The sequence below is a fragment of the Callithrix jacchus genome, chromosome 8, assembly GCF_049354715.1.
Source record: "Callithrix jacchus isolate 240 chromosome 8, calJac240_pri, whole genome shotgun sequence".
Lineage (NCBI taxonomy): Eukaryota > Metazoa > Chordata > Mammalia > Primates > Cebidae > Callithrix > Callithrix jacchus.
The window spans coordinates 16,325,871-16,614,228 of record NC_133509.1 but is presented as its reverse complement, the minus strand read 5'-3'; the positions used below and the strand labels follow the sequence as shown (position 1 = coordinate 16,614,228).

Below are 288,358 nucleotides of genomic sequence, written 5' to 3'. Positions count from 1 at the left end.
GGCCTTCTTCCTGTCTCACGCTATGCACTGCCCTTCCATCCCGTCATCTACATCACAGACGTTCAAACGCTGCCTGATGCCGATGGTGCCCAAGTCAGTTCTCCAGAAGAGATCTCTTTGCCGGACTTGACACCAAATGCTTGTCGAACGTCCTTTCCTGAGTGGCCCCAGGTACCACACCTTAGCAACGCCACAGCTGGACTCACACCTGCATCCTGCACCGCATCTCCCCTCCTCTGCATATCCTGGTGAGCAGCAAGTAGCCCTGAGCCATTGGCCACCTGAGGAGGAGCCCTGGAGTCAGCCTCACCTCCCCTCCTCCTCGCCTCCCCTCCCCCATCCCTCTCCTCCTCCTCCCCTCCCCACCTCCTCGCCTCCCCCTCCTCCTCACCTCCCCTCCCCCTCCTCCTCCCCTTCCCCTCCCCCTCCTCTCCTTCCCCTCCTCCTCCCCTCCCCCTCTTCCCCTTCCCCTCCTCCTCCCCTTCCCTTCCTCCCCTTCCCCTCCTCCCACCCCCCCCCCGCTTGTCCTCATGGCCGTCGAGTAGAGTGGTTTCCACCTGCCCGAGCTTCCTCAGAACTTCTCCTCTACTTCTGTTGCCCCCACTTCTTCTCTTCCTGAACTAGTGCAACAGTCTCCTCTCGGGTCTCCACATCATCTGCAGGATAAAGACTCCGAGGACCTCCATGACCAAAGTCCCACTTCTCCCCAGCCTTGTCTCCAGTCTCATACACTTACTCCAGTGGCCCCAAACATTCCTGATCCCAGAAGGGACTCTGTCCTCTCATCTGCCAGCCTGCATGTGGGTGTTTCCCTCAGACGGATGTGCCCTTCCCAGAAAGTCCTCTCCCAACCCTCCATCCCCTTCTAGAGACCCCTTACTGCTTTTCTTCGGATTCAGCTCAAATATCACCTCCTCTGAGAAGCCGGCCCCACGCGCCTCCCACAGTGTTCCCATGAGAGCCAGTGCAGCCATCATCAGGGCACTTGCCACCCGGAATTAGCAGGCCTCGGGTATACCTCATACCACTAAGCCCAGAGCCCTGCAAGAACCACGTTCTGCATTCACACCCCTCTGTGTGTCTATACCCTGGTGATCTTATGGCTAAGGGTGAGCCTCAGTGAATGACTGAGAGAAGGGGTAGTACAGGAGCTGGGCTTGGTGGAATCAAAAGACATCTCCACCAGGGATGGGGGGTGACAGCATCAGCAAGTCATGAGGAAGGCCGTCATGACCATAAGTCGTCCGTCAAGCCCCAGAAGTTTACAGCCAGCTAAAGAGAGACGAGTCTCTCAAGACAGATAACAAGCCAGGGCAGCTTGCAATGAGCTCCACAGTGCCCTGACAACCTCCAGAGCTCAGAGGAACAGAGACACTGGAGAGAGCTGGGCAAGCTTAGGAAGTGGCCTCCTCCCATGCTGTAACCCAACCTTCCAGAGACTGAGCAGAATGGAGGTAGACGGATTGAAGGAGATGCTTTGCTTATCCAACCAAACCCCACCGAGAAGGTGTATTCGGAGCCCCTGGGGTTCTTGCTGGGAAGAGCTTGGCGCAGCCTTTTAGCCAGGGAGCCTGAGTGCCAGGAGTGGTGAGGGACAAGGGTAATAAAGCCAACAGAAAGAAGCATCCCCACCAGCCAACAGCCAGGTGCCAGGCAGGCCTTCCCCTCCCAACCCCAAGGTGGCTGCCTGCAGTGTCTATGTGTTTGTCTTTCTGGAAGACAGGTGCCACCAGGACTCCAGAGTCAGGCCTGACCTCCTGCCCCCGCAGGAAAGGGCCAGAGCCAGGAGCACCTAGACAAGGTGGGAGGGAGGCGGAGATGCAGGTGCACTACCAACCTCTTCTGCTTGACTTTGGGCCAACTAGAGTTAGGAGTAACTGACTTAACCTGACCTTGGTCTTATATGATCTAGAGAAATGTAAATACTGAGACACAGGCCAACAGGAAAGCAGCAGGTGCAGGGGATCCAGCCAGTCCTGGCAAAGTGTCATGGTCCAGCTAGGGACGCCCAGTGGCCTGAGCTTGCCCCACCTGTCCCCTTTGCCTTACAGGCAGCCGCCTCCTCCTCCTTCCCACCCTACCCCAGGGTCAGGCTGTCTCTCTGTTCCTGACCATGAAACCTGAGTCTTAGGTTACAAACTCTGGAAGGGGCTCAGAGCTCAGCTGTCTCAAAACCCACTTTGGCAGAGAAGGAAACTGAGGCCCAAGGAAGGAAAAGGCCCTAGTGCAGATCACATGGCTTCCAGACTCTTAGCATGGAGTTCTCTGTACTGAGGAAGCTCTCACATCCTGAAAACATCTGCTGTTAGTCCTGCCCTTTCCAACGTCCATCCCTTCCCTTTCCCCAAAAAAACGAGGGCTGCATGTAACAGAGATGAAAGTACGGTGCTAAACGGGAAAAAGTATAACGGTGGGAGCTGAGGCAGGAAGAGGAGAGGCTGCAGGGGACGGCCTGGAAACACTGGGGTGTGTGCTGAGTCAGACTACCTGTGCCTGTTCTGCTGTGTCCTGGCTCCTGGTTCTCCTCCCCACCCCTGGGTCTGAGAGATGACCGCTGAGGGTCGGGCCAGCCCAGGAGAGAAAGGGCCAGAGAAAGTTGTGGTGGGGGCCTCAACCCTGGTCCCAAGATGTTGTCTGAAGCCCACTGAGGGGTGAGTCTGCATCTTCCAAATGCTTGCCCACAACCACAATGATGCAAAAAAGGGGCGGGCCCTGAGATCTCTCCCTGCTAAGGTCCAAATGCCACCCTCCTACAATACCAGCGATACTGACGGTACCAACCTCTGTGATGGCACCAGGATGGGGAAGGCAGGGACAGGCCTCTGGTGCCCTCTGCTGTTCAGCACTCCTGTGCCACAGCCTGAGGGTTGGCACTGGGGCTGGCAGGGGGGGCCCAGGGAATGTCTCCAGCTGCTGGGGTTGCCCCAGCGTGTAGCAGCCCTCCATCTGCCCCAGCAGGATCTGGGGGACGTGTGATGCTGAAACCCTGGCCGAGGCAATGCATCCCCCGGAGCACCCAAGGCTTGGTGGAGTAGCAAACAATCCCCAGCGTGAAATGGCTCAAGACAAGGCAGGTTTATTTAGTCCGACAAGCCCCGTGTCCATTCTCTAAGATCCAGGTTGAGGCTGCAGCCACCACCATGTGGAACAATGCTGGCTACAGCGACTGAGGGCAAGAGACTGAGGGCCCCACATAGACAGTGAAGCCTTCCACTCACTGCTTACTGGTGGGATCTATCACAGCAAGAGGCAGAAAGTGCTATCCCACCAGGTGCCCAGAAGCCAGGGCCTAGGGACACTCAGAGAGCACGTTCCTGACTCCTGATAGCTTCCGGCTCCTTCTCCCTCCTGCAAGCAAAGGACCTCATCCTTCCCAGGAAATACAGACCCAGATCCCCGCCCCCCCCCACTGGGGGTGGGGGAGCATCACCCTCAGGGGCAGGGTCTCAGGGTGGTATGTTGGCATCCCATAGCCAGTGAAGGATGGTAATCCTGCTTCACACACAGATGTGGTACCTCTTGATCCACAGACCCGCAACCTAAGAATCCCAGTTTTCTGCTTCCTGCTAAAACTCAGTCCTCAATGGTACAGCCAGGGCTAGAGAGTGGCAAAAACACACACCCAGCAGAGAGGCAGAAAAACAGGAGCCATATCTCAGGGGACACTGCTCCACGGCAGCCCCATCATCTCATCCCTGGGCAGACTTTAGGAGTCCCTGCCCTGGAGTGCTGGTCGCTCCCCTGGGTATCTCTTCTCCTTGTTGGTTCTCTCTGTGCCCTGCTCCCTTCCCCGTCTCTCTGGCTGCCCAGGTCTCTCCCGACTTTGCAGCCTGTGCTGTGTGTGGCTCTGTAATGCCCACCTCACTCTTGAGTCTCCCAGACTTCTGAGTGGCCCCAACCAAGGGACTCAGTTCGAATTCCAGACACACAGAGACTCCCATTTCATTGCGTAGTTGATGATTTAGGGCCAGGCACACAAATCACAGTTACGTCCAATTTCTGAATGGGCCGTCTGAACAGGGGACGGTGGAGAGACCCTATGCTGCCTGCGCGTGCTGGTGGTGTGGAGGAGAGCATGGGCACAGCGTTGAAGGATCGTTTTCTCTGTTTCTCCACAGAGTGTGGAATTGCCCTTGAACGTACTCTGAAGAAGACACATGTTTTGGGATGAGGTAGTGAGGTTTGACCTTCCCCAACCTCAGACTGCTCATTGCTTTCTTTGTTTTCTTTTTTTTTTTTCTTTTTTTCTTTTTGAGATGGAGTCTCGCTCTGATGCCCAGACTGGGGCTGGAGTGCAGTGACATGATCTCAGCTTACTGCAACATCTGCCTTCCAGGTTCAAGCGATTCTCCTGCCTCAGCCTGCCGAGTAGCTGGGATTACATGCACCCACCCCGACACCCGGGTAATTTTTGGATTTTTAGTAGAGACAACATTTCACCATGTGACCAGGCTAGTCTCGAACTCCTGTCCTCAGGCAATCCACCCACCCCAGCCTCCCAAATTGCTGGGATTTCAGATGTGAGCCACCATGCCCAGCCTGCTTTCTTTACTACTCTAAGTCTCCGTTTCTTCATCCATACAGTGGGAACATTTTCTCTGTCCCCATCCTTCTCCCTCGCTCCTTCTTCTGGGCCCTCCTGCCCTTGATGGAACAGGTCCTGGGTCCGGGCTGCCTGAGCTGGGTCACAGTCTGGGCTGACCTGTGGCCTGCCTCTCCAGAAGCATTTGCGTTTGTATAGAGAACTGTTGGAGACTGAGGAGCCCAGGGCATCCACCCATAAGAGTGAAATCTAAGGCAGAGAGATGCCAAAAGGGAGAATATTTTGGTAGAAGGGAGGGTGGCACTCGAGCTCTACCTGGATAAGAATTCTAATCTCTGTTGCCGACTGTTCGATTCCTCCTTCGTGGAAGAAGTGAGTCAGGCCTATCTTGAATAACAACTCTTGTTACTAAATCGTTGGGTCATTCCAAAGGAAACTCTCCTGTAAGGGACGTGTGTGGGGCAGCGCTGTGTAGGTACACACATCCGGCCTCTCTGCCCCATGGGCTCTACCTTCTCCCCAGAGGTGACTCGGGCACAGAGGTGACTCAGGCATCTGATGATACCAAAACGGGTGCAGTCCACATTTCAACCTCGGGGATGAACGTGCTGCCTTGTCTTTTTGTTCCTTGAAAACCTCTGCTTTTCCTTCTCCCATCCACCTCTTTAGCTTCTAATCCAGGGTGGTCTGAAGACCCATGTCGTGTATTTATTTTATCACGTTTCCAAAGCTGCAGGGAGCTGCACCATCCACACGCCTTTGTACTCAGAAACCCCTTAGTGGGTTTTGGTAACCAGGGCTGGCATATCCTCATGCGACAGTGCTGTGTCCTTAGCCCACCGCCCACCTGGCCTCCCCCTTCCTCACTACCCCTGCCCCTAGTACCCTCCTGCAGGGTTCCTTCAGGGTCTCATCCTGGTTCAGTCTCTGGGCGCTAGCACAGGGCCCCTCATTCCGTACCCACCCTCACTGCCCAACCCAAACCCTGCCTCCTGCCCTCTGTGATTTAGAGTTGACTGCTTAAACTCTCTGGGCTATGACCTCACTGTAGCAAGAAAGGATTAGAAAAAGCAGAATTTCCCAACTCTGGGTCCTTCCTTTCCCCCACCTCCTTCAGAACACCTCAAGAAAGAATGACAGTGGAGGTTGGAAGAATGCTTTATGGTCTGCAGAACGTGACCACATTCCTGATTTCCTGTGAGGTCAGTGATAGCCCCTGGGGGCGGGGGGTAGTTATTCTTCCTATTTCTGTTTTACAGAGGCAGAGGCAGAAACTGGGACTCAGATGGGTTCAGTAACTTAACTAAGGTCACAGCTAGTTTAAAATACACAAGGCTAGTTTAACACACGGCTAATTTAAAAATTAAAAAATTTTAAAAAAGAATGGCCAGGTGTGGTGGCTCACACCTATAATCCAAGCAGTTTGGGAGGCCAAGTGGGCAGATCACCTGAGGTCAGGAAATCAAGACCAGCCTGGTCAATATGGTGAAACCCTGTATCTACTAAAAATACAAAAATTAGCTGGGCGTTGTGGTGTACACCTGTAATCTCAGCTATTTGGGAGACTGAGGCAGGAGAATTGCTTGAACCTGGGAGGTAGAGGTTGCAGTGAGCCAAGATTCCCACCACTGCACTCCAGCCTGGGTGACAGAGCGAGACTCCATCTCAAAAAAAAAAAGGATTGGGATTAAAATTCAGGTATCCAGAACACACGCCCTTCCTACCTTAGCAGATGATGCCTCTCCCGCCCACTCTGGCTCATGGCCGCAATCCTTAATTCCCCACAGCAAGAAGAGACCTACAATACAACTCTTTCCCACATCCCTGGGATGGGAGCCAGATGGTCACAGAGCATCACTACAAAATAGGTTGTCTTGGACCAGGGAACTGTCAGAGGGAAGAATTAGGATTTTACAGCTTGTCAACATGTGCAGCTCTCACCAGCCTGGGTGTCTTTGGAGGAGCAGAGCTGGTTCTAGTTGTCAAGGCCAGCCTAGGTGGTGCCCTGTCCCCTCACAGTGACAAAGCAGGGCTTCCCTGGGGCCAAAGCCTGAGGCGACTCCTCCTGGCACAGCTTTCCCAGTTTGCCACGGGGGTAGCCCAGGATCTGTGTCCTTAGAAGCTAGTTTCACCCTCCTCTGCACCTTGGTTTCTCTCTCTCTATCCAGTAGTAGTGCCGAAAAAGTGGAGCCTTGGAAGGGCAGGGGCCAAGGGAGAGTTTCCCCTCTGCTTACTGAGGTTCACTGAAAATGAGCTTACAATAGGCTCATAGGAGTCGGGGAGGACCAGAGGGCACAAGCTGGTGTTTCTCATGAGACTTTGGGGCCTTAAGAGAGGTGATATTGGGATTAAAAAGGTAAGAGCAAGCGTGGACTCTGGTGCTTCCTAAGAAAAGGACTCTAGAGGAGAAACTAACTCCCAGGCACATTCTAGGGAACTGAATTTTCTGGATTTCTAGAAGCCCCCTTGATATCAGCTCTTGTGGCTACAAACGCTTCTACCATTCCAGAGATTCTCTGAGACCACACCTGGAAATAACTTTGCCAGTCTGCAGGGACAACCTGCCTGGGGGCCAGGGCCAGATGAGTGTGACTGCAGGGGGCAATGTGAGATGGACCTGGAGCCCATATGGCTCAGGAGGGGCATTTGCAGATCAGTCCCCAAGAGCTGTTTGGTTTAGGTCCTTTGATTCTCTCTCAAAAGGGTCAAGTTTGGTAAAAAAAAAAAAAAAAAAAAAACTGTAATTCATTGAACATGGTCACAGGAAGGCACATTAGAATAAAACACACATGAACAGCTGCTATTACTCCTGTGGGTACGTATTGCTGGTCACCAGGATCCAGTACCTCTGTCACTTTAATAGAAAGCCCTCAGAGACTTGGTTTCCCAATTTGTAAAATGTAAGAGTTGCATTTCATTGTTGGGAAGGCCCTTTTAGGCTAATACTTGCTTGGAGTAATACAACAAACAACAGATCCTTCAGGATTTAGGGGCTGCATCCACGGAAGTGCAGAAATAAACAATTCTAAAAAGCCTGAAGGGAAAAGAGACTCTCCAGGTTTCGTGTGGGCACGTGGTGGGGCCTGGCTGAACCTCCTTCATCCCTGTTTCCCTTGCTCTCGACTTCCGCCTGGGAGTCTGTAACATGTAACCCTCTGTCACCACTACTCACAAACATATTGGCCACCATATTCCCCTAGGCCCCTTTCTATAATTGTTGACTTCTAAATCCTCTTTCTATAATTGTTGACTGATTGTTCCCCAGGAACATGCAAGCTTTCTGAAGGAAGAGAACACCTGCAGCTGTATTAGGCAGAGTTCTGCAGAGAAACAGAACCAAGAAGCAATATGAGATTAGATATAAATCTACAGATGTACATATATATATTTATGTGTGTATGTAGATAGACATATACAGAGAGAAAGAGACAGAGAGATTTATTTTAAGGAATTGTGGGGCTGGCAATCTGCAATCCATAGGGCAGGCTGCCAGGCTGAAAATTTAATTGAGGGTTAATGCCGCAGACTGAAGTCCTGAGTTCAAATTCCACAGGGCAGCAGGCTGGAGACTCAGGCGGGGTTTCTACGTTGTAGTCTCAAGGAGAATTCCCTCCTCAATCTTTGCTCTTAATGCCTTCTATTGATTGGACAGGGCCCCCCACCCATAGTATGGAGGGTAAGCTGTTTACTGATTTAAGCGTTAATCTCATCTAAAAGAATATACCTTTACCACAACGTCCAGGCTGGTGTTGGACCAAACAATGAGTCAGCATATTCCACGAGCGCTGACGTGCAAAATGAACCATCACGTCACATCTCGTGTCTTTGTGCGCCACGTGGCACCTAGGGGTACAGCTGTCTGGCCGTAGAAGTGGTCAGTCCTGAGTGGATAAATAGCAGAAAGTAAGTCCTAGGATGTGTCTGGATTTTTCTTTTCTCACCTTCTAGTTTTAATTAACCCAGCTCTTCTGAGCCCAAAGACAGCCTCACTCAGCACCGTATTGTGTTCATACCTCGGCTGTGTCCAAGGGGTTTTGCCAACAGAGTGAGGCCTTGGAGGAGTAGGGGCCAAGGGAGAGTTTCCCCGCTGCCCTCTGAAGTTCACTGAAAATGACCTTACAATAGACAGATGAATACCAGGAAAAGGCGTACAAATGTATTTAATGCACAGGGGACTTGGAAGAGGATGATGACCCACTCCCAATGAGGTCCAGATGCTCATATACCCTTCCTTCCTCATCAGGGAAGAGGAGATGGGAAGAAGGTGGCTGCTTGGAGGGCTAGCAGATGATTTTTAAGGGGAATAAATGGGCCCAATGCTCAGACAATGGGTTAGTAGATACTTATCTTTGGGAATTGAATGGGACCTAAAAACAGACAACTGGGGTCAATGTTCCGAAGTATGGGTTGTAGGTGTGATGTTTAGTTGACAGTCTCTTCCCCTGTGAGTTTTAATCCTCCGGTCAATGAAATTTTAGGGGATAAGCAGATGGAAGGCGACTGTGTTCCTCTTTGGCTCTTTGGCTTCTAGGTAGGGAACGCCAGAGAAGAGGCTGGTCCTGTGTTTTGGGAGAGACAAGAGACTGAGAAATAGGAGGGTGGGAGGGTGGGGGAGGTCAAGAGACCTTGAGGCTACTTCCTTAGTCCAGCAGGTCAAAGCACCGTATTGGGGGGTATCATTCTTTGAGCCCCAAGGGAGGTGACAGGCCTGGGCTTCAGTCCCAGCTCCCCCATTCCTTAGCAAGGGACCCTGGACAAGGAGCCAAATCCCTCAGAGCGTGAGTTCTGCCTGTGCAGTGAGGGCGTTTGGTGCCCACATGGCAGGTTTGGTGAGGCTGAGTGGGACAAGGCGTGTGACCTGTCCAGCACAGTGTCTGCCGGGAAGGAGGCACCCCATCATTTTCACAATGATGATTTTATTGCTCTTTCACACACAATTAAAACTCACTAATTCAGACCTATCAGAGAGGGCAGTCAATGGCTGGAAAGTCCACATTAAAAAATAATTTAAAAATAATGTCGTTTTATTACTTTAAAATATATTACCCAGTCCAGGCTAATAAAGTGCTGCATAGCGAGCCCTTGGGGGACTCACAGTAATGAACAAATAAGGACAATTTGAGGTTAGTCCATCCATTATCAGCATGGAACAGGGTGACTTGGAAAGTATTTGCAAAGGGCTCCAAACAAGGTATTATCTGCCGTTGACTAAGTGTTTCCCCTGCAATCATCAGGGTGCATTTTCTTCTCTCACCAGTTTCTCTCTACCTGGAAAGTGCTCCAGGCAAGTTCAGTACAGGACTGGCCAGATTCTAACAGATTCTGACTCTGTGGTTACTGAGCATCACATATTTCATGGAGTTAGGTCAAGGCCCTTATTGTCTGTTCTTGCCTTTCAGAGAAGCCTGTTCCAGGGTGCTCATCTCGGCCTGCACCTCCCAGAGCTGGAACTGTTTCCAATCAAACAGCAAAGAGGCTGTATTCAGGAGCTTAGGCTCTGAACTCAGACAGAGCTGGGTTCAAATCCCTGCTCTGGCTCTGGCAAGCTGTGTGACCTTGGGCAAGCCACTTGCCTTCTCTGAGGCACAATCAGGTCGAGATAAGATGACTTCCCTCACAGGGTTGCTATAGAATTAAATTAAGTATACAGCTAAAGTGCCTGAGAGACATGAAACAGTGGGGAATGGCAGTGAAAGACCGAGCCCTCCTGCAGCGCACGATCACATCTAGAGGTGAGTCAGAAAGCCATGTGCACGGACCTGGTGAGGCTCTGAGGTGGAAGGAATGCCGAAATTATAATTCTTGGTGCTGGGCCAGACCTTGGGTGATGATGAAATCTGCCTACAGATAGGCTATGATTTCAAGGCAGGAGCCTAGGAGTTACTGTTATTATTATCATCAGCAACAAAAATGATGATTTATATTTTACAAGAGTTATCCAGCTTCTCTCAAAAGCTCTACTGAGACACTTTGTATTTGAGGAAGGTTGTACAAGGACCGCGGTATCTGTTCCTTCGGGCATGCCAAATGTGGATTGGGTTCACTTGTCAGAGAACCGCATCCCCAGAATGAGCTCAGCCCCTGCACAAAGGCCTTTTCTGAGCGATGGTCTGAGTGAAGCCCTTGATTCTACTCTGCATCAGGGCGATGAAGCACCAGCGAGGGGAAGTTCCTGGGAGACCCTGGGAACGTGCCACCAGCGCCCGTTTATTAAGCACTTAACTCTGGATGGGGGCTGGCGATTGCCTTACTTTATCCTCATTACAGTCAGCCCATAATGTCAGACTGCTGGCCCTCCCAACCTGCTTCCTCAGAGGAGGGAGCTGTGTCCCAGAAGGCAAGGGGGACTTGCTCAAAGTCACAGAGCTGGTATAAATAAGCACAGCATGGTAGTTTGATTTTTTTTTTTTTTTTTTTGAGACAGGGTCTTGCTCTGTCACCAGGCTGGAGTACAGTGGTGCAATCTCGGCTCACTGCAGCCTCCACCTCCCAGATTCAAGTGATTCTCCTGCCTCAGGATCCCAAGTAGCTGGGACTTCAGGTGTGCACCACCATGCCTGGCTGAATTTGGTATTTTTAATAGAGTCAGGGTCCCTACATTGGCCAGGCTGGTACTGAACTCCTGGCCTCAAGTCAGCCACCTGCCTCAGCCTCCCAAAGTGCTGGGATTACAAAGTGCTGCCAGTCTTTAGAAGATGTTCTCTCCTTGCAAATTTCAGTGTCCACAAAGCCTCCAGCCCTTCTTGAAGACTCCTGGGAAGAAGTTCTCTCCCCCTTCTTCACACACCCCTAACAACTCACTGCCTCTCTCTTAGAGCCCCCCTTCCCACCCTTCCTTGAACTCTGGGATGCTCATGTGTGCCGTAGCTCCCCCAGAAAGACAGTCTCTGAGTCTTCCCTAAAGAAGGCACTTAATATATATTTGTTGACTGAATTAATAAGAATTTCCCACAGGGCCTTGGAAGAAACTTGATACCTGTTTGCCTCTGCTGGATGACCCAATCTGATCACAGCTACCTAAAAGTGGAAGGAGGGAGGCGGAGCAGGGTAGCTCACACCTGTAATCCCAGCACTTTGTGAGACGAAGCACGTGGATCACTTGAGCTCAGGAGTTCGAGACCAGCCTGGGCAACATGGCGAAATCCAGTCTCTACAAAAAAATTTAAAATTCAGCCAGGCATGGTGGCCCACACCTGTGGTCCTAGCTACTCATGAGTCTGAGGTGGGAGGATTGCTTGAGCCTAAGAGGTAGAGGTTGCAATGAGCTGAGATTACGTCACTGCACTCCAGCTTGGTCAACAGAGCAAGACCCTATCTCAAAAAAAAATAGGCCAGATGTGGTGGCTCATGCCTATGATCCCAGCACTTTGGGAGGCCAGGGTAGGGGGAATCACTTGAGGTCAGGAGTTCAAGAGCAGTCTGGCCAATATGGTGAAACCCTATCTCTAATTTAAAACAAAAACAAACACAAAAAAAAGAGGGAAGGAAAGACTGTTTTGAGCTGAAGCAACCCCAAGGACTGTGTCATACCCCAAGAGAGGCTAGGACTCGGCTGTGAAACAGGACGCTGCACAGCTGAACACAGTTGACTTGAACCAGCCTAAGTGGGTTTCTGCTTTGTGCAACAAGAGGCCTGAATAGGAGCCCCAGTTCAGAAAGAAGATCCCATGGGAACCGACTTTCCCATGCTTTTGCTGGTGACCAAGACCCTACCACTCTGCCCATGTATCCAGAGGGGGCAGAACCAGAGGTATAACTACTGTACTTAACCAGAGGTATAACCACCGCACTTAACCAGAGGTATAACCACCGCACTTAACCAGAGGTATGACCACCGCACTTAACCAGAGGTATGACCACCGCACTTAACCAGAGGTATGACCACCGCACTTAACCAGAGGTATGACCACCGCACTTAACCAGAGGTATGACCACCGCACTTAACCAGAGGTATGACCACCGCACTTAACCAGAGGTATGACCACCGCACTTAACCAGAGGTATGACCACCGCACTTAACCAGAGGTATGACCACCGCACTTAACCAGAGGTATGACCACCGCACTTAACCAGAGGTATGACCACCGCACTTAACCAGAGGTATGACCACCGCACTTAACCAGAGGTATGACCACCGCACTTAACCAGAGGTATGACCACCGCACTTAACCAGAGGTATGACCACCGCACTTAACCAGAGGTATGACCACCGCACTTAACCAGAGGTATGACCACCGCACTTAACCAGAGGTATAACTACCCCGGGCAGATCTCTTTCTTAACTCGCTCTCTTCCATGCAACAAAACTGTTTTCTGTAAAAAGCACGAAATGAATGACAATCGTGTAGGTGCGTTGGCTATGGCCGTGGCGTTTCTTCAGAATTTTCACTAGTGACACCTGATTTTGGAGGCATTACATATTTTTAAATACATCCAGATGTTGTTTCTGTTGCTTCCTCTTCAGTTCTTTCTGCTGTTTGTTGTTGAGCTTCACTAAATTCATGTCGTTTCATGTTGGTATAGGTACTTCAAGTTTCCTGAGAAATCCAGAAGAATCTCGAACAAGCTGCTGGTTTTACAATACTGCAAGTTACTCCATGTTCTTATAGGACTACAAGGCACAATTATTTATTTAATGGTGTTTAAATAGACCTATCAGTTTGAACTTTGATCCTTTGGTGACATTCTAATATAATAATTTATGTAAATAATTATTCAGTGACCAATGAGAGGATTTTAATAAACGCAAAATGTTAGCAAATGGCACAACATTGATAAATCCATGGTCTGGATTTTATTCTGTCATTTTAAAAGAATTTAAAAGTAAGTTTTCATCTTAAAAACATTGAAATTCTGTAAAAAATTTCAAGCATGAACTAAAATATACACATATGACACCTCACAGTTCACCCTCTGTTTCATTGCCTCAGCCTCCCGAGTAGCTGGGATTACCGGCACATGCCACCATGCCCAGCTAATTTTTTGTATTTTTAGTAGAGATGGGGTTTCACCATGTTGACCAGGATGGTCTTGATCTCTTGACCTCGTGATCCACCCGCCTCAGCCTCCCAAAGTGCTGGGATTACAGGCGTGAGCCACCGCACCTGGTGAATCTACTTTTTAAATGTAAGAATATTTAATACCAGATACCAGACACAAATTATACCTGAAAAGGATGTGATTTTAGGTTTTGTGTCCCACATAAAGGGTCCAATTCTGTACCCTGACAGTTATTCTAGAAATGAATGCCTATAAGGCAGTCTATTTTGGGAGCCAACTCTGCAATTAGGAGTTCCCCCAAAGGAACTTCCAACTGCAATAAAGTATTTATTAAAGGATAAGTATTAAAATTGTCCTAAGACCAGGAACAGTAGCTTACACGTGTAATTCCAGCATGTCGGGAGGCAGAGGGACAAGAATTGCTTGAGCCCAGGAGTTTGAGACTAGCCTGGGCAGCGTGGAGAAACCCTGTCTCCACAAAAAAAATATACAAAAATTAGCCAGGTATGGTAGCACGCACCTGCAGTCCCAGTTACTTGGTAGACTAAGGTGAGACGATTGCTTAAGCCTGGGGGGGGAGGCCGCAGTGAGCCATGATGGCGCCACAGCACCCCAGCTTGGGTGACAGAGTAAGACTGTCTCAAAACTACAAAAACAGGCAGGGTGCGGTGGCTCAAGTCTGTAATCCCAGCACTTTGGGAGGCCAAGGCGGGTAGACCACGAGGTCAAGAGATCGAGACCATCCTGGTCAACATGGTGAAACGCCGTCTCTACTAAAAATACAAAAAATTAGCTGGGCATGGTGGCGCGTGCCTGTAATCCCAGCTACTCGGGACGCTGAGGCAGGAGAATTGCCTGAACCCAGGAGGTTGCGGTGAGCCAAGATCGCGCCATTGCACTCCAGCCTGGGTAACAAGAGCAAAACTCTGTCTCAAAAAAATTAAAAAAAAAAAAAAAAAAAAACTGTCTTAACGTAAAGCTTATGTACTAATCATCATCATTATCAACAATATCATCAGCATTATGAAATTTCACAGCACCTTAGCAAGTGTTTACACATTCGGCTGAGGAGAGATTTTTCTGGGGGAGGATTATACCATTGTCACCATCTTGAAATTCTTCATCATTTTGGAACACAGGACCATAGATTTTCACTTCTGCACCCAGCTCTGCTCCGAGCCCGGGGCCATAGCGGTTCTTGGAGAGAGAGAGCGGATGGAAGAGCGGAAGGTGTCTGCACACTGTCACATGCTCTGCAATCGTAGAGGGCGATTACTCCTGTCCCTGCCTTCCTGCCCAGCTTCCTACCAGCCAGAACCCTGGCAAAACAGGGAGACCCCTGGCAGTCTCTTAGCTCTCATCCTTACTAATTCCTATTCCCTCCACTCCCCTTATGCCAAATACAACTAGAGGTCACCTCACAACCAGGCGCCCCTCCCAAAGACAGCAGCTTCCTTTACACACCCTGCAACAACCAAACCTCACCCCATCCCGAAAGGGTCTTTGGCCAGAGGTCTGGTTGAGCGCATTGAGGGTACTCACTCTAAGCCACCCCCATTGCCTGAGCTGTTTTTCTTTTTTTCAATGAAGCTTGTTCTTTTCTGGGTCTCTCCGAGGTGCAGTGTGGTAGGGCAGTGTTTTCTGTAGCCTCTGCCTTGGGCCAGGCACCAAGCTGGCGCTCTCAAACCCCTCAGTTCTCCTCACCCACACACGTGCCCAGTGAGGCAGGCCTTTTTATTCCATCTTGCGGGTGAAGACACAATCGTGCAGGGATGATAAAGCACCACCCAAGATCTCACGGGAGGAAGGAACAGAGATGGAAATAAAAGGCAAGCCCGTGTGAGTCCAACAAATATGTCACATCTGTGCCACCTCTGGGGTCTGCTCCAGCCTCTCAACAACCACTGTCACCCCTCAACGGGCAGGTGACAGTGGCAAGACGGCCTGGCCCAGCACCAGGCTTCCCCATTGCAGCCCCATTGCTATGCAGAGGACACAAGGTCCAGACCTTCACTCCTCCTGGCAGACCCTGAATGGCTGGAGTCTTCTGACTTCACTGATATGTCCAGCTGCCTGGGCTGTGGTCCGGACAGTCGCCACAGCAACCACAGGTAGGTCTCTGCAGCTGCAGCTGAATGAGCCAGCAAATATTTATCAAGCACTGTGCTAGGAATGGTGGGAGATGGAGTGGCTTTACTCAATGGCCCATTTTTAGAACACCGTTAGTAATAAATACCCTAAAAGCAAACAAGAGGGGAGAACATAGTTTCAAATCCTATGTCTTTATTCCTTTCCCATCCTGAAAGCCATGAGGTAGACAAAACAATATTGCTTTACAAGCACTCACTTTGGAGCCAGAGGTTTGTGGGCTTGAATTCTGGCACTGCTGCCACTAAGCTATGTGACATTGTGCAAGCCACCCTCCTCTCAGAGCCTTAGTTTCCCCTTTACAATACGAGAATGCTTACCCCTGCCCACCTCAGAGGGTTCTTTAAAAATGAAATGAGCTAATGTATAACAAAGAGCTTTGTTGACTGTGCAAATGTTAGGTTGTTCTTTCAATAAACATTTATTAAGCATTTACTCTGAGCCAAACCCTGAGTTAGGCATTAGCGCTTCTGAAATGTAAATGACCTGGGTGCACAGGGATTCACCCTTTTAATTTTTTTATTTTTTTTTTTGGTGAAATTCACACAACATAAAATTAACCGTTTTAAAGAGAACGATTCTGTGGCATTTAGTCCGTTCGTGACACCGCACAACCAACACCTCACACGTGGTCTAGAACGTTTTTTCCCTCATACGGAAAGAAAAGCCCATACCCCACTGAACGTCAGCCTCTTTTGAAGGTATCTTTTCTCTCGCTCTGCCGTGTCCTTCTCGGGAGTTGAGTGCACTGGCTTGATAATATCCTAATGTCCCTCTCATCACGTATGACTCCAAGCCGATTCCCACATCCAACCTCAAGCTTCACAAGTTGAAACCCAGGTTTCTCTGCCAGTGCCAGGGGAAACAGAGCCCCTAGCCTGCCATTTTTAATTACACCAGGGCTGGATGAGCAGGTAATCGCTGTGCATTTCAGTAAATTACCTCTCATAAAGGGGCCATCATGTTTGCTCATGTGCCCTTCTTTCCTGGAACCAGCTCCCTGTCTGCCAACACCGTATCTTCCCAGCAGCCTGCGCGCCTGATGATCGTCCTTTTTGTCAAGTAGGACAGTCGGGTGCAGGGGGAGGGGGCAGCGTTTGGGCAAATATTGGCCTTGGCCACACTTGCTGTTCGTATCAGGAACCCAATTGGTGTTATTGATTGACAGATTCGGGGACCAACTGTTTAGAAAGCTGAGCCCCCTTGGATTGGGCTAGGTGTTTCGGCAAACAGCCCTAATGCTGGGCAAACAGGGCTGTTGGAAGAAGTGCCCAGTGTGTTAGCAGAGCAAACCAAGAACTGAGCAAACAGCTTAAAAGAATGTGGCCACCTCCACGTAACCTCAACCGAGGTATTGATCCCAGCGGAGGAAGGAGAGGGGCCGAGTGGGGAACAGAGAGATACAAACCCCGGCAGAATGTAAATGTTATCTTTAAGCTGCGGCTCTCAGGGCCCCTAATGGGCATCTGTTTGGAATTTGTCTTCTTGCAAATCTTTAAATCCAGGTCAGGGCCAGGCACAGAATTTAATAACAACTTTTCAGAGAGATCAGGGCTTGGGACTGATTTTATTCCCCATAAGCCCAACTGGGACTCTTCTGTTCTTAAAGGCAGCTGCCTTGTGTAGAAACGTGCTGGGTGCAAGTCCCAAGCTAGGAAGAGATAAATCTTCTGACCGCTGGTCATAAGGCTACAGGAGAGAAGAAGGAAATCCAGAAATAAAGGTGCTTTCTCTGACCTCTGAGCTGTCCGTGCATGAGAGCCGGTGGAGGGGAAAGAATCCTGGAATCAGAGCCAAGAAATCTGGGTCCTGCTGTAGCTGCTGGCTCTGACTGGCTGCCCCTTCTGTTTTTACCTGTCTGACCCTCAACCTCTGCATCTATGAACTGAGGGATGCAGACTCTGCTGGGCGTATTCAGGGTCAGGGAAGACAAGCCCATTCCAAAGTGGAAGCACTCTCTGCAGACAGAAAACACCGCCCCAATGTAAGGAGTTGGGATATTTGCTAAGAGGCCCTGGGGGATGCCCCCCCGAGCCTGAGACCTTCTGACATCCCCAAGTTGCAATGGAATGGACCATGGCTGTGATTATCTATTTTTCTAGGTAGGTGACTGTTGAAATGTGGGTGTCCTTTCCCAAAAGCTAGATGGACAAAGGGAATACATGTTGTTTGCAAATTCCTCGAAAAGTCAAAACACCATGATGGTGACAGAATCTTGCTCTATCACCTAGGCTGGAGTGCAGTGGCACAATGATAACTCACTGCAGCTTCAAACTCCTGGGTTCAAGCCATCTTCCTCCCTCAGTCTCTAGCAGCTGGGACTGCAGGTGCACGCTACCTCACTGGACTTTTTTTTTTTTTTTTTTTCTCTGTAGAGATAGGGTCTCACCATGTTGTCCAGGCTGATCTCAAATTCCTGGCCTCAAGTGATCCACTCACCTCAGCCTTCCATAAATGCTGGGATTACAGGTGTGAGCCACCATGCCCAGTTGCTTGCCTTTAAATATTTTTGTAAAATAATAGGGTAAAAAAAACTTGCTTTCTGTGTCCCAAATGAGGCAAGAGGACTGCGATTGGATGTCACCCCTGGTGCACAGTTTCTTGCCAAAAAAAACAAAACCATAACACTCCTATCTTCAACTAGAGGCCATAGCAGTGTGGGTAATCCCAGGATATTACCTGGCACTGCGTTTTACAACAGAGGGAACTTAAAATCTTTCGGCCATCTCTGCCTCTTGGTATCTGGTCTCATGATGATAAGAAGAATCAGAGAAGGCTGCGACTCAGAGAAGGAGGCATCTATTTTGATGGATCTTTCAATAGGGGCTTAACAGGGAACAGTCGCAGCTTAAAGATTACATTTATGGAAGGAAGGATATAGGCAAAGTGGTCAAGAGCTGGGCCTTCAGAGTTCAGTGCCTGGGGTAGAATCCCACCTTTGCCACTGGCGGTGCTGTGAGGCCTTAGGCAAGTTACCTAACCTCTCTGAACTTCAACAACACTTCTCCCTGTGAAACGGAAACAATATCCCTGGAGGGACTGTGTTAATAAAGTTGGTCCCTCAGTGCAGAGCCTCGCCATGACAAGCCCTCAGTAAGTAACAGGGGCTTTTATGGTTATTTCTGTGATGTGGGCAGGACAGACCCTAGTGAGAACGAGCTGTCATTGCCAATATGTGACTGCAGAGGATGTCTGGCTCCCAGTGAGGAACCCACCAGCCCAGTAGAAAACCTACTACCATCAGAGCCTTGGGTCAGCCTGAGATTCGACCATGCAAGTGGAGGCAAGACTTGATTTCAGATGTGCGGCCTGTGAGAGCCGCTCAGATGGGCTTCCTCCTAAGAGGGACCTCTCCAGGGCCTCCTCCTCCTCCTGCCTCAACCAGCAGCCCTGCCCTCGGCTCCAAGAGAAGGCTCTAAGTTCTCCAGCATAGAGATGGGCCAGTCTACTACCTTCTGTTTATAGGTGGGGCAGTGGACGCACAGAGAAAGCAAAGGACTTGCCAGGGTCACAGAGGAGGTCAGCGGCGGCACAGGTTTTTTTTGTGACAATAAGAAAATGGACTGATAAGACTGGGTCTTTGAAGGCAAGTCCACAGACAGGTTATCAGGGAGAAGTTTAAGCTTCCCTTAAAAGTGGAGCGGATGGGCTGGGCGTGATGGCTAACGCCTATAATCCCAGCACTTTGGGAGGCTGAGGTGGGCGGATCACCTAAGGTTGGGAGTTCAAGATCAGCCTGACCAACATGGAGAAACCCCGTCTCTACTAAAAATACAAAATTAGCTGGACATGGTGGCATATGCCTGTAATCCCAGCTACTCGGGAGGCTGAGGCAGGAGAATCGCTTGAATTCAGGAGGCGGAGGTTGCGGTGAGCCAACATCATGCCATTGCACTCCAACCTGGGCAACAAGAGTGAAACTCTGTCTCAAAAAAAAAAAGAAGTGGAGTAAATGGGGGCCAAATTCACCTCCAGCAAATGGTTACAAATGAGGGCTTCTCTACAGCAATTACAAATGAATAAGTAAATTGTACCTTGTTGGCATGCTTCCTGTCACCCTCCTGATATACCCACCCTCACTGGAAACAGCTCTCTCCACTCAGAACCCTTTGCTTTGGGAACCAGGGTACACAAACACTGAGGTCATTTATGATGTGTTAAGTAGAGACAACTCTATTTCTCCAATCTGTATGGTCTAACAGCTGGTTGAGTAAGGAAAATAGGCCTGTAGGATGTGGTATTGATGATCCCCCCCATAAGGAGAAGTCTTAGCCAAGGTTGGGTGCATTCAGTGAGCGTGGAGCCATGAGCAACCTGCTTCTGGGCCTAGAGCACTCCCACCCCTGCCTCCATGTGGTCCCACAGAGCTCCCACAGAGGCCACAAGGCTCATTGACCCATTCAGACCCCATTTCCCCGCCTCCTGCTCTCCTCTTGGCTCCATGGGACAGCAGCATGTAGACTATGAACCAAGAAAAACTTAACTTGACTTAAAGACTATGAAAAGGGAAAAACTTGTTAAAACCATTGCTGTTTTCCTTTCTTTCTTTCTTTCTTTCTTTTTTTTTGAGATGGAGTCTCTCTCTGTCACCCAGGCGGGAGTGCAGTGTCGCGATCCCAGCTCACTGCAACCTCTGCCTCTCTAGTTCAAGCAATTCTCCTGCCTCAGCCTCCTGAGTAGCTGGAATTACAGGTGTGTGCCACAACGCCTGGCTAATTTTTGTATTTTTAGTAGAAACGGGGTTTCACTATGTTCGCCAAGCTGGTCTGCGACTCCTGACCTCATTATCCACCCACCTCAGCCTCCCGAAGTGCTGGGATTACAGGTGTGAGCCACCTCACCCAGCCAAACCACTACTGTTCTCAAGGTCAAGGCATCCTTCTTTGACCTGCCCTGAGGCAAGAAAATAGGTCACATGCACACCATACCCCTTTCTCCAATTGGCCTAGGATTACAGACTCACTTCCATTAGACAAAGACCTCTTTATAGAAGAGAAGATGCTGGGCCACTCTGCAGACCTGGAGGAGTTTGGGGTAAGAGTGGGTGCCCCAGACAATGGACCAACCGTCCCACAGGTATAAGGCTTAGGAGCTGGAAGCCCAGTGAGCATGCAGCTGGTTAGAGGGATCAGGGAGCCTCACCACTGGAGTGGATTAACACGCAGGTAGAGACAGCTCAGAGTGGGTCTCTAATCCCACCTAATCCACCCTCCTCTGGAGGATCCCAGAAATCCCTTACCAAGCGCTTTCTTTGCCTCACCTGCAGCGACCACCTCCTTCCCTTTCCCTTGGAAAGCCCAAGTTACCAGGCAGTGAAAGAACTGGCCCCTGACTCTGCAGCTGTAACCCTCCCCTGCCTCACGCTGCTCTGAATATGCAGGCCCTCGAAACAGGAAAAGCAGCACCCACTTCCTCACTCCATAGCTCCGCTCACAATTACCCACTGTTTACAGGAAGGACAATGAGACTGAGTCCCCTGAGAGAAGGGGGTTAATTATTACAAGTCAGGAAAACAGAGAGTTATAGTATGCCGACCCCTCTACCTGGATACACAGTAACCAGTGCTGTTTTTGAAAACACCCAGGTTAGAGCCAGGTTACACTTGACAAGCGTCAGCTAATTACGACAATAATATGAGCTACAAAACAGCTTCAGCATGGCTGATGAATCATTGAAAAGGCTGAGTGACTCTTAGAATGCCCAATTAATGATTCACCCTGTAAAAATGCATCTCCACACTGATGCCCAGATCTGGCTCATTATGTTAAAATCTCTTACGCCACTGGGTCATCCATACAGACTCCAAATATCTTCAGAACTTTGAACTTTGAAATAAGTAAACACTAATACGCACCAACCAGGACTGGCTTCATGGGCACGCAACCTATGCAGCTGGTTATTCAGGGCCTGAGCTTCAAAGGGCACCACCCCCCACTTGGTTTAATGCTCTTTTGAAATTCTGAATAATTCTGGAACGGGAAGCCCCGGCATCTCCATTTTGCATAGAGAACAAGCGTCTCCATTTTGCATAGAGAACAGAAAATGAAGTTTCCAGTCTTGGGCTAAACTCTTAAAGAAGAAAGCAACAGAAAGTGGGACACAGGAATCCATACATCCAGCCACTCTTGCCCTCATCTTAAGCAAAATGCCCCATTCTTTTAAAATTCTGAGCAAGAGAAAGGTGCAGAATTTTTTTCTGGAGGAAGTGTTTTGTTACATTAGAAATCCCTCATGAATAGGTCTGGCCCTCTCCTCTAAGCTAACTCCTCTCCTCCCTGACCACCCTCTGTAGAAAAACTCCTTTCTGACCTCAGGCTGAAGTTGGGGGATAATTTCAGCTCTGCCCTGAGATAGCAGAGAAGAGTCCTTGCTATTTCCTTCTTCATCAAATGAAAGAGGATTAAAGACACATGCACATGTATGTTCATAGCGGCACTGTTTACAATAGTAAAGACCTGGAACCAACCCAAAGCCCATTAACGATAGACTGGACAAGGAAAATGTGGCACATATACACCATGGAATACTATGCAGCCATAAAAAATGATGAGTTTGTGTCCTTTGTAGGGACATGGATGAAACCATCGTTCTCAGCAAACTGACACAAGAACAGAAAATCAAACAGCGCATGTTCTTACTCATAGGCCAGTGTTGAACAATGAGAACACATGGACACAGGGAGGGGAGCATCACACACTGGGGTCTGTTGCGGGGGTCAAGGGAGGGACAGCAGGGGGGTGGGGAGGTCGGGAGGGATAACATGGGGAGAAATGCCAGATGTAGGTGACGGGGGGGATGGAGGCAGCAAACCACCTTGCCATGTATGTACCTATGCAACAGTCCTGCATGATCTACACATGTACCCCAGAACCTAAAGTACCATTTAAAAAAAAGAAAGAAAGAGGATTGCGGGAGCAGGGGGAGGCAGAAGGGACTAAGTCAGCCTTTCCCAGCCCTGTCTGAGCTGTTAAAAAATATTCACCCAGAGAAGATCTCTATAGCAAAAAAAAAAAAAAAAGGCTTGAAAATTCTGGGTCAAATAAAGTTAACTTTCTGAACTGGACAACTTTCTCAGAACCTTTACAGAGTTAACAGGAATTGTGCGACTCTCCGAGCTCATTCTATTATAATTGATCTAACACCACATCCACGCCAGGGAGTATTTACTACAAGGCTGGGGAATCTTGGACTTCAGAACCTCTCACCTGCATTGGCCATTGCAGAGCTCCGGAAGTCCTCACACCGAGTATTCACCTGGTCACATGCTCGGCTAAAATTTGCAGAAGTTAAGATATTGCTGTATCCATTTTCTTTTCTTTCCTTTTTTTTTTTTTTTCTTTTGAGAAGGAGTCTCACTCTGTCACCCAGGCTAGAGTGCAGTGGTGTCACCTCAGCTCCCTGCAAACTCCACCTCCCAAGTTCAAGCACTATATCCATTTTCTTACAGAAAGGTCCTAAAATGGTGTGAGCTTTGTGTCCCACGAAATGCACATCCTCCTCTGCACCCGTTTTCACATCTGGAGGCACTACCCTTACATCATGCCAAGCGTCTTAACATGCGCCCACATCCCCCATTTAATCTAATTTATAAATAACTTTAGGAATTGAGTCGGAGCTGGCATAATGTCATTTGCTTAGTGGATTCCTAATTAAACATTCTTTCATATTGGTTTTGCTCATTTGCAAGGAATGTTAATTTTGGAGGCAACACTTTTTAAATTTCCATGTCACGATCATTTTCTTAGGCCGTGGGAAAACATGTGAGCCCTGAGGACGAGGTCCACAGTGTGGGATGGATAAAACAGGGCTGCACTCAGCCGGCCTTTACAGTTCGAGAAATGCCATATTCATAGTGCCATACTATGGCTATTTTCATGGTCATTTCCAATTCAGTGGAAATGTTGATTTAATATCTAATTCAGACTAAAGAGAGATTGGAGTGGTTGGGGGAATGGAGTTTGGGTTACGGAAATTGAGCTTTTATTATTTTCAAGAAACAGCAGGTTTCCTTGAACTGGGTTAACAAGGTGTTATCTAACAAGACCTTAGGGGGCTGATTTAATGGTTAGGACAAGATTGTTGTGTAATTAGCTTATCAACTCTGTATATGTAAATGAAGGCTTTTAAAGTCCTAGGAAAACCGGCTCTTGCTCTTAAGTAATTTAACTGTTTCCCCTGGATGCTCTTCATTCTCTCCAGCATGGACACTTCTTTCCTTAATTAAGCATTTATGGAAGTCCATCTTGTGTGCAGCGCTGTGCCTGGAGATTGAAATATGAGTAAGACCCAGTCCCTGCTCTCCAGCAGCCCATGGTCTAATCAGAGGTCAGCAAACCTTTCCTGTAAAGGACCGGATGGTAAATCCTTCACTTCTGCAGACCTTCTCCGTTGCCGTAATAACCCAGCTTGGCCCTTCAAGCACAAAAACACAACCACAGACAACATTCTTAACAAATGAGTGTGGCCATGTTCCAATAAAACTTTATTTACAAAAGCTACTTGGGCCATGGTTTGCAGACCCCTGGTCTAATGAGAGAGACAAAATTATAAAGAATTTCCTATGCAAAGATAGAAACTTAATTCTGTGCAATAATGGAAGCGCTAGCCAAGTGCTGTGGATTCAGAGAGAAGAAAGAAGTAATTGATTCCCAGAAGAGGCCAGAAGCTTCCTGGAAGAGAGAGCAAAGCATATGGAGCCACTGCCTCCTGGTTCAGGCCTTTATGGTACCCCAGTTGCTTTGTTCTTATCCATTTTTTCCTCCCCATTGAGGCCAAGGGCTTCGGCGACCTGGCATCATTTTGTATTACTCCTAGGGCCTAGCTAAGCTGTGCGCACATGTCCTGCCTGCAAAATCACAGCCTCTGAGTCAGCATTCAGTCAAATAAGGTTGATGCTGTTAGAGCAAAATTCAGATTGGGCTCTCACCCAGGCTTCAGATAAACACTTCTTGTTTGGAAAACCGTGGTGCCTTTGAGGGGAATTAGACAATGTAATCTCCTCCTGCACGCAACCCCTGCTCTAACTCCTTTATTGTTCTTCCAGACACTTTCTCTTTGCATTTTCAATATCCAAATGCCATTTAGTTTATTGAGGCTTGTTTGCTCAGGGCTGGGCAAATAACAGAACAAAGGGGGCTGTGAGCATCAACCCAGCCTTTGCTATCACGGGCTCTCAAGGTGAGCTTAGCAGCCTTCAGCACCAATCCCCTTAACAGGCAGTGGGCCAAGGTCACTGGAGATGTGAGATGCAGAGCTATAAAGACCGGGCAAGAGAAAAGGCACTTTCTAAAAGGACTCCTGATAGCCTATCTCCAGCTCCACCCGGAACTAGGAAAAAGGATGACACCCTGGCAGTAATAGCAGGCAGTGAATTACTCATCCAGTAAAATCGATGGAGCTGATAACAGCAAGATCCAGAGATTGTTGAGTCAGAGGACGCACCAGAAGATGGCTTAGGAGATTCAGGCTGTCCACTGCCTTCATCAGCCCATTTCCAAGACCTCTCCAAGTCAGTATCCAATCTATCTGGGATACAGTGCGCTCGCTGTGCCACCCAGACAGGGCCCACCCCTAAGCTCCTTCCCTAGAAACACTCCGCAGCCCCTAATGCCCACTTGTTCCTGGTGTTCACTAGCGGACACCCCCCAATATTTGCATGACTCTTGGGGAAGCTAGAGGAGGACAAATCAGAGAATGCTGGATCCAAAATACGATTCTTCTCATGATGTCAAATCCAGTTAGCACCTGCAAGCACCCTGCTCCTCTGCTTTAAACTCTCTCAGGCTGCTTTCTGACCCGAAGGACGAACCAGCCACTCTGCCTGCCTGCTGCTAACAGCTCCTAGGACTACAGCTTCCAGCCACTGCTTTTTGCGTGAAAGCTCTTAGCTCAAGCACAGGAGGCAGAGTCCACTACATAGGGAGGCTAGGCGCCCCGGTCACTGACCTATATGAATTGCCACCAATAAAGAGCTTTTCTCATAAAAGGAGGAAGAGGGCCGGGCGTAGTGGCTCATGCCTATAATCCCAGCACTTTGGGAGGCCGAGGCAGGTGGATCACGAGGTCAAGAGATCGAGACCATCCTGGTCAACATGGTGAAACCCTGTCTACTAAAAATACAAAAATTAGCTGGGCATGGTGGTACGTGCCTGTAGTCCCAGCTACTCGGGAGGCTGAGGCAGGAGAATTGCTTGAACCCAGAAGGCGGAGGCTGCGGTGAGCCGAGATCGCGCCATTGCACTCCAGCCTGGGTAACAAGAGCAAAACTCCATCTCAAAAAAAAAAAAAAAGGAGGAAGAGAAGGAAGAATAAGACGCAGGGTGAAGGCAGAATCAGTTCATTTCCAGCCCAGGGTACTCTTTTGAGTCAATGGCCCCAGAACTGTAAAGTTTGTATTTAAACAACCAAACAAAACCTTCCGGAGGTGTTGGGTGAAAAATCCCTCAGGTTTTTTCACCTTGGTTGGAAGGTCCAGGCAGTCAGATGACCTGGGGCATAGGTCCGGGGCTCTCCCATGTGAAGTCAGTTCCTCATCACTGGCTTCTCATCAAGGATTGTGTAAAAGCCAATGGCGGCATCAACTGCATCTGCTCAAACAGACCCTTCCAAACCCAGGACTAAAAAGCTAGAGAAGGAAGGAAGGAAGGGAGTTGGCTCTGCTCCTGGCTCAGCTTCCACTGGCTGAGCTTCTACTGCGTGCCAGGCATGCGTTATCTCCGTAACTCCTCTCACACTCCTAAGTGATGTGTGATGATCCTGTTTTACAGATAAGGACACTGACAACACTTTCCCTAGGCCCTCCTGCAAGAAAGCGGCCAGGCTGGAAGTCAGCACAGGCCTGGCCTCAAACCCACGCTCTTGCCACCAATATATTTCTGCAGAAGGAGAAGGAAGGTGTGTTTAATGTATGTGTAAAATGTGTGACAGGAAATGGATGAGCCTGTGGGGGCTAAATTGGCTCGCTGGGGTTTAGGGGAATGGCATTATGACTTGTTCCATGCAGCGCCTCCTTTCTGATCCCCACTTACCCATGCATACTCTTGGTTGGGCCAGGGGCTGCTAGCCTCAGCCCTTGGGATTCACTCCCACTTCACAAGAAACCAAAACCAAATATGGAGTCCTGCTTTGGCAAAGGTGAGTGACAGACAGAGCTGGGCACAGAGCCCTGCACGTCCTCTCTACCACCTGAGCCTTTTGATACATTCCTACCCCCCCCACACACATAGGTACCTTCTCGGATTAAGTCACTGTGCCTACTGGCCTCTCCAGTCTCCTCTCTCCTGGGGCATCTGAGACTCTGGGTCCTAGGCTGGAGGTTTCTCATAGACCCACAGACTCACAGCCAGGCCAGCCCACAGTTTTGCCTCAGCTAGGCTCGGAGTTGTGTGCTGTGGCTGGAGAAGACATCTGACTCTGCAAATGCTCCTCAGTCCTATTGTTTGACTACCATGCCTCTCCCCAAAGAATAGCAAGGGTGTCTCCAGCTCTCTTCCTGAGACAGAACAGAGGGGCAAGATGGTTTATGGTTAGGCACATGTAACCATGAACCTTTCTCCCTCAGGAAAGGTGGGGGGAATTGGGAGGGAGCTCATGTGTGGATAGAGATCAAAACTGGATGAGGTCAGGGGACCCCAAGGACCCAGTCTGTTCACATGGCTGCATGGCCATTCTCCTTCATGACCTCTCTGCGTGTTATCCCTGATCTCTCTCCACCAGTGCTTCCCCACTTGGTTTCTCCTGTTCTCAGGGCCTGAGAGCCACCTCCTGCTCCTTTATGATTTCTGTGGCCTCCCAGCTTCAGCCTGCAAAAGGCCAACTGCAGCCTTGCCTCTACCCATAGATATAATTTCAGAATCTGCCTCTGATTCTACCTACCTTATTCTCTCTAGGTTTCTTAATTCCATTTCCCAAGAGCCTGAATCTGCTTGGCCCATCTTCTCACACCAAGCCACATACTAAGTTACTGGTCACTCTGTAGATTGATGCTGATGGGTCAGATTCCCTGTTCTGCTGGGGTCAGTCGGGCCTGAGGCAGATACAGTCACAAGGCTGCAATGGCCCAATGGGTTTTTCTTGTCCATGGCACAGATACAGCCAATTTACTAAGATGGTGTTATTGCAATAGAGAAAAAATTTAATGAACACAGAGCTAGTTAAACAGGAGACGGGAGTTTTATTACTTAGTCTCCCTGAAAATTAGAAGGTAGGGTTTTTTTAAAGGATAATTTGGGGGGCAAAGAGCCAGGAAGTATGGAACAATGATTGGTTGGGTCGGGATAAAATCATAGGGGTTGAAGCAAGATCTTCTTGCTGCCTTCATTTCCTGAGTGGGATCACAGAACTAGTTGAGCCAGTTTACTGATCCGGGTGGTGCCAGCTGGTTCATCAAAATGCAGGGTGTAAAAAATATCTAGAACACCAATCTCAGGTTTTACAGTCCTGATGTTATCCATAGGCGCAAGTGGGGAGGTTAGGAATCTTGTGGCCTCTGGCTGTATGACTCCTGACGTGTAATTTCTAATCTTGCGGCTCATTTGTTAGTTTTGCAAAGGAGGTCTGGTTCCCAGGCAAGGAAGAGGTTTATTTCAGGAAGAGGCTGTTATCATCTTTGTTTCAAAGTTAAACTACAAACTAAATTTCTCTCTACTTCACTCAGCCTATGGCCAGGAATAAACGAGAGCAGCTTGGAGGTTAAAAACAAGGTGGTGTTGGTTAAGTCAGATTTCGTTCACTGTCATATTTTTTCTATGTCAGATTTTTCTCATTGTCATAATTTTTGCAAAGGTGGTTTCAAGGCTGACTGGGAGACAGGGACTGAGAGTTGGCCTTTCCCCTTGTGAGGGTCTAACAGACTCTCTGAGTTGCTGCTCACCTGATGGAAAACCATGGAGCCTTTGACAAGTCACTAAAGCTCCCTGAGCTGCAGTTTTCTCATCTGCAAATGAGGAAGTGTCTATGGCTCTCCAGCTTTGAATCCAGAGTTGTGAGATGCAAATAAGCACCCAGCGCAGCACCTGACTGAAGAGGAGTCCCTGCCTCCAACACAGGCAGGTAGGCTGCATTCTCCAGAGAAATCTCCCTGCTAGACTGCCCTCCTACTTCCTCTCCACCTTCCCAGAGGTTATCCGCCCACCCTTGATGCTCTGGCTCCGGGATACCTCTTACAAGAAGCCCACCCCAGTCACCCTTGCTGTCCACAACCCTGTCTCAAAACCCTCTGCTATTTTCAGGCAGGATCACACAATGTCAAGTTTAATAATACCCTGTCCGATCCCAGAGGCTCATCTCTCCACATGCGTTCATTATCTCTCCAGAGTGTGAGCTCCCTGGCTGGAAACCATGCCTGTGCTTTTAACCCCCTAAGTGCATCACACAAGGTTATACAAACAGCAAGTGCCCCAAAATACTTGCTGATACACATTCCAAGGATCTAAAAAAGGGCCTAAGCCCAGCTTCGTTCGCTTTTAAAAGCAGTCAGGACAACGATGACAACCACTACCCGTAAGGCATTGTATATTTGGCAAAGACGTGCCACATTTGTCATCTTGATTAATCAGCAACCCAAAGAGGTGGGTGGAATTCATCCCACAATGCAGGTATGAATACTGAGAACCATCGAGAGTCCATGATGTGCCTGAGAGCACAGCGAGTAAGTGGCAGGGTGGAGATTTGAACCCAAGTCTTGCGAACGCCAAGCCCATTATTTTTTATCTGTCACAGGGGGCTGTAAGCTTTAAAAGCCAAGACAGGGTTCAAGGGGTGGCCAGTAGTTTTGCTTTAGAGGAAACTGAAGCCATTGGGAAATAGGCAAATTGTTTACACCTAGATGTGGACACTGCAGAGAAGGTAGATTGCCACTGGCTTCAAAGAGGCAATGAAACTTGGACATGTGGAAAGAAAGAGAGACACTGGAGGATGCAGACTGCATCGTGGGTGCAAGCACATGGCTTGAGCTGGCTCAAGGGGAGGGCTGAGAAGGCAGAGCCCAAAGGGAGCAAGGTAGTGCCAAGCTATAAGGAAGCCTGGGACCCCAAGCTGGGGATAGTGACGATAGTGTTCTCAAGAGGAGAGGGACAGTGAGAGATGCTTGTGAGTGATCACTCTGTAAGACACAGTGAGGGGCTGGCTGGGTCTGGGGCAAGTAAGAATAAGCCAAGGACATTCCAAGTCCACAGCCAGAACCGTTGCTAAAATGTAGTTCTCATTAACCAAGATGGGGGTGGCAAAAATTGCCACTGATGTTGACTGGGAAGGAAACAGGCAGCATCACCCGATGTCAAATTTAATAAGATCCTGTCGCCATGCCCTGTCTCATTACTCCACACATGTTCATCATCTCCCCAGATCGGTGTTAGCTGGCTTTTGGAAATGATGTTTTCTCTTTTATCCTCCGCAGTTTCTTATGCAGGGCTGAGCACATAGAAGGAGCCCAGTAAATGGCAGGGGATATAAATCTCAAGAGCATAAAATGGTCCTAAACCCCAGGGTCAGTGGAGGAACGTTTCAGAGAGATTAGATATCAACTCAGTCTTTTCCTAAAAGCACTTCACAGTAGCAGCCAGCGGCATCCAACACCATCCAACAATGAAACTGTGCCCCTTGAGGTGGAGAGTACCCCATCACTCGAGGTATCCAAGCAGAAACTAGACAATCATCAGAGGCTCTGCAGAAGGAATCCCTGCATTGGGAGGGAAACTAGACAGAACAGCTCCTATGTCCCCCTCCATCTCTCAGACGCTATGGTTTGAAAATGCAGTGGATTTGGTCTCCAGCTTCATTGGCATGCCCCATTCAGAAATAGCCAGACCGACTTAAAAAAAGAAATCTCGGTGCCTCTTTCTATTTCTTTCAAACCCTTTAAATGTCAAGTTCCAGACCACTGCTTTGCCTTGCCGGGTGGCTGGATACCAAGCCCATGAGCGCTGGATTTAGAATAGCACGCCTGGCGTGGCCGGAGGAGGAGTCTGACTTCATGCATTCCTAATGCACGTCTATTTTTACAGCCATGAGACACGTTGCCTTCCCTCGCTGTTCACATCAATATCACACAGGGACGCTGACACAGGGCCATCTGTCCCCACAGACGTGTTCTTTTGGGAGGGGAGGCAGAGGGATCGGGAGGGGGATAGATATGCATTTTTGTTCTAAGTCTGAAAATTGATTTGGGATGTGATAGATTCCAGGCTTGAGCTGGCCAGAAACGCCTTTTGCCAAACCCTGATGGGGACAGTGTCTTATTTTTTCATCTCCTTCTGAAGCTTAGCACTGTCGGCCATCCACCCAAGCACTCATTCACTCACTCACTCACTCACTCACGCACTTGCCTGTGGCGTGCCAGTTCTGGGCCATGCTTCCTTTTGTCATGCATGACTTTTCCAGAGGCCATGCCCACAATGCAACAGGGCGTAGAGGTAGGAAGGGGCATGACCTGGAGGGGGAACAGATGAGGCAAGTCTTTTCTTAGCTACTGCAGTACCTCCAGGTCTGTGGCCATCTGCAAGTCCACCCAGGGGCTTTTCCCTTTGTGAGACAAGAGATGAGTCCAGACTTGAGAGCCAGAGAAGGAAGGGCTTCTTGTGTGCTGGAACAAAAGCAAAGTGGTCTCAAGAGAAATGAGGCTCTGGGTTAGTGTGGCTGTGGACCTCAGAACCTGGCCCAAGTCAGCCCTTCTGGGAGAGCCCCACACTCTGGGAAAGGAGTCCTCAGAATGCATCTACACAAAAGAGCCCCACTGGCAGCTCAGCCCTTAGGGGCTTGTCATGGATTTAGGTTTCCAAAGTCTTTGAGGCCCACTTCAAAGACTCCCTCCTCTGGTAATGCAACCACTTTTCCTTTGACACATGGCTCCCCCATTCCTGGAGGTCCTGAGGGACCTGTCAATCATGCCACCCCACCTTCCCTTGGTAATGGTCCAGTGCCAGCCCCAACCAATCAGAACACCCCCTGAAGGAAACTACAGTGATTAATTCAGGGAGGCATGGGTGATCCTGGTGTCACAGTAAAAGGTTGCTCCAGGAATTTTCTGTCACAGTTAACAGAGAAAATGACCTCAATTGTTATTGCTAAATTGAGAGAATAGGAATCTGAATCCACCAGTCACCGTCTTGCCTCCTCCGTGGAAAAGAACCATATGAAGGCTAAAGCCAACTGGAGACCACAAAAGCCAAGAAGACAGAGTCTGATGACTTCACTTGACCCCTGGTTCCACCATGCAGAAACCAGCCCCTGAATTAGCTGTTACTGAGAGCCAAAAAATCCTTCCCCCACCCCAGGTCTTTCGAACAAATTTGCCTTGAACAGTTTAACCACCAGTTGGCACTTAGAACTCCTTGGCCCATTAAGAGTGGGATCTCAGCATTACTTGTGTTCCCCCTCTGAGGATCTCCAAATCCTGCACTGGAATGTGTACTGGTGCAGGGGGCATCCACCAGGGTACCTGGTCCACCTATTCCAGACCTGATCAGAGATGTCACTCTCCAGGGCCAGCAGCTGCAGGTGGCAGGGCATGTTTGTGAGCACTCACCCTAGACTCCAGCTGTCTCTGACTTGGCAGGTCCCAGCGGTGCCGCCTGCAGCAGCTTCCAGACCGGTGAAGCATCTTTTGGCCTCAGGAAGCTGCCACTTTGCCCCTACTCTGGGAATAGACTGGACTGACCCTGTGTGAAGCTGAGAAATGCCTGGACATTTATGAGAAGGGGGTCTGAGAGAGAGATGAGGCTTTTAGGAAATCTGACCTGGTAGGGGCTTAAACCCTGCTCTTTTGGCCATTGCTAGAAGAGGCATTATTTATACTCGACCATGAAGCTGGTTGCCCCAGGTCTGCTAAACCCATAAGGAAGAGGTCCAATTTCCAGGGTAACAGGGGGACACAGGTGACACCCAGTGAAGCAGTCCCCACCCTAATATAGGCAAATCCAGGGGAGGAGGTTCGCTTGAAAGCCACCAGGACACACACAGATGAAGACAAGATGGTCTTGCTCTGGAGGCTCCCATGGCCCTAGTTAGAAAAGCTTTTCTGAAAAGAAAGCCATCATACAGTGTGATCTGAAGCTTATCTCTTAATTAAATTTCCTTTATTGTGGTAAAATATACACACTCTAAAATTTGCCATTTTAAGTGTACAATTCATTGGCAGTAAGTACAGTCACAATGTTGTACAACCATCACCACTTCTATTTCCAGAATGTTTCCATCATCCCATGCTGAAAGTCTGTACCTATGAAGTGGTCATCCCCAGTCCCTCCCAACCCGACAGCCCCTAGAAGCCGGGTTCCACTTTTTGTCTCTGTGCGGTTTTTTATTTGGGGCACTTCATGTAAGTGGAATCATTCAAGATTTCTCCTTCGATGCTCAGCTTTTGTCACTTCGCATAATGTTTCCAAGGTTCATCCCTGCTGCATCATGTCAAGATTTCATTTATTTTATTTTTTATTTTTGCAGTAGGCGTATATACTTATGGGGTACATGAGCTATTTTGACACAGGCACACATCAGATAATAATCACATTAGGGTAAATGGGGTACCCATCACCTCGAGCAATTCTCCTTTCGTTGTGTTATAAACAATCCAATTATACTATTTTTGTTATTTTTTTCCTATTTTTTCTTTTTTGTATTTTATCAGCATTTGAAAGGAATCATTTTATTATTTTTAAACGTACAATTAATTATAGTTAACTGTGGTCACCCTGGTGTGCTATCAAACGCTATTTATCTTATTCATTCCTTTTCGTGATTGAATAATATTACCTTGTATGGAGAGACCATATTTTGCTTGTCCGCCCATCCACCGACGGACACTCAGGCTGTTTCCACCTCTGGCTGTTGTAAATGATGCTGCTATGAACATTAACATATTTGTTGGAGGGGTCACAGGATGATTCTATTTTCAATGAGGAAGTGCTGAGGAACGAGTGAGGCACATGGGTGGAAGGAGGGGTGGAGGACACATGAGGACGGGACAGAGAACAGAAACTTAAGGTTCAGAGGGGCCAGTCAGAGTCCCCACCTGGTTCCTTACTGTGGCTTTGGATCTGTGACTTGACCTTCTGTGTCTGTCTGTTCATGAACAGAGTGAGGATAATCCCTCCATCTCCTAGGGGTGAGGTGAGGATGACACGTATGACAAGGTGGAGGAAGGTCGGCACGTTCACAGCTGGCATAGAACTTCTCCCAGGTGAAGCTCTGCCTTGGTTTGAGATGATTCCTTAGCGAATTCTTCTAATAGAAGCAGTCATGTCACATACAGTTGTGTGGGTTACTTTCTGGACTGGAGAAGGACACCAGTTCAAGAGGGAAAAACCAGGGGCTGAAAACCAGCCTCCTCTACGGTCACCCAGCCGTGTGACCTGGCGTAGGGCTGAGCCATCCCTCACGAACTCCCACACAGCACTGAATGTGGAGTTTCTCAGTTCAAATCTGACCCCTGCCTCCACAGTATGCTATGGCTCCCCATTGCCCTAGGAGAAAGTTCGAACTTTTCTGTGCGTCTTACAAGTCCTGCAGATCCAACCACTCCCCGCCTCTATAGCTCCCACTCAAGCCACCTACTTCTTAACCCACTTCTCCCGCTCTCCTGAATTTCTTTTTATTTTATTTTTATTTATTTATTTTTTGAGACAGACTCTCACTCTGTTGCCAGGTTGGAGTGCAGTGCCATGATCTTGGCTCACTGCAACCTCCACCTCCTGGGTTCAAGTGATTCTCCTGCCTTAGCCTCCCGAGTAGCTGTGACTACAGGTGCCTGCTACCACACCCAGCTAATTTTTTGCATTTTTAGTAGAGATGTGGTTTCACTGTGTTAGCCAGGATGGTCTCCAACTCCTGACCTCAAGTGATCTGCCTGCCTTGGCCTCCCAAAGTGATGGGATTACAGGCGTGAGCCACCGCGTCCTGCCTCCTGAATTTCTACCAAGTTAAATGCCTTGCTCAAGGTCACACTGCTGGCAAAAAACATAACCAGGTTAGAACCCAGATTCGGTAAACCCAAAATCCACACTGTTGGCTACAGGGTTAGAGTGCAGAGAACACTGGGGGTCAGGAGCCCCAGGGTTTCATACCAGCTCTGCACTCACTAGTGGGCTGACCTTGGGCAAGTCACTTCCCTAAGATTCTTGGTCCTGCCACATACTGGCTGTGTTATCACAAAGCACTATTCAATCCGAGGAGCATTAGGGGATGCTGCAAGGGGAGAATATTATTGCTATTATATGGGAGTTGTCTGTTCTTATCGCTTTGCCTTCAATGGGAACTCTGTTGTGCCTTGGGAATAAAACCCGTAAAGGAAGAACAACTTAAAATGGAAAAATCTCTGGCCAGAGCAGCTCAATTTCCACTGGCCTGGGACATTAAAGTAGCCAGGTACCTGGAGATTGCTGAGGCACTCTGAACAGACATCCAACTCCAGCACTTCATTTCCTTAACAAAGATTGGAGAGAGCAGAGAAATGACACTGCAGGAATCGATTTTACAGACAAAGATTGGAAAATAAGAGAAAATGACTTTCCGTCACTTCTATGTGTGAATTGAAGCTCTTCAATTGCCTGGCCAAACGTCACTGCACTTATATAAGCACATCAAGCCCCCAGGTCCAGAGGACGGGAAGCAGCTCACACCAGGGGGCCCCAGGCTCTTGCTGGCCCCAGCAAGGACTAGGGTGCTTTGCCTCACAATAGACAGCTCCCTGGGATTTGGGATCTGGGACAATCCTTTGGGAATTCTCTGGATATGCTAACTCCTGGCCCAAACAATCTTTTCCCAATAGCATTTAATGGAGTCTGACAGCCCTCTAGGCCTTTATGCAGAGGTAAACCCATCACCTCCTTCCCACCACCCAGATGGAGAAGGGGCCAAATAAATAAGCAACTTTACTACAGATTTGCATATTCTCCAAACTACACACACATCAATAATTGTACAGGCACACCCTACGACCCGGCAACTCCCCTCCCCAGTAATATTACTGCATACAAACACCTATTATGTCCATTTCCGTGGGTCGGGAATTTGAGAGCAGTTTTGCTGTCGGCTTCTGGCTCTCATGAGCTTGCAGGTAAGATGTCAGCTAGGGCTCAGTCACCTGAAGGTGTGACAGAGGCTGGAGGATCTACCTCCAGGGTGGCTCCCTCACACAGACAGCGAGTTGGTGCTGGGTATCAGCAGAAGGCCTGCATCTCACTGCATGTTCCTGCCCAAAGAGCTGCTTGAGTGTCCTCACAACATGGCAGCTGCTGTCCCCCCAGAGTGGGTGATCCAAGAGCCAGCAAGACTGCAATGGCATCTGTGACTGGGACTCGAAAGTCATACCCTGTCATTTCTGTAATATCCTACTGGTTACACAGGCCAGCCCTATTCAGCATGGGGGAGCATGAATTCCGGGAGGCAGGAAACACTGGGCTATCTTGGGGGCTGACAACTACACAGGCCTGTGTCCCACAGCAGTTCTCACCAGGATCCTAAGGTGTGTGCAAGGATGTTCCCCGCAGCATCGTTCAGAGTGGCAGTGGGCGGAAGCTTCCCGGACACAAAGGGTGAGGCAGAGATTACACACTATGGAGTACTGTGCGGCAGGTGAACGAAAATGATTAAAGGTACACATAGAGACATGAATGGATTTTTTTTTTTTTTTTGAGACAGAGTTTCGCTCTTGTTACCCAGGCTGGAGTGCAATGGCATGATCTCAGCTCACCGCAACCTCCGCCTCCTGGGTTCAGGCAATTCTCCTCCCTCAGCCTCCTGAGTAGCTGGGATTATAAGCATGCGCCACCATGCCTGGCCAATTTTTTGTATTTTTAGTAGAGACGGGGTTTCACCATGTTGACCGGGATGGTCTCGATCTCTTGACCTCGTGATCCACCCGCCTCGGCCTCCCAAAGTGCTGGGATTACAGGCTTGAGCCACTGTGCCCAGCCCCATGAATGGATTTTAAAAACACATTGCTGTGCAAAAAAGATAAAATACAGAATGAGCTCTATAGCGCCAGTCCATTGATATCAATTAAAGATGTGCACAGGTAAAACAACGAAACACATTTTGTAGGAACACTTACAAACAAAATACATGTTAGAACAGCCCATCTATGGGGGTGGAGCAGGAAGGGGAGAGGGCAGTGAAGAATGAAGGAATAAATAAGTAGACAAACATATAGGGCCTTATAGGGACCAGTAATTATGGGGTGTCAAGAACCGAGAAATAATTCTCCACACCTGAGACCCAGAAGAACCCTTGCACAAGGAAACAGACCACTTCCCCTACACCTGGATCACCCGGGGTGATGCCACCTACTGCACAGCTCTTCAGGATGGCTGATTTGTTGTTGATGATGATGATGATGTTCGTTCGGTTGGTTGTCTGGTTTTTTTTTGCATCCAAACCCCCATCTCCAACCCACTCTCCAAAATTCCAGACTCCATTCACACCTGGGTATTGCACAAACTCAATTCATGACCTTCCTTCTCAATCAGCTCTTCTGTAGGCTCTCTCAGGGAAGGGCTCCACCATCCATCCAGCCATCCCATCAGAAGCTGCATTATCATCCATCCTTCCGCCCTCTCACTCTGCCCAGATCTGATAAGACACCCTGCAGATGCCAGTTCAAACTCTCATCGTCCCCTTTCTAGATAGGGCCTTCCTGTCTGCAGGTGGGAGTACGAAAGGTACTTGTCTTCATGTCACTAAGACACTGAGGTGGGAGGAACAAACAAATAGGTCACACTCGTTCAAACAAAAACTAGCACACACGTCATCAGGCCCTGCTTTCCATCTCCGGGCTCAGCTCTACTGTCTGCCCCCTACCCACAGCTCACAGACAGGCTGTCCTCAGGAGGGCGTAAGCTGGAGGCAGAAACTCCTGGTCCTGCACCCTCTCAGCTTCACGTCCTTCGAGGAGAATTAAGACCTGATTCCCAAACACCATTGGTTCTGTTTAGGTCATGTGGCCATCCCTGAACCAACCACGATGGCCAGGAAATGCTCTGACAGGCCAGGCCTGAGTTCATGTCACACCTTTACCCTGCAGTAGAGTCACCTCTCAGATACACAAGGAATGGCAGTGGGGCAGGGTGGGGTCCCCTCTAAGGGAATCAGGACACAGTGACCAGATGAAGGGCCAGTGGCACCTGGGCAACTTCATGGGCAACAGCTACCACTATCTCACAGGCTGTCATAGATTACATGCTGGGCATATAAAATATTCTCAATAAAAGTTGCTATATCTACTATCACCTTTAAGATTAAGAAAGAAAAAGGAAAAAAAAGGCACTATTACCAGCACTTGCATCAACATCTGCATTATTAACTCGTAGGTACGTATTTGACCATATTGATATTTTTCAAACCTAGAGGCTGGGCACAGTGGCTCACGCCTGTAATCCCAGCACTTTGAGAGGTTGAGGGGGGTGGATCACCTGCGGTCAGGAGTTTGAGACCAGCCTGGTCAACATGGTAAAACCCGGTCTCTACTAAAAATACAAAAATTAGCTGGGTGTGGTGACAGGCACCTGTAATCCCAGCTATTTGGGAGGCTGAGGCAGGAGAGTCGCTTGAACCTAGGAGGCAGAGGCTGCAATGAGCCGAGATCATGCCATTGCACTCCAGCCTGAGTAACAGAGCAAGACTCTGTCTCTAAATAAATAAAAACTAGACATCCAAAAATTAGCAGCACAAGCAAATGGGAGCTCTTATAATCCGTAAGCGGTCTTAGCAATAGCAGATGATGGCCAGTCAGTGCCACTCATGATTCTATTCTGCTTCCACAAATGAAAAAGCTTTTACATGTCACAGTTTTCTAATGAGTCCATACATTATTTGTCAACAGAGAGCATCTCAGTTTTAAATTTAAAACACTCTATTAGAGTTCATCAAAATCTTTAGAAGAAAAGAAATATCCAAGTTAATCAGAATTCCTGCAGCTCTTCCAGTGGGTTCTACACACACAACTTGGGCCCAGGTTTTTACTGAGGGTCCTTGGCTCATTCTTTTCTACCTCACAGTGTTCTCACCTCCACTGAAATGTGAAGTCCCAGAGGGCTGAGAGCCTGTCCACACCTCCCTGAGTCCCCTCAAGCTGCCTGTAAGGGTCAAGTCTTCCGAGCTGGTTGTGCGGCTGTCTGGCTGTCTGGCTGGCCACTGTCTGGCCGTCCATCTGACTGACAGCACAGCCTGGATCCCAGTCGATGGCAGAGTTCCCATCCGTCTACACAGCCCACATCCTCCCAGTCCCGCTGCCAGCCAGGGCTTAGGTCCCATCCATTAGAGGCTCCATTTGTGCCATTAACGGGAGCCCCAGCAACAGCTGCCGGCAGCAGGTGCAAGGCCAAACAGAGCCCGGCTCTGGAGAGAAATCTTTTGCTTGTTGGAGCCAGCTGTAGGGACCGTGAAGAGAAGTGGGAGGGGGCAGTTCTTTCTGAAAGCCAGCACAGAACAGGGAAAGTTTGGTCCTGGCCATTTTCATCTTTGAGTCCGTCAGTCTGATGGGCCAGCTGGTGGTCCACCCGCTCACACTAGCGCCGAACACCCCTCCCCACAGGGACTGGATGGCCCACCTGCTTCTCACACTTCTAAGGAGCCCCTGCCCCATCTCCAAGTCCAAACTTGCCTCCTTCCCAGGGAGCAGAGGGAATAAATGAGGAGAAGAAAATGGACCACCATGTAGAGCCTCCATTCGTGGACTAAATGCATATTCTCAGGCCCTACTCCAGACGCCTGCATCAGAATCTGCAGTTTAACGGTGCAGGTGCCCACTGAAACTGAGAAGCCTGGGCTGGAGAGCAGGCCTTCAGTTCATCATGTAGCCATCCTTCCTGAGCCTTCGCCAGGCACCTGGCAGTGCTATAGGCACCAGAGTCCATCAGAGACAAAGGAGAGAAAATATTTCACTTCTCGTGGAGCTTACTGTATGGTAGAGAGCAGCAGACAATAAACAAGATAAATATGTCAAACAGATGGTGTGCTAGTGAGTGGTAACTGCTAAGGAGAAAAACTAAGCAGGACAGAGGAGGAGAGAACGCCAGGGTGAGCAAGGGGCAGCCGTAAATAGGAAGTCCCCCTGCGAGGCAGGAAAGGACCTGTAGGCAGTGAGGCTGAGGGGAGGCACAGAGCAGGGGACAGCAACGGTGTGCTCAGACTGAAGGGGATTCCTGGGATATGGGACTTTCAGTTTCAAAACCAAGACACCCCCGGGAAAATAGGGACAGCTGCTCATCCTACCATGAGGGTGAGGGTGGCAGATAAGGTCAGAAGAGGGGAACAGTGAGCATTCTGCAGGCCTCACCATTCACAGCATGCCCCACCCCCATAACACCTGGAGACTTGTTGGAAATGCAGACTCTCAGGCCCACCCCAGAGCTTCTGAATGGGAATCTGCATTTTGGCAAGTTCCCCAGGAGATCTGGCTATTCATTAGCTCCTTGTAGACCTCGGCGAGGACTTTGGCATTTACTTGGAGTGAGATGAAGGCCACCGCAGATGACACGCTCTCACGTTTAACAGGCTGCTGGGCTGGAAATAGACTTCGGGGAGGGAAGCACTGAGGAGGGGCCAGCAGTTCTCCAGGCCAGCAGTAACAGAAGCTGCTGGCCCAGGTCACCATAGAGCTGGGGTAAGGGGTCGGGCTCTAGACAGATTTTTGAAGGGAGACAACACTGAGAGCTTAAGTAAGCAAAATACTGTCTACAAAAGCTTTCTCCTAACCTTACCTCCCTCAGGTTAATTACGCGCATTAATCCCCTTCCTTCCTTTGGAGGACCTGATTGTAGAAGTCCCTCTACTAGAGGAATGAGATGGTGGTGGGGGGCGGGGGGGGGGGGGGAGCAGCACCGAGCCAGCCACTGTCAGACCATATGACGTGCTCTGTAATGAAGGGACCCCAGGGGGCTTTGAGAGGACCAGTCTGGGGCAGGAGTTAGAGCCCAGGGAAAGGTTCCCCTGAAAGACTTGTCCTCATATCCAAGCTAAGTCTCAAGGAGCCCTAAATCCAAGGAGCTCCTGTAAGTGCCAGAGGACGTGAGGGAGCGGGGAGGTCCCAAATGCAGGATCATAGGGGTCACTCTGGCCATGGGTATGGTCACCTGCTGAGACCCCCCCACAACCAAGGCTTCTCATTGCCGGTAGGAACAAGTCCAATCTCGTAGCCTAGAGTCCAGTTTCTCCTTCATTTAAGCCCAAACATATTTTTCGGTTTTATTTCCCAGCCCTCTTCTTTGTGACACCACCTGGGCCATGCTCACTGAGGCAAGTGGCCTCCTGCTCTGGACCCAGTTTTTAAACAGTCCCATTCTGGACCTCCCTCTAGCCATGCCCCTCACCTTGCAACACGCAACTGAAGGGCTGAACCCAAAGTCTACTGACCTCTTCACCCCCAGCATGCTCCAGTATCTGGGATTCACTGCTCAACTGGACCCAGCCCCGTTCCAGAGCCTGGCTGGCCCTGCTGAGGGTGAACAGAGGGCGCCTATGCACTTCCCGGCCAGCTGTTCATGGAACTGTGTTCAATGCTTGGATGTGTGGGCTGAGATGCCCACACAGTGTGGATGGAGTCAGGGGTGGGAAGACAAGGGATGCGCTACAGTCACTCCCTGCTCCATCTCATTCCAGTGCAAAATTCCAAGGATTCTGAAAATTCTAAATTGGAACCCATCTTCCAGGTCATTACGAAGGCACATGTGTACGGATAAGCAGATAAACCTATTCTATTTAACAGATTGTTAGTGTGAGTTATGATTTTTTAATATTGAGACATATGGCCTGTGGCCTCCATTTACACTCTTACCCTGGGTCCCACAAAGGTTCTGACCAGGCCTAAGGCACAACTTTGACCCTGTAGATCTTGGACTGCTCCTCCCCTGCCCTAGTTATTCTATCTGACCTGAAATATATTCAAGAGTCATATGGAGAGCATCTATCATTTTTGCCTCCATCAATCCTAACCCATTTCAGCTGGTGCCTGAGGCCTTCTTTTCTGGAAGAAACCTATCCCTTGTGGTTGGGTGGGGCTGAGCTCCTAGGGGCTAGTCCACTGCAACTATTAAATAAGACTATCTCTTTACAATAGGAAAGACAGGCCAGCACAGAGAGAAGAAGGCAGGACCAGGGGAGACAGCCCAAGGAATCCTTTGTGAGCCCCTGGATCCAGCCATGCCTGAACCGATTACCTTTGGACTTCACAATTACCTAAGCCAATAAATGCCACTTTTAAAATTAAGCTGGTTGCAACTGGATTTCTGGCAACTGAAGACCTTAATGCGAATTCTAATGCATAAAATCATAGGTGTCAGAGCCTGGAAAGGCCTTAGAAACCTTCTGACGACACTTCTACTGTTACATATGTGAGGAACCTGAGACTCAGAAAGGTGAAATGATTTGTCCCAAATCACGCTGAAAATGAGGGCGAGAGCTGAGACTGGGATGCTGATCCTCACTCCTAAGCTGTGGCCCCACGCTCCCTCTCCAAGTCACCTTACTGCACCCTCTCACACCAGAGCTGTGCCCCTCCCTCCCATGGGCAGCCGTGTGAGGTCCCTGCTGCACGCATCCCTGTTTCTTGTCCTGCGTTTGTATTAACGGTTCATCGGTTCCAGGAGATGGTGCTCCCCAATTCAAGCAGCAAATCCCTTGAGGGAAGAATGCCAGCCACTGTCCCTCATCCCAGAGCGCCCCCTGGGCCTGGCTCCACACCTGGCTAATCACAGGGGCTGAAAGGTACCTGCTAATTTCCCAGTCAAAGGCCTTGATGCCTGATTGGCTAAATCCAGCCTCCCTTCCATCAAGTGCGCCATCGCTGAGTTAAGGTTTCTCCTAGGCAAGCTTTTTTTATCCAGCAAGCTATTTCCCAGGCCATTAGGAGGAACTACAACCAGAGGCAGAAACGCTATGTTGCTTTTTTTCTCCATTTCCTTTTGTTTTCAATTTTCTGCTTGTGGAGTTGGGGTTTTTTTCCCCCTCCCTTCTTCTTTAACAGCCCAAGTAGCTAAATTGCACATCGCCAGCAACTCCTGTGAGTTTCTCCTCAAGTGTTACATTTCTGTAACAGATACTCCATAAGCAGCACTTATCTTCAGGAGGGGCTGGTAAGGCACGCTAAAATTACATTTCCATTTCTGTTCCTATGTTTTTAAGCTGTTATTTTAGCATTTCTGACTAGTTCACAGTTGACACCTACTGATGGAAAATTAAATGAAACTTGGCCAAGAACGAGCCTTCCCTCTCTTCCCCAGGCTGGAAACTATATCCTTTTTATAAGGACACACAGCTGTAGAGAGGCAGAAAGACTCCCAGATTTGGAAACACAAAATCTGCAGCACAATCCCAGCTCTGCCTCTAAGTAGCTTTTGGACTTGGGGCAAATCACCTAAAAACCTCTGACCTTATTTCTCTTTTCTATAACTAGAAATCATACCTGCACAATGGGGTTATTGTGAGGTTTTATATTATGTAAAAATATCTGACAATACACTGACCACATGAACACTACCCTGTGAAAATTCTTCGCACACAGTAGGCACTTTATTGTTAGTAGTTTCTAGACTGTTGTCCTTTTTTTCTTAGCCATTTGATTTGAAATCCTTTGACTTGGCTTATGTTCCAAATTGGTTAAGTGATTAAATACGGGAATTACAGGGTTCCTCTTCTTCCCAGTTAAAATTAGCAGATCATACCCCAAATATATGCTACACTAAGGCTATGAGGTCAGGCTCACTTAAAACCCTTCAGCCGCACCCGGCTGTTCTGGGGATCAAGTCTATGAACTGGCCCCGACCTTCCTACTCCTCTCCTGCTGTGTCCCCACCTGGAATCCTTAGTCATGCACTTCCAGCTGCTTGGTATGGTCCAAAGGTATGGCCTTTTGCCTGCCCATCAACCTGGTCCACTCGTCTTCAGACTATGAGACGGAGCTCTGCTGCATCCTGTCCTTGGGGTCCCACAGCACTGTGTGCCTCCTCCCTTAGGATCACTGTCAGTGGTCTTGTCCTCTCCCCGCTAGATCTGAGCACCAGGTGGCATGGACTGTGTCTTTTATCCTTAGTGCTAGAAAAATGCTTGGTGTACAGTAGGAGCTCAGAAAGTTTTTTCCGAAGAGTGTAAGAGGATTATTTAACACATGAAAATAAATAAGAGGAAGATTTGCTATGGAAAGATAGAAAGTCTCCAATTAATATATAAACTCAATGTAATTCCTACCCACATCCTAATGAGCTGTTATAAAACTTGAAAAACTAGTTCTCAACTTTGTCTGAAGAGTAAATTCATAAGGTTGAACAAGATAAGCTTGAAACCTGCTCTGCTAAATACAAAAGTATGTCATAAAGCTTCATCTAATAGAATTAAAGTAGAATAGGTAAATGGTTGATGGAATAAAGAGTTCAGATACCTACTCCTATGTACTTTTGGGAACTGGGGACATGATAAACATGGCATTTTGTATCAGCAGGGAAAGATGGGCTGCTTAAAAAAAGGAAAGTCAATAACCAGCCATCTATTCCGGAAAAAGCAAAAGTTAGGGCCCTTCTGGTATCAGCCAGGGTAGGCTACGCTGTGCTGTGGTAAAATATCCCCCCAGTCTCAGTGACTCACCACAGTGGAGGCTGATTTCTGGCTCAGGATACATGTTCATTGAGATTGATCACTGAAATCACACAGGAGCCGGGCACAGTGGCTCACGCCTGTAACCCCAGCACTTTGGGAGGCCAAGGAGGGTGGATCACAAGGTCAAGAGATCGAGACCATCCTGGTCAACATGGTGAAACCCTGCCACTACTAAAAATATAAAAAATTAGCTGGGCATGGTGGCGCGTGCCTATAGTCCCAGCTACTCAGGAGCCTGAGGCAGGAGAATTGCCTGAACCCAGGAGACGGAGGTTGCGGTGAGCCGAGATCGCACCATTGCACTCCAGCCTGGGTAACAAGATAACAACAGCGAAACTCCATCTCAAAAAAAAAAAAGAAATCACACAGGAGCCAGGCTGATGGGGTAGCCAACATCTCAGACGCTCCAGGGAAGGTCTAGACACAGACCAGGAAGCCCTGAATCCACAATCCAGTGCTTGTTCTTGACAAGCCCCATCACTTCTCCTCACAGCTCTGTCTAGAGCTAGTCTCCGAGCCCCAGCTAACCACAAGGAACACAAGAAGTGAATCCTACCACGTGCTACGAAGTGAAGAAAACCAGAAATATCTGGTGAAGAGGACACTAGCCACACACTGCTTTCACCATCTCATCCCCCTCCCCACACACAAAAAAAGTATTTTCAATGATTTTTTTTTAAAGCTGAAGAAAGTATGAGGAAAGATTGTTTTATATATATAATCTTGGAGAGGAATATGCCTTCTATTCAAGGCATTAAACCCAGAAGCCATAAGAGAAAAGAATTACAGATTTAATTGCATAAAAGTGTAAAAATTTTGCATGGCAAAATAATCTATAAATGAACATAAAGTGACAGAACAGAGAAAATAGTTGTACCGTCATATGTAACTGATGAAAAGTTAATATCCATAATATACAAAGAGTACTTGGAAATTGATAAGAAGATTCATCATACAGAAAAATGGGTACCTGGTAGATAGCCTTGGGTAGAGGATTTGGGGAAATAAATATCCTCAAAACTGTTGTCAGAAATGTAAACCAGTTTTTCCTTTTTCTGTTTTTAGAGTAATCAACATGTTAAATGCACATCAATTTAATGCACCAATTCTTCTAAGTTCTACAAATACTATGTGTAAATATATATATATATATATAATGCTATCATATAAAATGCTATTTGCTATAATATTTTCAATTATTATATATGTACCATGTTGGTCATTACAGAACTGATGGGACAAAATTTTTTTAAATACAGAAAAATATACATACTGCTTTAAAAAAAAAAGATCTCTCCATGCCATGAAATAATGTGTTATCATTAGAAAATATGAGGCAGTGTTGTAAGTATGGTCACAGAAAGACGTTCATGATGGCTGGGCATGGTGGCTCATGCCTGTTATCACAGCACTTTGGGAGGCCAAGGCAGGCAGGTTACTTGAGGTCAGGAGTTCAAGACCAGCCTGGCCAACATGGTGAAACCCCATCTCTACTATTAAAAAAAAACAAAAATTAGCCAGGCATGGTGGTGGGTGCCTGTAATCCCAACTACTCCGGAGACTAAGGCAGGAGAATTGCTTGAACCTGGGAGGCAGAGGCTGCAGTTAGCTGAGATCCCACCACTGCACTCCAGCCTGGGTGACAGAGCGAGACTCCATCTCAAAAAAAAAAAAAAAGAAAGAAAGAAAAGAAAAAAGAAAGATGTATATGATACATTGGTTGTGTAAGGTTTCTAATGAAGTTATAATCGAGTTATACTCTCATTTCTAACAGAGTTATAATGAATCCTAAGAACCAAGTACCAGAATACACCAGCCTTATTGGCAATGAGGGCTCAGTGGGGTGTCCAACCTCATTCCATGAACCCAGACCTCACAAATTAGAAATTAATTTCAGTTTTTAAAAAGTCGTATTATTACAATGCAAATTCTTCTGGAATATTTAAGCATGGAAGGAAAAGGGCTCTAGTGTCATTTAACCTTGGTATGAAATGATTAACTGGCCTAGGGCCACCCACCAAATGTGTTACAGAGCAGGGACTGAAAGTCATACCCGACAACAGAGCGAGCACTTTCCACTTCAAGCCTTTCCTCGGTTCTCCAGATTATATCCCTACGTTAAGGCAGATCACCAGGAAGTTGCATTTCAGGGATCAAGCCTTTGGTGTCCTTCCTCTAAACAGAATTGTTTCCCCCAATCTCTGACCTTAACACTATGGTTTGCCCTTCACCAATATAACCTCTGCTCTTTCTCTAAAAACTGGGACCAATGATGTGTGCCTGACGCTACTCATCATAACCCTTTGGGAAATCACATCTTAAGGACCTCTCCTGGGACCAGTCCCACTGCACAGGCACGCTCTTCCCTACAGTCAGGGAGAACACCATGAGCCTGCTCCCTGATCCGTGTTCCCCCACCCCCCAACCACCACCACCATCACCACCACCACCAATTGCCTCCTCTGTTAGGACACTCAGAATCATATTTTGCCTTCAACAACCAAAACCACCCTCAGCTGGGCACTGGATGCAATTTTCTACTCCCAACTACCTCTCTGAATTTTCGTCTTTCTGCTGCATTTCGAGGTTCCATCCCAATGTGGCTTTTGTCTCACTGTACTTCCATGTGGCCCAGGCAGCCTAGGCCGGACACTTCACACCACAAGACCAGGGAAAGTTAAGTTCTGTATGCTTCAGTTTTCCAGTCTGTACAATGGGAGAGGGAGTCACAGTATCTCCCTTATAGGTTTTCCCTGACCAGATAATGCGTATACCACACCTAACACAAAAAGCACTCCAGAGAGGCTACAATCACCAATTTATTCCAGAATGGGCAAATATAGGCAGTTTCATGTGTTCCGTGTAATACGTTTTTTGATAGAAGTGGATAATCTATAAATAAATATGACACACTTTCTCAACCCATCAGGCTCAGGTGACATCAGGCGGTTTCCTATTTGGAAAGAGACGTAACTCTGGAGTCCTGGGATGTCTTGCCATGGCCTAGGAAGCTATGAGGGGAGGCCAGGGGGCCGCTAAGAACCTGGGCACAGGAGAGACGAGTCTCGGGAGGGAGATGAGAAAGTGGCAAAGAAAAACTAGGCTCACATGTTGTCAAACACACCCCAAACCCTATACCTTCCTCTGTTCAAGGTGCTCCCCAAAGCCTGCCCAAATCCCATTCATTCTTCAAAGGCAGCTGCTCTGGCCGCAGTCAGCCCTCCCCCAACCCAACTGATGCGTACCTTCCCCACACCCCCACAGCATGCCTTTGGAAGGAGCCAGGGACTCAGGCCTAAGCAACAGCCTGCATCCTACCAGCAGGAGTGACAAACATGCCTGCCTCCCATAGATGGTGAGCTTGGGGCAGGCAGCTGCCTGGTCTTACTGTCTCTGTAGCCCCATAAGACTTAGCTTGGGCCCTGGACAGAGCAGACACTTAGAAAATGTTTGCTGAAAAGAAACTTCACTAAACTCATCATTTTCCCTGGGGGGCAGTCCTAGTGTTCCATCAGGAAAGGGGATATGAATCTCATAAAGCTTTCACACTTGGGAGGAAGAAGGGTAGCAGGAGATTAAAGAAACCCAGCAAGTCAGGGAACCGTTGTAGCTGAGGAATCTCTACCCAAAAGGGCTGAGGGGCTTTCTTGGTTGGGAAGGTGGAGCTGAGGACTTGTCTTCAAGCTGCACTGATGTAGCAAGCTCACTCCTTTAACTTAGATGGCATGTTATTTGGGGAGGCTTAGAGGTTAGCTGATAGAAAGGTAGTGGGTGGGGCTAGAGCTGCCAACCCTTCCCCCAGCCATCCAGGCTAACCAAGCTGGAATGCATCCTTTCCCTGCTAAATGTAAATGCAGTCCTTTCCCTGGCAGGGGCCCTTGCCTGATTTCAGATAACAAGCATCCGTCTGCCGTGGCAAACTGGACTTCATCTTGGTCCTATCATGTGGGGTGACCTCAGCAACCCATTTAACCCCCCTGGGCTTCCATTTCCCCAGCTATAAATCGAGCTCGACCTCTGTGCCACCATTCCCGGCATTTTGAGCAAAGCCCCAGAATCCTGCAGCCCACCCTTGGAGGCAGCTGCATAAAAGGGAGTGATTTAGAACTGGAGCCCTGGTCTATGGTATCAGGCAGCCCGGACTGGGCTCTGTTCCCGTGAGCCGTGCAGGCGGCAGCTGGGGATTACAAGGACGCCTCTGGAGGCCGCCACTGGTGGCACCCCCTGCCCGAGAGGCCCCACTCTTGTCAGAATATTAACACCCTGGATGCATTTGTGTGTTACTCATGATTGCGACCATGGTTCCAAAAGGATTATGCAGCATGCATATTTATGAGACAAGCCTAGACAAAGACTACCACATTTTAAAAGATGCAATTATCTCTAAAAAGTTCAGCTTTATTTTCATGCTAATGAATACAATATTTTTAAGCAAACCTAATTGGTTTGCCTGGGCTCCCATAAAAGCTCTCAACTCATTAGAGCTCCGAGGTCCCCTTCGAAAGGGGCTTTAGAGGGAGCTGGGGGACCAAGGAGGGGGCCGGTGCTCAGGAGGCACATTTTCTGAACTTTTCAGTCTGTGTGTGCTTCTGTCCCCCTCCCCTGCCCAAGCCCTCTGGCTGGGTGACTGGTGAGGCCTTTCACAAGGAGCCACCCCAGTAGTATGGGTCTTGGGAATGTGAAAGCATCAGGGGTAAACTGAGGAACACAGGCATGTCTCCCTTCTCTCTGCAGAGGAAGCAAGGCCAGTATTCCCACCACCCCCACAACACTCAACATACCACTGTCACCAAACCTCTGGCTTCCTGGTGGATGCTGAAATTCCACCCAGAAATAGGGTCTTCTCCTCCCAGGCCATCAGCAAGGGCATTGGGCCGGAACAGAGCAGAGGAGTTCCTTGAGGACCCCCATTCCCAGACACCCCTGTGCTCTGACGTCCAGTCATTTGCTTTACCGTCACCCCCAGCTTTCGGCTTTCACTTTCTACTTTTGAAGCATTTTGCTGTTTATTTTCTCATATTTTCTCATTCCTCACCTTTATGAAGTACAGATTATTTTCACCATTTCACAAATGAGAAAACAATCCTGAAGACCCAGCTGTTCTTCATGACAAGCCCGATGGATCCAGGGGTTTCAATGACAAGGGGCTGTCCTCTGCCACCTGAATGTCTGCCCCACTTCCTTCTGAGTCTCAGCCACCTCCCTGCAGTCTGAGCTGGATCCTTTTCCTACATGCCTGCCTAGGTCTTTCCTGATCCTCAGCCCCAGGGCTCAGTGTACAGCTGTGCAGGCCCTACTCAGCATTCTTTCCTTCCACTGGCTTTCTTCAGGGCCATTTGGGGATCTGGGCCTATGAGTTGTGCAGCAAAGATTTATGGATCTAACCTGAGCTTTTCTGTTTGAGTAACTCCCCTTAACCACCTCCTCGGGGCTGAAATGCAGGCATCTAGTAAAAACAGTGTTGTTCAGGAAATGACCAACAGGCTCAGGAAGGGCCAACAGGGGGCTGGAGCAAAGCAGAAATCAATGGAAAACATAGGACAGGGGTAAGTTCCAGCCTGGAAAAGAGGAGATGGGAGATCCAGGCCTGGCCCTGCCACTCAGCAGCTTTGTACCTCCGTTTCTCCACTTATAAATGAGGAGGTCGGGCTTGCTAATCTCCGAGATTCCATCCAGAGCAGGCACAGGCATCTTTTGATTCTAGAACAGATTTTCACAGCCAGTCATTTAAAGAAACAATGGCATAAAACTAGAATCCAACTGTAAAAGCAGAAAGAAGGTCCTGGAAATTAACCATGTAGGGTTGATTCCATACACTCCTCCCCACCCCTGGCTGGGTACATATTCTTAGGGGCAAGCTCAGGCGATTGACAGGGAGAAGGATCAGGGCCTGAAGAGCAGTCAGGGGAGGCTGACAGGAGAGGAGGGTATTGACTGGAACGTAACAACCAAGCCAAGCCCAAGCATAGTGGCTCACACCTATAATCCCAGCTCTTTAGGAGGCCAAGGCAGGAGGATGGCTTAAGGCCAGGAGTTAGAGACCAGCCTGGACAACATCGAGAGATCCAGTCTCTACATTTTTTAAGTTAGCTGGGCATGATGGTATGCACCTGTATCCCTAACTTCTTGGGAGGCTCAGGTGGGAGGATCACTTGAGCCTGGGAGGTCGAGGCTGCAGTGAGGTATGATCATGCCACTATACTCCAGCCCTGGCAACAGAAACCCTATCTCAAACAATAACAAGAAGCCAACTAATCAGAAAGGAGCAGGATAGATATTCCAGAAAGGGTTGTGTGGTGAGCAACAAGGTGGACCCGGAGTCAATCCTGAGTCACAGTAAGCTGAGTGGCCAGACTGAGAATGCAGACAGCTGCTGAGGAGGCAGAGAGAGCAGAAGTGGGGCCTGGATGGGGGTCTGCGGTTTATAAAGCGTCAAAGCCATGATCTCCTGAGAGCCTCACTACCACCTAGGAAGGAAAATATTGTGCTTCCCATTTTACAGATAAGTAAAAGGGAGCCTAAAAAGGTAAGGCTGCTTGTCTGAGAACACCCAGCATGAGCTGCGGCCACAGTTGGGTCTAAGACCTCAGTTTCCTGATCCCCAAATCAGTTATTATTTTCGCTAGTTTACCATGAGGCCAGATTTGCAGGGCCTTGAATAACAATATCAAGATTTGGGATCATAGCTCATGGGTAGTCAGGAGCCACTGACAGTCTACAAGCCAAGAGCAATGACTTGGAAGCCCCGGAGCTAAGGAGGGTAGGTGAAAGGCTGGCAGGGTGGCAAGAGAACACAGGGCTTCGGTAGGAGTACTATTTTGAGTTTAGCAAAAGGGACCATCCAAGGCCGTCTGCAGTTTGGTCTTGGAGAGGCCGAGTTATATGTTCTCCACTGGGCCTTCAAGTGCTCCACAGAGGGATGACCCAAGGTCTTTGGGAATTGAACTCCCGACCCAGGAATGTCATTGTAGGGACCCAACCAAAGCTCAGAGCCAAACCCCACACACCCCAGTCTTTACACCACCTAATTGGCTTAGATTTATCAAAGTAATTTTTAGGGGGAAATTTTATATGAAGGTAATTACGCTCAGCTAAACTAATTTTATTGAACAATGCTGCCTTAATGACAAACAAATCTATTATTAATATGTAACTAAGCAGCTATTTCATTCAATTTGCAGCATTGGTAATGAGCCCTGTGGTCACAAGAGCCCAAAGGCACCCCTTTCCAAGGTAGGCAGCACAGTCCAGAGGCCAGAACCGGGACCGGCTCAGCCCTGTCATGGGCGTGCATGATTCAGAATGGCCTTTCTCCCACTGGGCAGCTTCTCTCTATGAAATAAAGACCCTGAACTGGAAGTACCCCAAGGGAATCCCCACTCAGCATTCTGAGAGGGGCTTTAGGGGCGAAGAGTCTGGATAGACTTGCAGTGGTTACCATGTGCCTCAGTTTCCTCATCTGTAAAGTGAGGATAATAATAGTGCCTATCTCATAGAATAACTGTGAGCATTGATTGAGTTTGTGCACGTAAAGTGCTTAAGGCATTGTGCAGGGACAAAGGAAGTGTTATATAAATGCTTCTCATTTTCTATTTCTATTCCCAGAACCAGGAATATGGGCTAAGGGACAGCAGGAGGCTGACAGCCATGGATGGAATGAGTGAGGTCTCCTGCTTCCCTCAGCTACGAACCCTCCTTGATCCTGGGTTTCCTGGGATCCCTTCTCTCCCGCCCCCTTCTAGGAGGCTGAGAAACATCACTACAGACAGTGGAAAGAGGCAGGGAATCAGATTTCAGCCCCAGTCCTGCCCTCGTGTGCCTGCAGGACTGTGCCTCCACTTCCTTAGCTCCCCATGTGGGTCATTCTCACTGCCCTGACTATAGTGACAGCTGTCATAGGGAACAGACAGGATCATTGGGTGGCTCTCAAACATGTAGAGTGGGTCAGAATAACCTGGAGAATGTACAGGAAAATGCTGACCCCAGGCCCTGCCCCCAGAGGCTTGATGTCACAGATCCCTCTCTAGATACGTATGCTTGGGACACCCTCTTGAGAACCCTTGAACCTCTAGCAGTTCTGCCAGGAACTCCGCACCGCTGCCTTTGTCGTGTGACTGTGCCTATGCTGCAGGTGAGTAAGAGCAGTTTAAAGGTACAGTGCTAGTACTGTGGCACAGTACAGTGGCACAGGCCTGTAATCCCAACACTCTGGGAGGCCAAGGTGGGTGGATCAAATGAGGCCAGGAGTTCAAGACCAGCCTGGCTAACATGGTGAAACCCTGTCTCTACTGAAAATACAAAAATTAGCTGGGCATGGTGGCGCATGGCTGTTATCCCAGCTACTTGGGAGGCTGAGGCAGGAGAACTGCTTGAACCCAGGAGGCAGAGGATGCAGTAAGCCAAGATCACACCACTGCATTCCAGTCTAGGCAACAGATTGAGATTCTGTCACAAAGAAAAAAAATCAAAAAATAAAAAGAAGAAAACTAACTTGCAGAGTTAATGGGGAAGGGTAATATTCACCACAGACCCATTGGTTCCTCCTCCTTTGGAATTCACCTAGGTGGGGGGCATCAGGGAGGGTGGGACAGTCTGAGCAGCTTTCGGTTACTTTGAAGCCATGCTGATAGGATGCCGTTTGCAAACCACCTGCTGCAGAGACCTGCTGTCTTTGCTGCTGAGAAACATGAACCCCTTGAGATTCAGCCTTTCATCGAGAAGCTATTAACATACCATCACTTCAACTGTCACACAGACAATTGCCTACCCAGGGTCACAAGAGCCCCTAGGCCCATCACAGTGCCCGACTTTCTGCAATTAGGCCCTCCCTGGGAGGAGGCATTGTGTCTCCAGAAGGCCTCTATTAAATCCCAACATACAAATGTACGTGCAGCGTTTCAGCCCCTTAGCAGGGCCCTCTCTCCCTCCTCTCCATCCCAATTATGACTGTGAGTGGAGACCATGTGACCTCTGCTGGCCATGAAATGTGATTGGAAGGATCACATATCTCCCCAAGGCTGAGGCAGTAAAAAGCTGCTTACAAATAATGGAACTCCATACTAACAATGAACTAAGGGTTCTTATCAGCTCCTGTAACAAGAAGTCCCAAAATAGGCAACCCAGGGTTTGCTGGGCACCTCACTTACATCACCAGGAATCCAGAGTCTATTTCTCTGCCAGTTTCACCACAGTGGCTCTGTCCTCAGTCTTGTGCCTCCTCATTCCAAGACAGCTGTATGACAGCATATTAATCATCTACCGCTGAGTAACAAATGACCCCAAAACTCAGTGGCTTAAAAAGGCAATAAACAGTTACAATCTCAGGGTTGCTGCAGATGAGGAATTCTGGCACGACGTGGCTGGTGGTTCTGGCTTGAGGTCCCTCATGAGGCAGCAGTCAAAAAGCTAGCAGGACTGCAGCCCTCTGAGGGTGGACTGGGACAGGAGGATGCACTTCCAAGGAGGCTCTGCTCACTCACACAGCTGGTGAGCCGAGGCTGCTGGCTGGGAGGGGGCCTCAGCTCCGCCCCACATGGGACTCTCCACAGGCTGCTTGGGTGTCCTCATGACATGGTGGCTGGCTTCCCCAGAGCCGGACAGCCGCGAGAGCAAAGCTGAAGCACCAATGTCCTTTCCTTATGCCTTTCCTTGAATATCACACGCTTTCACCTCTGTTATATTCTCTTCATTCGAAGCTCGTCACTAAGTGTGGCCCACGCTCAGCAGGAGAGGAAATAGGTTCCACCTTTGCAAGCAAAGGTCAAATAATTGGGAGACTTTTTTTTTTTTGAGACAGAGTCTTGCTCTGCCACCAGGCTGGAGTGCAATGGTGCAATCTCGGCTCACTGAAACCTCCGCCTCCTGGGTTGAAGCGATTCTTCCGCCTCAGCCTCCTGAGTAGCTGGGACCACAGGAGTGTGCCACCATGCTCGGTTAATTTTTTTTGTATTTTTAGTAGAGACGGGGTTTCACCGTGTTGGCCAGGATGGTCTCGGTCTCTTGACCTCGTGATCCCCCTGCCTTGGCCTCCCAAAGTGCTGGGATTACAGGCGTGACTTTTTTTTTTTAAACTATGACAAATAGTGCCCACACCAGAAGTGAGAAACCCAAGGAAAAGGTTCCTCCCCACTGGCTGCCATCAGAGAGAAAGTTTTTCCCAGAATTCCCGGGCGGTCTTTCCCTTGGGTGTAATTGGCCAGAACTAAGTCACATGCTTGCCTCTAGACCAATCACTAACAAGGGGACACAGAATCGCATGACTGGCTTAGACCAATCATGAGTCTTTCTCTGAGACTGGGCACATTTCTGCCTTAACAAAATTAGGTTTTTGGTAGTAAGGGAGTAGGGGGACATGGGTTTGGGGTGGACAGGCACTAGTGTCAGCCATGTTGTTCTATTGAGTGGGTGACTGGGAAAAATTAGATGCTGAGGTAGTGATCATCGACAAATGGGAAACCCAGCCATTTATTAACTGCTTTCTGTGCTATCAACTAGAAATGAATCCGTTCGAGGATCCGCTCTGTAAAAAGGGTTTGCTCACTTTGGTTGGCATTTGATCCCCTTGGGTGGTTTGGTTTTGGACTCAGAGGACCCGGCTTAGAGTCCCTGTCTACTGCGTGTTGCCTGTGCACCCCGACGGAGTTCAGTTACCTTCTCTGAGCTTCAGTTTCCAGCTGCATACAAAGGGGATGATCTTAGCTAACTCACAGGGCTCCTAGGAATACTGCAACATGCTTTGTAATTCATCTGGGGTTAGGGCCATGTGCATTCTGATCATTGCTGTTTGCCCTAAGTTTGGGGTGAGAGGCCAAATACCACCAGAGGTTTTTTTGTCCCCTCTTTCTGTACATCTCTAATTTCCAATACACAATGCCAAAAAGAGGAGAACTGAGCACAGAGGCCAAATCCCCAGCATAGAAACAGTGGTGCCATTGTAAACGCCTCCAGCAATGGCGCCCCACCCAGCTGAGGAAGCCCCATTCCCAGCCCCACTTAACAACGTGCGGCCTGATTTAATATGAGCAGCTGATCTCATTGCTTCCATAGCAAGTTTAATTTGCTGGGAAAGCGAGTTGGTGAGGTTCTAATAATGCAGAGCTGCAAATAATACCAAGGAGAGTTTGCATTATGATAACTTTCCAATTAAAATGGATTAATGGAGGAGAAACAGCAGCAGTAGTGTCTAGACAACATATTACTGAATCCTTGGAGAGGGAGATGGAAACGAGTTGGGGGAACAAGGGGCAGCAAGATAAACAGGTAAGCTTTATAAGTTGGAGGCACCCTTGTGTGGGTGTGACGGGAAGTACCAGGGAGGGCTCCTTATCCCTGGTGCCCCGTCAGTTACAATACCTGGACTTGGCACCATTTGAGAAAACCAGTCTTTTAGGACCCAGAGGCCTTGGGTCTCTTGGATTCCTTATTAAAATGCAAATACCACCTTCAGTTTCCTCAGCTGACCTTATGGCTGGGATTGGCCTGCAGCTACTGGAGAGCACAGAGCAGAAGCCCTGGTGAGTGTCAGAAGACCCACCTCCGCCAGGTGTTGACACCTGTGATGTTCCTGTCAGGGCTTCACTACAGGACTCAAAACAAGTCCTCCATATCTATGCTAGTAACCCTGACCCCTGACCACTGCTGAGTGACCCAAGTGGGTCCATCGAGAACCTCTGTCCCAGCAACCTGAATTTTAGACCTGAGAGATACAGGGCCTGGGTTGGACTGCGACTGGTGTTCATTCATGAGAGCAATTCCAGGACAGAAGGAGCCACAGACTGAGCTACCCTTGGCCCCACCCGTGGAGGCCAAATTAGTTGATTTTCTTGCCATTCTGTGAAATCCCTTGAATCTATGTTACTCTCCTTTGCTTAAACTGACTAGTCATTTCTGATGCCTGCAAACAAAAGAGCTTTAATCTATCACATCTTACTTGGGGGACCTGGCAAAAGTCATTTAACGTCACTGAGTCTCTGCTTTGTCTCCTGTACGATGGGAGATACACACATCCCCACCTTGCAAAGCTGGTTGCCTCCTGTATTGGTAACATAATGTGTTAGAGTTATATCACCATTTAAATCCCTCTCAGCCCTGATGTTAGGAGATTTTAGAAGTGATCCGTGACCACAGAGGCCAGGAGACCAAAAAGTCCACAGACCCAATCACCCCAGCATCAGTATCTTGCAGGGCTTAATGAATATCTCAACATCAGAGCTGAGGCTCCTAAGGCTCTCATGTGCCTGGGAAAGCTCTGATTTTTTGCAAAACCATGAGCCCCATGAGCCAGTCCCTCCTGAGTAAAGCACTGGCCATGTGCTGCCCCCTGCAGTCCTCCGTTTCTCATCGAACAGGCAAAGAAAAAGCCCATGTAATTGAATACACTCACAAAGGCAATATTTAGCAGCATTCATCCCCCATTTTATCTCTTTCTGCGATGTCCTTCCCAGCTACAGATGTATATGAAACAAAACTCATAGGGAAAAAAGATCACCACTTACACACACACACAGAGTCAGAACTGAGTCTAGGGCCTATCTTGAGGGGAAAAGAGAGAGGAATTGCATTCATTGTTCACCTTCCATGAGCCATGCTTTAGATCCTTCATTATCTCATTACCGTTATTATCTCTTAGGACAGGTATCACCAGCACCCATTTTACAGATGATGAAACTAAGGCCCCAAGTAGTTAACTTACCCAGTCAAACAGTCAAACAATCCATAGGTATATGATGTGTTTGAGTCTAAAGGCTTCCGTCTTCACCAATGATTTTCAGTCTTTTGTATTTTAAGTAGAAACTGCATTCTCAAACTAAATCTCAGGTCCGGTGTATAAGAGAAAGAATAAAAGCACAGCTCTCTGATGGAATTGGTTGGTGATTGTATGGCAAGGAACAAGGGGTGGGGGAGCTCCAGCTCTGCCCACCAGCCTCTCTCGGGCCTCTTCTTTCCTGGAGGAGTGCCTTGGTCACAGAGCCCAGGGTGAGAACCACTGCCTCCTTCCCAGATGGGGCTTGTTAGAGGTCCTAGATCAAACCCCCTGTTTTCCAATTAACCAAAAAAGAAAGCACTACAGCTTTGGGGAACTAGGTTGAAATTTTGGTTCTGCTATTTATTAGCTATGCAAGCTGATCTGAACCTGAGCTTCCCTGGGACACTCTAGTCCAGCACTATCTAAGAGAAACATGATGTGAGCCACACATCTAAATGTTTTTTTTTTTTTTTTTAAACGGAGTTTCGCTCTTTTTGCCCAGGCTGGAGTGCAGTGGCGCGATCTCGGCTCACCACAACCTCTGCCTCCCAGGTTCAAGCAATTCTCCTGCCTCAGCCTCCCAAGTAGCTGGAACTACAGGTGCGCACCCACACACGTGCTTTTAAGTTTTCTAGTAACTGTCTATTTATTTATTTATTGAAATAGGGTCACTCTCTTCACCCAGGCTGGAGTTCAGTGGAGCAATCCTGACTCACTGCAGCCTGGACTTCCGGGGCTGAGGTGATTCTCCTGCCTCAGCCTCCTGAATAGCTGGGACTACAGAAACATGCCACCACGCCTGGCTAAATTTTGTATTTTTAGTAGAGATGGGGTTTTGCCATGTGGCTGGGCAGGTCTCAAACCTCTGGGCTCAAGTGATTTGCCCACCTCAGCCTCCCAAAGTGCTGGAGTTACAGGCATGTGCCACTGCACCCAGCCTAGTTGCCTTTAAAAAAAATTAATGGGTGAAATCAATATTAATAATAGTTTACTTAATCCAATATATTTAAAACATGATCATGTCAACACGTCATCGCTATAAAATCTTATCGAGATATTTTGCACTCTTTGTCATACCGAGTCTTCCAAATTTGATGTCTATTTGACACTTCAGCACATCTCAATTCAGACACTAAATTCTCACTAGAAATACTTGATCCGTATTTGCACCAAGAGGATACTTCTTAAGGAGTAGACTCACATAGCCAAATTATTTCAAACGTGTTTAAAAGTTTTCCAGTAACTGGGCTATTAGTTTTTAAGCATATATTAAAGTTAGATAAAGTTTACAATTGAGTTCCTCAGTTTCACTAGCCATGTTCCCTGTGCTCAACAGCCACATGTCGCTAGTGCCTGCTGTACAGGAAAGCACAGCTGTGGTCCCTGTCTTCCTGTCTTGGTAAGGAATAATCCGGAGATGTGTGTCCCCTCCCCAACCACTTCCAAATTTACAAGGCCTGCAGCTACGTCCCTTAAATTCACTCAAAACCTGACCCCATAGGATAGGACAGAAGAAAGATCCAGAAATCTTTATGGGCTCCCAGGAGTTGGGATGGACTCCAAAATCCTCTGAATTCTCTCTCTCCCTCTCTCTGTCCCCCTCACACACACACGCACACACATACACACACACACGCACCACACAGAGTCTCCCACCCTGATTCCTCTCACTACTCAACTCTTCTGGTCTGCATACTGTGGGTGACAAGAAACCGAGACCCTCTCAACATATCTTCCTATAATCCTCTGAGGGTAGGAAGTCTCCAAAAAGCTTGTTGTGGGGACACAAGAATAGGAATTACAGCCCAGCCAAGTCTTAGAGAACTCTGCTGAGAGGTTAGGGGGGCCTGGGAGGCAATACCTTCTCAAAAGCCTTTGATCTCTTCTGCAGGAGCCTCCAGACTCGGTTTCCCCAGCAAGCACTATTGTCATAGCCAACCCTCCTATCCATAAGCTCCTGAAGAATATCGTAGAGAGGACTCCAAGATCCCAGAATGGACTCCTCCCTTGCTTGTTTCTTTTTTCATTTTTAAATTGTGGTAAAATATGCATAACATAAAATTTATCATTTAACCATTTTTAAGTGTACAGTTCAGTGGAAAGTATGTGCACATTGTTGTGCAACTGTCATCACCAGCCATCTGCAGAACTCTTTTCATCTTGTAGAACAGAAACTCTGTACCCATTAAGCAATAATTCCCCATTCCCCCCACCTCCATCCCTTGGCAACCACCGTCCTACTTTCTGCTGCTGTGAATTTGACTATTCTAAGTACATCACATAGGCGGAATCATATATTTGTCCTTTTGTGACTGGCTTACTTTACTTAACATAATGTCTTCAAGATTCATCCGTGTCGCAGCATGTGTCAGGATTTCCTTCTATCTTAAAGTTGAATAATATTCCATTGTATGGATGCACCACATTTTGTTTAGTCATCCACCAGCGGACAGTTGGGTTGCTTTCACATTTTGGTTGTAAAACCAAATGGTTCACAGGAGCATTGTAAATAGTGCTCCTATGAACATAGATTTACAAATATCTGTTTGAGATCCTGCTTTTACTTCTTTTGGTTTTATACACGAAGTAGCAGTGCGGGAACATATGATAATTCTATGTTTCATTTCTTGAGGAATCCTCATACTGTTTTCCACAGCAGCTGCACCATTTGACATTCTCGCCAGCAATACAGTGTTCTTCTTTTTTAAGATTGCTTTGGCTATCAGGAGTCCCTTGAGATTCAAATTTCTCCACATCCTCATCCTCACCAACACTTGTCATTTTCTGGGGTATGACGTCCAATTGGGTATGACAAGTTATCTCATTGTAGTTTTGATTTCCATTTCCCTAATGGTTAGTAATATTGAGCATCTTTTCACGTGTTTATTGGCCAGTTGTATACCTGCTTTGGAGAAGTATCTATCCAAGTCTTTGTCCTACTTTTTAAGTGGGTTGTTTAGTTGCTGTCATTCTTGAGTTGCAGGAGTTCTCTATGCATTCTAGATACCAATCCCTTCTCAGATATATGATTGGCAGATGCGAAATGTGATTTGTAAACCTATTCCGTAGGTTGCCCTTTCATTCTGCTGATAGTGTCCTCTGATGCACAAAAGTTTTTAAGTTTGATGAAATTCACATTATTAATTTTTTTTTGTTGCCTACGCTTTTGGTGTCATATCCAAGAAATCTGCCAAATCCAATGTCTTGAAGCTCTTCCCTATGTTTTCTTCCAAGAGTTTTATATTGGTTCTTATGTGCACATCTTTGATCTATTTTGAATTAATTTTTGTATGTGATGTAAGGCAAGGGTCCAGTGTCACCTTTTTTGCATGTGGATAGCCAGTTTTCCCAGTGCCATTTGTTGAAAACACTGTTCTTCCCCACTGAGTAGTTTTGGAACCCTTGCTAAAAATCAGTTAAGCGTATATGCGAGGGTTTGTTTCTGAGCCTACCCTTCTAGTCCAATGGTTTGTATGTCTTTTTGCCAATGCCACACTAACTTAATTACTATAGCTTTGCATTAGTTTTTAAATCAGGAAATGTGAGAATTCTACTTTTGTCCTTCTTTTTGAAAATGTAATTATATATTTAACATCTTCTTGGATACCAATGTTCTTCTTGTTTAAGATTGTGTTGGCTAGCAGGAGTCCCTTGAGATTTCATATGAATTTCAGGGTGGACTTTTCTACTTCTGAAAAAAAAGTCATTGGCATTTTGGTAGAGATGACTTTGCATCTGTAGGTCACTTTTGGTGGTACTGACATGTTAACATCAAGGCTTCCAGTCCATGAACACATGACGTCTTTCCATTTATTTGTGTCTTCTTTAATTTCTTTCTGCAACATCTTATAGTTTTTAGTGTATCAGTCTTTCACTTCCTTGGTTAGGTTTACTCCTAAGTACAGACATACATCTCTTAATGATGGGGCTGTGTTCTGAGAAATGCGTCATTAGGCAATTTTGTCATCGTGCAAACACCATTGACTGTAGTTATACACACCTGATGGTGGAGTCTACTACACACCTAAACTATATGGTATAGCCTGTTGCTACTAAGCTACAAACCTGTATAGTATGTTACTGTACTAAATACCTTAGTCAACTATGACACAATGGCAAGCACGTATGTATCTAAACATAACTACACATGGAAAAGATACAGTAAAAATACAGTGCTATCACCTTATGTGATCACCATCGTATATGCAATCCATTGTTGACCAAAATGTCATTATATGGCTCATCACTGTATTTTTATACTATCGTAATTTCTTAATTTTCTTTTAAGATTATTATTAGTGCATAGAAATGCAACTAATTTTTGTGTATTGATTTTTATGTACTGCAACTTTGCTGAATTCATTTTTTCCTGTTTGTTTCTTAAGCTTGGTGGCAGATACATGGTTTGTTATGCCCAGAATATTTTATTTAAAGAAACATACCTGGCCAGGTATGGTGGTTCACACCCATAATCCCAGCACTTTGGGAGCCTGAGGCCTGTGGATCACTTGAAGCCAAGAGTTCAAGAAACAGCCTGGCAAACATGGCAAAACCACATCTCTACTAAAAATACAAAAATTAGCCATGTGTGGTGATGCATGCCTGTAATCCCAGCTACTCAGGTGGCTGGGGCACAAGAATCTCTTGAACCTGGGAGGCAGATATTGCAATGAGCCAAGATCACACCATTGCATTCCAGCCTAGGTGACAGAGTGAGACTCTGTCTTAAAGAAGAAAAACACACACACACACACACACACACACACACACACACACATATCCTAGGCTCCAAACATGCTTCCACTAAAGTAACTCCCTTCCAGCTACAATTAAAGTTTGTCAGGGGGTGGGTAGCCTTTGGGCTCTTACTGAGCTCATTGGGCCCACGGTGGCCCCATCTCTTTTCTGTGCCCTGGGAGATACCAGCTTCCCAGGAAGGTGATGCTGCCTGAGAATGAGCAGTGCATCCACAGGGTGTCTGAAGAGGCGGAAGGGGGCCCTGAGCTGGGAGTCAGGCCTCTGGTTGGGAGGATACGTTTCATCACTGATACTTGTAGGACCCTGGACAATCCCTTCCATGGGCTTTAGTTTTCTCCCCTGTAAAATATGCAGGTAGGGCTCGATCATCTCTAGGGCCCTTTGAGCATAAAAAAAGTCAGGTCGCCCAGGCACAGAGTCCCTAGAGCCTGAATAGCGGTGAGGGTCTCAGTTTCAGGTCACATCTGTGCCACTGCCCTGCAGCATGCTAGATCTCTGAAGGAAAAGTCCCTGTGATTTCCTGCAGCTCTGAGTTCTCTAGCACTGTGCCTTTAAAACAACAATAAATTACTTGTAATATAATTATTATAAAAATAACTCCTTATGCTGCAGTTTGTAAAATACTTTCACATTCATTCCTCATTTTGCAAATGAAAAAACTGAATCCCAGAAAGTTGGTGTTACTTGCCCCTAGCTAAGCTAGTAAATAGTATACCTGGTTTGGATTAAAATGAATTCCAATTCAGCTGCCCAAAATGCTATGTGGTCACCATGGAATAATGAGTTAGTTAAGGGGGAGGGGAAAATAGAGGGAATGAGAAAAAAAAAAAAAACCCAAAAATTTGAATCATATATTAATTTAATACAAATTAATTTAATTTTCCACAAGGTCTAATGGAAATGGAAAACCAAGATGTGGACTCAGAGTGTAATGAAATATTGCTTGAATATTTACAATAGCTTCAATCTGATGTTAAAAGGAAAGATCAGTCCCACCCTTACTCGCATGCCAGCCCTGAGCCCCCTCTGCCACTCTGTGCCAAAGCACTTGGCTAGCAACTGATTCCAGCCTCACTCCTTCCATAGCATCCCTCTTCTGACTACTTCACCAGGACCCCCCCAAATTGCATCATTTCCCTTCCCTGTGGAATGCTCCAATCATAAGACAACAGGTAAGGAATGTTGATGTAAGCGTAAGTCTGCAAAACATGAGAAAGATGGAGACAGGGAAGTTGAATGACACAAAGATGACAGAATTTTCAATCAATGTGCCGAGATCATTCAATGTGGAAAGAATGTCTCCAACGAAAGAAGAAAGAATCTGTTCAACAAATGCTGCTGGAACAACTGGATAACCACACTCAAAACAGTGAAGTTGAACCCCTACCTCACTCCATATTGAAATGTAACTCAAATAGATCAATGGCCTAAATGGAAGAGTTAAAGCTTTATAAAACTATTAGGGGAAATATGGGGTAAATCTTTACAGCCTTGGATTTGGCAAAGGAATCTTAGATGTTACACCTAACACATGAACAACAAAATAAAAATTGGTAAATTTGACTTCATAACAGTTAAAATTTTGGTGCACCAAAAGACATTAACAAGAATGTGAAAAGGCAACACACAGAATGAGAGAAAATATTTGCAAATCATATATCTGATAAAGATCTAGCATTCAGAATATATAAAGAACTCTTACAACACAACAGTGAAAAGACAACCCAATTTTTAAAAAACAAATGATTCAAATAGACATTTATCCAAAAAAGATATATGAAAAGCCAAAAAGCACTTGAAAAAATTCTCAGCCGGGCATGGTGCTTCACACCTGTAATCACAGCACTTTGGGAGGCCAACGTGGGCAGATCACTTGAGGTCAGGAGTTCAAGACCAGCCTGGCCAACATGGTGAAACCACATCTCTACTAAAAATTCAAAAATTAGCCAGGTGTGGTGGCGCCCGCCTGTAATTCCAGCTACTCAGGAGGCTGAGGCACGGGAATCACTTAAACTTGTGAGGCAGATGTTGCAGTGAACTGAGGTCACACCACTGCACCCCAGCCTGGGTAATAGAGCAACACTGTATCTCACACACAAAAAAATAATAATAATAAATAAAAGGAAGAAAAAATTCTCCACATCATTGGTTATTATAGAAATGCAAATCAAACCCATAATGAAATGCCACTTAACACCCAGCAGAATAGCTACTTTTCTTTTTTTTTTTTTTTTTTAAACACAAGGTCTGTCACTCAGGCTGGAATGCAGTGCTGCAGTCATGACTTACCGCAGCCTGGACCTCTCAGGTTCAAGCAATCTTCCCAACTCCGCCTCCCCATTAGCTGGGATTACAGGCATATGTCACCACACCTAGCTAATTTTTCTATTTTTTGTGGAGACAGGGTTTTGCCATGTTGCCTAGGCTGGTCTGAAACTCCTGGGCTCAAGCAATCTGCCCACTTCAGCCTCCCAACGTGTTGGAATTACAGGCGTGAGCCACTGCACCCAGCCAACAATTTTTTTAAATGGAAAAAAACAAGTGTTGGTGAAGGTGTGGAGAAATAGGAACCCTCATAACATTGCTGTGGGAACAATCGTTCAGCAGCTGCGGAAAACAGTATGGTGGTTCCTCAAAGCGCTAAGCATAGAATTGCCACGTGACTCAGCAATTCCTCTTTTAGGGTACATACCCAAGAGAAACGAAAACATATGTCCACATAGGAACTTGTACATGAATGTTCATACCAGCATAATTCGTAATAGCCCAAAGGTAGAGACAATTCAAGGATCCATCAGTAGATGAGAGGATAATCAAATATTGATATATCCATACAATGAAATATTATTCATCCATAAGAAGGAATTAAGTAGTGATACATGCTACAACATGGATTAATCCCCAAAACATTAGGCTAAATGAAATACACCAGACACAAAAGATCTTCTTTTTTTTTTTTTTTTTTTTTTTTTAAATTGAAACAAAGTGTTGCTCTGAAGTGCGGTACTGTGATCCCAGCTCACTGCAACCTCCACCTCTCAGGTTCAAGCAATCCTTGTGCCTCAGCCTCTGGAGTAGCTGGGATTACAGGCGCTCACTACCACACTGGGCTAATTTTTTTTATTTTTAGTAGAGATGGGGTTTTAGTGAAACCCCTGTTGGTTGGTCTGATCTTGAACTCCTGGCCTCAGGTGATCCACTTGCCTCAGCCTCCCAAAGTGCTGGGATTACAGGTGTGAGCCACGGTGCCTGGCTGTTTTCTTTTATATGAAATATCTTGAATAGGCAAATCTGTAGAGACAAAATTAGTCTGTACATTGCCAGGGGATGGGAGGAGGAAGAATTGGGGAGTGGTTACTTAATGGGTATGGAGTGTTCTGCTGGGGTGATAAAAAAGTTTTGAAACTAGGGAGAGGTATTGGTTGAACAACATTGTAAATACACTAAATGCCACTGAATTGTACATATTAAAATGGTTCATTATATGTTATGTAAGTTTCACTTCAATTTCCTTAAAAGGTAACAGAGATAGCTAGGCCAAGACAAGTTTCACTTCAATTTCCAAAAGAAAGGAACAGAGAGAGCCAGGCCAGGAGAGCGACAGGGACCTAGAGAGGGACTGAGAGGGAAGAGAGGGGGCGATCAGGAAAACCTGCGGCCCATTACCAGAAATTTATTATTGCTGTTCAGTCAGTGGCTTGCCAGCTACATTTAATATGGATCTATATACAAAGCAAATGCTTCGTTCTACATAATGAATATTTAATCATGCATGGGTTGGGCAATTTCACAGAAGTAATTAAAAGCAGTCTTTTGTTTATTGCTCAGAAATGATAGCGACCTGCTGACCAGAGCTGCAGACACAGTGACATATTGAAAATGTTACCTACTGACATATGTTATTAAACAGGAATTAAGGGTCACTCTCTTCCCTCTCCTTAGAAGCTAATTGCTCCTAAGTCCTCTTGTCTGCTCACTCCAGAGCATCGCTCTGAGGGGAAGCCACCTGCCAGCTGAGGCTGGAGAGACAGGCCAGCACCCCTTGGTCTAGAAGAGCAGTCTCCAACCTTTTTAGCACCAGTTCCATGTTCCAGTTCCAGTTCCATGGAAGACAATTTTTCCATGGACGGGAGTTTGTGGGGGATGGTTTCAAAATGAAACTGGTCCACTTCAGATCATCAGGCATAAGGAGCACACAACCTAGATCCCTCCCATGTGCAGTTCACGATAGGGTTCGCACTCCCATGAGAATCTCATGCTGCTGCTGGTCTGACGGGAGTGGAGTACAGATGGTAATGCTCACTGGCTTGCCACTCACTGCTGCTGTTCAGCCTGCTTCCTAACACAGATCTGTGCCAGTCCATGGCCCAGGGGTTGGGGACCCCTGGTCTAAAACCTCCCCCAAATCTGCTGTAATCTCTCCCAAATCTTCATAGTTGAAGCAGATGAACCGGTTACTTAGAAGACCACAGAGGAAACACACTATGATGTGTGTTCTCTGTAAAAAGTTCTCCCTGCTGTCCTACTACATCCACCCACTGCAAAATCCTGTCAATCCTGGGCCCCTGGTCTGGGTGCCTTTTCCTCCTTTGTCACTGTGATTGCCCTGATTCAGCTTGCCCACCGCCCCCCTCCCAGTCTTGCACCTCCCCATTTTATTCTACAGTGACTCTTCCTGGATCTGTGGATCAAGGCTCTCCTTCACTCATGAACCTCCCATGGCTCCCCATTGTCTGCAAGCTTCCTCATGCCAGCATTAAAGTCTCTCATCATCTGGCTCCAGCTGATCATCCTGCATCAGGGTTGTTGGTTGCCAGCAACAGAAAGTGACAATGACTAACTTAAGCCAGAAACTAGGAGAACATTGGGAAGCTCATAGACTCAGTGGGAAGGCCAGGGAGGCTGACCAACAAAGGGCAGAGATCAAAGTCATGCATGTCCAGATACTGTACACCCAGAATACCACTGCTGGTGCCTCCACCACTGGCCACTCTTCACCATTCAGCAGCCCTATAGCCTCCATGAATAATATATAAATGTCCCTACACTCTCACATCAGTCTCCTCACCCACCATCCCAGGTGGGTGTGGCCAACCAATAGAGCCCAGCCTTTTTCTGCATCCTCATCACTGTGATCCAGGGAGAGGAACAGCTGGTTCTCTTTGCTTCCACAGGAAGAGACAAAGCCTTTGATTCCCAGACACACTGTCTGCACCACAGCTAAAACAGTATTTCCTCCACACCCCACACCCACTCGGGGCTCTCCCATCACTCCAACTCTGCTCTCTCTCTCTCCCCCAGGAACGCCTTGCCCTCACTCCTCATAACCAGTTGGATCACCCTTCCAAGGACCCAGTCAAACACTGTGTCTTCTAGGAGCCCTTCCCTGATTGCCTCCACCACTCCCAATCTAGATATGACACCATCTGTTCTCTGGTGGCACTGAGGGCTCTCTACCACATATTGAAGCTTGTCATGTTCCTTCTCCTATGAGACCATGAGTTCCTAGAAAGCAGGACTCACGGCTTCTCTTATTTCGAGAGCTGAGCACAGGGCTGGCACAGTGCGTGCAAAGAAGTCTGGATGCCACAAATGAGAGCCGTAGATGGAAGATTCACCCTGTGCCATATGCCTGTGTCCACCTCCCGGTCACATCAGAAGGCAACCCAAAATAGCAATGAAATGGTGGAGTGTCATCACCCTTGCCCAGTGTACCCAATTTCCTTGGCTCATGCTTTGTTTCACATTCTGCTGACACGATCATGAAATTCATGATTTCATTGTGAAACATGCAAGAGTCCTGCCTGTTTATTGTGCAGTGATCCCTACAAATTATGTAGCCAGCCCTGGGCGGACAGCTTCTGGTATACTCACTCACACCTGTAAGTGGGGTTTCAGCTTCTTGCCACTCCCTTCAAGAAGAGAAGACAGGGAAAAGGCAGGGCTTCACCCACCTGGCTTTAGACTCCAGTATGCAAAAGAATTTGGGATGGGTTGACTTCTGGTCACCACAAAATCAGCACAAGGGTAACCACCCAAGACTAAGGCTGGACCTGAATGCAAGGCTCTTCAAGACAGAGCCATGTAAATTGCCTCCACTCACTAGGATCAAATTCATGACCCCATCAGCATCTCTCCTGGCTCCCTTAACAGCCTGTTATAAGTCAATGAGTTCTGCCACTCAAGATTTGTGTTGAAATCATGACAACAACAATACATTAGCCTCTGTAGGAGGAATGTTGCATCTGATGATAAATTATTTATAGACACGTGTTTTTACTGAGGTATAATTTACATGCAATAAAATGCATAGATTTTACATGTGCAATTTGATGAATTTTGACATATGTACACACTCATGTAACCACCACCCCAGTGAAGACATGGAATGTTCTGATACCCCTGAAAGTTTTTGTGCCTTGAAACTCGCACCCTACCCCCCACCCCATTGCTCTCAGCAACCACTGTCTGATTTCTATCACTGTGGGTTAATTATGTCTCTTCTAATACTGCATAAAATGAAAGCATTCAGTATATTTGTGTCTAGTTTCTTTCATCATTCATCAAAACTTCTGTGAGATTCATACATGTTTCCTACATCCGTATATATCCTTTAATTCCTTTTTGTTTCTGAGTAGTGTTCCAGTTAATTGATTCGTAAAATCAAACAAAAAGGAAGACATCCATTTTACGGATGTATCACACTTTGTTAATGCATCTTCCGGTTGATGGCAGTGTGTGTTGTTCTCAGTTTTAGCTACCGTGAATATGTCTGTACAAGTCTTTTTGTAAACATATGTTTCTTTTCTCTTGGGTAAATAATACCTAGATGTAAAATTGCTGAGTCATGGGTGTATTAGTCAGGGTTCTCCAGGATTTTATACAGATGTACAAGAGGAGCTGGCTCATGAGACATGCCATGATATGCCTCTGCAAGCTGGAGAACCAGAAAGCCAATGGTGTAACTCCCAGTCCAAGGCTGAATTCCTGAGAAGGGGGAGTGGGTGGGGAGGGGTGCCCACTGGTATAAGTCCCAGATTTTTTTGTTTTTTTGAGGCAGAGTCTCAGTCTGTCGTCCAGACTGGAGTACAGTGGCGCAATCTCAGCTCACTGCAACCTCCACCTCCTGAGTTCAAGCAGTTCTCCCGCCTCAGCCTCCTGAGTAACTAGGATTACAGGCACACACCACCATACCTGGCTAATTTTTGTATTTTTAGTAGAGATGGGGTTTCACCATGTTGGTCAGGCTGGTCTTGAACACCTGATCTTGTGATCTGCCCGCCTCAGCCTCCGAAAATGCTGGGGTTACAGGCGTGAGCCACCATGCCTGGCAAGTCCCAGATTTCAAAGGCTGAGAACTAAGAGCTTCAAGACTTCAGGGCAGGAAAAGATGGATGTCTCTACTCAAGGAGAAAAAGAGAATTCACCTTCCTCCATCTTTGTGTTCCATCCAGGCCCACAGCCAACTACATGGTGCCCACCCACATTGAGGAAGGTTGTCTTCTTTACCTAGTCCACTGATTCAAATGCCAATCTCTTCCAGAAACACCCTCACAGAGGCACCCAGAAATAGTTTAATTAGCTATCGGGGCATCCCTAATCCCAGTCAAGTTGCCGCAAAATATTAACCATCACAATGAGGTTGGCATATATTTCTCAGAAAATGCTCAGCTGTTTCCAAAAATGGTTGTACCACTTTACTCTCAAGCCAGCAAAGTATTCAGGTGCTCTACATCCTCTGCAACACTTGGTATTGTTGAGCACATTAATTTTAACTATTCCAGTGGGCATTTCTCTGATTAGCAATGATGTTACAAACTTTTTCACATGCTTCATGGTCATTCATCTATCTTCCTTTGTAAAGTATCTGTTAGGACTTTTGCCCATTTTTTAGTAAGATTGTTTGCCTTATTATTGAGTTCGTGTTGTTTTTTATAGACTCTAAATAGTGGTTATTTGTCAGATATATGTATATTAATATTCCTTCCCCATCTGTAGCTTGCATATTCATTTTCTCAGGAAGGTCATATGAAGAGCAGAATCTTTTATTTTGATGGAGTCCAAGATGTCCATATTTTTCTATTTTATAGTTAGTGCATTTTTGTCCTGTCTAAATAGACTTTACCTATCCCAAAGTCGTGAAGATATTTTTTCCCATATTCCCTTCTAGAAGCATTATAGTTTTAGCTTTTACATTCAGTTATATGATCCATCTTCATTTTGTGTATGGTGTGAGGTAGGGGGGTCAAGGTTTATTTCTTTTCCCCATGGATGTCCAGTTGTTTCAACATCTTTTGCTGAAAAGGCTATCATTGGTTATTTTGGTACTTTTACAAATCAATAAACTACATAAGTATGAGTCTGTTTCTGGACCTTCTATTCTGTTTGATGGATCAGTTTGTTGATCTATACACCAATGTTACATTGTTTTGATTCCTGTAACTTTACTTATTGATGACTTTTGAGACCAGGTCTCTCTCCCACCTTTCGCTCTTCTTCTCTCCTTCTCATTAGCTCATTATTCTCCAGGGCTGAGGGGTAGGGGATTTGGGCTCTAGACTTAGCTCTGCCTCTAAGTTACTGCAGTTACCACTCTTGCTTTCTTGGTCTCCTTTCTCTATCCATAAAATGGAGAGAAGTTGAACAAGATCCCTTTCCCCTCAAAAGACATGATTTTTAGGTTGATTTCCATGTTCATAAGAGGGAAAACAAGAGTAGATGACAGCTCCCTAGAAAATACTTTCCTGACATTCTAGAGCCCAAAATCAAAGCCAAAAGCAAAAGGGAAAAGCAGTAACTTGACACTAGTCTGGGAAAATAACCTTGTTTTTCTCTCTAATTCTTTATCATGCTCACCTTGAAGACAGACTGCTTCACGTTAAGTCCAGCCCAGTCCATACACTGTCTAGGAGGCAGAGAGTGTCAGTTCTTTCTCACCATGCCTCCATCTGCCCTGTCATTCTGCCTCAGCTCTGACTCTCCTCAACGTCTCCCCGCCCACTCCACAATGGCCTGGTGGCTAAGTTCCTGAGTCAGGCTGCCTGTGTTTAAATCTCAGCTCTGCTGTTTGACAAAGGAATGGGTTTGGGCAAGGTGCTTTATGACTTTGGGCTTTGGTTTCTTCAGTTGCAATAAAGGAAATAAGAACAGTACCCACTTCATGGGCTGTTGTGAGACATCATTTAGACAATGAATATAAAATATCTAGCATAATATTAACCATTATAGTAATTGTTCTAAAATGTTAGCCACTGTGGTGGTTTTTTGACACTGCTCCTTTCAAAAGATAGAGCCTAATTCCTCTTCCTTCAAATGTGGGACAGACCGAGTGCCTCACTTCTAACAAATAGTGTGTGCAGAAAGTGATGGTGTGTGACCTCTGACACCAGTTCATAAGGGACATTGCCACAGGAGTCTGTGGAGAGACCTATGTGGGAAATAACTGAGGCCCCTGCCAATGACTGATGCCAACTTACAAGCTGTGTGAACAATCCATCTTGGAAGGGGATGCCCCAGTCCGAGATAAACCTTGTGAGACAGCAGCCCTGGCTGACATCCTCACTACAACCTCATGAGACACCCTGAGCCAGACCACACAGCTCAGCCACGCCTGAGCTCTGAATTCCCAACCCACAGAAACTGTATGAGATATTAAATGTTCATTGCTGTTTTAAACCACTACATTTTGGGGTAATTTTTTATGCAGACCCAAATAAATAATTCAGCTACCATTAGTAGTAGTAGTGGTGGTAACTGAATCCTATTATCCTTCAATCCCCAGTTCATGTTCTACTGCCTCTAGAAAGCCTTTGTCAAGGAAAGAGAAGATGGTAAGGACTACCAGTGGTCTCTCAATATCCAATTATCCCTGTTTCTAAAGCAACCACACCCCAAGTTTTAGCTGGGCCACCTTGGTTAGAAGTTGTGTTTTCCAGCCTCCTTTGCTTATCTTCCTCTTTCATAGATACCCACACGTGCACACACAGCCTTGTTCCATCACCCTACTGCGTCCTCTGAGAAACATCTGCAATGAGCCCAAGATATTCTGGATGTTAACAGAAAACTGATTTAAGAAATAGTCAGATGATGATTTGGATCTAAATGGCTTGAGGGGGGTGGGCGAAAGGTGGGTGTGAGGACTAGGACCCTGGGATTAGACTAGGGTTCAAATCTCAGCTCCTCAATTAAATGGTGGGGACAAGAGCTTAGCCTGTCATGACTTCAATCCTTAATTTTTAAAAGGGAGAAAATGGGGTTGCTGTGAAGAGACAATGGGTTAGATGAAGCCCTATGATAGGAGTAGTATGTGTCCTTAGCAGGAAAAGGTGTGACTCTCTCCTTTCTACCGATTGCATGTAGAGGTGTTGGGGCTGCCATCTTGGATTATAACGTAATCTTGGAAATGGAGGCCATGAACACAGAACAAAACACTAGAGGGAGCTGGGGTTCCTGACACCACAGAGCACCAGTCCTGCACTACGTACCTGCCGTCTTTCACAGAAGAGAGAAATACATTTCTGTCTATCTTGCTTAAGCTGTGGATATTTTGGGTTTTCTTACTCACAGCAAAGCTTGATCACAGCTGATACAGGGAAGGATGGGAAAGAAACTTAAGTTTATTAAGTTGTGTGCACCAAACGATGTCACATTCATAATTTCATGTAAATTCACATTACAACCCCAACAGGCAGACATGATTATAGATGAAATAGAAATAGATGAGAAAACTGAGACTCAGAGAGCAGGAGTGGTGGCTCAGGCCTGTAATCCCAGCACTTTGGGAGGCCGAGGTGGGTGGATCACTTGAAATCAGGAGCCTGGCCAACATGGTGAAACCCCATCTCTACTAAAAATACAAAAATTAGTAAGGCATGGTGGTACACACCTGTAATCCCAGCTACTTGGGAGACTGAGGTGTGAGAATTGCTTGAACCCAGGAGGTGGAGGTTACAGTGAGCCAAGATTGCACCACTGTACTGCAACCTGGGAAAACAGAGCAAGACTCTGTCTCAAATTAAAAACAAAACAAAATGCTCAGAGAGGTTGAGGTCGAGTGATTTATTCATGGTCTCACAGCTAACAAGAAATAGAGTTGGAATTCAAAACTAAAATTGAATAGATCAAAATACAAGCTCATTCCATGAGACCCTCACATGTACTCAAGACCCTGGGCTAAGCCTTTTTTCATCTATCACAGCCAGGCTGCTCCCTCACCACCCAACAACCCTCCACCCCACTTAGCACTTAACCTCATTGTCAATTGTTCTGCACCTTGTTTCCTCAAAGACCCAGAATATCAGCTTCTTGAGGCCAGGACCCATTTCAGGAGGCTTAGTTTCCCAGGCTGTAGCCGCTAAGCATTTAATAAACACTTGTTTTATAATTGGTAGACTTGAAGACTTGTGCTAAAGACCAGAAAAGATGAGAAGAGGCCGGGCGTGGTGGCTCACACCTGTAATCTCAGCACTTTGGGAGGTCGAGGCAGACAGATCACCTGAGATCAAGAGTTCAAGACTAGCCTGGCCAACATGGCAAAACTCTGTCTCTACTAAAAATACAAAAATCACCCAGGCATGGGGCATGCACCTGTAGTCCCAGCTACTCAGGAGGCTGAGGCGGGAGGATCACTTGAGCCCAGAAGGTGAAGGCTGCAGTGAACCAGCCTGGATGACAGACTGAGACCCCATCTCAAAACGAAACAAAAAAATACATATGAGAAGAAGGCTGATGCCTTCTTACATACATACATGTTACAGGGGGCTGGGGCTGGCCTGTAACGTACCTGCCCCAGGCACCCTGACAAAGCTTTCATCTCACTGGCCACATGCTTTCTCTTTTTAATATATATTTTATTACATCAAGAAACAAAAGAGAAACACACAATTTATGTTGGCCTTTTATCAGTCAACATAAATGAATATAGATTCCTAACTTCATTTCAGAGGTCTCCATGGCAATCTGTACTCATCAATATTGCCTGCTGACTAATTAAATCTAACGAGATGCCTTGGAGCCAGAGTGGATCAGGCAAAGGTGAAAAACTAGGAGTCTGAGGACAGAGTTCATTCAAAGGCAGTGGAGACGTACTCTGACTGGGTCTCCAAGTTTTAAGTATAAATAGAAAGACGGAAATGGTGCTCAGGCTTCAGATGGGGGCTGAAACTGACACATCTCAGCCAGAGGCCAAGATCACCATGGCACTCAGGGGCATCTGTCTGGCATCCCAGGACAGCTTCTAGGTGACATGGGGCTTAGCAACAAGGGTTGTGCAGGAAAAAGCAAGATCTACGACTAACACTGACCACCTCAAGTTCAGGCTCGGACCAGCAGCCTCCACACTCTCCCCATTCAGTTGAACTATGGTGGCTGGGCTAGGATTCCTCTGTGACTCAGTTTCCTCATGTGTAAAATCACCATCAAACATAAAAAAATCAGATATAATATTATTCAAAAAGCACATATTTAGTGAAATGTGCTAAACCACGTAACTAGCCTTGAGAAAATTGCTTCATGTCCCTATGCCTTAGTTTCTTTCACTGTGAAACGTGGATAACAACACCCACTTGGTATTTCAAGGACCAAAGAGATTATGGGCATAAAAGTAGCTTCAGACTGGGCTCAGCGGCTCATGCCTGTAATCCCATCACTTTGGGAGGCCAAGGCAAGCGAATCACCTGAGGTCAGGAGTTCAAGACCAGCCTGATCAACATTGTGAAACCCTGCTTCAAAAATACAAAAATTAGCTGGGCGTGGTGGCAGGCACCTGTAATCCCAGCTACGAGAGGCTGAAGCATGACAATCACTCGAACCCGAGAGGCGGAGGTTGCAGTGAGCCGAGGTCATGCCACGGCACTCCAGCCTGGGTGACAAGAGCGAAACTCCGTCTCCAAAAAAAATAGTAATAACAAAAATAATAATAAAAGCAGCTTTCTTCTCTGGGCTTTTGGCCTTGCCAGTTCTCACCATAAACTCCCATTTTCTGCAGAAAGTTTCAGGGCCCTGGGTCCTTTATCACCAAAGAGACCGAATAATATAGAACCATTAAGCACTGTACAAATCCAACAGCTTGTGTCTTGCCATTGAAAGCAGATCTTCCATTTAGTTATTTACCACCACACAAGCTTCAAGGCTGGGAGGTCAGGCAGAGCATTTCAGGAGCTAGTGGAGGGCCAGGAGCATGCTTCAGGAGCTTGCCACATCACAGGAGCTCATGTCCTGGGTATTTGGGAGGCCATCACTCTGCAGCACCAGGTTCCAAGCATGCATTCAGCTGCCCTCCCCGACCTGCCATCTGGACCCTGCGTTTCTTAGGAGAGAATGACACCAACTGCACCAGGCATTCCTGGGAGACACCCACTTTTACACAGTGGGGGGTGATGTTTCCTACATTCTCTCCATTTCCCTTCCAGTGATATTTAACAGCTCACTGGCCTTTGGGGCCCACCAGCACATTGGCAGTGTACACAGCACCCTGTGATGAACAAGGCATGTGTTCATCTGTGACCTCATCCAAACCTCACCAAACATTCTGGGCAAGGACAATGAAATGGATTGTTCAGAGGTTGAAACTAAGGCCCAGGAAAGACAAATGGCTTGTCCAAAGCTGAACAGCTAGAAAGGAACGGAATTGTCTTCCTCTTTCACAGACACCCACACACGCACGCATAGCCTTGTACTGTTACCCAGTTGTATCCTCTAAGAAACATCTACAATGAGCCCGAGATGCTAACAGAAAGTTAATTTAAGAAACAGTCAGGCACCAGGCACGGTGGCTCACGCCTGTAATCCCAACATGTTGGGAGGCTTAGGCGGGGGGATCACAAAGTCAGAAGTTCAAGACCAGCCTGACCAATATGGTGAAACCCTGTCTCTACTAAAAATATAAAAATTAGCTAGATGTGGTGGTGCAAGCCTGTAATTCCAGTTAACCGTGAGGCTGAGGCAGGAGAACTGCTTGAACCTGGGAGGCAGAAGTTGCAGTGAGCCGAGATCGTGCCATTGCACTCCAGCCTGGGTAATAAGAGCAAAACTCAGTTTCAAAAAAGAAAAAAAAAAAAAAAAAAGAAACAGGAGATTTGGATCTAAATGGAGTGGGGAAAGGGAGGTTGAGGACTAGGACCCTGGGGTTAGACTGGGGTTTGAATCTCAGCTCCTCATTCAAGCTGTGGGGACAATAGCTTAGCCTGTCATGCCTTCAATCCTTCATCTATAAAAGGAAGATGCAGGGGTGGCTGTGAAGATTAATTGAAACTACTTGTTAATGGCATACAGCAAGTGCCCAATAGATGTTTTTTCTCTCCTCCACCCCCATTCCACACTGAAACAACTTGCCCCTGATCTGTGCCATCTCGTTAATTCCCAGGATCCAACTCAAGATCATCTTCCTTCCCTGACATCCCAGTCTATCTTGATGCCTTTTCCTCTAGAATTTCTACAGCATTCCTGGTCTTCAACACACAATTTCAGGGCTATTTATTTGCCAACTGTATTTTGGACTAATAACTAAACTTGAGGGATGACACCTTTTCCTAGGTATTTGCTCAGTCAATGGCACAGAGCTGAGCATAGTAGGTGCCTGATAAACACAAGAGTCATTCTTCCCTCTTTCTTGCCCTTATTGCATTTTTGGGGTTTCCTGGAGTATGTCACTATTGATCTGATATTGAATCAAATCAAACCTGGAAGAGCTTAAAGGCAATCACAACTCTACTAAAAATACATTTTTTGTTTGTATGCATACTTTCTAGCTTGTTGTAGAGAATGCCAGCTGTTCACCAAAATCCTTTCCCTTCTTCTAGAGTAATAATTATTGTAATTGGCACACAGCTTCCTAGCTGTGGACCTCATTTCCCAGACACCTTTGTACTTGGGTGTGACCACGTGACCACATTCTTGCCAATGGAATGTGAGAGAATTGCAAGTCCAACAACCTGTCTACATTACTCCAAGGGGTACCCGTTTATAATCAATCACTTCACAGGGACTGATATGGGAGAACTGCTTGAGCCCTGGAGGTTGAGACCGCAGTGAGCTGTGATCATGCCACTGCACTCCAGCCTGGGTAACAGAGTGAGACCCTGTCTAAAAAAGAAAAAAAAAAAATCCCTTCACATAACCACTTTATAAATAAGAACTCACATATAAAACCCAAAATGAGCCTATAAAATAGGAAGCTACAAGATGTGAAGCAAGCCACTTTGCCTTTTTGGGCCTCAGTTTGTCCACATGTAGGTGAGACTCTTCCAACTCTAACATGGAATGGGTCTAGGCTGGACTTCCATTCTCTTTCTCTCTCTCCTCTCACCTGCTCCCCACTGGCTGCTAGGCAGGCTGGGAAACAGCAGCCTCCCTGGATTCCCTTTATAGCTTCAGGCTGGGCTCAGTGGCTCATGCCTGTAATTCCAGCACTTTGGGAGGCCAAGGCAGGTAGATCACCTGAGGTCAGAAGTTCAAGACCAGCATCGCCAACATGGTGAAACTCTGCCTCTACTAAAAATACAAAAAATTAGCTGGGCATGGTGGCAGGTGCCTGTAATCCCAGCTACTCAAATGAGTCTAGGCTTGACTTCTATTCTCTTTATCTCTCTCCTCTTACCTGCCCCCTACTAGCTACTAGGCAGGCTGGTAAACAGCAGGCCCCCTAGATTCCCTTCTAATCCATCCAAGTCCCAGTTCTTTCTGACTTACAAAGAGCTTCCTGCCTCCCTTCATCATGTTTGCAATACAATTCTGTTCTGTTAACTTCCTGGAAAAAATAAAAGTTATTTGTTTTTTCTCTCTGCTGCAGACCTACCTGCTCCTAGAATAAAAAACCTATAGGCTCATCCCAGGCAGCTTCCATCTCCATCAGCTGCCATGGTGGCTGAAGCCACCACGCCTGGCCCACACAGCCCTGCTGCCTACCTTCAACTGAGGACAAGTCAGCATGGGAATCACACAGGAGCTCCCCTTACAGGGGGTGCCTTGGTTGAGTGCAGGGCACTTTATCATAGCACCCAGCATGGAGGTGCGGCTACCATGCATGTGTCAGTATAGCCACATCCAGCATTAACATCTTAAAACACTTCCACACCAGATAGTAAATGGCCACTGCCCCTGAGGGCCCCTCCAAATCCCCTCAGAGCCCCAGTCACCTTTCCCAGTAGAGGGACCAGCAAGAGGCAGCAGCAGCTTTACCACATTCACTTTATGCCTAAGTCTGTGTTCATAACTATGTGTTTTTCTTTTGTTCTTTTCCTTTTTTTTTTCTTTTTTCACATTTGCCCATACCTTACCCTGTGTGTCTCTGTCACCAGGTTGGAGTGCAATGGCGCCATCTTGGCTCACTGCAACCTCCACCTCCCAGGTTCAAGTGATTCTACTGCCCAACACAGCCAGCTAATTTTTGTACTTTTAGTAGAGACAGGGTTTCGTCGTGTTGACCAGGCTGATCTCAAACTCCTGGCCTCAAAAGATCTGCCTGCCTCAGCCTCCCAAAGTGCTAGGATTACAGGTGTGAACCACCATGCCCATCCGCATTTATTCATTTATTTACCCTCAGCTATTATTCCTCCTTTTCCATATTTGTCATCTATTTTTACCCACACTTTTCCACCTTTGGAAGGGACATTAGATTCGGCCACTGTGCTGATTCAGATCGCTGGCAGCTGTATTCATTTTCTTAAAGAAAGTCCCCAAGCCGCCTGTGCCTGAAGCCCCACAAACCCTGGATGTCCCCGTCCTTTGGTGGTTATTGGCCATGGGAATGTGGATAGCAGGGAGGTTCATACACCCTGGAGGTGGAACATCCACCCAGGCCCTCACCATCCACTCAGTGGGAATCTGCTTATTCTGGGTTGAATTGTGTCTCCCAAAATGATATGTTGAACCACTAATCCCCAATACCCCAGAATGTGATCTTATTTGGAAGTAGGGCCTTTGTACATGCCATTAGTTAAGTTGAGATAAGGTCATGCTGGAGCAGGTGGGACCTTCATTTAATATGACTGGTGTCCTTATAAAAGGAGACTCGAAAGATATGAACCTCTGGCAGAAGGTGGACAGAGGCCGAGATGGAAGTGCTGTGGCCGAAAGCCAAGGAGCATCGAAGATGACCAGCAATCCCCAGACGCTAAGAGAATGAACGCAACCGATTCCTCCCTAGACCCTTCCAAGATAGCCCCTGCCCACACCTCCATCTGGGGCTTCCAGCCTTCAGAACTGTGAGAGAATACATTCCTATTGTAGTAACCCATCCTAGCTAGTGGTACTTAGTTACAAACAGCCCCAGGAATTAATGCACTGCTCTAGGAAGCTGCTACCTCGATGATGTTTGCTGAGACCTCATCTCTCCAGCTCCCGGAGAAACAGTGCCAGCACAGATGACAAAGCAGGCAGAACAAAAGCAAGATGACAGGCAGAACTAGGGCAGTGGGTTTTGGGAAGCAACAGGGGCGCAGACAAGCTGCTTAGGCCCCCAGCTCAGAGCGTCAGATGCAAACGGTCAGCCAGCGTGTTTGACTACATCAGGAGAGGCAGGCCCTAAAAATAGCCCATTGTGCTCCAGAGAGCTCAGTGGGGCACTGAGCTCTCACTCCAGACCAGGCTCCACTCTGAAGGGTTCTGGGTCAAGCGTCCCCGCCCCCGAGAACAAGCTGCTCCCCACGGTAATGGGACCCGCCTTTGTCCTAGAGGTTGAGTCATCTAAGTGATGAGAGCACGGTGACCCGGGCACCTGCAGCCCAGGTGGAATTCCACGCGTCTGCTCATTCCGAGCCCAGGAGCCCAGGGAGCCTTCGGATAGAGCGGCAGGGCCATCGAGTCAGCATAGACAGGGGCGCCATATGACTGACCTTTCCGCTCACAACTCTCCCCGCTGCCGGGCTAACAGTAATTGAGGTCTGTGAACAAAGGAAGATGCCAGCTACATGAGACAGCAAAGGACTTTAGCAAGTAACACCCAGAGTGCAGGGGCAAGGAAGGGCTTCTCACCCCTCACCAGCAGGGCTGGCCCTCAGCCCAGCTGTCTTCATGGTGAAAATGAAAGAGATCAACTCAATTATCTCCGAGGCCTTTTCTGCCTCAATTTTCTCTAACTCCAGGGACCCCACGCCCTGCTGGGGGCCTTGCACTCTCATGCTGCCTCCTGATTTCCCAGTCCTTCTTCATGCATGCACTCCAGACCTCTCATCCCTGACCTGGGCCTTAGAACTTGCTAGGCCCCTGCCTACCCCACTCGCCTCCTGTCCCAGGCTCTGCTCTACTGAGCAGCAACCAGAAATCTGGTAAATGAATCAGGCTGTAACCCTCTCTTTAGGCTTTGCAATTAAAAAGGAGGAAGGCTGCTTGAGAATGGGGGCTATGGCATTTACTCAGCACTAGCTACAGGTCTGACACATTGCAGGGGCTCGAGAAGTGCTTGTTGAACATCGGTCTCTGTCACTGCAACAGGATGTGCAAGGTGGGATGGAAGGATCAGAGGACTTCTTACGATGCTTTGATACAAACTCTTAAACACAGGGTCTGCTCTGTCCCCAGACCTTGATGTGAGCGTTGTGCCTGTTAATTCTCAAGCCTCACTCTCTCATTCCCCAAGGGGTCCCATTGCCTCAACAGCAGGATGCTGACCCAGTGCCCAAAATCAACCCCAAACAAGCGATGAGACTTGCATGGATGCATGCATTGCATATTTTCTCAACTGTCTGGGACTAAATATAAAACCGTAAAACAATGAAAGGGGGTGGAGAAGGGCAGAGAGGACATATCAGGGGACTTATTAAAAGAAGGAATCAAAGGGGAGCCAGCCAGCAGCTTATGTTCAGCAATAAGCAGGATAATCACAAAGGAAATTAAAAGTGAGTTTCCTTGAAGGAAGAGAAGGAGGGGGAAAAAAAATTATAATTGGTTCCCTCTGCTCCAATGTCCTGGCACCTGCCCTCCATCTGCACCTAGAGGAGAAGTCATCAGAGGTCAAGGGACTGATCCCCCAAAACTCTTCCAGGCAGTCTGGCAATGCAAACACACACATACATGCATACACACATACACATGGCTCATCCACGTGTGATTTAAAATATACAGCCCTTCCACATGGTCCCAGCCAGAGCTGGGACCCAACCTCCCATCCTTCAGTCATACTGAACCTTTCAGACACATGGAAGGAGAATTCACAGGCGAGGTGTGGTGTGCAGTGATCAGTTGTGAAGCGTGGAGCAAATAATTTGCTACTGATGATAAAATGTCGAAGTCTGGGAGTGGCTTGTTGAATTGTATAAATCTGAACGGATTCAAGGTTATACCTGTAATGATGTCATCTTAATGCCCTGTGCTCCCACCTCTTTCTCACAGGAAAGGCAGGGGTGGGGTTAGCCGGCAGGGCACTGAGAACCACGCCTTACCCACAGGAGCAAGCAGCCATCCTTGATGACCTCAGCCTCAGGTTTGCAGTGCAAGCATGTCAGTTGTCTCTGGTCTAGAATGTTGACTCCAGAAGGCTTAAAAAATGTAGAGACACATCTCTGAGATGGGATCTGCCCCCAGCAACCAGCAACATTTATTCAAGCTGTACCTGGGGCCTTGTGTTGATGGGGGTCAGATGATCCAAATGTGAGAGAGAGAAAGTCAGAGTCAGAGGGAGACAAAGACAGAAACAGAAACAGAGTCACAGAGAGAGGCTGCCTGGGTTCGCTTGGCTCCACGCCTGGTAAAGTCCTTGTGTGCTGTAACCCACCACTCTGCTTTTCCAGCAGACTCCCCTTTATTGCTGAAGCCAGTTTGAGTAGAATCCTGTTACCTATAGGTGACAAGGCCTTGGTCAAGGCCCATTTCTCAGTCATCTGCAGCGGGAAAGGACAAGAGGGCTTAGGGACCTCCTGGTGAGGCCGTGAAAAGGTAGGGAGAGTGCAAGGGGCCAGCAGCCATGGCCCTCCAACTGTGCTCCTTGCAGCTGCAAGCAATCTCTGGAGAGGACTCCAGGGGCCTTGCTTTCTATTCCAGCTAGAGTTTGGTTTGAACAAAGGTGCTCATGGCTTTACTTCTTTTAAAACCCACCAGACAATAGCACAAGGCACAGGCAGGAAGTAGAGATGGGATGGTTTCTGGTTATTCACACTCTCTCATTTATTCTACTTTAAGAAACAGGGACATTCCAACTGCATATTATTTCAAGCTGAGTAAGGGGACCAGGACGAGACACCCAAACTAAAGGTCAATTAGAGGGCTGCTGTGTCACACAACTCGTGTGGGGCTGTTTGGTGCTACAGTCTGTGTGGAAGGTGCCTGGAGCTGCACAGTGCTGGGGCGGAGCCCAGGGGGCTGATTCTGGCTTGTCTCCTCACCAGGATGCCTGCTGGGGCCCTTCTCTAGCCCCAACTCCAATGAGACTAGGTTCCTTTTCCCCCGGGGAATGGGATGGGGAGAAGCAAGTGCTGGCTCTTCCGTGTCCCGCTGGAGGGAATATGCCATACTAGACCCTTGCCAATAAGGGGAAGAAATTAAGAGACACTGCATGGAATCCCAGGGTGCAACAGAAGACAGCATCATTGACATTGGAAATCACACCTGTAATCCTAGCACTTTTGGAGGCTAAGGCCAGAGGGTCACTTGAAGCCAGGAGATGGAGATCAGCCTAAGTACCATAGTGAGACCAAGTCTCTACTAAAAATAAAAAAACTAGCCAGGCATGATGGTACACACTTGTAGTCCCAGATGCTTGAGAGGGAGGCAGAAGGATTGTTTAAGCCGAGGAGTTTGCCTGGGCAACACAGCAAGACTCTGTCTCAAAAAAAAAAAAAAAGAGAGAGAGAGAGAGAAGAGAGAAGAGAAGAGAAGGAAGAAGTAAAGTGACTATATTTTTGACATTTTTGAGAAAAATATTTCTTAAACAAGACATCAAAATACATATTTTTTTGAGATGGGTCTTGCTCTATTACCCAGGCTGGAGTGCAGTGGTGGGATCTCGGGTCACTGAAGCCTCCTCCTCCCAGGTTCAAGCAATTCTCCTGCCTCAGCCTCCCGAGTACAGGTGTGTGTGACCATGCCTGGCTAATTTTGTGTTTTTAGTAGACAGGGTTTCACCATGTTAGCCAAGATGGTCTTGATCTCCTGACCTCGTGATCTGCCTGCCTTGGCCTCCCAAAGTGCTGGGATGACAGGGGTGAGCCACTGCGCCCGGCCCAAAATACTTAAAAATATTGAGAATTATGTTAAAGTTAACATAATTCTTTATCAAAATGTACTTTGAAAAATAAAAAGTACAAGTTACAGACTGGAAAAAGCTATTTGTGATACATACAAATGCCAAAATATTAGTATGAGCAGCATAGAAAGAACTCACAAGTTGTTAGGAAAAGCACGAACAATGCAAAATAAAAAAATGGACAAAGACATGAAAAAGTAAGTCACAGAAGAAAAAGACACACAAAGCCCATAAACATATAAAAAGATGTTTAACATCAGAGAAGCGCAAGTCAAGGCCACTGAGAGACGCCATTCTACGTGCATTTGGCAAAATTTCAAGCTGTCACAGCTGAGTGTTGGCGAGGATGTGGACACATGGTGTCTCTTTCACATTTCAGGTGGGAGTGTAAATTGGTACAACCCACCTTGTAAAACCATTTGACTTTATCTCCTAAAGCTGAGCATTTCGATATCTAAAACTCAATGACGAACACACGCTCAGCAGCAGATACTACCAACATGATCACAGAGCACAGTTCACAATAGCAAAACCCTGGAAACACCAATTATTGTTCATCAGCAGGAGAATAAGTAAACTGTGGTGTGTTCTCACCATGTACGACAGTCAACACACATCGATTGGAGCTTCTGTTTGAGAAGACGAAAGAGTTTTGAAATGGATGGTGGTGACGGTAGTGAAAGAATGTGAATGTGCCTAATGCCACATAATTGTATACTTAAAAATGGCCAAAATGGCCGATTCTATGTTATGCATGTTTTGCTACAATAAAAAGTTAATTACAGTAAACTTGACAATATGGATATATCTTTGATAATATTAAGAAAAAAGAAATTTCCAAAGATGATGTACAGCATATCTTCTTAATCCAGTTTAAAAAACTAAAATTTAAAAAATGCTATTTGTGGCTGGACCCAGTGGCTCACACTTGTAATTCCAGCACACTGGGAGGCTGAGGCGGGCAGATCACCTTACATCAGAAGTTCGAGACCATCCTGACCAATATAGTGAAACCTCATCTCTACTAAAAATACAAAAATTAGCTTGGTGTGGTGGCGGGTGCCTGTAATCCCAGCTACTCGAGAGGCTGAGATAGGAGAATCTCTTGAACCTGGGAGATGGAGGTTGCAGTGAGCTGTGATCACACCAGTCCACTCCAGCCCGGGTGACAGAGCAACTTTGTCTCAAAAACAAAAAACGAGAATACATGGACACAGGGAGGGGAGCATCAAACAGTGGGGTCTGTTGGGGGGTGGAAAGGGGAGGGACAGCAGGAGATAGGGAGGTTGGGGAGGGATAACATGGGGAGAAATGCCAGATATAGGTGACAGGGGGATGGAGGCAGCAAACCACATTGCTATGTATGTACCTATACAACAATCCAGAATGATCTGCACATGTACCCCAGAACCTAAAGTACAATTAAAAAATATATATCCCAAAAAATGGTTTTTGAGAAAATATATCATAGAATTCAGGGTGAGAGTCATCTTATAGCTTAATATGTGCTATTTGAAGGGACTGGCTTTTGTTAGGTGCCAGATTCGCAGGTGTTTATTGCATTAAAAGAAGGAATATGAAAGGGAACAAGAATGGACAGAAGAAAGAAGGGGAGGAAGGAGAGAGGAGGGGGTTCATTTATAGGTCAAAGGTGAGATTATGCCATGAAGTAAGGATTTTGATTACTTGTACTTTGGTCATCTGGGGCTCTTTTTAAAAATGCTAAACTGGGCAAAATTGTGTTTAGCAATACATATGCAAATGAGACACGTTTCTAAAAAGTGAAGGTATGATTAGCACAACAGACAGGACAGTTGGGGTGAGAAAGGAGATACATTTGGGCCTTCCAACATCCTGGCTCTCAATTTCTTAAACTCAGCCATGGATACATGCTTGTTCATTTTATTATTATTTGTAATGCACACGCATACTTTGCATGCACTCTTTTGAATATATGATTTATTTCACAGAGAGTGAAAAAGAAGAAAGAAGATTTAATTAATTAGAATACAAAAAAACAAAAGAGAATTTTTAGAATCCTCTGAAAACACTAATGATCAAAGCCCTGGCAAGTTTGATCAAAAAAGAAATAGAAAAGGCACATGTATGCAGAATGATAAAGACAATATAACTGCAGATACAGTAGATATTTTTTAACTCCCAAGAGAATAATACAGACAACTGTATGCCAATAAATCTGAAAACAGACAAAATAAGTAATGCTCTAGAAAAATGTGTAACAGGATATCAAAATGGGACTTTCTCCCTCTCAGCTTTAGCTGAGGCTCTGGAGACCAAGAACAAGTTGCCAGATGTTTCCCATTCCTAAACAAGATGCCAAACCACCTTGCCTCTGCAGGACAAGCTGAGGTTTTGGAAACCAGTTCTGCCAGCACTGAGCAGCCCCAGATCCACCTGCTGAAAGGTCACACACTGGATAGGCCTGGAAGAAGGAAAGATACTTTGGAAGATAGGAGTGGTAGACAGGTGCTCAAACCAAGTGAGAGGAGCTTGAAGAGGCTCACGTAGGGAGCTTGATGAGTCCTCAGAACTGGGGAATCTTTATGTCATACCTGAAAAATCTAAAGGCAAATCACAGCAGAGTGGAGAGGAGGAAGAAAGTGTTGTCTTACTGATGGTGGAAAATGACATGTGAGCTTACCAAAGGGCAAGAGGAAAGAGGATAAGGAGTCCACCCTCTGAGGAATGGGAGCAAACAGAGAGGGTCTGGCAGAGAAGACCAGTTGGCTAGTTGGAGTCATGACAACACCATGCCAGAGGCATTGCAGCTAGAAGTTCCCAGTGGGGTAAACAGAGCTCAGAGAAATCTATGAAATGCCAAGCAGAGAAAGCCAGCCTTAGACATGCATTGAGTTTAGAGAGCACCAGACCCTTTAGAAATGTTCCTGTCTTTTAAACTGTTTCCTTTCCTTTACAACTCCCCTCTCTCCCCAGACAGAGGTCTGCACATTGAACTTCGTGATCTATTCATGATTCTATTTATCATCGTCTATCTAGCTATCTGTCTACCTATATATTATCTATGTATCCAATTAACAACTCAGAAAGGCAAGGAGAGTTTAACTTCAGAAAAATGACTAACATAATTTACCAAATTAACAGATTTTTAAAAACTATAATAACATTTTGATAAAATTTAAATCTATATTTTAATTCAAAGCTTCATGTTAAAAACAAAAGTCAAAGGAAAAAGAAAAAAGAGAAAAACCTTTTAGAGAATTTGGGAAAGTGGGATCTTTTTTAACCTGATAAAAGGATATCTTTGAAAAATATGCAGAAAATATTACACTCAGTGGTAAAAGAGTAGACATATTTTCTTTAAAATGAGAAATAATGTTTTTTAGAATTAAATATAACAAAAAAACTCTCAAGATGCTTATTGCAAGAAAAACGTGAAACTATATTGTAGGATATTAAAGAAGATGGAAATAATAGAGTGGTATACCATGTCCACAGATGGAAAGACTCCATGTCTTAAAAACAGCAATTTCTGCAGCCAGGTATGGTGGCTCATGCCTATAATCCCAATTTTGGGAGGCCGAGGCAGGTCGAGAGTTCAAGACCAGCCTGACCAACATGGAGAAACCCTGTCTCTACTAAAAATACAAAATTAGCCAGGCGCGGTGGTACATGCCTGTAGTCCCAGCTACTCAGGAGGCTGAGGCAGTAGAATCACTTGAATCCAGGAGGCAGAGGTTGCAGTGAGCTGAGATTGCACCACTGCCCTCCAGCCTTGGCAACGAGAGCAAAACTCCATCTCAAAAAAAAAAAAAAAAAAAAAAAAAAAAAAAAAAAAAACCAGCAATTTCCCCAAAATTATGGCTACAAATTCAACATCATTCCCTCTTAAATCCCAAAGGATATTTTTCACAGGACTTGCTGAAATGATCTTAAAATTAATATGGAAGTAAAGAGGGCTAAGAATATCAAGGGCAATGCTGAAGTAAAAGAAGCAAAATTGAAAGACTTATGTTGCCAGATAAAATAAATCATTATAAAGCTATTGCAATTAAAACACTGTGATGTTACTCTAAGAATAGACAAATACACCATGGAATAAAACATAGAGCACAGAAATAAACCCATAAACTTAACATAGGTAACATATAACAGATGTGGAATTACAAATCAGTATAATGAATTATTCTGTAAATAATGAATGAAGAAATAAATCATTCTATAAATAGTACCAGAAAAACTGGTTAACTAAGAAAAAGGTAAAATTAGGCCTTTTTATCACATTGCACACACAGCACACACACAATTCAAGGAGCTTAAACATACAAATGTGAAAAATCAGCTTTTAAATTTTTAGAGAAAAAATAGGAGAAGTGCAGAAGAATATTTCAGCATAGAGAACAATTTAATAAAAATACATTAACTACAAACTATAAAGGAAATTTTTGAAATGTTAGAACATATTAAAATTTAAAACTTCTACCTAGCACGTTTATAAATGAAATAGAAAAGTCACTGATTGAAAAAAGATATTTTACCAACAAAGGATTAGTGTTTAGAATATATAAAGAACCTCAACAAATCAGTAAGAAAAAGATAAACAATCCAACAGAGAATTGTGCAAAACATATGAACAGGCAATTCACAGAAGAAAATAGTGACATGCATTAAAATAGGCTTAATCTCACCAATAGTCAGGGAAACAAATTGAAACAACAGAAAGATTCCATTTCACACCAATCAGATTGGCAACATCTTGCAAGTCTGATAACAGATTTGAAAGAAACAGGGAAAGGGAGTGCCTACACTTGATGGGAGTGCGTATTGGTACAACCATTTTAAGGAGGAATTTGAGAATATCCTGTAGATTTAAAGATGTGCAAACCTCTCAACTCAGAAAAACCAATTATAGATAACCACCCTAAAGACAATTTCTCACATGTGCACAGTACAAAGGTGTTCATCCAAATCCTGTTTGTAATAGTGAGAAAGTGGAAATAACCATCATGGGAGAATGAAAATCTAAAATGTGGTTTATTCACACAATGGAATATTATGCATCAGTTAAAATGAACCAGATGTACAATATTACTTCTCACACTTAATCCACTACACTTTACAAATTCTACCTCCTTGATGTCTATTGCTCCTTTCCATTCCCTCTATGCCAAGGCTCTGTCATAATTTTTGCTTAGATGCATAACTGGCCTCCCTGCTCCCCATCAGCCCCTGGAAGCCACCCAGCAGCCAAAGGCATCTTTCCAAGGCATGCATCTGACAATGTCACTTGCCTACTTAGAACTCTCCCATGACTCTCTGAGACCTACAAGACAAGAGTCCAGAAAAGCCTCATTTTTCACCCAACAACCCTTCCAAACTAGCCTCACAGGACTGTCTGTGGTCACCAGACATGCCAGCTGTTCAGCCTCCAGGCCTTGATTGTGTGACTCGCTCTCTTGGCCTGGAGTGAGCTTTTCTCTCTGCATTCCTGTCCCACCCAGACTTATTCACCTCTCAAAGTGGATCATCCCTGAAAATGTCCACACTCATCTTTCAAGGCTCAAGAATCTCAGTGAAGAAATTTGCACACATACATACCCCACTCCCCTCTCCCCTATTCTTTTGTTTTCTCCTGTAATCCGCCAGCCACATCTCGAGGCACAAGACCAGGTTTTCTCCTGTGTGGGAACCAAGGCACATCACTTCCCACTCAGAGCCAAAATCCACCTTTGTGCAACAGCACAGACCATTCTTTCCAGCTCTTCATGTAGACTGGCATACACTGGAGAGTTCTGGACATGGGTAGGAGGCTGCTTCTCTCTCTCAGGTGCCACCGCCCCTTCCCAGCCTTGTCAAACTGCATCACTTTCTGTGGCTGCTTCTTGATTTCCATTCTCTGCATCCCTCAACAAGTCCATGCTCTGGAACCAGCTCTAAAGACTCACCAGTTGAGCCTAAAGATCCATTATATGAGAGCATCAGGAAGAGTGAACGGTGCGCAGCTCTACCCCCCAGCAGAAGCCACCTGAATGGATGCTCAAAGCCAAACTCCCGAATTCTCCTTCACTCCCACACAGGCAGCCCAGAAGTCCAAAAAGGAGGAGGCAGAGAAGGTACCATTCAGAGGAAAGGGGAGAACCAGGAGCCAGGGAGGAAAGAACCATGTCAAGTGCTGCAGGATGTTTCAGACAAGGAACCAGAGTAGCAAGTGGTTTTAGGGCTATATTCTTGTGCAACTCTTTATTTTTAATCTGCATAATAACAAGTCCTTTCTGTGGAAGGCTGATCCTATTAAGTGGAAATCTTTTTGCCTGGTGAGCACCTTGACAGGTTTGGGTGTGTGCACTTGCAGGTTGGAGCAGTGCTGAACTGCTCTGAAAAATAGAAGGAAATGTATTTGGACAACCAAGAGAGAGAAGCAGAGGGCATCCAAGAACAAAAGGAGGAGAGAAAGAAACCAGGAAGGTAGGGGAAGGTTAGGTGGTGCGGAGGGCAAAGAGCTGAGCCAACATTTTAAAACAAGGAAGGCCACTGCATGATTCTAAGCTATGTATGGGGCGATGCTCACTGTGGCTTGCTCCCAGAGGGAAGTTTGTTATGCTCCCAGATCTTCATGAATGTGGGTCTCTTGGGGGTGGAGCAGCAATGGACTGATTCTACTTCTGGGCCGTGTAAAGTGAAGAGACAGAGAGGGTTACTGGATTTGCACCTTGAGAACATAGAGTCCCTTGGGGATTCATAGAAATCTTTGCAGGAGTGAAGAGGGCTTTGGAATGGGGATTCAGACCATTCTGGTGTAGATCTTAAGTGCTCCCAGTTGACATCTGGCTCACTCCTGTTAAGTGCAGAGCGTCTAATAAACTCAGAGAAAACTGTTGACCTTTCTAAAGTATATCAAAGCCCTCTAGCATATCATTTCCTGGAAGAATAAATGAACAAGTACAAGTACACACATCTACACATCTTGCATGGTGTTTAACACTCCTTCCTTGCACTTGGCCACAGACCACTGCTACCCAGAGTGGGAAGAATCCACAGAGAAGGCCCCGGTGAATATCCACTTACAGACAAGGCAATGGAGGCTCAGAAAGGAAAGGCGACTTTCTCAAGACCACACAGCTAATGGGTAGAGAGCTGAGGCTCAAAGCCCTATTTTCCTCCCCCTCTGGTTTCTGCTTTTTCCCTAGAGTACTGCAGTTGCTGTGAGTTAGGCTGAAGCCAATTTGGATTTGAGGGCATTTCATTAAATTGTGTCCTGGGAGTCAGAATAGGAGACAACGAGGCCTTGTTTTCTAAGTGAATCTCCAAGGGTTACGAGTTCCAGCAAACACATTCCTGAATCTTTGCCACCACACTTAAAACCAAACTAGAAAAGTTATAAATGGGTTTTTTCTCTCTACAGATAAGAGAACCACAGAGTGTTAGATCTTCAAGAGATGGACTAGCGGGGTGTTTCCCTGGCCATGTTCCCTCTAGCCAAAGTATCTGAATTCTCTACCATGCACCTTTAAAGTCACTGTAGACAGACAACAGATGCGTATCTACATTAGCTTCTTCAACAAACATTGTAAATATTTTTAAATCAGAGAAAAACAATAGGCATTACACAAATTACCTTCACTGTTTTGCAAAATATCTAAGGTATTTAACTAATCAAGAATCCATTTCTTCAAGAATGGCAAAGTGTGGATAAATATTGAGCCAGGTTCTGGGTACATAGGGTTCCTGATCTCATTCTCTCTCTTTTATATGTGTCTTTTTAAATTCCACAGTGAGAAGTTCAAGCCATGTGTACATTTTTAAGTCTGCTTCTCAGATTAACGTGTCAGGAGTAAGGACTTCCAGTTAAACATTTTGCCTATGGATTTTTAAACATGCCAAATTGCCATCAACAAGTTCTAGTCTGTAGATCTACGCTTGTGTCCAAGCCTTCATTTTAAAGATGTGAACAGTGATAGTCAGGGTGGAGGGAGATGACTGGGGGCACTGCACAACCACGGTAAGTTGAGGTAGCAACTATGCCCCATTAACCTTCATCACCATCACTTTACACTTGCACACACACAGGCACGCGAAGCACTGAGAGAATTCTGATGGATTCCATTTGAAGGGCTCACATTCTAGGCTCCCTGCCTCCCCGACAGAAGCATGTGCCCCACAGCACTGCATCCCCCACTGATCTGCACTTGCCCCATTCTTTCAAACTCCTTACTGTTTGCCTGTCTTCCTGCTACTCTCTGAGCTCCCTGAAGGCAAGAATGAGGCTGTCCTCTCCCTCTGTCTTGGGCTGGGAAGGACCCTGCCCCACACAGAGTCAGAGTTCCGTAAATCAATATCATAAATCAATATTATAATGTGTAAAAGTGAAGCCATGTAGCATTCTGGACTTGGAGTGGATGGTGGAGAGGAAGGAAATGGCTTAGAAAATGGAGCAAGAGCTTTGATCCTCACCCCACCTGCACTGCTTCCTACCTGTGGGGCCTCATTCTCTCTAACAACAAAATGAAAGTCATAAAGTTTAGTTTGTAGAGCTGGGGTGAAGAAGAGAGGATGAGTGTCCAGTGCGTGGCACATAGTAAGTGCTAAGTAAAAGGCTGGATGGACTACAATGATGATGCTGGGATGAAGATGACACCTGATGCAGAACCTGGGGCAAAGGTGAGCGTTTTGAGCAGAGGGAGCAAAGGGCTACCAGGCTGACTTTGGCCAAAAATCTAAAGTTCAAGGACTTTTAATCAAAGTGGGGGAGGAGAGAGAATTCACGGGCATTTAGTTCTTTCATGTGCATGATCTTAATTAATCCTCATGTCAACCTGGGAGGTGGATGGCTTTGGGCCCACATCTACCAGAGAAAACATTAACACAAACAGGTTCAGCTGCTCACCCAGGTTCTCAGCGGTGTTATAACTGCTGGAATTTCTGGCATCTGATGCAGGAAGGGATTCTGGGCTCCCGGGTACTCTCCCTATTGTCTCTAAATCAAATCAAGTCCTGGAAGCTGCTCAAAGCTCACCTCCTTTGGAGGCCAGGCCCTGGTGCCTTTGTTTAAAATGAACCTGGTTTCATTCCAGGTTGACCTAGTTCGAGTTGACCTGAGATGGGTGAAAGAGTGCAGAGCCTTCTTCTTCCCTCTCTGCTGCCCATCAGAAAACATGATCCAATGACTCTTCTCCATGCCTTGTAACCCCAACTTCCCCAGGGTTCAGCTTTGACTGCTTGACTCTCTTAAACCTCTACCATTCCCTTAGGGACCATGGAGTCAGTAGCTTCAAGGGCCAGGGCAAGAGAAAGGGAGAACCGGGGTGCAAACTTCATGCTGGTATGACACTTGGTTGAGTGACTTCACTTCCCTGAGCCTCTGTTTCCTGCAAAATGGGGATAGAGATATTTGCCTCACAGGTTGCTGTGAAAGTCGTTAAGATGACCGTGGATAGAAAACGCCCAGCCCCTAGCATGCACTCACCAAATGCCAGTTTCCTAGGCTGTCACCCACAGCCCCCACACTTCCCGCATGGTGACCCTGGCCGTTTCCGTGCACCATCGCCATGCACCACGAGCTTCTATTCTTCTATGACTTGACTCACTTTAAAACCTCAATTTCACTTCCACAAATAGAAACCAGTAGCACTGGAAAGTCATTTATTCATGTGTTTAATCAATACTTATGCAGCACTCACTATGTGCCAAGTACTGTTCTAGGGGTCGGGGTATAGCAGTGAACCAGTGACCCCTCACTCTCATAGAGCATGCTCTCCAGACAGAGAGCAAATAGAACATGACATCAGTAGCCCTGCACACCGTGATGACGAAGACGCCAAGGAACAGAGCTGTACTAGAGGGAAGGGGGAGCGGAAACTTGTGTCATGAGGTCAGCAGAAGTGAATTTGCTATAATAAAGCTAAGCTTCAGGGTCCTTTGCTCACTTGGGTCCCTTCTTGTTCCCATGATAGAAGCTTCCTGACCAATTTTGTATTCACAATGGTGTGGTGTTGTTCCTAAAGACCGCTCTCAAAAATCACATGAGCTTCAGGCCCCACAAAGCCTGGCTCTGCTCACAGCAATCAGGAAAGGCCTCTCCGAAAAGGTGACATTTGAGCATGGACCTGAATACTTAGAAAGAAACCATTAAAATGATCAAAGAAAGATTCTTGGCCCTGAGACAGGGAGCCAAGAGATTCTGAGAAGGTCCCAAGCTATCCGCTTTGTAGAGTTCAAAGGCTACATTTAGACTTGTCTCAGATCAGATCTCAAATAAAGCTGACCTGAAGTTTTTTCTGCATCTCCCTGGAGTCTCCACCCATGCTAAGGCTTCAGCCAGGCCTGAGAAGCAGGGGTGGGAGAAAGCAGGAGAGCTCAGAGGATCAGAAGCACTGATAGGCCTGGGGTCATGGGGAATGGCTGCAGATAGGGGCAGGAGGAGTAAGAAAGTGGGACAGGCAGGACCCAGTGCTGATGAGGAGGTGGAGCAACTAGGACGCTCATGTACCGCTGGTGGAAACGCGAAGTGCTATAGCCACTTTGGAAAACAGTTCAGCAATTTCTTATAAAATGAAACACACATTCAACGTATGACTCAGTCATTGCTCTCCCTGGTTTTACCCTAGAGAAATGAAAACACGTTTACACAAAAATCTGTACGTGGCAGTTTCTAGGAGCTTTATTCGCAACAGCCAAAACCTGGAAAAAAAGCCAAAAATAGCTCAGGTGTCCAACAACAGGTGAAAGGATGAGCAAACTGTGGCCTATCTGTGCAATGCATTACTCCTCAGCATGACAGAAGCATGAACGACTGATCTACCCAGCAACATAGACGAGCCTCACAGACATCATGCTGAGTGAAACAGCCAGCCGTAGAAGAATCCACTGCATGATTCCATCATCCGACACTCCAGCTATCTCAACAGAAAGCAGGTGGAGGGCAGGTACAAAGGGACATGAGAGGCCTTTTTCAGATCGAAATGTTCTATCCTTTGATTGTGATGTATTATGCCAGGTTACAGATGCATACACGGAGGCCCAAGGCCACATAGCCAGTTACACAATGACCTATCCTGCCCGGGCAAAGTGGGCAAGCCCAGGTCCTCTGCTCTGGAAGCCCAGTTCTTTCCCTTCTCTTCTCCACATATCCTCCTCCATGTAGAAGGGGCATGAGCTGGGAGACACTTCACTGAAGCCCAAGGGCCCAGAGCCTAGCACTGGCAAAGCCAAAGAGAGAGAGAGCTCTGAGAACTTGTTAGCTTGTAACTGTGGGACTGTGCCTGGGTGCCACTGTGAGGAAGCGCTCCTCCCCTGGGCAAGGCACACCCAGGGAGCGAGGGAGTGGACGGGGACATAGCCCTGGCTTTGCCCTGAAAGATCCTGTTTCCCCTGGTGCTTTTTTCCAGTGTGGCCTGCCAGGAGAGATTAAGATCGCAACACTATGCCACTGGGGAAGGAGATCAGTGGATTCCAGGGTGCTTGTCTCCCTGAGAAAGGCAGCTTGTCTGAGATCTGACTCCAATCCCCGGATGAAGCTATGCCAGGTCCCACTGGAGCTGGCATGAAGAGGGAGAAGGCCCCTGAGGCAGGGAGGCCTCTGACCAAACCTCACAGGATGGAGCTTCCAGAATCCTGAGGGAACCATGAGGAGGCTCTGGGGTCACCATGGGAGCCATAGCTCCAGCACCTCCTGCTGACAGTGAACCTCTGTTGCAGACCAGACCCCTGGGTTGACTGAGGACACAGGTGGCCTTGGTCCTGCAGGGCTGGTCCAGAATGGAAAGACCCTGGCTGGTTTGCTCCACAGTGCAACATCCTGGACCCAGAGGGGTTAGGGAAGGCTCATCTCTCAAAAGGGAGAGGAAGGAATAGCCCATTGGTATGGAGGCTGGCAGAACTTTTTCAAAGTAAAATGTAAAACATGAAAGGTTTTTGATGTTACCGCTGTTCGGAGCACAGTGAGACACCTCCTGGTGACCCAAGAATCTTCTGTCACTTTTCTACTACCTACAGTGATTTTAGAATGGGAAGATTAAGGAGAAAGTTCCAGGCCCGACCATTGGGTCAACTGCAGGGAAGAGATAAAGAAACAGCTGAAACTCACAGTGAAAGGAAAATCAGACCCCACTGAAGCTGCAGTCTGAAGCCAAAGTGGATGGGGACAGTTTGCAGGAATTTGCATCTTAGAGGGCCTTGGGTTGCCTTGGGACATGAAATGAGGATTTCAGTCAAGCTCTTTCAGATTTCAGAAGGGGCTGGGGCCTCTAGCTGCCATCTGAGATACATGTTCACAGGGGATGGGGGAAGATGGAGGAGCGGACATGATGCGTCTCCTCCTCTCAAAGAGCATTCAGTGTAGTTCAGCAGGTGAGCCAAGCTCCCCGCAGGCTTAGGAGACTAGAGAGGGGCATGAGGAAGGAACAGAGAGAGTGATGGAAGGAGAAGGAGGGAGAGGGACAGAAAAAAGAGTGGGGAGAGGGACCATATAACACTCTTGCTATGAGAACTGAAAGCAGGAGGAGGGCAGGTAAAAAGGGACACAGAGAACTTTCTGGGGAGATCAGAATGTTCTCTCCTTTGATTGTGATATATTATACCTCTCCCTTTGCACCATGCACAGGGCGAGAGGCGCAGTGCATGTGTTCTGGAATTTGGCCTCTCTCCAACTGCTAATCTGCTCCTAGTTTCACCTCCTCCAGCCACTTGTACCAGTGCTCTCTTGACACCACTTCAGACCCCCTTGGCCTTCCTTCTTATCCCAGTCAGCCCTGAGGCTACCAGCTCCATGCTGCTTTGCTTGTTTTGTGAAGGTGCGAGTTGTCCCAGTCTCATCTCTGAATCCTCCCTGCTCCCTTTCATTCAGCCCAGTCTTTCCTGCCTTAGAAGCCCTGAATCCACCTGGTACTCACCCAAATGCACTGTAGCTACATGGGTTGCCCGGATCAAAGGGGGAATGAATAAATGGCACCCCTTCTTCCCCAGGCAGGCAGTTCTGGGACTCATTTTTAGGAGGCTTCTTATAAGGCCTCAGAACAGTGAGCAGAGCAAGCCCATCATGCCCCCTTGTACCAGTTGCCCCCTTCCCAGCTTCCTGGGAAGGTACTCAAAGCACTTATCCCACAAAAGCCTCTGACTTGGGCCCTGCTTGGGGGAAACCAGGCTAGGACACCCTCATCAGGATGCATCTGCAGTGCCATCCTGGAAGAAGCACCTTGGGACTGTGGACTTGGCTTTCTTGGAAGCCAGGACTGCCCCGACCTCGTCATCCCCAGCGTCAGGTGCACAGACAGGCTTTGCAGCCCACTGGGTCCCACCTCCCAGCCTCTCTGCTTGGCTCTCACATCCTGACTTAACTGTGCTGAAAGGTCCAGTCTGGTTTCCAGGCTGAGTTCCGTAAATAGCTAGAAAATGTTTACCAAGAGTCCACTAACCTTCCACCAGCAGGGGCAACACAATACATTAGTTAATTGATATCTGGAGGTTGCTTTGCTCAAGGCGAAGTGACTGATCCACCAAACCTGTCTGGTGGGCTGTATTTCCACAAGCTGCTCCAATTTGTCAGCCTGAGGTCCTGGTGTAAAGTGCAGAGCTGCTGCCCATCTGGATGCCGGGAGCCTAGGTTCCTGGCTCAGCTCTACACGGGCACTGGATGACCCTGGAGAAATCCTTGGCCTCATTGCCTTTTCCCTGTGAACTGAAGAAGAATGAGACATTCTCCAAAGTCCTTCAAGCTGCAGCAGGACTAGAGAATCATACTCCTTCCTGTGCTCAGAGAAACAAAGTTCAGGTCTCCCCTTAGAAGCATTCTCCCTGCGTAACCATTCCTCGGTAGAACATTCGTATCTTCAATATGGTGCTTTGTGGCTGGTATTTACATGGGGAAAAAACGTCTCCAATATAACTTTTTAAAGAAACAATGTGCAGGAAGAGAATCATGGTACATTCTAAACACAGTAGAGTGTCTGAAGGAAGAGAATGTTCTGAAAAACAAGAAAGTGGTGTCGGGGCGCCGTGGCTTGTACTTGTGATTCTAGCACTTTGGGAGGCCAAGGTGGGCAGATCACTTTAGGCCAAAAGTTTAAGACTAGCCTGGCCAACATGGCAAAATCCTGTCTCTACTAAAAATACAAAAATTAGCCTGGCGCAGTGGCTCACACCTGTAATCCCAGCACTTTGGGAAGCTGAGGCGGGTGGATCATGAGGTCAGGAGATCAAGACCATCCTGACTAACATGGTGAAACCCCGTCTCTACTAAGAATACAAAAAATTAGCTGGGCATGGTGGCGTACCCCTGTAGTCTCAGCTACTCAGGAGGCTGAGGCAGGAGAATTGCTTGAACCTGGGAGGCGAAAGTTGCAGTGAGCCAAGATCGCGGCACTGCACTCCAGCCTGGGCAACAGAGCGAGACCCCATCTCAAAAAGAAATTAAATTAAATTAAAAATACAAAAATTAGCTGGGTGTGGTGGTGCATACCTGCAATCACAGCTACTCAGAGGCTAAGGCATGAGAATCACTCGAACCTGGGAGGCAGAGGTTGCAGTGAGCTAAGATTGAGTCACTGTTCCCCGGCCTGGGAGACAGAAAGAAACTGTCTCAAGATTTAAAAAAGAGAAAGAAAGAAAGAACATGACAGTGACAATGAAGTGGGTGGTGCCTCTTGGCTGTTGCTGGCACTAAGAGAGGCCAGATTTTTGTTTTCAGAGCGACTGCTTGTTAATGTCCATATTAATTATGTGATGACCAAGAAGAAAAGCTTTAAGCATCTTACAACCTAGTACAGCTGTTTGTTACATATATAAGCATTTTACTGTATTTTAGTTAGATTTTAGGAAATTGGTTAAGGGGTTAACCAGTAACAGTATACATTTTTTCCCTTTAAGAGTAATGGAGGTGGGGTGCAGTGGCTCACGTGTATAATTCTAGCACCTTGGGAGGCCGAGGTAGGCGGATCACCTGAGGTCGGGAGTTCGAGACCAGCCTGACCAACATGGTGAAACCCCATCTCTACTAAAAATATGAAATTAGCTAGGCATGGTGGCATGCATGTGCCCATAATCCCAGCTACTCGGGAGCCTGAGGCAGGAGAATCGCTTGAACCCAGGTAGTTGGAGGTTACAGTGAGCCGAGATCACATCATTGCGCTCCAGCCTGGGCAACAAAAGCAAAACTTTCCCTCAAAAAAAAAAAAAAAAAAAAAAAAGAATAATGGAAAGACGATAAACAAAGAGAGATGAGAGGAAAGGATATGTTCCCAGAAGCATTTTCACACGAACGTCTCATGTTGGGGACGAGATTACTGACATTGAACAGGAGATGCGCAGTCTTCCAAACTGACAGGGCAGCTATATTCTTTGAAAATTTGGTGTACATTAAAGCCTTGCAAATATGCTTGACGTTTATTATGTAAAGCAAAGCTGAGTTGTTAGATTAGATAGTCATCTAATCTGCCTCAGTGTCCTGAGACACGTGGAAGTCACGTGGAATGCAAGACAGTCCCTCACTGTGAGATGGCCCCATGTACGGCAGAGTGTCCCCGAGCCTTGGTTTCTCACAGGCCATCCAATCGTGCCAGCAGTGGCCTCTTAACATCGTGACCACCAGAAATACCCTACATGCACATTTTTAAAGAGCCTCCCAGGGCATTCCCATCTTCCTGGAAAATTTGTCCTACAGAAGAGTCACCATATACACTAGAGTAGCTGCGGATGGCGTGTGAGAATGGCACAGTTATTATGTATGAAAGGTTTCAAGAACTTCCCTATTCTTTCCATTAGCTTTATTGGGTGTGTGTGTGTGTGTGTGTGTATGTGTGTGTGTCAGGGGTGCAGTTTGAGACAGGGTCTCACTCTGTCAGCCAGGCTGGAATGCAGCGGCATGATTACAGCTCACTGCAGCCCCAACCTCCCAGGCTCCAGCAATCCTCCCACCTCAGCCTCCTGAGCAGCTGGAATTATAGGCACGCACCACCACACCCAGTTAATTTTTTTAATTTTTAGTAGAGACAAGGTCTTGCTATGTTGCCCAGGCTGGTCTTGAATTCCTGAACTCGAGCAATCCTCCCACCTTGGCCTCCCAAAGTGTTGAGATTACAGGTGTCAGCCATCACACCCAGCTTCTGTGAGTTTAAAAAAAATGCAATGGCATTCTAATATCATAAAAATTCGCCCTTTAAAGTGTACAATTCAGTGGTTTTTAGTACATTCACAAAGTTATACAACCGTCACCACTATCTAATTCTAGAACATCTTCATTTCCCTAAAAAGAAACCCTATACCTGTTAGTTGTCATGCCCCATCCCCCTCTCCTTCAAATCCCAGCAACCTCTAATCTACTTCCGTTCTCTCTCTATGGATTTGTCTAGTGTGGACATCACCTAAACAGAATCATACAATATGTGGCCTTTTGTGTCTCTGGGTTTTTCACTTGCATAATATTTCCAAGGTTCATCTCTATCGTAGCCTGCATAAGTGCATCATTCCCCTTTAATGGCCGAATTCCCTGATTCAAATCATTGTATGGATATATACCAATTTATCAATTCATCATTTGACGGACAGTATTTCCTCTTGTTAGCTACTATGAGTCATGCTGCTATGAATATTCACATAGGTTTGTATGGATCTGTTTTTGGTTCTCTTGAGCATACACCTAGGAGCTGGGTCATGTGGCAACTCTGTTTAACTCTTTGAGTAACTGCCGAACTATTTTTCCAAAGTGGCTACAGTCCCACCAGCTATGTATGAGGGCTCCAATTTCTCCACATCTTCATCAACACCTATTGTTACCTGTCTTTTAAATAATTGCCATCCTAGTGAGTATAAAGTGATATCTCATGTGGTTTTGATTTGCATTTTCCTAATGACTAATGACACCAAGCTCTCTTCATGTGCTTGTTGACTTTTTGTATGTCCTTTGGAGAAATGTCTTTTCAAGTCCATTGCCCCCCCACCTTTTTTTTTTTTGAAATGGAGTCTCACTCTGTCACCAAGGCTGGAGTACAGTGGAGCAATCTCGGTTCACTGCAACCTCCACCTCCCGGGTTCAAGTGATTCTCCTGCCCCAGCCTCCCGAGTAGCTATGACTACAGGCACGTGCCACCAGTCCCAGCTAATCTTTGTATTTGTAGTAGAGACAGTGTTTCACCATGTTGCCATTGCCCATTTTTAAATTGGGTATTTGTCTTTTTGTTGTTAAGTCGTAAGAGTTATTTATATATTCTGGATATAGGTTTATTGTCAGATACGTAACTGGCAAATATTCTCTTCTATTCTGTGAGAGAATCTTTCACTTTCTTGACGGTGTCTTTTGAAGCACAAAAGTTTGTGATTTTATTGGCCGGGCATGGTGGCTCATGCCTATAATCCTAGCACTTTGGGAGGCCGAGGTGGGTGGATCACCTGAGGTCAGGAGTTCAAGACCAGCCTGGCCATCATGGTGAAACCCCATCTTAAAAAAAAAAAAAGTTAAAAGTTTGTGATTTCAATGAAGTCCAGTATCTTCATTCTTCTTTGTTCTGTGTGCCACAGGCTTTGGAACCAGTTGCCCTGGCAGCTGCACTTCCCCGAGCAAAGCCAGGGCATGCGGCTGCTGTGACTCGAATGGAGGCAATATCCTTCCAGTTTCAAAGTCTCTTGCTGGGACGCCATAGACAGTCTAAAGAGCTCTACTCCTGCCCAAGTTCACATCTCCTCAGAATAGGCAGTCCAGCCCTACCAGTCATTTGTGCCTTAGGGAAAACTACTCTCTCAGACTGTTTTCTCCAGCAGACCATGCTGGGTGCTGCGGAGAGAGGATAGGGACCCTGAGCCTGGGGACAATAAAATCCAGGAGGGACATGGGGGGAGGGGAAGTTGGACCGTGTGGAAGGCCCATGCCACCTCTTTACGGAAAGAAGTTGTCCACAAGCTATCTCTTCCATGGGCCTTAGCTAGAAGCCTACCTGTTTTTTATCTCAAACCACTCTTTCACATTTAGCCAGCAAAGGGCCCTGTTAAAATGCACATATGGGGCTGGGTGCAGTGGCTCACACCTATAAATCCCCGTACTTTGGGAGGCCATGGCGGGCGGATCATGAGGTCAGGAGTTCAAGACCAGCCTGGCCAATATGGTAAAACCCATCTCTACTAAAAATACAGAAATTAGCCGGGCATGGTGGTGCATCCCTGTAATCCCAGCTACTCAGGAGGTTGAGGCAGGAGAATCACTTGAACCAGGGATGCAGAGGTTGCAGTGAGCTGAGATCATGTCATTGCACTCCAGCCTTGGCGACAGATCAAGACTCTGTCTCAAAAAAAAAAAAAAAAAAAAAAAATGCACCTATGTTTCCTGGATGGGGACACGCTCATAGGATGCTAAGGCTAGACTGAGAGGGAGCTCAACACGTAATCTTGCAGCTCCTCTAGACCTAAATGAAGAAATCGAGGCCCAGGTAACACAGGCCTCAGCAAGTTCACAGCAGAGCAGGGACTACACTGCCCTCCTCCTCCCCGCTGACCTCCAGCAAACCTGTTGGCCCGAATGGGATTCTTAGGCATCTGGGAACAAGCAGGGCTGCCAGGGCGTGTGCAGTTTGCTTTGCAGAAAGAGGCTCAGATAGGCCAGTGTCCCAGAAAGTGAGCCCCACTGAAGAACCAAAGCACCTGTCCGCAGCACTGCGGGGGCTCTGGATGCCGAAGGGCAGGGGCCTCACCTCTTTAGGACTACCCTGCAAATCACATGATCCTTAAAAGCAACACTGGCTGCCATTCACTGAGTTCTCACAGATGCCAGACACTATGCTAAGAAATTAACATTCATCATTGCATTGATCCACCTGAGAGCCCCAGGAAACAGGTGTTAATTTTTGTTCAATGAGGCCACTGAGGCTCCAAGAGGTACTGCCCAGGGTCCCATAACTAGAAAGTGCTGAGCAAGTTTTCAGCTGCAAGTCCACAAACTCCAAAGCCAGTGCTTGGAATGCCCATACTGACCTTGGTTTTGGGAGACCCCTCTAGCTCTCAGCTCTCGGGTCCAAGTTCCCCGAGTGGGTAAGGGGGCTGGAGTGCTGCTGCCTGTCTATTTCAGGCTGAGCTTTGCTCCCAAGCACTCAAAGCCCGGGGTCTATTTCCCGGGAAAGCCGCATCTCTCAGCCGAGGTCGTAGCGCCCCCTGCTGCTCACTCCCACGCTCTTCGGCAAGAGCATTTAATGCTGCAGGGCTGCCTGTTATCAGGGACTCTAGGGGGTCCTCAAATGAGACCTCTGCTTTCCCACTAACACCTTTATCCTCCTGAAAGCCCTCCTGGGTTTTCAGGCAAAACAGAGAGGAAAATAAATGGTTATTTCTGGCCTTGTAGGTGTATGACTAAGGGACCCAAAAAAACCCCACATCTTTTTATCCTCCCTTTACAAAACAGGCAAAGAGGAACTCTGCTTTGTATCAGATGCTAACTATCAGATATTTCATATCAGGAACAACTCTGGTTTCTCCTGGTCCTGCAGACTCGTGTAATTGAGTCTCTCATGTGCAAAATGGAGACAAAAGTGCCTACCTTTCTTCCAGGAGGAAAAAATGAGATCGTGTATGTCTAGGGCCCTGCATTTAGTAGATACTTAATCAAGCTCTTCTCCTTCCAGAGCCTCAGTGTTCTCATCTGCTCATTTTTGTGTGTATGTGTGTGAGATGGAGTCTCGCTCTGTCAGCCAAGCTGGAGTGCAGTGACACAATCTTGGCTCACTGCAACCTCTGCCCCTCGAGTTCAAGTGATTCTCCTGCCTCAGCCTCCCAGATAGCTGGGATTACAGGCACATGTCACCACCGCACCAGCTAATTTTTTTTTTTTTTTTTTAGTAGAGATGGAGGTTTTACCATATTGGCCAGGCTGGTCTCGAACTCCTGACCTCAAGCGATCCACTCACCTCCGCCTTCTGAAGTGCTCAGATTATAGGCATGAGCCACCATGCCTGGCCTGACTTTTTTTTAATCTTCTTTGAGACAGACTCTCTGTCACCCAGGCTGGAGTGCAGTGGTGCGATCTCGACTCACTGCAATCTCCGCCTCCCAGGTGCAAGCAATTCTCCTGCTTCCACCTCCCAACAGGTGTGTGCCACCATGCCCAGCTAATTTTTGTATTTTTAGTAGTGATGAGGGGGTTTCACTATATTGGCCAGGCTGGTCTCAAGTGATCCTCCGGCCTTGGCCTCCCAAAGTTCTGGGATGATTGGGCACTTGCCCAGTGCAGGTACCTGGGCTTCACCTGCATTACTTCACTCATATCACAGTAATATGCAAGATAGAATAGGGAAACTGAGGCCTGGGTGCCCAGAGAAGTCAAGCAACCTGCTGAAAGCCACACAGCTGGCCAGATGTGACACCAGGACTCCAACCCAGGCAGCCTGGCTCCTGGTGCCAGGCTTGCAAACAACACAACCCTCACGGTGTCATCCAGTAGCAAGAGGAACAGAACAATGCCTTGTACAGCATGGATCGTGCAGAGTCTGCACAGGGTTGGGGAGACATGAAGGATGAAGAAATTAGAAAAATTAGGAATTAATCATTGAAGAAACGAGGCTATAGGCAGAAGGCTCTTAGGACTTGGGTCCATCTTGGCAGACTTCCTGGAGGAGGTGAGGACTGAGCCAAATCTCACTATGTCAAAGGGTCTGACAGTCAGAGTGACTGGTGGAAATGGCTGCCCTCAGAAAAAGTGCCTATCAGGGAAGAGTGACATTTCTCAACCTCACAGGAGTTGAGAGAAAGCAAGCCGGGATGAGACTGTCACAATAATGAACACATTGCTTGGGCAGGTGTCTGTACAGGCCAGGCACAGTTCTAAGTGCTCTGTAAGAATTATCTCCTTTAATCCCCCAATACCCATGAAGGGCAGCTACCATTAACACGCCCCTTTTACACTTAAGGAAGCTGGGCTTTGGAGTGATTGACTTTCCCAGGTCTCACAGCAACTACAGAAGGAGACAGTATTTGAACCCAGACAGCCTGACTCAGGCCTCTGCCATATACTCAACCCACAGAGCTATACCTCCTGGGAGGAGAGCCCCTGGCAGGGGCCTGTTTTGTGTCATCTCCATGTAGATGGCCCTCCTGGACGCTCTCCCTGGTGGCTTTGCCCGGGACTGAGGCAAAACAGGAAGAAGGAGAAAGTCTCTCTTTCCTCCTGTGTCCCCAGCATCCAGAAGGTGCCAAATGGAGGATGCTCGGAGATTGAAGGAATTGGTCCGGCAGGAAAAGATGGATTACCTGTGTATCTGCCGCCCCCTCCTGCCTCAAAGGAGAACTGCAAGGCTCACTGCCCTTTCACCCTCCTGGAAAGGGGGTCAAGGCAGGACCTCCCAAGCCTTCTTGAGGAAGGACCAGATTGCCACTAGTCTTTTGTTCCTGTTTATAATTTGTATGATTAATTGCATACATCTGTGGGGTCCGATGTGCTGTTTGATATAGGTTACAATGCGGAATAATAAAGTCAAGCCAACTTTAGCACATCCATCATGTTGCCTACCATTTTTTGTGGTAAGAACATTTGGAGTTTACACTCTTAGCAATTTTGAAATATACAATACACTGTTATTAAAGATAGTCACCATGCTGTGTAACAGACCTCAAAAAAGGTATTCCTTCTGTCTAACTGAAACTTTTACCCTTTGACCAACGTCTCCCCAGTTCCCCAGCTGGGCCATCCTCCCACCTAAGCCTCCTGAGTAGCACTCACCCCCACACCCGGCTAATTTTTGTATTTTTTGTACAGATGGGATTTCGCCATGTTGCCCAGGCTGGTCTCATACTCCTGGCTTCACACAATCCCCTCGTCTTGGCCTGCCAAAGTGCTGGGATTACAGGCTTGAGCCCCCGCACCCTGCCAAACGTTTCTCCACGGTTACTCTTACAATCTCAGCAAGTACTTCCTGAGCCTGTCTCCATATAGACGAGCAGCAATATTTTGGGAGGCAGTATGGTCCACTGTGAGAAGCACTGGTCAAAAGACAACAAATGATGGGCCAGAGGTCACACGGCCAGCACGAAGAATCCATCTCCTCGTGTGCTACCTCGGCAGACAGCCCGGACTCCTCTGCCGTTCTGATACTTGGGTCCCACTGCTGACTCAGGGTACAGCTCTAGATCTGCAGCTGGAGCTGAGGGTAGCTTAAGCCAAGGACAGAGCCCCATGCACAGTGGCTCAAAGTCAGCCCCTGGGCTCAGCACTCCCCATCTGTGAGGGACAGGCAGAGAGCAGAAAGGCGGAGAGTGTCTGAGTCAAGGAGTCAAGACAGTCTCTGGAAATGCAGGCTGGGAGGGAGGGACAGGGTCCTAACCCAACATGGGGTGAGGATGGTGAGCACCCTGGGTAGCTTTTTGTTTTGTTTCATTTATAGAAAGGGTCTTGGTCTGTCACCCAGGCTGGAGTGCAGTGGTGCAATCACAGCTCACTGCAGTCTCCACCTCCTGGGCTCAAGCGATCCTTCGGCCTTTGTCTCCCAAAGGGCTGGGACTACAGGTGTGCCCCACTGCATCCAGCCAAGCACCCTGAGTTTGAGGGCAAAATTGTCTGAGGATGACTTCCCTCAATTTATATCCTTATCTTAGGGCTCAAGACAATTCTGGGGTTCTCATGAGGAGGGGGGATTCCTGCTGATGTCACATCTTCTCAGAAGGCTGAATCACAACTTCCTTAGAAGACAGTCATTGAAAACAATCCTCCTGGCTGGGCACAGTGGCTCACGCTGTAATCCCAGCACTTTGGGAGGCTGAGGTGAGTGGATCACCTGAGGTCAGGAGTTCAAGACCAGTCCGGCCAGCATGGTGAAACCCCATCTTTACCAAAAATACAAAAATTAGCTGGGCATGGTGGTGGGCGCCTGTAGTCCCAGCTACTCAGGATGCTGGTCTCCTGAGGCAGGAGAATCGCTTGAACTCGGAAGGCGGAGATTGCAGTGAGCCAACATTACGCCACTGCACTCCAGCCTGGGCCACAGAGTGAAACTGAATCTCAAAAATTAAATAAATAAATAAATCTTCCTTCATACCTGAGCTTTCCTCTCCATCTCATGACTAGGTCAGTGCTTCCTGTGCTGCCTCCCACAGGCCTCCCAGCCTCCATCTTTCAGGCACTTTCCCACTTAGGAGCTGGAGGATATTTCTTCAGCACAAACCCACTATGTCACTCCCTCCTTAAGGCTTGAGGATAAACAGCATTCTAGAGAGGGCAGTCCTGTTGGCTCACACCTGTAATCTTAGCACTTTGAGAGGCCAAGATGGGTGGATCACTTGAGGTCAGGAATTTGAGACCAGCCTGACCAACATGGTGGAACCCTGTCTCTATTAAAAATACAAATTAAATTAGCCAGGCATGGTGTAGGGCACCTGTAATCCCAGCTTCTCGGGAGGCTGAGGCAGAAGAATCGTTTGAACCCGGGAGGCAGAAGTTGCTGTGAGTCAAGATCGCACTATTGCACTCCAGCCTGGGTGACAGAGTAAGACTCTGTCTCAAAAATACAATAATAGGCCGGGTGCGGTGGCTCAAGCCTGTAATCCCAGCACTTTGGGAGGCCGAGGCAGGTGGATCACGAGGTCAAGAGATCGAGATCATCCTGGTCAGCATGGTGAAACCCTGTCTCTATTAAAAATACAAAAAATTAGCTGGGCATGGTGGCACGTGCCTGTAATCCCAGCTACTCAGGAGGCTGAGGCAGGAGAATTACCTGAACCCAGGAGGCGGAAGTTGTGGTGAGCCGAGATCGCGCCATTGCACTCCAGCCTGGGTAACAAGAGCGAAACTCCGTCTCAAAAAAATAAAATAAAATAATAGAATAGAATACTAAAATACAATTGATTTAGCTTGTGTCCTTTTCCTTTTCTGGATGTGGTCCTGGGAAGTCTGTAGTTGCCTGCGTAGCTCATCCTATTTCTGTTGGGCAGGGCTGCTCCGAGCTTGGCCCTCACCCCATCTTCTCTCCCACTGATGCCCTCCTTACACTCAGTTCCATCCACAGCACATTCCTGCAGTTCCATGGATGTTTATCCAGCTACTCCGCGATGTTTAAGGGCAGGTTTCTCTGCAACCAAAACATCTCCTCCAGGAAGCCTCCCTAACACCTTCCCACACGAGCCTACCCGTTTGCCCCGCCCTTGCCTCCTGACAGCTGCTGCTCCTTATGCAGCCCTCCTAAACACAGTATAACCCTTGAAGGGTCTTTATTCCAAGAGATAGGAGATTTTTAAGAGTTAGGACTTGATCTAATTCATCTCTGCATCTCTGACATCTAAAGCAGTGTTCGCCTAGTAGATAATTAGTAGATTCATGCTGAATAATTCAATGAGTGAATGAGTTAGTAGATGAATGAGTCCAGTCCATAGAAGGAAAGGAGAAATAAAGCAAACTCCTGTACCCGTGAAGGAGCAGATTGTCAGGCAAATTATCAAGACTGGATTCTGGGAACAAAACCAAGCCCAACAGGGGTACTGAGAGCTGGGTGGCAGGTGGCAGGCTAGGCCCACTCACTAGCTATGTCAGCAGCTCACTCCACTCCACCAACCTGGTGGCACACCCACTTCAAAACCAGGCTGTAGGAAAAGCACAGATTGCTACAGGGACCCCCAGGGCACCAAAACCACATCTACCAAATCCAGGACCACCAGGGATACACAGTGATGTGGCTGGATAATCCCCGAGGCCCCCCCACCTGAGAAGTTTACACCATCTCCTCCAGGAATTGCAAACTCAAACGGCCAGGCATAAATGCAGCCGTGGTAGAGTAGAGACTACAGGAGGCGGGGGCTGTGAGGAGGTGAAGAGTGGGCACATGCCCAACCCTAAAGGACAGCAGTAGCAGTGGCTGACTGCATCATCAGACACATGCCATCCAGATCCTCCAATGTTTAACGAGAAACCAGAAATCCACAACTTGAGGAATGTTTCCAAATTTACTTTTTTCGAGACCGTCTTGCTCTGTCACCCAGACTGGAGTGCAGTGGCATAACCATGGCTCACTGCAGCCTCCACCTCCGGGCTCAGGGGATCCTTCTGATCCAGCCTCCCAAGTAGCTGGGACTACATGTGTGTACTACCACACCCAGCTAACTTTATTTTTATTTATTAATTTTTTTTTTGTCAAGATGGGGTCTTTGTTGCCCAGGCAGGTCTCAAATTCCTGGGCTCAGGCAGTCCTCCCACCGTGGCCTCTCAAAATGCTGAGATTACAGGCATCAGCCACCGTGCCTCACCTGTTTCCCCATTTTTTAAATTCTATATATCATGCTCCTTGGTATTCACCCAAAGGAGTTGAAAAAAAAAACTTATATCCACATAAAACCTGCACACAGGTGTTTATAGCAGCTTATTCATAATTGCCAAAACTTAGAGCAACCAAGATGCTCTTCAGCAAGTGAATGGATAAACCAGAGTGGAATATTATTCAGCGCTAAAAAGAAATGAGCTACCAAGCCATGAAAAGACATGGAGGAACCTTAAATGCACATTACTAAGTGAGAGAAGCCAATCTGAAAAGGCTACAGACGGCATGATTCCAACCATACAACATTCTGGAAAAGGCAAAATGATGGAGACAGTGAAAAGATCCGTGGCTGCCAGGGTTTCGGGGAGGGAGGGATAAACAGGTGGAGCACAGGGGACTTTTAGGGGAGTGAGACTGCTCTGTTTGATGCCTCAATGATGGATGCATGCCATTCTACACTTCCCAAATCCACAGAATCCACAGCACCTACAGCAAATGCTCATGTAAACGACTATGGACTTCCGGTGATAATGATGTGCCAGTGCAGGTTCAGGGACTGTCACAAATGGGCCACTCCCTGAAGGTTTTTGATTGTGGGGGAGGCTGTGTATGTCTAGGGGTAGGTGGTATATGGGAAATCTCTGTACCTTCTGCTCAACTTTGCTGTAAACCTAAAACTATTCTAAAAAAGCTTATTTTAAAAAGAAATAAGGATATAAAAACCTCTATACGTGCCGGTGGTATACCTGGGGTCGGGAGAGGGCCAGAGGGGCCCATCCCCCAGGGTCAGGCAATGAATCTGTAGAGAATTTAACAACAGTGATAAAACTGAGTAGAAGCCAGTCTGGGCCGGGTACAGTGACTCACTCCTGTAATCCTAGCACTTTGATAGGCCAAGGTGGGTGGATCATTTGTGGTCAGGAGTTCGAAACCAGCCCGGCCAACATGGTGAAACCCTGTTTCCACTAAAAATACAAAAATCAGCCAGGCATGGTGGTAGTGCATACTTGCAATCCCAGCTACTCGGGAGGCTGAGGCAGGAGAATTGTTTGAACCCAGGAGGCAGAGGTTGCGGTGAACTGAGATCACACCACTGTACTCCAGCTTGGGTGACAAAGCAAGACTCTGTCTCAAAAAAAAAAAAAGAAGCCATGCACTGGCAATTCTAAGTGATGTCAGTGATAAAGCACCCTTCCCAGCCCCCGCCCCAGTGCACCACTGACGCGAAGCAAGCAAAACATGTCCGGAACCCTCCAACTGGCAGCCCCTACGCCAGCCTGAAACCCAGGGACCAAGGAACTCCAGAAATGCCTGGCTACAAGAATCACTGAAGAATCAGAGACTTAAAGTTATGATCCCCTGAAGCTGACTCAGAGATGTCCAGGTAGTCCTGGGGTCCTGGAACCAGGTGCAAGATCCTTTCCTGGAGCAAGGCAGGCGTGAAGTAGGGCCAGCTGGGAGTGATAGCTTGGAGAATCTCAGAGAGCCCTTATTACTCCTATTGCAACATGGGCTTTCCTGAGGCTAGGGGCAAGGCTGAGCCTACGGGGTGATCTACAGATCTAACCTGGGGCCAAGAGGGCTGCAAGAGGGGGACCAGGCAGCCTGAGACTGTGACTCCCCACCCTGGGCAGTTCTGCTCTCCTGTGGCTGTGGGGCCTGAATGCTGTCCCCAGTCTGGGGATCAAGGCATGCAGGTGCCAAAGGTGGAGCTGGGAAAGGAGAGGACTTGGCCAAGCCTACACATCAGGCCACCCTAGCAAAGCACATTCTTCACTGTTCTCTCAACACCACCTTTTGAAAGCTTCTCTTGCATGAGCTCTGTCACCCTCATCCCTGCTGAGTGGCCAAGTCACCGCACTCCCCATGGAAGGACCCCAGGCTTCTGTTCACTCTTGCCCAGTCTCTGTCCCTTTTTGCTGAGTGTTTGAAATGTTTCTGGGATGAGGGCCATCCCATGAATTTTATATTCCAGCAAAGGCAGTGGGTACCAAACTGACGACCTTCATGTCACTGGCCTGGTAGTCAAGAAGCCACACTCTGTTAGCACTTAGCTACGTGCCCACAGCCACATCGCCAGCCCTCTGCACTTCCTCTTCCACAAATGTGAAACCAGAGGGCTGGATGCTCTCTGAGGTCCCTTCTAAATCTAGCATGCTGAGCTCCTCTGGACAGCTCCACTGCCCACCCTCAGGTAGAGGATGCCAGCCCAGTGCGCAGCCCCGAGGAGACACCACACAGAGCAAAACGCAGAGGAAATGGCATTAGCTGTGTATCTCAGGCCGTCCCCAGTGCTGGAGAGACCAAAGGTTTCCGGTTCGGCTGAGCAGAGAGGACACTGTAGAGGGGAGAGGCGCCACGGGTCAGCGCAGGGAAGGCATTTGCTGGAACTGAGGGGGCACTCGAGGGAAGAAGGGAGAGTCCTCTCCCCGACAGCCTCCCCCACAGCCACTCATCCTGCCCCTCTGCTCTGGGCCCAACCCCACCTCTGAGTCAAGCCAGCCCAACTTCTTGAAAGCAGACAGCCACGGAGCAAGATGCACACGTTTCTCATCCATTCCCAGCCAGCGGGAACGGGCTACAAGTTTGTTGACAGAGAGAAAAGTAATCAATTTTTCATTACGCAGTGAAGGCAACAGAATGTCTCAGGACATCAACAGTTTCCAGGCAACAAAGACAAACCAAATACACAGGCCCCTCACCTGAAAGCTGTTTCCTTTATAAGCATCAGCTTGGATGAGAGGCGGGGAGAGGCAGAGGCAGGTGAAACCACTTGGCAGTTGCAGCGAATGAGTCAGATGCTGGGGCTCTGTGGCTGTCTGCAGTGACCATATTAGCAGATCTCACCAGGCTATGATTCAAGCCAGAGCCTGCACTGGGGGAGGATTCCGGCGCAAGATATCAGAGCAAGACTGGAGAGAGCGGCTGGGGTGGCTTATTCATTCATTTATTCAGCAAACATTTTCGAAGACTCTTAGGCCCTGGGCTCAGGCCTGAGGCCCTAGTCTAGCTGGGGAGATGACCGTGGAGACAGCGTCCCCTCACCTAAGGATGAGAAGACTGACAACCAGAGAGAGGAAGGGACTGTCCCAAGATCACAAGACCACACGGGGGCACTTCGCAGCTATGCTGCGGGTCTCCAGCATGCAGCAGGCCTGTGGACATGGAAGGAGGCTCAGCAAGGGGCCGGCATAGACACGGGCTCGTCCAGAATCAACATAGGGAGCTTTCCAGAGACCCTTAGCAAAAGCATTCAGATACTGAACCTAAAAATGAAAAGGAGTTCATTCGAATCTCTTATGGTGCCTATATTATTGTTATTTTTAACTCTCAAGGTGATTCTAACCAAAACAGAAGGAATGGCCCTTTCCGGAGCTGCTTCTCCAGCACAGTGTCAGGCCTCGGCACTCCCAGGATGTCTCCGTGTGTTTGCGTTAACGTTTCTCAGTGAATGTCAATGGAGACTAGAGAATAAGTCAACACAGGTCCTCACAATAAATGCCAAGGCTTGTTAGCAGAGTAAACCGTGTGCTTAGCCTGTCTTAAAAGAATCTTTGCTGAGTAAACACAAGAAAGGCTTTACTTGAGAGTCAACAGAGCAAGGAGCTGAGGCGCCCCGCCAGGCTGGAAGGTGACTCCACTGGCACCAGCCGCCGAGTCTGTTGGGGGCCCTGGGTTGGGAGTTGGGATTGGCCACGTGGGAGCCGGAGCATCCTCGAAAGCCCTTCATACCAACGTGAGGACACCAGGGACCAGAGAGGCCATGGGGCTCGTCGAGGGCCACACAGCTTGTTGAAAGAGAACTAAGTCTCTCCTACCCAGAAGCCTATGCTCTCCCAGGGAGCCCTTCCTCTTGGTGAGGAGGCAAAAACCCAGTCCACAGAAAGGAGGAATCGATCCCATTTGCTCTGAAGTATGAAGAAACTGATGTCTTAACTTTCCCAGGGCAGTTTTGATATTTAAAGAAGACTACAGGGCAATGAAGCCCTAATGGTGGCATGTCTGAAATGACTGCAGAGGGAAAATATTTTGGGTCCAAATAGGGCTTTTAGCTTCCAGTCTCTAAATAAATGTTCATGCTCATTCAATATTATCTTTGGTGATAGTGGATTAAAAAATAAGCCTTATGGTGAAACCCCATCTCTACTAAAACTACAAAAATGAGCCAGGAATGGTGGCATGTGCCTGTAGACCCAGCTACTTGGGAGGCTGAGGCAGGAGAATCACTTGAACTCAGAAGGCAGATGTTGCAGTGAGCCAACCACTGCACTCCAGCAGCTTGGGCAAGAGAGAGACCCCGTCTCCCCGCCCCCTGAGAAAAAACAAGCTTTAATTGCTTCCGATCATTTCACTGCACCCCATAACTTCTTCAATGGCCTGATATGCATGAGGTTCTCATTTTCCCAAGTAAAGAAAAATTATGGGCTGGGCACAGTGGCTCATGCCTGTAATCCCAGCACTTTGGGAGGCCAAGGCAGGCGAATCACCTTAGGTCCGGAGTTCGAGACCAGCCTGACCAAGGTGGAGAAACCTCGTCTCTACTAAAAATGCAAAATTAGCTGGCATGGTGGAGCATGCCTGCAATCCCAACTACTTGGAAGACTGAGGCGGAAGAATTGCTTGAACCAGGGAAGTGGAGGTTGCGGTGAGCCAAGATCATACCACTGCACTCCAGCCTGGGAAACGAGCGAAACTCCGTCTCAAAAAGAAAGAAAGAAAGAAAAATAAAAAATGGCCTGAAATATTGGAACTAGAAGCTTGTTAGTCTCAAAACTCAAGTACAATCACTAACAATATCATTTCATTTAACATGCCACCAGAAAAAAAAAAAACCTAATATTCATTTTTTCATTAAATTTGTGAATTCCTTTCCTCTTTCTCAAAAGAATTTAAGAACATAGATCAAAGTACAAATATGCAGTAAAGTCAATAAAATAACTTCCAAAATGTTTATTTAAAAACTCAGTACCAAGAAAAGGAGAAAGAGGGAAATACCTCATCCATTTGGGCTAATTGAATTACCAAGACTGGGCATCTGGTCTGGTGCTGAATTTCTCAGCAGCTGAAGCAGAGAAGAGAGAGTGTGAAGACAGAGAGCTCTCGGTATGATACGAGAGGATGCCTACTAATCCCCCAGAGGACACACTCTTTCTCCTGCCCCTAAATTTTACAAGAATTTTTCCCATAGATCTTATTCAGGAGACCATACAACACAACAGCCTCCACAGGCTTTCTGGCAAAAGCAGAAATGGTTTTCATGTGGCCTTTTCTTCCAACAACCTTTGAGGAAAACCAGAGTCGCATCAGATTGCACAGTGCTTCACTGACGTATTTGTTTTTAAACAAGAAATGAACTTGAGCGTGTTAAGAGGTGAAGTCAAGCGTGCTAAGTAAATTACAAGGGAGGGACGACCATATTGAAGTGCTCTTGGTTTCCGCTTGGCTGGGTCACGGGTAGGCACGCAAACATGCTTTCCTTACTAAGGTGTGGACTGACTCACTCACCCCTCGGCCAGGCAGCCAGACAACCCTGACTGTGGAACTCATCACACCCCAGCCTAGAAGCACTCTAGCGTGAAGGGGTCAATCCAAGTAGCCCTTCCCCAGGTTTGGCCACTGATCCAGCCAACTGGAAAACAAATTCCTTTTCTAAGCAAAGCCATCTAGCATACATGAAATTCTACCAATCCAATAATTCCATTAATTCTAAAAATCCAACATTTGGCCTTCCCCATAAATAAAGGGTGTAAAAATAAAACAGCCTTTCTAATTGTAGAAACTGTTTCGTTGATTCTTTTTATTTTTTTTTTTGAGACAGTCTCTCTCTGTGGCCCAGGATAGAGTACAATGGCATGATCTCAGCTCACGGAAACCTCCAGATCCAGGGTTCAAACAATTCTTGTGCCTCAGCCTCCTGAGTAGCTGGGATTACAGGCGCACGCCATCACGCCCTGCTAATTTTTGTGTTTTTAGTAGAGACAGTTTTTCTCCATGTTGGCCAGGTTGGTCTCTAACTCCTGGCCTCAAGTGATCCACCTGCCTTGGCCTCCCAAAGGCATGAGCCACCATGCCCAGCCACTTTTTAACTTTTTAACCACAAAATCATATGAGATAGCAAAGAAACGCTGAACATTTTTTGAACAGGAACTATGCTAAGTGTTTTATATGTGCCATCTCATTTAATTCTCTAAGAACTCTATGAGGTAGCATTCTTAGATATGATCCCCACCATGCATATGTTGGAACCTGAGGCACAGAAAGTTTAAACAACTCACCCAAAGTCACACAGCCCTATTTAGCGGCAGTGGAATTTGAGTCAACCCAGGTAGTCTGATATCAAAGCATTTAAACCTGTGTCCCAGGAGACTTACGTGATCTCATTGCGGGAGGAGGCATCTAGTCCCTTCTCTCCCAGAGCGCCATTGTCTTCTACATCCCAGCCTCAGCCTAATGCCTGGAAAAGTTTGTCCTTATTTTTCTTATTTCAACCTAAAACTGTCTCAAAATTGGTCAGAGTTCTTCCTTCCAGAGCTACTTGGAAGTTGAGTCTCTTCCACGTGAAACCTTCTCCAATTTTTAAAACATCAAAATTAGTGTTTTTAATTTATACAAGTAATGCACGTTCAGCCTGGCACGGTGGCTCATGCCTGTAATCCCAGTACTTTGGGAGGCTGAGGCGGGCAGATCATGAGGTCAGGAGATCGAGACCATCCTGGCCAACATGGTGAAACCCCATCTCTACTGAAAATACAAAAATTAGCTGGGTGTGGTGGCGTGCACTGTCCCAGCTACTTGGGAGGCTGAGGCAGGAGAATAGCTCCAGGAGGTGGAGGTTGTCCAGCCTGGGCGACAGAGTAAGACTCTGTCTCAAAAAAAAAAAGTAATAATAATAACAATGCACGTTCATGGTTTTTAAAATCAAGCAATATAGAAAGGATAAACTGGAAAGTAAAAATATTTCTTCCATCTTATCCAACCCCTGTCCTCAGAAGTAATCACTGTAATTGCATTTGAATCCTCCCAGTTTTTTAATACTATAAATACATGCACATAAAAATTTTTTTTTTTTACTCAAATAGGGTCATGTTATGGATACTGGTGGCAACTTGCCTTTTTCACTTAACAAGGTGTCCTGGATGTCCTTCCATAGTGGCATTCCTTTACATAGCTACATGAAAGCATCAGCATTTATTCAACACCATCTATCATGCGCTTTTCTTCCCTAATACAAGCAATACTTCAATGAAACTGTACATAGCATAGGTTCCTACAAATGAAATTCCTGGATAGAGGGTAAGTGCACTTTTGAGAGAGAGGACCAAATTACCCGTAAAAAAATTGTAGTAGTTCAAACTGGAACAGGGGGAAGAAAACATTAAAAATTTTTTTAAAAAAATTTGGAAGTTGTAGTGATGGCACAGTGGCTCACCACCTGTAATCCAGCTACTTGGAGACTGAGGCAGCAAGGCTGCTTGAGCCCAGGAGATCAAGGCTGGAGTGAGCCTTGATCGCACCACTGCACTCTGGCCTGGGTGACAAAGCAAGACCCTGTGTCAAAAGCAAAAAAAAAGTGAATCTTAAAAATTCAAAATCCCCACATTAATTGTGGTTTTCAGTCTTTGATAAAATAGCAGAAGGAAACATTAAGGGGCTGGGTGTGGTGGCTCTTGCCTGTAACCCCAGCACTTTGGGAGGACAAGGCTGGAAGATCACTTTAGCCCAGGAGTTCAAGACCACCCTGGGCAACATAGTGAAACCCTGTGTCTACAAAAGACAAAAAACAAAAACAAAGTAGCTGGGCATGGCGGCATGTGTTTGTAATCCCGGCTACTAGGGAGGATCGTTTGAGCCCCAGAGTTCAATGTTGCAGTAAGCAGAGATTCACACTACTGCATGCCATCCTGGGCGACAATAAGACCCTACCTCAAAAAAAAAAAAAAGAAGAAGAAAGAGAAAGGGGAGGAGGGGGAAGAGAGGGAAGGAGGAGGAGGAGGAAAGGGAGGAGGAGGAAGACGAAAGAAGAAAAAGAAAAACGTTATAGAAATTTACACCCAAATTAACCAACAGCCCATTTTCCCAGGTTTGTCAATATGGCCTTATATCAAACTGTTAACTTTTCCTTCCACGTTTGAAGACAGCTCTTCATTCATATATTCATTTACACAACACATTCTTTCAAACAATATTGACTACCCATCTTTTGCTCAGGCGCTGAGTGAGGGAGGAGCTGGGCTTGCTCTGACCCGGGAGTTTCCAGCCCTGACTTATCCTCAGGCTCATCAGAAGAGCTTATGAAAATATAACTCCTGTGTTTTCCCGGTGGTCGCCCCTGAGGTGCTGGTTCAGTGGACCTTGGAGGGGCCTGCAAGCTGTTTTCGTTGTTTCATTCATTTTTGCGTTATTTTTGTTTACCAACTGCCCACGTTGCTTTAGCTATTTGATAGGGAGCCAAAGTTGGATAGAGCATATCTTCCCTCTCCTTTCTCTGCGTAAAATCGCCATCTGGAAATGAAGGCGCCGGGAACCGCCAGGAGCCAGGGACCTGATGCTCTAGAATGCTGAAGTCTACTGAGGCTCCCCAGCCCTCTGAGCACTAGCTCGCGCTCAGGATTCCCGACTACAAACGCGCCCCACTCCATCCCTGCTGGCTAATGAAAGTGTTGGCCTCTCCTGACACAGAGGCCGCGAAACAGGTCAGCGGCCTTCACTAGCTAATCGGCTCCAGACTTAGACACTCCTCGTGGGAAGGAGGATCATGAGCATGCGCAGAAGCCAGCGGCCCCCAGCGCGCCTCCAGCGGCTGATAGGCCTCAGCGAAACTGAAAAGTTGGGCTTCCTTCGGCCACACTCCGCCTCCAGCCCCGCCTCTCGGCCCGCCTTTTCCTCCTGGAGCCGCGTTGATGGGCTAGCAGCGGGCTATAAAAGTTCGACTGCGTCCGGCGCGGTGATTGATGCTTGTAATCCCAGTGCTTTGAGAGGCTGGGCAGGCGGATCACCTGAGGTTGGGGGTTCGAGACCACCCTGACCAACATGGAGAACCCCCGTCTCTACTAAAAATACAAAAGTAGCTGGGCATGGTAGCGCATGCCTGTAATCCCAGCTACTCAGGAGGCTGAGGCAGGAGAATCGCTTGAACCCCGGAGGTGGAGATTGCGGTGAACCAAGATCTGGCCATTGCACTCCAGCCTGGGCAACAAGAACGAAACTCCATCTGGAAAAAAAATAAGTAAAAAAAGTGCTACTCAACCAGATCAGCAATTACCTGACTCACACAGTTCCCTAAGAATTTCACTGTATATGCTCATTGAAATTACGGGGCAGAAAGGATTTGAGTGCTTTGTTTGAATCTATGGAAATACAGTAAACATTTTGCTGCATTACTTTGAATTCTTTCATTTTACTTTATCTTTTGAGACAGCGTTTTGCTTTGTTGCCCAGGCTGGAGTGCAGGTGATATCAGCTCTCTGCAGCCTCGACCTCCTGGATTCAGGCGATCTTCCCTCAGCGAGAAACTCATCCTTCAGCCTCCCAAGTAGCTCTAACTATAGGTGTGTACCACATTTTTTTTTTTTTGGTAGAGATACGGGTCTCAATTTGTTGGCCAGGCTAATCTGGAACTCCTGGGCTCAAGTGATCTGCCTGCCTCAGTCTCCCAAAGTACTGGGATTACAGGTTTGAGCCACTGCACCTGATAGTAATTCTTTCATTTTAGTGTTTATGTCTTTCCAAAGGTGGTTTTAAAATTTCACATGTGGTTCTCTTTATCATTTTCAGTTGAGAAGGAAAAAATAAAACAACTGGCTGGTTTGGGCTTTGGATATTTCTACCTCTCATTGTGCAACACATTCAGTGACAATACAGGTTTTTAGATGGTTTGTCCATGAGCACGTCTGTTCCTACAGTTCTCCAGAACATGAGAGCCCTTCGTGCCTAATCTTGGCTTCCTGCTGATACAAGGTTTTTTAAGGTGTGAGTTGGCCAGTGATGGACCTGGGTATGCTTCCAGTAGCCACAGGTGATGTGAACACAATTCTGAGCAGTGAAAATATAAGCAAAATAACACGTATGCTTGGTGAACAATCAGAATGAACTATGAGAAGCCAAACCTGCCTGATTGGTAGGAATAGGGGGCAGGGAGGTTTGAGGAGCACAAGGCTTAGACTGCTAGACCTGGAGATTTGGGGAGCCAGGGATGCCAGACGTGTTCCTTGTATGCAGAAGGGAAGTAACAAGTATTCAATGTTCACTTACCTTTCATTCCCGTGTGAAGCGGACATTCCCACTTTGCAAAAAAAAAAAGGGGGGGGTGGAGCTCAGGAGAACTAGAAAGCAGATGGCACTAAGAGGACTTCATTCAGTATCAGATGAATAATATATGTGGGCCTCCTAATTTAATTTTCAAATTGTTCTTTAGAAAGATTTTTAGCTATCTTTTTTTTAAAAAGCCAGGCCATCCCAGGCACGGTGGCTCTTGCCTATAGCCCCGGCCATTCAGGAGGCTGAGGCGGGAGAATGGTTTAGCCCAGCGAAGGCTGCAGTGAGCTATGACCATGCCACTGCACTCCAAGCCTGGGCAGCAGAGACCCTGGCTGGAGCGAATATAATTTCAGCAGTTTCTCTAGCTCCTTAGCAGAGAAGTTTCTGTCAAATGTGTACAGCATCAGAAACCAAGAGGTGGCAGCAGTGTTCTCCACTGAACATGAGGTTGGCTCTTGGTGTTGCTTTGCTGTGGCTGTCATTTGCCATCGATGATGGTTCTCTTCCTCCAGGGGAGAGGGAGAGAATGCAGTCTGAGTGGGGGAAGAAAGCTAGCCATGCACTTGTTGCCACTGGATTCATTTTAGTTATGATTGTATTGTTTAACTGAGTTTGATATTTACAACATCCCTAGCTATGTTCTGCTTTTCTAGATGCTATCCTTTTCCCGTTAGCATTCCCTCCTTTGACACTTGTTCACTGAATGAACACAAAGAATTCCTAGTTACCTCTCCAGAGCCCCACTGTCATTACAGATGAGGAAGCTAATGCAGGTGAGAAAAAGGACTAGGAGCATGTGCCATGCATGGAGTCAGAGTGGGGTTTTCATCGGGTTCACCCACCCACTTACTAGTTTGTAACCTCAGAGCTTCCACTTCCCCATCCCCGACATGGGGTCACACTGTCATGGGACTGCGAGGAATGACATGCCGCACAGATGACCACAGTGCTACTGTTGCGGTTAATGGGTGAAGGCAGAGCAGGCACCTAACATGGATATAGGCTATCAACTTACTTTTGTGACACCATCCTCACTAGTTCACAAATGCCCGTTAGTACAGGCTGAGCATCCCTTAACTGAAATGCTTGAGACCATTTGTGTTTCAGAGTTCTATTCTTTTTCCAGACTTTGGAATATTTGTATATACTTAAGGTTTTTATATACACTTTATGATCTTAATTTTAAACAAGGTCCGGCTGTCACCCAGTCTCAAGTATAACGGTACAAACACAGCTCACTGCAGCCACAAGTCCATGCCACCACACTGCGCTAATTAAAAAAAATTTTTTGAGACAGTCTCACTCTGTCACCCAGGCTGGAGTGCAATGGTGTAATCTCAGCTCACTGCAAGCTTGGCCTCATGGGTTCAAGTGATTCTCCTGCCTCAGCCTCCCAAGTAGCTGGGATTACAGGAGCATGCTACCACAAATGGGGAATTTTTTGCATTTTTAGTAGAGGCAGGGTTTTTCTGTTAGCCAGGATGATCTCAATCTCCTGACCTTATGATCCATCACCTTGGCATCCCAAAGTGCTGGGAACAGGCATGAGCCACTGCATCCAGCTAAAAAATTATAGAGGGTGTGTTAGACAGGCTGGCCTCAAACTCTTGGGCTTAAGTCTTCCATCTGCCTCAGCCTCCCAAAGTGCAGGATCCCAGGCATGAACCATCAGGACTGGCCTATGGTTTTAATATACAGGTTGGGCGTTCCTAACCTAAAAAATTCAAAATGTTCCAATGAGCATTTCCTTTGAGTGTCATGTGTTTTAAATTTTGGGTTAAGGGATGCTTAAGCTGTGTATTAAAAACACAAAACTGGCCAGGTGTGGTGACTCAAACTTGCAAATCCCAGCACTTTGGGAGGTTAAGATTTTTCTACAAACACTTAACCAGGCATGGTGGTGTGCCCATATTCCCAGCTCCTTGGAAGTGGCTGAGGTGAGAAGATCGATTTGAGCTTGGGAGTTTGAAAGCTGCAGTAAGCCATGACTGTACCACTGCAGCCTGGGCCACAGAAAGACCCCATCTCAAAAAAATTAAAACACAGATCTGTAATGACACCTGCATCCTCCTACCCATGGTTAACCACCTTACTCAAGGTTTTTGAACTTATGAAAAGCTCCAAGTGTTGCTTTGAACATTCCCAGGCATGTATCCTAATGCCCACTGTAGTTTCTCTTGAGCAATGCCTCAAAGCAGAACTGCCATTTCCCCCCAACCAAAGTTGCTGGAATAACTTACACAAATTGATCTTTTCACATTAGCCTGAAGACAGTCACTGCTGGAAGTCATGCTTTTCATCACCGAAAGTCTTCATCTATTAAATGCTGATGGAGGTAAGGATAAGACTCATTCATATGCAAGTGCCAGTCACACTTAATGGCTACTCTGAACACACAATACTCATGGTATAGTATATAAATCCAAACCTGAAAAGTTGAGATTTCCATTCCAGCTACTGTGAAACAAAAAAAGCTTAGTTTTTGGAACACGGGTTTGAATCTTACCTACTTTGTGTAACTGGGGACCTTAATCGTTTATTTTCTGCACTCCTTCAGTGTTACTGTTAAACTCCCAAGCATTTGATGAGACATTACGCAGCTAGGTCTGGTTGCCTGACAACCTTGGGATGTAGCAATCAACATTCTGCATAGGTCCGAGTTCTTAGGCAGGACTGTATAGCGTGTAATTACCCAGGAGGCTTTCTAAAGCTGAGGTCCGACCCCAGCGTAGGGGACACACCTTACAATCATCAAGTTTATACAGGTCACCTGGAGAAAGCATCTGCTCGGATCCTTCCTCCTGCCACCACAGAGCAGTTTTCAACACTGTACCACGAGGTACCATCTTGTTAGGTGACAGGGAAAAATCCAGCCTGTGTCATGTCAGAATAGGTTGAAAGCCAGCATTACAAAACCGAGACCATTTTTTGCAGAGCACATTCCCAAACTATGGGCAAGACCAACTGCAGTTAAAATTCAGCTTTTTATTGAACACATTATAAAAGAGGTTTAGTCAAAAAGACCAAAGCCCATGTCATCATCAGATTCCTCGGATTCTTCTTTCTTTGCTTCCACTTTCTTCTCCTCAGCTAGAAAAAAAGTAAATCGGGTTTCAGGACTTCCAATACATCATGTACATGGCCTCAATAGTGGATAAAAAATATTTAGGGAGGAAAAAAATCATGTGTACAAAACTTGCAGACTTCTAAAGCATACAGGAAGATGTGCATAGGTTATATGCAGATACATTTATAGGAAAATTAATGCCTATTTTGCCTATAATACTACATATTTTCATTTTCATTTTATCTTGTATGACTACTGCAGTATAATACATATTTTTATCTCTACACTCTGCCCTCAATACTAAAAACTCCGATTCCTACCTGGAGCAGCAGCAGTGGAGGGGGCAGGACCTCCTGCTGGTGCAGCACCAGCTGCTGGAGCAGGCCCACCAGCCCCTACATTGCAGATGAGGCTCCCAATGTTGACGTTGGCCAGGGCCTGCAATATATGTGCACGCAGAGGTAAATGCCCAGTTCTAACCTTGTTACACAGCACTCACAGCCAAAAAAGAAAAGTATCCCCGCTTCCAGTGACCAACCCTTAACACTATATACAGTGGGTTCCACAACCATGGACTCAACAGTGGACAGAAAATATTTAGGGAGAAAAAAAACCATGTGTACAAAACATGCAGACTTCTAAAGTACACAGGAAGATGTGCATAGGTTATATGCAGACACATTTATAGGAAATGGAACATCCTGGAATTTTGCGATTAGTGGAATGTCCTAGAACCAATGCCCCAGACACCGGCTTTTCTTTATTGATAATTACATTCCTATATGTTAAGACCCTCCTGAGGTAGCCAATTTCCCTCCTTTTACAAATAACATGTTGATTAAAAAAATGCAAACTTCCTGAAACTCTCAAATATTCTGTCCACAGTTCCATGTCTCCTCTTAACAGTGAATTCAAATTTTCAGTCTACTAAACAAATTTAGGACGTTTCAAAAGAGGCTCGTTAAAGTTACAACAGGTACAGTGTTTTCAATCTTTCCAAACTCTTAGAGAACACAACCCCGAGGTTAGATGCTATTAGCTTCACTTGCCAGAGATTAAGTAACCTGTACAATGGAAAACAGCCAGTGCAAGCTCCGTGGCCAGAAACCTTGTCTTTATTAGTCTTTTATATCCCAATACAAACGTACTTACTGTCAGTGAAGTCCTCTAAACCCAAATATCCATTAAATAAATGTTATACTGAAAGAACGAGGATTTGCTTGCAAATTAACATGGGTAGTGGCTATCGCCCCGGTGACCACTTTTGGGAAGAAATGACCTGATTAAGATTTTTTAAACCATAGTTTCAGATTAAAAGGGAAACCAGAATCTGAAATAAAGAAAAATAAGACTCGACAAACTTAAATCTTATTAGGTCCTAGAGATATAAATGCAACCAAATACACTTAGGAGATGCAGCGGCACGTGCGGCCTTCTGGCACTGCTGGAGGTAATCTGGCAGGTACACCTGCCCTAGTCAATCAGCAAGCCTTACCAAATCACTTTGCCACCATCACCTTACCTTTGCAAACAAGCCAGGCCAGAAAGGTTCAACATTTACACCGGCTGCTTTAATGAGGGCATTGATCTTATCCTCCTACAACAAATAAAACGTCAATCCATCAAAACGTAGCGTATGTAACACCTCCAAAAAGCTGTAAGTTAAAGGCAAGTCACTCAAAACAAGTGTACAGCACATGTTTAACCAGCTCAGATATTCTATCACGAGCAAGAGATGTGTGCCAGGCGCCCCTCAATGAAGCGAGCCCATCGCTGCTGTTTCACGGGCTGGGAATTGCCTGAGTCACACGGCTATTTTAAGTTCCAAGACCTGGGAGGTAGAGCCGAGGCTCCTGCGTTTTCCAACAAGCCACACCGTCTCGCCCCGCAGGCCTACTAGGACCGGAGGAATGCAAGGCAATTACACCGAAAGAGGTCCCATTACGTGTCCCTGAGTGAGACGAAGCGCGGGTCAGAGTGCGCAAGCGCTGCGGAAAAGCTTTTCCACACGAAGGAGCTTGGAGTCGCAGCGCTCAGCAGCAAGGGCGCTCCAAGCCCGCGGGGCCCGCACGTGGTCCAGGGGGCTCAGGCCCCGCCCCGCGCTAGAGGGTCCCGCCCCACGCCGCCGGAGTTCGCGGCCTGGCCCCGGCCAGAAATGCTGGGTCGAACGGCCTGGAGCCGCGACCGCAAGGAGAGCCGGGAGCCGCCGCCCACAGGCACCCTGGCCGCTGGCCCGCGTCCGGACTCACCGTGACGGTCACCTCATCGTCGTGCAGAATGAGGGCCGAGTAGATGCAGGCGAGCTCGGAGACGGAGGCCATGGTGCGGGTGAGTGTGAGGCTAGCGCTGCCGGACGCGGTGCTAGTCGCCGGATGAAGTGAGGGCCTCACCCCAACGCGGCCTTAGCTTCCTCGGAAGAACCGAGCACCTTGGCGGCAGCTGAGGAAAGGAGGTCAAGGATTTCGCGCAGTCCCTTTATATGACCACGCGGACCAATCGGCGCCCGCAGCGGGCGGAAGAGGCGGACCCAGGACAGACTGAAAGCGCCTGCGCGCCGCGCCGAATTCGTTCTTCCTGTTGAGGAAGTTTCTCAGCTTCTGCGAGTACGTTCTATTTTGATTAGAATAAATTATAGGACTTGAGAACGTTGAAAACACTTTTAGGATAGAGTTGCCTAGCATTCGGACTTCGTCCCCATTGGCTCCATGGGCTGCTGAACTTGGCAGGAGCTCCAGTGTGGCCCTGATGACATTGTTCCTAATCTCCTAGTTAGGTCGCGGCCTTCCCAGCCGGCGCTAACCCTGAAGGTAAGGGCTGCGTCACATCTTGGAGGCCCCTGCTTAGTGCAGGGTCTCGGGTAAGATAGGAGGAAGGGAGGAACTAACAGCGTTATGAGATCAGTAGACGTGGAGCGCTTACTATGTCCCAGGCACTGAGCCGCATTCTGCAAGGATTCACGTAATCCTCACACAGCTGGGGTTGGATGTCATCTCCATCTTGCAAACGGCAAAACTAAGTCTTAGAGCTGGTAACTAGCCCAAGATTGTGTACTTACCGCGCGGTGGAGCGTGGAGTTGGAATCCGGAAGCCTAACTTCACTGCCTCCTGCTTGCGGAGTGGGAATTGATATATGAATAAATTGTCTACGACCTGTTATCTGAACCTAGTTTAAATTCGTACCTTCAAAACTGGTCATCTTTGCATTCCTCGTGGAATTTGCTTACTTTACTGAAAAGTTAGTTCAATGTATTTTGTTTTCGGGAACCTTCTTTAGCCCATGCCATTATTTCATAATCATCTCCGAAGAAACTTTTCAATTGGAATCCACCAATCTGGAATCCCACTTGGGTCTATCTTAACTACAAACATAAATATTTTAATATCCCTATTTTTTAAAAAAAAAAGCTTTTATAAAGCTATCAAACTTTTAAAAAATAAAACTATTCCGTTTTCATCCAAATCTAAGAAGCCATTATAGTAGTCGGGCACGGTGGCTTACGCCTCTAATCCCAGCACTTTGGGAGGCCGAGGCGGGCGGATCATCTAAGGTCAAGAGTTCTAGACCAGCCTGACCAACATGGAGAAACCCTGTCTCTACTAAAAATACAAAATTAGCCAGGCATGGTAGCGCATGCCTATAATCCCAGCTATTCAGGAGGCTGAGGCAGGAGAGTCGCTTGAACCTAGGAGGCGGAGGTTGCAGTGAGGTGAGATTGTGCCACTGCACTCCAGCCTGGGTAACAAGAGCAAAACTCCGTTTCAAAAACAACAGCAGCAAAGAAAAAGGAAGCCATTATAGTGGAATTTTGGTCAACAAAAGTTAAAAGCTATTAAAAATCCAAACATTTCCAAAGCTACAATGAATCAGTCCAAAATACTGTTCCTCCAGCAAATGTGCTAAAAACCTAATCTTTTTTTTTTTTTAGGGGAGGAAAGAAAAAGGAGTGAAGGAGAGGAAGAAAGGAAGAAAAAGAGGGAGAGAGAACGGAAATGTTGCTTTATTCTAAAAATGGTTATTAATAATGGCCGATCAATATTTCATCTAAACCTATGAGTAGGTGTGATGCGGTATTGACAAGAATGTATATTTTGTATATTTAAAGTGGAGAGCTCTATAAATATTTATTAAGTTTACTTGTTCCGGATCTGAGTTCAAGTCCTGGATATTCTTATTAATTTTCTGTCTCATTGAGTCTAAATCTCTTTATAGGTCTTATGTATCTGGGTGTTTGGATCGTTAGCTCTTATTGTTGCATTGATCCTTTTATCACTATATCTTTGTTGCTTTAAAATCTATTTTATCAGATGCGAGAATTGCAACTCCTGCTTTTTTATTTGTTTATTTATTTTTGCTCTCCATTTGGTTGGTAAGTCTTTCTCCATCCCTTTGTTTTGAGTCTTTGTGTATCCTTGCATGTGAAATGGGTCTGGATGTAGCATACCATTGGGTTTTGGCTGTATCTTTTGATTGGGGGATTTAGTCTATTTAAATTTAGGATTACTGCCATTTGATGTTAACTGGCTATTTTATCCATTCGTTGATATAAATTCTTTATGTTGATGCTCTTCACTTTTTGGTATATTTTTAGAAAGGCTAATACTGGTTGTTTCTTTCTATGTGTAATGCTTCTTTCAGAAGCTCCTGTAAAGCAGGCCTGGTGGTAATAAAATCTCTGAGTACTTGCTTGTTCATAAAAGATTTTATTTTTCCTTCAGTTGTGAAGCTTAGTTTGGCTGGATATGAAATTCTGGGCTGAAAGTTCTGTTCTTTAAGGATGTTGAATATTGGCCCCCACTCTCTTCTGGCTTGTAGTGTTTCTGCTGAGAGATCTGCTGTAAGTTTGCTAGGCTTCCCTTTGTGGGTAACCTGATCTTTCTCTCTGGCTGCCCTTAGTATTTTCTCCTTCGTTTCAACCCTGGAGAATCTAGCGATTATGTGCCGTGGGGTTACTCTTGAGGAATATCTTTGTGGTGTTCTCTGTATTACCTGGGGTTGAATATTGTCCTGCTTTGCTAGGTTGGGAAAGTTTTCCTGAATAATATCCTGAAGAGTATTTTCCAGCTTGGATTCATTCTCTCCGTCGCATTCAGGTACACCTATCAAACGTAAATTAGGTCTTTTCACATAGTCCCACATTTCTTGGAGAATTTGCTCATTCCTTTTTATCCTTTTTTCTCTATTCTTGTCTTCTCGTTTTATTTCATTAAGTTGGTCTTCGACCTCTGATATCCTTTCTTCTGCTTGATCAATTTGAGTGTTTAAACCTGTGCATACTTCTCGGAGTTCTCATATTGTATTCTTCAGTTCCATTAATTCATTTATATTCCTCTCTAAATTGTCTATTCTCATTAGGCTTTCATCAAACCTTTTTTCAAAGTTCTTAGTTTCTTTACATTGGGCTACAACATGTTCTTTTAACTCACAGAAGTTTCTTATTATCCACCTTCTGAAGCCTGATTCTATTAATGGAATGCACTCGTTCTCCATCAAGCCTTGTTCCCTTGTTGATGAGGAACTGTGATCCTCTTTAGAGGGAGAGGCATTCTGATTTTGAGTATTCTCAGCCTTTTTAAGCTGGTTTCTTCCCATCGTTGTAAATGTATCCACCTGTCGTCTTTGTAATTACCAACTTTCAAATTAGGTCTCTGCATGGGCGTCCAAGTTGTTAATTCCCAGGGCGGAAATTTGAGCAACCCACTGCGGCCAAAACAGTGGCATTAAGACTGATGGTGCTTTTCTGCCTGGGAATCTCCAGTCTGGCTCCTTCTTGAGTCCGTAATAGGCGACTCTGCCTTCCCGGAGCTCCAAACGTCGGTCAAAAGGGGAACCAGTCCCGTTTACTCTGCACCAAGAGCTGCTGCGCCGAGGTGCCAGCAAAACCACTGCGCTGGCCACAAAAGTCGTTCTGGCGACCCCTGGGGGCTCCTCCACTGGGAATCTTCTGGCCCGTGAGCGACAAAAATTTGTCAGAGTGTGGCGTCCTCTCACTCTCTGTGCTTTCACTGGGAGCTGCTATCCCGAGATGTTAGCGATCAGCCATCTTGGCCTCTAAAAACCTAATCTGATTGGCAGTTGTCACGTTGTGGTCATTGAGGAAATAATCTTTTTCTTTGCTTATACATTATAGATAATACTTTTACAGTAAGCACTAACCACAGCTATTCAAGAGAACTAGTTAAGCAAAATATCAATACGCATTTCTTTTGGTGTTGTCAAAGGATTTAGTGGATTCATTACTTCCGACAAGTTCCACTGCCCCATATTCTATCATAGTAAAAATTTCCTATTAATATTTTGAAAAGACTGCAATAAGCCATTTAAATTTTTTTAAAGTGGGCTGGGGCAGGGCATGATGGTTCATGCCTGTAATCCAAGCACTTTTGGGAGGCTAAGGCAAGAGGATCGCTTGAGCCTGGGAGTTCAAGACCAGTCTGGGCAGCACAGTGAGATCCAGTCTCGATTATCTTGTTTTGTTTTTTTGAGATAGTCTCACTCGGTTGCCTGGGCTGGAGCACAGTGGCACCATCACAGCTCACTGCAACCTGTCTCCCAGGCTCAGGCAATCCTCCCACCTCAGCCTCCCCAGTAGGTGGGACTGTAGGTGCACGCCATCACACCTGGCTAGTTTTTAAATATTTTGTAGGGATGGCATTTTGCCATGTTACCCAGGCTGGTCTCAAACTCCTGAGCTCAAGCCATCCTGTTTCAGCCTCTGAAAATGCTGGAATTACAGGTATTAGCCACTGTGCCCAGGCTATTATTTTAAATAATCACTTAAAAAGCAGGCTGGGTTCAGCGGCCCATGCGTGTAATCCTAGCACTCTGAAGCCAAGTCAGGAGGATTGCTTGAGCCCAAAAGTTTGAGACCAGACAAGGCCACAGAGCAAGGCCCCATCTCTACAAAAAATAAAATTGGCCAGATATGCAGGCATTTGTCTGTAGTTGCAGCTACTCATGAGGCTGAGGTGACAGGATTGCTTGAGCCTGAGAGTGAACTGTGATCATACCATTGCATTCCAGTTGGGGTGACAGAATGAGACCCCATCTCAAAGAAAAAAAAAAAGCTAGTCTGGGCAACATAGCAAGACTGTCTCTACCAAAAAAAAAAATGTTTTTTTTAAATTAGCTGGGCATGGTGGTAAACACCTGTAGTCCCGACTACTTGGAGGCTGAGGCAGGAGGATCACTTGAGTCCAGGAGTTTAGGGTCACAGTGAGCCATGCCCACACCACTGCATTCCAGCCTGGGCAACAGAGCAAGACCCTGTTTCTAAAAAAAAGTTTAAAAAAGGAAATCAAGAAATGGAAAGAATGAATTCTGTATCTTCTGCAGTAGGAATTTAACCTTTAGAGTGTGCTAAAGCATTCTAAAAGCACACATATAGCCTGGGCATGGTGGCTCATGCCTATAATCCCAGCACTTTGGGAGGCTGAGGCGAGAGGATCACCTGAGGTCATGAGTTTGAGACCAGCCTGACCAACATGGAGAAACCTCTACTAAAAATATGTAATTAGCCAGGCATGGTGGCACATGCCTATAATCCCAGCTACTTTGGAGGCTGAAGCAGGAGAATCACTTGAACCAGAAAGGCAGTGGTTGCCATGCGCAGAGATTGCGCCATTGCACTCCATCTCAAAAAAACGAGAAACAAAACAAAAAGACACTTATTGACATTGTTTACTACTATACTGTGAGTGACCAGTGCATTTTGTCTTTTCCCTTAACTTTGGAATCGGCTTTTGGCAAGGACTGATACCACACTTTTATTACTAATAAAAAAGATTAAACTATCATTGTAGTTTAAAAAAAAAAAAAAAGCTCAGCCTCTAAAGAAATCCAAATTAAATCCGAGTAAAATGTGTGTTCACCCATGTAATGGGATATTTCACCATGATTGCAACAGTATTTTTTCTAATTTATGTTGTCCCCAAAACATGTTTTTTGTTTAAATGTCTAGAAATCATACTTAATATGTAGATAATTATGGCTGTCACACACAAAAAGGCATTGTCCATTTAACATCATATTTTGTATTTTCTAGAGATTTCTTTTAATTAATCCCACAAACAATGAGTGCTAGGTAAATGCAGGGCACTGTGCCAGGTGCTGGGAAGATGTGTTGAATGAATGGCCATCACACACCTATGTATTTCTTAGTGCTTTTAATTTTAATTCTTTTGGAATATCTAGATGTCAAAAAGTGAATATATACATACAGAATTCAAAACAACTTCCTAAATGGTTATTGGCCAGTCATAGACATCTTTTTTTGAAAGTCTGAATTGTCAAATAGTTCTAAAGTGCATTCCTGCAACTAATAAATAGCAGCATTTGTTTATAAAACCTTAAGAAATTCAGACCAGGACTGGAAAAGTCACAATAAAAAATAAGGCGTGATCTAGATATATTCTTCCTTAATCATCTAAGACAAACGCTTGTGTGAATTAGTTTATAAGTATACATGAAATATAAAAAGCATTATAAAAAAATTCATACAGCAATGAGAAAAGGAGTCTTCCTCTGCTATTAATATTAAATATGGCAAAAAATATACTATACAAGGTTTATTGAATACTAGTTGTCTTTGGAACCACGGGAAAAGCTTTGATCTAGGTCAGTGTATGATACAGCGGAGGTCTGTGATGTTCAACAAAGCTGAAGTTCTACAAGATGACTTGGAAGACTGCTTCTGACGAGGCTTTGAAGAAATCATCCACACAAATGAAAATGTTCTTTCACTACTGGGACTGTCAGTTCATGGCTTCTTGCGCCTAAAACATAACAACCAGCACTTTTTGCAATTTGTTAACACATTCATAGCAAATCAGTCTTTAGGAGGGCTTTGAGAACTGCTGTTTTATCATGAGAAAATTCAAGTCCCTCTGAGAAGGCAAACAACTTTTATAAAATATGCTTGTCTTAGTATTAAATTTAGGAAACAGGATTTCCCATCATTATCCTGTTGCAGTAATTTTCCAAATTGCTCACTAAGGAATGTAAATGTTTAAAATGGTGTGTGTGTGTGTATAAAGAAGGGGCTTTATTAAACTATGGAAAAAGACTGGGTCAGACTCCTGAGTATGAGTTCAATAGAAGAGGAAAAGGTTCGATTCCTTCCCTACCATAGATTCTTCTATTCAGGGTTATTTATTTTAGTGAACACCTACTGCTATACCAAGACAAAGAAGCAAGTCAATAAAGAATGATTTACACAAAGCTGTCTAGTCCGCAACTAAAGCCTTTAGCCTTCCCTCCTCAGAGGTGCTCGCAGTTCAGCCTCAGAAAGCTTTATGAGCATTAGCAGAATATTAACAAAAGCCATCAATTTGCCCCCACTGTCTGCCTTGTGGCTCTGATTGCTCTCATCCAGCCTTCTGAGGCTCTCAGCATTGCAGCTGCCTATGGCAGTCTGTCCACAGGGGTCCAGATAGTCCAAGGGGAAAACAAGAACCATGTGTTTTTTCTGAAGAACAAGTGGATAATTGGTAGAAAAAGAGATAAAGACTGGAGAAGGAAAAAAGCACACAGCAAGACCCCAGTTACAGTCAGTGCTCACTTGGGTTGTGCATGATGCTGATATCCAGGTCCCAGCTGGGATCCTGCTCTCATCTCCACAGCCACGGAACACTGAGAGGAAAATGACAAGACAAAAAAGATCAGCTCCTCTCAATAGTCTATAAAATACAGTTGTTTAGCAGGCTCTACCGAGGGGAAATGCAATATTGTATTCTAGTTCAGCAGACACTTATATTAAAACACCAGTCACTCATAGTTTCTTTCTGGCACATACCACAAATGTGATGAGCCAGAAGGGTCTTTAGAGGTCATCTAAACTTACCTCATTTTAGATAAGTTCGTGAACAGAGTTGGTGGCTAAGGCCATACCTTAGGCCTTCTGACCCCTAACCTTTCCATGTTCTTTCCAAGAGCTTCACAGGAATAACAGTTGCAAGGGGATTCCTGGTGAAGTGGATTCTTGTTATTCTAAAATAGGCCCACATGGTAGACTGGCAATGTGAGATTATACCTCAGCATTTTCAAAGAGTGTAAAAATCTAGAGCTGTGAGGTTTCAAACATGACAAGCCTAATTTTGTTAAGCAGACAAATATTTAATTTTTCCCCTACCCTTGTTTCTACATCGGTCCATTCAGACTCTGCACCATCTGGTTGGGCAGGTGCTACTGTGGAAGATCTTCGTTTCCGACTACTGAAAAAGGGGAAACATGATGCAACAATTATTTTTGCATCTAAGAAGAGGGAAAATATTAGAAGTAGGGAAATACTATCTACATCCCTTTGGAGAATTAATGATAAATTTCACAGGCGATTCTGTTCCTCAAAAATGAGCAGCTAAGAAAATGACCAACTTTTATAGAGATTTTTCATGGTTACTTACCCATTTGGTGATTCTTGCTTTAAAGTCTCAATATCAGTAAATTGAACAGATTGGCCACCACCCCTTGTTTTATAAACATCACCCTAAAGCCAAAAGAAAAGGTCACTGTTACACATTGATACATCCAAATGAAAAACACATACATATTTCAAATGTTCTCACGATTCTGTTTTCTAGAATTCCCATCCACAAAATCAGATGGTACTTGGTACTTGCTGAGTCTGTTCTACGAGAACAGTTTAGAAATTTGAGGACACATATCTCACAAACAAAAGAAGTCCAACACAATGTAATCAGTAACATTTGTAATTGCAGAAAAAAATATTCCTTTTGCTCTACCTGCAATTTAAAAACTAAACTTGCACTAAGGAACAAGAAGTTTGCTGGAAATTTCTACATGCTCTAAGGCATTGTATTTTCTTCTCCGAGTGCCCCCTGCTGCCCATATTCAAATGACAGTACAGTCTTATTTGTAGCTAGTTATAATAAGAACAAAAACTCTAAATTAAACTTGAAATTAAAAGCTTTTTTGGGGGGGTCTTATCTTTTACTTCCCTGATTATTCACTGACTTTATGATCAAGGAGAATTCTTCTATAGGCAGGAAAGTAGCTTCTTTTTGGGAAATGGCTTTAGGTAGATCAATACTGAATAATTTTGATAGGTCAAATTTTAACATAGTTTTTTTTCTTTTTTTAAATCTTGAACTGACAGAGAGCAATGGGAGTTCTTTGCTTAGCTTTACTTTTAAAGTAGTGGTTAAAACTAAATACACTGTCATTAAAAAATTGAAGTACATCATGGATCTAGAATTCTAAGAACCTGAAGAATCCACCCCTATTGAAAGCATACTTAATCCCAGGTTTGATGGACTTACAACCTAAGCAGTGACTAACTTTCTGCTAACAAAAAGGTTCTATCAAATACCCACTGATGTTCCAGTTGACCCTGCCTGTGTGTCACCAGAGGAGTAGGAGGACTAATGGACTTCTGTTGAGTTTTTTAATATGTTTTTTCTGTGTAAATTCGTTTTTTTACCTTAATTAGTTTAGTTTCAATCTCCCCATCGGAGGCTAGTTCCTGGTGGGTCAGCATGTACTTCTCACACTTAGCTAGTGCTTTTTCATTTGCAACAGATACTGTGATGGCATGAGGGACATGTGGCTGCATGACTGTTTCAGTTTGCACGTTAGAGGCAGGCTTATGATCTACCCATCTGTCTCCTGCAGAGCGTGATCGTCTGTGTCGGAGACGAATTGGTGGTGCATTCTGATCAGGTTGAAAGAGGAATTGAGAAACAAGCATAACTCAGAATTAATTTAAGGGTATTATTAGAAGTGCAGCAGGTTTGGCTACATTCATTGATGACAGTATCAAAACAAACCTTTCAAAAGCTAAATATGTTATTCAGGTAATTTAAACATCTTTGCATTTAAACACAAAACTAACAAATGTCTTTAACACGAACTTGTATGTTATATATTCTACCTGGGAGTTTACCTTTCATCAAAGGATAAAAGAAAAAATTCTAGTAATGCTGCAAGTCTTTTCCTGCTTGGGGTGGTTCAGGACAAATAATTCATTTCATATTCCTGATCAAGAACCAATATTTATCCCTGCTACTGAGAGATAAGCTATTATGTCCACAACTCTGTTAAAATCTTCAATAAGATCAGTGAAAGCCCTACACCTTTTCTAGGCTTCTAAACAAAACACAAAACAATCCAAAGAACCTAAGTTATAGTACGAACTGTATGAATAAAATGATTAAAAGAAATGTAAAATACTTCTGAGTGTTTTCAGTTAAGATCTTAAAATCTCATAATAGAACTTCATGAAAAGTTCAAATACAATAATGGCTATAATATACCAACAAATTTTCCCCCCAAACATTTCATACAGGTTCAAGAAACAAACAAATACAGTGTTCAAATCAGTCTCTATCAAACAATAAAAAACTAGTTGCTAGGCCAAGCATGGTGGCACATGTCTGTAATCTCAGCACTTTGGAAGGCTGAGGTAGAGGGATCCCCTGAACTCAGAAGTTCAAGGCCAGCCTAGAAAACATGGTGAAACCCAGTCTCTATAAAAAAAAATTATTAGCTGGGCTTGGTAACACGTGTCTATAGTCCTATCTACTCAGGAGGCTGAGGTGAGAGGATCTCTTGAGCCCGTGAGGTGGAGATTGCGGTGAGCCAAGATCACACCACTGCACTCCAGCCTGGACAACAGACCCTGCCTCAAAAACAAACAAGTTGCTTCTAGTCAAATCTCATGTAAATCTGGGAAAGTTAAATTAAGCACGTTCAGCCTAAGAAAATAATATTTCATATATATGCCATAGTTACAGTTTAAAGCAAATGAATTATCTTTGGTATTTTATGAACATCTCCAGTTTGTAAAACTAATAGCTGGGCTGGTTGCAGTGGCTCACCCCTATAATTCCAACATTTGTGAGGCTGAGGTGGAAGGAGGATCACTTGATGCCAAGAGTTCAAGACCAGCTTAGGCAACGCAGCAAGGCTCTATCTCTACAAAAAATTTGAAAATTAGCCAGGTGTGATAGCACACACCTGTGGTCCAGCTACTCAGGAGGCTGAGGTAGAAGGATCTCTTGAGCCTGTAAGGTTAAGGCTGCATTGAGCCTAGATGATGCCACTGCACTCCAGCCTGGGCAACAGATCAAGACCCCACCTCAAAAAAAAAAAATCCAAAAAACAAAACTGAAAGCAAATGGAAAATTCAACACTGGTCAAGCGTGAAGACTTCAATTTCAAAATGCCCATCTGAGTAACTGAATCATTTTACCTATATAGTTACAAGAAACAAATTCAGCACTGGTGACAGCTCTAAGACATGGGCCATACAGTTTACCACTAAAGATGCTGAGCCTCAAGACAAACACAAAACATTCCATTCCTAATTTATTTAATGTTGAACACAAAAGTAAGTCTGCTCATTATCATCAAAAGCAAGGGTTTTCTTCAAACATTTCACAATAAACATACAATGAAACAAGCTTCAGAAAGATGATAATCCATACAATCTACCAGCATTTATGAAATACATTTTTTTCCTCATTGAAGTATAAATTCAGTCCACCTGACATAATTTTTGACCAACAAACTTAGACACACAGATACTAACCTTATAGTAACTTTTCTGCTGCACTTCTAAAGAGATTTTGATTTCATGTAAGAAGAATCTCTAGTAAATCCCCTTAAATATCTCATAGCCAAATTAGATACCACATTACTGTTGGCAAGGCATAAGCAGGCCTTGAATAGTTTCCAGCCTATAAACTTTCATAAAATGGCTGACTAAAGTTGATCAGAATGACCATTTACCATAATTTGCTGTCTTTTATAAAAATGTTTAAGAAAAAGTCTGCAAAGTAAAGAACTTAAGAGACTTTAGAATCATCTGTTTCCTCGGTAAATAACTTGGGATTCATCACCATTACTTAATAATCAGGAACTCAGGCCACCTAAATGAACATTTATCTATACCCTGACTTATACATGAAAATCTAAAGTAAAAGTTTCCTGTAAGATTTATTTAAAAGAAAAATTCTAAAAGAGCTTTGTTAAGATTTTACTAAATATAAAATTCACAAACACTAACTTGGTCCATTATTCAGACTCAAATGAAACTTTACCTTAATCTTTAAGAAGAAAAATGTGAAAGTGAATTTAATTTAAATACCCTTGAATGAGGCAAACCACTTATAAACTGAGATAAATACCTCAAGATTAAAAGCAATTTATTGGGCACGGAAATCAGTAGTTTTCAAATAACTGACTTGGACTCTTCAAGGAAAATAGTCAATGTCATAAAAATCAAAAAAGTAGGGGGGACTATTTTATATTAAAAGAGATAAAAGAAATAATCATGATATGCAATGCATACACTTCATAGAATCATGGATTGAAAAAAGAAAAGCTGCCTGGGCACAGTGGCTTGCTTGTAATCTCAGCACCTTGGGAGGCCAAGACAGGAGAATTGCTGGAACTCAAGAGTTCAATACCAGCCTGGGCAACATGATGAGACCTTGTCTCTAGTAAAAATAAAAAATTAAGCTGGTGGCATGTCTGTAGTCTCAGCTACTCAAGAAGCTGAGGTGAGAGGATCACTTCAGCTCAGGAAGACTGAGGCTGCAGTGAACCACAATCATGCCACTGTACTCCATCCTGGATGACAGAGTAAGACCCTGTCTCAAAAAAAAAAAAAAAAAAAGCCAATTTTGGCACAACTGCATAATGTCCCAATAGAGGATATTTATTTAATTAATGTTTATTTTCTTGTATGTAATGAAGATTGTGGCTAGGTAGCACAATGTCCTTATTCTTAGAGATTAAGTGTCTCTAAGTCTATGATTTACTTTTACAAAGCTTATTTATCTAAGTAACAATTGGTAAACTTAGGCAGGGAGGAAAAGACATTACCATATTATTCTTTCAACTTAGCTTTGGGTCTGAAATTTTTCAAAACAAAAATTTGGGAAAACAATTTTTAAAACGAGGTCTCAAAAGGAGGTACAAAAAATCTAATTTGAGGAAGGGAAACCAAAAGAAAAATATGGAAAGTATGCTCTAAAACACATTCACCAATTTTGTGCAAAGCTTATTAGCTTATGCAGCTGAAAAGTGCAGACTACGCTGGGAGGCACCAAATTGACTTGTATTCACTGAACACACTTCTGTTGGCAGATGTGTTTAGGCTTTTTCAGATGAGGAGCCAGGCCTCAATTTCAGTGAGTCAATGTTTCAAATTAACTGAGAAATTAGACCTTCTTTATACTATAGCCCAACCATTTTTCCAGTGAACTTTCAGAACCAAGTTACAAAAAACAAGATAAAATCTATTGCTACAATGCGTTAAAATACTGGCACTAACCCTGCAGCAATGATCCTCTTCTATTTCTAGCTCATTTCTGAATGTAGGAACCACCTCCCTGCCTTCAGTCCAGTACATCCCTCGCCTTCTGTCTGACACGATACAAGCTTTGCTTTGTCCTGGCTCCTGCTGCCTACGCCTTGCAATAGATGTGTCTCTGAGAGGTGTGTTGCACGTAGGAATTTTCTGCTCCCATTCCGAGATACAGGAAGCTACAGAAATGCTGCTGCAAGAGTTAGAGCGCCTATGTAGCTGTGGCTGGCTCATGAGTTGCTGGCCGTTGGAAATCTGAGCAATATAGTTACTAGAAAGCTAGAAAAATTGGAGAGAAATTAATAAGCAAGACTGAAAAACTGAGAGAAACATTTCATTACTTTTCTATAATTTTAGCACATAAAGACAATATTACAGATCATTATTTGTACTAGTTTTTTGTGCTAAACTAGTGTTTATTCTAAATTTTTAAATAGTCTTAAAGAGAAATTTCAGAAACACAACTATAAAATATAAAAATTCTCATAGAAAGTCATCTAATCTTTAGAGAATAAAATTTCTCTAGTACAAAGTTATTACACAACTACAAATAACTTACAGGGACAGGTGATGGAGAAACAGATCTTAGAGTAACTTTTTCTCGATCTCGCTCCCGAGAGGGTCTCTCTGGCTTCTCAATTTTAGGTTCAGTAACAATAGCCTTCAGTTGTTTCAGCTTTTCATCTTTGACCCAGAGTTTATTCTGCATCTCAAGCTGTTTGGCTGCCACTCTACGCTCCTACAGATCATCAATGGCAATATATATTATAATTCAATCACAGCAAACGCGTACATCAGATTACCCAATCACTTTATTTCCTAAAAATGACAGTTCTCTAATTCTTCCTAAAAGTTAACGACCACCACCAAAACCCTACCACAAATACAGTAATTCAAAATATTGAACCTAACTACAATGTACAATAAATCATCCAACTCTGAGACAACCACTACACGAATGACACTCACACATTCTTTCTCCCACTTCATTGTCGTTTCTGTCACCATGCCTTGCAACCTGGCCTCTAATCTGCGTTTGTCAGAAAACTGTCGCTGAAGTTTCTGGTTCTGAGTTTCAAGTTCCTGTTGCAAATTGCGTTTATCTTCTTCATAGATAGTAGTTGTTTTCTCTAAAATCTCAATCTAGGAAGGTAGATCGTTATGTTCAATATTGGATATGTAAACATTTCATGTCGCTATAAAATAGTCTTTCTTAATTTGCTTATGCAAGCATATTTGTGGAAAGAAAAACCATGGAGAAAGCACTTTTTTCTCTAACATTTCATCTGAATTCCCACCCCTATTCTCAGAAATGAGAACACATTAAACAAACTCCTCACCCAAAGACAGTTATAACTAACCTTATGTGAAAATTACTTTCTCCTGAAATTAAGGCCTAAAATTTTTTTACACTATTTTCAGAATTTAAAAAACCTATATTCGTTAAGACTAACTTCTCTTTAGAATGCATGGGTACCCTACCGAACCACTAAATGATCCTCTGTAAATGAGAGAGCAAACATATATTACACAGTGCTGCAATGCTTCCCAACAAAACAGTATTTCCTCCTACCCCATAGCAAGAGATTGATCTTGAGTTTATACTTTTACAATCTGATTTGTAAATCAAATACAGACCCAATTAAGCTTTACTGAGTAACTGTTATGTCCAAGGTATTATGCTGGCACTTTCATACCATTTCATTTAATTATCTCATAAGAAAAAAAAGCATACTAAGGAAATATTTCTAATAAATTGAAAAGCAAGCTATAACCAGAGCTAAGCTCTAGAAAGCTCCCTTGTTTAGGTCAGAGAACATCTTTTTCAACTGTTAAAACTCTCATAAAATTAACATGATGCTTTTCTTCATTTCACTCCCATTTCCTGTTTAGCACGGGATGAGGATTAGTAAATAACCAAGTGAGAAGTTTTTGTATTTTTATTTTTGGAGACAGGCTCTTGCTCTGTCACCTAGGCTGGAGTGCAGTCGTGTAATCTCAGCTCACTGCAGCCTCAACCTCCCAGGCTCAAGCTATTCTCCCATCTCAGCCTTCCAAGAAGCTGGGACTACAGGCATGCACCACAGTGCCTGGCTAATTTTTTTTGTAGATATGGGGTTTCACAATGTTGCCCAGTCTGGTCTGGAACGCCTGGGATCAAGTGATCTGCCTGCCTTGGCCTCCCAATGTGCTGAAACTATAGGCATGGACTACCTCACTCAGCCTGAGAACTCTCTTTTTTTTTTTTTTTGAGATGGAGTCTCGCTCTTGTCACCCAGGATGGAGTGCAGTGGTGCAATCTTGGCTCACTGCAAACTCTGCCTCTCGGGTTCAAGCGATTCTCCTCCCTCAGCCTCGCAAGTAGCTGGGATTACAGGTACCCTCCACCACCCGCACTGATTTTTGTATTTTAGTAGAGAGGTTTCGCCATGTTGGCCAGGCTGGTCTCAAACTCCTGACCTAAGGTGATCAGCCGGCCTCAGCCTCCCAAAGTGCTGGGATTACCACCGTGAGCCACCGAGCCTGGCCCAGAACTCCTAATAAGCAGCATTTACAGGCTGTTGGAGCACAACAGATCCCTCAGAGACCAGTGTTAAAACACCAGCACATACATCTATCATAATGTCAAAACAAACCTTATATTCTAAAGTTTTGTTTTTCTTTTCCAGTCGTTCTATTTCCAATTTCTGTCCTGAGATCATCTTTTCCTTTTCATTTAGTTTCCCCTGCATGTAGTTTTCTTTACTTAAGACGGCATTGTCAAATTCTTGTAACAAAGCTTTAAAAGTATTAGCTGAAACAAAAACATACAAGCCAAGTTTTACTCTGGTTCTAAAACATACAATGAAGTCAACTTTTATTAGCAGACACTAAATAAAATGTAGTTATTCAGCAAATCTCTGTGAAAATCAGTCTATCATAAGAAAACAAGTTTAGAGGGAAATCAGGAACTTAATTCTCAAATTGACAAGATAGATATTCACAGAAGCTTTCTGTTAAATGCTGAAAAAATACTCAAGTCTTTCACTGTGCACTATAGCATTCTCTTCCCAATCCTTACAGTTACTCTGCTTCACAATAACAAATGCACAAATAGAAATAACACTACATTTGGGGTTAGTTAAACCTGAGTTGAAATCCCTTGTACATCACATACCAGTTATGACTTAGGCAAGTTAATTAGTATTCTTGAGCAAATTTCATTTTAGTATGGAAATTTAAATACCATTTTATCTCACAACTTTTTGGTAGATTAAAATGAATAATGATAATAAAAATAGTAGATGCAATCATTCACTGAGATACATTCATCACGTACCAGATATTGTTCTACAGGATTTTCACACATTATCTCATTTATCTTCACAACATATCCTGAGGTAGAAACAATTACAATCCCCATTATGTAGACAGGGGAAACTAAAAAATATTTTTTTATGTTTCCATCACTTGGTAAAAAAACAACAGCAAAAACACACACACTCACTTTTTTCTCTTTGACTTTCTTAGAATACAGAAAAAAGCTGTGGAAAAACTCCTTGTCATTCTAATGAATGCCTTGAGTGCGTAAAAGTTACAAAGACACGATCTTCTTTAACTTCCTTAAAGATGCAATCTACCATAAAACTCAGATTCATTGAAAATACTTTCAATGTTAGAAGTTGAAATTATTGCAAACTGGCCGGGCATGGTGGCTCATGGCTGTAATCTCGAGCACTTTGGGAGGCTGAGGCAGGCGGATCACTTGAGGTCAGGAGTTTGAGACCAGTCTGGCCAACATGGCGAAACCCCGTCTCCACTAACAGTACAAAAATAAGCTGGGCGTGGTGGTGTGTGCTTGTAGTCCCAGCTACTCAGGAGCATGGGACAGGAGAATTGCTTGAACCCAGAGGCAGAGGTTGCAGGGGACCAAGATCGCGCCACTTCACTCCAGCTTGGAGGACAGAGTGAAACTGTCTCAAAATTATTGCAAATAGTTTTGCCCTTACATTGTTTGTTAAACTCATCAATCATTATTTGTCGTAGGAGATGTCGTTTCTCTAAGGCTTCAATCAGCCTTGGAAGTGTCTGCTCATCGTTGATATCCAAAATTTCGCATGATGGCAAAGGCGGAAAACTCTGCAAAACCACGTCGGTAACCAATGGTTCTGTATTGAGTTACAGAGAATTATAGAGAGTTACAAAGGAGAGAAAGAACTTAAACAAGTTTAACACTCAATACAGCCCCAGTCCAACTAACCATGCAATTTCTTGAGTTGACATAAGTTTACTTCCCTAAAAATGAGAGAATCATAGTATGCAAAATAAGCTCATTTAAATTTTGTTATTATGCACTTGGTTCTTGAGAAGGTATGTAAACATTTCTTGTATGAAATAATTTAAAAAAAAAAAAAGAGACAGACCAATAGTGGACAAATGATACAACACCAAATCATACCATCTCCAACTGGACCTCGAGGCTGGTTCCTATATCGCCTCCCAGGCGTTAAACCACATATGACCTTGTCTATAGGTCTTGCTACTTCAACTTCCTGAGTCACTTCCGCAAATCTCATGACTTGCTAAAACACAAAACAAATGGAGTTTAAAAACAAGATATGCAAGTCCCAGAAATTACTACATGAAGCAAAGACTGCTTATTTTTATTTATTTGAGACAGAGTCTCACGGTCACCAGGCTGGAGTGCAGTGGCATGAACATGACTCACTGCAACTTCGACCTCCCAGGCAGCCTCAATTGATCGTCCCACCTCAGCCTCCCAATGTGTTGGGTTTACAAGCATGAGCCACCACACCAAGCCTAGTTTCCTTCTACAGTCAAGGGTTCTCTATCAATTTATAAAATATTCCAAATGTCATTCTTCTCATCCAAATAACCGTTTTCCCTACATAAACTCAAGACGTCATAGGACAAATAAAATTACCAAGCTTTCTTCATAATCTTCAGCCTTTGGATTCACACACACAATCATACGCACTTTTCCTTCCCCATCAAAGTAGTTCTTGAACAGATGGGTTAACTTTGAGTCTCGATATGGAACCATCTACAAAGACATTCAAATCCAAATGTATTACACAAAAACGCACACAAATGAAACGATACAAAAGATCAGAGGCTGTTGCTTACCTTGTTAGTCCCATACATTTGGTTCTCTCTCAGGACATCCATACATGTTCTTAGCGTCATTAGTGACTGATTAATATTACCTAGAGAAAAATATACATAGAAGCTATTTGAGAACAACAATATAGTAGCTAAATTGTGTTCTGTTTGCCTATAAAATCTCAACTTCATACAAACATTAGATAGAAATGACATCCGTTTTTGTGGCTTAACACAAAGAGCTGTCTATGGTCCATACTCTCTTTCAATAGCAATATTTCTGGGAAGGCTAAACAGCCATCCTTCCGGCATTCGATCAACAGGATTTTCCACAAAATGCAATGTTACAATTAATGACCATAAGTTTTCTTCCAAATCCTAAATTCTGTGAAGGAATATCTTACCTAATATTAAAAAACATTATTCTCTAGGCAATTGGTGGGAATCATGGCAACCCCAGACCACTGTCCTGCTTCTGGGAGTGGGGGAAGAACATTGTCTGCCTGGGGAGTAACTGTGAAGACCATGCCAGGGAGATACCAGCACGGTGTTGAGCGAGCCTATGCTGTTTCTGAAGCTGTCCACGGCCTACCTACCCGAGAACTCACACATCCTCATGCCTGTATACAGCCACAAGGCTCACCGTGAGCTAGAGCTGGGCGTGGTGATGGGCAAGCATGGCCACACAGTCCCCAAGGCTGCAGCCATGGACTACGTGGATGGATATGCCCTGTGCCAGGACATGACTGCCTGGGACGTGCAGGATGAGGGCAGGAAGAAGGGTCTGCCCTGGACTCTGGCCAAGAGCTTTATGGCCTCTGGGCCAGTCAGCAGATTTGTGCCCAAGGAGAAGATCTCTGACCCTCACAACCTGAGGCTCTGGCTCAAGGTCAATGGCGAACTCAAGACAGGAGGGTGAGATATCCTCCATGATTTTTCCCATCCTCTACATCATCAGCTGTTTCTAAGATCACGACGTTGGAAGAAGGAGATATTATTTTGACCGGGACACCAAAGGGAGTTGGATTGGTTAAAGAAAACGATGAGATCCAGGCTGGCATACCTGGCGTGGTCAGTATGAGATTTAAGATGAAAAGGCCAGAATATTGAGTAATTTCTTAACAAATTTCAGGGAGAAGGGAGCAAGACAAAAGCAAATAATGGCTATTAAATGTCACAATCCTTTAATAAGAAACCAATGATTCAAAAACGATTAGACTGATATGGCTCAACTCATAGAAGATGGATTCTTTAAAAAAAACATGAACTAGAATGGACGGGCCGGAAATGTAAAAAGCCAAGGTAAAGTATTTCTGGTGCTTTGGAAACGATTTTATCAAACCAAATGTTCAAAAGAGTTTCCTTTCGTAAAACTGGATTGGAGAAGGCTTTTCAGTGGGTTATCTCTAAGATGATCAGCAGTTCAAGACTTAAAACCTGTAGAGAAACCTGAAAGTTATGTTCCAGATCAGTGTTTCCCCAATTTCCTTGGACTTGGTCATCATCAGGAAGCATTTGTCAAAATAAAAATTTCCAAATTACTGGCCCAACCCAGAGCCACTCAATTTGATGGGATTAATCTCCAGTGAAGCTGTGTTTACAGAGCACTCCAAATGATTCTTTATCAAGGAAATGGGGAAAAACACTGCTACACATAATCAGTTAATTTAAAATTTTACTGAATAAGTGAACAGTTAATGAGGATTTCACCTGTTTAGAGTGTCTATCCTGACCCAGCGATTTTGAGTTCAGGAGATCATTCTGAAATTATTTTTTCCAAATAAATATGCTGCCTTTTATGTGGCTAAAAAATAAAATAAAAATACATAAATAAAACATATTCTCTGAGGCAGCAGTTTCCCAACCTTTTTGGCACCAGGGACCAGTGTGATGGAAGACAAGTTTTACAGAGATGGGCTGGGGATTGAGGGGTGTGGTTTGGGGATAAAATTGTTCCTGCTCAGATAATCAGGTATTAGATTCTCATAAGAAGCGTGCAAGAGTCTGAACTTTCCCTACATCTGGGGGGTTCTCCCGCAGTTTCTAACAGTCAAATGTCTTAGGAGTCAGCTAACTCTGTCCCCTCAACATCTCGGCAAGGATTTCTTAGGTGGCATACTTGTTACTTCTGACCACTCTTATTTGGATTTCTGAGCCAAGGCAAGCCTAATAGTCTACAAGCTTCCAAGAATGCAACTCTCATCTGATTAGACCCCATAAGAATGAGTTCATTTTGGAACCGTGATTGAGGCCAGCTAACTTGATTATGCTTTCATCCTTGGCCTCCCAAGGGTAGAGAGCATCTTGGATACACCTCCCAAAATACAGCACTCATCTGTACCTCTGTAATATTCCATGCTTCATGATTTATGTTCCTTGACCCAAACTCCAAATGTTCTTTCTTCTTCCACTGTGCTCTCAGGAACTTATGTACTTATTAACAGATTTCCCTGCATCTTCGAATCTCTCACAAAATAATCCACTGATAGCTTTCACTAGTGGTCAGGGGTTCTTAAACTGAGATCTCTGTTGTCCAGGGGAACATTATGGGGAGTCTGCGTACTTTTAGATAGAAAATAAATTACATGTTTATTTTTACCAAACTCGAACTGGAATTCACTAGTTCCTTCAGCTGTGAATGCAGGCCAAAAACCACAGCATTAGTAGTACCTATAACTGTTATCAATACGAAACACAGTTATTTTTATAGCACACTAGTTTGTTGTTCATCAAGATATTTATGTTCATCATTACACTGCAATTACTTAATTAGGCCTACTGCTGTGTCTTTAAGGTGTTAATAAAGCAGCACCTAAATTACTGTATGACAAACTGAGGAATACTTTTAAAACACATTTCAATGTAATTGGTTCCCTCTGTGATCCTCTCTGTTACACCTTTAGAAATACTATACCAGGAAGGGTCCATAGGCTCCACCCTACATCCATGGCACACACCCTGCAACCTAACCATTTATCTCCTCCCTGCAGCCCTGTAGCCTTTTGGAATTGAAAAAAAAAAAAAAAAGCTACTTGTTTTCTAAAGCCTGACATTCTACAAGATTGGTAAACAGAGGGAGAAGTAGCCAGCAACATTTTCCTAGTTCCTCCCTATGTTCTTCCTACATCCCAGCCCCTGGTTTATTTCAGTATCTATGAGAACAACAATCATTCTCAAATGCTGTAGTCACAGGGCCCCAAATCCTATTCTAAATCTTCATCTCTATTCCATTACAGCTAACAGCCCAAACCCTATCCCTCAGAAGTGTATTACCTCTACAAACCTGGAGCCTCTGCCATATGCCAACCACAATCTCCCTTTCTTCTCTCACTCCCTAAATCTTGTCACACCTGCACCTTACCCATATTAACACTAACAGTCCTTTCTAGCTTTTCCCCAAAGCATCCAAAACTTTAAGTTTTTACTTTCTTTCTAAACTAGCTCTTGTCCCATCAAAGTTAATCCTTCATCTTGTGATCTAGATTCAGATTTTCCTGCCTCTTCTGGGACCCTGCTCCACTCCACCAATAATCATCCCATTCACATTTGTTAACTCCTAGCAGGTAAACAGTACTGGGGAGACAATGACAGACAGCACGGACACAGTCCACTCTCATGAAACTCAAGTAATTCAGACAAATTCCAAGAGTCCTTTGGCCCAGGGTAGAGGCAGCTCTAAAGGTCCCATTTCTCACTGGACATAAACATCATCTCTTCAGCATATGAATAAATTCAAATCTTACTATCTTCTAATGTGTATATATATAATGTGTGCGCGTATTTTTTCATCGTTTCATAATCCCTCAAATCCCTTTTCTGTCCTTCCCAAGCTCTTTCAATTAATAATCAAGGGCTTGTTATTCCTCAAGCTTCTGCTCTCAGCTTGTTCCTCTCTATTCGCTATGAATTATCTCATCTCACCCAATTGCTTCAGTCATTTCTCTATTGACAAAACCTAAACCTAAAAACCTCAAGTCAAATCTCTCTCCTTCTAAATCCATGTACCTTTGCACCCAATTACAAGGCACCTTCACTTGAATAAACTGAACATTTCCAACACAACGCATTAACTATCCACACCAGCTCGTCAATCAAACATCTCCTTATTCTCCACATCCAGATGAACCTACTTCCTAACTACCTCTCAGTGTTGTCTGACCTTTGCCTCCAGGTCTCACAATTGCTCACCTGAATTGCTGCAAAAGGCTCCTAACTGCTCTTTCATATATTTAGGCTTGCCCCTTTGCCATTTCTCTACATTGGCAAAATGATCTTTCTAAAAGACTAATCCTTCTTTAAGGAAAGGTTATATGATATAGTAGAAAGACAGAAGCTGTGAGAGTCCAACTAACATGGCTCCAGCCTTGAGAAAATTACCCTTCCCAAACCCATTTCCTCATCTGAAAAATGGGTATAATACAATCCCACCTATCCAGTGTGTAGATACTATAACACACACTAGACACGTAATAGTTGGTAACTAACATTATTCCTTCAAGATAAAATTCAAACTTCTTGATATGACAGACAAGGGTCTTCATGAACCTGCCTTACTCTTCTGCCTCAGTTCTCACAATTCACCAACCTACATCCTCCACTTCAGCTACTTTGATTCTGCCATATTATCTCAGGACTTGGTCATTTACAAGCAGCTGCCTCCTCTAAAAGGAATGTTGCCTTTAATCCTATCTTATCCTTCATACAGCTCACTCCTACCCAATTTGTCACCTTCCCACTCCCAGATGGCTTTAGGCAGCCTACCCTGCACTCCCATCACATTCTACTCAAACAATCTCGTTATCGACTGATCTCGACTTGGATAGGCTCTCTCCAGCAGGACTGTGTTCTTTGTGTCTGTGTTTAATTCCTGGCACATAGCAGGTACTCAATATATGGCTAGTAAAAGAAAATACAACATGCAAGGTGACAGAAAACCCAATTACACTGATTCGATCACACCATATACATCTATCAAAATATCACATATACCCAAAAAGTATGTACAACTATGATATATTAATTTTTTTAAAAAACTTCAAAAAGGCAAGGGGACATAACATCCACAGATTTTTAAAAACACATCTATAGACTGGCTATATAGAGACTCCTTCAATTGGCTTGTGTTCAGAATTTTCCATCTCTACAAGCCAATTTTTACCAACAAATATTGAAATAACATTTCAAGGACCCAATAATTGACCTACAATACTAAAAATAACAAGGACCCAATACTGACCTACAATACTAAAAATACACTTTTTTTTTAAAGACAGGTTCTCTGTTGCACAGCCTGGAGTGTAATAGTGAGATCGGGCTCACTGCAGACTTCACCTCCAGGGCTCAAGCAATTCTCCCACCTCAGCATCCAAGTAGCTTGCACTATAGACACACCACACCCACCTAATTTTTTGTAGAGACGGGGTTTCACCATGTTGCCCAGGCTGGACTTGATCCACATACCTTGGCCTCCCAAAGTGCCAGAATTACAGGTGTGAGCTACCACACCAAGACTAATTGAATATAACTTTCCTCATTCTTAAAGAAATCAATGTATTCTAACAGATTGATATCAAACCAGCATAACTATAAACAGCCTCTAAATTATCTAATGGAGGACAATTATGCTTAAACCACCCATTGAGGCCTGTTACAGTGGCTCATTTCTGTAATCTCAAGCCTTTGGGGAGGTCAAGGTGAGAGGATAACTAGAGCTCAGGAACCTGAGACCAGCCTGGGCAACATAAGGAGACCCCATCTCTATAAAAAATTTTTAAAAATTAGACAGGCATGGTGGTGCACACCTGTAGTCCCGGCTACTCAGGAGGCTGAAATGGGATGTTCAATTGAGCCCAGGAGTTTGAGGCTGCAAGGAGCCAAGAGAATACACCACGGCATTCTCACCTGGGTAACAGAGTAAGACCATCTCAATAAAATAAAAATTAAAAAACAAAACAAAAAAGCAAAGAACCACCCATTGATAAGTAGATAATAAACTGGCATGGCAAGTTTCCGAAAGTTGCGGCTATAAATAAATACTATGCTTTACTCACCAGCTTCACGTAATCTGTTCCCTTCTGCTCTGGTCCGGTTAGTTCTTTCACTTCCAGCAAGATCTACCAAGGACAACTGACTTATAGTGATTTGTTCTTTTTCCTAAAAAGATCACAAAGCCAATAACTTAAAATGGGTGATAACTGGTTTACAATGTTCTTTAAATAGATTCCTATCAACAAGCCTTAATAAACATTTGCATAATACAAAATGCACAGGACAGGCAAAGGATACATATTTTAGATGAGAGTTTGCTAAAAGAGTATGATAAATATACTCATGACATTAATGATTACTTGTCCAATTGGCTGGTCTTCCTTCTGCATCAGACTGTAGGCTCCCTGAGAGCAAGGACTCCGTCTTTTACTACATTATAACCAGCATGCTGCACAGTGCCCACCACTCAGTAGGAACTCAGCAGATATTTGCTGAATAAGAGTCTAGAATAGAACTACCCTAAATTCTTCTATAATCAGTTATTTAATAATCTTATAATAACCTAATATCATAATGCTATAATTTTTTATTTTTTGAGAAAGAGTGCAGTGGTACCATCTCCACTCACTGCAACCTCCTCCTCCTCCTGGGTTCAAGTGATTCTCTTGCCTCAGCCTTCCAAGTAACTGGGACTACAGGCGTGCGCCACCACGCCCAGCTCATTTTTTTTTGTATTTTTAGTGGAGATGGGGTTTCACCATGTTGACCAGAATGGTCTCCATCTCTTGATCTCGTGATCCACCCGCCTCGGCCTCCCAAAGTGCTGGGACCACAGGCGTGAGCCACCACGCCTGGCATAACAAGTTGTTATACTGTATTGTTTAAGGATTAATGACCAATAAAAGTCTGTACATGGTCAGTACAAATGCAGGATTTTATTTTCGAATATTTTCGATCCACCCCTGGTTCAATCTACAGATGTAAAACCCATGCATACAGAGAACCAACTGTATATTTATTCTAGAGCAATTTTCATTGCAATAAAACCTCCCTACATTAACTTTTTTTGTTTCGAGACAGGGTCTCACTCTGTCACCCAGGCTGGAGTGCAGTGGTGCAACCTCAGGTCACCGCACCTCCACGTCCGAGGTTCAAGTGATCCTCCTACCTCAGCCACACAAGTAGCTGGGATTACAGGAGTGCATCACCATTTTTTTAATTTTACTAGAGTCAGGGTTTCGCCACATTGGCTGGATTTACTCTAATTCCAAAAATTAAGGATAGAGTTAGAACCAGAAAACTCCACATACAACAACTTTACCTGTAAGACATTGTCTCCATCTGCATCCAAGGGAGCCTGAACTAATTTAATGTTGAACACGCTATGGGAACGGCTGGACTCACGATTCAAATGGGTATTAGCAATACGTCTCTTTTTCTGGCCTGTGACAACAGAGAAATCATTGATCAAACCCAAACTTGGTCATTTCATTACACGTGCTTTCTAGTAAGTCAAAGAGATTGCTATCAAATTTAGTAGCAACTCTAGGTGATATTTATCATTCTGTATTTTTCTAGTTCTAGATGTTTCTAACCTCTCCAGAAAACTTCAAAAGCCTCATCAGTAGATTTCACTTCTACTTCCGTACATCCTGCAACATACATGTTATGGTTCTTATCTTCACGAAGCAATTTAGATTGTGGAGGTCTATGGGAAAGAAAAAAAAAATTAGTTTCCTAAATTCTGAGATGCCAATCTCTTCATTTAAGAGTAGGACTAAAATGCCAGGCGACATGACATGCTATTCTTCTAATAAAAATTATATATATTTTATAATAAACATATAATGCATAATACTCCAGAGAAATATTAAACTTAGATAAGATTGTAAAGCTAGTCAATTAATTACATAACAATAGAAACCAATTATGTTTTAAAGCTTTGCTCTAAGAAAGCATATGAAGCAGTACTTACTAAACAATTAGAGACCAAAGTAGTATTACAGCGACATCACATGCACAGGTTAAGCACCAAAATCTAGTATTTTCCTAATTTTAAAAGACTAGCAGATAGAACCCGTTCTGACCTCCTCAGCAACAGCGGAAAACAAATTCAGAAAGAGTTTGGTATATACCATGAGTGGCAATCCTTTCAAAGTGGCTTATGGAGTTTTAGTCTGTAGGTAAGATGAAGGGTGGGTAAGAGAGCTACCTGTTTGGTCTTAGTCTTGTGAATGGTGAGGGTAGAGACATTTACAAGCCACCATTACTGATAGTCAGTAGCAGATTTTTCAGGAAGCAAGGAGGGCTTAGAGAGAGCAACCAGCCCCGTGACAATGAAAAATAACCTACAAGCAAACATGCCACAGAATGCCAAACATAGTATAACTGCACCCTTCTCCCTAAGAAAAGAGTCAGCACCATCACACATACACAAAATCTGTGTTCCTCATGGGTGTGCTGCAACTGTTCCACCTACCAAAGGAATAAGGCAGACGTTACTGTTTCTACAGCAGCCATCTCACACCAACATGTTCAGGCCAGACTATGTGACAGTCACAGTGAGTCATATCTTAAAAACCCTCCACTTGCAATAGTTTTTCATTGTATTACAAACTACTAAAAGTTAACTAGCTTTAAAAAGCAGGCCTAACACCAACCTAACAAATTAAATCTGAATTCAGTGCCAAACAAGCACCCTTGTATGTTCATTCAAGGAGTTACCCAGAAAGGTTACAAAGCACACAAGGCACTTTTGTCAATCTTCTTTTGTATAACTAAATGAAGTCAAGATAGGATCCTTTGAAAACAGTCTCATTTAGAACAAACCAAACAAAAACTTGGCACATGGTATACATGAAAATGGGTATATCCAAGATTAGAGTCAAGACAATCGACACTTTAAAACAAATGGGAAAGTAATTACTTTGATATACTTTGATATAAAAAGTAATTGTCACACCAGACATGGTGGCTCACACTTGTAATCCCAACACTTTGGGAGGCCAAGGTGGGAGGACCGCTTGAGGCCAGGAGTTCGAGACCACCCTAAGCAACATAGTGAGACCCCTATCTCTACAATAAATTAGAAAATTAGCCAGGCATGGTGGCTGGTGCTTGTAGTTCCAGCTACTTAGGAAGCTAAGGCAGGAGTATCACCTGAACCCAGGAGGTTGGCTGCAGTGAGTTGACATGGTAGAGCAAGACCCTGTCTCAAAAAAAAAAAAATGAAAAGTAACTGTCTCACAAGGTCTTAACTCTTCCATGTATTGCTTCACAACCTAAGTGTTTTTACTATTACCAACATTTCAAGGGTAAATAAAGACAGCTCACTCCAGAAATAAGTCCCTTTTTAAAGTTCTCACTTGAGGAAAAGTTAAACAGAGCAAAAGAGTCTTCCTTGGCATAAACTCCTAGGATTAGTATTTTTACATTTAGCTTACTCAGCCATATTGTAATTGTTTTCCCAATCAATGCAATGAAAATTAAGGACTCTGGTGAAGATAACCTATCAAAATATGACTCACTAAGAACCACAGAAACACTTGTATCAAGTATGGCCTCAACCAGAGTCCATAAATTTTTCATGTAATTAAAAGTGGATATACTGGTACTTATTCTCAGTCTAACAATTTTCTAAGTCCAACTGTTTCTCCAATAATGTTCCATTCGATATACACACAAAGTTAAATATAAGACACAGGTCTTTATATTATTTATGTCCAGGGAGGCCCTAATCAAGACAGCATTAAAGACAAGCCTTTAGCTTAAAAACAAAATCAACTCAGGAACAAGATACTAACATTAAACGTAAGATTCCAGGGTCAACTCTGGCACAAATTCAGATTTATCATTTTTGCCAAGTGGTAACCAGTCTTACATCTCAGAAAGGCAAGACCCAAGGAAATCTAGGAAGTAGTGGAATTATAGTGCAGATCTCACTCCATGTTAATGAATGACGGAAGGTATGTAAGTATTACTTGTACAGATAACAGCTTTAGGTTCCAGTCTGTAGAAATCATCAAGGGTGGTGTTAAGAAGCTACAAAACTCCCTATACTGTCGCAAGTTCTTGAAAGGGAGTCCCAGAACACATCAATAGGGACACTTCCTTATGTAATTAATTAAGATCCTTCTCAAAACACAGCCCAGAGCCCAGAGTTTTCAAAAGTAATCTCCAAGATGAGTATTTGGGTCCCTCTTCTCCTTAGATGCTTTCAACCCACCAGTTCCCTAATATAGCTACGTATCTAGCTAATAATAAACACTCAAACACCAAACCATGTGATATACAAATGATAGCAGTTCATTCTGAAAACAAATGCATTGTTCTCATTCATAGCCGAAGAAACTACAGCTTCTTAGGTAAAGTAACTTCCCCAACGTTAACAGCTAAGGGGCTCTCTTCACTACTTACTTGGGTTTTATGGGATCAAATGGCACCTCTTCCAACAGATCATATATGTAATTATTATATATTTCAATATAAGAGACAAATACACCATACACACTGTCTTCATCAACCTCTTCTGCTTTGCAGAATTCTTTCACAGTTATCATATCTGCAAACTCTGGATCTACTTGTCGTCTTAAAAAAAAAAAAAAAAAACAAAGTTCAATTGTATACACTGGTAAGTCCATTTTAAAACTAAAGGATCCCAGTTGGGCATAGTGGTTCACACCTGTAATCCTAGCACTTTGGGAGGATAAGGCGGGCAGATCACCTGAGGTCAGGAGTTCAATACCAGCCTGGCCAACATGGCGAAACCCCTTCTCTACCCAAAATACAAAAATTAGCTGGGCATGGTGGTGAGTGCCTGCATTCCCAGCTACTAGTGGGACTGAGGCAGAAGGATTGCTTGAACCTGGGAGGCAGACCTTGCAGTGAGCCGAGATCATGCCACTGCACTCCAGCCTAGGCAACACCGTGAGACTCCATCTCAAAAAAAAAAAAATTTTTTTTTAAATGGTCCCAAGGGGAAACTAACAGATACAATAAATATCTGGAATTAGAAGTAGACATGCACAAAGCAACTTTATTCATGCTCACAGTTTGCCAACAGTATCCCCATGTGCTCCCAAACACACAACAAAGGCTTTTATACCCTCTCTCCACCCAGAGTGGCACCTTCTCGAAACAGTGATTCAAACAAAATGTGCTCAAAACCAAAGAGAAAACATCTGAGCAAAGAACTTAAGAATATTCCTTAACCTTAATCTAACAAATGTCAAATTCTCCACTTAATGTTTACCATTCCCCATGTCTGGGCAAACCACAGGACAGAATCCTATGCCCCTAGGCCAGTGCTGCATACAAATATAATTACTTACTTGCTAGAAGGGGTCTTTGGATTGGGCATAGCTTCTCTTTTCTGACGTTCTAATAAGGCATCAACCTCACACTGTATATCCATACTATTCCTATCATTAGATTTAAAAACCTGAAATAGGGGCAAAAAAAAAAAAAATCATACCATGTTTTTTAGAATTTGACTTAAAATAGTAAGAAACATATTTAAAAATTAAGGAACAGTTAAGGTTTCAAAATGAATCCAGTGTTTTGGTTCTTCTTGAATACTACTGTGTCCATAGGCATCTTAGTCCAGTAAGATAAGTCACAACGCAAAAGAATCATACTTACATATCGTTTAGCTTGAAACGACCCTATACTGTTAAAGATCATGTCTAAACAACGAGGAAGCAGCCCTCCTTCCCCTGGAGAACCGGTCATTGTGTGAGTTTTTCCACTTCCTGTCACGCCATATGTGAAAAGAAGACCTACAGTGCAGCAAGTCACAATGAGTTACATCTTAGAAGTCCTCCACTTGTAATATTTCTTCACTGTATTAGAAAACACTAAAAATTAGCCAGCTCAAAAAAGGCAAGTTTACCACCACACTAACAAATTAAATATGGATTCAGCGCCAAACATAAAAATATCAAAGAAGTTTTATCAGAAGAGGAGAAAAAGGAAAATCCAGCAAAACTCCAAGAGTTATATCATACCATTTTTGCCATGAATAAGGTCATCGACCAAGGGATGAGCCACAACATCAAACAGTTCCTTCTGGGTGGTGTGAGTGCCAAACACTTGTTTAAATGAATACTGAGTCTGTGGAGAGAAAAAAATGTACTAAATGGAATTCCACTATTATCTAGGCTAAAAATACATCTTCTTAAACTTAAAGGTGTTTCTTTATGACATTTCAGATCTAAGCATGCAAAGAAAAAACATAAACAGTCTTTACAGTGGGAATCCTTCATTTTTTAGTGATTCACTAAAAAGTCATGACATACCTAAATTATACCAATCATAAACTGGTAAATGTTTTCAGTCACAACTACTGAAGAAAATATACAAAAGTCTCTTTTTCTTTTTTGAGACGGAGTTTTGCTCTTGTTGCCCAGATTGGACTGCAATGGCATGATCTTGGCTCACTGCAACCTTTGCCTCCTGGGTTCAAGCGATTCTCCTGCTTGAGAGAATTCAGAGTAGCTGGAATTACAGGCACACACCACCACGCCCAGCTAATTTCTGTATTTTTAGTAGAGATAAGGTTTAACCATGTTAGGCAGGCTGGTCTCAAACTCCTGACTTCAGGTGATTCATCCACCTCAGCCTTCCAAAGTGCTGGGATTACAGGTGCACCCAGCTGAAAATGTAGAAAAGTCTTAAATCCACTAATGCTTCTAATCTAAGATTGATTTTAATTAAGTGACAAAGATCAAAAGGTATTATAATGATTCATAGTCACAGATTTGTGGAAATCTACAAGCATGATGTCATACATGACTTTATTGTTTCCTAGTTTTTCTTGATAAAGGTGTCATTTAAAAGAGCATAGCATGGGCATAGTGGCTCAAACCTATAATCCCAGCACTTTGGGAGGCCCAGGCGAGTGGATCACGAGATTAAGAGATCAAGACCATCCTGGTCAACATGGCGAAACCCCGTCTCTACTAAAAATACAAAAAATTAGCTGGGCATGGTGGCGCGTGCCTGTAATCCCAGCTACTCAGGAGGCTGAGGCAGGAGAATTGCCTGAACCCAGGAGGCGGAGGTTACAGTGAGCCGAGATCACGCCATTGCACTCTAGTCTGGGTAACAAGAGTGAAACTCCGTCTCAAAAAAAAATGTAAAAACAACAACAAAAATCTCCACATAAAAAAAAACAATGAGCTGTGGGTGCACCATTGCATGCCAGCGTGGGCCACAGAGTGAGATCCTGTCTCAAAAAAAAAAAACACAGAAAAAAGAAAATGGCATAGCAGCATAATGCCACATGTTTTGATGTACTGTACTTTAAAACCAGAAGTAAACTGTAAATATAATCTCATCTGAGTTCTTACACAAAATACATTTTAAATAAATTGTGACCTTTAAGAAAGCAAGACAATTATCAAGTCTCTCTAAATATGATTAATAAAATATAATCCTTAAAAAGGCTTTAGAGTTCAAAAAGAACAAAGAATCTTGGAACTGCAAGGATACATACACATAGGCCAGGACTGAGAAGACAGATGACCTCACAGTCCTCATGAATGACTCCCTCCCTTCAAGGTAAAGAAAACTGAGGCCCAAAGGAGAAACTTCTCTGAGCACATGGAGTTAATTAGTATTGAAGCCATCTTCAATGCAATGGTTTTGTTTTCTTTTTTATTTTTGAGACAGAGTCTCACCTCTGTCACCCAGGCTGGAATGCAGTGGCGGGATCTCAGCTCACTGCAACCTCTGCCTTCTGGGTTCAAGCGATTCTCCTTGCCTCAGCCTCCCAAATAGCTGGTGTTACAGGCACCCGCCACCACACCGGGTAATTTTTATATTTTTAGTAGCGATGGGGTTTCGCCATGTTGGCCAAGCTGGTCTCTAACTCCTGATCTCAAGTGATTTGTCCGCCTTGGCCTCCCAAAGTGCTGGGATTACAGGTATAAACCATCATTCCTGGCAGCAATGCACTTTTCATTATACAATGTTGCCTTCTGTCAGAAAGCAGTAACTATTTTTAATCCCCATCAAACCTTTTTATACCTATTTGATACCTATATTTATACATACTTGAAATTCACTTAAAGAAGTAAAACTCAGTAAATCAGTGTTTAACTATGTTATATCCTCAAAGACCTGCTCCTCCATAAAACCTTCCCAGACCATTCATTCAGGCTGAAGCCATATTTACTATTTTGATGAATAGAACATATAAGGTACATATTCCCTGGAAGTTTACATTATGGTGGAGGAAAGACAATAAACAAGTAAGTAAATAGACTGTGGTTAAGTACTATAAAGTAGATACACAGAGCACAGACAAGGGGAGAGGGGCTGTGGCTTGCTGTTTCTGACTGGGTAGCCTGTACAAGCTGAGGAGGTGATATTTAAGCTGAAACCCAAGGATGACCCATGCTAAAACCCAGAGAAGTCCAGGTTAAGGCAACAACTAACAGCCAGGATTCTGCCTTATCCAAGGAACTCAAAAGATTGGATGACTATGGGTGGAGACAGCTGGGAGACAGATTAAGAAGGATTTTGTCTGTTTAAAGATTTTATTCCTTGAAAGGTTTTGAACAGGAAAATAATGAGATTTGATGTTTTAAAAGATCACTCTGTCCGCTCTGTAGAAATAGATCAGAGAAGATTCCAAGTGGAAGCAGTTAAGCTTTGGTGGTCTTGTCAGTGACACCCAAAGCATACTCAGCAAACCAATGCCTGAGAACTGTAACCAGACTACTTAAATGTTTAAAAAGTTGGGTTAGTTTGTTTTTTGAGACGGAGTTTCACTCTTGTTGCCCAGGCTGGAGTACAATGGCATGATCTCAGCTCACTGCAACCTCCACCTCCCAGGTTCAAGGGATTCTCCTGTCTTGGCCTCCTGAGTAGCTGGGATTACAGGCCCCCACCACCATGCTTGGATAATTTTTGTATTTCTTTTCTGAGATGGAGTCTCACTCTGTCGCCCAGGCTGCAGTGCAGTGGCACGATCTCAGCTCACTTCAACCTCTGCCTCCAGGGTTCGAGTCATTCTCCAGCCTCAGCCTCCAGAGTAGCTGGGATTACAGGAACCTGCCATTGTGCCCAGCTAATTTTTGTATTTTAAATAGACATGGGGTTTCACCATGTTGGTCAGGCTGGTCTCGAACTCCTAACCTCATGATTTGCCTGCCTCACCCTCCCAAAGTGCTGGGATTACAGGCATGAGCAACTGTGCCTGGCCTAACGTTTAGAAAGTTCTATAGGCATTTGGCCTATATCAAATTTCAGTATTGCAGCACATATTTAATACGCTCATCTCTATGAAGAGATTACGAACCAGTTTTCTGTTGTCCAACTCACATGGGCAGTTCCATCTAGCACAAGTTGTACAAAAGTCCCAGCTGTGATGTATTAAAAATAAAAAAGCTATTCCTTCATTACAGGTATTATGTGGAGCACTGGTCTCTATGATTAATAATGGGGCTCAGACTAGGATTGGTGGCAGTGGAGATGGAAATGAAAGGACAGTTTCAAGACACATTACGGAATATAACTGACAGGAGCTACTAATGAAGTAGGGGCAAGGAGGGGCAAGTAAAAGGTAAGTTCCAGGTTTCTGGCTTGAGAAACTGGACAGATGATGGGGCCATTCCTTGAGAAGAAAACAAGGAAGGAAGTATTTAGAGAGGAAAGGAGAAAATCAAGAACTCCTTTATGGACATGTAAAATCTAAGATGTACATGTGACATCCAAGCAGAGATACCAAGTAAGTGGTTGAATGTTTAGAGCCAGAGAAGAGGTTTCAACTGGAGATACAGGGAGAGCTGGAGCGGGAGACAGGAGAGTGCTGCTGACAAACAGGTTATAATGAGGATGAAGAGGTATTCATCCAATTCAGCAGCAAAGCAGCCACTGGCAGTCTTCTGAAGAGCAATTTCACAGGGATAGTAGGCACAGAAGAGTGAGTGACAGCTAGAAGTAGAAATGGTAGCCTGAATTAATCCTCCTGAATCCCCACGGGCCCCTCATCTTTAGTACACCTAACTTTCTGTCTTATCTATATGAGAATTATTTGTTTACCATATGTCTTAAGTTATAAACTTTCTAAAGGCAAGGAGTATGTCATACTCGTTTGTAAAAAATCTTCTACCATCCAGCTACTAGCTTAGCACATTTGCTAAACAATATTTTTAAGTTGACTCAAAATTTTACTAACAATAAAAACACTGCATAAGAGGTTGATGCAAGTATACAATGCCTATTATTAAATGTTATTTTAATTTCAACACATGAAGCTGTATATATCGAATCGCCTAGCACAATCAAGTATCATTCCACAATAAATCATCCCTAACACATGCTCTAAAAACCAGTAATATCCAGTGTAAGAAATTATCTGCTAAAAGCAATCCTCTAACTCCAGCACACCAAAGGTATGTTTGTGCATCCCAGAAGTCAAAAACACTTTAGATACAGTGTTTTAGTAATAATGAAGTAAATAAGACTTTGTGGGCTCACAAATGAGTTTTGTTACATTTAAAAATGTAAAAGTCATTCAGGAAACAACATATTGAGTAAAAACAATTGGTTCAAATCAAAAGTACCTCCTTATAGTCTCCATTTCGATTGAGTCTATAGCCCTCAGGAGTATGAAGCTGAACAGTTGCATTATTGATCACTTCTATGCAACACTCTTGATCATGAAAGCTCAGCGGGCGCACCCTACAGTATACCTAAACAAACAGGAAGGTGCTTAAAGAACAAAGTTTGACTTTTTGCCTGATTTTTCACTTAAGCTTCTCATTCATTCATTCATTCATTCAACAAACATTTGGTCTCTCCGTTTAAGAGCTCTGTATTGCCAAGGGCTATGAAAATTAAAATCTGCTAAGTGAGATTGATAGATACAAACACATTAGATGAGATGACTTTAAATACACATAAAATTAAAATAAATTTTGATATCAAATTGCAGTGTGTATTCATTACTATATTGTACACAAATAAGTTATACTACTACTAACATCTCTAAGAGTCAACAACATGTCACAAAATGAGACTTTTAAATCTGTTAGAATTCTTTGGAAATGGATGTCAATTTAAAAACTTGTCAGCTTAACCCAACATTTAATATACAAAGACTTATTTTTATTTATTTATTTGAGACAGAGTTTCGTTCTCGTCGCCCAGGCTAGAGGGCAATGGCTCACTGCAACCTCCACCTCCTGGGTTCAAGTGATTCTCCTGCCTCAGCCTCCCGAATGGTTGGGATTGCAGGCACCCGCCACCACATCCAGCTAATTTTTGTATTTTTAGTAGAGGTGGGATTTTACCATGTTGGCCAGGCTGGTCTCGAACTCCTGACCTCAGGTGATCCACCCGCCTAGGCCTCTCAAAGTGCTGGGATTACAGGCATGAGCCACAGTGCCTGGCCTACAAAGACATTTTTAAAAGCAGGAGAGGGGGCTTGAGCTTGTTCAGCTGTGTGCAAAGCACCTGGCGCCATTAACTTCAGAGCCAGGAATCCACTCAAGAGGCAGCGAGGGGTAGATTTTAAATGCCTCAGAGGAAAGGAACCCTTTTTGTTTGCCATTTGTTGTTTTGTTTTAAAATTTTTATTCTTTTTGCCTGCTTCATTTTTTTCTTCATAATTTAACATTTGCTCTTAAAAGCAAGTTCCCAAGCCTGAAACTGGTGAAGTACTTGCAGTTATGAATAGATACTAGACTGAATTAAACTTGGGCCCAAGAAATTTGGAGCTCTCCTCATGCCATCGATTGCTGTATGGCATGAATTGGGTTCACATGAACTCCGTCCATAGTCTCTGGGATGAATACGAACCCAGCTGGAGATTTTTAATTATCTAACTCTTCAAATGATAATTACGGAAGGTATGCAGTTGGCAACTAAGGACTTCATTGTACTGAACTAATTAATCTTATAGAGAAAATTTCACAGCTAGAACTAGTTTTATACAATTCAGTTCATCCATTTAACTAAATGTTCTTTGATTATACTTCCACATCTCCTCTTCCTTCCCTTCCAAGCATACACATAAGACAAGAAAGGACTGAAGAAATAAGTTTCTTAAATACACACACATAGATCCACAAGGAGACCTTACCCCAACCGGGTCTTTCGTTTGGGACCCTTTCTTCACAATAGGTTTCCGGGGTGTCTTAGCCCTCCTGGTCAGAGGTTAAAAAATAATAATAATAATTTTTTTTTCAGTTCAACACTAATATACAATCTGTCTAGGTTATATGTAAATTATCCCTTAGCAGTTCCAAAACACTGTATCCCAAATAACATGAATAATATTCAAAGTAGCAGAGTGTGGCATGTGTAACCTAAAAGTAATTAAAATTTGCTTTAGAATACATCTTTGATACCAAATGTACCTACTTATTCTCTGATTCCTTTCTATCCTTAAAAGAGCTTGCATATTTTCTTGAGCAACAATTTAACAGAGGCACTACAAATTTGAAAAATCTACAAGTAACTGTTTACAGACTGACAAGCCGATTAACTTTGACACACTATAAAAATGCACATGGAGGAATCCATTCTTTTGTCAAGATTTATGCCTGTACTTTAAAAGAACAACCAGTCATTGAATGCTCAAAAAGATTACTCTGTCTCCAAACAAAATCCGGTTCCAAACTGCCAATTTGTCGCTTTCTTAAATAGGGACAATCAAAGAGATACTTTGATTGATTTCACCATTTCTCTAACAGCTCATCTTTTTCCCTTCACATTTATCTATAGGCTAGATATACACTTAACACATTAAGTGAGATTACTGGCTTCGACTGCAGTTTTAAAATATTTTTTTCAACATATTCCCAGATGAAACACAAGTAAATTCGTGTTATTCAGTGCAAAATACACTGTGGAGGATCTAACTTCAACTCAATATATTTATATATACATATACTTCTCATATATAAATTCTTTTTCATCTAAAGATTTTGACTTCGGCCTCTTAATAAACAAGTTGCCTTTTGCAAATGACTCCCTAAATGGTAATAAACCCAATCTTCTCCTTAACACAACAAATACTGCTTCACCCTTGAAAGATGCTGCGCCGAAAATACTAACTTAGGAATGTGGGCGGGGGTTGCCCGCGGCCACAAAACCCAGCAGAAGTAACTGGCCTGTGTAAGGGGACGGACTCGGCCACAAGGCCAGGGTCCTAGGCTAAGAAGAGCTCGCGGCGATCACCGGTGCCAGGGCTCTCCAGAAACGGAGCCCACCTAACCAATGCCCACCACACTCCCTCGGCTCCACACGCGAGACCGCCCCTGATCCGCACTAAGTCGGCGGACTGCGCTCTGGAGGCGGCCGCAGCCAGCGAGGGAGAAGGGGAACTTGAGACAAGGGAAGGCTGTCCCGGAGCTCCGAGGACAGCCCCGCTACCGCGAACCGGGTGCGGCATAAAACACCCCCTGCTTCCGGCCGACCCTTCCTGGCCCCTGGAGACCGGGGCGGGGCGGCGGGGTGCGATGCGGCAGGGGTCTCCGCGCCCAGGTTCCTGCGGAGCTGCCGCACATGGAGGCTGCCATTTTGGGGTCGCGGCCGCGGCAGCACCGGTCTAGATGCTGCCCGCGCAGCCCGCGTCCGGCCGCGGCCTGAGTAGAGACGCCGGCCCCCCGCCCCATGGCCCCGGACCCCGTCCCCCCTCCCTCCGTACTCGGCGGCCTCGTACTCACGCTGGCTTCATGGTAGCAAGCTCCAAGCCGCCCAAACGCGCGCGCGGGACGGGAAGCCGGAGAAGCCGGAGGGACACTGGGACAGGCCGTGGGAACTGGGACTGGCCGGCTAAGGCGCGGTGCTCTCCGAAGCCGGCGGCGACGCTGAGAGCTCAGGTGAGCTCGCGCCAGGCGCATTTCAAACGGGCCAATCAGCGCCCGCCCTCAAGGAGAGGCCGGTACTCCGCGGAAGTGACTGTGCTGCCGGAAGTGGCGCTTGTCTCCTAGGCGACCGACACTGAAAGGGCCAGCGGAGGCGTGTGTCAGGGCTGGAGGGAGACCTGAGGTATGCATTTAAACTCTTCCATCTTGCTATGAAGAAACTGAGGGTTTCTTTTCCTCCATCACAAGAATTTCAATGGAAGGGCCATTCCAGGTTTGATTCAGAGGTCGGAATGTCGTTCTGGTGAAAAGTGGTGTGCCGTGCTCTGCTCCGAGTCTTAGGCTCCCTCTCTCTGGCTTCCAAGTCACCACATTATCTTGGCTGCTTTTCTCTCTCTGTTCACCTTTCCTGGGTTTTCCTCTGTGGTCCCTCCATCTCTTTCCTATATGTACATTCTTTTATCAAATCTTTTTATTTTTTCTTTTGAGACGGAGTTGCTCTGTCGCCCAGGCTGGAGTGCAGTCTCAGCTCAATGCAATCTCCGCCTCCCAGGTTCAAGCGATTCTCCTGTCTCAGTCTCTCGAGTGGCTGGGATTACAGACGGGCATCACTACGCCTGGATAATTTTTGTATTTTTAGCAGAGATGAGGTTTCACCACGTTGTCCAGGGTGGTCTCGTACTCCTGACTTCAGGTGATCCGCCCCACCCCCCACCCCCCGCTTGGCCTCCCAAAGTGCTGGGATTACAGGCGTCAGCCACCACGCTTGGCCTTAAGGAGATGAATAAAATTTGGTCCTTACCCTTGAGGAGCAACCTCTAGAACCTACTCTTGCCTTAGATGAACTGATTCTATATTACTTCAGTCTTTGACCCTAAGCCGATGACTGTCAAATACACATCTACATCTGGGCTCTCAGGGAACTCTAGCCCCTTCTCAACTTCCTGCAGGACCACAGCACTGGTAAGGATAGTCCCAATTTAATATCCTTGGCCCATATTGTTGGTGCTCAGGAAACAACTTCAAAATATGGCTTTTGGCACACTGAGTGCTTTGAACTAAAGAAGACTGGAGGACCTCAGAGAAACCTTAGAAGCAAAGTCTCTCTCTGACTTTCTCCTGCCCTCTGGTCTCTTTACCCCTCTGTGTCTCCTAAAGCAAATAATAGAAACCAGAATTTCTCTTCCCAAAGGTGGATCGTGTCTCTTCCCCAAGGCGTATCATGGAAACTAGAACCCCTTTTCTCCAAAGCAAGCCAGAAACCTTATTCTAGAAAAACCTAAAAATATGAATCTAGCCTTCCCTCACCTTTTTGTGTAAGAGGTAGCCATAAAGAAATTCTCTGATGCACCTTGTCATAAGACCCTTGTTCCTAAAGGGTCTTGCCCTATATGGGAGGAAGGAATTCTACACAGAGAGGACAGGAAGAACCTGAAGGGATGGGACTTGCTGGGTTCCTCCTTCAGTCTGTTACCATGAGATCATACTCCTTTTGTCCAGTCACATTTCTGCACAACTGTCCATTCTTCATCTAACCTAAGCATAAAAGTTAACAGCTTTCCCTGGGTCTGTGGGTCTTCATTTCCAAAGGCACTTATGTTGCATAAAACTATGATTCAGGCTGGGAGCAGCGGCTGAAACACCTGTAATCCCAGCACTTTGGGAGATCGAGTTGTGGGGGATCACAAGGTAAGGAATTCTAGACCAGCCTGGCCAACATGGTGAAACCCTGTCTCTACTAAAAATACAAAATTAGCCGGGCCTGGTGACACATGCCTGTAATCCCAGCTACTCAGGAGGCCAAGGCAGGAGAATTGCTTGAACCTGGAAGGCAGAGGTTGCAATGAGCTCCAGCCTGGGCAATAGAGCAAGACTTGTCTCAAAACAAAAACAAACAAACAAACAAAAAAACCCTGTGATTCAATCAATTGGTTATCCATTTATCTTGTTAATCTGTCTTTTGTTATGGTAGTGTCAGCTGTGACCCTTAAGCTGGGTAAAGAAAGGTATCACACCTTTTCCACCCTAAGTTAGGATGGTGCCAATTTTTGTCATTACAGATATGGCTAGAGTGAATAAGCTTGGAAATTTATACAATGCAGGAAAATATGTAGGATACATTTCTAGAAACAGATTTGCTGAGTCAAAGAGTATCCATGTGTAATGTTTCACAGATAACTGCAAATTGTTCTCCATAAAAGCTGTCCCAACGTACACTCCCACCAGCCTGTATGAGTACCTGTTTCGCCACAATTCTCAAAGTGTTATCAAACTTTTCAATAGATATGAATCTATTGATATCTGATATCAATTGGTGAGAAAAAACATGTAAAATTTTCATTTATCTTCTGATAAATGAGGTCGAGTGTATATTCATATATTTAAGAACACTTTTGATTCCTTTTCTATGAACTGTGTGCATATTCTTTGCTTCTTTGTTCTATTGGTTTGTTAGTTTTTCTTAATGATTTGTTAAATTTCTTATATTAAAAAGAATTGGTCCTCATCCAAAATGTGAGTTTAAATATTTTTGTTGTTCATATTTTGGTTATTTTATTTGTATATGTTTTGTGACAGCTTAGAAAAAAGTTCAGGTAGACATTTATCTGTCTTTTATGGCTTCTGTTTTGTGTCATACTAGACAAATACATCCATTCTGAGGTTTTTTTTTTTATTTCCCATATTTTTTTCCTACTGCTTTTATCGCTTTGTTATTTATTTATTGAAGTCTTTGGATCATTAGGACTTTGTTGTCAAGCTAGAGTTCGGAATTTTGTTTTGTTTTTTGAGACAGAGTATTGCTCTGTCACCCAGGCTGGAGTGCAGTGACGCGATCTCAGCTCACTGCAACCTCCACCTCCAGGGTTCAAGCAATTCTCCTGCCTCAGCTTCCCGAGTACCTGGAACTACAGGCATGCACCACCACGTCCAGCTAAGTTTTTGTGGTTTTAGTACAGACGGGGTTTCACCATGCTGGCCAGGCTGGTCTCAAAATCCTGACCTCAAGTGATCTGCCTGCCTCAGCCTCCCAAAATGCTAGGATTACAGGTGTGAGCCACCGTGCCCAACCTAGAGCTTTGAATTGTTATCATTTAGGAATTGGGCTTGGTTGCTGACTAATCTCTTAGTTGCTCTTCAGTTTAGCTTGTACCTCAGACTCTCCATTAGAACTTGTCGCCAACATTACCATTTCCTTGATGCTAAATCTACCTGATCTTTGTCTTACTTGACCTCTCCACAGCACTAAAAGATGTTGCCCATTCCTTTCTTCCCTTGCCTTTATTTTTTCTCCTGGCTGTCTAGCCTTTCTTTCTCAGTCTCCTTTGTGAGTTCTTTTTTTCTCCCTTCAATATTGTGGCTCAGGGTTTAGAGCTGGTCACTAGGTATGCCTTCTCCCTAGACACTCTCAAGCACTCACATGACTTGCCATCATTCACGTTTTCTCTTCTGAGCTCCACAGCCATCTATCCAACCGTCTTCTGGATTCTCCACTTCCATATCCCACAAGCATCTCACACCTAACACATTCTAATCTCTTCTCCCAAACTTGCTCCCTCTCAGTGGATGGCATCACCCAAACCAGAGTCCAGGGCACCATTTTTGGCTTTTCTCTCTTCTTCTGTCTCAATGTTCAATCACTAAATCTTAACAATTCTACCTAATAAGTAGCCAAACCTCCAAACCTCTCTACTTTTCTTCATCTCCTTGGCCACCACCATCTCTGGTCTGATGAAGACAGCAGTGTCCTTACAGGCCTCCCTGCTGCCACGTTCCAATCCAGTTTCCAATTTGCTCACCTCTAAATCACGGATTTGACTATGTCACTCCCCTGTATGAAACTCTGCAGTGGTTCCCCATTGTTGGAGACCCACCACAGGGCTCTGAGGCATTTCCTCTGCAGGCCCATCACCCATCACTGCCCCTGTCCCCTCCAGTCATGTTGAATGGCAGGGCCCTGAACACAGTGTGCTCACATGCCATGCTCTGCGCTGTCACACTCTCCTCCCTCCTTTCCTCTGACAGTGCCTCGCTCGCCTTCAGTTCTCAGCAGATCTGGCAACTATCCTGCTGTGGATACTGGACCCCGTGAGTACAGCCCCCACCTTCCACTGCACACTGCCGTTTCCCACTCACTGCACCTGTTGACTTGTTTCAGCACTAAATTCCAGTTGGCTAACATTCACTGTTCATTCCTGTCTCCTCTACTGGCTTCTCCCCACAGCCTCACTAGATGGCACTGTTGCACGTCCAGTGCCCAGCAGTGTAGGTGCTGCTGAAGGGATGAATGAATCCGTCCCTTCAAAGAACACTGCAGTTGAGGACTAAGTTCCATCGTACCACCTCCAGCTTCTCTTCAGGCCAGTTTCTTCTTCCTCCCTCACTTCTGTATTAAAACTCTCTGGCTTTTTAATTTTCTTAAAACTACCAAATCATCACATCATTTCTCTATTCAAAAATGGCAAAGGGCTCCCTAGAGCCAGGGAAAGATTCACATTTTACCATAGAATTAGAGATCCAGATCAGGAGTGAGGGTTGGAGGGTGGGGAGAAGAGAACTGGGGGGCTTTTTTCTTTCTAAAGTCAGGTATTTTAGGTATAATTTACATACAGTAAAACCGACCCTTTTCAGTTGTATTATTCTGTGTATTTGACAAATATATACTATGCTGTAACGACAATCAAATGTTTATTTCCATCACACTGGAAAATCCTCTGTGCTGCCCAGGCCTTGGCAGCCACTTTTCTGATTTTCTTCCCTATACTTTTGCCTTTTCCAGATGTCTTTTCTTTCACTCAGCAAAACGCTTTGACATTCATCCACGTATTGTATGTACCAGTGATTTGTTCCCTTTTCATTGCTGAGTATATTCCACTGTATGACTGCCAGACAATTCATTCATTCACCAGGCGGACGTTTAGGTGGTTTCTACTTTCTAGAGATTATGAAATTGATATGATTATTTGTGTAAAAGCCTTTATGTAGGTGTGTTTTTATTTCTCCTCGGTGGGATTGTGGGTCTTATGTTAACTTTATTAGAAACTATTAAATTGGACCAAAAGAATCTTATGCAAATCATTGAGGAGGGGCTAACACTACACAAATTTGAAACCATTTATTAATCAAAACACCCAGATAAGCAAGGCCAGCTGTGGGAACCCAGTAAACACCAATGACCAGGAACTGATGACGCCCAGTGTTTGAGGGGATACAGTAAAATGGAGACAGCACTGCCTCGGGAGCTTCGACATGCTCCACACACTGTTCTCTCCCAGGCCCTGCTGGCCACTCAGTGTCCTCAGAAACATTGTCTCAGGTTCCCAGGCCATGAATCTCTCTTGCCAGTCCATTGGTAACATGAATGGTTAGATGTTAATGTTTGCATACACAAAACACAAATTAATAAAAATCAATGTGTGTGTGTATGTGTGTGTTGGTGGGGACAGTAAAATTTACACAAAAAGAAACAAATGAGGTCAGGCACGGTGGCTCACGCCTGTAATCCCAGCACTTTGGGAGACCGAGGCGGGTGGATCATGAGGTCAAGAGATCGAGACCATCCTGACCAACATAGTGAAACCCCATCTCTACTAAAATATAAAAATTAGCTGGGCGTGGTGGCCCACATCTGTAGTTCCAGCTACTCAGGAGGCTGAGGCCGGAGAATTGCTTGAACCGGGGAGGCGGAGGTTGCAGTGAGCCGAGATCATGCCACTGCACTCCAGCTGGGTGCCTGACGACAGAGCAAGACTCTGTCTCAAAAAAAATAGGAAAGAAACAAATGATCTGAACTATATTTCAAATAACTAACACACAGAAAGGGGGAAATAATCCAGGTAACTGTGACTATTTAGAATCAAGCTTGCCTTCAGGCTCAAGACAAAAAGAACTTGAAACATGTTGAATTCTAATTAGTAGGCACAGACATGAATTGATAATTCTGGAACAACATTCTGTACGTTCTAGGATTGAGCAAATAAAATGTTTTGTAGACTGGACGAGGTGGCTCATGCCTGTAATCGCAGCACAATGGGAGGCTGAGGCAGGTCTATCACTTGAGGTCAGGAATTTGAGACCAGCTTGGCCAATATGATGAAACCTTGCCTCTACTAAAAAATATAAAAATTAGCCAGGTATTATGGCAGGTGCCTATAATCCCAGCTACTCAGGAGGCTGAGGCAGGAGAATCACTTGAACCTGGGAGGCAGAAGTTGCAGTGAGCCAACATCGTGCCACTGTACTCCACCCTGGGTGACAGAGTGAGATTTCATCTGAAAAAATAATAATAATAAAACGTATTGTGGCTAATGGGAGTCAGATTTCTCACTGTTGGAAAAGGGAGTAAAGGAGAAAAGGTGAAAAGTACCTGGGAATTCTTTGCACTATTTTACAACATTTTTCTAAGTCGGAAATTATGTTTAAAAATGATTGGACTATCTCAGTGCTTCTTAAACTCCCTTATATTAAAAATCACCTATGGCTTTAGCTAAAAATTCGAAACTATAGGACCCCCTCTCGCATTGTGGGTAGTCTGTATCAGTATGTTTGGGCCTGAGAATCTGCATTATACATCATCAAACACAGTTTAAAGGGCTGAATTCAGTGCTCTTTGAGGGCCTTTCCTTCTGTGTTCTGGAGGAGGCAAAAGTTCAGCCTGTTTTAGAAATCGGTTGCTGAGCATGAAGAGAATGGGCATGACAATTGTTTGTCTGAAATGCATCTTTTACAAGTTGACACATTCCATACAAGAACCAAGGAGACACAGGAAATCTCTAGAGGCAGTTTCTCAGCGGGGGAAAAAAATCAGGAAAATCTCAGAATTCTTCAAAAGTCAAGTCATCCAGGTATCTTCCAGAGTTAACATCCTTCCAGTAGAACAGGTACCTGCCAGCCTTGGGACCTCTCTACTTAGCTTGACCTGCAGTGCCTTCCCCTGACAAGCTGACAAGGCTGGTTCCTTTTTGCCCATTCAGTCTTCCTCAAACGTCAGCTTGTCAGAGTGGCCATTAATTCACATGCCCTATGAGGCTTCGTTTCTTTACAGCACTTAATATCTGGATTCCTCTACATATCTTGTCTACCTGCCCAACCAGAACACTAGCTCCATGAGGGAGGGACATTGTAGGTTTTGTTCACTTGTGGATCCCCAGTTCCTAGGATAGTGGCCATTCTATACATACAAAGCACTAACTATTCATTGAATGATTTACTGATATACACGTGTATGGGGATCTGTTTCTCATCATGAATGAACACGTTTGCAGTGTGGTAGATAAAACATAACCACATCAAGTGGCAAACAGGATGACTTTATGATAATAAATGAATTGTATTTATTTTTTTCTCTCACACAGTTCAAGAAAGCCTCTTCAACACTAGTGTAAGTTGAAGAACATCGGAGTTTGGAAATAGGTCTTTGCCTTAACTGATTATTGACTAGAAAATCAGAGGTTGGCATTCAAATGATATGCTTTGAAGTGTTGTTGTACAGTGTTAATAGGTGTTTCAAAAAGGTATCATGGACTGGGCACAGTGTGGCTCATGCCTGTAATCCCAGCACTTTGGGAGGCTGAGGCAGACAAATCACTGAGTCCAGGAGTTTGAAACCAGTCTGGGCAGCATGGCAAAACCCTATCTCTATTAGAAATGCAAAAAATTAGCCAGACTTAGCGGCATGCACCTGTAGTCCCAGCTACTCAGGAAACTGAGATGGGAAGATCACTGAAGCCTGGCAGGCAGAGGTTGCAGTGAGCTGAGATTGCAACACTACACATCAGCCTGGGAAACAGAATAGTACACTGCCTCAAAAAAATTTTTTTTAATTAAAAAAAATTTAAAAGGGTACCATAAGGTACAAAATAGGTCAAACGAAGGGTTTCTTGAACATATCTGACAATGCCATTCTACTCCACCCCACTTCCTCAGAACCTCTCAGGTGAGCAAGGTTCCACTGGTGGTGGGGGTGGGGGGAGGGGAGAGAAAGAAACAACACTTCCAGAAAGACTTCAGCAGATCAAATATTTAAATCACTTTATACTCAGAAAGCCTCTAAATTTCCCACAACATCCTACCAACAATTACAAATTCATTTCTTTTTTTTTTTCAATTTGAGGCAGGGTCTCGCTCTGTCACCCAGTCTAGAGTGCAATGGCGTAATCACAGCTCACTGCAGCATCTAACTCCTGGTCTCACAAGTCCTCCCACATCACCCTCTACAGTAGCTGGGACCACAGGTGTGCATCACCATAACCAGCTAGTTTTTGTATTTTTTAATAGGGGCAGTATCTGGCTCTATTGCCTGGGCTGGCCTTGCACCCCTGGGTTCAAGCAGTCCTCCCACTTCAGCCTCCCAAAGTGCTGGGATTACAAGCATGAGCCACTGCACCCAGCAACAGATTCATTCTTTCTTTCTTTTAAGACTAGAGTCAAGCGTAGTAGTGAGAAGAAGGAAAGAGCAGAACAAGGAGCTTGATCTATGACTGACTGTGAACAATCAATTGAGCTAACTTACTCCCTTCAGACCAGCCACAAATTCATTTCTTAAGAAAAAATATGAGAATTATTTTCTAAAAACTGAGCAATGGGAAAGGAAACCCTTCAAAGAGTGAAGGGAGGTAAAGTTGACTGAATGACTTCATTCATACACATTCAAGTTTTATCACAGTTGTAAGGTCTGGTAAATTTTAGAGTAGTGCTTCTCAAGCAAGGGGATGGAGAGGTACATCCCATTAGGAATGTGTCACCCTCCTGACCATAGTCTTTTTTGAGACAATGCCATGGTGAGCAATTGTTATCAATGGAAATGTGTCACATCTCTTAAGTGTAGTGAGACACTTTTTAAAAATTGAGACCAGCTCCAGTGAGGCCTTCAGCTGACTCCCTTACAACATTTTAGGCTTTCTGAGATGGCTTGGATGGAACTATACTCACATTAGACATCTAATGCCTATTAATACTTAATGATCATTAGTATATTTGAACCCATTCTCATTTTGCACTGGAAGCTTCCAAATCAGTGTGCTGCAAACTGTCGTAAAATTCTGATTTATAACACTGTCCCTAAAAGTATACAGGACTAATGTTTACCAAACTTACAAAAATGTTATGAAACCCTTGATCTTATTTTGTTCATTTAACATTTCATTTTCATCATTAGGCATGTGAAAAAGCAACATAAGCAAAGATTAAATAATCCAGAAATCCTTCAAATTGATCACTTATTATTTATTCAATTCTTATTCAATTCTTACTATGCTAAACATTATTTTGTTATCTCTAAAGGAGCAAATTTAAAACACTGCATGTTTTTGGCATTCATAGAAAGGGGAATTTAAACTTTGAGCTGTTTTTGCCATAAAATTGAAGTTGCAGTAAGATGAACTGGAAGCCCACAGACCCTGCTGTTGTGGAATTCCACTAAAAATGGCAGGTTGTTGCCAAAAAAACAAATTTTGTCATGCAGCCTGCAATTAATGTACCAAAAATGTACTGACCCATATAATTTTATCAGTCTGCCTTCCCCAGAGGAAGTAAACAAATAATAAAACTAATGAAATCATATTTCTTGACCACTCTCATCCAATATAAATTGTTACTTGTCCTTAGAGGATTGGACAGTGAGCTACTTACAAGGCCATTCAAATGTCTGGGCTAGTTAATGGTAGAGGCAGTAGTCTAAGACATGGGGTATTCCTGAGTCAGCAAAGAGGATTCTGCAATTTGAGGAAGGCCCCTAAGTCATTACCAAGTGCAGAACAGGGTTTGATGGGCCTCTGTCAAAAGTTGTCTTGCATCAGCATTTCTGTGTTCCCTGGAAACACCATGAAATACTGAACTTCAGTCAGTAATGCAAAAAATGAGAAAATGCTCAGTGTTTCAGAACTATTCAGAGTAGAAAACTCGAACATAAAATGGGGCCTACGCCTTTGTTGGTGAGTTGCTAAAGCTTGAGATCAGGCAAAACAAGGCTGAGAGATCCAATATCTTCTGGAACGTGTAACACTAGCAGTTCTTCAAGTTTGGCCTCTGGCCCTCCTGCATTAGGATCATCTGGGAGCCTTGCTCCAATGCAGCTCTCCTCTACAAAACCTACATTTAACCTAGTGAAGCAGAACACCCTGGTTTTCCCCAGGAGTCCACATTTGTCACAAGATTACTAGATGTTTCTGGTTCACAGTAAAGCTTGAGAACACTATATGTGACCACCCCACTGGCAAGGTCATTAACTTCCTATGCACATGGATGCTAAGTTTTGCGGCATATTTGAAATGCTGAAGCAATATCAAATATATGACATCCCCAAATATAGCAATTTCCATTGATTGAAAAGGTGGCAGATGAGCACAACGAATTGGGATTAACTCAGCCAACTCTTATAGTTTAACACATTTACCTGCCCCGAATAATACTTTGCAGATCAAACTGGCAACCAGAAAACAGAGCATAACAGGACACATGACACCCCACTGTGGACTTGTAAGGAAAAAAAAAAGTGACAAACTCCAAATCCATAATGACATGAGAGCTTGCACTTTGAAGGCAGAATGGACTTGTGGAAAGAGAGGACTCCTTCTGTTCTCCCTTCACTAGGTGGAGAAGGAAAAAAGACCCCTCCCCAAACAGGTCTCTTCATTCTGGAATGTTTTCCTAGTCCCCAAGGCTCTCAGTGACCAACTTCCTTTCACAGATCCTCAGTGACTGACCTGGCTCAATCTCCCAAAGTCGTTGATAGGCCACTACGAGAGCTCTTGGGAGAAGCTTCGCTGCATGAAATTTATCACATGAAGAAAGATTCATTTTTAAAGAATAATACAAAGCTCCAGGGTAATATGCTTAATCCAATTGTTTACATAGAATTAAAGATCCCATTTTCAGTAATTTAAAAATTAATGAAATGTCAATAGTTTGCTTTAACAAGGACTTGCTTGAGCCATGTTCTCCTTTTAAAATCACACACACAGAATCAGTGTACATTTAGAGAACGTTCTCTAGCTGAATACCTTTTTGAAATGAGTTCATTCAAAAGACACAAAAGACACCAACGATTATGAATATTTCGGCCGTTATAAGCTGTAACCACCCCGGCTTGTGGTGGTTAAGGTGTTGCGGCTTAACGTTGGCATCTGGCATGAAAGGCTTATGGTCTGAATCAAGTTTCTTTTTTACGTAATTCTGGCTCAGGAGTCCGATACAGAGCAGCTGAGAAATAAATTATGTTGCCGAGGCTGAAAATGATGCACAGAAGTATGGCTCCAGCTATCTGAGAGAAAGAGAAGGGCTTGGAGGTGGCCAGGAGCCATTCCTTCCTCAGAGTCTTGTCCAGAAGTATGGCTTCCATCTGTAGGTGTGTGGCCAGGATCACACACACATGAAACAGCTGGTGACTGTGACCTATGGCAAACACAAAAGGCCACCAATATCAGCAATTAAAAGGAATGAGTACTGATACATGCCATGGCATGTATGCAAAAATGATGCTAAGTGAAAGAAACCAGACAGGAGACCACATATTATATGATTCCTTTTGTATGAAATGTCCAGAATATGCAAATCTGTAAAGACAGAGGGTAGACTGATGGCTGCCTCAAGCAGGAGTGAGAATAGGGATTAACAGTGCATGGGTCTGATGGAGGGGACGAAAATGTTCTAAAACTGATGTATGGTGACTTTACTGAAAATATCATTAAATTGTATACTTGACATCAGGGAATTATTGAATATGTGAAATATACCTTAATAAATTTATTTTATACTTGATCTTAGCCAAAAGGCTGAGAAGTGATAATAAATTTATTTTTGTTTATTTATTTTTTAAGACGGAGTTTCACCATGTTGGTCAGGCTGGTCTTGAACTCCCAACGTCAGGTGATCCGCCCGCCTTGGCCTCCAAAGTGCTTGGATTACAGGCGTGAGCTACCACACCTGGCCAATAAGTTTATTTTTAAGAAGCAATATGAGAAAAATAAAAGGGCCACCAGAGAAACCAAATCCAAATTCTTTTTTAAAACAACTTAGCTACTAGTCTCATTTTTCAGATGAAAAAATTAGGCACCACTTTCTGCCAAAGGTCATCTCTTGAGAGCCAGCACTGATCAGCTCAGAATCTCACTTTAATGCTGAAGGAGAAGCTGGCTGAATTGTCTGTTGGCCGCTAACCAAGTGGACCTCTCCTTACTGCTGGTTAATCACAGACCTGACCAGGACTCTTCCTCCCTGATACCATGCTGGACCCAGCTCACATGGTGCTCATTACACAGGGTGGGAGCCAAGTAGAGGGTAGTGGGAGTGGACAGGGACATGCTGGGTGGTTGGCAGTTGGTCAGAAAACAAATCCAATGCCTAGGGTCAGGGGCAGTTTGGAGGACAACCCTTAGACCCCAGGAGTAAGGAGGAGACTACATGTGTTATGGGCTGAATGATGTCCCTGAAAAATACATGTGCTGAAGTCTTAATCCCCAGAATGAGACCATATTTGCAGATAGGATCCTTAGAGAAACAAGTAAAAATGAGGTCTCTAAGATGGGCCTAATGCACTATGACTGGTGTCCTTGTAAGAAAAGGAGGTTAGGACACAGACATGCATGTACACAGAGAAAAAGACCACATGAAGAGAGATGGAAAGAACAGCCATCAACAAGCCAAAGAGAGAGGCCTCCGTTGAAATCAACCCTGCCAACACTTCGATCTCAGATTTGCAGCCTCCAGAATTGTGCAAAAATAAATTTCAGTTGTTTAGACCCAGTCTATGATACTTTGGTATGGCAGCCCTAGTGAACTAATACAACGTAAGAGTTAAATAAGGATTTTCCTTTGGTTTTAAAAAATAATAATAAAAAGCCTGGGCATGGTGGCTCAAACCTGTAATCCCAGCACTTTGGGAGGCCAAGGAAGGAGGATTGCTTGAACCCAGGAGTTTGAGACCAGCCTGGGCAACACAGGGAGATCCCATCTCTAGAAAAATAAAAACTTCAGTGTTGCACCCCCAGGACCTATCTCAGAAGAAATATTCAATAAATGTGTCCTAGGAAGTAGCTGCTACACCGCAAAGATGGCGGAGCAAGAGCAAAGAAAAATCCCTTTGGTTCCAGAAAATCTCCTGAAAAAGAGGAAGGCTTATCAAGCCCTCAAAGCCACTCAGGCAAAGCAGGCACTTTTGGCAAAGAAGGAGCAGAGGAAAGGGAAAGGGCCCAGGTTTAAGCGATTGGAATCATTCCTACATGATTCCTGGTGGCAGACACGTGACAAGGTGCGTGTCAGACGACTAGAAGTGAAGCCTCACGCCTTGGAATTGCCAGATAAGCATTCTTTGGCCTTTGTCGTACGCATTGAAAGGATTGATGGTGTGCGTTTACTGGTGCAGAGAACCATTGCAAGACTTCGCCTAAAGAAAATTTTTAGTGGTGTCTTTGTAAAAGTCACTCCCCAGAACCTAAAAATGCTGCGTATAGTGGAACCTTATGTGACCTGGAGATTTCCAAATCTGAAGTCTGTTCGGGAACTCATTTTGAAACGTGGACAAGCCAGGGTCAAGAATAAGACCATCTCTCTGACAGACAACACTGTGATTGAGGAGCACCTGGGGAAGTTTGGTGTCATTTGCTTGGAAGACCTCATTCATGAAATTGCCTTTCCGGGAAAGCATTTCCAGGAGATCTCATGGTTCTTGCGCCCTTTCCACCTCTCAGTGGCCTGTCATGCTACCAAAAATAGAGCGGGCTTCCTCAAGGAGATGGGCACACCTGGCTATCGGGGTGAACGCATCAATCAGGTCATCCGCCAGCTGAACTGGCACCAGGTGCCAACTGCAATAAATTTTTATCAATGAAGTGGAAGCATGTGTTTTTGGGTTTGGAGAATTTGTATCAAGTATCTTCAGAGAAGATTATTTCCTGCTTTATCTTTAAAAACTGGAAAGGAAGGGTCAAAGAAAAGACAGTAGCTGGCCAGGCGCAGTAGCTCATGCCTGTAATCCCAGTACTTTGGGAGGCTGAGAAGGGCGGATCACCTAAAGTTGGGGGTTCGAGACCAGCCTGACCAACATGGCGAAACCCTGTCTCTACCAAAAATACAAAAATTAGCGGGTCATGGTGGCCCATGCCTGTAATCTCAGCTACTCGGGAGACCGAGGCAGGAGAATCTCTTGAACCTGGGAGGCAGAGGTTGCGGTGAGCCAAGATTGCACCATTGCACTCTAGCCTAGGCAATGAGCGAAACTCTGTCTCAAAAGAAAAAAACAGTAGCTATGTTCATGGCAAGTACCTCTCATCACAATCCAGTTCCAAGGAAAAATTCCAGCGTTTTCTACATTGGCTGCTGCCTCATCTGAAATCAGCACATTCCACGGAGGAAGGAGTCCTGCTTTGCTGCATCTCTTATCCTAGGGTTTAATGTTGGTAATTGAGTAACTCTAGCATTTGTACAAGGCTCCCTAAGACTCCTGCAGTAGTGGACAAGTCCAGGGACATAATTGAATCTGGTGATTCCTGGGGCCTTGTGAGAAAGACTTGAAATACACATAGGAGGAAAGGTACAAAAATAAATGTTTACTTGTCTCTGCAAAAAAAAAAAGAAAAAGAAAAAAATGTGTCCTAGGACTGAAGCAGCCTGGCCACCTCCACAGGAGCAGGAGCAGAGGCAGGAATAAGAAGGTAGAAGGGTCCAGGATTCTCAAGTGGATAAGTTTCCTACAGCAGGGAGCTGTGAGGCTCCCAGTATCTGTCTCCCAGGAGGAAGATGTGCCTGGAGCTGCCACACCTGCCTTACTCAAGCTATACTAGTGGGCTGTGTTTGATTTCCAAATCTGTATGTGATACAGCAAAGTGGTTTCTTCTCCAGCAGAGAGCTGTATTCGCAGAACACAGGGCAAAGCCGGTAACTAGGCACCTTCTCCAGCTGAGGCTCAAGCCTGTCTCCACTGGGGCATGAGATAAAAGACAGAAAGAACCATCGGCATTGCATGTATCTGAAATGTGGCTGCAGCAGGAAGAGTGATTTCAACAATCCTGCCTAACAGGAATAGGGAGGAGCTTCCTGTGGGCCAAACCATGCCAGGCCAGCACTTCCCAGGAAATCTGGGGCTCATGGCCAGAGAGGGATTCCCACCTCCAGCAGACTCTGTTAGTTAAGGACTAACAATGTCCCAGATCTTAATGATCTGTCAAGAACTATTTTCTAGGAAATGTCCCCCACAGGGGTGTTTTTCCACTCTGTACCCCTAGGCCCAAGAGGATACATAGAGATGAAGAAATAAAATGTTAAGTAACCTGAGTGGTAGCAAAAGAAGACCCAGGGCTCTTTTTCCTGCACCCCCTCCAAGACTTGCTACACAGCCACCTCTACTTCATCAAGCGGGGCTGGGGAGGTGGACATGGCAGTCAGGGTGCTGGTGACTCCTATTCCCTAGCCTCTCCTTTTCCTTCTTTTTGGAAATCTGCCCTCTAAGCATTTTGCTAGTTACGACCCTTTCTGACACAACAAAAGAAGGAAAGGAGCTAAAACTTTGATCAGATCAAATAAACCACATCTGGCCACATCTCTTAGTGGAAGGAGATGGAAAATCAGGGACAAAATGGACTTGGCGAGAAGCAAGCTTCCTGCCCTCATGGGGGCAATGACTGGCCCTTTGATTCCCATGTACTCATCTAAGGAACTCTCACCCCAAAGTCTTGTTAGCCTCACCAGGAGTGATGCAAGGGTGCCTCCTCGTAGCCAGTCCCAGAGCCAGGGCGGAGGAGGCACATTCTGCATGCCCCCGCCACCTTCCCTAGACAGAAAGGGGTAAAGAGCTCTGCCAGCAGGTGGAAACCGCCGTGACCCTGACACCTCCTCTCTACCCTACATCATGTCAAACTTCAGTGAGCTCAGGTTCATCTGGAGGATGATTCGACCTCTGTGTGAGTATCGGGTTCCACTCTTGGGAGTTTCTGGTTCAGGAGGTCTGGGGTGGGGCCTGAGAATCTGCATGTTCTCAGATAATGCTGATGCTGCTTGGCTGATGACCACCCCTTGAGAAACTGCTGCTCTACCACGACTCCTGGCCCCCTCACTCACCATGGTCAAGACAAAGACAGACGCTGTCGCCTTTCCCCTTTTCTGCATACCCCCCTGTTGTCTGGTACCCTCAGAGCCATCTTCATCCTGTCTTTCCTCTTCCTCTCCACAGCTGCCCCCAATGTTCTTTTTATTTTTTCTTCAGATAAGACCTCTCTCACCCAGACTAGAGTGCAGTACATGATGATGGCTCACTGCAGCCTCCACCTCCCAGGCTCCAGCCAGCCTCCTGCCTCAACCTCCCGAGTAGCTGGGACCACAGACGCATCCCACCACACCCGGCTAACTTTTTTATTTATTTATTTATTTTAGAAACAGGGTTTCACTATGTTGCTCAGGATTGTCTGCAGCACAGGCTCAAGTAATCTGCCCACCTTGGCCTCCCAAAGTGCTAGGATTACATGCGTGAGCCACCACGCCCAGCCCCATTAACATTATCAAATGTTCATTTAATAATTGGATTCCATGTTCTAGATGACCATAGGACACACTGGCTCCATACTCCATCAGAATGCTTTAGGCTTCTGGGTCCACCTGCCCTCCATCCTGCCCATGCTACCTAACAATGCACTGCTGTGGACATCCTGGCCTCTGTCAACTTGCAATGTCACTCACCTTGGCGTCTCTCCCTGCCCATCCCTGCCTTTGCAGCTACATGCAGTGGAGTCAGAGACAGGACCTTTCCCAGCCAGGAGGGCAGTAAACAGAGTAGCACTCACCGATGTAGTCAAAGCGTCCCGGGGCTAGGCGCTCTGGCAGGTGTGCAGAGTACAAGAAAGAGGCCAGGAGGGTCATGATCATGTGCTTCTGGTGGTACAAGGAGGCTTCATTCTGTGCACTCTCCCCTGGGATCAGGAATAGCTGCAGGTGTTTGAAGAAACATCAGGTCTTGAGAGGACAGGCCTGAGGCAGGCCCTCTTCCTTCTCAGCAACTGGAGCTGGGACTTTGGGGGCTCTGACACCCACACATGTCAGCACACACACAAACTCCAGAAGCCAAGGCCCTCGCCTCCTCAGGTCTGTGGCCTGGGAGAGGAAACTCAGGCACCATGTGAGCAGAACTCCTACCCTGAGTGTTGTCAGTTGAGACTCAAGACTATTGTATTTCAATCCCCCAAATGCTCATAAGAGTTTTGGGTTATCTACTTACTGAAGGGGGAAAAGAAGGAAAGAAGGAAGGAATGGGAAAGGAAAAAAAAGGTAAAAATCCTGTTAACTAATTGCTACTCTTTCTGGGGATAAAATGTAAGTACAGTTGACTCTTAACATACAGGCTAGGGGCACTGACCCCCTGCAGCCAAAAGTCCATGTACAACTTCTGACTTCTCCAAACTTAACTACCAGTAGCCTCCTGTTGACTGGAAGCCTTGCCTGTAAGAAACTGTCAACCAACACATACTTTGTATGTAGTATATACTATATTCTTACAATAAAGTAAGCTAGAGAAAAGCCAGTGAAAGAAGCAAAGGGGTTGGTCTTGCTGTCTCATGAGTGGCAGAGGTGGAGGAAAATCCATGCTAAGTTCAAACCTGTGTTGTTTAAGGGGCAACTGTACAGTAAGTGGTGGGTTCACACCAGAACTCGCTTTTTATCAGCACATCCACTGAACTGGTGCTCCTAATCAAGGCTTTAAGGCCTAGAAACCCTGGGAAGGCCTTCTGAATCACCCAAAAGTATCAGTGATGGCCACTATACTGTTTCAGAGCTACATACAGTTTTTGTATTATTGCTGTAAACAGCCATAGTAGCTAGCACTTACCAAGGGCAGCAAGCCAAGCCTCTTCCATGCATCATTTCATCTCAGCCACAATTAGCATAAGGCAGACTCTCACTTTCCCCATTTTGTAGATGAGGAAAGTGGGCCGGAAAGTGACTTGCACATCACTTACTGAGAAGTGAAGTCGGCATCTGAATCCAGCCAGGCTGATTCCAGCATCAACATCACCACTTAGAATTGGACCTCCCCTTCCTCTGCCCTCCTCTGACAGCCACATGTCAGAAGCACACAGCGTTTGTCACAACACAGGGCCTGCACTGCCTGATTTGGGGGTGCATGGGACAGAATTGTTCTGCCTGCTTTCGGTTTCCTGTGTGTGGTTTGCGCCCTTGAGGAAGGAGTGAGGGCAACGGGCGGCACCCCCATCTTAGGGGCTCCCTCAGATCCACAGAGGCAGAGCACAGAGAATGTGCTCAGTGCCCCAGCTTCTGGATGGAGGCACTGGATCTGCCCCTCCCTTTGCCCCTCAGCCCTACCATCTGGGCTTCAGTCTTCAAACCCACAGGACACTGCCTCTAGGAGGGAGCTTCACTCACTGGGTACTGGACAGGCACTCGGGGCCTAGCAGATCCATTGTTTTGATTAATCATCATTACCTGATACAAAGGAGGGGCTGGTACTCTCAGGTACAGATGAGGAAACTAAACTGAGGCTCAGAGTTGTGTGCCCTGCCTGAGGTCACACAGCCAGTGAGCAGTGGGACCAGAATTTGAACTCAAGCTTATATGGTTTGAAAGTGCATGGACTTTCCCCTTCCTGTCCTGCTTGTCGTCCCTCCTACACCGTTTTCCTTTATGCTTTCCATCTCATTCCCATCACTCCTTTAAGACCCTCATTCATACCTTTTCCTTCAGTACTAACCACATACTAGATGATAGAATCATGCATTCGCAAACTCCTGCTACCAGTCAGCACTTTACATGCTCTCCGTGTCACCCTCCCCATGGCCCATGAGGTGTTATCAGGCCCAATTTACAGATGAGGGAAATCGAGATGTAGAAAATTTGTCCAAGGTCTGACAGCAGGTATTGGAGATCCACCTGTAGAGTTCGCCCTCCTGCTCACCCCGAAAGCCCCAGGCTGCCTGCTCACCCCAAAGCCCCAGGCTGCCTGCTCACCCCAAAGCCCCAGGCTGCCTGCTCACCCCCAAAGCCCCAGGCTCCTGCTCTGCCTGGCTCTGACGTTCCCGAGCCCCCAGTCATATTGTCTGTCAGGGCCTCTGTGTTTATGCCATCTCCTAACCACTCCTCCAGTGCCACCAAGGCAGCACCTGGGTCTCAACTCCTGTTTTGTTCTATGGTTTGCATTGCAGTGTTTTGACCCCCAGAAGCTCAGGAAGCAACTGACTTCCTGGCATTGCCAACAGGCAGAGAGGATTTGCAGCCAGTCCTTACCCTGTAGAAGATGGGGAGGGAGTCCCAAATGTAGGGATAAGCAAAGGCGAGGATGCGAATCACCTTACAGAGTATGGGCTTCTTGATTTCAAGGAACCTAAATCAGGGAAGGAAAGTGGGGAGGAAATGGAATGAAAAGCATCTCAGTAAATTACACACACACAGGCATACACACCGAGTGCCTGGTCATCAACAGAGGACAAGCATTTTTGTACAAGCTCCATGGCCAGCAGCTTCTCCACCAGCCTCGTCCATTCCTCCCACCCCGATGAAAGCGACAAAACTTCAGATGCAAAAAGATCTCCAGAGAGACCCCCTCCTGAGAGTGGGAAGCAGTGGTGTCTAGACTAAGCCAGAAAGGAGGTGCTGGGCAGAAACCCTTCGAGGGCCAAGTTACATAACTGCCAAAGAGCCTTTTAAAACCCTAGTTACTATGGGGACAGGTAGGGGGAAAGGGGGGCCCACTGGCACAGACGCTTGGGGAGCACACTGCAAAGGCAGAGATGCACCCATCTAGTTGGAGGCCGGGTATTGTCATGAAGGAGATCTTCGTTCAAGTAGGAACTTGATCCTTGGAGAGCTTTCTAGAATATTTATACCACACACAGGGACACTTGGCTTGGGAAAACTAAATAAACATGAAGTCTTTCCTTCTCTCCTTCGTTGCCACCCTTGCCCAACCTACAATCTAAAGACAGCTGACAGCAACAATAAAACAAGTGATGCTGATTGTTGAGAAGACAGGCAGGTCCCCCTGGACCGCACGTGACAGGGCCTCAGCTGACTTGGGCCCAGCCTGGGGCAGCAGCTCAGGGTATGGGGAGCTGGGCAGCACCAAGGGCAGGCTGCACCCTGGGAGGACATGGGGAGGCAGGCAAGGAGAGTCTCTGCACAAAACCACAGCCCAGAACTGAGGCCCTGGTAAGGAAGTGCTCACCAGTGCTGGTTGGGCAGCCAAGGCCAGGTAGTAGGGACAGGTATAGTCCCCGCATCAATGCTGAGATGTACTGTGGAGGGCTCTGTCCTCCCTCGGGGCCCACAGGACTGCAGGGTAAGGAAGCCAGTACAGTGGATGCAGAGCCATGCACCGAGGCTCTTGGTGGAGTGGCTGTTCTGATGCAGTCTGCAGAAGCAATGTATGCATTGGGGCCCTTTCAGCCTTTGCTGACAGTTCTGCCCCTCGTCATACTCTCTGCAGGGATGGGTTCTGTGTCCTGCTGTGGCTCCCGCCTCTGCTTCCAAGAACCTCAGTCCCAGTCCACAAACCTGTTCTTTCCCCTTCAAATGCCATCTGTGTTCCCTCTGAGCCCAGACCCATATTCCCTGTCCAGGCTGCCCATGCCTTTTTTTTTTTTGAGACAGAGTTTCATTCTTGTTACCCAGGCTGGAGTGCAATGGCAGGATCCCGGCTCACCGCAACCTCCATTTCCTGGGTTCAAGCAATTCTCCTGCTTCAGCCTCCCGAGTAGCTGCGACTACAGGCATGCGCCACCGTGCCCAGCTAATTTTTGTATTTTTAGTAGAGACGGGGTTTTACCATGTTGACCAGGATGGTCTCGATCTCTTGACCTCGTGATACACCCGCCTCATCCTCCAAAGTGCTGGGATTATAGGCGTGAGCCACTGCACCCAGCCTGCCCATGCCTCTTATGAGCCAGTAAAGCCATTTGACCATAAGCCCCACTGCTGCCTTATCCCTCAGCATGGAGTATGCAGGGACTCCCACATCAGGCAGCTGTGGAACCCTCCTCAGGCAGGCACCAGGTCTGGTCAGGCCTGGATCCCCAGGACCCAGTGCAGAAGGAGGTCCGAGGATGCGGACATTCTCCAGGTTCGTGTGCTCCACTCAGTCCTCAGGGCAACTGAGCACAAATGGCCACCCAGGGATTCCTGTTGCTGGGGAAAGGGACACCTCTGTGTGCCTCAAGAAGCCCCACAGCCTCCCAAGACAAGCCCCAACTTCACTCCGCCCACTTTCATGTTCCTTCTTTCCTGACCCTGCCAGTAAGTCACACACACACACGACACGTATCAGGTGAGAAGCTCAAGGAGAATGGACTCAGATGCATCTTCCCCCCCCCCCGCCCCCGCCCAAGAAAGAACCACAGCCAAACTCCAGGACAGATGAGACAGCACAGCACTGGGATTTCGCATGGAGGGCTTGATCGGGACACACTGGGTTCAAATCCTGACTCTGCCCTTCACAACCATGTGACCTCGGCAGGTCACTAATCTTTGTCTACCTCCTGATCCTTAGGTGTAACACCGAGGCAATGACTGTGCCTCGTCACAGCCTTGTTGTAAGGATTTGATGAAACAGTGCCCACCAGGTGTTTAAACTGCAGGGCACAGCCACACAGACTAAATGGCAGCTCTAAAGTTGCATCATGGGGTGCCATTCTCTCTCCTTCACCACCTCCTATCTATGTTGGTCCAGAAAATAGGAACAGGAGGGAACAAACAGGTTCTGGGTGATCTGCCAGAAATCAGATGAGCCAATGAGAAGCAGAGCTAGGATTTAAGCCCTGGACTTTCTGGCTCCCAAATGCCTTCCCCTCTGCCTCCTGCAGTAGGCTGAACAGCCTCAGACCCCGCCCAGTCTTCACCCTTCCCAGCCTGCTCTGCCCCGGAGCAGAGGCACACAGTACTGCTACCTGCCTCACCAGCCTGCCTTCTCAGTCCTCCAGCAGACCCTGACCCGCCAAGGCAGGTAGCCCCCTCCCTCCCTCTGCCCTGCCACCGCCTGCCGTCTCTCTGGGTTGACAGGCTCGCTCTTAAGGGCTCCTGTGGCCACTTACACTCGAAGAACTCTGGCTGGCGAGGGCCATCCCCCAAAGCATGGATTTTCTGTGACTTGAGACAACATTTCACTCGGCTCGATAAAGTGTTTCCCCCGGGACAAACGGACCAGCCTCTCCAGCTGCAAAGCCGAGTCTAGAGGGAAAGAAAAGAATGGGGGGAAAAGCAGAACAGAAAAGAGACAGCAACAGAGAAAAAGGCAGAAGGACCAGTAGCATGGGAGAGGGGCCGCCAGCTACCAAGATGCAGTTCCGCATCAGGCCACGCGATGTCGCCACAGCCGTGACTCCTCGGAGGTGTTCCACGTGCAGCCAGCCCTCTAGTGGGAACAGCCCAGCCTGCTCAGGCTTACTGCAGTCCCGCACTAGAGGGTTGAGAGGCTGCTGTAAGGAAATCAGGACTCTGCCCAGAACGACGTTGGCAGCATACACTGGGTTGCGGAAGAACCCTTCGTTAGGAGAGGGTCGATTCAACACAGCCTGTTCTAAACCCTGACAACAAAGCTGGAAGAATTAGCAACTGAAATTCCGGAACTTGGGCTTGAAACTAGTGGGCGTTTGGAAAAATCGTTCTACTGCAGAGATGCACACACGAATGCATGAGGGGCGGTGGTTATGGTTGTTTTGTTTTGTTTTGAGATGGAGTCTCACTCTTTAGCCCAGGTTGGAGTGCAGTGGAGCAATCTCAGCTAACTGCAACCTCCGCCTCCTGGGTTCAAGCGATGCTCCTGCCTTAGCTTCCTGAGTAACTGGGACTACAGGTGCGCACCACCACACCTGGCTAATTTTTTATTTTTAGTAGAGACGGGGTTTCACCATGTTGACCAGGCTGGTCTTGAACTCCTAACCTCAGATGATCCGCCCACTTCGGCCTCCCAAAGTGCTGGGATTTCAGGCGTGAGCCACTGCTCCTGGCCCGTTATGGCTGTTGTATTGTGTAGGAGTTGTCTTATTTTGGAGAACTGCAGGAATGTGAACATTTCCCCATGCTCCCACGTGGCCATAGCAGCACTTTATCCTCTGGCCAAGCCTCTGTCTGAGAACCAAGCCTGCTGAGCCTTCTACCTCCAGCGCTGACCCCAGACCCCTTCCAGGTCAGCTCCACCCCTTTGAGCTGCCTCAGCAACTGCCAAGCTGTCCTGACAGCAGAGCTCATGGGTGAAAATTAATCTCTCACCCTCACAGCTCTGACCAAGGGGTTTCTCACTCAGCAGCTCTTTGGAAAAAAAAAAAAAAAAAAAGCAATCAATGATTGGATGCATTGGATGGAGATGGTCAGTGATTCGTGATATACAGCACTCACCATGTAACTGACATTCCTGAAGGGACTGGCAGCCCTTTCCTGTGCAGGCATGAGCAGGCCAGGGCCCCGGCCACCCCCGCCTTGCTCCAAGACCCATGAAGAGGGCATGCATTCTCTCATTTCTCCTCTCAAATGCTACAGAATGAGACGGCAGTTTTCTGGAACATATTCATTTGAACCAAAGTCCATGATAGTAAGAACCAAAAACCACTTGGGACACGACAAAGCTCTCTATGTTGAGATTGACCTTAATGGTCGGCCTTGTATTGGAATGAATGCCATTTCAATACTGATTTTGGGGCAAGCATAGGATAACTATCAGGCTGATAATGAGGTTCCTGATCTCCCACTGTGCTTCAGGAAGGGGAAGGTGGTTCTCTCCCGATCCTGCCCAACTGCGGCCGGATGGAGCAGGAGGGAGAGGCAGGGTGGAGCCTGGGGGAGGAAGGCAGCTGGGAGAGGAAACCTGGAGAAGACACTAAGGCATTGGCATCGCAGGATGCCCAAACCAGAAAGGACACAGAGGACATTGTCTCAGATGCTCTCGTTGACGACGCAGACCCTGAGGCCCAGAGGGGACAGTGACTGCCCTGAGGCCACATAGCAAGTCTGGAGGAGCAGGGCTGAAATCCAGGCCTCCAGATGCCCACACCCTCCTCTCTACCCGCTTCTGCTGAAGTTAGTCAGGGCCAGTGTCACTCCTGCACACAAGTCAGCTTTCTCCCCAGACACCCGAGGCAGAGGCAGGGAACGAACAGAGGCGAGGACAGGGCTTGTAAGAGCGGCAAAACCACGGGTGAGGGAACGTGGAGCAAGGACAAGGTACAAAGGGCACTGGAAGGGCCACAGCTGGAATGCCCTCTCTCCTCCTGGCTGCAAGAGTGTGGCATGTGCCCACTTCCTCCCTTTCGATTCCAACATAGCCCCCCACCTCCCTCTCCCCTCAGCTCCCACTTCAATTGCTATTAATACACCTGGAAACCCCTCAGGGCATGGAAGCTGAGTGCACAGGATTTCTATTTTTCCCTAGGAGATTCTCATCCTTCATGAGCAAAGGGCCAGTCCTCATAGGACCCACAGGCCCCCAGCCCACCCTCCAAGCCCCTCTCTAGCTGCTGTCCTCCATCCACCCTTTCATACTCTGGCAGCTCTGATGCACCTTGCTGCTTCCCGATGCTGGCCCACCCTCTCTGCAGTCCTCACCCTTCTCCAGGCTGGTCACTCTGTCTTCCTCTCCAGTAAAAGTGTCCGGCCTTCTTCAATATCCAGTCCTAATTCCACTTCTCAGAACTCTGTGTATCCCAGAAGCTGGCATTTTGCCTTATCATTATTTGTTTACATTACACTCCTTCCTACTACACTCTAAAGTATGATGGCCTCATGCTGGGCCTTTGGGGGCATCTGCAGTCTGTGTTTCCTATGGCACTGGGTGCTCTCTGAAGGCAAGAGCATCCTCCTGGCACCCCCAGCTCCTAACATCGTACCTGGAGTATGGCAGGCATTTAAGGAATGTTGGATGGGTGTGTAGATGGGTGGAGGGATGGAATAGCCACAGATGTGTTCCATAAATAAATAATCCATTTCACTGGCGAAGGGAAAAGCCCCCAAACTCAGGCACCCAGGAGATGCCTGGCAAAGCTGGCCTGCCAGACAAGTTCCTCCGAAGACACCACGCATGCCACATCCAAAAGACCGCATCTGTTATATCTGAACCATCAGAGAAGAGGCCTGGCTAGAACAAAGCAAGCTAGGCTGGGCATGGTGGCTCACACCTGTAATCCTAGCACTTTGGGACGCTGAGGAGGGTGGATCACCTGAGTTCAGGCGTTCAAGACTAGCCTGGCCAACATGTCGAAACCCCGTCTCTACTAAAAATACAATTTTATTTTTATTTTTATTTTTTGCTCTGCTGCCCAGTCTGGAGTGCGGTATCACAATCTGGCCCACTGCAACCTCTGCCTCCCGGGTTCAAGAGATTTTCTTGCCTCAGCCTCTCGAGTCCTCCTCTCCAGCTAACTTTCATATTTTTAGTAGAGATGGGGTTTCACCATGTTGACCAGGCTGGTCTCGAACTCCTGACCTCAGGTAATCCACCCACCTGGGGTTCCCAAAGTGCTGGGATTGCAGGCATGAGCCACAGCACCTGGCCTCACTCTGGAGACTTTCTTTCACACTTGTGAAGCCTTCTCTTCCTCTTCTGCTCCCTCAACCTATGGTGCTCTCCCTGTCTAATCCTAACTTTCAAACACCAGAGCCACACAGACCTGGGAGAGTCAGGCAGACAGGGGCAGTGACTGGTCCAAGGACCAGGTCCAAGAGTGTCCAGGTTCCCGAACCATGGCCCGTCCGTAAGCCCACGCACCCGGGCACTGTGCCTTCAGGGCTGGCTTCATCTCTGTTGGGCTTCTTTCCGCAGCATTATTTTCTGTGTGTGCTATGCCTCCTGTCATCCACGGCAGGGACTCCTAGAAAGGAAACTTTCACTCCCATGGAAGGTAACGCCCCGCTTCCAGCCTGTCTCAGCACAGGTGAATAGAAGGTAAGTTGGAACAAGTATTCCCCATGCTGCTTCAGAATCTATCCTTCCATTTAAAAATACAAGACAAAAACAAAAAAACTGGTTTGTCCAGTCTGTGAAATCTGCCTGCTCTCCCTCGGCCCCATACATCCCAAGTGTCACCCCAAGGAAGCTGGAGGCAAAATTATTCTGGAGAAGTTACCAGATGGGGCACATCTTACCTCCCTGTATTTTTCCTAGGGAGAAGGGGGTAAGTGGAGGCAGGGAGACTCCACTGGCTCGCTGGAGTTGCCACTGCGGGGGACAAGGAATTCAGAGGTGCCTGCCAGCCTACCTTACCTGACCAGCACCAAAGCCCTCCAGCCCAGAAGTACCAGCCTTGGCACCATTCAGCCACGGCTGCCACCCCAGCACAACCGTGCAGGAGAGTTCCTTCAGGGAAAGGAACTTCCATGCAGTTTGCTTTTACAGAGAGCTGAATAAAAGGGTGTAGTTATCCTCATAACCACATTCCCTGCAATCATGCCACAGTGAGTTTTCTTGAAAGAAAAAAAAAAACAGTGGAAATTAGAGCCAGTAAGCTGGGCCTGACTTACAGCGATGAGGGATGCATCGGGCATTTGAATAATACTCATCATCTACCACATATGCCCAGGGGCAGGCACACCCAGTCACCATTAGCAACCACACTTTTATGGGGCATCTCCTCTGTGCCAGGTTTGTGCTAAGCGTCCTGGGTACCTTACCTGAAATCTTTCCATTTGTCTTAGGGGTGTTTGTAATGGCCTTATTTTATAAATGAGCAAACTGAAGTTCAAGGATAAGCGACTTGTCCAGCAATAGAACCAGCTACATAATTTGTAGAGCCTGGTACCAAATCAAAGAGCAGGGAACCCCTTGTTCAAAAATCATTACAAATTGTTAAGAATGCAGCAGATGAGCCCAGGAAGCTGAGGTTGCAGTGAGCTGAGACCACACCAGCCTGGGCCACAGAGTGAGACCTTGTCTCGACAACAAGAACAACGAAACTGGCCGGGCGCGGTGGCTCACGCCTGTGATCCCAGCACTTTGGGAGGCAAAGGTGGGCGGATCACCTGAGGTCAGGAGTTCAAGGCCAGCCTGACCAACATGGTGAAACCCTGTCTCTACAAAAAATACAAAAATTAGCCAGGCGTGGTAGCGAGTGCCTGTAATCCCAGCTATATGGGAGGCTGAGGCAGGAGAATTGCTTGAACTCAGGAGCTGGGGGTTGCAGTAAGCCGAGATCATGCCATTGCATTCCAGCCTGGGTGACAGAGTGAGACTCCGTCTCTAAAAAACAACAACAAAAAAAAGGCAGCAGAGTATTAAACCAAGTATGAGACTCTCTGAGCATGGATGGCTGGCGCTTACATGCCCAGGAAGCTGATTTTGCCACAATGGGAAATCAGCTGCAACTGGGTGCTAGGTTCCCAAGCACGCTTTCCACGAGCCCACCTCTTTCCGGTTCCCTCAAAGAGTCCCAGGAGCTGCATGCAAGGCCCTCCCTCCCCTCCCATCTGAGGTCAGAGCCACCTAGTACCTGGAGTAGCAGGAGAGGCCTGTGCTGAGGGTGGTGTTCAGCACAGCCAGAGCCACATAGTAGTCATGGAAGGTGGTGCACACCAGCGCGTCTGGGAACGTGTATGCAGAGTAGGCGATGGCCGAGCCTGTGGAAGGAAAGCCAAGCTTGGGAGAGGGGCCAGGCCTTGGCACCACGTGGGCCCCTTGCAAAGACCATCCCCAGCATCTGGCTTGGCCCTCATTCCCACAGTCCTGAGTCTGTGCCCTCGCTGGTGCTATTCCACCTTCCAGGATGTCCTCCTCTCCCTTCTCTGCTCACCCAAATCCCATCCTATGAGCCCAGCTTTGCTCTAAGGGCTTTACCTATATGACCTCACATAAGACTTTAACCACCCTCCTTCGTAACTCCGCACTTATCCTCACTGTACAGATAGGAAGCTGAGGGACGGAGAGGTGCCATCACTCGCCCAGGGACCTGCAGCTAGGGAGTTAGCAGAGACGGGCTTGAAACACAGGCAGTTTAGTGACAGCCCCCGCTTTTAGCCACGTGCTGTGGTCCACGATGACAGACCCAGCGAGCTGAGCTGTACTCAGAGCGTGCACTTCTCACCTGCTCAGGGACATGGGTGCTGCTGGTAGAAAGATCAGTGCTGGAAGGCGGGCCCTTGCTGAGACGAGGCTGTCATATCAGCAGCCGGGGGGGCAGACCAGCTGAGAGGCTGGGTGTTGTGTTGTGTTTTAGGTTTTGGTGTTTGTGAGAGAAGGTTTGCCTAAGGACCTTCTAGAGACCTGTTTGCTGAAGCATGTATTTGGAAGAGCAGAGGAGATCACTGTCCTTTTCAAAGGGGGCATGCAGCTATTACTCCAGAAATGCCCACACTTATCAAAACAAGCCTGGGGCAGGTGACCGAGGGCCAAGAAGCCACCCCTTGAAGGAATGCTTCCAATGACAAGGGGCCCTGTGGATGGAGGGTGAGGTGATAGAAGGTGTTATCGAAGACTCCAGGGGCCAGGTGAGGTGGAAGGGGCTGTGATAACCACGCAAGTGAGAGGCCGGGGCCTGAGTCAAGACGAGGGGCAGTGCTGCTTACAGCAGGTGACTACCTGGCCTTAATAACCAATTGGCCAGAGGGTGGGTGGGGGCAGGGAGTGAGAGGAAGGGGACCCCGAGGATTAGTCAGACTTCTGACTTGGGAGGATGAGTAGGGGCACAGCCATCAGTCAGGTTGGACATACAGAGGGGTAGCAGGTGTGGGGGCAGGGGCGGGAGGAGGAACGGTTCTGGTCTCCTGGCTCCAGGTGGTATGGACCTCAGGTAGGAGGTTTACACTGGAGATGGGGTTTCTCCAGAGATGGGGAGAGATGCAGTAGGCACAGAGATCCCCGGGGAGCCGGATTGCGTGAGAGGAGGTCAGAGAACCACATCTGAGCCTCTCCACCCATATATGCCGGAAAGCAGAGGAGGGGAGCCAGCCCAGCAGAAGGTGGGAGGACCCCCAGAGGGAGGGAGGGACATGGCAGGGGTCAGAGAAAGAGCGGCAATCCCAGCAGTCAGGAGGCCAGGACCCTGGACAGGACACACACCTTCCATGCTGTCTTCTGCAAACCCATCAGAGCCTGAGGGTGACCCTGGCTCATGGGCGAAGGGGCGAGGCCTGGTGAATGCTGGGGACTGGACAGCAGAGCACTGAAGAGTTGGCAATGAAGTGGGAAAGTGTGTGTGCATGTGTGTGAGAGTGTATGTGAGTGAGCCTGTGTGTGAGTGTATGTGTGTAAGTATGTATGTGGTGTGTGTGATGTGTGTGTGATGTATGTGTGTGTATATGTGCATGTGAGTGTATTGTCTGTATGTGGTGTGAGTGTATTATATGTGCCAATGTGTATGTGTGGTGTGTGTGCATGTGAGTGGTGTGTATGTGTGTGTGTATGCAATGTATTGTGTGTGTGTCAATGTATTGTGTGAGTGCATGTTGGGTGTGTGTGGAGTGAGTGTGTGCATGTGAGTGCATTGTATATGGTGTGTGTGTGAGTGTATTGTGTGTCAGTGTGTACATGTGCGTGTGTGGAGTGTCTGAGAGTATGTGTGTGTGCATGTGAGTGATGTATGTGTGTGTATATGTGCATGTGAGTGTATTGTCTGTATGTGGTGTGAGTGTATTGTGTCAATGTGTATGTGTGGTGTGTGTGCATGTGAGTGGTGTGTATGTGTGTGTGTATGCAATGTATTGTGTGTGTCAATGTATTGTGTGAGTGCATGTTGGGTGTGTGGAGTGAGTGTGTGCATGTGAGTGCATTGTATATGGTATATGTGTGAGTGTATTGTGTGTGTCAGTGTGTACATGTGCGTGTGTGGAGTGTCTGAGAGTATGTGTGTGTGCATGTGAGTGTATTGTATGTGGTATGAGTATGTGCATGTGAGTGTGTGTGTGTGGTATGTGTATGTTAGTGTATTGTGTGCGTGTTAGTGTGTAAGTGTGGGGTGTGTGGAGTGTCTGAGAGTGTGTGTGTGCATATGAGTGTACTGCATGTATGTGGTATGGGTATGTGCATGTGTGTGTATGTGGTATGTGTATGTTAGTGTATTATGTGTGTGTTAGTGTGTAAATGTGGAGTGTGTGGAGTGTCTGAGAGTGTGTGTGTGCATGTGAGTGTACTGTGTGTATGTGGTGTGAGTGTATGTGACTGTGTGTCACTGTGTGAGGACATGTGGTGTGTGGTGTCTCTGTGAAGCGTCTGAGAGTATGCGATGTATTGTGTGTATGTGGTGTATGTGTATGTGAGTGTACTGTGTGTATGTGGTGTGTGTGTGTCAGTGTGTGAGTACATGTGGTGTGTGGTGTGTGTGAAGTGTCTGAGTGTGTGTGTGCATGTGAGTGTATTGTGTGTGTGTCAGTGTGTGAGTACATGTGGTGTGTGTGAAGTGTCTGAGAGTGTGTGTGTGCATGTGAGTGTATTGTGTGTGTGGTGTGTGTGTATATGTGTCGTGCACTGTGTGTGTGTCAGTGCATGTGTGTTTGTGTGAGTCTGTGTATATGAAAAAAGAGGATGGAGGTAGGCTTTCATGGACAACCTCTTGGGCAAGGAAGACAATAATTGGTTTTCTCTCCTAGAGTGGGACTTGGAGGAAGAATCTAGAACTCGCATCCTTGGGAATGGATGCATGCCCACAAGGGGAGGAGAGAAGAGGTGGCCAGAGGAGGGAGCATCACAGTTAAAGAAAAAGTCAATATAATCAGGAGAAGGGCAAAAAAAAAAAAAAAACGAGAGAGACAGAAGTAGAGGCTGTCAGCACCCAGTTTCACCAGCTTAGGCCACTGCTCTATTCCCATGCACTCTGAGCACCTCTGATTGCTCTAAGCCTCTGGACGTGCAAGGCTCATGACCTCACCCTCCTCCTCTGCCTGGCGTGACAGATACCAGCACTGATGTACTGGAGTCAGCTCATTCTGAACTGTGAGAGAGCTGGGAGCGGAACACAGCCATCATTAAAAATTAAATTACATGAACTTGCAGTTAAATAAATCATATTAACAAAAGAACTGAGTTCTCAATGACTACATCTACTGTATCTGCATGGTGGAATTCCTGTAATGGCGTGCTGCACGTATCTCTTCCCACCCCTGTGTTCTGTGACGTCATGTTGGTAGGTTGAAACTGGCCGCGGTGGGAAGATTTACACCACAGAAATTGGCAAACACTGCAGATCGCGGCTGTTATCCACAAGGAGCCAGTGGCTAAATGTTTAGCAGCATAATTTCTTATAAAACACCCATCAGGAACGTGGACAGGAGCACTGGCATTCCCTGGGCTCTTCTGCAAACTCATCAAATCCTTCTGGTGACCCTAGCTCACAGGAGAAGGGACAGAGAGCTCAGTTGCAGGGGAGGGAAAGCAAGAGCAGGGCCTCACCTACCCAGGCTGAAGAGGTTGACGGCGCCATAGTCCAGGAAGTAGCATATGTGCCGGGCATTCTTGGACATAGAGCTGAAGGTATGTGCACAGCTGGACACAAGTGGGTACACGCAGCTGGTGCACATGTACACAAGCATGGGCCAGGAGTAGCTGTCATTCTTGATGTCTGTCATGTACAGTGCAGTCACAAACCTCCACACAAAGAACCTGGAACACAGAGGGCCCACTCACCCTCCGTGATGGGAGCTCCTTTTAGTTCTTTGCCTATCTTCTATCTCCATTCCCCCTCCCCACCATGACCAACTCCTCTGTCTTCTCACTTTGGGGAAATACCATGTGCTAGGGAGGTAGGGGGGGAGGTCCTTTTTTAATTGGGAGGCAGGATGTTGGGAATGGGCAGGTGAAGTAAGAAGAGAGCCTTTATGTATATCTAGTCCAATCCCCTAGTGATTCTCCAGCCTCAGCTTGCATGCTTCCAGGGATGGGGGACTCATTACCTCCCAAGGCAGCTCTAAGGGCTGGAAAGTTCTCCTTCATTGGCTTAAACCTGTCCCCCTGGAATCTATCTCCATTTGATTGTCCTTAGTTCTCTCCACCAGGATCATAGAAAACAAGCCTATCAAATATTTTTATTTTTTTTGAGACAGAGTCTTACTCTGTTGCCCAGGCTGGAATGCAGTGGCTCAATCTCAGCTGGTCACAAACTCTGCTTCCCAGGTTCAAGTGATTCTCCTGCCTCAGTCTCCAGAGTAGCTGGGACTACAGACATGTGCCACCATGCCTTGCTAACTTTTGTATTTTTAATAGAGACGGGGTTTCACTGTGTTGGTCAGGCTGATCTCGAACTCCTGACTTTGATCTGCCCACCTCAGCCTTCCAAAGAGCTGGGATTACAGGTGTGAGCCACCGCACCCAGCCAGCCTATCAAATATTTTAAGGCAGTCTTACAACCCCCTCCCACCTCCTTGAACTCAGTCCACACGAGACTGAGCTTTCTCCCCTCTCCACTGGGCTGGCTGCTGGACCCAAACAGCCTGCCCCTATGTTTTGACCCCGGGTCTGTCTTCTGACTTCTACTCGGGCTGACTGTCCCTTTGTGGGGGGCATGGGCCCATCTCCACTCGCTGCACACTCCGAATCTCTTCTCAACACGACTGGAGGGAGTCCAGAGACCAGCCTGTGCCACAGCTCCCCTGCATGACATAAGGAAGCCACCCATTCTCTCTGCTGTGTCTATATCAACCAATGGTGGCCTGAGTGGGGCAGTGGCTTGAATGGCCTCCTAGTTCTTCCACTTCGGATCCACTGTGATTTGGTGCTTTGACCCTTTCTCCATCCTCCACTCATTAAGCAAAGGATGCAATGTGTGACATTGGCTTTCAGCCCCCACCTTTCTCGGGAAGACTCCCCTTCGCTTCCCTGGCAACTCCCATTTCTGCGTACAGGCTTCCCAGAGCTTTGCTCTTAGCTGGCTCCATCTACAGGCTGCCTGACCAAGTGCCTCCCGGTTGCCGTGGTTCGCAGAATGATTAGGAACCCGCACAGCTCTGGGCCAGGTGCCTCTACCAATGTTTTCTTCCCAAACCCCCACGGCAACCCCTGGGGAGGTGTGAACCATCACAACTGCTTTGCAGGTAGGAAAAGGTGAAGCTTAGAGAGGTTGACTTGCTCAAACTAGTGACATTTTAACCAGGGCTCCTGGGAGACTGGGAAAGTCTCTAGGACTGAAGGAGATGAAGGTAAATGCTATTAAATCCAACACCAGAACAGGGAAGTACTGAGGTGCTTTCGAGATTTCCCCTCAAATCCTACCACAATCCATTCCTTAAATTAGGTCATCGCAGTGGCACACCCAATGTTTCTTCCCTCTGTCACACACTCCCTTCACCCTTGTGTACCCGTGGGGGATCCCCAAATGCCAGCACAGAATCTCAGCCCTCACAACACTAGCTGTGTTTTAAGACACCCTGGTCGGCCAGGCATGGTGGCTCACATCTGTAATCCCAGCACTTTTGGAGGCAGAGGCAGGTGGATCACCTGAGATCGGGAGTTTGTGACCAGCCTGACATGGGGAAACCCCGTCTCTACTAAAAATGCAAAATTAGCTGGTATGGTGGCGCATGCCTGTAATCCCAACTACTCGAGAGGCTGAGGCAGGAGAATTGCTTGCGGTGAGCTGAGATCGCACCACTGTACTCCAGCCTGGGCAACAAGAGCAAACTCTACTTAAAAAAAAAACAAAAAACTCCCTGGTCTCTAGGACTCCTGGAGGAGACAGGCCGGTCGAAGGGGTAGACAGGTACCAGAAAGGCAGCAAGTGAGTCCAAATGTTGAGAGTCTCATTGGTCATTTGGAAAAGACTGAGGATGCAGGCCGTGGCAGAACTCTGTGGATGGCGGTAGCCGAACAGGATGCCTTGTTCATGGAACACCTGCGGAGGCAAGGAAAAGGACACTGAGGTCAGACCAGAGAGTGGCACGAGGGTCTCCGGAGAAACATCTTCTTACAGGCTGTGCACGGTGTGCCTGGAGCGCTTGATCACAAGCCCTTGACCCGCTAAGCTGCTCTCCTCACTCTCTCCTTCCCCTGCAGTGGCTTCTAAAATCCCAAGTCCTCCAAGAAGCCTCCAGCCAGCTGGAGGAGAGAATTCAAGGGCCAGGCTCCCTTTGGAAATCCAGCCTGCCTTTGCATCCCCTGCCATACTTACCCTTGGCATGAATCTTGCCTAATAATCCGTTTTTGCACCCTCTGCCTGGGGCCTACAGCCCGGTTTCTGGACGCTTTTTTGGTGAGCTGACATAGAGGCTGTCTGTCTGAGCCAGCAACGCTGCAGGTCGGGGCTGGTGGGAAGAACTCTGCAGAAGATGCCCCCGGTGCCAGCATATATTCACCAAGGTGCTTCATAAAGGGCTTTTGATGATGAGGACCATGATGCTAATGCCTGGGCTGCAGGAAGAGGAGGCGGCTGCCCACAGCAGGGCCGCTCAAGCCACCCCACCCCCATGCAGCCCACTTGGTGAGTCCCACCTGAAAAGCATCCCCACTGAGAAATCTGGACTGGTCAGGTGAAATACGGCTACCAACCTGCCTGGAGTATTGTATTCCATCCACTAACAGTGGTAAGTGAGAAGATAATGAGGCCGGAGGGACAACAGCCCAGGATACAATCACAAGTGAAGAGAAGGGGAATTTAAACTGTATTCCTGCCACAATTATAAGAGCTTGGGAAATTTAAGTTTACACCGTGGGGCAGAGGCTGGGAGGAACATAGAAAAGTAAAGCGTTTAATTCATCGAGGTAGCAGGATTGCAGGAGACATTTTTTCCCCTTGGGTGTTGATTTAGACCAAGGGTTCTCAAGTCTGACACTATTCTTTGAGCCAGATAATTCTTTGTTGTGGCGCCAACCTGTGCATCCTTTCCCAGCATCCATGGCCTCTATCTGCTGGACACCACTGGCTCACACTGTGGGCAGCTTACCCCCTCAAGTTGTGTCAACCAGAAACGTCTCCAGATATTGCCAGATGTTCCCTGGGGGCAAAAGTCACCTCCAGGTAAGGACCACTGATTTAGATAAATGATGCCATAATCTTTGAAAGGTAAATTATAAGGCCAGGCGCAGTGGCTCACGCCTGCAATCCCAGCACTTTGGGAGGCCGAGGCAGGCCGATCATGAGGTTAGGAGTTCAAGAACAGCCTGAAAAACATGGTGAAACCCTGTCTCTACTAAAACTACAAAATTAGCCCAGTGTGGTGGCGTGAGCCTGTAATCTCAGCTACTCGGGAGGCTGAGACAGGAGAATTACTTGAACCCAAGAGGCGGAGGTTGCAGTGAGCCGAGATGGCACCATTGCACTCCAGCCTGAGCAAAAAAGAGCAAAACTCTTTTAAAAAAAAGAAAGAAAGGTAAATTATAAATGAGTAGGATAATTGAAGCAAATAATAATCATGATAATATTAGTAATCACAACATAAATCAGGTCACAATAAATTGTAAAGCCTCTTCTTTCAATTTCTAAGGCTGTGAGGGGGAGCTAGAGGAACTTCAATCTAGCCACCCATCTCTCAGTTGGGGCACCGATTTTTTAGTGTAAGAGAGGTTCTCTGTTTAAAAAAAAAATGCAATATATAATACCAGAGTTTGTGCTATCTCTCTCTCTCTCTCTCTCTCTTTTGAGAAAGGATCTTGATCTGAAGCCCAGGCTGGAGTGCAGCGGTGCACTCATGGCTTACTCAAACTCCTAGGCTCAAATGATCCTCCCACCTTAGTCACCTGAGTACCTGGAAATACAGGAGTCCCACAAGGGTCGTCAGCTAATTTTTTTTTTTGAGACAGGATCTCTCTCTTTTGCTCAGGCTGGAGTGCAGTGGCGTGATCTCCGCTCACTGAAACCTCTGCCTTCTGGGTTCAAGCAATTCTTCTGCCTCAGCCTCTCGAGTAGCTGGGATTACAGGTATACACCACCACACTCTGACTAATTTTTGGTATTACTAGTAGAGACAGGGTTTTATCCAGTTGCCCAGACTGGTCTCGAACTCCTGACCTAAAGTGATCTTCAAAGGGCTGGGATTACAGGCGTGAGCTGAGCTGGGTCTAATTTTTTATTTTTTGTTTAGAGACAGGGTCTCGCTATGTTGCCCAGACTCATCTTGAACTCCTGGGCTCAAGTGATTCTCCCATCTTGGCCTCCTAAAGTGCTGGGATTAAAGGTGTGAGCCACTGTGCCCAGCCTTGTGCTATTTTGGTGGGTTCCAAGTCAAGCAGTCACATGGAGCAGTGCTGAAGGTGAGGGGCTGCCAGAGTAATGAGTCAAATCTGGGCCCCTGGGGTGCCACGTGGCCTTGAGAAGAGCGAGGCATTTAATGAAGCTGAGGCCCTGGGCCACACCTCTCAGGGCCTCCCCGTAAAATGAGAGGGCTTGGCGAGCTGAATGATCGGGACATTCCCTTCTAGCAGTAGCTCCAAGTTTTAGAGAGCCCTTAGTTCAGTTCTGGGTTAAACTGGTCAACTAGGACGAGGGGATATAATGAAGTTGGTTCATGGTCCGATGAAGAGATACTATGAATTAGGTTTGGGTCTTAGGTAATTAAAGTGATTTGTTCCAGTGTTTGGTTCACCATTCAATTCTGCTGATGTCCCTGGTTTATGGTGGACGGGTTCCTATAATGGGCAGCAGGAATCTTGACTTGCAGATTTCCACCCCACCAAGGCTGATGACAAGGAGGCAAATAGGCCAGTGGCCTTCAGCCTTTGATCTTTGCGGATGAGGACAGCGCGTGCTTGGCGGGATTTGGAAGGCCCTCTAGCAGAAATAACAGCTCCCACACTGGGTCCATCCTTCTACCTTTCAAGCTTCTTTCTCTGTTCCTTTTAAGTTGTTGTTTCATAATTATTAATTAAAGCACTGGCCACTGGTTACAATGCAGACTCCATCAATCATTATTCACTCCTTATGAATTAGGCTAGCAGATCCTATAAATCAAGAGACATTTGTGACAAGGGGCCAGTGAGCACAGAAACATTGCAAAGCATTGGGCATGTGGGAGCCGTTGCCTGCAGGAGAGCACAGACCCTGTGACAGCCACAGCGACAGTAGCTGAACATGAGCTGGAGGAAAAGACCACTCAGTTTGTGACTATTTCCCCTCTCTCTGCTGGTCCTGGCATTCTGGCAGGCAAAACTGGGGGGATCGATGTTGTCAAAAGCTAGTGAGGAACACAAGGGAAATCCATACACTGGAAAACTTGACTTCATTTAGGAATCTGGCTCCAGACTTAGGGAGAACATTTTGCCACCAAAGCCAGGGCTGGGTCCAGATTAAAAGAACCTGCCTCCATCTGACCTGCTCTGCTGACCCCAGACAGGAATGGGAAAGCCAGTATTGGCTGTGCAAGAGGGGCAGGATTGAAAGCAGCCTCTCCAAAAAAAAAAAAAAAAAAAAAAAAGGCAAATGGATAAAGGACAATAAAAGGAGTCCCTCTGTCCCAGGACAGTGATGTTCCAGCTTAGAATAAGAAGACCGGCGTGTCCCTGCCCTCCCCAGCTTGAACCTCCGTCTACTGAACCCCATTACGAGTTCTTAGCTGCACTCCCGCTCTGAGCGCCTGTGAGCACAGGAAAGCACGGACATTCTCTCCATCTTCCCACTCTAGCCTTAGCAAAGTGCTTTGCAAAGAGCAGGATTTCACAGAACGCATGGTCCATACATAGAAACGACAAACTAAATATTTGAAAACAATTTTGTATTCCAAACCCAGTTTGACCCCAAAGGAAAACTGCAATCATTTCCTCAACAATTTGTAGCTTGGCCTCATGTCTAAGCACCCCCAAGTAAGCAGGCTCCTGCTTATTTGCACAGCAGAATTGATCTGTAGGACTCCACCTTGCATCCCTAGTTGCAGGCTGGGCAATGTAGAGTGAAATGAAATCAAATCATATGCAGCCTGTTATTTAGATGTGACAGCCTCCAGGACCTCGGAGTGTAAGGGAAGACCAGCAAGTTTTCCCTTTCAGTTCCTGCCTCAGGCTCAGCGTTCCAGAAAGTTTTTTTCCATGGCCAAGACTTGCATGCACCTGCTAACTGATGCCTGTAATTTCACCGTGACAATTTCAAGCCTTCGGTTTTTCTAGCTATTAAACAGCAAACCATCTGGGGAAAATAGCTGGGCATTTTGGGCCAGCTGTAAATAAGAGCAGATTTTGATAGCAGGGAAGGACAAGAGGCAGAGTGGGACCAGGGGGCCTCAGGCATTATTAACGTGAATTCTGCATTTCCTGCTTACTGAATCCTCATGCTCAGCCTGTAAGGAAAAGCCTTTCATTGTCCCCATTTCACAGAAAAGGAAACCGAGGCCAGGAGAGGTGAGAGCATTTATTCAAGTTCTTAAAGATAACAGAAGCAAAGCTGAAACCTAAATTCAGACAACAGATTCCATTCCCTGTTCTCTGTGCACTGTCCTTTATTGCTACCCCTGGGGAGGGCTCTGTCGAGAGATAAAAACCCTTATCCCCAGGCCTGCACTGTGATTTTGGACTGTGACATACTTCTCGGAGCCTTAGCTTCTTCTCGTTACAGTGCCATTATGAGCTAAATCTGGGAGGGAACTGTGTCCCTCCCAAAATTTATCTGTTCAGTTAAAGCCCTAACCCCCAGGACCTCAGATGTGACTGCATTCAGAGATAAAGTCTTTCAAGAGGCCATCAGGGTGGGCCCTAATCCAGTCTGCCTGGTGTCCCTGCCAAGAAGGGGAAATGTTGAATTCACAGAGAGACACCAGGGATAAGCACCCACAGAGTGGTGACCCCGTGCAGGGGCCACAAGAGTGGCCGTCTGTGAGCCAAGGAGAGAGGCTGCGGAGGAAACCACCCCGACCACACCTTCATCTGGAACACCTTTCCGTCTCCAGACCTGCAAGAAAATAACTTTCTGTGGTTTAGACCACTTTTTGTTACGGCAGCCCTAGCAAACTAATACAAGCGGTGAGGTTGTGCAAGCCAGTGCTTCCCGAACTTTCTTCTGCAGGTGTCTGCAGGCCACCTGGGCAGCTTACTGCAGCATGGTGGCTGAGGTGAGAGTCTGCAGTTCCAACCAGCTCCCAGGGCCTGCTGATGCTGCAGCTGCCTCTGGCTTCAAGCCAGACTCCCACCCCAGCATCACCCTGTCACCTCCCTGCCCAGAACCCAGCTCCTACGGAAGAGCAAGTTCCCTCTACATAAGAGGGACAAGGTGACAGGGAAAACCAGGACAGGGAATAATTAGAGGCCAGTGGGGAGTCTGGTGAGGAGTTTGCTGGCAGAGGGCAGTGGAAGAATGGGAGGGAAAAGGGGGAGGCCATGCATTGCTGCAGCAATTATTAGTAGTATTATTTTTTATTTTGAGACAGCGTCTCACTCTGTTGCCCAGGCTGGAGTGCAGTGGTGCGATCTTGGCTCACTGCAGCCTCCACCTCCTACGTTCAAGTGATTCTTGTGCCTCAGCCTCCCGAGTAGCTGGGACTACAGGCGCGCACCACCACACCCAACTACATTTTTTTATTTTTAGTAGAGACGGGGTTTCACCCATGTTGGTCAGGTTGGTCTCAAACCCCTGACCTCAGGTGATCCACCTGCCTTGGCCTCCCATAATGCTGGGATTACATGCATGAGTCACTGTGCCCAGCCTTGCTGTGGCAATTGTAACCTGTCATTTGCTGAGTACCTGCAGTGCACCAGGCCTTAGGCTAAACAATATGCCACGTCCCCTGCAGGACCATGCTTAGTTCCCACAGGAGAGAAATACTTAGGCTCTCAATTAAAAGAGCATAAAACAACACTCGCACACCACACACATGCAATTACTAGAACTTTAAATAGGCTTAATCAATAGCCAAGCATTGTTGGTACAAGACAATTACAGGAAAATGCCAATTTACAACACTGGGTGTGATGTTTTTTAAAAAACAATGTGTCCAATATTCAGTCAAGCATAAGAATGCTTCTTGTACATGCAGCACAATATTTACAGAAGACAATGGTAAGTCCCTATTGGCCGAACATGTAAGATGGATAAAAAGTAATGAGATAAATGGTCAATATCAGGGATGCAGGAACCAAAGGATATTAATAATTTAATGGACAATGGACAGTAAAGTAACAAAAATGATACACAAAATGCTTTTAAAAGTAAATAGCGCTGGGCACAGTGGGTCACACCTGAAATCTCGGCACTTTGGGAGGCTGAGGTGGGCAGATCACTTGAGGTCAGGAGTTCGAGACCAGCCTGGCCAACATGGTGAAACCCCGTCTCTACTAAAACTACGAAAATTAGTCAGACATGGTGGCAGGCACCTGAGGTCCCAGCTACTCTGGAGGCTGAAGTAGGAGAATCGCTTGAACCGGGAGGCAGAGGTTGCAGTGAGCTGAGATTGTGCCATTACACTCCAGCCTGGTCAACAAAGTGAGACTCTGTCTCAAAAAATAAAAAAAAATTAAAAAAGGAAGTAAATAAGACTCAGGCAGTGAGTCTAGGGAAGAAAAGTCCCATTGAATGACTAGCATTATAGACAGTATTGATCTACAGAAGAAGAAAGTAAGAAAGTTGATATAACAGAGTAATTCCGTCAGATTTACATTTGTTCTAAAAATGCAGTCTTTGATTTAAGAAGTAGAAAACCTATTTTGAGTTTTAGGCATTGATGTCAAAAGCTGCCATGGGCAAGCTTGTGATAACAGTATAACATGGTTGGTGAGTCTGCAGGAGGCAGAATGATGGCCCCCCAAAGACGTTCACATCCTAATTGCCAGAACCAGTGAATATGTTAGGGTTACACAGTAAAGGGACATTAACGTCCCAGGTGAAATTAAAGTTGCTAATCCACTGACCTTAAAATAGGGAGAGGCTCTGGTTACTCAGGTGGGCCGAGTATAATCAAAAGGTCCTTAAAGATGGAAGATGGGGCCAGGTGCAGTGGCTCACACCTGTAATCCCAACCCTTTGGGAGGCTGAGGTGGGTGGATCATGAGGTCAGGAGATCTAGACCATCCTAGCCAATATGGTGAAATCCTGTCTCTACCAAAAATACAAAAATTAGCTGGGTGTGGTGGCACGTGCCTATAGTCCCAGCTACTTGGGAGGCTGAGGCAGGAGAATTGCTTGAACCCTGGAGGCAGAAGCTGCAGTGAGCCAAGATCACGGCACTGCACTCCAGTCTGGCAACGGAGTGAGACTTCGTCTAAAAAAAAAAAAAAAGGAAGATGGAGGCAGAAGAAGAGACTCACAGGGAGAAGTGACTACAGAATAAGGTCAGAGAGACACAACGTTGCTGATGTGAAGATGGAGGAAGGGGCCAGCAACTAAAGAGAGCAGTCAACCTCTAGGCGCCGGAAAGGCAAGGAAACAGATTCTCCCCAACAGCATCCACCAAAACTTAGATCTTACCCAATGGGCCACATGTCGGACTTGTAACCTATGGGACTATAAGATCATATGTTTGTTCGTTTTTCGAGCCACTAAGTTTGTGGTAATTTGTTACAGCAGCAATAGAAAATGAATGCTAGGTCAGAATTCCACCAAAAATCCAAAAGTATTCTTAGTGCTGAGTATGGTGGCACGTGGTTTGAATCGCTTACCAGGAGAACTGATTGGGCTCTCAATTAAAACATAAAGCATCGCCTGCACACAACACGCAGGCAATCATTAGAACTTCAATAGGCTGAATTAATGGCCATTGTTGGTATGGAGCAATTACAGGTAAATTTGCCAACTTACAGCAGTGGTGTGATGCTTTTTAAAAAATAATGTGTCCAATATTCAGTCAAGCATAAGAATGCTTTTTGTTTTGTTTTTCAGTGCAGTAGCATGATCTCGGCTCACTGCAACCTCTGCCTCCTGAATTCAAGTGATTCTCCTGCCTCAGTCTCCCAAGGACCTGGGATTACAGGCGTGCGCCACCACACTCTGAGAATTTTTGTATTTTTAGTTCTAAAATTAGGGGTTTCACCACATTGGCCAGGTAGGTCTCGAACTCCTGACCTCAAGTGATCCACCCACCTTGGTTTCCCAAAGCGGTGAGATTACAGGCATGGCCACTTCGCCTGGCCAAGAATGCTTTCTGTACGTGGTGCACAATATTTGCAGAAGACAAATGTCTTCTCACCGAACATGATGGCTTTAAAGGTATCCTTAGTGCTGGGTATGATTGCACATGGTTTGAATTGCTTACTAAAATCGATTAGGCTCTCAACTGAATTTTCTATGGAATAGTTAAAAGATTATATATGACATTCTCTGAATCTTCCTCCAAATGGGACATCTGGCTGACACACATAACAAATTTGACCTTAACTACTCTTATTCACACGGTGAGAATAACAAATCTGTGCTGTTAAACACTTACATCTAATTTAGGTAAGATATAGGATGATGGGAAGAAATCAGTGTAACAGAAAAATTCTGTTTTTAGTCGGAAATAGCAGTAATTTTGAATTTGAACTCTCAACTGACATTTGTTATGAGATAGTGTTAGCAGAACCTACCAAAAAATCTAGGTTTGGCTATTTCATTTTTAAAGGGATTAAAAATACATATTTATTATTTTAAATATGTATAGGACTTTTCTAAACCAAAGGAGTCACACATAAAATACATAATAAAGGTGACATTCCAATAAGATAAAATCCAAAAAAGGAAACAAAAATGTCTGTGGACTAAGAAAGAGAAGACCCACATACAAATCATCCTGAAATGAATTTGTAGAGGAATTATTTCTCTGGACGTTGTAGACTGAGGTATAATTTTGACTGAGTAAAATCCTACTGTTTTCAGTTTTCTTTATACTATGTCTTTATAATATATTTTTTCTTAATGAAATAGTCAGATGAACACTAATCTAGATATGACTTTGAGAGAGTAAAGACCAAGATGAGATGATAATCTATACGGAATTAAAATAATATTTTTTCTACTTCATACAATGATCGTATGTTGCAGCCTCACTATAATGTTTGAACTTCATATGAAAAATATAATTTTCTTGCTCAAACTGGCTTCAATTTTTATTTTAAAAAAGAAAAAAATCATAATTCATTTCTGATTCAAAATGTGGCCTTAATTTTTTTTGCTAATTCCAGCTGTTCTACCTCAACAAAACTGAACAGAATCTCAGCAAAATTTCTCCCAAATGAAATTAATTTAAGAAAGAAAACTAAGAATTACAAGGACTCAGAAATAGTGGTTTAATTTCACAGCATTTTCAATAGAACACAAATTGTATGATAATGTTGATTACAATATATAACTCAATTTTGCTGAAATGAAGGAATAAAATAAATTACATGGAATAAACACATAATAGTTTATAAATTATGTATGCTTCTGTTTTATTACTCTTTCAAACATAAGTAATTCATCAACATTTAGACATATGCAATAATAAACTCAATTGTGTTTCATATTTTGCTGACTTCTGCTATATAAAAATCAGAATTTTCCTTTTTCGGTCCTTATAAAGGGGCAGTTGTCAAGGTAGAATAGAACCATTTTACATAGCTGTTCATTGGCTTCATTTATAACTTTTAAGTATTTAGACATATAGCCTATGGCCTGCATTTGTTCCGCTGATTCAGAGTCAGCGTACGTTAGAGGCAGGTCCGGTTTCATGTGATCCTCATGAGAGCACGGCACGGTAGGGGATTGTCAGCCCGTTTTACAAATAAGAAAACTGAAGCTCAGTGAGATGAAGTTTCCAAGGCCATGATAAACAGCAGAACCAAGACGCAAACCCTAATCTTAAATTGCAAAATATAAAAAATATATTATAAAGACATAGTATAAAGAAAACTGAAAACAGTAGGATTTTACTCAGTCAAAATTATACCTCAGTCTACAACGTCCAGAGAAATAATTCCTCTACAAATTCATTTCAGGATGATTTGTATGTGGGTCTTCTCTTTCTTAGTCCACAGACATTTTTGTTTCCTTTTTTGGATTTTATCTTATTGGAATGTCACCTTTATTATGTATTTTATGTGTGACTCCTTTGGTTTAGAAAAGTCCTATACATATTTAAAATAATAAATTTTATTGTGCTTCACAGCATCCAACTGGTGGAGCTAAGGACTGCTGCAAACATATTTTATAGAAATGCTGTGTGCCTTAAAGTTTTCAGAAGGAAGCGATGCCTGGGGATGAAGGAAGGACCTGGAAGAATGGCTGGGGGACTCCAGTTCTGGCTGAATGATGGTTGATTCGATGTTACGAAGGCTCCTTCTGACTAATGCAATTAATATGCTGTCTGGCTTATGCATTGTATGCCAATGTATCAGCTAAATGACACAAAAGTAAGGAAGTCACAAAGCCCCCAAACAGAGGGAATCCAGGAACCCTGTGAGGTAAGGTGCATTCACCATCAGAGTCTCTGCTGCCAGATTTTGTGAACAAGAGATGAAACCCAAGGCCCATCGAAGGCTGGGAAGCTAATAGGAGACTTTGCAGATAAAGCTAGCAGTCTAAAGATAAGTGAGTGTGAAATAAATTCAACCAGGCAGAAGAAGACGATAAGGAAAGTTGTTTCTCTGAAAAATAAAAAAATCTCTCAAGATTCAGAACCATCAACTAGTCTTTAAATGAGTTTGTGGTTTAAGCCCCTGCTACTTTTGTGGTCCAAGAAATCTCAAGTGAAAAAATGGAAGTGATTACAAATAGAAAGAGGTCAACGTTTCATAGTTCCCTCAGGTAAGTAACGAAAGCAAACACAAATCCTCACTGAAGAATTTCTACTTCTTTTTTTTTTTCTTGAGATGGAGTCTTGCTCTGTCACCCAGGCTGGAGTGCAGTGGCACAATTTTGGCTCACTGTAACTTCTGCCTCCTGGGTTCAAGAGATTGTCCTGCCTCAGCCTCTTGAGTAGCTGGGATTATAGGCACCTGCCACCATGCCCAGCTAATTTTTGTAATTTTAGTAGAGACAGGGTTTCACCATGCTGGTCAGGCTGATCTCAAACTCCTGACCTCAGGTGATTCACTCACCTTGGCCTCCTAAAGTGCTAGGATTACAGGTGTGAGCCACTGCACCTGGCCAGATTTCTACTTAACACGGGCATGCACACATAGGGAAAGAAAACACCATGAGTGAGAAACAGCAGAACAGTAGATGGCAGAGACAGAGATCAAAGAATAAATACTAAAATATAAAATAACTGTGTTTAAAATATTTAAAGAAATAACTTAGCCAGACGTGGTGGCTCCTCACACCTCTAATCACAGCATGTTGGGAGGCTAAGGTGGGCAGATCACGAGGTCAGGAGATCAAGACCATCCTGGCCAGCATGGTGAAATCCTGTCTCTACTAAAATATAAAAAATCAGCCAAGCATGGTGGCACGTGCCTGTAGTCCCAGCTACTCAGGAGGCTGAGGCAGGGGAATTGCTTGAACTCAGGGGGCAGAGGTTGCAGTGAACCAAGATTGTGCCACTGTACTCCATCCTGGTGGCAGAGCAAGACTCCATCTAATAATAATAATTAAAAAAAAGAAATAGCTTAAAGATAAACAGGAAACAAGCAAATTTGAAAAGAACAGGTTGGGCATAGTGGCTCAACCCTGTAATGCCAACACGTTGGGGGCTGTTGTGGGGCGGATTGTTTGAGCCCAGGAGTTTGAGACCAGCCCAAGGCCACACAGTGAGACACCCCCAACTCTATGCAAAAATTTTTAAACATTAGCTGGGTGTGGTGGAGCACAGCTATAGTCCTAGCTACTGCGGAGGCTGAGGCAGGAGTATCGTTTGAGGCCAGGAGTTCAAAGCTACAGTAAGCCATGATTGCACCACAGCACTCCAGCCTGGGTGACAGAGCAAGGATCCTATCTCAAAGCAAAGAGTCTAATATAACTTTTAAAAATTAAAATATAATAATTAAAATTTACAAAACATCAAAGGAGTAATAATGCACTAGATCTGTCTGTAGAGAAAATTAGTCAACTGAAAGATCCAGAGAAAGTATCCAGAATGCAGTTCAGAGAGAGTAATAGATAGAAAATATGAAAAAGCAAGTAAGAGACGTGGAGAACATTTTTCCAGAAGGAGAAAATATAAATGGTTTTGATGTGCTATTTGGAGAAATAACTGATACATTTCTAGAATTATTGAGTCATCGGTCTTCAGATCCAAGAATTTAAGTAGACAATTGGTGTTCACCAGATATTCCATGTGCTTTCCATACGTTCCTCAGACTTTCTCAAAGTTAGGTTGAAGCCATGTGACTATTTCCAGTTAATGTTACTCCTAGGCCAGAACAGTTAAAAGTAGAGGCCCGGCACAGTGGCTCAAGCCTGTAATCCCGGCACTTTGGGAGGCTGAGGCAGGCAGATCACCTGAGGGCAGGAGTTTGAGACCAGCCTGGCCAACATGGTGAAACCCTGTCTCTAATAAAAATACAAAAATTAGCCGGGCATAGTGGTGCATGCCTGTAATCCTTGCTACATGGGAAGCTGAAGCAGGAGAATTGCTTGAACCTGGGAGGTGGAGGTTGCAGTGAGCCCAGATTGCACCACTGCACTGTAGCCTAAGTTACAGAGAAGACTCCATCTCACAAAAAAGCAAGCAAGCCTTTCAGAGGGACTCTTCAGAACTGAGCCACTCGTTGCTTCACAGGAATTGCTTTTGGCCAATGGGCACTAGTTCTATTCCCCCCACAAGGGGCTGTACGCATCACTACTGATGGACCAAGTTCCTGGCCTCCTTTTCCCATTTGGGACACCTCGGAAGGACCAACTGACGTCCAGAGCTCCTGAGTGACTGGTGGAGGCTTCTAATGCAGCTTCTCCTTCTGCACAATCCTGTCCCGCTGACATCCTTGCAGGTGTTGTTTCTGAGAATACTCCCCCATAAACTTCCTGCTCCCAAATCTTTTTCTCAAAGTCTGTTTCTGAGGAAACTAGCTTTCTCTTCTCCTTCTCCCACCCAAACTCAAACCTGGACCAGCCCTGCCTAGTTTCTGAGAGCCGGCAAGATGCGCATGTTCGGGGTGGTATGGTTGTAGACCTGTGCTTCCCCATTCTGGGATGACTGTGGAGGCTGCACGTTCCGGAGGGGGCAGCCGGGAGATGGTGGATCTTCCATCTGCTTGAGTATCTCAGTCCCTCACTGACCACTTAGCGATGTAGTGTGATGTGAAATAACCTTTGCTATGTTAAGTCACTGAGCTATCTGGGGTATTTTTCTTTCTTTTTTTTTTTTTTTTTTTTTTTGAGATGGAGTCTTGCTCTGTCACCAGGCTGGAGTGCAGTGGCATGATCTCGGCTCACTGCAACCTCCGCTTCCCAGGTTCAAGCGATTCTCCTGCCTCAGCCTCCCGAGTATCTGGGACTACAGGTGCACCACCATGCCCAGATAATTTTTGCATTTTTGGTAGAGACAGGGTTTAACCATGTTGGCCAGAATGGTCTCACTCTCTTGACCTTGTGATCCGCCCGCCTCACCTTCCCAAAGTGCGGAGATTACAGGTGTGAGCCTCCACGCCCCACCTATCTGGGGTAATTTTTAACTCAGCATAGCCTGACTCTGTCTAGCACTGCTATTCATGTTAAAATAGCTGAAGTGATCACTAAACTAATCCACATAGAGCATGTTTCTAACACATTAATTATCAAACAGGTGGAAGGAAAAAACAGAACATGAAAAAGAGGAATGTAAAAGTCAATCCAAAGAAAGTAAGGGAAACAAAGGACACGTAGAGAAAACATGACAAAAGCATCTGAGACAATGAAAATAACTGTGGATGTCAATAATCATTATAAATATGAGTAGACTAAACTGTCAGTGAAACAACAGATATTGTCAAAGTAAATAAAATCTCGCCATGTGCTGTTTACACAAGACACAGTTTAAATATAAACATGGGGAGAATTGAAAGTCAATGGAAGGAGATAAGCCAAACCATAGTAACAAAAGCTGGAGCAGTTATGTTAATATCAGAGGCGTTCCAAGCCAAAAAGCTGGATATAATCACTACAAAATCATAGCTTTACACCACCAGGATAGAAGGTGGGACAATTATAAGCTTGGATATACCTAAAAACACAGGCTCAAAATACGTAAAGCAAAAAATTAACTTACAAGAAAAAATTTACAAATTTGCCACCATAGTAGAAGATTTTAACACATCTCAATTATGGATAGATCAAGTAGAACAAAATCAGTAAAAGTATAAAGATGTTTGATCTTACGGACAAACATGAAATGCTTCCGCCAACAACTGGAGACTATACATTAATTATAGGCACACTCAGAAGATTCATGAGAATTATTCAAGTGGTAGGCCATCAAGCTAGTCTGAACAAACGTCAAGGACTGGAATAATATAGAGGGCTTGTTCTCTGACCAAGATCAATTAAGTTAAATCAATAGTATAAAAACTCCACATACTCGGAAGCATAGAGTTATTACCATATGATCCAGCCACCCTACTCCTGGGTTGTACACCAAAGAGACTAATAAACTTGTCCACCTAAATGACATGTACACGAATGTGACAGCAGCATATTTACAATAGCCAAAAAAAAAAAAAATAGAAACAACTCACCTGTTCATCAACTAATGAATGGATAAACAAACTATGGTATATCCATTCAATAGACGACTATTTGGCCATTAAAACAAAGTAATGATAGATGCTACAGCATAGATGAGCCTTGAAAACATCATGCTGAGTGAAAGAAGATACTGAGAAAAGGCCATAGATTGCACAATTCCATTTGTGTGAGATTTCCACAACAGGCAAATCCATACAGACAGAAAGTAGGTTAGGTGGTTGCCAGGAACTGAGGGGAATAGAAAATAGCTGCTAATGGGTAGAGTTCTTTCTGGGGTGATGAAAATCATGGTGATGGGTTTGTGCAACATACACTCTGTGTGTTCAACATATTAAAACCCACTGAACTGTATACTTTTACAGAGTAATTTTATAACATGTGAATTGTATCTCAACAACGTTGTTATACAAAAAATCTTTCCATCAGGAATATTCAGCTGTGGGATCAAGTTGTTCCCTGTACACCTCCAGAGGTTGCCATTCACGTAGACTAAAAGGGAAATGATGCCCCCTTAGAGTTGGGCAATATGGTAATTTCACAGATAAATTCTACCAACCACTCAGGAACATATAATTCTAATATCACATATTTCTCCCTGTAGAATAAATAGGCAGCAATCTCCAGCTCACTTGTGGTTGGCATAAACTGCATCCCAAGTCCAGGCAAGGCCAGCATAAGAAGGAAACGTTATAGGCCAACTCATTAAACAGATTTAAAGATCCTAAAGCAAATATCAGCCAACTGATTCTGGCAATAGAGTAAAGAGATATTACATCATAATCAAGCAGTATTTAAACCAAGAACAAAAGATTGGTTTAACATTGGTAAATCATTGTAATCACCACATTAACAACTTAAATGAATCATATATGATCATCTCAAAATATATTGATAGGAAACAAGAGTTTTGTAAAATTCATAAGGCAGGACGGGCATGGTGGCTCACGCCTGTAATCCCAGCACTTTGGGAGACCAAGGCCAGTGGACCACCTGAGGTCAGGAGTTTGAGACCAGACTGGCCAACATGGTGACATGGAAACAATCCTGTCTCCACTAAAAATACAAAAATTATCCAGGCATGGTGGCACTTGCCGGGGGACCCAGCTACTAGGGAGGCTGAGGCATGAGAATCGCTTGAACTCAGGAGGCAGAGTTTGCATTGAGCCGAGATTGCACCAATGCACTCCAGCCTGGGTGAGAGAGAAAGACCCTGTCTCAAAAATAAATAAATAAATGAAAAAAACCTAGCAAACTAGGACTATAAAATGACACCCTTAATCTGATAAAGAATTAGAAGATTACTTATACACATTCACACACACACACACACACACACACAGCTGAAAGCTTTTCTTTTCATTAAAACCAAGAACAATGCAAAGATGCCTGCTATCACAACTCCTATCATATATATATATTTTGAGACAGAGTGGTGATGGCCTTACAATTACCCGCCTCAGCATCCCAAAGTGCTAGGATTACCCAGCTCCTATCACATTTTAATAAGCTACCAGGTGATTCTGACGTTGGTGAGCCAAGCACCCTCTCTGAACAACATGGGGCTGGAGAAACTATTTAGCCATTGAGATGGCTCTTGTTCCCAGTGGCTGAGCTCGCTACCAAACACCACTGCCAGCCACTGATCTGGCTATGCTTCCTTCCTTCATAATAACCCCACTGTTCTATTTTATTTTTCTTGGATCTTCACAATTGCCCCGTGAGACTGACTTAGCAAGAGTCACCTCCGTTTTACAGATACGAACACTGAGGCTAAGGTTATGACTGTGTGGCAGAGCTGCAGGGCAAGTCTGGAAACAGCATTGCATTCCCTCTCTGTGCAGACCACCGCCTCAGGAAATCCTCCTGTCCACCTCCCTAAACTAAGGCATCTGGGACTATGGGATGTGTTTACCTGTAGCCTGTGAGTCACGGCAGTAGTTCATTAAAGATTAGCAATTTGGCCAAGGGCGGTGGCTCACGCCTGTAATCTCAGAATTTGGGGAAGCTGAGGCGGGCGGATCACTTGAGGTCCAGAGTTTGAGACTCAGACTGGCCAAAATGGTGAAACCCTGTCTCTACCGAAAAATACAAAAACTAGCCAGGCCTGGTGGTGTGCGCCTGTAGTCCCAGCTACTCGGGAGGTTGAGGCAGGAGAATCGCTTGAATCTGGGAGGTGGAGGTTGCAGTGAGCCACGATCATGCCACTGCACTCCAGCCTGGGTAACAGAGCGAGACTCTGTCTCAAAAAAAGAAAAAACAGATTAGCAATTTGACCTTCAATGTCCTTGTTTCCTGGCAAAGTGTCATGCCATGTTGCATATGAACTTGTCATTTTTCTAGACCTGTTTTGTGTCTAAATGAGGTCTGTGTTGGAATCAACATCTAGAGAATTATTCCATTCCCTGAGGTTTTGTTCACATCTTTAATGACCCTCTAATGTACCCAGGCTTAGTTTTGGACACAAGGAAGACTAAATATTATGAGGCATACACACAAGTTCTGCCTCCTGAAGCAAGAGAGAAACTGCCCTTTTCCATGAACAATCTATCAGCCAGGAATGCACCAAGGAGGGGCCAGGATTATAACTCTGACGATGCAGGGAGGTGGACACACCATCCCCTATTGATGACTGAGGCTCAGACAGGATAGTGAAGTGGTTCAAGCCACGCAGCTGGCTGATACACAAAAGGAGAAGCAGCTGTACAGAGCAGGCTACAGAGGTCCAACCAACAGCTGAAGAACCCCGGGGAAAGGAGCAGCAGCCTGCCACTCCATAAAGAAGAAAGCCAGAAAGGGGGCACAGGGTGGGGAGAGGAAAGCCTTCTTTAAACAGAAATCAAGACAGTGAAGGTTGCATCTGCTGGGAGAATAAAGAGAAGAGCGTCTGTGGATGGGACGTGGTGGAAGAGGTGGGGAGGGGTCAGGCTGGTGAAGATGGTGAATACCAGTCCAGGGAGCCGGGGTTTGAGTCTATGGACAGGGCTTCTGAAGTCTCCTGCCAGCATGCTGTACCCCTCAAAGTGCTCTAGAGAGCCTAGGAAAGAATGGTAATAATGACAACCAACATCATTAACTGATCACCACATTCCAGGCACTTCACTTGGGTTATCTGATTTAATTCTCACAATCCCAACAGGCAGATACTATTGTCATTCCCATTTTACAGATGCAAAAGCTGAGGTAGAGAGATTATCTTGCTTGAGGCCCCTCTAAAAACCAAGTATTGGAACCCCAGAGCCTACCAAATGTAGGTTTTAACAACTGTATGAAGTCTCCTATTTTAAATACTCACATAAAGTATGTATTTCTTCTTTGATACACATGCATCTGTTTTATTTTTACTTTTTTGAGATGGAGGCTGGAGTGCAACGGCATGATCTCAGCTCACCACAACCTCCACCTCCTGGGTTCAAGTGATTCTCCTGCTTCAGCCTCCTGAGTAGCTGGGATTACAGGCATGCACCACCACGCCTGGCTAATTTTTTATTTTTAGTAGAGACAGGGTTTCTCCCTGTTGGTGAGGCTGGTCTTGAACTCCCGACCTCAGGTGATCCGCCCGCCTCGGCCTCCCTAGGATTACAGGTGTGAGCCACCGCACCTGACCACATCTCTTTTAATTCATTTAACTAATGAATGTCTTTGCCCCCAAATCCTCAGGTGAAACTACCCTCCAGGCATAGGCACTGTATTTTCTCTATGGCTTCATAAACCCCGGGCATGATGCTCAAAACCCAATAGTGGATGCTGGAGCCCAAGGAAGATTTTGAAGCAAATAGTGGTTGCAAGGTGTGGTATTGGCTTTCTGCTTCTAGCTAATGCTATTTCACTAAAAGATATTATCATCCCCATAACGTACAAAAAACTGGACAGAGAGGACCTGTTCATCTTTCTCCCTTAGCCTGTGTTAGGGTTGTCCAGCCCTGACATTCAGGGTCTCCGTACATTCAGATTCCCAGCAGGTTACCCAAAGGACCTATCGATACCACTCTGTCCCCTTCACTTCTTTCCTGGGGACATACTCTGAGCCCAACCCTGACCAAAACGTCCACAAAGATGTCTAAGCAGATCCCATAACCACTACCCCCAAGAGGCTCCCCATTCCCCGCCCATCACCACCTGCCCCATCATCTCCCATCTCCGGGCCTTTGCTCACACTGCTCCTTCCACCTGGAATGCTCTCTCCATCTCCACAATCCTGTCCACCCCTCAAAGTCTGTCTTACAGATCACCCACTTCATGAAGCCTTCCCTGATCCCTTCCTCCCTGATATCATTTGGCTCTGTGTCCCCACCCAAATCTCATCTTGAATTATAAGTCCTGCAATCCCCACATGTCAAGGGAGGAACCTGGTGGGAGGTTATCGGATCATGGGATTGGTGTCCCCCAAACTGTGAGTGAGTTCTCACGAGATCTGATGGTTCTTCAAGTGTCTGACAGTTCTTCCTTCACCTCACTCTCTCTCTGTCTCACCGGCTGCTATGTAAGACATGCCTCTTCCCTCATGATTGTAAGTTAACCTGGGGTCTCCCCAGCCATGGGGAACCGTGAGTCAATTAAACCTCTTTTCTTTATAAACTACCCAGTCTCAGGCAGTTCTTTACAGCAGTGTGAGAATGGACTAATATACTCTCCCATGATGGAAGTGACCAGTCCCTTCTCTGAAACAATCACCCTGTCTTAAGATAGACGCTAACCCACATTAGGAAAGAATTTCTCGTGCACATTTAAACATCTTTCTGACCAACACATCAGCCATGCAAGGACAGGATTTGTATGTAATTATTCTCTGAATCCCTTGCACATGGTAGGCAGTCAATACAAATTTCATGAGTAAATAAATTCAAGCATCACACTGTATACCCACTAACCACAGCTGCTAATGCTCTGTGGGTAGAACCAACTAGCAAAGTGCCCCAGGAAGAGGACCCTGTGAGAGCAGAGGCAGGCGCTCTGCCCAGTGTCATTGGAGCTGGCCACACATGTAGATTGCGTATCACCTGTCACATTCCTCAGCTCTCCCCACCAAACAGCTGTGCATCACTTACGATTTTCCCCCATGCCATCTTCTTGGAATCCCTGGGCTTCACAGGCTTTGGGTTTGGCAGTTTCCCCCTCAACCTTCCATTGGTGATGTTGAGTTTATTTAGGAATTATTTTTCTGGGGCAAGTCATAAGTGCTTGGCCACCAGCCAAGTAGAAAGGGGCTCTCCTCCACTCTGTCACGTCTTCCCAATGAAACTTCCCACTGTGAAATAACACCTACTCTTCTTAGTCAAAAAGGAAGGAAATTTGACATCAACAAAGGGGGCGACGTAATGTTGTTTTCTTTGCAAGGAAAGGAGGAAGTGCACCGGTTCTCCGCAGCACACAGCCAGACTCACCTATGGCTTACTAAAGCAGACACTAAGTCTCACGTATTTCAGGATACCTGCCCGTGAGCTCCCAGGCCCATGAGTCCACAAAAGGGCAGTGCTAAGGCCCATTCAACAACCCTCCCCGTCGCCCCAGTGCAGACCTGGCCTGGGCCTCCTGCAAGTAACAGGGATGAGCAGAACCAAGCCCTGGGTGCCTTTGCCCATAACCTGCTTTCAAGCACCCATAAGAGACTCCTAAAAAAATAAACCTCCTACCCGGCCAGTTGCTGCTGGCTTCATCTCTTCAGCTTGAATTTCAGTAATGACTTCGCTTCTGGATAAAACACAGATGTCGCAAGGAAGCGTTACAACTTAAATGATTTTGAAACCACATCCATTTCAAGGTGGGAGGGGGAAGTAGGAAGCTGTAATATCCCCCAAGGAAGTGTGGGAAGGGATCCTTGAAGAGAATGGGCCTGTACAGATCAGACTAGGCAAAGACAACAGTCCCCCATGGCAGAGTCCTGGTCATACCCTGGAAATGAACCATTATAATAAATGAAGCACATACCTGGGGTATCTGGTCTATGCTAAATAGCCTGGGGAGCTTCAGGCTCAGCATCTTGGAGCTGGATTGGACAGACCAGTGGGTGATGGCACCTCCCTGTTACCAGGCCTCACTCAAAGAGCTGTCATGGCCTGGGGCATCTCTGCCTAGTTGGTGCTGTGCTGCTTCCCTGGAAGAGGACAGCATGAAGAGAGCAGTCAGTTTCAGCCTAACTCCAGCTTGTTCAACTATTGAACATATGCTTGCTACATATACATGATGGCACAAGATCAAGCTTCCTTGAAAACAGCGAAAGGATCAGGCTGCTGAGTCATCCTCTCCGAGAGTGCTGGACCGAGGTAATTAAATAATAATACGGGTGATTACTATGGTCTGAATTTTTGTGTCTCCCCAAAATTCATATGTCTAAACCTAATCTCTAATGTGGTGATAAGGAGCAAGGCTTTGGGCAAGTGACTAGGTCACAGAGGCTCTGCCCTTATGAGTGGGATTAGTGCTCATATAAAAGAGGTCTGAGGGAGCTTGTTCATTCCTTCCTCTGCGTGAGGACACATAGAAGGAGACATCTATGAGAAATGGGCCCTCACCAGACGGGGAATCTGCTGGCACCACGACCTTGGACTTCGCAGCCTCCAAAGCTATTAGCAATACATTTCTGCTGTTTATAAACTACCCAGTCTTAGGTGTTTTGTGATAGCATGCCAAATGAACTAAGACAGTGATCGTAAAATCGCAGAGCTAAGGCCAGATTGGTGGCTCATGCCTGTAATCCCAGAAATTTGGGAGACTGAAGTGGGAGGATCAGTTGAGCCCCAGAGTTCAAGACCAGCCTGGGCAATAGAGTGAGACCTTGTTTCTACAAAAAAAAAAAATTAAAAATTAGCTGGGCTTGGTGTTGTAGTCCCAGCTACTTGAGGGCAGGCTGAAGTGAGATCACTTGAGCCCAGGAAGTCAAGGCTGCCCTGAGCCATGATCATACCACTGCACTTCAGCCTGGGCAACACAGCAAGACTCTGTCTCAAAAAAAAACAAAAATACCGCAGAGCTGGAAAGGGCCTCAGAGGTCACCCAGTCTTCTCATGTTACACTTGAAGGTGGGAAGGGTGGCGTAACTTTCCCAAGGCTGCACTGCAGTGGGAGAGCTGGGCTGTTCACTGTCCACTCTACCGGAGGCTGTCCCTGGAAGGAGAGTGGGATCTTAAGTCTGTATCCAGCCAGTGGGTGGAAGAGGACCAGGAGCTGGCCCAGGTCATAGAATCAACTCTTCCAGAAAGCTGACTGGTGCTTGGTTGCCCTGAGACACACAAAAGAACCAAGCCAAGCAAATAAATCCAAGGTACTCATTGGAGTAGTCTTCCCCCTCCGTCCCTCCCTCCCTCCTTCCCTCCCTCCTTCCCGCCTTCCTTCCTTCCCTTCCTTCCTTCCTTGATTACTTTCTTCTTGTTTTCTTTCTTTCTTGTGGTGTGATCTCAGCTAACTGCAACTTCCACCTCTCAGGTTCAAGAGATTCTCCCACCTCCACCTCCAAGTAGCTAGGACTCTAGGTGCATACCACCATGCCCAGCTAAGTTTTGTAGTTTTTGGCAGAAAGGAGGTTTCATCATGTTGGCCAGGCTGGTCTCTAAGTCCTAAGCTCAAGTGACCCACCTGCCTCCACCTTCCAAAATGCAGGGATTATGGGCATGAGCCACAGCACCCAGCCTCCACTCATAGTTCATAGAAATAAGTGTATTCAAAATCAACGAGAGCATCTTCACAACTACAGCCACTCTTGAGTCGCCTCACAGTTTGCTTGAAAAATACTCTCATCGCCAACAAAGTTGTTTGAAATCTATATGTTTTAAAGTGGTGTTTAATGCTAATTGCTGAAAAATGTGTCCCAAGTCACAAGTACTCATTTGCTGTTATTATGCTTTCTGAAATTTGCTTTCAAATACACATAGATAGCATGATACGGAAATGTTAATTTTAATATAGACCTCTGGCGGGGGTGGGGGTGTGATTAGTTAGCATTTGAAAGACGAATCATAAACTCAAACACACATTCTGGAGAGTACATCTTTGGTTCAGTTGGGGTTATTTTTAACCAACATCAGAGGGTTTGCTAATCAGCAGAGCGAATGCTGTTTCTTTGGAGGAATGAGTGGAATTAGAGATATGTGAATTAGAGAGAAGGTTCCCTGTCTCTTGCATGACAGCTGTGGTACACCCCAAAGAGGCTGCTCCTCTGAATGAGCCCAGATGAGCCCTTTGGGGAAGAGTCAATGGTTTGAATACAACTAGAAGTTCAGCTGAAGTATGCCACAAGACAGCTTTTCTCATCGGCCACATGTGAGCTTTCAAGCAAGGTGTGCCTAAGAGTTCCTAAAAGAATAGCTTGCTGTAGCTGGGCATGGTGGCTCACACCTGTAATCTCAGCACTTTGGGAACCTGAGGCAGGTGGATTGCTCGAGTTAAACAGTTTGAGACCAGTCTGGGCAACATGGGCAACATGGTGAAACCCCGTCTCTACCAAATATACAAAAATAAACCAGGCATGGTAGCATGTGCCTGTGGTCCCAGCTACTCAGGAGGAAGAGTGGCTTGCTGGGGTGTGTTAGGTCATTACACTGTTTCTCTGTAATGTAGAGATGGGTTTTCTTCATGTTGGTCAGGCTGGTTTTGAACTTCTGACCTCAGGTGATCCATTGTTTCTCTGCCTACTTGTGGGTGCCTGTAATCCCAGCTACTTGGGAGGCTGAGGCTGGAGAATCACTTGAATTTGAGAGGTGGAGGTTGCAGTGAGCTGAGATTGTGCCACTGCACTCCAACCTGGGTGACAGAGCAAGACTTCATCTCAAAAAAATAAAAATAAATAAATTTTTAAAAAACAGATATTCACGGTGGAACTCAGCCTGAATCTTTCACTGTGCTGTGCCACCTGGTGCTGAGATCGTGGGGGTCCTTCTAGTTCTCAGGTACCTGCAGATACTCAATGAGCCTAGGACTGTATTTCAATGAACTTCAGACACTATCAGTTGGAAGTCATGCTGCTATTTTTGTGCACCACTAACACACACTCAAACACACACACACACACACACACACAAATACTGCCAATTTTATCATGAAGCACCTTGATGGGAAATTAATCCTGATTTCAGAGCTTTTAAATTGTCACCAAAAAAAGCACATGTTGAAATTAGCTGATGAAATACAGTCATTGTGAATGAGCAATTGGCTTAAGTCCATCTGCAATGATTACTCTCTCCAAACTCACTACTCTGCTCTTTTTCTTTCTTTCTTTCTTTTTTTTTTTTTTTTTTTTTTTTGTAGAGATGGGTCTTCTCCATGTTGGTCAGGCTGGTTTTGAACTTCTGACCTCAGGTGATCCACCCACCTCAGGCTCCCAAAGTGCTGAGATTACAGGTGTGAGCCACCGCACCCAGCCCACTTGCTTTTTACAGGGATCTTTAAAGGTTCTTTTACCACAAAACCAAGACTTGCACCTGGAAGACCATATCCCTGTGAATAAACCTCAATCTGTGTTACATTTTTTTGCCTCTATTTCTTTCCCTCTCTCTGGATTGTGCCAGGTGCTTTCTGAAAGGATCCCAAATAAATATTTGCTGGGAAAGGCCAGAGTTACCCAGTGTTCCCCAGACAGACTATTATCCTAATAAAGGAACACAGCGACCCCCAATATGGAAACCTCTGGATAGACCCACCTGTAATGCCACTTCCTTGTTCCCAAAAAATACATTGGAAAACAAAATACTTAATCCATAGTTGGGCAACTCATAGGAAAGGCAAAGAATTCCATTTGGTAGGAAGTTTCTCCATGCTTGCCTTAGAATGGAAACATGAGCCCCGGAAGCTCCTGAGAAGTCATCCAGTCTAAATCACCACTGGATGTCTGGATTTTGTTGAAGGCGTTTCAGACAAGTGACCATACATTTGACCCAAAGAAGCAAGGGTAACAGAGGGGTTTCAGGTTTTGTGAGAAGGCAGCGAGGAGATGTCGGGAGAAGGAAGCCAGCATCACCATTCTGCTTACCCTCAGAGTGGTCTGGCTGCCTCCTGTGTATGGCAGGAGGAGCTGGCTTCTTTAGCCAGAGCTGTGAGGTGTGGGGTCGGAGCATGGCTGGAGAACAGAGAGTAAGAGGTGAAGGCAAGGTCCTGCATTCAGGCAGATACTGGGTGGCTGGGCCACACTTCTGATCCTCTCCCTCCCATGGGGCTCCTGTCTAACCTCCTTTATGTGGACAGAAAACAGCACAGAGCCCAGGAGGTGACCAAGGCAGAGTCTTGATCCCATCACTGTGCCAGAAGGCCCTGGCAGTCCTCACCACCACCAAGGACTGAATTGCACCCTGGGGGAAGATGGAGGGAGGCATCCTCCATCCTCCACCCAGAAGCAGGGTGCCCAGTCGCTTGCAGACTTGTGTTCTACCTTAAAACATGTGATCAAAATTAAAACCTGTATGCATCAAAGCACACTATCAAGAGTGAAAAGACAGCCCATGGAATGGGAGATTTGCAAATCAGATGTCTATAAGAAACTGATATCCAGAATGTATAAAGAATGCCCAGAACTTGGCCAGGCGCGGTGGCTCACACCTATCATCCCAGCACCTTGGGAGGAAGAGGCAGGTCGATCACAAGGTCACGAGATTGAGACCAGCCTGGCCAACATGGTGAAATCCCATCTCTACTAAAAAGACCCTGTCTCTACTAAAAATACAAAATTAGCCAGGTGTGGTGGCGCATGCCTGTAATCCCAGCTGCTCAGGATGCTGAGGCAGGAGGATCGCTTGAACCCAGGAGGCAGAAGTTGCAGTGAGCCGAGATCGCACTACTGCACTCCAGCCTGGTCAACAAGAGTGAAACTCCTTGTCAAAAAAAAAAAAAAAAGAATTCCCAGAACTTGATGAAAAATGGGCAATTGGTTTGAATAGATATTTCTTCCAAGCCCATTCAAAAATGGGCAAATGGTTTGAATAGATATTTCTTCCAAAATATACAGACAGCCAATATAAAAGAAAAAAACGAAACCACCAATAGGCACAGGAAAATATTCTCAGCACCACTAGTCATTAGGGAAGTACAATTCTAAACCGTGATGGGATACTGCTTTCTAGCCATTAGGATGGCTCCTACCAAAAACCAAAACAAACAAAAACACAGAAGGTTAGTACTGGCAAGGGTGTGGCGAAACGGAAACTCGTGCCCTTCTGATGGGACTGTAAAACGGTACCACAGCTATGGAAAACAGTACAACAGTTTCTCAAAAAGTTAAACAGAACTACCACCATACAATCCAGCAATTTCACTTCTAGGCATATACACAAAAGAAGCGAAGGGGGCGGAAACCAATTTTTTTTCTTGACAGGGTCTCACTTTGTCACCCAGGGTAGCGTGCCTCACCGCAGCCTTGACCTCCTGGGTTTAAGTGATCCTCCCACCTCAGCCTCCCAAGGAGCTGGGGCCATAGATGGACACCACCACACTGTCTAATTTTTGTATTTTTTGTAGAGATGGGGTCTCCCTATATTGTCCAGGCTGGTCTCGAACTCCTGGGCTCAAGTGATCCTCCCACCTTGGCCTCCTAAAGTGCTGGGATTACAGGTGTGAGCCACCATGCACAACCTGAAGCAGGTATTTCTAAACCAATTTTCATAGCAGTATCATTCACAACAACCAAAAGGTGGAAGCCCAGATACACATCAGCAGGTGAATGGATAAACAAAATGTGGTATATCCATACAACGAAATATTACTCAGCCTGAAGAAACGATAAAGGCCCAATGTGGTGGTTCATGCCTGTAATCTCAGCTACTCCAGAGGCTGAGGTGGGAGGACTGCTTGAGCCCTGGAGTTCGAGGCCACTGTGAGCTGTGATCACATCACTGCACTCCAGGCTGGGCAACAGAGCAAGACCCTGTTTCAGAAAAAAAGGAATAGAATTCAAATACATGTTTCAACATGGTTGAGGCTTGAAAAAATTAAATGAAATAAGCCAGACAACACAAAGGAACAAATATACGATCCATTAAGAATAGGTATATTTATAGAGACATGTATGTAAAGACAGTCTGGCAGGGGGCCAAGGGGGCGGGTGGGGGATGGGGAATTAGTGTGTAAGGGATATGTGGTTTCTATTTGGGAAGATGTAAAAGTTGTGGAGATAAGAGGTTCTCGTAGCCGCTCAATGCCAATGAATTATACATTTTTAAGTGCTTAGAATGACAAATTTTATGTTATGTATATTTTACAACAATAAGAAAGTATCATAAAAAAGCATGTGCTTTTTGTAGTCTGCTTCATAATTTATAGTTGTTTTAATACAAAAATTTATTTTCTCCAAATCTTCCAGAAAAAAACACATATTACATACATCCTGCTGCTGCGCACCACACGCCCCTGCTATTCTGAGAAGCACAGACTAGTTCAACCCACCCTTCTTCCATTTTTTTGGCTCACTGCAACCTCCATCTTGTGGGTTCAAGGGATTCTCCTACCTCAGCCTCCCAAATAGCTGAGACTACAGGTATGCACCACCACACCCGGCCAATTTCTGTATTTTTAGTAGAGACAGAGTTTCACCATGTTGGCCAGGGTGGTCTCGATCTCCTACCTCATGATCCACCTGTATCAGCCTCCCAAAGTTCTGGAATTACAGGTAGGAGCCACTGTGCCCAGCCCCTTCTTCTCCTGAGAACCTCAGATAGGAAATGGCTTGTCTGAGGTCACACAGTGAGGACCTGGCAAAGTCAAAATTAAAGAAGGACTCTAACGAACAGTGGGAACATGTGCATGGACATAGACCAGAGTCAGAAGGACCAGAACCTCATCCAGCCTTGCCACTGCCTGAATCCACCACGGAGAGAAAAGGACCAATTCACAGGACAGGGAGCTGGAGGGCAGCTGAGGTCACTCATCAGCTGCATGACACATGCCTGAACTTCAGCCTCCCTGCAGCGTGTGTCAAATGCCCACCTCAGTAAGATTATAAACAACTCGCAAGTAGCTTGCTTGCCATTCATTAAAACCGTGATTATGTCGGCTCACATAGTGCTTTCCAAACTGCAGGTCACAACCTCAATGGATCGTGAAATGATTTAGTGAGTCATGACTAACATTTAAAGATAGAATCATATAGAAAAGAATGGACAGAAAACATCAGTGCATTGCAGAGTACAGGTAAGTTTTGTGGCAGTTGTTATATGTGTTATAGATATTGGTTGCTATGTCATGTGTGACTGTATGCCAGCTACTGAGTTACAGCCTTGAGCAGTTCCCATTGCTCTCCCCAGAAGGAAACTAGGAAAGCCAATCTCAAGCTTGCACAGGCTTTTAACTGCTTGAGAAAAAATGTTTAGGAGTAACTGTGACATGAACCCCAAAATTCCTGTCCTCTGCATGGCAGAAACCAAGAGAACATATCCTCACATGGTCGCAAGGTTAAGCTCTTAAGGACACAAAACAAGACAGAGAAATTTCATCTGGTATTGGTTTCAGGGACCCGTAGCGAAGTTTGTAACTGAGCAGTCTGGCAGGCTGGCTTGAGAAGCGGGCTTCTAGGGGTCCTAAAGCCACATGCCATCCTGTGATGCCCCTCTCTTCATTACAGAACACAGAGAGACAAATTCTTAGCACTAAGTACAGTAGATTCGCTACCACCTAAGACCGGTCTCACAAATCCCTTTTTCTACTAATCAAACCCTTGCAGAGGAGATGAAGAGTTTACTGTTTTACCCTGACAGAGAAATAGAGAGAGACCAGAAACTTGGCTGGTAAGAATTTCTTACCCTTCTTGCTGGCATGCCAGGTTTCTGGGTTCCCTTTCTCTTCAACTTCCAGAAGAATGAAGCGGCTTGTGATGGCCTGGCTCACTAGTGCTATAGCTGTGGGGTTCAAGCCATTTTACAAGAGAAAATCACCCTTTACTGTTTTATGGAACCATAGGCAAGATCCTTAATTTGCAAAATGCTGCCCAACAGGTTGCATTAATATTTTTTTCCATCCCAGCAAAATGCATATAACAAAACAGACATTAGTCACCTCATTCAGCACCCAATATCAGCCTGGAAAAGCTCAAACTTTTCCCCATTCATCCCTGGTTTTGATCCACTCCAGGTGGGGAGGAAAGAGCTCCGAATGGTAATTCACAATGGGGTCTCTGGGCAAGGTGAAGAGCAGATAGTCGCCCCGAGATACAGGCCTGTTGAGCTTTATTTAGGGCATATCGAATATGACTAGACAAATTAGGAGGGTTCTCTGAATTAGAGCTGCTGGACTTCCATCAACAGGCCCTCCTGAGATCCCATCCATGTATACAAACACACACAAAGAGGAGACAGACAGAAGGCCTTCCAAGTCAGATCCCTAACCAAGAACTCCAAGAGTATCCCTTCCAAACTATCCTATTCTCCCTCCGAGAAACCTCTACAAAATCTTCCTGATTGAGGATAAGTCTTGCAAACCAGGACTCTTCCTACTAGTTAGAAAGAGCCAACCAAGACCCCACCAGGAGCTGAACAGACACCCCACAATGGGGCTACAGACACCACACCATAGGGTTACAGAACCAGTCAGGAGAAGGAAGGAGGCGACGTCGCTTAGGATACTCACCAACCCAGACATCCCACAATGGGGCTACACAGACACCCTGTGATAGGGCTACACACAGTGTCTCCCCAGGACAATTTCTCCATTGAATTAAAGCCATGTACATTGGGTTGGCAGCGCCCCCGCCAGTAGAGAGAGTACCAGAGTCAGCCCCCAGCCCAAGAGAACTGGGCAGCCACCGGGACTGGTTTCTGGATCCATCATTGGAAGGGGGCCACTGAAACAAAGGCAATCCTGGATGAGCCCCCACATTTGTAAACACCCAAGAGGTTCACCTTGCCTGCTGCCTAGACAGAGCCGGTTCATCAAGACAGGGGAGTTGCAGTAGAGAAAGAGAAAGAGTCATTCTCTCAGAGTCTGCTGTGTGGGAGACTGGAGTTTTGTTATTACTCAAATAAGTCTCCCCAAGCATTCGGGGAGCAGAGTTGTTGCCTTTTTTTGCTGTTGTTTTTTTGAGACCGTCTCGCTCTTGTTGTCCAGCCTGTAGTGCAGTGGTGCTATCTCGGCTCACTGCAACCTCCGCCTCCCGAGTTCAAGCAATTCTCCTGCCTCAGCCTCCAAAGTAGGTGGAATTACAGGCGCATGCCACCGCATCTGGCTAATTTTTGTAGTTTTAGTAGAGATGGGGTTTTACCATGTTGGCTAGGTTGGTCTCGAGCTCCTGACCTCAGGTGATCTGCCCACCTCGGCCTCCCAAAGCACTGGGATTACAGACGTGAGCCACCATGCCCGGCTGGGGAGCAGAGTTTTTAACGGATAACTTGGTGGATTGTGAGGGTAACCGGTGAGCCAGGAGCGCTGGTCAGGGATGAAATCATACGGAGTAGGAGCTGTCCCCTTACACTGAGTCAGTTCCTCAGGTGGGGCCCACATGATCAGATGAGCCAGTTTATTGATGTGGGTGGGGCCAGCTGATCCATCAAGTACAGGGGCTGCAAAATATCTCAAGACCTGATTTTAGGAGGACTTTAGGGAGGGTCAGAATCTTGTGGCCTCCAGCTGCATGACTCCTAAACCATCATTTCTAATCCCATGGCTAATGTTAGTTTAGTCCCCAGGCGAGAAGGAGGCCTGCTTTGCCAAAGGGCTGTTACCACTTTTGTTTAAACCATAAACTACAAACCAAGTTTCTCCCAAAGTAAGTTCAGCTTATGCCCAGGAATGAACAAAGATTGGAGGTTAGAAGCAAGATGGAGTCAGTTAAGTTAGATCTCTTTCACTGTCTCAGTCACAGTTTTGCAAAGGTGGTTTCACTCACATTCCCTGATGTATTACAAGTACCCAGGACTGCCTGTGCTTGGAGAATGTTCTATGAAGATGGGGAGAGGCACACAGAGCTTGGGATTTTGGATCACTGAGGTCAGGTCTCTCTGCCCTCTCCTAGGTTTGAATTTGGCTGGGCTTTTTCCAAACGACTTCCATTTTTGTTATCTGTGAAATAAGAATATGAATACCTCCCTGGCCACGGCTATGGGGGAGCTCAAATGAAACAATAATAGATGTGAACAGACTTTATTAACTACAAAACACTGAATCAATGCCAGTGGTATTTACCATTGTGGCTACTGTTACTGTAAAGAACACATTCAGAAGAGTGAGCTGTCTGCTGCAAAAACTCTTAAGATGATTTAAAAAACAAAAATTGAGGCTGTACACGGTGGCTCGTGTCTGTAATCCTAGCAACCTTGGGAGGCCGAGACAGGCAGATTGCCTGAGCTCAGTTCAAGACCAGCCTGGACAACATGGTGAAACCCTGTCTCTACTAAAACACAAAAAATTAGCAGGGCATGGTGGTGTCCACCTGTGGTCCCAGCCGCTCAGGTGGCTGAGGCACAAGAATTGCTTGAACCTGGGAGGCAGAGGTTGCAATGAGCTGAGATTGCACCACTGCACTCCAGCCTGGGTGAGAGAATGAGACTCAGTCTCAAAAAAAAAAAAAAAAAAAAATTTAGGTAAAATATACATATATAATTTACCATCTAGTTTAGTGATTGTAAATACATTTATATTCTTTTTTCTCCCCTGCATCTCCCACCTCCTTTCTGGCCTCTGATAACCACCAACCTACTCTCTATCTTCAAGGATGGAGGTTTTTAACCTGGGGTTCGTGGAAATTCATGAATCGGCCTTAGGGAGTTCATCAAATTATAGGTTAAATTATGTGTGGGTGGGTGCATATGTGTGTGTGTGTGTGTGTCAGTGGGGACAGGGGCCATGGCTTTTAACAAAGTTTCAGTGGCATCTGTGAGCCAGGAAAGGTTCAGAACCACCAGCCCCCTACAAAGGCAAAGCCGTATTCCCAGGGTAACCCAGCGTCCAGACCAAATCCTCAATCCAGGACAGGAGTCATGGGTGTGGCTCCAAGTGACGGGATCGAGTCCTGCTCCCAGTCAGTGAATGAAGGGAGTGTCACTTCACAGAAACCTGTTTCTGCCTGGCCACCCCACCCTGGAATCTGAAAACTGGTCTGGTGGCTGGGAGAGGCATTCGCTCAGCAGGTGTGCTCCAGGGAGAAGCAGCTCTGCCCGCTGAACCGGCCTTGCCCTCCGACTTGGGTCAGGTCCACACCCAAGGCAACCAGCCCATGACAGAGGCAATGGGTCTGATTCTCATCTGCAGACCCAGGGGGAGGGGTAACAGAGGCAAAGGCAACGGGAACCTGGCAGGGCCCTAAGGAAGGGTGGCCAGCCACGTCACTGTGGGCCACGCAGGGTAAGCACAGGCTGGGATAATGGCCATCCCCACCCTCATCCCCTACAACTCCCTGGGAGTCTCTCCAGGCTGGCCAGGCTGCAGGCCCATCCCCGAGCCTTGAATCCCCTCTAGCTGGCCACTTGCCTGGCAGCCTTTCAGACACAGCCCATAGTCGGCCTCCTCCAGGAGGGACCCTGGCTCCAGCGACCCCTCTCCTGCTGCTCTCCTCCTCCCTGAATGCTCTAGCTGTAAGGAAGTGGCTGAGACCAGACTTCAGGGTCACCCTGATCTGGGTTTCAGACGCAGCTTCTCTACTCACTGACTGGTGCTTTTGAACATGATGCTTAACTTTCTCAGCCTTGGTCTTAGCTTTCTCAGCGTCTCTGTCCTTAGCTTGTAAACTGCATGAAGATTTAAATGAAAGCGTGTACATAAGGTTCTTTGCATGGAGTGTGGCTGACAGTGAATAGCTCGATCAAAGGTTATTATTATTATTAGCTTGATTTATATCATTCTGTGGTTCTTTTAGCTGTGGTCATTTTGGTAGCCACAATTTAGATTCCTGAAAGACAGGACCTGGATCTACTTTCATTATAGAAGAAGAGACTTGGCTGGGCTTGTGGCTCACACCTGTAATCCCAGCACTTTGAGAGGCTGAGATGGGCAGATCACCTGATGACAGGAGTTCAAGACCAGCCTGGCCAACATAGCAAAACCCTGTCTCTACCAAAAATACAAAAATTAGCCCAGGCAAAGTGACTCACGCCGGTAATCCCAGCACTTTGGGAGGCCAAGGCCAGCGGATCACCTGAGGTTGGGAATTTGAGACCAGCCTGGCCACCATGGTGAAACACTATTCTACTAAAAATACAAAAAATTAGCCAGATGTGATGGCAGAAGCCTGTAATCCCAGCCACTTGGAAGGCCGAGGCAGAAGAATCGCTTGACCCCAGGAGGTGGAAGCTGCAGTGAGCTGAGATTGCACCACTGCACTCCAGCCTGGGTGACAGAGCAAGGCTTCATCTAAAAAAAAATAAAAGAGAATCAATGGGAAGTGTTGGCTGTTTCACTCAAAGACTGGCTATTCATTCATCTGTCCATCCACTCATCCACTCATCCATGTGGTGCGTCAGTTCTGTGCCAGGCACTCTGCTGATAGCTAAGGGCACAGGAGAATAACCACAGCCTGAGCCTTAGGGGAGCTCCCTGCAGAACAGGGGAGACACGCAAACTGGTGAGCCCACATGCTAGACGCTGTGTGGATGGTGGAGACAAAGCGCAGTGGAAACAGCCGGGCAGGAGCACCTTCATGTGTGGGGGAAGCAGGCTTAGGGCCATTTACAGAGGAGATGGCATGTGAATGGAGCATAAGAGAGCAGGAAGAATCTGTCAGCATGGGAAGGGAGAGGGCACAGCATGCTGGCAGAGGGGACAGCTTACTTGAGCAAAGGCACAGAGGCATGATGATTGTGTGGGGCATGTCACAGGAACAGCCAGTCACCCCTTTGGGTCCCTTTAGCAGACTGGAAGGTATGTGTCCTCTTCCGGCTATGGTGAGGGCAGAGCTGGGTGAGCTGTGGGTGGGAGAGAGAGCCCAAGCTGCCTTGGGACACTGGGAGGACAGCCCCACTAAGGAGGAGGGGTTTTGCATTTGTTTTCCTTCTCAAACTCACTTTCCTGAGGGAGGCCACTGCTGGGGACACACAGGGGAAAGGGAAGGTGGAGTATTCAGCCCCACCCCATCCCTTTCACTTCCTTCTCCCTGTCCTGCCCCACCGGCTGCTACCCAGTCTACACTCACAGCTTTCTCTCCGCTCTGCTTGGGAAGCAAGCCTCGGGCCCACATGGGGCACTGCCTCTTACAGGCCATTCATCAAGACAGTGGGGGTGACGGCAGGACTGTCTCCCTCCAGGAAGGCTGCAAGAGGCAGAGAGTGCCCTGGGTTCTGAGGTTTGCTAGCCGCAGACCTGCTCTGGGGCTTTGGGTACACTCCCCTCCCCTCTCTGGGCCTCATTGTTTCTACCGGGAGAAGGAGGGCCCTGGACCACATGAGTCTGAGACCCCAGCTTAGGCATTCTATGGGGCAGCTCCCAAGGATTCGAGCATCCTCCCCTCAAAGCTGTTTGTCCTCACCTCTCCTCTCTAAAACTGTTCTCGCTGGGACACCTCCTCTCTCCTCCCTGCAGTCACTGCCACTGGAGATGTGCCCAAGTCTCCATCCCTTGCCACATGCTTTCTGTCTCTCTGTGTTGTTAACAGGACCTGACACATCTTCCTGGAAGCCTCAGAGCCAACACACCTGCAGGCATTTGCTCAATATACGTGCAGGTGAATCTCGAAAGCACCCAAGTGCATCTCAAAAGCACCCTAGGCATTGGGGAGACTGAGACTTCTAATTTAAACCTCCAAGTGCCTCCAGGAGCTTGGAGTTTGGTAGAAAGATGACGCAGATGAAAAACTGACCATGTGTAGGGACAGGAAGCTCTCAGGAGTGGAGAGAGGGTAGAAGAGCTGAATACCGTGGGGCAGATACAGTAAGGAGGAAGGGCACACTAGGACGGAAGAGTGTAGAAAGCAGAGAGTTCCGATGACTGAAATGTTTAAACAATAGTCTGCATGGGTTGGGCACAGTGGCTCACAACTGTAAGTACTTTGGGAGGCTAAGGCGGAAATATCACTTGAGTACAGGAGTTCAAGACCAGCCTGGGCATCTCTACCATCTCTACCAAAAAAAAAAAAAAAAAAATTAAAAAATTAGCCAGGTGCGGTTGTGCATGCCTGTAGTCCCAGCTACTAGGGAGGCAGAGGCAGGAGAATCACATGAGCCTGAGGTTGAGGTTGCAGTGAGCCATTTTAATACCACTGCACTCAAGACCAGGGAACAGAGTGACACCTTGTCTAAATTAAAAAATAATAATAACAAAAAGTAAAAAACCATCATGATACTGTGATGGTGGAAAGATGACATTAAGCATTTGTCAAAGCCCACAGAATGCACAACACAAAGTGTGAGCCCTGATGTAAATGAGGGACAATAATTAATAACATTGTGCCCATGTTGGTTCATCAGTTTTAACAAACATACTACACTAATGCAAACGCGACTAACAGGGGGTTGGGGGGGAGGGAATGGAAACTGTGCCTTCTGCACAGTTTTTCTATAAACCTATATCTGCTGTAAAATATAAAATCTATTAAGAAAACAAAAGGCTAGGCGCGGTGGCTCACGCCTGTAATCCCAGCACTTTTCAAGGCCAAGGCAGGTGGGTCACCTGAGGTCAGGAGTTCAAGACCAGCCTGGCCAACAATGAGAAACCCCATCTGTACTAAAAATACAAAAATTAGCCAGGCGTGGTGGCAGGCACCTGTAATGCCAGCTACTGAGAGGCTGAGAGAGGGAGAATAGCTTGAGCTCGGGAGGCAGAGGTTGCAGTGACCCAACAGAACGAGATTCTATTTCAAAAAAAAAAAAAACTGGTCCAATATTAAAAAACCAAAGCTGTCAGCATAAAAACCTGGGCTCCCAGTTTCTTTTGATGAATCTGAAGATCTACAACCCTGGGCTGAATTCGCACATGGAAAGAACAGGCTGCAGCTCAGGAGACATAGCTCCTTCCCATGGGTACTCACCCTTAGGTTTCCTGAGCCTTCACTGCTCCTGTCAGGCTTGGTTGGGAGCTTTGGGAAGTTTGGAGACCTGGTGATAAAAGTCAGGTGTCTGATCACGAAGAAACAAACAGGCAAATTTGGCTGAGGGCTTCGGAGTACTATTTCCCAGGTGCTGGAAAATGATGATATCAAATGGGAAATGATGAAGAATGTGAGGAAAATCCGGGAAGTTTTCAGACAAATTGAGTTTGATTTGCACGTATTTGCAGTTAAAAAAAATATGTGATTGCATCTTGGAGGAGATGTTGAAGCTGCAGATAAATTTCAGAGGGAGAGAAAAGTGACTTGCAAAGACCAGGGGATACTTGAGGTCCCACAAAGGAGAGGAACACAGACAGGTGAGCCCAAGGCAAAAAGCCAGGTTCATGGGATGATGTGGTGGAGGTGATAAGCGGTTCACCCAGCATCTTAGTTTCCCGGGCAAATGGCTGCGAGTAGAAGCTGTGGTGGGAGGAGAGGTAGATGAGGCTTAAGGAGACCGGAGGGGGCAGGTGTTTGGGGAGTGGTCAGGAACCAGCCAGGTGAAAGATGGGAAAGCTTGGTAGGCTGCTTGGGTTAATGTAGTCCCTGAGATTACCCTGCCCTGGGGCTGGTAGCAGAAATGAAGAGTGGGCAGGAATATGCTTGATCATTCATTCATTCATTCATTCAGCACACATTTCCTGAATACCTACTCTATGTCCCAAGCTATGGTAGGAAAGATATGGGGATGAAGAAGCAGACACAACAGTTCTGTCCCCTAAGAGATCACATTCTAGTGTAGATCCGCACTAACAATTGCCACAAGGCACATCTAATGGTAAAAGAGTGGTTACTGCAGACTCACTACGCACCTGGCTGCAGCCCCAGGTGGGTGCTTGTTCCTTCTGCCAGAGAAACAAACATTCCTTATAGGTCAGTGCTGTGGCCGCCTGACCTTTAAGAGTGATGCAGCTGCCTGGAGATACGGCGTGCTTACAAAAATAGTGGTTATGCCTCTAGGGGAACGGTGAGGAGGGCATTACGGAGTCAGGGGAGACATCTTAAAGAAAGGAAATTTGGGGCGGGGCATGGTGGCTCACACCTATAATCCCAGCACTTTGGGAGGCTGAGGTGGGTGAATCACCTGAGGTCAGGAGTTTAAGACCAGCCTGGCCAACATGGTGAAACCCTATCTCAACCAAAAATACAAAAATTAGCCAGGCATGGTGTTGGACACCTGTAATCCCAGCTACTTGGGAGGCTGAGGCAGAAGAATCACTTGAAACAGGGAGGCAGAGGTTGTAGTGAGCCAAGATCGGCCCGCTGTACTCCGGACTGGGCAACAGAGCAAGACTCCATTTAAAAAAAAAAAAAGGAATGAAGCTTGGGACAAGTCTTAAAGGGTCCACAGTAGTGCAGCAGCCATGGTGGAAAGCTGAGGGTACAGGGGCATAGGGGAGAGCAGGACAGGGGCATGGAGGTAGGAAGAGGGTGTACGATTCGGGGACCTGCCTGCAGTTCAGCACGGAAGTGGTGCAGGGGGAGTAGCAGGTGGCCAGAATGGAGCCCAGAAAACAGACCAGATGAAGAATCGGTATGAGCTGCATAGAGGCTGCCCACCCCAATTGCGGTGGTAAGGAGAATGCTGAGGAATGAATGTAGACTAACTTCAAATCCTGGCTCCATCATCTACTGTGTGCCCTTGGACAGATTCCTCCGTCTCTGATTTTCTCGTCACTGAAATGAGGATTCTAAAAGTTTCATCGGCTCTGGTGAGGATGAAAAACCATGGTATCTACCGGATGATAAGGACTCAATAAAGGGCTATTATCACCATTGCACTTTAGGCGGTCTCAGGTCTGCATTAATGCTCTTTCCTGTGCCTTCTGCCCTTGGCTTATAAGACTTCTTGTAAACAGACTGTTTCCCCTCCAGCTCTGACCCACCTCCCTGGCTGGAGCCATGGCAAATGGGCGCTCCCTGGGTGAGAATGGCAGGGGGTTGCTATGGTGACCTCCGAGCTTGGCTTAGGACTTGAGTGTACTGAGCCTTTTTTTCTTTCTTTTCTTTTCTTTTTTTTTTTTTAAGCCCTAGCTATCCCAGCTATTCTAAATATTTACTGCGAGGCGATTATTACACACCTGAAAAAGCTGAATAATATTCCCTAGCACTTTGCAGAGAAAAATGGAAAACAATCCACATTTCTGGCAACAAGGAACTGACTGGGTAACTTACGGCACATCCATGCAAAACTGTACCGTGGAGCTGTTAAAAGTGTACAGATCTGTGGTAACTGACAGGAAACGGCATCATGACAAGTTGTTAAATGAAAAACAGCAGGTTACAGAACAGCCCACATCTCGTAATACTGTCCATATAAAATGATGCTACATTTAACTGCTTTGTATTTACGAACAGAAGAAGGTTTAGAAGGCCGTTTGCTGTGGCTCTTTCTATCTAGATGGTAGTGGTGGATCAGCAAATCTAGGGATTTGCTTTTCTCTTTCTACTTTTCTGTAGCAACAGAGTTTGCCCACAATGAACATGTGTATTCTTTTTTCTTTTTCTTTCCTTCTTTTTCTTTTAACCCAATGCTATTAGAAGAAAGTAAATGCGTCCTAACTCCTTGCCAATCTTAAAGGGATTGTGTCAGCCAGCACTTGGGTTGCAAATGCTGGCATTTGCTTGTACACCCACCTGAGAAGGTCACAGGTGAGCCTTACTTTATGTCCCTGCATCCTGCCCGCTGGCCCAGGAGCACCACTGGTCTAGTGGCACCCCATCCAGGGGAGCTGGGGACCAAGTTCTAAAGCGTAACAGCTCATGCATTTGGAAAAGCCACCCCATTTCCCTGGCCAAAGGAGTAGAGAAGGCTCCCTTTCTCACCCCCGTGGGTGAAGGTGGAGGCTGGTGGGAACACCCCCACTGGGAGCACAGCAGAGGCCATCCGTTAGTAGACCTATATCAAGCACTCGCTGTGTGCCAGCCTCTGTGTTATCCCTGGAGACTCATGGAGATCCAGGCAGACTCTTGGCCTAGTGGACAGAGGGCTCCAGGAGGGACTTGTCCAGATCCTCCTCATTGTTCCTGCAAGGTTCTGTGCTCCTTTCCCACGGTCCACACTTTATGTTCCAACAAGAAAATAGTGCAGCCCCCCGCAGTAGGTCCTGGAAAACCCCATTCCTTAGCATATCCTCAAGCCCTCTTCAGTCCCCAGCTTCACTGCTCACCAGCCTTGCCATATGCCCACCCACTTCTCCCCAGGAGGAGGAGCACCAGGAACCCACCCTCACGTGCTCATTGTGCTTGCTGTTTGCACTGGATAAGACATCTCTTCCTCCATCTTCTCTTATTGATAAAATTCCTCCCCTCCTCCTCCTCCTCCTCCTCTCCTTCTCCTTCTCCTTTTCCTTCTCCTTCTCCTTCCTCCTCTTCTTCTCTTCTTCTCTCCTCCTTCTTCTCTCCTTCTTCTCTCCTCCTTCTTCTCTCCTTCTCCTTCTCCTTCTTCTTCTTCTTCCTCTTATTCTTCTGACAGTCTCACTCTGTCACCAAGCCTGGAGTGCAGTGGTGCAAACACAGTTCACTGCAGCCTCAATCTCCTAGGCTGAAATGATCCTCTCACCACAGCCTTCCCCTCCTGAGTAGCTGGGACCATAGGCACACACCACCAAGCCTGGCTAGTTTTTTTTTTTTTTGAGACTGTGTCTCACTCTGTTGCCCAAGCTGAAGTGCAGTGGTGTGATCTCAGCTCACTGCAACCTCCACCTCCCGGGTTCAAGTGCTTCTCCTGCTTCAGCCTCCCAAGTAGCTGGGATTACAGGTGCCTGCTACTATGCCCCACTAATTTTTGTATTTTTAGTAGAGACAGAGTTTCACCATGTTAGCCATGGTTGGCCATGCTTGTCTCGAACTCCTGACCTCACGTGATCCGCCCACCTTGGCCTCCCAAAGTCCTGGGATTACAGATGTGAGTCACTGCACCTGCCGCTGGCTAGTTTTAATTTTTGTCTTTTTTTTTTTTTTTTTAAGAAATGGGGTCTCACTATGTTACCCAGGCTAGTCTTGAACTCCTGGGCTCAAGTGACTCTCCCACCTTGACCTCCCAAAGTGCTGGGATGACAGGCATGAGCCACCAGTCTTCTTGACAAAATTCTCCCCTTTCATATGACTAAACACAAATGTCACTTGCTCTATAACGCTTTCTAGGGCAAAATTAGCTTCCACTCTTCCGGCTTCCACTGCAAGGGTATCTACCATTTTATTTGTAAACTTCAGTTAGATGCCAGTATCCTGGTTTCCATTGGGTCAAGACAGAGTGAGTCTGTCTTGGTCATGGCTGTGCCCAGGTGCCCAGCCCAGGAACACCGTTCAGTGTTCAGTGTTCCGGTTCAGGAAATGAAGGTTTGCTTCTGAACGACTTCCGCTGTCCTCTGCACTCAGCCCTAGAGGCAGGGTCTGGCCTGGTTGACTCGCATCTTCCACCCAGTGGTTTCCACGCTGTGTTCATAAAAACCGCACTTTGGTGCCAAAATTGTATATCTGTTTGGTCCAAATATTTTTTTTTTTTTTGAGACAGAGTTTCACTCTTGTCACCCAGACTGGAGTGCAATGGCACAATCTCCAGTCACTGCAACCTCCACCTCCTGAATTCAACTGATCTCCAGTCTCAGCTTCCCAAGTAGCTGGGATTACAGGTGCGCACCACCACACTGAGCTGATTTTTGTATTTTTAGTAGAGACAGGAATTCACCAGGCTGGTCTTGAACTCCTAACCTCAGGTGATCCACCTGCCTCAGCCTCCCAAAGTGCTGGGATTACAGGCATGAGCCACCACGCCCAGCCAAAAGATATTTATTTCAAAAGTTTAAACATCTGAAATCTCAAACAAACTAATTGTAAAACAAAATGTAGGAAAAACTGGGAAAATGTGAACATTAGCTCTTTTATGATAATGAAGAATTATCAATCCTTTTTTTTTTTTTTTTTGAGATGGAGTTTTGCTCTTGTTACCCAGGCTGGAGTGCAATGGCGCGATCTCAGCTCACAGCAACCTCCGCCTTCTGGGTTCAGGCAATTCTCCTGCCTCAGCCTCCTGAGTAGCTGGGATTACAGGCACGTGCCACCATGCTCAGCTAATTTTTGTATTTTTAGCAGAGACGGGGTTTCACCATGTTGACCAGGATGGTCTCGATCTCTTGACCTCATGATCCACCCGCCTCAGCCTCCCAAAGTGCTGGGATTGAATTATCAATTCTTAAGGTACAGTAATAGCACCGTGGTTATGTATTTTATAGGGCCATTTTCCTCTAGAGATACATGCTGAAGTAATTGCAGATAAAATGATACGATGTCTTAGACTGGCCGCAACAGAATCTGGTGGGGATTCAGGGAAGTGGGTAAGAGTGCAGATGAAAATCGTTGGCCATGAGTTGATCATTGCTGGAGCCAGGCATGGAAGCTAATCACACTAATCTCTCCATCCTTGCATATGCTTTGAAAAGGAGACAATAACAATGTCAGAAAGAATCCTGAAGTATGAAATATGTCTTTTGAGTCCTACTCAGACGTCGCATGCCTGTAGACAAAGCAAATCTCTGTTGCAAGAGTAATTATCGCTCTATTCACAGACTTTCATAACATGTGGGATATCAACAAGACAGTTTGAAACTGATACAGGAAGTCTGCATCCGAATCTCCATCTGAACAAGATAAAACCAAAGAACTTAAAGGCAAATCGGAAATGCTTTAGAAACAAAAACTGTGGCTCCTTATAAATAAAAGACGGCAGTCTCTGGGAAAAAGCCAGAAGGCCTTGTCAGCGGAAAATACTCAAAGATATCACACAAATATATCTTCTCACTAGTCCCCAACTAGGGTACAGTCAGGAAACGTTTTTCCTAGAAAATTTTACAGGGAAAAAAACGTGTGACATAGTGATATTGCCAACATCCTTTGATCTTACATTTCTGCTTTAAAAGGATCATATAGTATCCCTTCTTGAAATTTCCATGACTTAATTTTTAGTTTTTGAGGTGGATAGGTTTCAATGTTTCAAAATTTTCATTTTTACTTATTTTATCTGCTACCTTGGATCAAAAGGAGAATGTGTATTTTTCTAAGTCAACCCTTATTGCTATTCTAAAACATTTTTATACTTAAAGTCATTAAATAGTTGGGTTTCCTGTTTTACATTTTTGAAATGCCTTTTTGTAAAATACTAATACTGATTTCGGGATTATGTTATATGCATATTATCGGCCCTGGTGGTCTTACCCCAGCATGGAATAAAACTATTTCCACGCATTGTCAGAGCTGCGAGAATGTCCTCTCTGGATGGACATCAGAACCACACTGAAAGTTAAAAGATACTAATGCCCAGACCCAACCACAGCTCATTTAAATCTGGCTCACCAAGGGTTGGGGAGGGGAAGTGGGACCCATGTCAGTGACCGTAAAGCTAAGAGTTGAGACAACTGAGATTCTGGTCCCAGGTAAGAGAAGCAGAGCCCACCTGGAGCCAGTCTGCTGCTGAGCCCTGTAGAGCTAGCACCAGGGCGCCAAACACCAGCCTGGGCTCTTTCTGGCTCTATGCTATCCAGCTAATTGGCCTCCAGGATGGGTACAGCAGGCAGGGTCCCCCACAAGGATGGAAAAGGGTGAAGCCCTGGCCAGGCTGATGGAAGGTGACTCCAGGCCCTGACTGTTGGGTTCCCCTCACCCCAACAGGGAAGCCTCTGACTGCTGGGGAAGGTGAGATCCTATCTCCACCCTGCTCTCAAGCTTCTAATCTGATCAGGAACTTGAAGTCTGAGATAAGACTGTCAGCCTGTGAAAGCCAGCCCAGACAGCAGAGGGAGGAAAGGGGGGAGACCCAAAGAGGACTTGGGGTGAGGGTGAGTGCCTTCACATGTCCAGGAGCAGCAGGCTGGGAACCTGGAGGAGGCCATGAAGCCCCTGAGAGCAGAACCAAGACCCCCAGACAAGAACTTCTAGGAGACAGGCTTCAGCTCAATCCACAGAGACAAGGCACTGCTCCTACCCCCACGAGGATGAATGCTCCATGGGCACTGAGTCCCCGCTCCAAAATTGTCCAGGTTGAGTCTAAGGTTCTAACCCTGGGAAGTGGTGAGGACCCATTAAAGCTGGGGTGAAGACAGGAGCCTAAAAACCTCTCTGGCAGGAAGTCCCAAGCCCAGCTGTGTATCCAAATAACCTAGGGGCTTGTCAGAACCCAGAGCCGCCAAGGTGGGCCTGTCTCAAGCCTTCCAAATCAGAGTCCCTTGGGGTACTGCCTGGGGATCCCCCTGTTATCAAGCTCCAGTGGTAAGTCCCATGCTTGGCCCAGGGAGGAAACAGCTGCCCTGAGCTGTGCTCGTTTGGGTCACACGGCCTGGAGTCCATGTGGGAGACAAGACCCTCACAACCAAAAGCAAGCAATATGAGGAGCTGGGAACCCACAGAGCAGTTTCCCTTATCCACAGCTTCACTTTCTGCAGTCAGCCACCTGCAGTCAACAGTAGTCCAAAAATAGGTATGTATAGTGCAATAGGATATTTTGAGAGAGTGAGAGACCACATTCATATAATATTGTTTTTGAGATGGAGTCTGGCTCTGTCGCCCAGGCTGGAGTGCAGTAGCACGATCTTGGCTCACTGAAACCTCCACCTCCTGGATTCAAGTGATTCTTCTGTCTCAGCCTCCCAAGTAGCTGGGATCGCAGGTGCCTGCCACCACACCTGGATAATTTTTGTGTTTTTAGTAGAGATGGGTTTCACCATATTGGCCAGGCTGGTCTTGAACTCCTGACCTCAGGTGCTCCACCCACCTCAGTGGCCCAAAGTGCTAGGATTACAGGTATGAGCCACCGCATCTGACATCGTATAACTTTTTTTTTTTTTTGAGGTAGAGTTTCGCTCTTGTTGCTCAGGCTGGAGTGTCGTGGTGCAATCTTAGCTCACCACAACCTCCACCTCCTGGGTTCAAGCAATTCTGCCTCAGCCTCCCAAGTAGCTGGGATTACGGACGCCCACCACCACACCCAGCTAATTTTTTGTATTTTTAGTAGAGACGAGATTTCGCCATGTTGGCCAGACTGGTCATGAACTCCTGACCTCAGGTGATCCACCCACCTTGGCCTCCCAAATCACTTTTACTATAATATATTGTAAGAATTGTTCTGTTTTATTGTTACTGTTAATCTCTTACTAATTTATAACTTACTCTTTACCGTTGGTATGTATACAGGAAAAGCACCCTACATGCCAGGTTTGGTACCATCCACGGTTTCAGGCATCCACTGGGTCTGGAACCATCTCCCTTGCAGATAAGGGCATTTCTGTGCTAGCAGGACAAGGTGAAAAGCAGGAGCCCCAAGGGGAAGGAGGCAGAATGGATGATGGAGGTGAGTTTAAATTCAATCCACGTGTCCTCAGGAAGCACGTGCTCAGTGCTGGGGTCCCAGCTGGGCAGAGTCTCAGAAATTTTGACTGCCCTCAAAGAGAACCCCATCTTTCTGAGGAGACAGACATACTCAGTGTGACCACAAGCAGGCAACAGGAGAGAGGGAGACAGACCTTTCCAAGGAACAACCTGCCTCTTGGACACATCCACCTGGATGTTAAACAGGTGTCTCAAATACGACACAGCCACAGTTGGGGTCATTATCTGACACCAAATCCTGCCTTCTGCTTCCTACAAGCTGCCCCCTCTGTTTCGAGAAGCACATTCCTTACCTGCCTAGACAATCCACCTCACCCTGTCTCAGCCCGAGCCTCACTTCATCATCCTCCAATGCTCCTTTTCTCCTCTCAGCCTGCCGCAGCTCAGGCTGCCCAGGTGCACACCGATGCCCAGAGCACACTGATGACCCTCTGGCTGGCAGGGCTCCTGCCTTGCTCTCTGCTGAGTCCTCAGAACTAACCAGTGCCTGACGCAGGGAAGGGCACTCAGAAAAGATCTGCCTGGTTCCTAGGAGACTTTTAGGGAAGAAACCCTGAGCAAGGATGCCGGTGCAGCCAGGACAGACTCCTGGAGGAGGCGGCGCTTGAGGTGGATCCCAAAGAGGCTGCAGACTTGTTTTGGCAGAGGAGGGAACGGTGTCCCCAGGGACAGCAGAGGTGAAAGGCGGGCAGGCAGGCTGGCAGATGGTGAGCAGGGAGGCCTGGTGGTGCTGAGCTCGGAGAGGCAAGAGGTGGGAGCACAGCATGGGGAGAAGGGGAAAGGAGGGTGGGCATGCGGAGAAGGCCAAGACATAGCACCCTGGATGCGTTCCAATGCCAGGCCAGCGAGGGACCATCCAGGGAGCTGCTGCACCTCCCTTGGGGACTGCATTCATGGGAAGCTTTTCCAGCAATTATTAATTCTGAGCCTCACCCGCTGGGACTGGGGGGAGTTGTTAACTGTAGGTGAGCTATTTCACGTAATCATTACCCAAAGAACACACCTCACAGGTTAGGGGAAAATGGTCAGGGCAGCCAACAAGCCAGGGAGATGTGAGCTGCCAGAGGGAAGAAGGCTGCATGGATCTGGATAGGGGGAGGAGCGGCATGGGCCCCTCAGCAGAGGCTGGAGGGCACTGGGGGTCAGAGGAAGACTCAGGGCCCAGATGGGAAAGGGCATGACTTACAAGTGGCCCCACAGCCAATGGGGAGCTTAGATGAGGGTGGGGGAGCCCAGGCAGATGTACAACCACTCTCCCTAATGTGTGTGGTATTTGGGCTTTGAGTCCCAAAGACTCTCTGGGCCTCACTTTCCTCCCTTGTGAAATGGAGATGAAGTTTGATTGGAAACACCACTACTAAGCGCTCAATCTATTCTAAACCCCTTGTGGGCTGGGCAGGGTGGCTCAGGCATGTAATCCCAGCACTTTGGGAGGTTGAAGCAGGTGGCTCTCTAGAGGTCAAGCACTCCAGAGAAGGCTGGCCAACATGGCAAAACCCCATCTCTACTAAAAATACAAAAATTAGCCAAACCTGATGACATGCACCTATAGTCCCAGCTACGCAGGAGACTGAGGCAGGAGAATTGCTTGAATCCAGGAGGTGAAGGTTGCAGTGAGCCAAGATTCTACCATTGCACTCCAGCCTGGGAGACAAAGGAAGACTCCATCTCAAAAAAAATAATTAAAACCCCCTTAGGGCATTTTACACCCCATTTAATTTTCACAGCATCTCTTCAGGTGGGCACTTTTATAATGCCCAGAGCAACTGCCTCTCTGGGGTGTTTCAAGTATTAGTAAGTGCCCCATGTGTAAGTCCTTGATGCACAGCAGGGTCTCAAAAAGAGCAACTGTTGGCTGGGCACGGTGGGTCGGGTTTGAGAATCACTGGAACCCAGAGGCGGAGGTTGCAGTTAGCCAAGATCATGCCATTGCACTCCAACCTGGCAATAAAGGTAGACTCTGTCTGAAAATAAATAAATAAATACCGATGAAGAACAAGAGTAACAATTCATCTAAATCAGCCTGCAAGCACGCTCAGCCAGAGCTCAGAAGGTGTAAACAGTAAGCCCTCCCCCTTCCCTGGGCCTTCACTGCCCAGGACGAGCTCTGAGACTCCAGGCTGTCCTTGAGCGCCTGACCCAAGGTCTGCTCAGATCCCAAGGGGAAGGAAGTGGCATGGAATTGGCAAGTGCGTGACAGTGCAGGGGTGGAGGGGAAGATTCTTACTACAGTTGTCCCTAAACCCAGGTAGTCCCTGTCCCTAGAGCTCCAACTGCTGTTGCTTGTTGTGGGAAAGGATTCACATTGCCCAGGGAGAAAAAGCAGGGCCTGTATATGAAAAGTGAGAAGAAAAGAAATCGTTTCTGTGGTTTAGACACCTCTCCCAAACATGTGGCCCTCAGCATGGGTAAGTGCCAGTCAAGGTGAAACACACTCGGAGATAGCTCCTTGTATCTCTTGGCACAGGAATACCGCACAGGGCTGGCTGGGAAGAAGGTGGAACAGTGGTCGCCTCTGCACTGAGTCAGGGGCCAGCCCCTATGCCCTGAGACTGGAGATTTCACCATTCAAGACCTGTTTCCTTGGGTCTACAAGGATGCTTGCGTGGGAAGTAGAAAAGTTCCTTTTTAAAGTTTCCATTCTTGTTAAAGAATGAGTGTGCTGGTATGGGCTGGGAGGCGGATCCAATATGGCCAAATAGAAACAGCTCTGGAGCACAGTTCACAGCAAGGAGAACACAGAGGGTGAGTGGTCACCACATTTCCAAACGAGTTATTCCTACCCACAGACCAGGAGATTCCTGGGATGAAAAGTGCCACGAGTTTTCAGCACAGCTGTTTCAGCTGGCACAGCAGGTCTCCGCATAAAAACTCACACAAATCTGGGTTTCAACTGGCCTGGAATGCCTGGGAGACAGAGCCGCCCATTCACCTGATAAAAAGGGGGCTGAAACAGGGAGCCAGGTGATCTGGTTCAATGGGTCCCACCCCCACAAAGACTAGCAATCTGAAATGCTCTGGAATGAGAATTTCACAGCAAGCACAACTGGGCCTGGGATGGTCCAGTTCTGTGGGGGAAAGGGCGTCTGCCACTACAGGGGCAGACCGCCATTACCGAGGCAGTTCTAACTGCAACTCTGTAAACAAAACTACAAGGAAGTTCACACAGCAGCTAGGCAGAGCCCATAGCAGCTCAGCAATGCCTCTGCTGGCAAACTGTGACTAGGTACGTCCTAGCTGGGTAGGGCATCTCTGAAAAAGGGCAGCAGCATGTCAGGAACTTATACATAAAGCCCCACCTTCCCAGGACAGAGCACCTGGGAAAAAAGGTGATTATGAGTTCCACTGCAGCAGACTTAAACGTACCTACCCAGCAGCTCTGAATGGAACAACAGCTTAGCACTTGAGCTGCTATAAGGGTCAGACTGTCTCCTCAAGCAGCTCCCTGACCTCCATATATCCAAAGAGATGCCTCATAAAGGAAATCTCAGGCTGACATCTGGCAGGTGTCCTTCTGGGATGAAGATAACAGAAGAAGAAACCCTTACTGTTCTGTAGCCACTGCAGGTGGTCCCCAGGCAAGCAGGGTCTGGAGTGGCCCTCCAGGAGTCCTACAACAGAGAGTCCTGTTATAAGGAAAACTAAGAAACAGAAAGAAATAACTTCATCATCAACAAAAAGGATGCCCACTCAGAGACCCCATCCAAAAGTCACCAACTACAAAGACCACAGGTAGATAAATCCACAAAGATGGGAAGAAACCAGTGCAAAAAAGATGAAAACATCCAAAACCAGAATGCCTCTCCTCCTCCAAGGGATCACAACTCCTTACCAGCAAGGGAACAAAGCTGGATCAAGAATGAGTCTGATGAATTGACAAAAACAGGCTTCAGAAGGTGGACAATAACAAACTTCTCTGAGCTAAAAGAACATGTTCTAACCCAATGCAAAGAAACTAAGACCTTGAAAAAAGGTTTGACAAAATGCTAACGAGAATAAACAGTTTAGAGAAGAACATAAATGACCTGATGGAGGTGAAAAACACAATACAAGAACTTTGCAATGCACACAGAGGTTTCAATAGCCGAATAGACCAAGCAGAAGAAAGGATATCAGAGATTGAAGATGAACTCAATGAAATAAAACGAGAAGGCAAGATTAGAGAAAAACGAGTGAAAAGAAATGAACAAAGCCTCCAAGAAATATGGGATTATGTGACAAGACCTAATCTACGTTTGATAGGTGTACCTGAATGTGACAGAGAGAATGAATCCAAGCTGGAAAACACTCTTCAGGGTATTACCCAGGAGAACTTCCCCAACCTAGCAAGCCAGGCCACCATTCAAGTCCAGGAAATGCAGAAAATGCCACAAAGATACTCCTCAAGAAGAGCAACCCCAAGGCACATAATCATCAGATTCACCAGGGTTGAAATGAAGGAAAAAATGCTAAGGGCAGCCAGAGAGAAAGGTCAGATTACCCACAAAGGGAAGCCCATCAGACTCACAGTGGATCTCTTGGCAGAAACACTACAAGCCAGAAGGAGTTGGGACCAATATTCAAAATTCTTAAAGCAAAGAACTTTCAACCCAGAATTTCATATCCAGCCAAACTAAGCTTCATAAGCAAAGGAGAAATAAAATCCTTTATGAACAAGCAATTGCTGAAAGATTTCATCACCACCAGGCCTGCCTTACAAGAGCTCCTGAAAGAAGCACTAAACATAGAAAGGAACAACCAGTACCAGCCACTCCAAAAATGTACCAAATGGTAAAGAGCATCAACAAAATGAGGATTCTGCATCAACTAACGGGCAAAACAGCCATCTAGCATCAAAATGGCAGGTTCAAATTCACACATAACAATATTAACCTTAAATGTCAATGGGCTAAATGCCCCAATCAAAAGACACAGACTGGCAAATTGGATAAAAAGTCAAAACCCACCAGTGTGCTGTATCCAGGAAACCCATCTCAAATGCAAGGAAACACATAGGCTCAAAATCAAGGGATGAAGGAAGATTTACCAAGCAAATGGAGAGAGAGAGAAGAAAAAGCAGGAGTTGCAATCCTAGTCTCTGATAAAATAGACTTTAAACCAACAAAGATCAAAAGAGACAAAGGAGGGCATTACATAATGGTAAAATGATCAATGCAACAAGAAGAGCTAATGATCCTAAATATGTACCCAATACAGGAGCACCCAGATACATAAAGCAAGTTCTTAACGACCTACAAAGAGACTTAGACTCCCACACAATAATAGTGGGAGACTTCAACACTCCACTGTCAATATTAGACAAATCAATGCCACAGAAAATTAACAAGGATATCCAGGACTTGAACTCAGATCTGGACCAAGCAAACCTAATAGACATCTACAGAACTCTCCACCCCAAATCCACAGAATGTACATTATTTTCAGCACCACATCACACCTACTCTAAAATTGACGACATAATTAGAAGTAAATCACTCCTCAGCAAATGCAAAAGAAAGGAAATCATAACAAGCAGTCTCTCAGACCACAGTGAAATCAAATTAGAACTCAGAATTAAGAAACTAACTCAGAATCACACAACTTCATGGAAACTGAACAACTGGCTCCTGAATGTCAACTGGATCAACAATGAAATGAAGGCAGATATAAAGATATTCTTTGAAACCAACGAGAATGAGGACAAAACGTACCAGAATCTCTGGGACACATTTAAAGCAGTGTCTAGAGGAAAATTTATAGCAATAAATGCCCACATGAGAAGCAAGGAAAGATCTAACATTGACACCCTATCATCAAAATTAAGAGAGCTAGAGAAGCAAGATCAAAAAAACTCAACAGATAGCGGAAGACAAGAAATAACTAAGGTCAGAGCAGAACTGAAGGAGAGAGAGACACAAAAATCCTTCAAAAAAGCAATAAATCCAGGAGCTGTTTTTTTGAAAAGATCAACAAAATAGACAGACTGCTAGCCAGATTAATAAAAAAGAAAGGAGAGAAGAATCAAATAGATGTAATAAAAAACGATAAAGGGGAAATCACCACTGATTCCACAGAAATACAAACTACCATCAGAGATGACTACAAACAACTCTATGCACATAAACCAGTAAACCTGGAAGAAATGTATAAATTCATGGACACCTGCACCCTCCCAAGCCTAAACTAGGAAGAAGTCAAAACCCTGAATAGACCAGTAACAAGGGCTGAAGTTGAGGCAGCAATTAATAGCCTACCAACCAAAAAAGGCCAGGTCCAGATGGGTTCACAGCCGAATTCTACCAGATGTACAAAGAGGAGCTGGTACCACTCCTTCTGAAACTATTCCAAACAATCCAAAAAGAGGGAATCCTTCCCAGATCACTTTATGAGACCAACATCATCCTGATACCAAAACCTGGCAGAGACTCAACAAAAAAAGAAAACTTCAGGCTAATATCCATGATGAACATAGACGCAAAAATATTCAATAAAATACTGGCAAATGGATTGCAACAGCACATCAAAAAGCTTATCCATCACGACCAAGTAGGCTTCATCCCGGGGATGCAGGGCTGGTTCAACACACACAAGTCTATAAAAGTAATCTACCACATAAACAGAACCAAAGACAAAAACCACATGATTATCTCAATAGATGCAGAGAAGGTCTTCGACAAAATTCAACAGCACTTTATGTTAAAACTCTCAATAAACTATGTATCAATGGAACACATCTCAAAATAATAAAAGCTATTTATGACAAACCCACAGCCAATATCATACTGAATGGGCAAATACTGGAAGCATTCCCTTTGAAATCTGGCACTGGACAAGGATGCCCTCTCTCACCACTCCTATTCAATACAGTATTGGTAGTTCTAGCCAGAGCAATCAGGCAAGAAAAAGAAATAAAGGGTATTCAATTAGGAAAGGAGGAAGTCAAATTGTCTCTATTTGCAGACGACATGATTGTATATTTGGAAGACCCCGTCGTCGCAGCCCAAAATCTCCTTAAACGAATAAGCAACTTCAGCAAAGTTTCAGGATACAAAATCAATGTGCAGAAATCACAAGCATTCCTATACACCAATAACAGACTTAAAGAGAGCCAAATCAAGAATGAACTGTCATTCACAATTGCTACAAAGAGAATAAAATCCCTAGGAATACAACTAACAAGGAATGTAAAGGACCTCTTCAAGGAGAACTACAAACCACTGCTCAAGGGAATAAGAGAGGACACAAACAGATAGAAACACATTCCATGCTCATGGTTAGGAATAATGAATATCGTGAAAATGGTCGTACTGCCCAAGGTGATTTATAGATTCAGTGCTATCCCCATCAAGCTACCTACGACCCTCTTCACAGAACTGGAAAAAACCACCTTAAACTTCATACAGAACCAAAAGAGAGCCCGCATAGCCAAGACCATTCTAAGCAAACAGAACAAAGCTGGAGGCATCACACTATCGGACTTCAAACTATACTACAAGGCTACAGTAATCAAAACAGCATAGTACTGGTACCAAAACAGGGATATAGACCAATGGAATGGAACAGAGGCCTCAGAGGCAATGCCACACATCTACAGCCATCTTATCTTTGACAAACCTGACAAAAACAAGCAATGGGGAAAGGATTCCCTGTTTAATAATACACTGGATCAGTTGAGGGGGCTAAGGGAGGGACAGCAGTGGGTAGGGAGGTTGGGGAGGGATAACATGGGGAGAAATGCCAGATATAGGTGACGGGGGGATGGAGGCAGCAAACCACATTGCCATGTAGGTACCTATGCAACAATCCTGCATGTTCTTCACAGGTACCCCAGAACCTAAAGTGCAATAAAATATATATATTAAAAAAAAGAATAAGTGTGCTAATAACTCTTTGTTAAGCACTATCCTATGTAGCTATTAGACATGTCATGCTTACAAGCACATTATACTTTCTATGTCCTTGTACTTTAACCAAGATGTCTATGCTGGACATGCTCACAGGCATGTCCCAGCCCTCCATTGCTTTTTACCTGTTTAGAAAAGTTTTAAATTGTTAGCCAATCTGGTTTTAGTTTAGATTGTGAGGTCTGGCTTCAGCCAATGGAAATCAGACACAGCAGTAAGGATGACCCCAAATGCGCAGCAGATAAATTCACGTCTTTTCCTTTGTTCATTGTACCCTCCTGGCAAGATGGCTAGCGAGGGTACCCTTTCTGCAGTCCAGGAAGTAGAAATTGTGTTGCTGAAAGATCTTTTGTCTCAGTATTAATTTTTCCTTGCGGCACTGAGCATCTATTTCCAACACTTGGAAACATGAAGACATGCTAATGCTTTGGGGAGAGGGACGTGTTGCGGGGATTCGCTGGAATTATTAGAGCAAACTTTTCTTTTCTCTTGTTATTTACACAAAGACCCAGATCCTCCTCCCTGAAGAAAGTGAATTCATTTCCTCAATAATTGTCAACAATTGATCTGCAGGGGACACATCAGAGCAGAAGGGGAGGGGAGAAAGGGCAGAGAGCGCAGTCGCAGTCGTGTTAAGGTCCATCATAAACAGTCTGTGGGGAAGGGACCTCTGGGCAAGGAGTCCTAAGACCTGGTTCAAGTCTGACCTGAACTGTCCCCTGGGAAGCCCAAGGGGTTCTGCACAAGCTGCACGCCCTTCTGTTTCCTCATCCCAGGCCGAGAAAATGGAGACGACAACTCCTGCTCTGCTCCTCCAGAGCGTCCCCTAAGATCACATTTAGAAGAGTGCGCAGCACCAACAGGAGCCCAGACAGCGATGCTGAAGGCACAGCCCAGCACAGCCCAGGTGCAGCTCAGGCACAGCCCAGCACAGCCCAGGTGCAGCTCAGGCACAGCCCAGGCATATAAAACCCTTCGGCTCCCCCAGAGCAAGAGTCGTCTAACCCCCCAGAGACCCGGCGCAGCCTCTGTTCATACCTGCAGGACACTGGAACAAAGCCGTCTTTCATAGAACCAGACCCACCTTATCAGGAGAGCTGTTTTCCCTTTGAAAGTCAAATCTGAGGCCGTGGGACAATGCGGGGTGTTCCAGCACAGCAGGCCTGGCGGAGGCCCAGCCAGAGGCAGGGCTCCCTCTCTTCCCCAGCGCGCGGCCCACCCAGCCTCCAAGAGCATGGCTGGGATTCACCTCCTCAGCCTCCTCTGTTCTTTTCAGGCCCTTAAGGTAATCCTGAGAGTGTGAAGCAAAGACTTTATTATCGGTGGGAGGGGATGGTCCAGATACCTAAAGGCAAAAATGCTGCATCCAGAAGGGAAGCCAGGTAGGAATCCAAGGCCCAGAGATGTCAGGGGTCTGCTCAGCACCACACAGCGAGCTGATCGCAGGGTAAGTCCAGAGGCCATGGTCTTGTTAAGCTACACCCAGAAGTAACATTCCAACAGCTGGGCGTCTGGGACTGCCTCTTCACAAAGGTGAAGATTAAACCAAACCAGATCAGGAGCGGGAGGAGGGAGGAGGGCGACCGGGCCAATCACTTTCCCTTCCTGCTCGGTTAAGCCTGTGCTGAAACCAAAGTTTTCATCCTCCTTCACACAGTTTCCTTTTTTTTCCACTTATAATTTGAAAAAAAAAAAAAAAATGATTAGTCAGCTTCTAGAGAGGATGTGTACCAAAAACATCCAAGAAATGAACTATTGACATCCCGCATTTCAGAAACCGAAGTACTCCCCGCTCCCTATCACCCCCTTTCAGCAAGCCAGGTTCCAGGCAGGAGGAACCTGCCTGATCTGGGAGAAAGGTTGTTCCCTGCCTTGGGGGTGCTTGGGGAGATGGCTATGAAGGAACTTCAGTCCCTCACAGAAATGCAAGGTCCTGCCTGGCACGGTGGCTCACACCTGTAATCCTAGCACTTTGGGAGGCTAAGGCAGGTAGATCATGAGGTCAGAGGTTCGAGACCAGCCTGGCCAACATGGTGAAACCCCATCTCTACTAAAACATACAAAATTAGCCAGGCATGGTGGCGCATGCCTGTAATCCCAGCTACTCAGGAGGCTGAGGCAGGAGAACTGCTTGAACCTGGGAGGCAGAGGTTGTGGTGAGCTGAGATTGTGCCACTGTACCCCAGCCTGGGCAATAAGAGCAAAAGTCAGTCTCAAAAAAATAAAGAAAGAAAGGCAAGGTCCCTGGGTCCACCTGCTCCCCACGCCCTGCCCATCCAGCTTGCAGCCCCCCAGGACTCCCTAGCTGGCAGAGAAGAGGTGAAATTCACAGACCCCCACCCTCACTGTTGGCAGGAATTCCATTGCCTCCTGTCCCTTTCCTTCTTAGGCAGCTCACCTGCTCACCTATCACACCCCCACCAAGCCCAGGGTGACACATCCCCATCCACTGGCCACCTTGAAGGGCTGCTGCTCAACCTTCCCTCGGGGACACCTGGCTCTGTAAGGGCCGGAAATGGGGCCTCCTTGGTGGGCTTCCTTTTCTCTTCCTTCCCCTTTGCTACCTTTTCCAGATGTACTTTCTGCTTGAGCTCTTCCGCTTTCGAGAAATCTTCTCTGCCAACCACAGACCATCTGGGTTCCCTTTATTTATTTATGTATTTATTTAGTGGTTGTTGTTGCTGTTTTTGAGACAGAGTCTCACTCTGCTGCCCAGGCTGGAGGGCAGTGGTGCAATCACAGCTCGCTGCAGCCTCAACTCCCTGGGCTCAAGTAATCCTCCCACCTCAGCCCCGGAGTAGCTGGAACTACAGACACACACCACTATTCCCAGCTAATTAAAAAAAATTTTTTTTTGTAAAAATGGGGGTCTCACCATGTTGCCCAGGCTGGTCTCAAATGCCTGGGCTCAAGGGATCCTCCCTCCTTGGTCCCCCAAAGGGCTGGGATTACAGGCATGAGACGCTGTGCCTGGCTGAGTTCTCTTATTCTCTGCATTGACAACAGGGAGTCATGACAGTGTCTTTTGTGTATGTGTGTGTGTGACACAGAGTCTCACCCTATCACCCAGGCTGGAGTGCAGTGGCATGATCTTGGTTCACTGCAACCTCCATCTCCCAGGTTCAAGCAATTCTCCTGCCTCAGCCTCCTGAGTAGCTGGGATTACAGGTGTCACCACGCCTGGCTAATTTTTGTATTTTTAGTAGAGATAGGGTTTCACTGTGTTGGCCAAGCTGGTCTCGAACTCCTGACCACGTGATCTACCCCCATCTTGGCCTCCCAAAGTGCTAGGATTACAGGTGTGAGCCACGATATCCGGTCTCATGACAGTGTCTTTCCCGGGGAGGTAATACACGCACAACAAAGGTTTAAGATCCGTGGCACCAGGCCCAGTTCAGGGTTCATGAGAACCAGGCAAGCACTTGCTGAATGCGAGATGACTTCCCCCCAATTCCACTCTTAAATAACGGTTTAAGCAACAATAAAAGAGAAATCATGAGATAGCATGAGCCATCGCCAAACAGGTGCATGCATTTGTGAGCTTCCCATGGATTTATGGATTTATATAGCACATAGGACCATGACCCAGGCCAGCATTATTAGAATAGGCAAATCCCCACCCCACAAAAAGAGTCGGTGTGATTTGAGGCAGCGTGGAACAGGGCCTGAAGCTCCAGCACAGTAACGCCACCACCCATCATCCAACCATTATGGCTCAAGTCTTCGTGCTTTAAAGACTTTGATTTCGCCAGGCTCATATCTGTAATCCCAGCACTTTGGGAGGCTGAGATGGGTGAACCACAAGGTCAGGAGTTCGAGACCAGCCTGGCCACTGTGGTGAAACCTCATCTCTACTAAAAATACAAACATCAGCCAGTTGTGGTGGTACACACCTGTAGTCCCAGCTACTTGGGAGACTGAGGCAGGAGAATAGCTTGAACCCAGGAGTGGGAGGTTGCAGTGAGCCAAGATCATGCCTCTGAACTCCAGCCTGGGTGACAGAGTGAGACTCTGTCTCGAAAAAAAAAGAAAAAAAAAAGCCTTTTTGGTCTTCAAGTTTTCTTTCATCAAGTCAAAAATGCCCCTGAAAAGTCACAACCAGTTGTCAGGTATGGGTGGCTGATCCTGGGGGAGGGAGGCACTGGGCGGGAGAAGGGGGTTTTCGTGGGGAGGAAGCAGGCATCCAGGGGGCTGAGGCTCACTTCAGCTAGGAGGGAAGTTTCCCTGCTGCTGTAACAAACAGAAGAGAGAGAAGAGGATGCCTTGTGCCAGGGTTGATGGGCAAAGTCAGATGGTTGAGCTCAGCCAGGAGTGGGGTTTTGTTAATCTGGTAACCAAAAGGTAGCAGGGTAGGGGGTTTGTCAGGTTAGACTTAGTGCAGGGTTGGAGCGTACATCTAGGTCCTTCATCATAAGCAGCTTCAAGCCCCACCCTGAGCCCCCAGAGGGAGTTACCACAAAATCAAATCATTCTTGGAAAGAAACATCATGTTTGCAAAAAGCATCTGCAGGCTGCAGCCTACCTCTTGGACCCTATCGCCCCTGCCTCCTCTATACACCATCAGACTAACCTCCTCATTGTAGATTTTCCTCCAGCCTCCTTCAGGTCTGATTGCTGTCCTCCCTGACCTCCAAACACACACACACACACACACACACACACACACACACACACACTCCCCTGCGCCCCCCAGTCTGCTCTTGCCATTCCCACTACAAGGCATCTCCTCATTTTCATTCTTCGGGACCCATCTCCCCAGCCCACCTCCTCCAGGAAGTCTTCCCGGAGAACTTGCTTATTTAACCACTCATGCTGTGGTAGCTCTGGAGCCTCACTGGACCTGCAGTGTACTGACCCGTACATTCTATTCCTGTTTGAGAGTCCTTTGTGGTCTCAAGTGTCCCTGCAGGATTGTAACTGATGGAAGCAACCGAGTAATAACAGAGAGAGGCAGTGCTGCTGAAGGAAGAAGGTACTACCTACATTTCCCAAGAGGATGGGGCACACCAAAGCTGGGGTGTGGCCGCAGGGGAATCACCAGGCTTTGGTCAGTGAGCAGGAGGCCTCAGTCAGACCCTTCGTTGGGTTTCAATGGGAATAGCACAGCAGGGCAGGTTGAGCAGGTTAGGAATGGCTAGTTTAAATAACCCTTATGGGCACTGGGGCCTAGAGGCTGTCCCAAGTTGTTTGGTACCTGGAACCGGGCAACTAAGGGCAGGGAAAGATTGACAGGGTGCGTCCGACTTAGATAAGGAAGTGATTCAGAGCATGGATTTTAAATTGCAGGGGAGACAGAAACTACTTGGGCTGATTGTTTGGCCCTGTGACTAGCGAATGACACACAGACAAACACAAAATCTAAGCAGACCCGAGGCAGGAGAATTGCCTGAACCCAGGAGGCAGAGGTTGCGGTGAGCCGAGACCATTGCACTCCAGCCTGGGTAACAAGAGCGAAACTCCGTCTCAAAAAAAAAAAAAAAGAAAACACAGCCCCTTCCGTAGATGAACTCACGATCTCCTTCACTCTTTCAACGTGTAGCCGCCCAACTCCTGGCACACAGCTCCCTCTTCCCTCCCTTCTACCTGTCGTGACAGTGAGGTGGCTCCCTTCCTGCTTAAGAACAAGCCCTGGTCCATTCTGGAACTCACCTCAATGCTTCCTCAGGGACCTCCATATCTGAGATCCCCTTTCTCTAATGAATCTCTTCCATCCACATCCATAATTCTTAAAAAAAACAGCAGTAACAGCAAAAAAAAAAAAAAAAAAAAAAGGAAAAAAGAAATTGACCAAATGGGGAAGGAAAAACATACAAAGTATATTCCAGACAAAAGACTAGTTTCCCCAGGACATCAAGACTCCCTCTGATTCCTCTAATCAGAAAAAGATCAACAACTTAGAAGAAAATGGATAAAACACACGAATAGACCGTTCGCAGGAAAGGAAACTCAAATGACTTTTCTATCTGTGATAATGTATTCTACCTTATTCAAAAATGCAGGTTAAAACTATATCAAGAATCTTCTCCTGTCTTCCAGACTGGCAGATACTGGTGCGTCTGGTAGCACTCTCTATTGGAGGCTGTGGAAATGAGCATCTTATCTGCTGCTGGTAGGCGGGTACATCTTCCGGACTCCATGGAGAGCACATTGCTGGTATCTTTTCAAATACAAACACTCATAACCCTGACCCACCAATTCCACGTCTAGGACTTTATCCTACCTGTAGCCACCTAGATTTGCAAAATGACTGAGGTACAAGGGGATTCTGTGGGAGATCATTTGTGGTGGCAAAACGCTCAAAATCCCCCTCCCAAAAATCAAATTAGTTAAATAAGTTCTGTGACATCCATATACAGTCATAAAGCGTTTTTTTTTTTTTTCCCTCCCAGGTTCAAGCAATTCTTCTGCCTCAGCTTCCCAAGTAGCTGGGTTTACAGGCACCTACCATGATGCCTGGCTGATTTGTATTTTTGTAGAGACAGGGTTTCACCATGTTGGCCAGGCTGGTCTTGAACTCCTGACCTCAGGTGATCGGCTGCCTCAGCTTCACAAAGTGCTGGGATTCCAGATGTGAACCACCTCACCTGGCCAAGAAGCAGCTTTCTATGTACTGATACAACAAAACCTTACAGTAGATAGCTAGGTGGAAAATTAAGACTCAGGGGCAGAGTGCATGCATGCACCACCACCTGGGGGAAAGAATCTATATGTGCCTTTCCTAACACATGCATGGGACTGCTAACATTGCCTCCAAGGTGGAGATGGAGGGTGAAAACTCTTCCTAGTGAGATCCTTAACCCACTTCTCTTTCTGGCTTTTTCACTCTCTCCTCACTTCTACTGACACATTTTTGGAAAAACTGTCTGCCAGCTGCCTCTCTTCCCACCTGCTGCCCATTCCTCAACCATCTCAGTCTGGTTTCTCCCCGTAGCACTTCTCAATGCCCAGCCACTTCTCATTCCTCACCTCACTCGCTCGTGCTCCGCAGGCTTCACAGTGGGCCGTGCCCTGCGTCTGGAGCCCTCTTCCACGGGCCTCCACAGCCCCATTCTCCCTGGGGTTCTCCACTCTCTCTCTCGGAACGTGTTCCCCATCTCTAAATGTTGGAGCTCCTGCCGCTCCCTGCCAGGCCCTGCTCTCCACGCTCCCCTTCTCAGCCCACAGGCTCTCCTGGGGCTGTCCCATCCATGCAGGGCTTCTCTCATCACCTGTACGCATATAGCTTCCAACTGTGTATCTCCAACCAGACCTCTCTTCCGAGCTCAGGACTCCACCTGCTGTCTCCCAAGTATCTCCAACCCAACATGCCCCAAATGTAATTCACCAGCTTCTAGTCGGTTTCATTCTCTGCACCTGGGGGATTTCTTTAGCACTGTCATGTCCAAACCCTTTCAGTCATCAGAACCTAGAGTGTTCCCTCTTGAAAATCCCTAGAATCTGACCCTTCTCTCCCCGCTTCACCGCTGCTCGCCTAATCAAAGCCTTCCCCACTCATTCAGTGAGGAAGCTACACCAGGTTCCTCACTGCTGCCTCGGTGCTCTCTCCCACCTCAGGGCCTCTGCACTTGCTGGAACCTGTGCCTTGATTACTCTCCTCCACTCTCCACCCCTGCTGTACCCTCATTGATTCCTATCTATCTTCTGGAACTCAGATTAACATTAACTACCTCAAAGAAACCTTTTTTGACGCCTAGACCGATGGATCTCACCCGGGGTGGTTTTGCCCCCCATTAGACATTTGGCAATGTTTGGAGACATTTTTGGTTGTCACAAGCAGGGGGTGGGTGTGGTGGCTACTGGCATCTGTTGCATCGCAGCCATGGACGCTGCTAAACATCCTCCAGTGTACAGGACAGTCCCACATGACAGAGAATTATCTGGCCCAAAATGTCAGCAGGGCCAAGGTGAGAAATCCTGCCCTAGCCTGTCATGTCCCCACAACACATTTCCATAACACACTCCATTTCTCCTGCACACCTGCTATCACCATTCAGTCTTTAGCTGTGCAAAGGTATTGGCCAGGTTCCACTCTCTGAGCTTGATGGGATGAATAAATTAATGAATGTCACTGAGTCATGTTGACCTCTGGATCTCCACCCACAGCGTCCAACCCAAGCATACATCCTCAAGCTTGTCCGAGAGAATGTGTGTATTGATATGAAATGCCCGGGGCAGGGATTCAGCCACACTGAGCAGAGGCCACCCCATGTCCTATCCGCTAACTCTGCAGGGCCCTTCAGGTGACCTGATGGCAGTCCTTGCCTTGGCCCTTGACCGGCTTCTCACCCCGTACTCAGCACCTAGCTCTGCACTACCTTTGCACACTTGTCAATCCCTCACCTCTCAGTTCATCTCCCTGTGGTTCTGTGGGCCCTTTAAAGCCCCCAGGCCTAAATCCATCTACTCATCTTGTCACACCAGCTGCTCCTCCAGTGAGCTTACCCAGGTGGCTGTGCTACCGTCAACCCAGCCACAAACCAGAATTCTGGGCACCCTTGTGCAGCAAAGCACCCCTCATACCTGCTCCCTCCACCTCCCCACCGAAAGCCGCAGGGACCCCCAGCTTTTTCCTACTCGCTCTTCTTGCCTCAGGCCTCTTTCTCTCTCAGTCCACCTGGGACATTCCTCCCAACTGTCCTTCTAAGATGACCATCGGCCTGTCTCACTTTCTGATGAAAACTCCCTGGACATTTCTCACTGTCCACAGGGCAGAGCCCAAGTTCTCCAGCCTCACATGGGGGTGGATGAAGGGTGCAAGACCTTCCATACTTTCCCCAGCCCCTTCCACCCTCCATGGCCTCATCTCCTGCCCCAAGCACCAACACCTCGGTGCCCCTTTCATCAGGCAGCTTGGGCTTTTCCCTTCCCTCCTCTCCCCTCCCTTTCCCTCTGAGGTGCCCAGAGATCCCTCACTCATCCTTAAAACCTAGTTCAAACACCGCTTTCTCAATACTGCGGCAGTTCTCCAAAACTTCAACGTAGAATCACCATATGATCCAGATACTCCACTCGTGGGCATGCATCCAAAGGACGTGAGCGCAGGGATGCAAACAGATATTTGCATGTTCACAGCAGACAAGAGGTAAAGCAACCAAAGTGTCAGTAACAAATGATAAACAAAATGTGGTATATTCCGGGAGGCGAAGGGTGCAACCAGCCAAGATCGCAGCACTGCACTCCAGCCCGGGTGACAGAGCAAGACTCCCTCTCTCAAAAAGAAAAAAGAAAAAGTTGTGTATGTATAATGGAATATTATGCAGCCTTAAAAAGGAAGGAAATTCTGTCACATGCCACAACATGGATGGACCTTGAATACACTGTGCTAAGTGAAATTAGCCAGTCACGAGAAGACAAGTACAACATGATGCCACTTGCAGGAGGTATCTACAGTGGTCGAGTTCGTAAAAAGACAGAAAGGAGAATGGTGGTTACCAGGGTTGGGGTGAGGGGAAATGGGAAATTAGCGTTTATTGGGTACAGAGTTTCAATTGGGAGATGACAAAAAGGTGTGGAGATGGGTGGGGGTGACGGCTGCGTACCAACGGGAAAGCACTTAATGACGGTGGGTTTCGAGCTTTAAAGATGATTAAATGGTTAATCTTATGTTTTGTATGTTTTACCATAATAACAAAAAGGCAATAACAAAATAGCAAAACAAAAAATCCACGTCTTCCTCTCAGGAAGCTCCCTGAACATTTCCACCACCTCCCCAAACATGTGTGTTGCCCCTGCCGCCCACCCCCAATTCCCCACGACACAGCTGGGTGCAGCTGCCCACACCCTGCTCCATGCATTCCATGCACATTCCCAGTACCCTGCAGGGACGGCCTCATGTCTGCCCTCCCAGATGGAGGGGTTCTGCAGGCAGGCACTCTGTCTCATTCCCCTCTCCTGCCCCACAACCAGCCCCCGTCCAGAGCAGAGCTTCTTCAATGAAGGAGTAAATCTCCCAAAGCCACAGTTCTGGGTTAGGACCATCCCAAACCTCACAGCCTGTTGTCTCCAGAACAGTGATTTACTTCTACTGTTCATCAACAAACCCCTCCCCCTGCCAAAGACCTTCCATCCGTCCATTAAGCAACAAGGTCAGAAGGGGGAATTCTGTAGGCGAAGTTAATAAACAGCTAACTTGGGAGAAATAAACAAAATAAAAACCCGGGGTAGGCCGGCACAGACATGACCTTGCATCTAATGACAGCACGCTCCACCCTCTCTCCCTCCTCTGCTTGGTGGGTGGGCTGATTCACTTCCTGTGTCCCCTCCCAGGGCAGCGTGAGAGGGGAAAGTTGGGGGGCTGAGTCCTAGGGCATGGATAGATGATTAGTCACCACGCTGCCCTGCACTGGAAGGCCACTGACCTTAGTGTGTGGGCCCAGACCACAGATCTCTCTCCCCATCACTCCGAGCCCCGGCCCCCACCCCAATTTATATAACCCAAGGTCTGGAAAGCGAAGGGAACTGGCTTTGGCTGTCAACATGAGGTCCAGGGGGCCCCTCCACCTGTAAGTCCCTGCATGGCCCACCTATTGACTCTTCATTCACACAGTCCACGTTCATGGAACACGCTGGGAAGAGAAAACAGTCTCCCCCGTCCTGAGGATGATCATTGGGAGGGTCTTCTGAGATCATTTAACCTAGGGGTCTAAACCAGAGATGGGGCGTCCTCAAGAGGACATTTGGCAATGTCTGGAGACAGTTTTGTTTGGCAGGAAGGGAAGGGGACGTGCTGCTGTGCTGTCTGGTAGGTAGAAGCCAGGGCTGCTGCTCACCTCCCACAATGCACAGCACCCTCCCCTCCAATGCACCCCACAAAGAATTATCCAGTCCCAAAAGGCAATAGTGCTGAGGTTAAGCTGTACAGAAGAGGAAACTGAGGCATATGGAGAAAGGATCAAAGTCACACTGTGCATTAGATAGTGTCAGAATTAGAATCCAGGGCTCTCTACCAACCACACTAGCCTTCAGCTCCCAGGAGTGCAGTGACCAACTCCAAGACCAGTGGAAAGCTAGTGGAGTGGCTGAATTTGGGACTCTGGGGTCCAGAAGCCGTCATCGCTGGGCTTTGTGTCTCTGGCAGGCTCCAAATGAATCCCACCAAAGTGAGCTGATCATCTTGGCCTCAGGGCTCCCAAATAATCAGAAGAAGACTGTCTTAAGGGGCTACAGTGTGTCCAGGCAGAATGACCCTCCCTGTCTGAGGCTTGGGCAAAACTTACCCCTTAAGTCCATAGCATGCTGGAGGTGGTCCTGGCTGAGGTCAACATCAGAAGAGAGGGTGACTGTGTAAGGCAGAACCTGGGTTGGAGGACAGGACATGGGTAAGAATTAAACCTTGGATCACTGCTTTGTGGCACTTTCTTTTTTGCTAGATGCCAACAATGATGGTTGATCTCTTGAACCTGCTGGACCCTCACTGCCATCCTGCTTAATTTCAAACTGACATCCCTTACCCTTTTCGCCAAGGAGCCCACACCGTGTCTCCAGCTGTGAGCCAGAAGCCAGGGCACCAGAGCTGACGGTGCAATCCCATTATTTCTGAACAACTGACTCACATCATGTTGCAACAGGCGTACTTTTCCATCCACTGTGGCTGAAAGTCAGCAAACTTGTAGTAACCGTGGTAATAAAAAGAAGGCCAGGGCAGCAGTGCATGAAGCTCCGTCTTAGGTCAGGTCGTCACCCTCTTCAGGAGCAAGGAGCCCACAGACAGTGGTTGGGGACAAGGATGGTGGGGTAGGGGGGGGCCTACAATGGCCTCAGTCACAGAAGGCACCATTACAGACCCGTTTCTTCTGGCAAAGCATTATCGCTGCTCCCTCACCTGCCTGCCCCCTTCCTTCTTAATGTTTCCAAAAAGCTGGAAAGCTCCTACATATCCTTCAGTGCTTAATTTCTGGAGTCCCTCCCCCAACTCCAAGGTTCCGGTGCATTCCAACCCTGAATTTGGCAGACCACAGTAACGATGGAAAAAGATGTTTGGGGTCAATAGCAGGGCTTGGGGGGAAAAGCCAAAGCTCCCCATGGATGAAACGTAGAGGCCTGTACAAGATCTGTTCCTCTGTGGGGTGGTGTGGGCGGGGCGCCATGCTGAGCACCGAGGCCTCTAGCTTCTCTCACCAGAGAAGCCTCAGAAGCCCAGGCTTCCCTGGGCCTCTGGCTGCACTTCTCAGACTGGTTGTTTATCCCTAGTCCAAGTCCATGGGAACTCCACCCCTTCTCCCAGGGCTGCCTGGAGCCTGGCTTTGGACTTCCTTAGTTCTCCGGTGCACTGAGGAATTTATTTATTTATTGGATGTGCTTTTTTTTTTTTTTTTTTTTTAATTGCACTGGGGAATTTTTAAAGGTTACTCGCAGAGGGCACTAGTTTCACCAAGGGAGAACTCACTAGCAGAGGAACTGGCTGCCTTGGGAGAGCGGCCCTAGGAGGTTTCCTTTGAGGATGGAGGTCTGATGGGGATGATTCCTCCCTGGAACTCTCCAATCACCTTACACGGCAGCTGTCCGTTCAGTCTGGGAGGGGCCCCTCTGGGAAACTCCAGAGGCAGCTGGCCTGAAGTTTCTTGCCAAGGGCCTCTTAAGCACCCCTAGCATCCAAGGTAGTTCAAAGTGGGGGACAGAGACCCAACTTTAAATTAACTTGAGTCTATTTAGGAAAAGCTCCAGCTCTGCCTCCAAGAGTCACTCCTCACCTCTGGGTCTCGGTCTCCCCATCTGTAAACTGAGAACGGGTGCGTTGGATGTGTTCATCTACTCAGCACTTGTGAGCACCTACTACATTCTGACCCCTAGGGATAGACCAGGGAATGAGAGAGGCAGAAAGCCTTGCCCTCACAGAGCTGATATTCTAACAGGGAAGACAGATGGCAAAGAAGATTAAAGAGGGAAATCTATAGACTGTCAGAAGGGGATATGAGCTATGGAAAATGAAGGAGAGAAGAAGCAGGAGGACACAGGTGCTAAGGCTTAGTTCAGCTTAGAGACTCTGGGTTTAAATCCCTTACTCTGCCAGATCCTTGGTAGGAGCCAAGAATGGTGGCGGGAAACTGGGCAGGGCCATGTGTGAGTACAGGGACAGCTCTCGGGGATGGTGGGGGTGGTAGGTTTGTGCACGGGCTTGAGCCCCAGTCAGTCTCTCAATGGCTTCCCCCAGGGAACAGAACTGACCAATCGTGGCATGCTGGCCTGTCCTCGGGTCAAAGGCAGACACCTGGGTCTGCTGAGGAGTCCAGGGATCACACAGGGTTCTGGGGGCAGGGCCTCAAAAGTCCTGACTGAGGGGAGGATTTCTTCAAAGCAGGGTGGGCGGCATCCTCAGGGCACTGCCAAGGACTCTTCTACATCCTTCAGTCTGCCCTGGTCTTCGATGAACAAGACACTGGCCACCTCCACCTACAGGGGCTCTCAGAACCTTCCTTCCCTCCAACTGACCCTCCCCTCACGTGAGGAGGGAGGGAGAGGGATTTCAAAGTCCCCATTTCTGGCTGGGCACAGTGGATCACACCTGTTATCCCAGCACTTTGGGAGCTAGAGGCAGGCAGATCGCTTGAATTCAGGAGCTCGAGACCAGCCTGGACAACACAGTGAGACCTCACCTCTACAAAAAATACAAAAATTAGCCAGGCCCGATGGTGTGTGCTACAGTACTAGCTGCTGAGGAGGCTGGGGTAAGGAGGGTAGCTTGAGCCCAGGAGACGGAGGTTGCAGTGAGCAGAGATCGTGCTACTACACTCCAGCCCGGGTGACAGAACAAGACCCTGTCTCAAAATTGTGTGTGTGTGTGTGTGTGTGTGTGTGTGTGTGTATACACATGTCTATGTGCAAGGATGCTGGGCTAAAAAAACAAAAGACTCCCCCGATTTCTTATGAATTCACAATTTCTCTTCCTGTAGGGATTATTTTCGAAAATATGTCTCGCAAACCTTCTGTGTGCTCAGGATGAGTGAGGGATGCCAAGATGCTGTGAACAAACTCAGAGCCAACTGCAGAGGCTAGGCGGACACACGTGAGAACGCAAGTCCGCTCTTACAGTCTGTTTCGCAGCCTACAGAGCGCTTTGGAACCGCTTACTTATCTCCTAAAACCACGCAGGGTCTGCTGTTCTCGTTTTGCAGATGAGGAAATTGAGGCCCAGAAAAGCACCTTCTCTTCCCCCAATTCATAGCTGCCCCAATGGAGTGGTAAAGAGAGAGAGAAGGCAATGCAGATTAGAATTTCCAAATAATTCCAATTCTTACCCCTGAAGGGATAGGTAAGAATTCTATGTCAAGAGACAAAGTTGCTCTGCCTCCAGTCTAGGGTAAGGCTAAGCTGGGCACGGAACCCACCGGCCCCTGCCTCTCCTTGGCAGGACAAGATGTGGGTTGAGGATAAATCCAAAGTACCCTGTCTCTCTGGAAAAGCACATGGGGGCTGGACACGGTGGCTTATTCCTGTAACCCCAGTACTTTGGGAGGCCAACGCAGGTGGATCACCTGAGGTCAGGAGTTTGAGACCCACCTGGCCAACATGGTGAAACCCTGTCTCTACTAAAAATACAAAAATTAGCCGAGCATGGTGTTGGGCACCTGTAATCCCAGCTACTTGGGAGGCTGAGGCAGGAGAATTGCTTGAACCTGGGAAGTGGAAGTTGCAGTGTGCTGAGCTGAGATTGTGCCCCTGCACTCCATCCTGGGTGATAGAGCGAGACTCAGTCTCAAAAAAGAAAGAAAAAAGCACATAGGATTAAGGATGTGCTTTTGGTGTAAGGAGAAAAAGTTACTCCACGTGGGTAAGGGTGCCTAGGGATCACAGTGGCGGGGCTGAACACCTTTCTGATCCAACTTTTCAGAGTGCCCTTTCTGTTTGCCAAGGGCAGAGATAAGGCAGCTGGAAAAGAAGCTTTGCTGTTGCAGGCGAATTCACTCCATTCTCGAAGAGCACCTTCCCTGTGCCAGGTACTATGGCTATGGCAGGAAACAAAGCAGGTCCCTGCCCTCCTGCAGTTCTGGGAGCTTAGCAAGGCACTGACTGGCTCTTGGAGGACATTCCTGACTGGAGTTTGTGTCTGCCTGGAGGTGCCCTGTCCCGTGAACCCCTTTCACAGGAAGAACCTAGGAGAGTGGGGAGTATGGGGGAAGAAATAAACCCCTGCTGAGTCAAGGGCACTGCAAGAATGCAGAAGCAACCATCCTGCTCTGGAAGGCTGCCGTGGGGCATCCTCCACTCAGTGCTGGAGAAAAGTCCATCAGTTTCTCCAGCAAATGGCTGCGCCTCGCTGGGCCTCCTTGTCTTCTCATCCGCCCATGTGCTGATATCTGCTTGCCATTTGTTTGTTAGGTTCAAATGACATCAGGGGTGTGTCCCTGCTGGCTGCCAGCTCTTCTCAGATCCCCTGACCAATCCCCATCTCTTCTCTCTGGCTCTGCGTGGGAAGGGGCAGTTGTCACCCCCCCGACCCCCACTAAGCTGAGCCCTCCTCCCATCCTAAGCGGGAGGAAGCCGGTTCTGCTCCTGGATGAGAGTTACCGGGCTCCTGAGCTCTGGCTCTGCTGGGCTGGGGTTCACCCCCTCTCCTGGGCTCCTCCGACGGGGACTGGAAGTGCTGGGGGAGCCAAGAGATGCTCAGCTGAGAGCTGTGGCCAGCGGGGAGGCCAGTGACAGAGCATAGGGAACTCCCTGGAGCTGGGCACCCAATTCGGCAGGGCTGGGACCGACCCCCGAGGGTAGAGGGCCGCCCCTCACCCACACTGTCCCGCTCAGCCCCGGCTCACATCTGGGCTCAGGAAGCGGGAAGCCCAGATGTAAAGAAGTCGCCAACTGTGCAGCCCCAATCCCAGGCTTTTATTAAAGTGGGGGGTGGCGGGAGCGGGGCGGTGGAGGAAAGGTGAGCCGCGCAAACGCCCTGGAGAGTGAGAGAAAAGGTGCTGCCAGGCAAGACACCCCCCCACCCGGGCACCCCATGGCAGCAGAGAGCCTTGTGCAAGGCGGCGGCCGCCCCACCTTCACACCGGCCCCTGCGTGAGACGAAAGTGGCCGCGCCGCCCGCTGCCCAGTCAGGGCCGCCCGGGCTCAAACTTTCCGAGACTCGCGCTCGGAGTGGCCACCCGGGCTCCACCGCGCAGGGCCGCGGCGGGCGGGTGTGCGTGGACCCGGAGGCGGGGAGGCCGGGCGCGGCGGGGAGTCCCGCCAGGGGTTACCTGGGTTCTGAGGGTCTCGGCGTCCGGGGACAGGGCGCGGGGACCGCACAGGCGGGACGGAGAATGGATGTTCCTCCTGGGCCGCGGCGACCCCAGACTCGCCGGCGCTGCACCTGGTCCTGCGGGTCGCCGCGCCTACCCACGCCCGTCCCAGCCCGTCCCCTCCCGCGCGGGGCGGGGCGGCCCCAGGGGAGGAGCCGAGGGCTGTGGGCACCACTCCCTGAGCCAGGCCTGCGCCTCATCACGTGCCACCGACCCTGTGTCTTTGACCTCCAAAGGCTCGCCACCCCACTACCCCCCACTCCACAGCCTGAGGTGCCACCAAAGTCATAAGCCAGGGAATCAGGGGGCGTGCTAGGCCTCTCACACCCCATTCTTTTAGGGCACATGTACCCCAGTCCACCTCCACCCCAGGAGCCGAGGGACGGCAGGGAGGCTTCAGAGCTTCCTTGAGGCAAGGAGAGCTACAGAGCTTGCCCGTCGAAAACTGCTTGGGGTGGAGTGCAGGGACGGAGAGAAAAAACTGGGTGCCCGCAGCCCCACCGCAGGGTCCCCTTCCCTGGTGGGAGAGGTTTCCGGCCGCTCTGAACCCTTGAAGTGACTTCCACCCCTCCCTCTTGGAGTGCTGCAGGGAGGCGGAGGGGGGGAATCCTCTGCCAGCCCTCACCCTTTCCCCAGGTCTCCTGTCGAAGATTACAGGCTCCTAGACTGCAAGGTGCTGGGCCCAGACCTCTGCCACTCAGTGGACACAGCGATAAGAGATGAGCGACACAGAGGGCAAACACACATTTGACTTCGGGAACCGGCCTCTGTGGCTTCTTTCAGGTGCTGAAGGAACAGGTTGCAGGTACCTCATGCCCCCACTCGGATCCTGCCAGAGAAAGGTTGGAGCATCCACCCCTGTGGACCAAACTCCCCACCAGGATCCGTCCTCCCACCCTTCAGCCCCAGGCTCTCTGAGCTCCTGCTCCTCCCTGCCTTGCCTTGTTTGCTGAGGGCCCAGACAGTGGAGAGAGCACAGGACCGGGAGTCCAGAGACCTGGGCTCTAGTCTACTCTGGGACTTGGGGCAAGTCTCTGGACCTTTGTGGGCCTAGGTTGCCCCATTTGCAGTGAACAGGTTGCAGTCAATTACCTCTGGCTGTTTTTGTGGATCCGGAATCGTGGTATCGGGCACCTTGGTTTATTAGGCTTTTTGGTGGCTGTGCATCTTGTAAGGGTGTGTGTGTGTGCATGTGTGTGTGCACACTTGTCCTCTCAGACCTAAGTTCTTGTTTATTTGCTTTTTGAGACAAGATCTCACTCTTGTTGCCCAGGGTTGGAGTGTAATGGTGCATTCTCGGCTTACCACAACCTCTGCCTCCTGGGTTCAATCAATTCTCCTGCCTCAGCCTCCGGAGTAGCTGGGATTACAGGCGTGCACCACCACACCCGGCTAATTTTGTATTTTCAGTAAAGAAGGGGGTTTCTCCATGTTGGTCAGGCTGGTCTTGAACTCCCAACCTGAGGTGATCCTCCCACCTCAGCCTTCCAGTGCTGGGTTACAGGCGTGAGCCACTATGTCTGGCCTCAGATCTAAGTTCTTAAAGAGAAAGAGCCTGGAGACTACCCAGAGACAGGTATGTATATTCTGCAGACCAGAGCTTGACGAGAATGGGCACAAGGAGAGTGGAACTCAGTCCCAGCTCTATGCTGAATTCAGAGTAGCCTTAAACAAGCCCCTCACCATCTACAAAACGGAGATTAACAATCCCTGCTTTGCCTTTCCAAGGCTAGTCGGGGGACTCGGTGAGATATTAGATATGAAGCTCTTGAAGGGGATAGCACAGGGCTGTGTGCCTTCTGACACCACCTTTTGATGCCTGGGCCAGTGATGCGTTCAGGGGCAGAATAGGCTGTGAAGCGTTCTCTGGGAGGCAAAGCCTGGCACTAACGTTGTTGCCCACCCTGCCAATGCTGCAGCATGCACAGCACAGGCAGGCACCCCACCAGCAGCAGCCAAGGTAAGCAGAGATGCCCGGTGCTCATCCAGACTCCTGCCTGCTGCACGCACCTGTGTGTGCACCTTGAGAAAACTAAAGAGGGAAGATAAAGAGGCTCCCAACCTACACAGAGGTGGTCAGTGGATTACTGATGAACTCATCTGCGGCCAAAAATGCTCTCCCCTGCTCTTAGGGAATTTAAAGTCTAGCTGAATGGTTGAACATGAACCCTTTGGAGAAAGATGTGGAGCCTGGAGGGGAATTATGGGTGGTGAGCACGCAGGATGATCACAGGAGGGGGAAGGGCAGGGAGGGGTTGGGGAGGGGGATATTTAGACCACCTGGAGATGCATTTAGAAAGTATTGTGTTTGGCCAGGTGTAGTGGCTCACACCTATAATCCCAGCCCTTTGGGAAGCCGAGGGTGGCGGATCACAAGGTCAGGAGTTCGAGACCAGCCTGACCAACATGGTGAAACCCCATCTCTACTGAAAATACAAAAATTATCTGGGTGTGGTGGCTGGTGCCTGTAGTCCCAGCTACTCAGGAGGCTGAGGCAGGAAAATCACTTGATCCCAGGAGGCGGAGGTTTGCAATGAGCTGAAATCTTGCCATTGCATTGTAGCCTGGGCGACAGCGCAAGACTCTGTATCAAAAAAAAAAAAGAGTATTGTGTTCAACACTCCTATTTCATAGTGAGGAAATGGAGGCCCAGAGAGGGAAAGTGGCCTGCCCAAGGTCACAGTCACAGGAAGTTAGTAGCAGAGCTAGAACTTGGACCCAGGACTTCAGGACTCTCTGCTGGATTTGGGCCTCCTGTGCAGCCCAGGGAGCCCTGAAGTGCAGGAAGGGTTGAGGTACGCACCGGTGGGCAGGAAGAAGGAGTGAGGCAAGGTGCAGAGGTGGGAACCTTGTCGAGCAAGGGAGAGGAGCTGGAATTACAGGCAGGACCTGGAAGGAGGGAGCCACACAGAGCCGGAAAGCCAGGCTGAGCACTGCAGACCGCAGAGGATTTCATGCCCATGCCAGCCGGGAAGATACAGGTGTGGGAGAGGCACAAGCCCACGAGACCCAGTGAGATAGCAGGTGACATGACAGCAAGGCAGCCAGGAGACGGGGAAGAGCAGCTTGGGAGTCAGGCAACCTCTGTTCAAATGGCTTTGGAGCACGTCGTTTCTCTTCTCTGACCCTCAGTTTCTTTATCCGCGGAGTGGGAGAGAATAATCTTTTCCTTTCAGGGTTATGGTGGTGACCACAGAATACATTTGGAAGTGCTCTGTAAACTGCAGAGTGCTGGGTAATGTAGTGTTTTGAGTTGTGTTTTATTTTCCAAAGGCCTCAGTAAACATTTATGGAACTGACAGATATTGGATTGGGCAGTCTCCTCATGGCCACCGGCAGAGGAACCACAAATGGAGGGAGCCCGGGCGAGGGTGGGAAGGAAGGAGAGCTCCAGTCTTAAATGTCAGTCTCCCGCTGACATCTTTACAGCATAACTCAAAAAGCCTTTTTGGGGGGAAACAGTCCTACCCCAATCCATGTGACTCAAAATGCCCCATCTCTTCCTTTGCCCATGTATTCAAGGGGCACCATATCAGATGTCACTATTCTATGTGTTCTTCAGCCATCCCCACCAGCATCTACCCCTCAGGCACTCACCAGCTCCTCCTGGGTGGGCCCAGACGTTGTATTTGTTTACAAAGCCTTTCTGAACAGCAGAAAAGGTACAACAGAAACCACGGTGCTCAGCTAATATGGCCAGACTCCGGCCCTTCACCGACATTCTCGGCTCCCTGGCACCCAACCCTACCCTAATACATAAGTCCGCTCCCTCCTCTGATCTCCTCGGCAATGGAGTCACCAGGGCAGGGCTTACTGGCCCACTTGACAGATGAGAATACAGAGCTGGAAGAGGGGCTGGAACCCCGCAGCGTGAAACCTAGAACAGCCTCACCCACACCGTGGGAGTTGCCCTGCTGGTGAGGCATGATCTCATCAGGGCTGGAGGTATTTGCCTCATTCACGGAGGAAGAAATGGCCGCTAAAGGCAAGGACCTGCTTGACGGGAACTTCTCCAGAGGGTTCTTTTCTGCCACTACATCCAGACAAGGGGTCCGTGTTGCCAGTGGTTTCCTAGTGCTGCCGTGGCAAATGACCATGCACAGCACCTTAAAACGACATACGTGTACTCTCCCACAGTCCTGAAGGCCAGAAGTCCTAAGTCAGGGCATTAGCAGAGCTGTGCTCGCTCCTAAGCTTCCATGCCTCCCTCTGACTGCCCATCCCTGCCCCCTGTGTTTATGGTCCCTATGCCCGTTGCCCTGAAGAGACACAGGACCCAATCCAACATGGGTCAGTTCCACAGATGTTTACTGAGGCCTCTGGAAAATAAAACCCAACCTCAAATATTGAATTTGCTTAGCGCTCTGCAGTTTACAAAGCCACTTCCAAAGGCATTCTGCAGTGACCACAATAACCCTGAGAGGGAGAATCCTCCCTCCCGTCTTCCAGCTTCTGGTTCCCAGCATCCCTGGGCTCATGGCAGCATCACGCAATCTTGCCTGTCTTCACAGGCTGTCTCTGTGTGTCTGCGCCTCTCCTCCCCGTAGGACAGCAGTCACTGGAGTCAGGATGAGCTCATCTCAAGATCCTTAACTTAAATACATCTACGAAGACCATTTTTCCAAATAAGGTCACAGTCACGGGTAGAGGAGGTAAGGATGTGGACATACATTTTGGGGACACTGTTCAGTCCACATTGGTGTCTTTCCCCCACTGGCAGCACAAGGGGGTCCAGGAAGGTCAGCCTCCTCCTTTTGTTCTTCCCTCAACTTCTCGCTGCGTCAGGGAGGGTCTCCTGTGGCATCTTCTCCTCTCTGGTCACGCTATGGAGGAGAAAGGAGGCTAAAGCCATATAGGGTCCTTGCTGGGGCATAGCGTTGGGGACTTACCTCCCTCTGACCCCCTTTCCTACCACTTCACAGTCTGGCTTTTCAATTTTTTTTCCTTCCTTCCTTCCTTCCTTCCTTCCTTCCTTCCTTCCTTCCTTCCTTCCTTCCTTCCTTCCTTCCTTCCTTCCTTCCCTCTTTCTTTCTTTCTTTCTTTTTCCAGAATCTTGCTCTGTCACCCAGGCTGGAGTGCAATGGTGAGATCTCTGCCTACTGCAACCTCTGCTTGCCAGGTTCAAGCAGTTCTCCTGCCTCAGCCTCCCGAGTAGCTGGGACTACAGGTGCATGCCACCACACCTCCTGGCTAATTTTTGCATTTTTAGTAGAGATGGGGTCTCACTATGTTGGTCAGGCTGGTCTCAAACTTCTGACCTCAAGTGATCCATCCTCCTTGGCCTCCCAAAGTGCTGGGATTACAGGCATGAGCCACCATGCCCCACCCACCCATGGCCTTTCGAAACCACCCTTGATGCCCCTTCCTCTAATATCTTCCCATCATGGGGTCCCTATAGAAAGATGCCCCTTCCATTGAATAGGCTCAGAGAAAATGCCTATTCTCCTTGCTCACCCCACCTGTGCCCCAGCCCTTCTTCTGATGCCCAGGTCCTGACAGCCCCTTTGAAGTGCCACAAAGCTTTGAATTCCATGCAGAAAGCACAGACTTTCAGGCGGAACCCCTTGGGGCAGGGAACACTGTGACTGGCGTGAATCCCCAGATGTGACCCCGTCCTGAGAGCAGGATTGAGGGAGGTGGAGTTTGGGAAGCTGGCCCTTGGAGAGTGTGTGTCGGGGGAAGATGCTCAGACAGGAGGAGGGTGACCCGCCATGGCCAGAGTCACAAGGGCCTGTTGCATCCGGTACTTGAAGGAAGCCCCAGGTGTGCCCTGTACCAGGCGGGCTCCTGAAGGCCAGTCACCCTCAAGGACCAGAACACTCAGCAGGGCCTTCAGGGCCATCTGACCTGGGGAGAAACGCTGCTTGGAGAGAAGCAGAGATGCAGTGAGAGGACCAGCAGGCTTGTGGCATCCAGGTTGCCTCTGTCTTGGTGCCAGCTTCCCAAGCCCAGGCAATATCTTTACAGCAGCTGAGGGCCCGTGGTGCCTCTTGGGCAGCTCCCTGCTTGCAAAGCGGGAGGTGGGGTAGGGGCTGGGCTTGAAGCTACAATAGCATAGAAGCATGCTGTTTCACTTAGGGGAGGATTTTATTGGTGTGGCTTGGAGGAGGGCAATTATAAAGACTTCTACGAAGGGGGTTAGCCCACCCTCTCCCGCAAGCACCCTGGTCACCCACGGTAACCTCTGTTTTATCCCATTAGCCTCAGAGGGTCTCTGTTTCTGCATCCAAAAATGCCCTGATAAGAAAACAGAACATCTGGTCCATTGGTTCTCAATCCTGGCAACAAGTTAGCACCCGACACAATTTAATTTGAATCTCTGGAGGTGAAGCCCGGGTCTGTTTTAAGGCTTCCCGGGGATTCTGATGTGCGGCTGGGGTGGAGACCCCCAGGTAGTCCAGCTGCTTCACCTGCTTGATTACTGGGGCACCTTGAGAGGCGCGGCTACTGCTGCCTCCTCACCATGTCATTCCTAGAGTGCTCTGGGTCAGCCCAGCACACAGCAAAGACATATAAATACGTATGTGTGGATTCACAGAGCCTTCTCCTGCCGTGCCAGCAAATAGTGACGGTTAGCAACAGCACGCCCATGTTAAAAGCTAATTGTGAAGCCTGTGGCAACATGGAGAAACCCTCATGATATGGTGTTGGGCACAAAGTGCACTGTGCTGGAGCCCAGCTGTGAGAAAATTGTGCACATGTGAATGGGAGATGGAGGAATCGTAAAAATGAAAAGAAAACCAAATGCCCATTTACTAGGTTTGGGGGATTGTGAGTAATTTCTTTTTTTTTTTTAATTTCTGGAAGTGTTATAATATTGTTTGTGCAATACATATTTTATATGAATAAATAATAGTGATAATAATTTGTTGTGTCCAGGGAAGGTTCTTGAATGCACCTATTCCCGCACAGGTGTCAATGAGCACGGGTCCTCATATGGGCTGTCTTTCTGGGGTATTTGCAGTTGAAAGAAGCCTACCTTGCAGCTGGCGTGACACCTGTTTGATTGCAGGCAGGGAAAGGCCCTGAGCTCACCACCTGTAGCTGACCCCTTCCCCACACTGCCACCCACCGGACCACCAGCCTTTCTAGCTCAGTGCACACTCCTTTGTGCAATGCAGGAAGGGGACAGACGGTTATGGAGCACTTACAGGCAAGTCAGACTCTGAGCCTCACATTCTCTGGAGTATTTAATAGGGAGTATTTTACTCCATATTAGAATATCTGGGCCAGTGCGGTGGCTCACACCTGTAGTCCCAGCACTTTGGGAGGCCAAGATGCAGGGATCACCTGAGGTCAGGAGTTCGAGACCAGCCTTGCAACATGGTGAAACCTATCTCTACTAAAAATACAAAAATTAGCTGGGTATGGTGGCCTGTGCCTGTAGTCCCAGCTACTTGGCAGGTTGAGGTAGGAGAATCGCTTGAACCGGGGAGGCAGAGTGAGCTGAGATTGGGCCACTGCACTCCAGCCTGGGCGACAGAGCAAGACTCCATCTCAAAAAAAAAAAAGAATATCTGTAGGGTCAGATGGGGTTACTTTGAAAGAGTAAGAAGGGGGCGGAGGGGCACAGTGTAAACAAGGCAGGGCTGAGACCTGAACCTAGGTGGTCTCAGCCAAGGGCAAGGACCTTCTCCCCTCGGTCTCTGGGTCTTCTCTCTGAATGGGGGAGGGGAGAGCTGACCGGCTTCCTTGAGCTTCCTCTGCAGCCGGCTGGAGGGGCATGGACTCTTCTAGGGCTGAGACAGGGTGCTGACCCCAGGGAGGAGGGGGCTGGCACTGGGCCTGGGGCTCTCTTAAAGTCTGGGTGTGGACGTTTTGAAGTTGTGTTCTCAGGAAAGGCTGGAGGAAGCCTCGCTGTGTTCTCTATTCTCTGTTCCCACCCAGCTCAAAAGATGTAGGAAGTTCTCCCTGGCTGCTCTCCTGGGGCCTGGCCTGGCCTGGCTGGCTGTGGGGCAGCTCAGGGCAAGCTGAAGGACTCTCTGACATAGCCAGTCTGCTCAGGGTGTGGAAGTCAGATTTACACGAAACACTCCATGGGAGGGGGAGGCTTCACTTTGACAAGAGGGTTTAAAGTGATAATCATGGCCAATGTTTACCAAGCTCTTACTACAAGCTAGGTGCCAAGAGCTTTGTAGGATCGGTACCTCATGTGGTACTCACCAAACGCCATGTGGGTCACCATCCCATTTTATAGATTGGAAAGTTGAGGCTGTGACGTCTACAAGATCACACAGCTGGATCTCAAATCAGGACTTGTCCAAAGTGGCTTGGTTGCTGTGCTGTACCACTTCTCTTAGCAATCAGAGAGTACATTTAGATTTTCAAAAATTAAGTATAGATACAATTCTTCCTGGAACATATATGCTCTGAGTTCACCACCACATATATCCTATAGCTAATGTTCAAAACAGGGCTCCCATTCACGTCAACCAGCCAATCTGGAAGCTCTTATAGGATCGTGCCCTTGAGGCAAAAATGGTGAATATTCAGATAATGTTAGGAGCTCGCATTTTGTCCACTGTTCTTTGGGGAAATATAAAGTACTTCTAGTCCATTTCATACATTAAACCAGAAGGGACCACAGAAATCTATTGGCTATTCTAGAAACAGTAAGACCCTAAAGGGGCAAGTGACTTACTTGCCACTTCATGAATTAAAGGCTGACTTTGCATTCACGGCCACCTGTCCAGCTAGGGTTCCTTCTTCCTTAAACATTTTTGTGCAGCTATTTTGGAGGCACTTTCTGACACTTGTATTAGAGAGTCCCTCCGGGTCCAGCTTGTCTCACACCTACCCTACACAATTTATTTTGGTCCCATTGTAAAAATCCAAGTGTAAAAGCTTCCCTCTAACACCCCCATCCAATGAGCCACGTGAATTATCCCAGGCTCCGATAGGAGCGGCAGCCACTGGGACTCTACCAAGAGCAGTGTTCTCAATCTTCCTGGCTGTCACGTAACTTTCTGAACCGTAGCTGGGTTTGAGAACGCTTCTGAAATCTCTGCTAGATATTTTAGCATGGGGAGGGGTTGCAAAAGAGAGGGAGAAGATAATCGAGGGCTGTGTAAATATTTAATTTAGCCCCAAGCTGGTAGCCTTAATTACAGAACATTAATGTCTTTATCATAATATTCCCAGGTCTAACTAAAGATAAACAACCCTTTCTCAGGCTCATTATCAAAACCCCCCATCAGAAGTCTCTGGCCAGAGCCTCTTTCTATTGGTCCCAGGTTCTGTTCCCTGCATCCTGCCAGGCTGAATACCTCCCCGACATGTCCTTGCCACCAGGGACGAAGTAGGAAGAGGGACAGATTACAGATCCCTGCTTATAGATGGGGAAACTGAAGTTTAAAGGATCAGGGAAGCTGGTAAGTTCCACAGCCCAGGTTTCCTCATCCACATCCTGTGCATTTTCTGTCCCTGTCTGAGATCTGCAGGGAGGCCCCCCAGTGACTCCTCCCTTCTCTCAGTTCAGTTCATCTGTACTGAATGACTAAAGAGAGTCAGCAAATCACACAGAGAGAAGGAACTGCGTGAAACCTAGAGGGTAATTCGCGCCCAGGCCTGTCCAGGCTGGGGACCAGTGGGCCTCAGGGCGGGGAACTGATCTCCTGGCAAGCCAAAGTCAGCACCCAGCCCACCCCGCCAGCCCAGGTCCGAATGCCAGCTCCCTATTTAGCCTACTCCGGCAGTAGCGTCTCCACCCTCATTCACCACTCCAGGGCCGGGCACTTTGTGTCCTCTCTCATTCTCAGGACAACCTGGCGAGGCTGCTGTTACCGTCCCATATGCAGGAGGAATTAACCAAGGAGACTCACAGTGGTTGAGCAGCTTGTTCCAGTTCACGTGCTTGGCTACCGGCTGAGTCAGGACTTCAAACAAAAGCCCATGTCCTCTTGGTGCCCCAGACACCATGCCTACCAGCTAGGACCCCAGAAGGCCCCTCACTGCCGACCTCCACAGCACTGGGCTGGTTGCCCCACTGCCTGGTTAGCGCTGCCTGAAGAGCTCCATCCTGAGGGCCAAACCTCAACCCTGAGCCTCACCTTAAATGGAAGAACATGCATTAGGGAGCACGGTGGGGCTTCATCACCTTTGAGCTGGAACATCTGATGCAGGTCAGATGCTCACAGCTGGGCCAGGGCTCAGGAGGACAGAAGCGGAGGCTTCATCTGGCTTCAGATTTCTTTATTCATTCATTCACTCATCCGTCCTTTCTCCAGATCCTTGCTGAGCATCTGCTCTGTGCAGGCCTCGTGCTAAGTATCTCCCAAAGATGTTCACATCCTGATCCCCACATCCTGTGAGTATGTTGCCCTGCATGGCAAAAAGGATGGTGCAGATGTGATTAAGCATCTTGAGATGGGTAACTCATCATGGATTAACAGGGTAGGCCCAGGGTAATCACAGGGTCCTTTTAAGGAGGCAGTCAGTGAAAGAAGTGTGACGACGGAAGTGGAGGTCAGAGCTGTATGGTCATGAGCCAAGGGATGCTAGCAGCCTCTGAGAGTTGGAGAAGGCAAGGAAACGGACCATCTCCTAGAGCCTCCAAGAGGAGCACGGCCTTGCCAGCACCTTGATTTTAGCCCAGTGGAATTGATTTCAGATTTCTGATCTTCAGAACTATAAGGCAATACATTTGTGTTGCTTTAAGCCCACTACTCGTGTGGTGATTTGTGATTGATACAATTAGAAACTAACAAATACCAAGATAAATGAGACATGGTCCCTAGCCCTGAGGAGTCCTTTGTGGGACAGCAGAAGAATCCCCTGGAGGGCCCTCCCTCAGTTGGAGGACACAGGTATGTTGGGCCCCACCCACAGAGCATCTGATTCAGTAGGTCTGGGTTGGAGCTGAGAGCCTGCACTTCTCACAAGCTCCTAGGAGAGCCGCTGTTGGGAATCACACATTGGGAACCACTGGTCTAGGGCAGTGGGCCGTAAACTTTAATGTGCCTTCACCCGTCCTGGGGAATCTTGCTAAGATGCAGGTTCTCAAGTTAATGTGCTCATTGCTTTGTTGATGTGTCTATTGCCTGACTCCTCTTTAAAATGCATGGTCCCTGAAAGCAGAACCTCTGCTGTGATTGTCCCTGCTGAGTCCCCAGCCCCTGGAGCTGAGCCTGGCTATAGATACCTAATAAACATCTGTGGCATGGATGGGCCTGGAGCCCATGAGAACGGTTTAGGCTGGACACAGTGATGTGGGTGTCTTGGGTGCCCTTGCTGATACCACAGATGTAAATGAAATCTCACAGGGTCAGAATGAGGGTCAGGAAGGAAAAGGGGAAGGAAGGGATCCCCAGGGACCTCCAACCTAGGAGAGAGAGTCAGCAGGAGTGTCAGTGACAGAGACGGCTAGGGGAGGAAGGCGTTGCAGTCGGAAGGAAAGGCAGTAGCACCAAGTGCTGAGAGCCAGAGGAGGCCTCTGAGAAAGGCTGATGGGAGGGAAACTGAGGTACGTGACTCCCACTGCTGGGGGTCCCCACAGTGGCATCTCCTACAAAAAGGGCTGAATGAGGCACAGAAGGGACTCAGATATGCGTCTATTTTTTTCCTCTCATCTTAATCAGATAATTTAAGAAAATAATTTGTGCATGTTGGAAAATATTTAGAAGTCTAAGAAACAGAAGAAAAATAAAATTTCTGTAATTGCCACACCCAAAAATGAGGCCGGTTTGTATTTTGATGTAGTGCAGTTTGTTGAACAGGTGTATGTAATACACACACAATTTCCCTTCAGGTTTGGGGTAATACACTGTATAGCTTTAAATTTTACTTAATACATTGTTCCATAACTACTGTTCATGTTATGTTAAGGTGCAAAACATAATTCTTAAAGGGCGAATAATAACTTTTTGCACAAATACACCCTAATTTATTTAATCACTTATTTTTGAATATTTAGATCATTTTGCTGTGGTTTTAATTTATATTACCTTTAATGATGTTCCGCATCTTTGCGCGCGTTGTGCTGTGTGTGTGTGTGTGTGTGTGTTTTCCATTCTCATTTCGTCTTTGGTGAAGTATCTATTCAAACTTTTGCCTATTTTTAATTAGCAAAATGTATTTATTTTCTTACTATTGAGTTTTTTTTATGGCCTTTGTCAGATATATGATTTGTAAATATTTTCTCCCAATCTGTGGGGTTTGTGTTTTCATTTTCATTGTTTTTTGTTTGTTTGTTTGTTTTTTGCAGAGCAAACATTTTTAATATTGATGAAATCTCATTTGCCATTTTTTTCCTTTATAGATCATTGATTGCTTTGGTATCTGAAAACTCTGGCTAACCCCAGGTCACACGGATTTTCTCCTATATTTTCTAGAGATTTCGTAGGTTTTTGTTTTACATTTCGGACTATAATCCATTTTAAGTTCATTTTTGTGTAAGGTGTGGGTATGTGACGTCCTTTCTTTTTTGTTTTGAATATAGATATGTGAGTGGAAAAAGGCCACACGTTGAAAGTGTTTTTCCTCTGCTCTCACACCACAACAATCAACACAGAAGACTTCTGTGCCCAAAAATGTGGGAGTTTCTCTCGCCAGCAAACAAGCAATCAGTTCTGCCATGGAAACCAGCTGGGTGTCCTCTGATTCAGTTCTGTCACTCTCTACCTAAAGACAGCATCGGATGCCAGAGGTTAAGGGCTCAGTCCTACAAGACTGCCCCCCCCCCCCGCCCTCCCACTTCCACTGCCAATCACAAGCCCCTGGTTGTTTCACCTGTGCTTCTGACCAAGCAGCTGTAAATCAGGGTCCCCATGACCCTCCCCTTGGGTTTGATTAATTTGCTATAGCGGCTTCACAGAACTCAGGGAAACACTGCTTATGTTTACTGGTTTATTATAAAGAATACAGATGAAGAGACACACAGGGTGAGGTATGGGGAAGGGGAACAATTTCCATGCCTTCCTTAGATGCAACATTCTCTGTAACCCCCATGTGTTTAGCTCCTGTATCCCGTCCTCCTAAGCCTTTTATGGAGACTTCATTGGATTGACACGTGGGAAGTAGAAAAGTTCCTTTTGAAAGTTTCCTTTCTTGTTAAAGAATAAGTATGTTCATAACTCTGTTAACCCCTATCCTTCCTTCCCCACAAGGCCGGACGCAGCCTGACACGTTCAGGCGCCGGTCTCCGGGAGGAGCAGGCTGCCGGGACGGCCCCCACTGTCCCGCAGGTGGCACCCGCGTGCCGGACCAGACTTGGCTGCAGACCCGGTCCAGCTCTTAGCAGGGACTGCCCGCGGCCAGCTCTGGTTCCCATCCTGAGCTCCCCCCAGAGCCAGACAACAGGTACTGTCTGCAGGACCCCAGGTTTCCAGGCTCCAGAAGGAGCTGCTGTGGCAACAGTGAGAAGACAGAGAAAACCCTGGTTTGGGGTTTGCCCTCCTGTCCGAAGAATCAGGAGTCCTGCTCTGTGGACCCTTTCCAGGGACATATTGTGTAAGTCAGGAAAACCTGGTTGGAATCCTTATTCTGCCCCCGCACGAGCTGAAGACTCTCCGACAAGCCCTTAGTTTATTTATTTTCCCACCCTAAAAAAGGGAATCATCCTTCCTGCTTCATAGGGCTGTTAGAGCATGCAGAAAGCACTGAACAAATGTTAGCAGTTGTTTTCTGCAACCGTGATGCGTCCCGGAATCAGGAGAGGTTATCCCATTCCTTACATTGCCCGCTACGTGGACACCGAATGCTCAGATCACAAGTGGCTTTCCTTCCATAAAATACTTAATAAGATTTAATTGTCATTTCAAAAGTCAAATTGAGAACTCCAGGTTCACTTAAGTAATTTTGATTGAAGTTTGGATATTCATTACTTAAAATTTGTATTTCACCTTTTGCCTTTGGTATTTTTTTAAGTGTTTTAGATAATTTAAATGCCGTTAATAATTTTATTTTTCACATACATTTTCAAAAAAGTTAATTTTTAGAATTGATTTAACTTACATTTCTATGATGCAAGTATATTCAAATATTTTACTCTCGGTATAATTCATTTTATTTTTAATCCCTTGGGTGGTTGAGGTTACGGTAGGGCAATTGTTAAAGTGGACCTCAAAAATAAAAGAGCAAAGAGAAATAGAAAATCTTGAAAGAGGCAGTCTGCTTAAAATTTTAAAAACAAAAGTGAGTGGATTTCACCGGTAACCCGAAACACACATACAATTACTATAAACAAAAAAATGGCTGAATAAACAGCCAATCATGGATGGCTTTCAATAAACATAAATAAATAAGGACGGGGACATTGATAGAATGTGCTTAAAAGAATAAAGGTATGTGCCCTATACTCAGCCAAGCAGATTTTACTTCGGGGGGAGGAGGCACTAATGGCATAATATATACAGAAAATAACATAATAAATCCTAAATATGGTAGACATGATTTTCAATTTTGATGCTAAAATAGCCAAATTTTTTTTAATGAAACAAATTTTTCTTAAATGAAATAATTTTTTGATGAAACAAATATTTATCTTGGATGTAGAATTAATCATGAGATTATTAATTTGGTGAGTAAAAAATTGTATATAAAATTTGTTTTCTTTTCATTTTTCTTTCTTTTTTTTTTTTTGAGACAGGGTCTTACTCTGTCGCCCAGGCTGGAGTGCAGTGGTACGATCATGGCTCGCTGCAGCCTTGATCTTTCTGGCTCAAACCATCCTCCCACCTCAGCGTCCTGAGTAGCTGGGACTACAGACATGCACCTCGATGATCGGCTAAGTTTTAAATTTTTTTATTGAGATGAGGTCTCACTGTGCTGCCCAGGCTGTTCTTGAACCTCTGGCTCAAGCAATTCTCCTGCCTCAGCATCTCAAAGTGCTGGGATTACAGGCATGAGCCACCATGCCCAACCTGTACATCAAGTTTTTTGAAGTAAACATTACTCAGATCGACCAGATTGTATCAGGAGTATTTCATTAGTTTTGCACCTTTTATAAAAAGTAAAGCTTTTGATTGAAGTGACAAACTGAATAAATAGCTTTCTTTTTCTTTCTTTTTTTTTTTTTTGGAGAAGGAGTCTCGCTCTGTTGCCAGGTTGGAGTGCAGTAGCACAATTTTGGCTCACTGCAAACTGCCTCCCAGTCCAAGTGATTCTCCTGCCTCAGCCTCCCAAATAGCTGGGATTACAGGTGTCTGCCACCATGCCCAGCTGATTTTTCAATTTTCAGTAGAGTCAGGCTTTCACCATGTTGGCCAGGATGGTCTCAATCTCCTGACCTTTTGATCCACCCACCTTGGCCTCCCAAAGTGCTAGGATTACAGGTGGGAGCCACCTCACCTGGCATAAACAGCTTTCAATTATAGGCACTGATTTTTTTTGGTGGCGGTGGCGGGGGAATGGAGTCTTGCTCTGTCGCCCAGGCTAGAGTGCAGTGGCATGATCTCAGCTCAATGCAACCTCCACCTCCCGGGTTCAAGCAATTCTCCTGCCTCAGCCTCTCGAGTAGCTGGCATTAGAGGCGTGCGCCACCATGCCTGACTCATTTTTTTGTATTTGTAGTAGAGACAGGTTTCACCATGTTGGCCAGGCTGGTTTTGAACTCCTGACCTTAAGTGATCTGCTCACCTCAGCCTCCCAAAGTGCTAGGACTACAGGCATGAGCTAATATGTCCAGTCCTGATTCTTTTTTTTTTTAAATTGTCAAGGGTAAACCTATGGTAATAGTCACTAACAGGATTGTAAAGAAAAAAGTGTATGAGCCAAAATTTTGGTCAAAAAAGCACTCTCTTTGCCATGTCTGGTGCATGGTTTTGATTCATAGTAGGAAATATGTGGCTTCCACTGTGTTGTTGCAATGGACAATTCAATGATTACACATATTTTCTGGATCTGTCTCAAGGTAGGCCATCTTGATGAAACACATATCAAATTTCACCCTACACCACTTGCAGACACTTGATGGGAATGCCAGCAACATGACCTTAAAGCAATCAGATATAATTTGGACAAAATACAAGATAATTAGAAAAGTCCAGTGAAACAGCAGAAAATCCTCAAATATAGTGCAAACTGTGGTCTTTAACAGAAAATAAAATTATTTTAGTAATGAAAAATTTGTGCTATCCGTAATTATTTGGTGTAAACTGTGGCCATTAATAATGTCAGCAAAAGGTTATTTAAAAAAACAAACGGATCTAACGAAACAAGTTGGTTGAGTCATTTTTAAAGGATTGAAAATACAAGATACAAAGAAATTAAACAGAAAAGAAAATGCTCCTATGAATATACCAGAGGAGATTCACATTCAGATAGTCTTGTTTATAGAGACTATTTTCTGGCAATTATAGATCCAGGGAGAGATTCAATTGAAGACAGAGTTGAACAAGTGAGCAAAATACTGGTAATTTTGGTTTTCTTGATAATACGCCAGCATTGAAAAGTGAGGAAGAAGAACTTAAGAAATGCTACATGGATTCTTCTTTTTAAATTTTTTTTTCTCACATTAGATCTCCATATGTGAATTCTTAATGCTAATTAAGAAAAGTAAATTAGCATACGGCTTCGTTAAGAAAGTCTTGCTTTGCAAAAACAAGGAGCAAATTGAACAATGTGCTTAGGAGCAATTTTTTTTTTTTTAGACAGGGTCTTACTCTGTGAGATACCGAAAACTATAAAGTGATAGAAATTTGTTCGAAAAAATTAGAATATTGTTTCTATAATGTTGCATAATGTTTTCTATGATAAGTTACATACGGAAGTTATATATCATGGAATATTTTATACTGTATGATATTTTATGATATTTACTTTATGAATATGATAAAATGTTCCATGATATATGATAACTTCTAATTATCACATAAGTTACCATATATTCTGAACAATACATGGGTTACCCATTACACTGTTTGAACATGATACGTAACATTTGTGGTTCATTCCAAATCAAAGTACTTACTGCTTCAAGGAATACATGAATTGATAATTCCAGTTGCTGTTGTCTCAGAAAATTGAATTTAATTAAAAAACTGTCTAAGAACAATGACTCAAGAAAGAGCGGCTCATCCGTCACTTCTGCCATACAGCACAATTTTTGTAAAAATTTTTATTATGACAATAGAATTAGCAATTTTGTTGAAATAAAGGGAAACACATTTTATGAAATAAATGAATAATGCATAACTTACATGGGTTTTTATTTTATTATCTACTCAAGCATGATTAGCCCATCAACAGAACACTGAGAAATACAAAGCAATGACTGCACTCGGTCACCATTGATGCTACTAACTTTTGGTCATATAAAAACTAATTTTCAGTCACATGAGAAACAACTATTTTTTTTTTTCAGACGTGAAGGTATATTTGTCAGAGTAGAAAAAGAAAATATTTTTCTTGTAATGGCTTGTGAGCCTGATTAATACTTTTTTTTTTTTTTTGAGATGGAGTCTCACTCTGTCCCCAGGCTGGAGTGCAGCGGCGTGATCTCGGCTCACTGCAACCTCTGCTTCTTGATTCTCCTGCCTCAGCCTCCAGAGTAGCTGAGATTACAGGTGCCGGCCACCACGCCCAGCTAATTTTTGTATCTTTAGTAGAGATGGGGTGTTGCCATATTGGCCAGGCTCGTCTCGAACTCCTGACTTTGTGATTGGACTGCCTCAGCCTCCCAAAGTGCTGGAATTACAGGCATGAGCCACTGCGCCCAGCATTTTTTTTTTGACGGGTTCTCACTCTGTGGCCCAGGCTAGAACACAGTGGTGCAGCCTCAACCTCCGGGGCTCAAGCCACCCTCCTATGTCATCTTCCCAAGTAGCTGAAACTATAGGCATGCCATCACACCCCGCAAATTTTTACGTTTTTGGAGAGACAGAGTCTTGTATGTTGCCCAGGCTGGTATTGAACTTTTGGGCTCAAGTGATCCTCTCACCTCGGCCTCTTAAAGTGCTGGGATTACAGGTGTGAGCTACTGTGCTCAGCCCCTGATTAATAACTTTCAAATAATATTTAAACACATGATGGGTGGCCTCCATTTGTTCTCTTGTTCCAGGGCTCAGAGGCATGGGAAGCCAGCCCAAAGACCTCTGCCAACAGCGAAGTATTGTGCTGACCTTCACACCTCTTCTTTCGAGAGGGTTCGAGGCATGATGGGACAATCACTGCGTTTGAAACAGGATGACCCACTTTAGCTTTATTTTCTTCCATCATCGTTAAGTCAAAAGTGATCCTGCCTGCTTCCCGGTGCTGCTTAGAAATCCCCTGAAAGAGTGCAGAGGTAGCCCGGCACAGTGGCTCTTGCCTGTAGTCCCAGCACTTTGGGAGGCAAGGTGGGTGGATCACTTGAGGTCAGGAATTCGAGGCCAGCCTGACCCACATGGTGAAACTTTGTCTCTGCTGAAAATACAAAAATTAGCCAGGCGTGGCAGTGCACGCCTGTAATCTCAGCCACTCCGGAGGGTTACGCAGGAGAATCACTTGAACCAGTGAGCTGGGATTGCACCACCGCACTCCAGCCTGAGCAACAGAGTGAGACTCCATCTCAAAAAAAAAAAAAAAAAAAAGACTGCACAGGCAAGGGCTCCTCCCATGAAGTGGACAGATGGAGACCATTCTTCTTGTTCCCCAAAACTGGGGCTCCTCTGCCTTATCTGCTTTCTAAGGCACTCCTGCTGGATTTTGGTGGTGACCCCAGGTAGTCATTTTTCATTCTGCAGGACTCCTCCTTATCCACAGTTGACCCAAGGGCAGCCAAGTGACCTGCAACATGACGCTGTACACAAAATGAGCTGGAACAGAGAACAGCGTCTTGATCCTACCCCTCGCTTCTCTTCTCCCCAGGACATCGTGACCTCCAGGGGCGTGCGTTCAACCTAACAGTGCTGCCAAATGCATCGCCTTTCGGCCCTGCCTCTCCGCTCTCCTGCATCACTCTCTGTGTCATCAATACAGTTGCAATTCTCTCATGGTTTAAGTCAAGAAACAGTTACAAACTCTAAAGTCTTTATCCAATGCATAGAAAAACTAAGATATAAATTAGATAGGTTGTTATCCGGTAGAACTCACAAAAGAATCAAATGTTCTTGACAAAATTTGACCCTGGAAGACGGAAGTGGGAGAAATGAAGCCCACAAAAGAAAATCGGCTATGGCAGCAGCGATCATTGGTGAAATTTGACACTGGCAAGAAATCGATCTATGAACCAAATTTCTGAGATAAAATGTAAGTGAAACAGAATTGGTCCCAGTGAAAATACTTTCAGTCCACTGGAAATGAAAAAGTGAAAAAATTGGAAATAATTTAACTGAGCCTTTTGGAAAATTGATCAAGGAATTAAGTTGATTTAATGGAGTCCATTCTGGAAAACCATTTCCCAAGGAAAATTCATCAAAGTCAGAGAATTTCTGAGTTACATATTTGTATTAAAAAAATCTCCATAAGCTGGGTACAGTGGGTGGTTCACACGTGTCATCCCAGCACTTTCGGAGGCCAAGGCAGGCAGATCACTTGAGGTCAGGAGTTCGAGACCAGCCTGGCTAACATGATGAAACCCCATCCCTACTAAAAATACAAAAATTAGCCTGGTGTGGTGGTGGCACCTGTCATCTCAGCTACTTGGGAAGCAGAAGAATCGCTTGAACCTGGGAGGTGGAGGTTGCAGTGAGCCGAGATAGCACCATTGCACTCCAACTGGGTGAAAGAGTGAGACTCCATCTCAACAACAACAACAACAAAATCGCCATAGATATTTGGTAGTATGAATGAAAAACAGGAAGAAAAATGTCTCCAGGATCCTCCATGAGATTTTCATGAAGAATCCAGAAGCTCTGGTCTGTGGTGCAAGCTTCACCTGGGAGGAGTAGAGAGGCCTGGGAGGCGGTGATGGGTGGCACCTCTGGGCCCCTCTCCATAAAAATATAGAAACGATTAGATTATATGACTGCATTGGCATAAAGATGAATATAATTCAGGCTGGATTCCTTATTTTAGATTCATTGTTATGTTTTGTATTCTTCTGATTTTAAAAGAAATTAAAATTAAACCTTTTTTAAGGGCCCCTAAGAAGTGAAGACACTGTAGCAGATAAATTGGCCCTGGTGGGGTCCCAGGTCAAGGGGAAGCAGAAAAATCTGGGTGAACTTGGGGTGGGTGGGGTGGAGAGAAGAGGTGGGGCTATTTCTGCATCTTCTTAGTGGACAGCGCCCATACAACTGTCCCAGCCCGGCTTTCCCATGGAAAAGACACTCTGCTTTTCTCAGGCTGGGGTGTCCATTCAGGTGTCTCTTGGCCGTGGATCTTTCATCTCTTAAGGATCCCTGAGTTCATTTCTGATTTTTTCAAAAAAGAGCTCAGCTGAAACAAACACTCAGTCCTTGCCCCCTCCTGAAACGGGTGAAACCTCTCTCAGAGCAAAGTCATTTCATAGTTTCCCAGCCTTGGAAACTATCACCCACTGCAGAGGAGGGCCAGCTGGGCATGTGTTCTCCTCTCTGATCTAGCTGTGAGCTATTTGGGGCTGAGATCGGGTATTTCCCTTTTGACCTAGCCTGCTGCCATTAAACCCCATCAACATACCAGTGTTGAGTGCCTACTGCATGCCAGACCCTGTGTCCTAGGCCCTGGGAGCACTGCATTAACCAAGACGCAGCCCTGGCCTCAAGCGGTTTCTCCAGGGCTTGCTGAGGATGGTTTCTCTGGACTGGGTAGCTCTTGGTTGTGGGGGGTTGTCCTGTATATCGTGGGAGGTTTAGCAGCATCACCGGCCTCTCCAACTAGATGCCAGTGGAATTCCCTCCCTCCAATCTGTGACCCTCAGAAATGTCTCCAGACATTGCCAAATGTCACCCAGGAAGCAAAATAGCTTCCGAGTGAGAGTAACAGCTTGGGGAATGGGTGTCGACAGTCAAATCAGAGAGGATTCAAGGAGCACACTGTAGTCCAACACCCCCATGGCTAGGAACGGATGGGCAGAGGGATGCAGGTCTGGTTGTGGGGCTATCAGGGATACGTCATGGGAGAAGGGGCTATTTAAGTTGAGCCTTGGAGCTGGGCAGACCCCTGGGAGAACTGACAGTAGTATGGAGGAGGAAAATTGAGGTAACTCTTACCAAGTAAAACTGAGGAGAAATAAGCTAATGCTCCTGTAGAAATAATTGGGCTTGGCTGAGCACAGTGGCTCTCATGTGTAATCCCAGCACTTTGAGAGGCTGAGGCAGGCAGATCACGAGGTCAGGCGTTTGAGACTAGCTGTCTCTACTAAAAATATCAAATAAAAAAGCCAGGCTTGGTGGCAGGTGCTTGTAATCCCAGCTACTTGGGGGGCTGAGACAGGAGAATCACTTGATCCTGGGAGGCGGAGGTTGCAATGAGCTGCGTGAATGAAAACTCAGACCTTGGCGATGACCTTGAGTAGTAGGAAATAAATAACTCCCACATGCTTAGCATTCCAATAATGGACCATTAGGCAGCAGTGTTTCCTTTTCTTACCTACCAGGAGCCAGATTTCCAGAGTCATGGTGAGTACTTAATGAGAGTTAGTTTGAGGAGCACCTGTAATGGTGCCTGCTTCCTCTTGCTATTCCTAAACACTCATTAGCAAGAAACACTAATCCAGAACCATGGTTTCGTGTACCCCAGACACTAAAACCTAATAATTCAAGCTCACAAAAAAGTTGCCCAGGTAATTTCTTCTGATGGATATTTCCAGATGGAGAGAGTGCTCTCTCTGTTGCCTGCAGTAGCTGAAGATAGACACTTTCCCCAAGACTACCTTGCCATGCCATTGATAGGATTTGGAAATCTGTTTGGGGCCTCCCATTGTCTTCAATTGAACTGCAGAGATTTAACTTCACTGGTGTTAAAAGGGAAAGACAGAATAACAGGCATAAAATTAAATAATGCATCTTTGCTATGTGTTTGCTTAAAAACAAGACCTCTTCCTCACCCCACCTCAGAGATTTACTTCCTTCTCTAGTCCCCAAAGAGGTGAACTCTCTTTACTACATTTTCTGAACTGAAATGGAGCAGCCATTCTTATCTCAGTGATTTCACTAGGTGCTGATGAGAACAGAGCAAAATCCCAGGGGACACCAGGGCTCCTGACGTTAAGCTTAGATGCAATGAGCTTTTGGTTGCTTAAGAACATTCTATCTAAACTGTGTGTTTAATACCAGTTGTCGGCTGCTCTATTTCTGGTCCTTCACAGGACTTTCTGCCCCTTTTAGCTGTCCTCTTTGCTACTGCTCCTTGATGGCTTGCTTTGCAGTCCTGTCACTTTGTAATATCCTCCTAGAAAAGGATTAGCAAAATTACACAGTGTTGCTGCTACTTAACATTCAGGAAATGCAGTATAGGCATGCAAGTTATCAATCATCCTTACCAGATGGTAAATGTATCTCTTTTCACCAGAAATTGAGCAGCAAACATTCAGATTCATCACCAATACAACATTTACATTCACATCCGTTTTCAGTCTGACACCCTTAATGAGCTGGTATAATGAAAATCAATATTTTATCCCTATATTGTTGACTATTTGTAAGTTACAATAATGCAGACGTGGGATTAAAAAATTATCATTAAACAAAATCTCACCACTATTTGCACTTTTATGTACTCTGTATCTATACTTCCCCCCCCAATATGCCAGAGTTCTGCATTCAGAATGAGCTAATGATTTTCATTAAAACAAAACCTAGAAGTTTATGATTTTGTTTTTAACCACAGCTTAAATTTAGTGGTTACCTTTTGTTAGTTTATTACAAACTTTGAGAGCAGAGTTCTTTATTTATTGAAAGGTACCATGAGGCAACTGATACCAATGATGTGAAAGAGTAATTTTTTTTTTTTTTTGAGATGGAGTCTCACTCTGTTGCCCAGACAGGAGTGTAGTGGTGCGATCTCAGCTCACTGCAACCTCTGCCTCTCGGGTTCAAGCAATTCTCTTGGCTCAGCCTCCTGAGTAGCTGCGATTATAGGCATGCACCACCATGCCAAGCTAAGTTTTGTATTTTTAGTAGAGATGGGGTTTCGCCGTGTTGGCCAGGCTGGTCCTGCACTCCTGACCCCAGGTGATCCGCAACTCCTGACCTCAGGTGATCCGCCCACCTTGGCCTCCCAAAGTGCTGGGATTACAGGCATCAGCCACCATGCCTGGCCTGGGTAAATTCTTGATGCTTTAATGGCTGAGCCCCAAGCCTAGATTTCTGCCCAACTAATGTTCCCTAGAGATTTCTGAGTTTTGGTCTTCACTGATTATTACCAAATTAAATGGCAACCCTTTGAGTGGTTGTTACTGGCTCAATTGTGTCCCCTTCATCACTCACATGTTGAAATCCTAACTCCCAGGCATCTCAGAACGTGACTGTATTTAGAGAGAGGCCTTTAAAGTAGTAATTAAGGTAAAATGAGGTCATATGAGTGGACCCTAGGCACAGAGAGCACAGTTGGAGACAACCGTGAGGATACAGCAAGAAAGCACCAACTGCAAGCCACAGTGAGAGGTCTCAGAAGAAACCAAACCTGCCAGCATCTTCATCTTGGACTTCAAGCCTCCAGAATTGTGAGGAGAACACATTTCTTGTGTAAGCCACCCAGTCTGTGGTATGTTATAGCAGCCCTAGCAAGCTAATACGGTAGGGTCCAGATTGGAGGAAAATGCAGAATTTATGCTGTATTTTCCTCATAATGAAGATATATATTATTAATTAGGACTCATTTGTTGCAAGTAACAGAAACCAAATCTAGCCAACTTCAGCAAACATAGGAATTTATCCTAAGGATACAGCAGTATCTCAGGGAACCTGAGCGGAATACTGCTGGCCTCAGAAGTGCACTGGATCCAGGGCCTGGAGCACTGTCAAGATTCTGTTTTTCATCTCTGCTTCTCACTGTGCATCTGCTTTAGTTTTTTAATCCATCCCATTTTGAATTCCTGGGGAAAAGACTGATTGACTGGCCAGCTTGAGTGAGGGGGACTCGCCCCTCGTCTAAGTCATGGCCAGAAGAGGCAGGGTCTCAGACACACAGTGGCCGCCAGAGCCTGTGGATATGAAGGGAAGAAGCACTCATCAGACTACCAATTAAGTTATCTGGAGTATGGAGGGCTCGCCCCCTCTCAAGGGCAATGGGGAGATGAATATGAGATGCTCAGTGTGCTAACACAGAACAGCCAACATATTATCAGTTTGGCTACAAGCAGCAAAATCAAAGCAAGAGCAGCTGGAGACCTCATTCTGCTCAAGACTGCTTGCAACCTTATGGCCATTTCCCAACTGAAGACGGTGGAAAAGGAAAAGCTGCCAAGAATATTGATTAGTAGCCTGTCAAAATCTGTGCACCCATCAGCTGGAAGAAGTTGATTGGTGATCAATTGTAATTCCATTATACAAATGGTGCAAAATGTTTATAGTCCAAAAAATACTGTGCAGTGAAACGTAACATGAACCCAGACTCTGGTCTCTGGTTTTATGTTTGAAAGGCTAAATCACTACCCTCTGAGAAGAAGGCAAACATAAATAATGCTAATTGTTATGAAGAGGCTAGTAGGATAAAATATATGAGAAACACACTCTCAAATAAAACTAGATAAAAAATGGTTACCCAGCCAGAATGAGCATGGGAAAGGCCATCCTCCCATCTGGCATGGGCGCCTGTTTTGTTTTTTAAGACGGAGTTTCACACTTGTTGCCCAGCCTAGGGTGCCGAGGCGTGATCTCGGCTCCCTGTAACCTCCACCTCCCGGGTTCAAGTGATTCTCCTGCCTCAGCCTCCCGAGTAGCTGGGATTGCAGGCATGTGCCACCACACCCAGCTAATTTTGTATTTTTAGTAGAGATGGAGTTTCTCCATGTTGGTCAGGCTGGTCTCAAACTCCCCATGTCAGGTGATCTGTCTACCTTAGCATCCCAAAGTGTTGTGATTACAGGCTTGAGCCACTGCATCCGGCACATGGACATCTGTTTTTGCTCGGGTTAC

General features: G+C 46.3%; 3 protein-coding genes, 3 long non-coding RNA genes, 1 other non-coding gene and 3 pseudogenes across 28 annotated transcripts; 7 read left to right on the top strand and 3 right to left on the bottom strand.

Annotated features, from left to right (window-relative positions):
• Positions 1-118,736: 118,736 nt before the first annotated feature.
• LOC118145187 (small nucleolar RNA U3) lies at positions 118,737-118,927 on the top strand (annotated as a pseudogene).
• A 2,428-nt stretch (positions 118,928-121,355) lies between these two features.
• Positions 121,356-123,901, bottom strand: RPLP1 (ribosomal protein lateral stalk subunit P1). Its single transcript, XM_002753283.6, has 4 exons — positions 123,702-123,901; positions 122,975-123,049; positions 121,773-121,890; positions 121,356-121,475 (listed from the first exon to the last, which is right to left on the bottom strand). The coding sequence occupies exons 1-4, from the start codon at positions 123,771-123,773 to the stop codon at positions 121,396-121,398; spliced, it is 345 nt and encodes a 114-aa protein (XP_002753329.1). The 5' UTR covers positions 123,774-123,901; the 3' UTR covers positions 121,356-121,395.
• Positions 123,902-124,019: 118 nt separating this feature from the next.
• LOC128928744 (uncharacterized) lies at positions 124,020-130,515 on the top strand. The gene is made up of 2 exons (XR_008474197.2): positions 124,020-124,259; positions 125,379-130,515. It is a non-coding gene; the product is annotated as an uncharacterized LOC128928744 (long non-coding RNA).
• KIF23 (kinesin family member 23) lies at positions 129,599-161,754 on the bottom strand. Of its 10 annotated transcripts, XM_054239408.2 has the most exons (24): positions 161,549-161,694; positions 159,961-160,024; positions 158,441-158,569; positions 153,875-153,980; positions 153,510-153,646; positions 153,200-153,309; positions 152,286-152,456; positions 150,303-150,344; positions 149,465-149,577; positions 149,191-149,312; positions 147,932-148,034; positions 141,906-141,985; positions 141,703-141,822; positions 141,217-141,340; positions 140,768-140,926; positions 139,415-139,572; positions 137,748-137,921; positions 137,338-137,517; positions 136,746-137,057; positions 132,888-133,118; positions 131,851-131,933; positions 131,580-131,661; positions 131,010-131,080; positions 129,603-130,224 (listed from the first exon to the last, which is right to left on the bottom strand). In XM_054239408.2, exons 1-24 carry the CDS (start codon positions 161,557-161,559, stop codon positions 130,209-130,211), a joined length of 2,898 nt encoding a protein of 965 aa, XP_054095383.1. In that variant the 5' UTR covers positions 161,560-161,694; the 3' UTR covers positions 129,603-130,208. The 10 variants fall into 10 exon arrangements, with proteins under 10 accessions (XP_009003386.2, XP_035114933.2, XP_035114934.2 ...); XM_009005138.5 differs by lacking the exon at positions 150,303-150,344 and having other exon boundaries at positions 129,599-130,224; XM_035259042.3 differs by lacking the exons at positions 131,580-131,661; positions 150,303-150,344 and having other exon boundaries at positions 129,599-130,224.
• On the top strand, positions 142,091-143,117 carry LOC103795559 (oxaloacetate tautomerase FAHD1, mitochondrial-like; annotated as a pseudogene).
• A 48-nt stretch (positions 161,755-161,802) lies between the features above and the next one.
• LOC144577287 (uncharacterized) lies at positions 161,803-188,031 on the top strand. Its single transcript, XR_013520783.1, has 3 exons — positions 161,803-161,873; positions 187,425-187,547; positions 187,767-188,031. It is a non-coding gene; the product is annotated as an uncharacterized LOC144577287 (long non-coding RNA).
• PAQR5 (progestin and adipoQ receptor family member 5) lies at positions 170,894-263,499 on the bottom strand. Of its 13 annotated transcripts, none has more exons than XM_078333508.1 (11): positions 263,400-263,499; positions 258,441-258,519; positions 257,748-257,866; positions 230,903-231,053; positions 215,971-216,136; positions 195,284-195,411; positions 192,982-193,187; positions 189,088-189,214; positions 180,908-181,004; positions 178,456-178,597; positions 170,894-173,077 (listed from the first exon to the last, which is right to left on the bottom strand). In XM_078333508.1, the coding sequence occupies exons 5-11, from the start codon at positions 216,019-216,021 to the stop codon at positions 172,836-172,838; spliced, it is 993 nt and encodes a 330-aa protein (XP_078189634.1). In that variant the 5' UTR covers positions 216,022-216,136; positions 230,903-231,053; positions 257,748-257,866; positions 258,441-258,519; positions 263,400-263,499; the 3' UTR covers positions 170,894-172,835. The 13 variants fall into 13 exon arrangements, with proteins under 13 accessions (XP_078189634.1, XP_035114940.2, XP_035114941.2 ...); XM_035259049.3 differs by lacking the exon at positions 230,903-231,053 and adding an exon at positions 181,845-182,030; XM_035259050.3 differs by lacking the exon at positions 257,748-257,866 and adding an exon at positions 181,845-182,030.
• Positions 174,731-175,642, top strand: LOC128928743 (large ribosomal subunit protein uL30-like 1 pseudogene; annotated as a pseudogene).
• LOC118144808 (uncharacterized) lies at positions 195,948-205,838 on the top strand. The gene is made up of 3 exons (XR_004729584.3): positions 195,948-196,099; positions 203,308-203,634; positions 205,553-205,838. It is a non-coding gene; the product is annotated as an uncharacterized LOC118144808 (long non-coding RNA).
• Positions 231,758-231,892, top strand: LOC118145400 (small nucleolar RNA SNORA77). The gene has a single exon (XR_004730517.3). It is a non-coding gene; the product is annotated as a small nucleolar RNA SNORA77 (small nucleolar RNA).
• Positions 263,500-288,358: the final 24,859 nt, after the last annotated feature.

Coding starts and splice junctions, on each gene's coding strand:
- PAQR5 (XM_035259049.3), bottom strand. CDS start 216,021: ATGCTGAGCCTGAAGCTCCCCAGGCTATTTAGCATAGACCAGATACCC. Junction 195,412..215,970: donor GCATAGACCAGATACCCCAG/GTATGTGCTTCA, acceptor TTGCCTCCGCAG/GTGTTCCATGAACAAGGCAT. Junction 193,188..195,283: donor ACTCACTTGCTGCCTTTCTG/GTACCTGTCTAC, acceptor TCTGTGTTCCAG/GTTCTTTGTGTGGAGGTTTG.
- KIF23 (XM_054239408.2), bottom strand. Junction 139,573..140,767: donor TGATGAGTTTAACAAACAAT/GTAAGGGCAAAA, acceptor TTTTTGTTTCAG/CTAATACTTTTAAAGCTTTG. Junction 137,058..137,337: donor TTTCTCCATCACCTGTCCCT/GTAAGTTATTTG, acceptor CAATTTTTCTAG/CTTTCTAGTAACTATATTGC.
- RPLP1 (XM_002753283.6), bottom strand. CDS start 123,773: ATGGCCTCCGTCTCCGAGCTCGCCTGCATCTACTCGGCCCTCATTCTG. Junction 123,050..123,701: donor ACGATGAGGTGACCGTCACG/GTGAGTCCGGAC, acceptor TATTTGTTGTAG/GAGGATAAGATCAATGCCCT. Junction 121,891..122,974: donor GGCCTGGCTTGTTTGCAAAG/GTAAGGTGATGG, acceptor CATATATTGCAG/GCCCTGGCCAACGTCAACAT.